Source organism: Alnus glutinosa, chromosome 11 (genome assembly GCF_958979055.1).
Source record: "Alnus glutinosa chromosome 11, dhAlnGlut1.1, whole genome shotgun sequence".
NCBI lineage: Eukaryota > Viridiplantae > Streptophyta > Magnoliopsida > Fagales > Betulaceae > Alnus > Alnus glutinosa.
The window spans coordinates 15,813,730-16,102,087 of NC_084896.1; the positions used below are offsets into that span (position 1 = coordinate 15,813,730).

Here is a 288,358-nt window from a genome sequence, read left to right on the forward strand (position 1 = left end):
ACTGTCAAGGAGTGCATTGACTGCTTCAGGCTTTCCATATGTCCTTCCATGGCTTGCTGCTTGTTTCCATGTGTGAATGAATGCGTAGCCGGCCTTGCTTCAACTGAAAAATCTTTGTAGGCCCTCCTCTTGTTGCGCGAACGACCCCTATGGTGAATAACTAGAATTCTTCTCAATTTTTTTTTTGGTTTCTTTTGAGGGAAACTAAGCCTCAAGGTTTAACAAGTTCTTGTTAAAGAGAGGAACCCTAGCTCTAATACCACTTGATGCAATCAAATAATAAAAAGTACAAAAGAAAAATGATAAAAGCTACTTCGAGAAAGTTGTGATCTCCAATGGCTACTTCGAAGGAGCCGTGACCTCCAAAGATACTAAAAAATGTTCTAGGGTTTTTGATAATATTTCACATGATATTTTATTGATTAGGTTTACACTTATATAGAAGACAGCTAGATCATAAGACATAACCATTAGGGCTAGTTGCCATTACATTATGCAGGAAAATTAACTAGTGGAAATACATTCCTTATTAGCTAAAAATATAGGGAAATAATATATGGAGAATTATACTCCTTATTCCAGCCAGCTGGGGGTTGCTTGGTGGGTACAACATTGCCACCTAGTCCTAGGAAAATCTGTATCACATCTCTGCAATATATTAGGGATTTTGATTATACGATTGCATGAATTAATGCAATATGGAACCCAAATGTATTCCTGTTTTATTTTGATTATATAATTTTTTTTTATAAGGGCTAAATACCTTATACACCCATGTGGTTAAAAACTTTATTTTTTGCCACTCAGTTTTTATTTTTTTAATACGTGGTACTTGTGCTATGGAAAAAGATGGAGATGGTACCTCTATCAATTTTTTTCGTCCAAAACTGACGGATTTCTATGTCAGCGACACTTAGTACCATTAAAATTGCGACACGTGACAGGCTTATTTTTTTTAACATTTCGCTAGTCAATAGTGTTAGCTCCGAATGCATTACTTGTGCATTATTAAGTTTCCTAGATGAAGCTCAATGGTTTCTTGGTGGTATGAGTTGCAGTTTTGAAAACTGTGAAACTAGGTTGATTAACTTGAAAAAGTTGGTGTTACAAATTTTGTTTTTGTGGAGAGTGAGACTACAGTTTATGTCCGAGTGTTCTTATTTTGATTTTCTCTATAAGTGCTCTCTTTAATTTTCTCTTTGAATTAGGGGTATCATGTGTATATCCTGTGTACCATGGGTTGCGTTCCTCTGCATTATGTGAAATATACTTTATTTATCAATAAAAAAAAGAAAAAGACATCCAAGTTCTACCAGAGGCGTACCAGGTTTTTAATCTGAACTTTAATCTGATCTTCTGTGATCTTTGATGCATGTAAGTGGTTTTCTGTTGGGTATTAGTGATGTCATGGTGTGAGCACTGGAAATTCATGTTGCCTTTTAATTTTTACTTTCGTTGTACACGTGAGAGGCCCTAAGAAATTAATATACCGTTATTGATAACAACTATAGCATCAAGGACCATAGCAATTAAAGCAGGCATGAGAAATATTAGCATATTCTGCACTGTACTAAAATGAAATAGCATAGAAAGCTAGGCACACCCTTCTTATAGCATGGATATATGATTATTCTGGATCCCTATCCTAGTTTTAGTTTTGTAACAGTCATTTGATATGCAAGTTTCAATCATGAGATTCTACTTGATTTGTTGTTGTTGTTGTTTTCTTTTTTCTTTTTCTTTTTCATCAACAAATGATGGTAAACATTATCTAAACAACTTTAAATATTTCTAGAACAAATTTCTTGTATAGATTCATTTTTATGTGATCTATTATCAGTTTATTTTTCTTGAAATAATATTTCTGAACACAAGAAAAACTTGAGTCTTAAAAGAGCAAATTAATCAACTACATGGTTATATTTTACTATCCACATTTATCTTATCAATTTATTTAGCCCTTTTTTTAAATCTTCCTTTTTCAGGTCATGTTAATAACCTGCATGACACTTGCCTCTGGATGTTGGTTAAAGGAGGAGAGATTGAAAGTGAAACACAATAGTTTTTAAAAAGGTGCGAATTTTAAGCCTTTCTATATAATTTTCTGTATACGTGTTTTACATGCATATACTTATTGTACTTATCCAAAAAAAAAAAAAAAAAATTGCATATACTTATTGCAAGCAAAAATAAGTGGTAGGTTATTTTCTTAATTACCACACACACGTTATTATTTATAAAGGAAAGATATGTTCTTCAATTGTTTCCTATTATGTTTTTCTATATCAAACTGTACGTTATGTTCTTTCGATCGACTTTTACTTCCATTGTTCTCCTGATTTTTGTGTCATCATTTACTTGTCTAAGTTTAATTACTAGTAGACATTTTTGAGCAAATTTTAGTTAATTTATTTGGGTTTTAATTTTCGTCCCGCATTTCATATTCAAATAATTATTTTGGTTTCCTGAACCGGCATACAGAATGATATTAAAAAATCCCCATATTTATTCATAGTTATGTTGTATCTCTAAACTCTCAGGGCACCCAAAAACAACAGAAAAATGAACTGCTTTTCCAGAAGTTCCGTATCAATTACGTACAAAAACCTTCCTGCAATGTATCGTCAAGGATCTTGCATTTTCAAAACTGACGTAAGCTTGCATCTATATATTCTACTAAATGAGATCTATCTCAAATGGCATCTCTTATGGTGTTGAGGGTGAACTTTGTGGGTTCTACTGGGTGTGCATAGTCGACCTACCGTTAAAAACAAAAAAAAAGGAGTATCTTATTGATCCAAGCATTCAATATTCAACTATTTGTTTGTTGGAGTTGACTATGTTTGCTAATGTTTTGTTTTCTCTATTTTCGGTTACTCAAAACACAAGACAATTTCAAAATACAAAACACTTATGATAAATCTGTATCGCTTTCTCAAATTTCTCTCTTGTTTCGCTTTCAAGAACTGATGGGTGAAGTTTGAGTTGCTTTAATTTCGGTTTTTCTGTGAATACCCATAAAATTGTAGCTGCCTTTGGCATACCCATTTGTTGTTTTGGTTGATACTTAGTTGATTTGAGGGGAACCGAAAATCCCCTGCATATTGTAGATTTCTTATTAATAATTGGTTGATGGATGATTAAGTGACTTTTTTTTTTTTTTTTTTTTTTGGTGTTCCCACTAGTTGAGGATCGAATTTTGGCATTTAAATGATAGAAATTGACTGTGGTTTTGAAGAAACCGAAACTAATTGGCTCTAACCTGTTGTAAAGATTAGTAACGAAGCTGACTTTTTGAAATTTTATTTTGTATCATCTTCCATTCCATTGCATGAAAAGATAATTGTTCTTACAATATTGACTGCGGCTGAAGATGGCCACTTATGTTGCTGGCACTTTGGACTATTGGTATATATATGGTTTTGTTTGCATGCGTTATATATATTATTCTAGTTTTCTAGTTATCTTATTTTATGTACATCATTGTTGATCTTGTTGGTATGTTAATAGTTTTAAATGAGAGATTAGGTTTTTAGGGCTTTTCATGCTTTGTTTACCACGAAATCCTTGATTAAGATATTTACCTAACAAGATATTAGTTTCACGTTTCAAACTTGTCAAAGGCAGAATATGTAACAAGAAAAAGTATGCACATGGCGGACAACATCAATCAGATATACGGAAAGAAAATCTTGTTGGTTTGGAATCCAGTATAACAAGCATTCTGAGCATAGAACAAGCATTGTTTAAAGGTAGTTTTAGAAACCGAAATACATACAATATCACATCAATAAAATTTCTTAGGAGCCAATGATCAGCAAGCAAGCAAAGGAAAAAATGGTTCAAAAAAAGTATTTCTTTATATAAATGAAAAATGAAATGATTCCTATTTTACCTCACTCTCATTTCGTTCATTTTCCTGATGGTTGTTGTCTTCATTAGTGATATCAACCTGTTTACCCTGTTCTGTTGGTTTTTGCTTCTCTTTGTTGTCTCAATTGCTTAGGGAAAAAAGAAAGAAATTTGTATTACTTTCTGTGAAATTGTGAATTTAGATTGATGGCTACAGCATTGTACCACTTTTTTTTTTTTTTTTTTCTTTTTTTTTTTTAAAAAAAAAAAAGAAAAAGAAAAAGAAAAAGAAAAATCTTAGTTTTTCTTTGAAATAAATAGTTATATTAGTATAATGCTGCATACTTTTTCGTAATACTCTTAAATAAATAGTTTCTTTTGCTACATACTTATATATATGATAAAGAACTTGCAATAGCAAACTCTACAGAAGGTGTTTGCTAAAAGTGACTGGAAATTTTTGGTTACCTTCATTAGGACATGCAGTGGAAAGTATGTTCTTCCATGCATGGATATATCATATACTTTTGAATCACGGTCATCATGTTATGCCACAGGAACCGACAACCCTGATGCTTAACTCCTTATCCAAAGTGAAATGTTGCGATTTTTCCTAATTGTGCGTGCTAGAGTTTTATTTTACTTTTTAAATATAAAAAACTTGGATCTGTCATGTTACCTGTAATAGCAACCTTTCGCTTCTGCTTAAATTTTAGAAACTTTGACATATAATTAGATAGGTAGACTTTATCTACATTTTGTTAGAAATAATCAACATATTATTTAATCTAACATGCGCAGCGGAAAACGAATAAAACAGGATTCAGGCTTACCTCTAGCCATATTTGCTCAAGCGTCTCCACGATCCATCTGAAGAACAAGAAAATGTTATTTGAGGGATCTTCTAACCTATGCCTATGACTGTATTGCCGTACTGATGGTGTGCACAGGCTGTTTATTTATAGGCTAGGTCAGGGACCCTCAAATATGGTAAGTACCGTATTGTTCCTCCCATCAAGGAAACAATATTATTAATTGATTTTAAATCAATTAATCGATTCCATTACGGTAATTTAATTAATTAAATTACCTAACCGTAATACCGTATATACTATTCATTTATTAAATTATTAATAAATGCTTCCTTATGTGGCATATAGGCCATATATGGAGATAAAATCTTACATTCTCCCACTTGGCCTTTATGACACATGACTTTATGGTATTAGGTTCCTTAGTTTGGCCAATCACTTTTGGAATCCTCCCACTCAGATAAGAAATGTTTCACACGAATCATGGCGGTAAAACCATTATAAAATTAGGTCGTCCCTTCCATGTATCACGATGTAAAACACACCTTACATGAGTACCTTATGGATAATCAAGCTTTATGAATGAACTTCCTATAAGTCATTCGGGTCCAACTTTATTTATCCTCATGGATAAAATAACAAATGTGCACAAAAAATCTTTATTATAATAACTTTATGTCTATAGACCAAAAAGAGACAAACCAAGTGAAATTGAATTAATGAGTCTCATATATTCCGCATGACTTTATTCTTTCTTTACCGGTAAACTTTAAGTCATGGGATCCGCAATCATTAATTCAGTACTTATATGCTCAATAGACCCTTTATGTCTCTTAATGTTATCTCTCGTACTGAGATACTTAATGTCGATTTACTTCTGCTTCTACTCTTTATTCTTATAAAAGAAGATTATAGTAAAATTACCGCAGAGTATCTTTACGGTCTAACTGTAAAATCGACAAGATTGAGACTTTCAACAAAATGTCTCAACCATCATGCCTGTGTATTAAATTCATAGCACGCTAGAATTTTAGCTTTCTTGGTAGACGTAGCAACCATAGTCTGCACACTGCATCTTTAAGATATATGTCTCAATAAAAAGATATATACCCTAAAGTAGACTTTCTACTATCTACACAATCAGCAAAACTCAAATCAGAACAACTAACCACCTCCAAATGGAAAGTGTATCTTTATTTTAAGTTGTACTTCTTGGTTCCTTGCATATACCGCAAGACTTCATTTGCAGCACTTTATTGACTCAATATACTTATTGTCAGTCATATGGTTATGTATAATGCAGACACTCAAAACTTTTCATCTGCCCTTATTCCAATATCTTTTGGGACATTAATCTGTATTTAATTAGTCCCTCTTAATTGCTACTGAAGGTACAAATCCTTCATTTTAAATTTTCCCAAAATTTTTTCAATGTAGGCCTTCCGAGATAATGTTAATATTCTTTATGTCTCTGTGAATCTCTATGTCAAAAGACATAAGAGGTTTCACCCAAATCCTTCATTTCAAAGTTTTTTGTGAACTTTATGTAGCAAACCAAAATCACCACTTGCAAATATAGGACTAGAAAGATTACTGTACTCCCACTGACCTTAAGGTATATATACTAATCAACAAGGTTTTCTATAAACAATAACCTTGTAAAAAGTATCTTACCATTGAGAGATCTATCACAGCCCATAAATAGAATTCTTTAATTTGCAAGCTTTCTGACTGTTATTTATAAAACCTTTTGATTATTTCATGTAAACCTCGTCTTTAAGATCCCTATTCAGAAAAGTTGTTTTCGCATCCACTTGATGTAGCTCTAGATCAAAAAATAAGCTACTAATGCTATGATCATCTTGATGAACCATCCTTAGACACTGGAGAGAATGTTTTACGATAATCAATGCCTTCCTTATGAGTAAAACCATTGGCTACGAGCCTAGCTCGACCCTTCAGCCATGGACTTAACTCTCACTTCATGGCACTGAATCTCAATGTGGAGTTTTCTCCACTCATAGCATGTGAAAACAAATTTGGATCATCTTTATGTCCAATGTTAATATCAGACTCTGGGAGATATACAACATGATCACTAAGAATTGTTGATCTACTTATTCTATAGGATTTTCTTAATTCTACTTCCTCTGCATTTTGCAATGGGAGAATAGATTTTGAACCTGTTCTGTATGAGTTGGTTGTTCTAGAAGTGATTGTGGCTCAGGATAATCAATCTGATTTTCCCTGAATACAATCAATCATCCTCTATGAGGAGGAGATTTGGCCAACTCTAGTGCTTCCTCAAATTCCAATTTATGTGAATGAGCACTCCCACTAGGTTCCGTATCCTCTAGAAATTTTACAATCAACAACTCTAGGATTATATGAAGGATAATAAAACATTAAAACCCTTTAAAGTTTACTAGATAGCTTATAAAAAGATCCACTGGTTGTCCTTGAATCTAATTTCCTAAGGCGAGGATTATAAATCCTCTCTTTAGCAAGGCAACCCCACATGTGTAAATAATTTAAACTAAGCTTCCATCTATTTCATACTTTAAAAGGTGTCTTAAGGACAACCTTAGATGGAATCCTGTTTAACATATACACAACGGTCTTCAAAGCTTTACTCTATAAGGGTAATAACAGATTAGTATTACTAATCATTTCCTTTTGTGTGTACCTACCTTAATACTCTATGCCTACATTAGATCTTCTGATCTTTATATTGTTTCTCTTCTTCTTCCTTATAGGTATTGAAAGCATTCAATACCTCAGCTTTAATATTTAGAAGATAGAGATACATAAACTTTATATGGTCATCACTAAAAGAGATAAAAAAATATCTCTGACCATTTAGGCAGTGAGTATGAAAAGGTCAACACCTTTCAATGTACATGATCTCAAGAATCTCAAAATGCTCTCTTTGGCACCTCTAGTGGTCTTGTTGGTATGCTTTCCCTTATGCAGCCCACACAAGAACCAAAGTCAGTAAATTACCGACTTTTATTTACTGTATGGAGATATATTTCAATCTTCAAAGCCATAACCAGAGCATTTTAAATTCTCAAAGACTCTACTTTACGTCAACATCACTATGCAGAAATAAACAAATAATTTTGTTTCAAAAATTGGGACGTAGGTCAATTTTAAATAGACTTTAAATAAACCCCAACCAATATTCCACCAAAGATAAGAAAAACTTCAAGTTTAAAATAAAATTGAAATTTTTAATTGGCCAAACTAGAAAATAGATTTCAAAAAGATTATGGAATATAAATCATTTTTGAGGTCAAAATTATAACTGAATTTTAAAATTAACCTATAGATCCCAACAAGCTCAAATTATAAACACGTGTTATCCATTTTAAAAGGGACTCTGCATTTGTGTTGACAATGTGGATTGTTAAACCATAATCAATCCACAATATATTTGATTGAGTCACTAAAAGAGATTCACGACATACTAGATATGGAGATTATCTTTATTTTAAGTCATTTCTTATACTTCATGCAATCTTTCTTTATATGCCCTTAATTTTCCTTATTGCATGAGAATTAGGTATCTTGATTGCCATAATACTTTATTGGCACTTTATTCTCATGCTTTAAGTGTTGGACATGATTGCATTTATTGGTCCTTCCCTTGACATGAGTAATCATGTGAACACTTTATGAATTCTCTCATATCCTCGAACACACATGGTTAGAAGTTTATTTATTAACCATTTATCCTTACGTGTGTTACAAGATAAAATTTTACACTTAGAAGAGAAAATTCAAAAATAAAATGACCAATAATGACTTAAAAAATCTCAATCTTTAGGGACTTAAGCTAAACTACAATATCATTCATTCCCATAATGGAATTAGAAACACTCAAATGAAAAAGTATATTAATCTTTTTCCAGTCAGAAAAATATTACCATAAAGTATTGAAATATAAAACTACCAAAGTAGAGTAATATGAACAGCTGCAATAACCAAGAAAATAAACACTTTAATGCTATGAATTAACATTATTTTAAATTAGCCAATGCCAATTTAAATAGTAAATTTTAACCTACCTGTGGGCAAAGGTTGCATCACGCATGAAATTTACTCTTTATTAATAAGACTAAGGCAAATTTAAATATTAAAAAATAAAATTCTCCGTACCTGTGGGCAACCGAAAGAAATTTTACTTTTAATACTAAATTTGTTATCTTATTCTAATTAAGTCATAAAAATAAAAACTTCCCTGCGGGGATAAGTAATTAAATTTATGAATTAATTACAAGACAATGTTAACTTTATTTTAAATTAGCCAATGCCAATTTAAATAGTAAATTTCAACCTACCTTTGGGCAAAGGTTGCATCACGCATGAAATTTACTCTTTATTAATAAGACTAAGGCAAATTTAAATATTGAAAAATAAAATTCTCCGTACCTGTGGGCAACCGAGAGAAATTTTACTTTCAATACCAAATTTGTTATCTTATTCTAATTAAGTCATAAAAATAAAAACTTCCCTGTGGGGATAAGTAATTAAATTTATGAATTAATTATAAGACGATGTTAATTTTTTTTTTTTTTTTTTTTTTTTTTTTATATGAAGTTCACGTGTACGATCTTTATGTAATTATTATAAAATCGAGATGCTGTGGCTCTCCCAAAATCATAATAATCAATCTGCAGTTTATGAACATTTAACAAAATTCTTTATGATGTTCATATGTGTAATCCTGATGTAATTATCATTAAAATCGGGATGCTGTGGCTCCCCAAAATCATAATGATAATTACGTGTGTGTAATCTTGATGCAATTATCATCCAAATTTGGGATGCTGTGGCTCCCCAAAATCAATATGATAATTGCAACTTTATTAACATCTAACAACTTTATAGATGCCCCCTTAATAGCCCCAGGAATATAACAAACCAATACCTAAATGGGGTAAACAGCATTTTCCAATGTGCAACCAGGTGAGTTCCCAGGAAAGTGAGGGGGGTCACTTGGACACACTTAAATCCCAAGACTTTCCTTGCCAGAACTTTTCTAGACATTGCAACCTTGGATATTACTGTAAACACACCAGCATATACGGTATTGTTAATTATTCTTAGGTCTCTAGGCATCAAACAATTTATATATAACAATATAAATTCAACAATTAAAATATATTCCTCAATATATGTATTAAAGAAACAATAATCTTAAAATACAACACTGTAAATAATAAGTGGAATAAAACTGCAATATGAGGACATAATAAAAAACATGGCCCAATGATTTAGTAAGTGGCCTTAAGCCCTTTACACTTGGTCAACCCAAGTTCTAAACCCCACATGAGCCTACTATTTTTAATTATTGATGGGTTACTGAAATGGGTTGCTGTATTGGGCTGATCCATTTGGGTCAACCCACCTAATCGGATTGGGTCTCTATATAGGGCTGGCCCAAAACGGGTCAACCCACTTAAATGGGTCCTTCAATTTTAATAAAATTGAATTGGGTCAGCCCAATTAAAAGCTCCATTTTTTTTTTTTTTTTTTGACAAAATTCAAAACCAGATCGGGCATGGGTTAAAACACCCACACCCGGAACCTAACCAGCAATTTGACCCGAATATTGCCCAACCCTGACCCGGAATTCTTTTGAACCCAAACCCGGAACCCGTTTTACTTGACGGGTCAAAACCCTACCCGGACGCCTCATCCCCTTGACCCGAAAACTGAAAACCCTAGCCCCCTTTTTGCCTCCGCCACCCCTGTCGCCGCCACTCTTCACACCTGATGCGGCGGCCAAGATAGGCCGCCGCTGTGACGAGTACGGCGACCCATAAGGGTCGCCGACTTCTGGAGAAGCAGCGGCCTTAGCAGCGGCCTAAAGGCCACTGCTTGCAGCGCTGTCGGCGACCCAAGGGTCGCCGATTGCTGGACAAGCAGTGGCCTTTCGGCCGCTGCTTGTAGTGCTCTCGGCGACCCAAGGGTCGCCGATCACTGGAGGTGCAGCGGCTTTTCGGCCGCTTCCTGTAGCGTTGTCGGCGACCCTTGGGTCGCCGACTACTGGCGATGCACGGCAATATCTTCACTGTTTGAACATATAGGGGCAAAACAGTAATTTTTCTACAGCTCAAAAACATGCGTTTCTATCACGGTATATAGACAAAAATGCAACACTCCAAAGGTATTGCTAAACAATAATAAATAAAATATACTTGATTAAATATTGATAACGCATAGAAAAAATTATACGCTAAGCAAAATAGCACAGAGGCTGGCTCTGATACCACATGTTAGAAATAATCAACATATTATTTAATCTAACATGCGCAGCGGAAAACGAATAAAACAGGATTCAGGCTTACCTCTAGCCATATTTGCTCAAGCGTCTCCACGATCCATCTGAAGAACAAGAAAATGTTATTTGAAGGATCTTCTAACCTATGCCTATGACTGTATTGCCGTACTGATGGTGTGCACAGGCTGTTTATTTATAGGCTAGGTCAGGGACCCTCAAATATGGTAAGTACCGTATTGTTCCTCCCATCAAGGAAACAATATTATTAATTGATTTTAAATCAATTAATCGATTCCATTACGGTAATTTAATTAATTAAATTACCTAACCGTAATACCGTATATACTATTCATTTATTAAATTATTGATAAATGCTTCCTTATGTGGCATATAGGCCATATATGGAGATAAAATCTTACACATTTTTGTTGCAAAAGTTGGATTTGATGGAAAAATTTACAGAAGAGGAGGATTGTAAGGTGTCAAAAGGTTTCTTTCCCCCAAAAAATATTATGTTTGTTGTGAATGGGATATTTCATATGCCATGAGATTGATAAAAAAATGCGTTCTTTGGCCCTGCTCACTGAATGGTAATGAATACATGAATGCGAGTTCATTAGTTTATAGTGACCATGCTCTGTTTATCCAATTATCCACCGTTTGTCATTTATTATGCTTAAATCGAGTTTTTTTTTTTTTTGGATGAATAAAATCGTGTTTTTCTTCTTCCAGATTACCAAGTCCAGGTTTTTAACTTCACATCCTTTTGCAAAGTTCATTATCTTTTATGAAGTTGTTAGTATTCTTCAGTGTTCATGCTCTTTTTGCAGATTGACAAGGGTTGGCATTACAAAACTCAAATATTGTTTCAACCAATTTTCTGTGCTATAGTATTTAACTATAATGTTGTCTCCGCTAGTGCTATCAATTAACTTTAAATTCAAACATTGACCATGTCTGATTCTAGAATCTACCAGTATTGATCCAATGTTTGAGTTAGAGCAATGCTAATTTTTTTCTAATTGGTAGTTGCATCACAAAATTGTTGGACATTTAAGTCTAGAAACTCTTCTTCATTTTGAAATAATGGTCACAGATTTTGAAGACTTCATGATATTCCTGAAAATCGGTTGCTGATGATAGTCATTAGCAGAGATGATTAGATGTGAATAAAATAAAGGTAACAGCATATATATAAAAAATTAAAAAAAAAAAAATTACAAATCCAACATTAAAAAATAATAATAATAATAATAGTCACAAATTCATAACATAAAAAACATAAATTGTCTAAATATTACACATTCACAAGTAGAATGTAAATAAAAATATATATTAGATAATATCCGCATCCGCATCCTAAAATCGTTATCCGAATCTGCACTTGTAGATAGTGGTTTTGCTATGCACGGATGCAAATAATAGATGTGGGCGATTAATATCTACTCGCATGTATTACTCTTAATCAAGAGTAGATGCATGTGGGTTTTGATTGCTTTGCCATAGAAAATTTTTAGACCAAAAGAAAAATAGAAAAAATCATTTTTTTTTTTTTGGCTTTATTTGAATAGATACTACTGCTATGCTCTACCTAAGGCATATTATAACACAGGAATTTGAAGAATATATAGGACCGCATCATGCTGATAGATTCGCCGAATTATTAAAGTGCAAAGTTAAACAACGTGATATTAATGAGTGTTTGTTCATGACATGAGTAACACCTGTATATCTAGTATAAGAATTTTAGCCCAAGCTATTGAGCTTAGATATGAGAATTAATGTCATTGGATCTTGTGAGCTTAGTAAATATTGGATTAAGCCCCTTAAAGAAGATTATGAAAAATGATTGATTTCGTGATTTAATGTTAATTTGATTCATAACATACAACATATAGAACAATACACAATAGACTTCACTTGAGTTTTTACATGACATTACAACATCAAAGATGAAATGTACCACATACGGCATGTTATATATGAGAGCTTCTATTTAACAACATAATGCTTTACAACTTTAAACCATAGTAAAAGTACGGCATGTTAAATACAAGAGTTTCTATTTAACAACATAATGCTTTACAACTTTAAACCATAGTAAAAGTACCACATGCAGCATGAATAAATACAACAATTAAACTAGAAATGGAGACTCAACTCAAGTCATCCTAAAGACCAACATATCTTCTCAATAGCGGACTTTTAAGCACACATACGGATTATGACATCAATCTCCTTAACTAAACTTCCAATATCTGTGTAATGATGGTGTTGTGCAAATATCTACCTAAATAAATAGGCAAATACTTGTACGTTTTACTCGCAAGTGCACAAGATCAAAACAATAGTATAGCAAACAAATACGAGATCATTTCCCCGAGGATTGATATAAATTGTATTTAAAGAGAAATTCCTAAAAGAGATATGTTGAATAACCATAATAAGATTCACAATATGCATAATACTACAATTATAAGATGATGCTTAATGTTTACCAGCTACAAAGGAATTGTACGTATCTTCTCCTAAAGCTATTGATTTCCCTAAGCAACGAGTTAGGCATGGTATCTACTCTAACTCTTTTCTTCCTTGAAGGATTTAGCATGATATCTACTATGTTGTTCTTTAAGAAAGCATAAATCTATGGAAATCGGTAAACACACTCAGATTGAAATATGATATCTATTGCAGTTATCTTTATATTGATTAATCCAAGAACTTATGTCGGGGTTCTTTCGTTATTCTATTATGCCCAGGACTCGGTCATCCAAATTGACATAAATAACAAATCCATACCATAAGAATATGCCAGCTAAACATAAATATGTGAGGAATTCAAGAAATTAAAATTAATCAAGTTAAGCATCAATATATAAATTGTAGCAAGACAAATTGAAAAACTTAAAGAGACATGATTAGGGCTTCAATCGAGCCCTAACTAAAGTATTAGTTACACAGAAATTGGATGGAAATCATCCTCATAAGAAAGTAATAAAGGAAAAGAAAAAAAATAAAAACTATAAAGAACCTCCTTCATGTAGTCTTTGATTCTTCCTCAAAGCTTGTGTGTTTTTCTTCAAAGGCTAGAGGTCTATTTATAGGGATTAGAGAAGCTCTAAATGCTCTAGAAATTCTAAAACAATTATAAATAGGTCTTCTAGTCCAAATAGAATAATTACAAGTCTTTTCGTTTTCTAAAATTTCCATCCAAGTAGGAAAATGATTCCAAAATTTGCAAAAATTTGTGGTCTTTTATTGCAGGGCGATTTTGGCATGGTAAACATCCGAATTAGGAAAAACCTATTTCTCACAAATTTGTTTTATTTTGTCTTAGCTTTCCAACACCATCAACTTTGTTGCAATCTGTAATGTCCTAGAAAATATTTAATAGATTTATTAGGATAAAAATAAAAATAAAAAATAAAAAAAAGTCTATTTGGTGTGTTAAAATAAAACAAAATGATTCTATAGATTTGTAATTGGTAGCCTAGAAAATAAAAATGCAAGAGAATATTTTTTTAAAGTCTAAAAAGAATTAAGAATTACAAAAGAAATTATGAATAAAAAAAATAATAATAGAAGGATAAAAATATATATATATATATATATATATATATATATATATATATATATATATATATATATATATATATATATATATATATATATATATATATATATATATATATATATGAAATGATGAGGCGCACAGTGCGCCTCACCATGTTAAACGTTGAAGGGTCGTACGGCCCTTCAACCAAAAAGAGGCGCAAGCCTCTTTATATAAAAGAAAAAAAAAAGAAAAAAGAAAAGAAAGAAAGAAGAGGTGAGGTGGCACAGTGGCCCCTCAAAGAGAAAAAGGCAGATGAGGCAGAATGCCTCATTCGGGCAGAGGGAAGAAAAAGGAGAAAAAAAAAAGTAAGGCTTCTTCTTAGTTTTGAGTAGAAAAATTGTGATCTACGAAGATCCAATGGTCGGATCTTCAATTTGTCTTCGAAAACGTGATTCTTGTACTCAGATCTACGTTCTAATCGATTGTTTTAAAACATTGAACTCATGATTTTGTGATTTTTGGGTAAAATCCTAAATATGAGTTTAATCCTCTATATTCTTAGGTATTTGAGCTTATTAGAGCTTACTTGAGGCTACCCAAACTTTGGGTTGGAGTTTGGTGAATTTGGGTAAGTTTTTCCTCAAGCCTTAATTTTTGGGTATTTGATATTCGTGGGATTTTAAGAGATTAACTTTTAGTGAATGCCATGGTGTTTAAAATATTGTTATTTGGGGCTAAGTTGGAAAAAAAAAAAAATCCTAATTAGATGGATTAGATTAATTTAAGGTTTTTAATTATTTAAAATTAGATTGTTAATTTGTGGGTTAATTGTGGGGGATAATGATGATTAATCTCATATTAACCATGTGTTTTGTAAGAATAAATATTTATGGGGTTAGGTTTTAATGTTAGTAACTTGTATAAAATTGAGGTTTTATTTATAAGCCTAGGAACACTGTTAAGTACGAATTTAGGCAATTGTCGAGTAAAATAGTCCTTAAACGATTCAAGAGATAGTGTAATTATTGGATGGAAACTAAATGGGTGCAATATGCTGTGTTCAGCGGCACTTTGGGGGAGTGAGCCTAGGACTTGTTAGTGTTGGTGTGCAAGCAGTCAAGGTGAGTATTCTACTCACTGAGAAAAGATATTTTTATGTATTTTATAGAAATGCAAATGATATATGATTTTCTTACTGAACCAACGATATGTTAACATGTATGTTTTAAGTAGTTTCAATTATGTTGAAATATCAATGATGTTACGAAATGATGCATAAGTGAAATGTTTTGAATTGATTTAAAGTATCTGAAAGTGTGCCGGAGTTGGGATTTAATTATGCAAAGAAGAATGATAAAATTTCATGTTGATTGATTTATCGTATTTGAAGAAAGCATGATTTGCAAAGAATAGGAATATAGTGTTAGAAAGCATGATTTGCAAAGAATAGGAGTTTAGAGTTTGAATTGTAAAGCATAAAGTATGAACACATAATAATGGAAGAGCGCATAACGCTCATAATAACGGAAGAGAGCGTAAGGCTCATAATAACGAAGAGAGCGTAACACTCATAATAACGGAAGAGAGTGTAAGGCTCATAATAACGAAGAGAGCGTAAGGCTCATAATAATGGAAGAGAGCGTAAGGCTCATAGTAATGAAAGAGAGCGTAAGGCTCATAATAACGAAGAGAGCGTAAGGCTCATAATAATGGAAGAGAGGGTAAGCCTCATAATAAAAGAGAGAGCGTAAGGCTCATAATAATGGAAGAGAGGGTAAGCCTCACAATGAATAAAAAGACTATCATGTGCATGCATAACATTGTTTAAATTGTGTGATGTTTTCATGATAAATATATTGAAGTTTTGCTAGACGTATTAGTATGCATAAGAGTCTCGATAGAAAAAGAACTTATGTATATTGGTATCGGATGGTTGCATGATTTAAATGCCATTGTTTTCTACAACGAATCTCCTACGAATAATATTAGCTGCCTAGTATGTTAAAATGCTTTTTATTTGTCAGTGTATGCAATATCAGCTATGGGGATTTTCAAATAAAAGTTTATAAAATTGGTAGCTGTTATAGTGTACGCATGACTAAAAAGGAAAAGTTGGTTCTTTGCGAAAACTCAGTGAATAGTATACCTCTGAGGTCTTAGTGTATTTATTTATGCTAAGACGGTGGGCTCATAATTTCACCTATACGGATGTGGCAAACCTCCACAACCGTATAGATGAAGTTCCTGTGACTGTAGGTACACTTGATTTGGAGGACCCCGTAGCTGCATATTTGGGATACTACGACTGAAGCACTTCGCGACAGTCGTATTGAGTTAGACTATAGAGTTCACTCCTTTGGGTTATTTTGTATATGGCTAGTGACGTAGGTGTCACATATTCTTTTGCGTAGCCATTCTTTTGTATTAATGGATAACTGTAAGCCTTAAGCAGTTAAACAGATACATGGTTCTTTTGTATGGACTACCAGTTATCTTAGATGTGCTTTCTGTTATAATTGTTATATTACAATTATTCGGCTATAGAAATTACTATGAATATCAGGTACATGGTATGGAGCGTGTATGTATGTTGGCTGAGCGACATGTAGTCGTACCACTGTGATGACTCGTTTAATGTTTTACATACGTTTTGTACAAAAAAAAAAAGCGTCGTCACACAATCTGATACTTGAGCCAAAAGTTATGATTAAATTACTAAGACATGCTCATTCTGGGTTCAGCCTGAGATGGGATAGATAATGCCAACATCTAGCAATTTTAAAACTTCATCTCTAACCACCTGCTTCATGTGTGGGTTAAGTCGTCTTTGTGCGTCCTTGGTTGGCCTTGCTTCATCCTCAAGGAGAATTTTGTGCATGCATTTGGAGGGGCTTTATGCCTTTGATGTCGGCAATAGTCCATCCTATTGCAGTTTTATGATCTCTGAGAACCCTTAAAAGTTTCTCCTCTTCCCCAAAACTTAACTCTATAGCAATTATTGTTGGTAGTGTCTCATTGTCTCCCAGGTAGGCATATTTCAAATGGGTCGGAAGCTGCTTCAACTCTAAAACTGGTGCCTGGCCAATAGATGGAACAAGAGTAGTATTAGTTGGCTCAAGCATAGGGATGTAAATAAACCAGTCCATTCGACAGCCCGCTCGATACCCGCTCGGTTTAGCCCGATCCGAACTCGAGCTCGATACTGTAGAAACTCGATCGTTACTGTAGAAACCCGCTCGATTAGTAAATGATACATACTCGACTCGCTTGACAAAACTCGATAGGGGCTCGCGAGCTCAGCTCGTTTAAAGCTCGACGGGATCGCTCGCCCGGCTCGTTAGTTCAACTCGTTAGCTCGTTCATATCTTACATATATATTAGTGAATAGTAAATATAGTATAATATATATAGTATTACATATTAATTATAATACTTTGATAACAATATTTAGTATGTTAAATTAACATATTAAGTTATTAATAGTTAGTATATAACAATATTAAATAGTTAGCATATATATTTATATAAACACATATATCACATCACACATGGTTAACAATAGTTATATATTATACTTATACTTTAGTTACTTAGTTATATAGAATATATTAGACTTACTATTTGTTCACGTTATACATATACCATAGTTTATACTCTCTACTTATATATAATAACATATTGTTAATTTGTTACTTATAAACTATAGTTATGTACTATATTTTATAATATGCCTTATATAGTTACATATTATATATTTTTGTTATTAATAAATGCATAGAGGTTGTTCATAAACTTGGGCTTGAATTTTGCGTTGATTACTCATTGAAAAATTTAATAGTCTACATCGAGCTCTAATTGAGCCGAGCTTGTCCAGTAACCCGGCTCGGCTCGAATGTCATTTTCAACGAACTCGAGCTTGAGCTCGAACTCGCCCAAGTTTTAAACGAGCCGAGCTTGAACATGCAATTTATAGCTCGGCTCGAATTCAAGATCGACTATTTAGGCTCGACTCATAAATGAGCCAGTCTTGAAATCTTCAAACTCGACTCGGCTCAGCTCGATTACATCCCTGCTCAAGCATTTCAAAGGGAGGTGCATTCTTACTTGAATGTGGTGGAGATGCATCAAGGAATTGCACGGCTTCAATGATGTCATCAGAAAAATCCTCAAAATAGGGCTCAATGTCTTGCATCTTGAAATTGTGAGTAAGAGTGGCCTCCAATGGATTAATATGATGGACCTGAAAAGCATTCACCACAGCAGTTTGAACTTCACAAACATTAAAACAATCAAGATGATCCTGGGGTAATTTTAATGCATCAAAAGCTTTGAACTCTATTTTCTCCCCATTTACCTTCATACTTATAATACCCTTTTTCACACAAATTTTTGTATCTACCGTTCTCATAAGGGGTCTTCCCAAAATAATAGGTAAAGGTAATGGCATAAGAGATTTTTCCATATCAAGCACAATAAAATCAGCAGGTAAAATAAATTTACGAGGATATTTTCCAAAATACCTCTCGACCTTTTTTGTCTGCCAATTGTAAGGTGATTGAGGTTGGTTGGAGCTCCCCCAGACCCAATTTCTCATATATAGTGTATGGCAATAGATTGATACTTGCTCCCAAATCCAGTAATGCACGATCAAAAAGTTGGTCACCAATCCTACAAGGAATAGTGAAACTACCTAGATCTTTTAATTTTGGTGGCAACTTTCTCAATAGCACTGCACTGACCTCTTCTGTTAAAGCAACTTTTTCATGAGCCTGAAACTTCCTTTTACACGTGCAACAGTCCTTTAAAAATTTAGCATAAGAGGGGATTTGCTTAATTGCATCTAGTAAAGGAATATTGATTTCAACTTTTCTCAAAGTCTCAAAAATATCTAGAAGTTGCTTTTCTTTCTTTGGTTTTACTAACCTCTGAGGGAAGGGTGGTGCACTCACCTTCTATTTTTCACTTACCTTGGAGGTTGTGGCTGCAGTTGGAGATGTTGGTATTGTCTCCTCAATTCCCACCTTGTTATCAATAGTCTTCCCACTTCTGAGGGTTGTTACAGCCTTGAGTTGCTCGTGACCTCCGGGATTGGGTAGTGTTTGGGATGGAAATTCGCCCCTCTTTCTCTCACTCAGCTCTTTGGCCAACTGTCCCACTTGTGTTTCCAACCTTTGAATAGCTTGATTGGTCTGAATATTGGTCTGTTGTTGTGAAGTTATAAATTGACATAGAACACTGTTGAGGTCATTCTTCTTTGGTTTTGGATTCGGTTGGACTACTTGTGGTGGAGCTTGATAGTTATTTCCTTGCTGGAAATTTCTTTACTGCCCTTGTGGATTCTACATATTCTGATTGTTACTCCATGAAAAATTGGGGTGGTTTCGCCACCCTGCATTGTAAGTGTTGGAGTATGGATTGTTCTTTGGAGGATAGTTATTTTGTCCCATATAGTTTGCTTGCTCTTGATCTATAAATGAAGACATGGGGCAAGTCTCAGTGGTGTGGTCAGAGTGAAAGCATATGGCACATACCTTAACTTGAGCAATCTGTTGAATGGGAGAGATGTGATGAGTAGTCATGACTTTTACTAGCATATCCAATTTCCTCTCCATGGTAGCCATCTGAGTTTGAACACCATTATTGCCATTCACTTCATAGATGCCCCTTCCTTTGAGTCCTTGTCTCTCTCGGGATGAGAGTTGTTGGGAGTTTTCGCTTAGAGTCTCAAAGAGTTCGATGGCCTCTTCATTATTTTTCTCCATTAGCATGCCTCCACAAGCTGAATCTACAAGACTTTTGTTAGAATCATTTATACCTTCATAAAAAGCTTGTACCTGATCGTCTTGAGATAGATTATGATGTGGGCATTTTAGAAGTAGCTCATTGAAGAGCTCCCACGCCTCAAAGAATAGGTCTCCATCTTTTTGTTGGAAGGTTTGAATCTCCCTCCTCAATTGCCTAGTCCTTTGGGTTGGAAAGAACTTTTTCAAGAACTTTGTGGCCAACTCCTCCCAATTATGAATAGACCCTGCAGCCAAAGAATTTAACCATAACTTAGCATTATCTTTCAAGGAAAATGGAAAAAGAATTAACCTAATTCCTTCCGCGTTTAAGCCATGGATGTTTTGTGTCTTGCAAAGATCAAAGAAGTGTCAAATATGAAGATAAGGATCCTCTGTAGGTGTGCCTCTGTAGTGTGGAACCATGTTGAGCAGGTGGGGAGACAAATTGAAATTGATTTGCACATTCGGCTGGAAAGCAATGCAAGAGGGCTGATTTAGATTCTGTGGTATGAAAGAACTCTTCATTGGCTTCTGCTCGGGTGGATTCTCTACACGTACTTCTACCATCTCTTCCTCAACTTTGAATATATTTTCTGATTTGGAGGTGTCTCTTTGTTGCCGAATAGTGTGTTCGATCTCTGGATCGTATGGACTAACGTCTGAATTCTGAGATCGACGACCTTGCATAGACAGAAAATTCTGTAACTGTGGATAGTAGCTTCAGTACTGCTGTTTGGAAGAACTGCGCTCGAGCGTATATGGATTGTGCGCTTGTCTGCAATACCAAATTTGAAATTCTGCAGAAAAGAACTCAGAAAAGGATGAGAATTTTTATTTATTTTTTATTATTTTTTTAGATGAACAGAAACATAAATACAAAAATAAGAGGAAAGACTTTTAAAACACAATTAACACAATCCCCAGCAATGGTGCCAAAAACTTGTGCAAATATCTACCTAAATAAATAGGCAAATACTTATACGTTTTACTCGCTAGTGCACAAAATCAAAACAATAGTATAGCAGACAAATACGAGATCATTCCCACGAAGATTGGTGTAAATTGTATTTAAAGAGAAATTCCTAAAAGAGATATGTTGAATAAGACAGTACAAAAGATTAAATTAAAAATAATATGAAGAAAAGGTAGGGCTTCAATTTCCACCGCCAATCATATTCAAATAAGATTTGCAATATGTACAATACTACAATCATAACATGATGCTTAATGTTTACTAGCCACAAGGGAATTGTATCTTCTCCTAAAACTATTGATTTCCCTAAGCAACGAGTTAGGCATAGTATCTACTCTAACTCTTTTCTTCCTTGAAGGATTTAGCATGGTATCTACTAAGTTGTTCTTCAAGAAAGCATAAATCTATGGAAATCGGTAAACACACTCAGATTGGAATATGATATCTATTCTAGTTGTCTTTATGTTGATTAATCCAAGAACCTGTGTTGGGGTTCTTTCGTTACTCTATTATGCCCAGGAATCCGTAATCCAAATTCACAAAAATAACAAATCCATACCACAAGAATATGCTAGCTAAACATAAACATGTGAGGAATTCAAGAAACTATAATTAATCAAGTTAAGCATCAATATATAAATTGTAGCAAAACAAATTGAAAAATTAAAGAGACATGATTAGGGCTTCAATCAAGCCCTAACTAAAGTATTAGTTACACACAAATTGGATGGAAATCATCCTCATAAGAAAATAATAAAGGAAAAGAAAGAAAATAAAAACTATAAAGAACCTCCTTCTTCATGTAGCCTTTGATTCTTCTTCAAAGCTTGTGTGTTTTTCTTCAAAGGCTAGAGGCCTATTTATAGGGATTAGAGAAGCTCTAGATGCTCTAGAAATTATAAAACAATTATAAATTGGTCTTCTAGTCCAAATAGAATAATTACAAGTCTTTTCGTTTGGCTAAAATTTCCATCCAATTAGGAAAAGGATTCCAAAATTCATATAGATTTGTGGTCTTTTATTACGGAGCGATTTTGGCATGGTAGACATCCAAATTAGGAAAAATTTATTTCTGACACATATGTTTCATTTTGTCATAGCTTTCCAATGCCACCAATTTTGTTGTAATCTGATATTTGAGCCGAAAGTTATAATTAAATTACTGAGATGTGCTCATTCTAGATTCTTTTCAAAAATAACGATTTTTTTGCCAACTTCTCTTTCCTCAAATTCAAAATTGATTTGGAGTTTAAATCTATCCAAAAGTGAGTTTTCCAACTTCTTTATAATCTTGGAATTTGATGGATTTACTTCCAAAACCTGTAAAATACGAGAAAACACAAAAGCAACACAAAACATCAAACTATAACAAAACTAAGAGCTTAACATATGTAAATTAAGGGGCTTGAATGTGTAATATTCAGCACTTATCAGTTGTAATATTGAAATCTATAGTTGGGTGACCTACCACTTCTCAGTAAGTACATAAGTTACTCACCTTTTATTATGATTCTTTTAGAAAATATCCCATCATATGTTTATAGCGTGCATGCAAGGCTACCAAAAAGATCGAGGAATGGTACCTGTCACCACGACAGCATCTTCTTCCGTTTCTTCAACATCAGCACCCCTTGGGGTAAGTGAATGCACCATTGCTTGAACTGGTTGCTTTTATTGATAATAGCCTCCTTGCAGCTTATGCACTCTTGCTGCTGCAACTGGGCAATTCCTTTGAAAATGTCTAGCTTGACCGCATCGAAAGCAAGTTCTAATTCCTATGTTACAGTCTCCAAAGTGAAACGTCCCGCATTTAATACAGGGAGGTCTCTGGTGTGCTTGAGGCACAGGAAAACTCTTTGCAGCTGAACTAGAGCTACCACTGATAAGCGTTGAATGTTTACATTCAAAGCCCCTTAATTTACATATGTTAAACCCTAGTTTGTGTTGTTAAATAACGTGTTAGTATGTTTTAGTGTTTCATCTCTTTTTTAGGTCTTAATTGAAAACAAGAAAAAAGTCAACAAGATAAGCCTAATGAAGATATGTGAAGTTCAAGTGTTCCTGCCTAGAAGAAGAAAATCGATCAAGTATATTCGATCGATCGAAATTACATTGAGTGAAACAATCGATCGATCGACATTCGATCGATCGAAATCTACAAGGCAAAATAATTCGATCGATCGACTTCGGATATTTCAGAAAGATCTTCAGATGTCGGCAGCTTTTTGTGTGGCTCAAATTCATCCTCAAGTTGTGCGGTTCTAAACAGAAGTTGTCACCATCATTTTGTACGGCTGAAAGTGATTGTTAGAGCTAGGTTTGTTGTACCAAATCCTCTATAAATAGAGGATGGACGTGTGGGTTAAATACATAGTTAGTTTTAGTTGATAAATTGTTTTTTGAGTTTTTATGCATCCAAGTGATGCACTCTTTTCTTCATGTTTTCCAGAGAGCTATTTTCAAGGTATGTTTGTGCTGTAACTTAGTCTAAACTCGTTTTTATAGTAAAGTGAAGTTGGAGTTTGAGTTATTCAAGTGTTCTTTATAATTTCCTTATATTTCCAGCACTTCTTTCTTCTTCTTCCTTTTGTTTTTGTGTTATTTTATGTTGAAAACAATTCTGGAATCCTTAGATTCCAGAGCCCATAGCTTGTTCTTTAATGTTCTACTTAGAATTTCTTTTCCTTAAAGCTTGTTTTTGAGTATCTTTTTAGTTGTTAAAGTAGATTCAATAATTAAAGTTAGTAGTTTTTACATCTTATTAGTGTGGGTTGTAGTTTTTATATCCTCTAGAGTAATGGGTTCTTCTTCTTCTATAAGAGAATTCCATAACTCCATGAGTGGCTAATTTAGTTGTAGGGTGTTGATGAACTCTCTCTAAGGGCCATGGTGTAGATTGTGTTGTTCTTGGATTTCCATATAAGTGTGATGATTACATAACCTAAGGATGGTTGTGTAATGGTGCTTATGACATAATTTATGTGAATTTGATAAACTCATGCTAGGGAACACATATCTCTCCACACTCTTTTTAGTTTAATTATTGCTTAATTGTTTTTCCATTCTAGTGTAAGCTTAGGTGGAGATTATGTGTTGAACTAATATGATTTATGCTTTTTCCATGAATGTGTATGCTTATTAATAGACCTTATAATCCATACTAGGAAGCATGAATTATTCAACCCTAGATTTGAGTTGAATGACTTGTGTATGAATAGATGGTTTATCATTGTCTTTAACTAAAGTAATTTCATATTGAGGTCGTCGTGTGATTGACAATCATTACGCGCTCGTATTGCATTTGTGAAAGAAATCTGAGAGGAATACAATATACCATGTGCTTAAGGATTGAGTGAAATCAATGCCCTACACTTTCTTTATTCTTAGACTTTTCATTATTACTTGTTTAGCTTAGTGTTAGAACAAAACAAATCATCTTTTTAATAATTAAATTAGGTAACATTTTAGGTACTTCATAACTTGAACAAACTTTCCAATCCTTGTGGTACGATACCCTCCTTAGTACTATACTACAAAGTCCCGTACTATTGCGAGTGGTTAAAAATATTAAAATCCACGTAGTTGTGAAAACCGATTAAGTGTAAAACCAAATTCCTATTTTTAAATCATCGGTTGGATCGCTACCAATTTTTGGCGCCGTTGCCGGGGATTGCAAACGGTTGTTTGTGAAGTGTTTAGGATTTTATCTAGTTTAATTCTGTGCATATTGTATATTCTGTGCATAAGCGGTTTCGGTTCTATTTTAAACTGTTTTTGGGTTTGGACACTGATTTGGTTCTGTTTCTGCAGAATTCTGTTTTCTGCAGAAGTACATTCGATCGATCTATTTTTTAAACCAAAAGAATCGATCGATCTAAAAATCGATCGATCTCAATAGTTTTCGATCGATCGACAATATCGATCGATCGCATTTATCTTCGATCGATCGACCTATCTCAGTGACATCTCAGCAGCTGTTTCAAGGCAGAAACTAATTTTATTTTCTATTTTTGTCAATATTTCAAGTTTTTGTACAAATATCACTCTTTTAGGATTTGGTAGAGTTTGTTCTTTTGTAGAGAAAATTCGATCGTGCGACACATAAGTCGATCGATCGACAAATCGATCGATCCAGTTTGAAGTAGATCGAGCGACTTTGGTGGAGCAACAGAGACTACTGCATCAACTGGAACTCTGCTGAAACCAGTATTTTTTCTAAGTCCTTGTGTCGTATATATTGTTTTATTTTTGTTAGTTTATGTTCGGTCGACGGTCGCTATTATTGCCTATTATTCCATACGACCTAGACCTAGAGCGGATTCCTAGACGTCGTAGATCCGAAAGGAACTCACGTCGAAAAGCCCGCTCGAAAACACCTATGGCTGAAGAACAAAAGCCCGTGTTGTTGAGGGATCATTATGTTCCCACTACATACACCCCTTCTTCAAGCCTTCAGCTGCCGGACATTACGGCAGCTCATTATGAAATTAAGCCCAGCATTATTCAAATGCTCCCATCTTTTTATGGGCTTGATAACGAGGACCCCTATAAGCATCTTGATGAATTCCTTGAGATCTGTTTAACTATGAGATTACAGAACATTTCTGAAGATGCTTTGCGTATGCGTTTGTTTCCATTTTCTTTAAAAGATAGAGTGAAATATTGGTTGAATTCCCTAGAGACTAACTCTATCACTTCTTGGGCTCAGATGCAACACGAGTTCCTTAAGAAGTACTTTACCAAAGGGAAAACAAACCAAATACGGAAAGCCATAACCGGTTTTTCACAAATAGAGGGGGAACCTTTTCATGAAACTTGGGATAGGATGAAGGACCTTCTACGGAGGTGTCCACATCATGCTGTTCCCAAGTGGCAACTTATTCAGTGTTTCTATGATGGCTTGACAGAGCCTCATAGACAAATGGTAGATGCCTCCTGTGGGGGTACGTTTATGCTTAAAAGTGAAGATGATGCATGGATTCTGTTTGAAAACTTAGCTGAAAATTCTTTACACCATTCATCATCTGGTCGTAGGGCACCTGCATCTAAAAACCAAAGAAATGAGACAATTTTCGGAGTAAGCCATTCCTTAGATGTGACTACTAAGGTAGATGCCTTATCAAGAAAATTAGATCAGATTATGGCTGCTGGTTTTGCACCTACAACTGTTTCTCACATTTCACCTCCACAGGAAGTTTGCTCATTTTGCTCTAATCCATCGCATCAGGTGAAAGATTGCTCCGTCTTAGGACAATTCTCTGAAGTTCAGCATGAGCAAGTAAATGCAGCCATCTCCAGACCGGTTAATGATCCATATTCTCATTCATATAACCCGGGATGGAGAAATCATCCAAATTTCTCTTGGCGAGCTCCAGGGAATCAGGGACCGACTATAGGAGTGCATAATCAGGCACACCCTTTGCCTCCTAATCAATCCTATAATCCCAATTATCGACCCCATCAGTATCAGTCAGCTGCTCCTCCAAGAAATTCTGCTTTTGAGGATAAGGTTTTAACTGCACTTGGTAACTTGGAAGCAAATACACAATTGCTGAATTCTCATTCCCAATCGATTGCCAAGTTAGAAGGTCAAGTTGGACAGCTGGCAAATGCGTTTAATCAGAGAAAAGAAGGGAAACTTCCCTCCCAACCAATAGCCAACCCTAAGGGACAATACATGGTCGATGGGAGTGCTTCCGGCAGCACCACTCATGAGCAAGTCCAAGCGGTTACAACTTTGAGGAGTGGAAGGACAGTCAATAATCAGGTCAGGCAGAAAGACACTGAAGAAGGTGAATCCCAATCAAATCCAAAGATACCCCTTGAGAATCCAAAAGATAAGTTGAAAACCACTCCTGAGATACCTTATGAGCCTAGAGCTCCATTCCCTGAACGTCTCAAGGAGCCTCCTAGTGCTATGAAGCAAGGAGAAAGATATCAAGAAATGATGGATGTTTTTAAAAAGGTACAAGTTAATATACCATTTCTTGATGCTATCAGACAGATCCCACCTTATGCTAAGTTTTTAAAAGATTTGTGTACTCAAAAGCGTAAGATGAGGAAGCGTAGTCAAGAAAAAATTATTTTGACCGAGCAAGTAAGTTCTTTGATACAACATGCTGTAGCCCCCAAAGTTAAGGATCCGGGTGCTCCCACTATTTCTTGTATTATTGGAGACCACACCATTGACAAGGCACTTCTTGATTTAGGTGCAGGTGTTAATTTGTTACCTTACTCGGTCTATGAGCAATTAGGACTCGGAGAGTTGAAGCCCACGACGGTTATCTTACAACTTGCAGACAGATCCGTAAAGAAACCTCGTGGTATAATTGAAGATGTAATCATTAGAGTGGACAGGTTCTACTTCCCAGTGGATTTCATTGTTCTTGATACAGAACCTGTCCCAGACCCCGCAAGATTTATCCCAGTCATCCTTGGACGCCCTTTCTTAGCTACGGCTAACGCTTGCATAAATTGCAGGACAGGAGAAATGGAGATAACCTTTGGGAACATGAAGGTAAAGTTGAACATTTTCAATGCTTTTCAGCATCCATCAGATATTAATGAGTGTTGCTTATTGGACATGATTGAAGAAACTGTTAAAGACACACTCCCCCACCTTTTGATTAAAGATCCATTGGAGGCTTGTCTATCTCACTTTGACTTTGAGGATTTTGATATTGAGCATTATGTTGGCGAAGTCAATTCATTACTTGATAATATGGCTGCAATAGACTTTCCTCCTTGGAAAGTACCAAAGGAGCCGTTACCTAGTACGTCAGGCATCCCTCCTATTCCTTCTCTGATCTCCCCACCAAAGCTTGAGCTTAAGCAGCTTCCTGCGACACTTAAGTATGCTTTCTTAGGTATAAATGATACTCTCCCAGTTATTATTGCATCTAACCTACAGGATGACCAAGAGAGTAATTTACTCGATGTTCTAAAGGAACACAAGGAAGCAATTGGTTGGAGTGTGGGAGACTTGAAAGGAATTGATCCCTCCATATGCATGCATCGTATTCATCTTGAGGATAATGTTAAGCCCTCCAGGGAGGCATAGAGGAGATTGAATCCTAATATGAAGGAAGTAGTCATGAAAGAGGTGGTGAAATTATTAGATGCGGGTATCATTTATCCCATCTCGGATAGTACATGGGTGAGTCCCATACAAGTGGTACCTAAAAAGTCTGGTATCACTGTGGTTGAGAGTTCTTCTGGTGACCTAATTCCTCAACGCACGACCACTGGATGGCATGTGTGTATCGATTATAGGAGACTCAACTCTACAACTAGGAAGGATCCTAGAACGTCTTGCAGGCCAAAGTTATTATTGTTTCCTGGATGGTTATTCGGGATATAACCAAGTGGCCGTTGATCCCAAGGATCAAGAGAAAACAACTTTTACCTGTCCCTTTGGTACCTTTGCTTATAGACGCATGCCCTTTGGATTATGTAATGCACCTGCAACATTCCAAAGGTGTATGATGTCTATCTTTTCGGATATGGTAGAAAAATTTCTTGAAGTATTCATGGATGATTTTTCCGTTTTTGGACCTACATTTGATGAATGTCTCCATAACCTTTCACTCGTTCTTCAACGATGCAAGGAGACAAATTTGATATTAAGTTGGGAGAAGAGCCATTTTATGGTTCAAGAAGGGATTGTTCTGGGACATATAGTGTCCAAAAGAGGTATAGAAGTAGACAAGGCAAAAGTGGAGTTGATTTCTAAACTTCCACCACCTACCACAGTTAGGCAAATACGCTCATTTCTCGGACATGCTGGCTTTTATCGTCGCTTCATCAAGGATTTTAGCAAAATTTCACGACCCTTGTGCAATCTTCTTGCCAAGGAAACTTCGTTCAACTTTGATGAAGCATGTTTAGATGCATTCGAGACACTTCGCTCTCTTCTATCCTCAGCTCCGATTATGAAGACTCCCAATTGGTCTCTCCCTTTTGAGATTATGTGTGATGCATCCGACTATGCAGTGGGTGCTGTTTTAGGTCAACGTGTGGACAAGCTCCCTCACGTGATTTATTATGCTAGTAAGACTCTGTTAAAAGCACAAGCAAATTATACCACCACAGAGAAGGAGTTACTAGCGGTTGTCTTCACCTTGGACAAATTCCGCTCTTATCTTTTAGGGTCCAAGGTGATTGTATACTCTGATCATGCCGCATTGAGGCATTTAATGGCCAAGAAGGAAACAAAGCCCCGTTTGATTCGATTGATACTCTTACTACAAGAGTTTGATCTAGAGATACGGGATAAGAAAGGATCTGAAAATGTTGTAGCTGACCATCTTTCTCGTATATTTCTTGAGTCCTCTCTCCTCCCAGTGCATGATTCCTTTCCGGATGAGCAACTGCTTGAGATCACGCCTCAAGAAATACCATGGTATGCTGACATAGTTAATTATCTTGCTACAGGTAAGGTCCCTTCTTATTGGTCTAAGCAAGCTAAGGATCATTTTTTCAAGCAAATCCGATCCTATTTTTGGGAGGATCCTGAATTTTTCAAGTACTGTGCTGATCAGATTATTCGCCGTTGTGTACCGCAAGGTGAAATTCATAGTATCCTCATGTTTTGTCATACTCTAGCATGTGGAGGACATTTTAGTGCGCAAAAGACTGCGGCGAAGGTTTTGCAAAGTGGATTCTTTTGGCCATCCTTGTTTAAGGATTCTTTTAAGTTTTGTAAGGCGTGTGATCGATGTCAATGCCTTGGAACAATATCTCGGAGGGACATGATGCCTGTTAACCCCATCCTAATTGTGGAAATTTTTTATGTATGGGGGATAGACTTCATGGGACCCTTCCCACCATCTTTCGGATTTGAGTATATTTTAGTGGCGGTAGACTATGTATCAAAATGGATAGAGGCTGTGGCAACCAAAACCAATGATCATAAAGTTGTTGTGAAGTTCATTCAGACAAATATTTTTAGTAGATTTGGTATGCCTCGAGCAATTATCAGTGACGGAGGAACACATTTTTGTAATCGATTCATAAAAACATTGCTTGTCAAATACTTTGTCACTCATAAAGTTGCCACACCCTACCATCCTCAGACAAGTGGCCAGGTGGAATTATCTAATAGGGAGATAAAGAGAATTTTAGAGAAAACGGTTCGGCCGGATCGCAAGGATTGGTCATTGCGCCTCAATGATGCATTATGGGCCTACCGTACAGCTTTCAAGACACCGATTGGCATGTCGCCATATCGGCTTGTTTATGGCAAGGCATGCCATCTCCCTGTAGAGTTAGAGCACAAGGCTTGGTGGGCAATCAAGACCTATAATTTTGATATGAAATCTGCAGGGTCCCACAGAAGGTTACAATTGAGCGAGCTTGAAGAGCTCCGCAATGATGCTTACGAAAGTGCCCGGATGTACAAGGAAAGAACGAAAGCATTTCATGATAAACACATCCGGCCGAAGACTTTCGTTCCAGATCAGAAGGTATGGCTTTACAATTCTAGACTTAGCCTGTTTCCTGGTAAACTCCGTTCGAGATGGGATGGGCCCTTTATAGTCACATCTGTATCCCCTCACGGAGCGGTTGAGTTAAAAGATCCCAAAACTGGCCAATTTTTTAAGGTTAACGGTCAGAGATTAAAACCCTACATTCAGGGCATTGCGCATAACGAAGATGTGGAATCCGTTGATCTAACGGATCCCATCTACTTTTGATACTTAGAGCTTCATCTTGTACATTATTTACCTAAGTATACTCGGTGGTAATTTTGTTTTGTTGTGCATATGTTTCATCACCGTATATTTTGTTTTGTTTAATTTATTTTATTTTTACTGTTTTTATCTCTCTGTTTATATTTAAAAAAAAAAAAAAAAGGGGGGGGGAGGGGGAATTCGATCGATCTAATTTATAAGTAGATCGATCGAATTGTCGATCGATCTAATTTTGAAGTAGATCGATCGAATTGTCGATCGATCGAATTTATAAGTCGATCGATCGACATCGCCCAGTAGCCACGTGACAGGGTTTTAAAACCCCCGTGCCCTCCTCACTCCCTCATTTTCTCCCTTTCTTTTTCAAAACCACCGAGAGCCTGCTTCTCCTCCTCTTAGTTCCTTCTTCCCAACTCCCCTATTTCCTCATTTCTTGTTCATTTTTCATCAAATTTTTTTCCTCCAATCTCTTCCTCTTCCCTTTTCCTCCATTTTCCACCAATTCCAAGTCCAAAATTTTTCCTTCCTTAGCAAATTTTTTGTGGCCCACCTCGTGTTTGTAAAAAGTCCTCAAAGAGCCTTTTTGATGGAACAAGACTCTCCTCTCTCCCCCGACAGTCCCGGCCACCTTGGTGAGTTTGCTACACCAGAATGGCGGCACAAACCGCTCAATGTCGAAACTCGTTTCGACATTGTCGGTGAATTCCGAGAGAAAGAAGAGGTAAAATGGGCTTATCGTCAAATCTGGAAGCGCAACTTGTTGCCACTTTTGAAGCCCGCCGATGATTTCTTCTATCCGCCATTTGTCCGTGTGTTCTACCAGAATCTTACATATGACACGGACAACCCGGCCTACTTGTCTTCCGTTGTCTTGGGGCAACAAGTGTATGTGAGCGTTGACGATATTGCTAGAGCGCTTGGCTGCCCAACTGATGACCCGCGCAGTAAATTTGGTGAGTACCCTCCCCATTGTGATTTACATTTCATTATTCATGACATGTTTGGAGGGGCTTACGGCGATATTAAACACACTTGTGCGAAGAGAGAACAATTGCCACCTCACCTATTACTAGTCGACTCGGTCTTAAAGAAGAATGTGTGTCCATTTACACATACTCTTTATGCTTTTGAGAAGCGATATTGGGTGAACGTCCCAGAGATAATTTGGAGGCAAATGTACAAGTGTTGGGAAGATATGATCGAGAAGCGGCTGCGGAACGCTGCACAGAGGCCACTACCATTTCCGTGCCTCATTACCAAGCTTATCATTTCTAGTGGCATTCATCTTCCGGAGCGGGCCAACTTAGATAGGAGTATTCCAGTGTTCGATCTAGCTCAGTGGACGCAGAGTATTTCCCATATGCCACAGTTGGGCGAACCACAGGCCGACATGGAGGTCGATGATGCACGTGCGGAGGCGACACACGAGGGTGAGCAGTCATCTCCCGGGCAGACTTCAGTTCCGTCCCCTGTCACCGATTTCTCATTACTACAGAGTCAGTTGGACATTTTAGCTGGAGAGATGCGCGACACGCGTACTGAGATGCGAGAGACTCGCACGGAGATCTTGGCTCGGCAGAGTGCTATGGAGGACATGTTACGTCAGATTCTAGGACGTCTTCCACCACCTCCGGATGCCGCGCCCTGAGTGCTGTTGGGCACCTATGTTTCTTTGCTTTGTTTTGGTCATGACATGTATTTCTTTTGATAGACATTGTGTTTTCTTTTGGGATATTTTATGTTTTGCACAATGTACTTTGGATATGTCATTTTGATGTAACGGCCAACATTTTTGTTTTAATATTGTCGTTCGGAATATGAAATATTTCTTTATTGTTTCTTTTCCTTTTGTATATTATTTTTGTTTCTAGTTTTGCTTTTCAGGTTAAACTATTTCCACCCTCTAAGTTTGGGTGTATGCTCTGAGCCATACCTTCCCCAATCAGGTTTTCTTTTATACCTGATCTTGTGCTTACCTTTGATATACACATTGAGGACCATGTGTCCTTTAAGTTTGGGGGTATGGAGACACTTTTCAGATTTTGTACATAATTTTGTTTTAACATGTACATATTACTCCTTAGAATATTGTTGATTTATAATTGTGAATTGCGTTTCATTGGCAAATTTAAACTTTCGAACACATAAACACAAGTAGAGATTCTAATTTGTTCACTCACCTTGGGCTATGAGAATGCATGTGTTGAAAAATTTGAAAATCACGAAATACATTGGCATTTTGCTTGTGGGGTATGATTTTAAGTTGTATCCATACATAGTTGTTTTGAGTGTCTTAGATTGAATTTGAATGCCTTGTGGGATGGATGACTTGGGCATTATAATGGCATGAGTTAAAAAAAAAAAAAAAAAAAAAAAAAAAAAAAAGCTTCATTGAGTAACCGGACCTCTTGCCTCATTAAGCATTGAGTGTTCGCGTCAAAAGATGTAAGTAAATAAAAAATGGTTAGTTTGACTTCGTAGTTCTTTTTGACTTAAGTTATTAAGCCCTTTGGGATGTTCTACATCTAGTGCCCTAAAGCCGTCTGGTTTGGGAGTCACTGGCCTAACACTTGTACATAGGTCAATTAGACGCTTAATGGAGTTAAGCATTGCACAACCATGTTAATATTGTAAATAAAATTAAAACATTGCCTATGCCTTGGTTATTCCATCTTGTGATAAATTTAAATAAATTTGAGACATTAGAAGCACATATATGTATGAAATACTTTGAAACCCCATAGCTATATGTTAATATCTGAGTGCATCAATTTGAACATATGATATCTTGTCCAGCCATTTGTGAGTAAATAGAAAGGAATTCTCTAAATTGTGTAATATGGGTTTGTTAGTTTAAAATTATTCATGAATAGGAGTCCATTATTTTGAAGATACTTTATTCTTTGGGTTAACATGAATGTTTGTAGGTAGCATTTCTGCTAAACCTTCACGAGACTTCACTCGTCCACTAGGGTAGCCTAGGGGTTTAAAAGGCTTATTGCATGTGCTAAGTCCAATCGTGATTCCCGCGAAAGAGGCTTTACATTAGTTGTTTAAATTTAATCTTTAAATTGTAATGCTAGGGACTAGCATTATGTAAGTTTGGGGGTGTGATAAGCGTTGAATGTTTACATTCAAAGCCCCTTAATTTACATATGTTAAACCCTAGTTTGTGTTGTTAAATAACGTGTTAGTATGTTTTAGTGTTTCATCTCTTTTTTAGGTCTTAATTGAAAACAAGAAAAAAGTCAACAAGATAAGCCTAATGAAGATATGTGAAGTTCAAGTGTTCCTGCCTAGAAGAAGAAAATCGATCAAGTATATTCGATCGATCGAAATCGACAAGGCAAAATAATTCGATCGATCGACTTCGGATATTTCAGAAAGATCTTCAGATGTCGGCAGCTTTTTGTGTGGCTCAAATTCATCCTCAAGTTGTGCGGTTCTAAACAGAAGTTGTCACCATCATTTTGTACGGCTGAGAGTGATTGTTAGAGCTAGGTTTGTTGTACCAAATCCTCTATAAATAGAGGATGGACGTGTGGGTTAAATACATAGTTAGTTTTAGTTGATAAATTGTTTTTTGAGTTTTTATGCATCCAAGTGATGCACTCTTTTCTTCATGTTTTCCAGAGAGCTATTTTCAAGGTATATTTGTGCTGTAACTTAGTCTAAACTCGTTTTTATAGTAAAGTGAAGTTGGAGTTTGAGTTATTCAAGTGTTCTTTATAATTTCCTTATATTTCCAGCACTTCTTTCTTCTTCTTCTTCCTTTTGTTTTTGTGTTATTTTATGTTGAAAACAATTCTGGAATCCTTAGATTCCAGAGCCCATAGCTTGTTCTTTAATGTTCTACTTAGAATTTCTTTTCCTTAAAGCTTGTTTTTGAGTATCTTTTTAGTTGTTAAAGTAGATTCAATAATTAAAGTTAGTAGTTTTTACATCTTATTAGTGTGGGTTGTAGTTTTTATATCCTCTAGAGTAATGGGTTCTTCTTCTTCTATAAGAGAATTCCATAACTCCATGAGTGGCTAATTTAGTTGTAGGGTGTTGATGAACTCTCTCTAAGGGCCATGGGGTAGATTGTGTTGTTCTTGGATTTCCATATAAGTGTGATGATTACATAACCTAAGGATGGTTGTGTAATGGTGCTTATGACATAATTTATGTGAATTTGATAAACTCATGCTAGGGAACACATATCTCTCCACACTCTTTTTAGTTTAATTATTGCTTAATTGTTTTTCCATTCTAGTGTAAGCTTAGGTGGAGATTATGTGTTGAACTAATATGATTTATGCTTTTTCCATGAATGTGTATGCTTATTAATAGACCTTATAATCCATACTAGGAAGCATGAATTATTCAACCCTAGATTTGAGTTGAATGACTTGTGTATGAATAGATGGTTTATCATTGTCTTTAACTAAAGTAATTTCATATTGAGGTCGTCGTGTGATTGACAATCATTACGCGCTCGTATTGCATTTGTGAAAGAAATCCGAGAGGAATACAATATACCATGTGCTTAAGGATTGAGTGAAATCAATGCCCTACACTTTCTTTATTCTTAGACTTTTCATTATTACTTGTTTAGCTTAGTGTTAGAACAAAACAAATCATCTTTTTCATAATTAAATTAGGTAACATTTTAGGTACTTCATAACTTGAACAAACTTTCCAATCCTTGTGGTACGATACCCTCCTTAGTACTATACTACAAAGTCCCGTACTATTGCGAGTGGTTAAAAATATTAAAATCCACGTAGTTGTGAAAACCGATTAAGTGTAAAACCAAATTCCTATTTTTAAATCATCGGTTGGATCGCTACCAACCACCCACGGCTAGTCTCTTGAACGGATACGATGCTTGAGGCATTGATCTCTTTTTACGTACAAAAGCAGCCACTGCATCATTGAGGCTCCTTTCAGCTAAATATGCCACATTCACCAGTTTAGTGATCTCGTGATAGATCACTTTCCCTTTGATTCAAGGATTAAGTCCATTCTCGAGTTGCTCAGCCTTAGTTTGTTCATTTGGAACTAGATTTAGAGCAAACCTTGATAGTTCCAAAAATTTAGCAAAGTACTGCTCAACTGTCATACTGCCTTGAACGAGGTTTTGGGACTCGATTGCCCTAAGTTACTATTGAGACATGGGAAAAAATCGATTATATGATTCTACTTTGAATATTTCCTACGTGATCTCAGCTTCACTCCTTAGTTTCCTTCAACAATAACCATTTCTTTGACTTCCACCAAATCATAGCTTCACCCGATAACCTAAGTGTTGCGTACCTGGCCATTTGATTGTTAGTACTGTAACGATCCACCCCTAATGACACAATACTGTCCGCTTTTGGCTCCCCATATCAGACTTTCCAGGAGGTCACCCATCCTGGGATTGCTCTCGCATCGGCTCGCTTAACTGCGGAGTTCTGATAGGTTCATTGCCATCACGGCTTTAAAACGCGTTGTGTCATATAGGGTGCATTTATACATATAAGCACATCATCATTCCCAGGCGATGTGGGACGTCACAATCACCCCCCCTTGGGACCCAGCGTCCTCGCTGGCGACCCTCATGGGATCACCCCATTCTTGGCATCCCAGCGAGTGCCCGCCGGCAACCCTCTTGGGCTTGTGCACGCTCCCACCATCTCAGGCTGGGCAATGGCTCTGATACCATTTGTAACGATCCACCCCCAATGACACAATACTGTCCGCTTTTGGCTCCCCATATCAGACTTCCCAGGAGGTCACCCATCCTGGGATTGCTCTCACAGCGGCTCGCTTAACTGCGGAGTTCTGATAGGTTCATTGCCATCACGGCTTTAAAACGCGTTGTGTCATATAGGGTGCATTTATACATATAAGCACATTATCATTCCCAGGCGATGTGGGACGTCACAAGTACAACCAAGGTTTTCAAATAAATCTTGGATATTAGTAACCCAGGCTTCTGCCACCATTGGCCCATGCATGCCATCAAACAGTCGAAACTGATGACTGGAAATGTCTCGCATGGAGCATCCAATGTTCTCCCATCATATTGTCATCCGTGCCACTGCTTCAACAAATTGCCTTGTTGTTTTTGCCATAAACTGTGCCATGGCAGGATGTACTCCATCATAGAATGGTGGAGGAAGAGGTGGTGGCGATAGATTTTCTTCACCACAATTTTCTTGAGGCATTCTTAGATTACGCAAGTTCAATTGTCTAGGTGGCATTGTATATGCATTAATTAAATTTGATCACTGACTCCATTCATCTGTATTTGCAAAAGCTGGCTTCTAAGCCATTTTATTTCTCTCATCTCATTTCTATAAATCTAAATGATTGTTCCTTATTGAAATTTTTTTATAATCCTATAGCTCTTGTAGTATTCCTTAGACTCTAACCAAGTAGGGCTAACTTTCACGGTCCTAAGAGCGTATTGCTTTGATACCAAACTGTAGTGCCCCGCCTTTTTACTTAATGAAAGACGAAAGTGAAAATCTCTAATCTCCACTAAACACTATTATGTCAACCTCAATATCATCAGAGTTCATATATCTCACATCGGATTTTTATTTTTTATTTTTATAAGATAACTCTTATAGAACACATCAGAGTTGAAATTATGACTTCTATATTATATAGATTCTTACATTGTACTTTACATGATAAAACAACATTAGTCAAAAGTGTCACAGATAGTACATAAGTTGCTATACATCAAAAGTACTTAGAACATGTGTAACTATAGGTACACTCCATATGGATCATCTTATTCATATACCCTAGACAGGCAAATGGATCATCTTCACTCACTTCAATACCTAGATCAACATCTATGTAAGTGTGACGTTACCACATTTACATAGGCGAATTAATGAGTCCACGGTCTCAATAAATATAAGAATTACTGAACATTTCCAAATGTGAGCCATCTTTTTCGAAAATATCACTAACATGATGATTATAATAACAACTATGTCAGGATTTCCAAAAAGAATTATTTTATGTAATTCATAGCTGATAAGATAAGCACTGTAGAACTGTTTAATAATACATAATAAAATTCACTTATCTTTTCAGTGACATTTCTTTAATACGTATAGCTTTATACATATATACCAATATACACGTTACTTTCGTAGTGTAGATACATGGAACACGTCATGTACTCCAGCTAACTCTGGTGGCAATGCAATTCTATATGCCACTAGCCCCACTACCTCTTTCACCTCAAAAGGGCCTACATACATCGAGCCTAGTTTACCTTTCTTACCAAATCGAATTACACCTTCACTGGCTAAACCTTAAGGAATACTTGGTTGCCAATTTCAAATTCCAACTTGCAGCAATGTTGATCCGCATAGCTCTTTTGTCGACTTTGAGCTGTTAACATTCTTTTTCGAATGAGTACAATCTTGTATTTGGTGTCTTGCACTATCTCTAGCCTCAATAGTTGCTTCTCGCCGTCTTCATCCCAATATAATTGTGATCTAAATTTGCATCCGTATAGAGCTTCATACGGTGTTATCCCAATAGTTGCTTGAAAACTATTGTTATAAACAAACTTAACTAAAGGTAGGAATTGAATCCAATTACCTTTAAAATCGAGTACGCATAAGCTCAGCATATCCTCAAGAATTCGGATGGTTCTTTCTGATTGGCCATCAGTTTGCAAATGGTATGCCATACTAAAATTCAATTTTGTTCCCATTGCCTTTCACAATCTCTTCCAAAAATTTTATGTAAACAGAGGATCTCGGTCAGATACTATTGAAACAGGCACTCCATATAACCAAATAATTTCTCGAATGTACAATTCTACAATCTTTTGCATGGAATCAGTATTTTTAAAAGGATCAAAATGAACACTTTTAGTAAGTCTATCAACTATTACCCAGATAACATCTTGTCCACGTGGTGCTCTTGGCAAACCCACCACTTGGTGCCATTAACAAGTGTTCTTCTTTGTCAATGCAGTAAAAAGTCTTGATAGCACAAAGAATCCCTCCACAAATCTTCGATAATAGCCTGCAAGTCCTAAGAAACTGCGAATCTCATGGGCATTTGTTGGCCTCTCCCCTTTTAACTACAGCTTCAATCTTACTGGGATCTACTTCAATCCCATCTTCTGAGATTACATGTCCCAAAAATGAGATTTTCTTCAACCAAAACTCACATTTCTTGAGTTTGGCAAACAACTTCTCTCTCAAAATATCCAATACCTTTTGCAAATGTTCAGCATGTTCATGTTGATTAGTTGAGTAAACTAATATATCATCAATGAACACTACTACAAACCAATCAAGGTACTTATAGAATACTTTGTTCATCAAGTCCATGAACACAGAAGATGCATTGGTTAGTCTAAAAAGAGTAACCAGAAATTCATAATGGCCATACCACGTTTGGATTGCTATTTTCTGCACATCTTCACTACAAAAAGAAAAAAAAAATAATAAATAAAATAAAATTTCCCGACCAATTATTTTTGACGTGTCAAGAGGCTTGACACGTCACTAAAGTTTAGTGACATGTCATTTTTTACGTGTGTCCAATGTTAAGAATAAGGGTGTCAATCTGAGGATTTATTGACGTGTTAATCTTTGACACGTCAATAAATTTATTGATGTGGCAATATATTGACACGTCATTAAATCAGAAGAAAAAGAAATACATTTTTTGCTCGCACAAATATATTTTTTTGGATTTTTCGCAATTGACCCGATAGACAATTTACTTATCTACTTCCAAATGTACATTTCCATCAATCCATTGTTTACAACATCAAAATTTACAGTTCTATCAATCATCAACAATCACAACTATTCAAAACCAAAACACCAGTTTCAACAAACATACAATCAAACTATCTTTGTCATTACCAATAGAGACATAGTTACATCTAACTATATACAGATTACAAACATTACTATCTGTATTTTCAATGGCAACTAACACACATCACTAGATCAGATACAGCAAAAGCGCCAGCAACCTTTCCATCAATGGCAACTAGAACACATCACTGGATTAGATACAGCAACAGCTCCAGCAACCTTTCCATCAATGGAAACTAACACACATGCTCGAGCATGTTGCTCATTTTGCGAAATATAATCCTCAACCTCAGGACCAACTGGGATGCTACAAGCCCGAACCACTTGTTGGACACAAATCCGAAAGCAAGCAAAGAAGATTTGATAAAGAAATGTGAGTTGCTAACGGTAAAAGCATACTTTCCAACCGAAAAAGAAGAAGATAATAATAAAACCTCAACAGAGAAGAGAAGAATTCTAAAAACAAACTAAATTGAGACCAATTTCACTCGTCAGGTATATAAAGCAGAAACACAATTCTCGGTAAATGGATCTGAACAAAGAATCATAATGAGAAAAAAATTGGATCATCACCATATTCCAGCACTGTATTTGTCTTCAGGTTGGGGATATAGAGAAAGTGGGATATCGAGTGTCTATTGAAATGGATACATTTAGATTGAAAGAATATAAAAGATAATTTAAGAGGCTTCTGTTGATAAAAATGTAATTTTTAAGATCCCTTACTCCTTAGGCATCATTTAATGTTGTATTTTAGTGCCAATTCAAAACTAATGTATCAACAACCCTCTCAACTTACGTTTTTGGCCAAGCTCTTAAATCTATTGATCAATATAATGTTGCATTTACCAAGACGCTTAAAAACATCTTCTAGACTAGAATCACTCATAATCTAGATTACAAAAATGGTGGCATCTCTCTATAAGCAGTGTGCTTCCAAACAACGGAAAGAAGCTTAAGACACAGGAATGTGATCTCAATGACATATCCAAAAGGTGGACCCTAGAGGAAATACAGTATGGATTTATGCATCACGTGAGCCAAAGTACAATCAGCGGCATTAACACAATAAACCTATGTTATACTCAAACCCCAAAAAATAGAATACAGCAAAATAAAATTGCGCACTTTCTATTGCAATCAGCACGGGATGATAGATCAGCTGTCCATATCTGCCAAGCTAAGTGTCCAGATGCAGCTGCCAGAAATGCATAATATGACCGCCCTGCTCCACGTTTTTTTTTCTTCCAGAAAACAGATTACTGCTAACATAGGGAACAGAGTATTTACCAATGCATTGAGGGCAAGGCTACCAATGCATGCAATTCCAAACCCAATAATCCACTGCTTAGTCGAATCTCCAAATCCCAAAGCCATAAATTTAACACCCACTTTCAAATCATCTTCTTTATCCTGGATGCATGTTAACAACATTATTTGTTAACAACAGACTCAGTTCCATTTTACAGATAAATAAATAAATTAGAGTTTCAGCTCTATAATTATCTGAAATTTGGATTTGCCGGATGCTACATGACAACTAAATAATTAGAGGTCTGGTGCAAAGTTGCTAACTATAATCTAAACATAACTTCCAGAAAAAGAATTGAAAAACATCTAATAACTGACAAAAACCATATGAGGAAATCTTGTTGTAAAAGGTTCTCACAAGTCCGTTTGGTTACATGAAATCAGAGAGGATAAGGCAAAGAGAAATTCAATTATAACCTCCAAAAATATAAATTAATGTACCTGATGTGCATATATCGTATCATACATAAGAGTCCAACATACTCCAGAAAGGTACAATGGAAACACTATAGCTGGATCCAGACTTCCTTTAACTGCAGTCCACCCTAATAAAGCACCCGAGTTAAAGGTCAAACCTAGATAGGCTTGAGGCTGCGGTGACATGGTTGCATTTAATCAGAATATCAGTCAAACTTCATGAAACCGCTCATCTATGGAAAAAACAAAAACGAAATTTTACTTGCATATCTTTATCTGATACACAAATATAGATAGTTGCTCAGTCCAAGTCATCACCAAAATCTTTATGACCGAGTGACTGCACAGCAATGCTCCGCACTAACTGCAAATGATAAAACAGACACAATTAACAAACAATATGATAGAATCATATCAAATCCTAAGCATTGAGTAACGTGTGGATGTAAACAAACGTCATCATACTCAACAAAAAAATGTCATTAATTATTACCTGAGCCACTATCAACAGGCGATCTCACCATCAAAAGAGGTGGGAAAGCTCTGTTTGGCATTGCGGTACATTGAGTCACCTCAGACACGGATCTCGACTACATCATTTCCTCAAGCTGGTAAAAACGGGCCTTATACATGGCATCTTTTGCTGCCAACTGAGCATTCTTTTCTGCAAGCTGTGCCGCCATTTAAGCCTCCTTTTCAGCCATCTGCTGAGCCTGTGCGGCCAACAGTGCATCCACCTCTGCCTTGTGCTGTGCCCATGATGAGTACCAAATATTGTATATTTGGACCCCTTAATTTGCATTAGTTGGACCTTTAGCTTCGTTATTTTCTAGTGTTTTTGGTATTTTACAGATTATAGAAAGAAAACGGTAATTTTTAAGTGATAAAATGCAAAGTTTGGAAATCAAAATCGGATTGGATCAAATTTCAGGTTCTACACAAGTTATAGTATTTTGATCATAACTTTCAGTTCAAACATCGAATTAAAGTGAAATTAGTGGCGTTGGAAAGCTAATTCAAAATGCTACAAATCATTGTGAAATATAATTTTCCTAATTCGAAAGTCTGCTACGTCATAAATGCCTCGCAATATAAGAGCGCAAATTTCCTTGTTTCTAGCGGTTGCAGACACTCCAAACCCTAGCATTCTTTTCTCTTATTAGGGTTTTTGAGGGGTAGAGGTGTCATTTTGAAAATATGGCCCTAAACCCTAGCGTTCTTTTCTCCTATTAGGGTTTAGAAGGGTAGAGGTGCCATTTTGTAAAAATTGGGTTTAACCTAATTTTCTACTATAAATACCACATGCTATACACCACTTAGAAGACACATCTCAACATCGTACATAGCAGTAGTTGGGTTCTTTGGCTTCTATTCTTTATAAGTTTTTATTTTTATGTTCTTAATGAAATTTAGTATTTTCTTTTTAGTAATGAGTAGCTAATTTTTCAACTAAGGTTGAGGATGAAACCTCACCTTAGAAGAGCAACTATATTTTCATGAGAGTTTTTGCTATCCGATTTTATTGGATTTAATATTTTCAATGTTCTACTTCTTTTCAATGTTTGAGATGATTTCTTGGATATCTATTGTGATTTCCGGATACATGTGATGATTTGAGAATAGTCTCATTTAATTGATTGCTTAGATTTTTCATTTATCAAAATATTGGATATTCATTGTGTTTCGTTCTACGGATACATTTGATGATTCGGTTTAAACCGGATATCTTTTGTAATTTGTGCAAAGAACGGATGTACTTGTTGTGCAAATTTTAATACTCGCAAGCGCACGAATCGTTTGCAATATAGTGTATGTGCAAGTGCGAGATCGTATCCACAGGAAATTGCGTTGCAAAAATTAATTTCTATTTAAACTAATTCTATTTTAATATAGTTCCAAATTTGGTGAATAATAGAAAAATAAAATAAAACAAAAGAAAAATGTACTAAGGTTTTAGAATCCACACCCACCAAATCACAGCAACATATTCTCATGTTCGTTAATACACATCCAAAGTTCTCACCGTAAAAATCTTATGAATGTTCTACTATGTTTCAAAAATTAATTAAATCATTCAATGAATTCGTTCTTTGCACAAATCACAAAAGAAATCCGGTGAAAATACCAAAAACATTAGAAAATAACTAAGTTAAAGGTCCAACTAATGCAAATTAAGGGGTCCAAATATACAATATTTGGCACTCATCAAATACCCCCAAACTTACATTTTGCTAGTTCCTTAGTAAAACAAAATAAAAATAAATAAAAAAAAATAAAATCAAAGCAATAAACATAAATCCGCTTTCGTGGGAGGAACGATTGCATTTAGCGCATGCAACAAGCCTTTTAAACCATGGACGAGTTGAAGCCTCATGACGGTTTGCCAGAAATGATACCTACAAACATTGAAACACTATGTTGTCAACAAGAAAGAATTTTCACACAAACCATAGTTCATATGTCATTAGCATGCTTAAAAAGACGAACACCACCATCAACATCAACAGGGGATCTAACATCGAATCACTCATAAATGGACAACTAAGACATCAAATGTTGTCAAAAGTGTAGAGTGAAATTAACATATAATCATGAGGTTTCATTTTAATCTCAAGATAAGTACATCAAAAATTGTTGGAATCCCTATCAATTGAAACAACCAAGGCAAGATATGTAAATTATTTATTTTTATTTTATTTTTTTTTTTTGTGTAGGCTGTGCAATGCTCGACTCCCTTATGCTTTCTAATTGACCCATGTAACGAGTGTTGGGCCGGTGACTCCCAAACCAGATGGTCTTAGAGCACAGATGTAAAAACATTCCTAAGGGCTTAATTACTCAAGTCAAAAAGGCTACGAAGCCAAACTAGCCATACAATCAACCAAATTGAAATTCTCACCTTTTGACGCGAACACTCACTGCTTAATGAGGCAAGAGGCCCGGTTACTCAGTGAAAAACTCAAAGTGATCTTTTTTTTTTTATTAAAAAAAAAAATGTAAATATATCTTGCAGGCCAAGGTTATTTATCAATAGGTCATCCAACAATTCTCAAAATACACAATGATTAAGTACAAATTCATACCCCACAAATTGCATGCTAATGTGCTCGTAATAATTCATCTCAAACAAGTGAAGTCTTACTAGCCCAAAAATAAGTCAAAAGACATAGATTTCTAATGACATGATGAAATGTTCAACACTTTAAGCAAACCAATGAAATGCAAACCACAGCTACGGTTTAACTCAAACTTGACAACAATTTTTTTTTTTTAATTTTTATTTTATTTTTTTCAAAATTTTGAGAACAAAAAGACAACTAAAAATAAACAAACAAATATAAAAAAAAAAAAAATAATAAAAAATAAAAAATAAACAAACAAACAGAAATAGTGTTTTTTTCTAGCCCACTCAGCCACGAGTGAGGGTGTATAGTATGAGTGTATGTTCCCGCACACAGGCAGAACATTCGGTCCAACATACCGAACCCTGTAACGACCCACCCTCAATGACACAATATTGTCCGCTTTTGGCTTCCCAAACCAGACTTCCCAGGAGGTCATCCATCCAGGAATTACTCTCGCAGAAGCACGCTTAACTGCGGAGTTCTGATAGGTTCATGACCATCATGGCTTTAAAACGCGTTGTGTCATAAATGGTGCATTTATACATATAAGCACATCTCCATTCCCAGGAGATGTGAGACATCACAATCACCCCCCTTGAGGCCCAGCGTCCCCGCTGGCGATTCTCATGGGATCACCCCATTTTTGGCGTCCTAACGAGTGCTCGCTAGCAACCTTCATGGGCTTGTGCATGCTCCCACAATCTCAGGCTGGGCAATGACTCTGATACCATTTGTAACAACCCACCCCCAATGACACTATATTGTCCACTTTTGGCTCCCTAAACCAGACTTCGTAAGAGGTCACCCATCCTAGGATTACTCTTGCAGAAGCACGCTTAATTGCGGAGTTCTGATAGGTTCATGACCATCACAGCTTTAAAACGCGCTGTGTCATAAAAGATGCATTTATACATATAAGCACATCTCTATTCTCAGGCGATGTGGGACATCACAAACCCTGCCAACATACTCAGGCTTATTACTGTGCGCCTGGGCATACGCGTCATTCGGTGCCCAGCGTACGGAACCTTTTGTCACGCTCGACGATGCTGCTAGGTCGGTTAGTAGTAGCTCCTCCATCCTCTCTTGTTTGTTGTATTAAATGTTGGTGCGTCAGACAAGTGTTAATCATAAAGAAGTTATCACACACATAAGTAAAACAAGATATGAAAGGTGAGTAACATACACATCTCTCATTTATTATGTTATTTGGATAGCTCTATATGTATAGGGTAAATTACACACATACCTCCTCATGTGTCAACCTTGCAAAGCTCTTGGACCTAGTGTAGTGAGGAGTATTGTGCAATGCTCGCAATCCCTTCATAAGAGCAACATAGTCCTACACAATTAACATTCTTAATATGTGAGCACTAACACAATTACCAACAATTAATGAAACTACACAAAATAGTAATATAATTCATGACCAACCTGGTTCTTCTTATCACACCATTTATCCAACAACACCTCTATGTTGATGGGGTCGTACTTGGAGAGATTTACTTCACCCACTCTTGCCAGTACCGTGTCGGGAGAATCGTTCGGGTGAATGTCAAGCTAGAGTTTTAACGAGTGTCTCCAACTCTTCAGCTTTGTGCCATGTCCCAGAACGCGTCTCGTTTTACGGTAGCTAAATCACATGAGGGCAGGACATAGAAGTACACCTGCACAAGTTAAAAATGGATAAATTGAAAAAAACAAAAAAAAAAAAACAAAAAACAAAAAACAAAAAAAAAAACACAAAAAAACAAAAAAAAAATAGGCCCGTATTTTAAGATAGGCTCCGTTCCTTATGATCTTACCGATCATCCGTCTAAATTTCAGAGCGCTAAGTTCTACGGGCTGCGACACATCATTGTACTCCATCACGACCCTTTTCCCGGCGGGAATTCCCCACAACTTGTGCAAGCCAATAAGGGTCAACACTTCGAAACAAGTGCATCCATCCAGATTGATACCTAAAACATTAATAATTACCGATGTTAATTATTTCGAATTGAATATTAACTACAAAATATATATACGTATATATTGGCATTTTTATAAATATATATACTTATTGTCTAGAGCTGGTCAGGGTGTAGCACTTGTGGAGTAGGGTCCTCGGGCTACAAGTCATGCGAGTCACCTATTCCCTCATGCAAGTCATTAGGAGCCTGTGTCTCGCTGTTGTCCGTACCCGCGTTGCTTTGGGGGGATAACCACTCCGCATGACCATGGGAACACATCCCTATATCGCTCATCGTCGGTTGTAGAGGTGACATATGGAATGAAGCATCTGTGTCGTACGATGAAGGCTGATATTGATACCCCAGTTGGGTCAAGCCTGTCGGACCGTATGCTCCAAGGACAGGGGTCTGCCCTTCCAGATGATCTGGAAGTACTGGTTGGTACCCTGGTTGCTGCCTCATAAGCATATATAGAGAAGTCAAGTGCCTCGTTGTCATCAGGGTTGCTAGATCCCGAGCCCTGGGCCGTAGACTGCTGTACTGGAAATGGGGACCTCCGTGCTTTGGTCTTTCCCCTATTACTCATAGCAACCTGCGAAATACATCATGCACCCAAATTAATTGTATAGTTACATATAGTATGTTAATAGAAGTATAAATATATAATGATTTAATGAATAACATATAAGTAATATTAATATGTATATGTTATAGTTATAATTAATAAGTATGGAACGCGTTAATATACTATAAAGTATATATAAATGTATAAGATATAAGTACAAATATATAATTAATATACTTACAATTTATAGTGTAAGCATATTATATAATATAGTATACAACTATAAGTAATCATGCATTATTATATATAAATATAGTATAATTGTATGACAAACCACAAACTATAAGTAACCATGTGTTATAATTGTACGTCGTTAAGGACACGATGAACAAACCACAAACTACCACTAAACTATAAACTCTAAACCCTAAACCACAAACCCCAAAATATATAAGTTATATTTAGTATATATAAAAAATGCAAAATGTTAATCTCAAACCCTAAACCACAAACACAAAACACGAAACACCAAAAGGCAAACTCCAAACCACAAGCCACAAACACCAAACCTTAAACCATAAACCCTAAAACCAAACCCGAAATCCTAAACCACGTACAAACCCCATACCCTAAAACCCAAACCTCAAACCCCAAAGCTTAAACCCTAAATCTTAAGCCCTAAACCCTAAACTACAAACTCCAAGCTTGCACAAGATTTCTTTTTTTTTTTTTGCTCTTGATAATTATTCCATAACATCTAGATAGTCCTCATGTATATTACACATATATACAAATATGCATGCATATAAAATAACAATCTAACGCAAGAAATATTTTTGGTTAATTAACATGTGAAATTTCAACAATATGCATGCAGGCATTTTACGTACTATATGCATGCACAAGAATACATTATTCAAAAACATAAATATAATTAAAAGGCAAATACACCTAAAATAGCAATTTAAATTTCTTACCTAGCTAGATGGAAATATTGTGGTGGCGGGAACGTGGAGGAGTGCTGGTGGTAGTGGTGTCGGGAGTGACACCAACAAGGGAGGAAGGTGGCCCGAGAGAGAGAGAGAGTGGTGGAGCCAGAATTTTGGTTCACATGGGGCAAGATTAAAAACTAAAAAAATTGAACACAAATTAATTAAAAATATAACTAACGAAATAAATAAATAATTCAACAAAAATTTAATTATGATTTAAAACATAAAAAATGTAACTTACAATTTATTTTGTCATCTCTAACGTTAATTTCCTCAAGTAACTATAATTATATATTTCATATAATTAAAATACTTAACAATATATATATATATAACAAACAACTAATTTAAATTTAAATATTAAAACTTACATGGACTTTTTTATTATTTAATCATAAACTTAAAAATAAATTAGTGTAAAAATATGACTACATACATGAAATTTTTCAAGGAAGCTAGAAATCATTAAAAAAGGTAAATTTCTAGCTCTTTATTTTCACCTAAACCTCCAAAAAAAAAAAAAAAAAAAAAAAAAAAAAAAAAAAAAGCTACGTACTTTTTGTGATTTGTTAATCTCAAAATCTTTAAGCAAGTTTGAAGAAGGATTTGGTTGTTTGGCAAGTTTGAAGAAGAATAAAAGTACTGCAATGACGATCATATGAATTTAGTTCCTAAATCTGAAATCATAACTCACATTGTAATATAATAATATATACTAGGTTCCCAATTCCCAAGTCATGCCAACCTAAGCGCTAAGGCTAAACGCAGCGTTTATTCACTAAACCCAGCTTTTTATCAACTGAAGTCTGAAAGTATTGTTCGGAAAAAATCTCTCCGGAACCTATCTTCTCTCTGAAACCCTTCATCACCAAAAAACCATGGGAGGGAAGCTCTCTACTTTCCTCCCCCTTCTCTTCCCTTTCTCCCCTTCTCCTCCTACTCATCTCCTGTGCTTCCGCCTCCGATGATGCCCTTATCCTGCTGGAGCTTGCTCTAGCATTATCCCTTTACTTGCTTTCCCTTCCTTTAACACACAACTCACCGGCCATCATTTTCCTCCACCTCCATTGTATCTTTGGTGTTTTTTGGCTAGTTTCTTGGTTCGAGATTTTTGGATCTAGATCTACGTTCCTCCGCCAACTTTTGCTAGACACAGGCCTCTCCATAGTGTTCGCCGTCGTCATCAGTCTTCGCCAACCCCAACCACGGTCTCTTCCGACGCCCCTACATCGGCGTGTGACCTGCACGCGCCAGAGAGTGGGTTTCACTCTCCGGAGCATGGAGGTCATGTCTCCTCCACCAGCCTTCCCCTGCCACTGTACTCGGCGTTTCACGGCTAGCCCTGGCAACCATTGCTGGAAAGAGGTCTTCTAGTGGTGGAGCATGATCTTCACGCGGCGCCGTTGGCGACTCCTAGCACCTCCATTTGGCCGACGATGTTTGTTTTTGTTACTGTTGTTGTGTTTTTTTCCTTTGTATTTCTGGGCTTTTGTGTTTTTGTTACTTCCCCATGTCTATCTTTGTTTTGGCGTTTGGGTCCTCAAGACTCTTCATACACTACAAACCACCTTTACTAGTGGCTCAGATTCTCGACATCCGTGCCCAGAATCATTTGACCCGTATCTTCAGAAGCATTGTCACGGCGTACTTACTTTCCTAGTTTACGTTTAGGGTTGCCCAGCCCTTGTTCTTATTGTTGTTCTTTATTTTCTTGATGTAATCTTTCTTTTCGGGTATCTATAAAAAAATAAAATAAAAAAGAAAGGATTGCACATAACACGTTTTGTTAAAAAAAGGTTCATGAAATGGAGCATTTGTTCAAAAGTGTAAACACACCGTTTTGTTCATCTTCTTCCTTAGAAGAGCCCAGACTAACCTAAAACTTTTTGAAACTTGAGAAACTTGAAATGGTGAAAGCATAAAACACTGAATTCTGGTACTCCCACCACCAACAAAAAAATAAATAAATAAATAAAAAATAACAACAACAATTTCTGGCATGGCTACAACAACCGGATTTGTGCCACATCAGTAAATAGTGACCTTTCTAATAATGACACGTCGCTATTTTTTTAGTGATGTGAGAAAGTTGATACGTCATTATTTTGTGACAGCTCAACTTTGGCACGTCATCATATGGTGACATGGCAACTCATATATCATCTATTAAATATATATTTTTTTATAAAAATTAACCGAAATTAAATTATCAATGACGTGCAAAATTTGACACGTCATTAAATCATGATGTGTGAAAAAACCACGTCATAATTTCAAGGCGTGTCAAAATGCCACATCATCAATTAATGACGTAGCAAAATGACATGTCATAAATTTATGACGTGTCAAATTGAGACTTCAGTTAATCGGTAACGTGGCAATTTGTCACGTCATTAAGTAGTGACGTGGTTATACCTCACGTCATTAAATGCTGACATGGTGTATTGCCACATCATTACTGAGTGACGTGGCAAGTCACTACATATATAATTACTTAAATAATATATTAAATATATTAAAAATTATAAAATTATAATTAATTAGATAATTAATATTATTTAATAGGAGAATTGCACTTTACCCCCTGATAGATCTATCATATGACGATTTGGCCCCCAATATTTAAAAATTGGTAGATGACCCCCCTGACGTTAACAACATATGTCAAAGTGGACCTTCTGTCCACTTAGTTTGTCTCTTTGGACGAAAAGAGGGTTACGTGCAACGCACGTGACTTTTTAAGGCACGGGCATCCAAAATTGCCCCGTATGTTCTTCAAAACGATGAGTTTTAAACGATATTCAAACAAAAGCCATGAATGTGACCAACATAAAAAAAAAAAAGCCATGAAAGAGCACGAGTTTACTTTTCAGTTTGGCTCCGCCGTCCACAATGGTTATGGGCTCTCGCTGCGCTACGCGAACATGATAATATGCGCGGAGCGATGTTACTTACTTATTGCCCTTTCCCAAACAACAAAGCAAACAAAAAGATGACAACGAATACTCCCACGATAGAGCTGAAGACCCCGTTGGAGCAAGCGCAGACCATAACGGGTCATCTTCGACATCTTTAGGATAAGATTCTCTTTTTATTCAAAGGCCCCATCTTTTATAATTTGCTCCATAACCCCACCTCATTGTAATTCTATCGTTTGTTAACTAATATATATGACCCCATATTTACTTTAATTACAACTTATCTCTACAATTAATTATGTGTTTATACGTGGGGAAGAAATAAATGAAAAAGTAAACAAGAGGAAAACTTGATGACTAGAGATCGATCACTGCAGCCTGCGGACTATGGCCATTGGCCAGTATATATATATATATATATATATGGTGATGATGATTTTAGCGTCCAGTTAAGCCAAAAGTATGTCCCATGGCGAGCCTTCGCCCAACCAACACCCTCAAAGACGACTTCATAGCAGGTGCCTTCCTGAGTTTGGATCTGGTGGTGTCTACTTGCGACACAGGTGGAAAGTGGGGTTGTCTCTTTGGAACCTAATGCGTTCACACCTCAAAGTCCTCTTCTTTTTCTGGCTTTTTTTTTTTTTTTGGTTGGGAGAGGCCTTTGCAAAGTTGAATTTGTGTTTATTATATAATCATTTTTCTGCCAGCCTTCACCTGCAAGTTAATTGCTTAGATTGATAACAAAATTTTTAAATATTAAAATTCACACGCAGACTCAAATATATATATATGTTAACAGAGCACCATTTTACGTCAAATAAAAACCATTTTAAGTCAAAGTTTTTTATTTGCCATTTTGGAAGGACCATCCTGAGAAGAAGGTAGATTAATAAGGGGAATTACATTTTCTTTATCTAAAATCTCTGCATCACTCATGAAATGTATTCTCAATTTTTTTAAAGTTGAGTTATTAGTCCAATGAACAATGAAATCAGTATAAAGATATTACAATTAATCATATAGTTCTCAAAAAAAATACAAAGAACTTGAATATATTTTTACCCACATGCACTGAAACATGTACAAGTATACAAATTTATATAAGGGGGTGAAATACATTTTCATAGTTAGAAGGAATCATATCACACTACATGAGGAAAGACAGTTAAGTTGTACATGCATGATTGGCTTGTCTAGCTTGTCTAGCATGATTGAGCTTTCCATCTTGAGATGATATTCTTTTCTTTCACAAATTGTTTACTTTGTAGTGTAAATATATATTCCAGCTTGCATATCTTACAGCAGATCTACAAATTTAATGATATGCTCAATCTTAATTGTCTGGAGCGGAGCTAGACCAGAATGCTCCGCTAGAATTTTAACAGATGAATTGCACAAGTTTTAATTAATGCTCCGTTTGTTTCGACGTAAAATAATTTCCGTCGTACAACTAAATTATTTTCAGAAAAAATGATTTTCTTGAAAATATTTTCGGTGTTTGGTTTGCAAGAAAAAATTACGAAATGCAAAAAATAGAGTTTGGCAAATGTGGCCGGAATCTGGTAACGGCGACCGGACGTTGCCGGATTCTGGCGAGAAAGTTTGACCGGAATCTTTCAAATCCGGCCGGATCAATGACCGGATTAGGTCATATCCGACCGGATCCCGGCCATTTTGGTTGGATCAATGGCCGGATCCTTGCCGTTTTGGCCAAATCCGGTCGGATCAATAGCCGGATCCGTCTAGATCTGGCTGGATCCCGGCCGTTTTTGCCAGATCCGGCCCGCTTGGCCGGAATCCGGCAATATTTTGGCAGGAATTTGGTCTGCTGGTGGCCGGATTCCGACGCCGGCAGAATTCCAGTGGCCGGATTCCGACGCCGGCAGAATTCCGGTGGCCGGATGTTGTCGTACTCCGGCGCCGACTGGATTCCGACAACCGACAATTGTTAAATTCTGACGATTGGATATCAAACATGCGTGTAAAGACGAAGAGCTTAATTTCGAAAAACGATTTACGGTTTTAAAAATCGTAAATCGGTTTCTGAAAATTAAAGAAGTTTTTATGGTCAAACTGAAAATGATTTTCATTGACCATTATTTTTGCACCTACCAAATACCGGAAAATGCTGAAATCATTTTCCAGAAATTATTTTACACCGAAACAAACGGAACATAAGTAAAAATTTCATAATTTTACATTAACTTAAGACGAAAAAATGCAATCTGTCTAACTGTCCAAGAAAAAGAACAAAAACAAAAATAAAACACAAACATGAAGAACACTCGTATTGAACTCAAATTGATGAGCTCATTTCTTTTCCTTTCAAACTGTGGGGAATTGAAGGGGGATCGATTGATTATAATTAAGTTCAACCATTGATTCTCTAATAAGAAAATGTCAGGCCAAAACGTACTTTGTTCGGGTTCAAAACGATATATGCTGGAGATATTATGACATATAAAATCTTCATGCGAAATCTTATTGCATAATCTCATGCAAAATCCCTTTTACATTTCTGCTCAAAAAACAAAAAATCCTTTCACATTTTTTTTTTCTCTATTATTCATGGACAGAATGTGACAATGTAGTTAGGTCTGCCTGAGCACGAAAAGAGGCTAGTAAGATCATCATAAGCATAACTATAGGCCTGCGGACACTGTTTCTTGAACAACATAGAGTAGATCGTGGGTGGGCATGTGGTTGAGGTGCAACAATTTTGTGGCTGATTGAACTCTATGCATGTACTATTGCAACCAATCACACTCCCATCAGACCCTATCACTCTTAGCTTTGCCGGGCAAGCCTTGTTCACATCGGCAGCACAGCTGGGTGCAATGCATGAAGTGGAACCGCCCTGTGGAGTTATTGATAGAGGCAAGTTGAAGCCATCTTCAAGGCTGATATCATAGAAATCTTGTCCGCCACTCGCTGCTAAGTTGAATTCTGCCAAAGACACTGGTGGGGCTCCACCGTTGCCATTGCATGCAACCTGACCGGAGCCACAATCTGCAGTAGCGCAAGTGAACTTTCCCGAGCCATCTGTGTAGCATCTGGTTCGGGCCCAAAACTGGCCGTTCCATGGAGCTGGGACATCAAGTGATGTGGATGCTTTAGATGCTAGCTTAAATCCAGTGTTTGATAAGTGAGATTGTGCAGCTGATGTTACGTCTGCTGGCCAGATAGTATACGCACAGTTGTTTTTTACGATTATTTTAACAGAGTGAGCACCTGCATTTATGCAACAAGCCCTTTCATAATTAATACCAACAACCCTTTTGTTCTAATAATCATCCTTATTAGATACAATATCATAACACATGAAATCATAGAAAACGAAACATGATCAGATATCAAGGATACTACTTGTGAGGTAAACAACAGTTTATTTACATTAGAACAATAATATTTCATTTAGACTTGAACGTTAGTAATTCCTTTACACTTTAACAACAATAATTCATTTACAAGGAAAACTAGTAATTCGCTAACATTTGAACAAAAATAAGCAATATCGTGGCATTCTCATAAATACATATTATCATGCTTTTGTAAAAGAGTGTAGTAACGTCAGTAAGTTTGCACTCACCTCTTTGGTGCAATAGTCCAATCAACGTATCCCATGTAAGTCCTAATTCGTAGTCTGCAATTTAATTTATCCTTTCCATTAGCTTAGGACTTCCATTGAACCCCATTATAGTTATCGTTATCACTTGTTTGTTCATTGCTTTCACATACTCAATATTAGCATATTATGACTAAGACTTATTTAATAAATCCTATGAATCTCACACTTAGCCCACCAATACTAAAATCTAGTTAATTATCCTATAGTGTATTAAGACCCTTCGACCATAATTAAAAATCTAAGAATTTTCTTTACTTTTTTTTTTATAGGTAATAAACGAAATAGCATTAAAAAAGCGTAAACGCACCCCTAAATATACAAGGAGTAAACAGAAAGGACACAAAAACAAAAGAAAAACAAAAAACAAAAAAAGAAGCCCGAAGAAACCTAAGAAAGGCTATATTAAACCCTCAATCTCTTTCCTCTAACCCTGCTAGAACCCACACCTCCAGCATTGAAATTGATCGAACATTCTAAATTCTTGACCTCTCTATTTCCTTTTTTCTTAGGAGTAGAGACCAAGTTCTTCGTCCGCCTCTCATCCACCAAAGTCAAGAAATCCAGAAAACCCTCCTTAGACCCGATGAAAGAAATCAACATAAATATTTATCTAACTTAAACATTTCCTTATCATAATAAATCAACATAAATATTAATTTTATATCATCCTTCGACTTCCACAAAATCAAACCAAAACAGCCAACATCACAAACCCAAAAGCTCCTAATCATCACAGGCACAACACGACTACAACAACAACAATTAATAACACCCAACCAAATTTTGTCTTCTTCAAAGCAACAACTCACCAAGAAAACAACCTAACAACAACACTACCCACCAAGAGAAACGCACTAATGCACAATTGATGGGCTATAAAATTCACAAATAACGTGACCCACAAAACACTATACAAAATCACCACTGAAATCCACCCTTAAGTTAATAATCAATGTAAGTCAAAACCCATAATCAAAATCACAATTCTAACTCAACAAAACTCACAACACCAATTCACATACATATATTCAGCCATTTCCTAAAGAGTATTCAATAACCATTCATGTCTCTCCAAAAATCATTCGGCCAACAAATACTTAAAAATTCTCATTTACATATCAAGACCAACTTCTCTGTTATGGATGAATTTGGGTGGTGTCTCAGATTAGGGTTGGTGCCTTGGGGAAGAAGGGGTGTGCAGCAGATTGGCACGAGTGGTTGGCATAGGGATTTTCCTAAGATTACGTCGCAGAGAAGGGTCTAGAACTTCTGCGTTTTATGGTCATTTAGATTGCGTTTTGTATTTCCTTTATTTCCTGCGTTTCATGTTTCAGTAGTTGCGTTACATAGATTTTCCCTGTATTGCGTTTTAGAGTATTATTTTGCGTTTAGGAGAATATCATAGCTGGCCATTCTGTTAGGATTTCTAACAGATTGGAAAGGCTATTTATTGCTGGCGTAAGTAGAACTCTCACAAATCAACATGATTTTAAGCTTCAAATCCAATGGGTATGATGAAATTACAAGGAAAAGCTTCAAACCTTACCTTATAGCTTCCATGGACGAAATCTCCACACAACCAACTCAAAAAATCACCTACAAACTCTCAAAACCAAAACCGACTTCTCATTTTAACCTAAAATTCGAATCTAGGAAAATCCCTCATGACCCACATGATTTTTGTGCTTAATATATAATGGGTAACACGAAATTACAAAAGAAAGCTAAAGATTTTACCTCTTAAAGCCCATGGCCGGAATCTATCTTCTTCTTCTAATCTCTGCGTCTCTCTCCCTCTCTCTCTCGGATCAGCTATCTCTATCTTTCTCTGATCAATTCTCTCTCACTCACTCGATCGTGTGTGAGTGCTCGTGACAGAGAGAAGGAAGGGAGAGTCGAGAGGGAGATAAGAGGAAGAAAGAAAGAAAAGATAAAAGAAAAGGAAAGGGGAAGAAACGGAACGTCCGTGGAAAGTGGGGAGGGGGGTGTTATTTTATTTTTGTTTTGCTTTTCTTTTTGTGTTTTTCTATTGCAAAGATAAGCCATTTCTAGAGTGGTTTATAGCTTGACACTAGGTTAGGATAACATTATCTTTTTATTTTAAGGCCACATTTTTTATAATTTGCATTGTAATTTTATCTTTTGTTAACTAATATATATGGCCCCATTTTTACTTTAATTACAACTTATATCTACCTATTAATTATATATTATACGTAGGGAAGAAATAAATGAAAATTTTATTTCTCAAAGAAAAAAAAATTTATTAGGATGGAAAAAAAAAACATTCTAAAAAAAATTCTAAGATTGACACATATATTTAATTAGAGTCGTTTCCCTTTTGGTAAGCTTTGGGCTTTAGCCTGTCTAAGAATCTCTAATCCACATTCAACAAGGCTCATTTGTGCTGATGTTTTAATAACGAATGAGATATGAATTCATTGAATTGTCGGTTAGTTACGAGATTCTTGGGCTCTGTCTACCGTCCCTTCAAATGCAGATTGCAAATCTGAACCCCCATTTCCATTTTATTGCCTCAGGCGAGAGACCACCAGACCAATGAAAATGTTCAAACGCAGGTATATATGTGCTACTGGATTCAACTAGTTAGAATTTAAAGTTTGTCTTTAAAAGGGACTAACGACAAAATCTAAAGAGTTGTTTGGAACAAACAGATCTGGAACAAAAATACCACCAATACCCAGATGGGAAACCGCAAGGTGTCTCGGTCAGGACCTCGGGCGGCAGCGATGACCCGAGGCTTATTGTTCAATGAACAATGGAATCAGTATAAAGATATTACAATTAATCATAAAGTATGGAGAGAATACCTATAGTTCCAGAAGCGTCGTCTCCACCATAGAATGTAGCGTGGTCGCTCTCCCACTGCCCACCGGTGTAAACCCCGAGGATTCTAGCGTCAGCCACCACAAAAAGCATGAGAATTAGGGAAGCAATGCTTAGAACACTCATCGTTGTGTCACTTGTCAGTTTGTGTAACACAGAGAAAGAGAGAGAGAATGATGGAGGCTGCCAGCAACTGATAAGATCCTGAGATGAAGCAGAGAGAAAGAGAGGGAGCTGCGGGGACCGGCCGTTATCATATACACAGCCACAGGCAAGTGTGGGGGGTGGGTACCTTCTAGAGAATCGCCGAATCGGTACTGTCCATGTGCCGTACTAACCGTTCATTCTGTTGTGTCCGAGTCACTACTAATTGGTTGATAAACCCGTGTACGTGAAAAAGTTTTGCATTAATCACTCGAACTGCATAATTGATACTACCTGCATTAACTTTTTTGTTCGAAGTGGCAAAATGGGTCATTTTCACTTTGGTTTCTGAAACCATGCAACTCCATCTTCTTTAATTTCTTTCCCATGTGACTTTTGTTCGTATTGGTCATCTTAATTGATCCCCCTAACTTTTTCCCCTCCAGCGTATAATGTTCCATCACTAATGATTTTATTACATTAGTTATTAAATAATTAAATTTAATTATAATGAAAATCAATTTTTTGATCTTTTTTACAACTACTAGTCTAATGGCTGCCACATTATTAAGTAGTTATCAAGTAGTTGTACGACAATTGTATGAAGAAGCAGGTGATTTCATCTCCCTTAAGAGGTTTTTTAATTTTTTTTAATTTATTTCTTTAGCGGGTATACTAAATACTTTATTTAGCATTTAGAATATTATAGATTTTTCCTTTATTTCTTCCCTACGTATAATATATAATTAATTGTAGATATAAGTTGTAATTAAAGTAAAAATGGGGCCATATACATTAGTTAACAAAAGATAAAATTACAATGAAGTGAGATTTTCGAGCAAATTATAAAAAATGAGGCCTTAAAATAAATAGATAATGTTATCCTAATCAAGTGTCAAGTTATAAACACTCTAGGAATGGCTTATCCTTAGCAATAGAAAAACACAAAAAGAAAAGAAAGACAAATAACACACAAGCTATGCTACCAAACAATGGAATTGTACCTGTGACTACATTGGTAGCATTCTCCCCAGCATGCACGCTATCCGGAGTGAGAGAGTAAACTCGTGCTAACACAATAAGCCTCGGCTGATTAATGCTGGCCTGTGATCCCTGCCCTCTATATGCTCCCATTGTGTGCACTCCCTAGCAAAGTGGCCCGACTTGCCACATCGGTAACATGCATTCGACCTGGTCCTGCGCTCACCCGAATGCAGCTTCCCACACGTTTTGCATCGTGGTCTGCTACCATTTCCTTGGCTAGAATATGTGCTAGTCCTTCCCTGAGACCCCGCACTACTACTCCCAGATTGCCTCTTCGATGGCAGTAGAGGAGGTGCTACAGTAGATGCCGACCGTTTCCTGCTAACAAAATCTGCAGCCGCAATCCTGATCCCTTTTTCTGCCATGGTGGCTGTATGCACCATATCAGTATAGTCTGTCACCTTCATAAAGATGATCATCTCCAGAATGAGCGGTATCAGGCCATTGCAGAATCTCTCCGCTTTTGTTTCCTCATCAGGAACGAGAGATGGGGCGTACTTTGACAACTTCTGAAATTCAGCTGAATAGTGTTCAACTGACATAGTCCCCTGCTTCAGATCCTGAAAATCCCTTGCACACTGCTGATTCTGCGCACGAGGAAAGAAACAATCGTTGAATTCCTGTTTGAAACGCTCCCAGGGGATAGGAACACCCTGCCCATACTCTCTAGTCAGGTCGAGCTTTTTGGACTTCCACCAATAATTAGCTTCACCTTTAAGCTTTAGACCTGCATAAGCTACTTTCTGACTTTCCGTGCAGCTCAACATTTCAGTCAAGTCTTCATGAAAAGTAATCCAATCATCAGCCATCATAGGCCCCTCTTCACCGAAGAACTTAGGTGAGTTCTGTCGACTGAAAATAGCTGAGGAACACCCGATAGTGTCGTTACGATCTCTATGAACTGGTATGGTGGCAATCAAGGCTGCCACAAACTGACCCATATCAAGCATGGGCGGAGGAGGTGGTGGTGGTGGTGGAGGAGGAGGAGGAGGAGGTGGAGGTGGTGGTGCATTACCGCCACTCCGATGAAAAGACTCCTTATCCTGATAACGGCGTGGAGCTTAGCGTCGTCTCGGCGGCATATTCTTGTCTGCACAATGAAATGCCACTTAAACAACACAGCGCAAGAAAGGTTAAATGCATCACAATATCCATGTGATGCATACAAGAATCCTAAAATTTCCTTTTATCCGTATTAAAGCTTTTAGAATCCTAAGGCTTTTTCATTACACTTAGACTCTAACTCAACCCTAGGTTTTCGCTTTCTGCTTTTTCTAACATACCCTAAAACTAACTGCTCTGATACCATTTGCTATGACGACCTTTTTTTTTTTTTTTTTTTTTTTTTTTTTTTTTATATATACAAAATGAAAAACGAGTTATCGTAGTGGCACGACTACGTGTCGCTCAGCCAACATAGGCACATGCCCCATAACATGCACCTGATATACAGAGTTACATCTACAGCAGAATAAATCATGATACCATCATACATAGCGGAAAAGCATAACTATAAATAAACATGTTATCTATACAAAAGTGAGCCATAACACAAGTCTATCTATTTAAGGCTTAACTACATATAACAATTACAAAAGAATGGTTTATACAAAATATGAATGACACACATGTCACAAGCCATATACAAAAATACTCAAAGTAAGGACACCATAGTCCTATCCCACTACGACTGTTGCTACGGGCTTCAATCGTAGTAACCCAAATAGTATGCTACCGGATCATCATCAGCCTTAGGAGTACCTGCAATCACAGGAATATCATCTACACGGTTGTGGTGATATCCATATCCTCCTAGGTGAAAGAATGAGTTCAACGCCTCAATATAAAGCATACTAAGACCTCAGTGATATAAAACTAACTGAATTTTCACAAAGAACCAACCTTTATTTTATTTTTAGTCGTGCGAGCACTATATCAGCCACAATTTACCAATAATTAATACAGTAAACACCGACTATTCAAATAACATTTAAAACATACTATATAGCTGTGAAAATATATAGAAGTTTTAGTCTACCGCTTGGAAGATTCTACATATAGACTCCTCTATAATAATACTTTTCATTGGTGGCTTAGACATATGTGCATACGATCACTCCATTATAGATATCACGCCTACACATATGTCTTAAGCAATAAAACATGGCATCTTACTCTTCCAAACTAGTTTTAACATCCTTCAACAAAACACTCACAACACCATCTCTAATCGTATTTCAGCTTCGTGCCTTGAACATCAGTAGATCATGAAAGCACTAGAGTTAAACTCAATTATGCTAACACGTCTTTCCTGAAGAACAATAACAGTCAACCTTCTTACTCGTAGACATGCCATTACTTGCACCTGGGCAGTCATGTATCCATATACTTTCAAGTTCAATGATTCTTAAGTCATGCGACTATCCGATAGAAATATACATAAGCGCTTTCCATTTAAGACACTTATGCATACCAACACGTCTAGTAAAAGCTACTCATAACATAAAAACATCACTCATAAAACAATGCTATACATGATATGCATGAAATTGGGGCTACTAATGCTGCTGATACTGATATGCTGCTGATATTGCTAATACTGATATACTAATACTACTGGGGTATGTATGCTTTATACTACATGCTCTATGTTCTGTGCTTGACCAGTATATATTTTACTACTGTATCATGCTATAAAATCATGCAGTTGCTAAATCACGTTCTCTTAAAACTAAACAAATCCAACATTTTATCAAATACTTTGAAATCATTGAAACCATAGTTTCTTCAAAAAACCTAAACAGTTTCAACAGGACATATTCTCAAACAATTTGCATAATTTAAATCCCAACCGCAGCACACTCAAACACTTTAAAACAATTCAACACTTTTCACTCATGCATCAATTCTTAAACATCATTTATATAATTTAAACATAATCGAAACTAATCAAATTATCTCAAAACATACATTTCCTCATATGGTCGATTCAGAATTATAAAACAATATATATTTTACAAATCCATAATATACCAAAAATATATTTTCTTAGTGAGTATAATACTCACCTCAGATCGCTTGTACTCCCAATATCCAAACGACTCTAAGCTCAACCGTAAAGTACCACTAAAATACAATACATTGCATTAATTAGCATTCTAATTAATAATCACACTAGGTAGCATTTTGAATCGCTCAAAAGCTACATTGCTAATTTACCCATAAAACTCTAAAATTCCTAAACATTTATCTAAAATTTCTAATTACTTTATCAAACCCAATATTGCTAACCTATAAGCACTTAGGGTTAATCACAATAAAATAGCATTTTAACAAAATACCCAAAACTAATGTCTATGGAAAACTTACCAAAAATTCACCAAGCAATGACCAAATGCTCGGGAAGCTCCTAGCAACTCCAAACCACACCAAACCTGGAGAAAATGCCAAATTAAACTCATTTCTACAAGATTTATTAAAAATCTCCAAAAAATGCGAGTTTAGCGATTTACCTCAAACCGTTTGATCAAAACATAGATCGGGCTTTGTGGATTACGTTATTGAAGTCGGATCTAAGATTGGACGGCTGGATTTCAAGATATCCCAGTTTTTAGGTGGAAAAATCGAGAGAATTTGAAAGGAAAATAGAGCTGATGAGAAGAAAAGGGCGCTCTGCCCACTTTAATTCAGACCCTGTCTGGATGGGCGTCACAAACCGTCCGAACGTGTGCCAATTAACCAAACCGTCCGGACGGGCAATGACCACTGTCCAGACACGTGCCGTTTAAGTAGATGTGCGCCACTTAAGCAAACCGTCCAGACATGCACTAATCACTGTCCGGACGCGCGCCGTTTAAGTAGACGTGCGTCACTCACTGCAAACCGTCCGAACGCATTAAGCCAGGCATCCGGACGCTCGTGAAATGAGGCGTCCGACTTGTGATGATAAAGTACCGTTCAGACGAGCCTTTTGAACCATCCGGACGCGCCACATTAATTTCACTAATTTGATCTTTTTTTTTCACATTTATTCCATTTCCCGTACATTCTCTTATATTTTTCTCTTGTATAATTTATTTCTTTTGACTATATAACATTCTCTGCGCGTCCCATTGTATTTTCCAGTCGTCTAATTAATTTAGTTGTTTTTTTCCCATTAAGTTTTATTTTTAAAATGACAAATAATATTCGGGACATCACAGTTTTGGTTTTGAATAGTTGTGATTGTTGATGATCGACGGAAATGTAAATTTTCACGTTGTAAACAATGGATCGGATTGATGGAAATGTACATTTGGAAGTAGATATGTAAATTGTCTATCAGGTCAACTATAAAAAAAATACAAAAAATATATTCGGGCGAGCAAAAAATATTTTTTTTCTTCTATTTAGTGACGTGTCAATATATTGCCACATCAATAAATTTATTGACGTGTCAAAGATTAACACGTCAATAAATCCCCAGTTTTGACACCCTTATTGTTAACGTTGGACACACATAAAAAATGATACGTAACTAAACTTTAGTGACATGTCTGGCCTCTTGACACGTCAAAAATAGTTGGTCGAGGATTTTTTTTTTTTTTTTTTTTTTTTTTGTAGTGAAGATGTGCAGAAAACAGCAATCCAAATGCGGTATGGCCATTATGAATTTCTGGTTATGCCTTTTGGACTAACTAATGCACCTTCTACGTTCATGGACTTGATGAACAGAGTATTCCGTAAGTACCTTGATTGGTTTGTAGTAGTGTTCATTGATGATATATTAGTTTACTCAACTAATCAACATGAACATGCTGAATATTTACAAAAGGTACTAGATATTATGAGAGAGAAGAAGTTTTTTGCCAACCTCAAGAAATGTGAGTTTTGGTTGAAGAAAATCTCATTTTTGAGACAAGTAATCTCAGGAGATAGGATTGAAGTAGATCCCAATAAGATTGAAGCTGTAGTTAAATGGGAGAGGCCAACAAATGGCCATGAGATTCACAGTTTCTTAGGACTTGTGAGCTATTATCGGAGATTTGTGGAGGGATTCTCCACGCTATTGAGAACTTTGATTGCATTGACAAAGAAGAACACTCGTTAAAAGCACCAAGTGGTGGGTTTGCCAAGAGCACCGCATGGACAAGATGCTATTTGGGTAATAGTTGATAGATTTACTAAAAGTGCTCATTTTGATCCTTTTAAAATTACTGATTCCATGCAAAAGATGGCAGAATTGTACATTCGAAAAATTGTTAGGTTGCATGGAGTGCTTGTTTCGATAGTATCTGAACTAGATCCTCGATTTACATCAAAATTTTGGAAGAGATTGTAAAAGGCAATGGGAACAAAATTGAATTTTAGTATGGCATACCATCTGCAAATTGATGGCCAATCAGAAAGAACCATCCGAATTCTTGAGGATATGCTGAGATTATGCATACTCGATTTTAAAGGTAATTGGATTCAATTCCTGCCTATAGTTAAGTTTGCTTATAACAATAGTTTTTAAGCAACTATTAGGATGACACCGTATGAAGCTCTATAAAGAGGCAAATGTAGATCACCATTATATTGGGATGAAGTCGGCGAGAGGAAACTATTGAGACCAAAGATAGTGCAAGACACCAAATACAAGATTGCACTCATTCAAAAAAGAATGTTAACGGCTCAAAGTCAACAAAAGAGTTGTGCGGATCAACATCGCCGCAAGTTGGAATTTGAAATTGGCAACCAAGTATTCCTTAAGGTTTAGCCAATGAAGGGTGTAATTCGATTTGGTAAGAAAGGTAAACTAAGCCCGAGGTATGTAGGCCCTTTTGAGGTGAAAGAGGTAGTGGAGCCGGTGGCATATAGAATTGCATTGCCACCAAAGTTATCTGGAGTACATGACGTGTTCCATGTATCTACACTACGAAAGTAACATGTATATTGGTATATATGTATAAACCTATACATATTAAAGAAATGTCACTGAAAAGATAAGCGAATTTTATTATGTATTATTAAATAACTCTACAATGTTTATCTTATCAGCTATGAATTACATAAAATAATTCTTTTTGGCAAACTTGACATAGCTGTTATTATAATCACCATGTTAGGGATATTTTCGAAAAAGATGGCTCATATTTGAAATTTTTCAATAATTCTTATATTTATTGAGACCGTACACTCATTAATCCGCCTATGTAAATGTGGTAACGCCACAATTACATAGATATTGATGCAGGTATAGAAGTGGGTAAAGATGATCCATATGCATGTCTAAGGTATATGGATAAGGTTTTCTCGTGCCTTAGTTTGTTGTAAATATCTTGAAAAGATTTATCCTTTGAAGTGTACCTATAATTAGACATGTTTTGAGTACTTTTGATGTATAGCTACTTATGTCCTATCAGTGGCACTTTAGACTAGTGTTGTTTTATCATGTAAAGTACAATGTAAGAATCTGCATAATATAGAAGTCATTATTTCAGTTCTGATGTGTTCTATGAGGGTTATCTTATAAAAATAAAAAATAAAAAGCCGTTGTGAGATATATGAACTCTGATGATATTAAGGTTGAGATAATAGTACTTAGTGGAGATTGGAAATTTTCACTTTCGTCATTCATTAAGTAAAAAGGCAAGGCACTATAGTTTGGTATCACACCAATATGCTCTTAGGACCGTGAAAGTTAGCCCTAATTGGTTAGAGTCTAAGGAATACTACAAGAGTTGTAGGATTATAAAAAAATTTCGATAAGGAACGATCATTTAGATTTATAGAAATGAGATGAGAGAAATAAAATGGCTTACAAGCCAGCTTTTTGTGCAAATATAGATGAATGTAGTCATTGATAAAATTTAATTAATGCAGATACCATGCCACCTAGACAACGGAACTTGCAGAATCTAAGAATCCCTCAAGAAAATTGTGGTGAAGAAAATCTACCACCACCACCTCTTCCTCCACCATTCTATGATGGAGTATATCCTGCCATGGCACAGTTTATGGCAGAAACAACCCAACAATTTGTTGAAGCAGTGGTACGAATGCCACAATGACGGGAGAACATTGGATGCTCCATGCGAGACTTTTCCAGTCATCAGTTTCGACTGTCTGATGGCACGCAGGGCCAATGGTGGCAGAAGCCTAGCTAGGTTACTGATATCCAGGATTTATTTGAAAACCTTGATTGTATTGACAATCAAATGGTTAGGTACGTAGCACTTAGGTTTACTGGTGAAGCTACGATTTGGTGGAAATCAAAGAAACGGTTATTGTTGAGGGAACCAAGGAGTGAAGCTGAGATCACGTGGGAAATATTCAAAGTAGAATTTTATAATCGATTTTTCCCCAGGTCTCAACAGTAACTTAAGGCAATTGAGTTCCAAAACCTCGTTCAAGGCAGTATGATAGTGGAGCAGTAATCTGCTAAATTTTTGGAACTATCAAGATTTGCTCTGAATCTAGTTCCAGATGAAGAAACTAAGGCTGAGCATTTGAGAATGGACTTAATCCTCGAATCAAAGGGAAAGTGATCTATCATGAGATCAAGGACTTAACTAAACTGGTGGGTGTGGCATCTTTAGCTGAAAGGACCCTCAACGATACAGTGGCTGCGTTTGCATGCAAAAAGAGATCAATTCCTCAAGCATCGTATCCGTTCAAGAGACCAGCCGTGGGTGGTAGCTCTAGTTCAACTGTAAAGAAGAGTTTTCCTCTGCCTCAAGCAAGTCAGAGACCTCCCTGTATTAAATACGAGAAGTTTCACTTTGGAGACTATAAGGTAGGAATCGGAACCAGCTCTCGATGCAGTCAGGCTGGACATTTTCAAAGAAATTACCCAGTTGCAGCTGCAGGAGTGCAAAAGCCGCAAGGAGGTGGTTATCAATAAAAGAAACCAACTCAAGCAATGGTGCATTCAGTTACCCCAAGGGGTGCTGATATTGAAGAAAAGGAAGAAGATGCTAACGTGGTGAAAGGTATCATTCCTCTTTTTGGTAGCCTTGCATGCACGCTATAAACATATGATGAGATATTTTCTAAAAGAATCATAATAAAAGATCAGTAATTTATGTATTTATTGAGATGGTGGACTCACTTGCGAATGTGTAATTGTGGATTCAATTGGGATAATCAACCATTACACAGATATTGCAAGTTTAGCTAAGGAGATTGATGTCATAATTCGTATTTGTGCTTAGCAGTCCGCTATTGAGAAGACAAGTTGGTCTTTAGGATGACTTGAGTTGAGTCTCCATTTCTAGTTTAATTGTTTGTATTTATTCATGCCGCATGTGGTACTTTTACTATAGTTTAAAGTTGTAAAGTATTATGTTGTCAAAAGAAAGCAAAAATTTAGTACTGTATTTTCCGCTATAAGATTTTATCTCTGATGTTATAATGTCACATAGAAACTCAAGTGAAGTCTTTTGTCTATTGTTCTATATGTTGTATGTTATGAATCAAATTAACATTAAGAAATCAATCATTTTTCATAATCTTCTTTAGGGGGCCTTAATCCAATATTTATTAAACTCACTAAATCCAATGACATTAATTCTCATATCTAATACCAATATCTTGGGCTAAAATTCTTATATCAGATATGAAGGTGTTACACCTTTCATGAACAAACACTCATTAATATCACGTTGTTTAACTTTGCACTTTCATAATTGGGTGAAAATATCTGCTGGATGCGGTCATATATATTCTTCAATTCCTGATGTTATAATATGCCTTTAGGTAGAGCACAGCAGTAGTATCTATTCAAATAAAGTCAGAAAAAGGATTTTTTCTATTTTTTTCTTTGGTCTAGAAAGTTTCTATGGCAAAGCAATCAAAACCCACATGCATATTAAGAGTTGTGTAAACTTTTCATACTATCAAAAACTACATGATTGATTGATCAAGTCATGATCAATGATGTGGTCGTGAACGTATCAATAATAAAATAAACTACTTGCAATAGAACGAATCTTTGTAAAATAGAGTCTATATGAGAGTGTCGAACCTTAAGGACTATGAGTTGTTATTAAGTTATTGAAATTAACTCTAATCTTATTCAGAAATATACTCTAGTTGTACTTTTACAACTAGAGATTCAAGTCATTCAATTAAAGTATACTCTTTAGGGGTATACATGTGAGTAGATATTAATCGCTCGCATCCACTATCCGCACACACAAATAGCAAAACCACTATCCGCTAGTGCAGATGCGAATAGCGATTTCAGGATACGGACAATATCCGTATCCACATATCATTTATATCTAATATATATTTTTACATACATTCTACTTATGAAAGTGTAATATTTAGACAATTTATGTTTTTTATATTATGAATTTGCAATATTATTTTTCTATGTTGGATTCGTATTTTTTTTTTCAATTATTATTATTATTTTATTTTATGTAGGTATATTGACTTGATTGTTATACTCATTGAATCATGGATAACAAAACATAAAAGTATTTCTTGTAAGCATTGATTACCATAAATATTTTTTAGGTCGTATCCATCATCCTCTTTTTCTCGGTTCTACACATTTATATTTTCAAAGCAAGCTCAAAAGATTAAAAATAGGTCAAAATTATTTTTAAAAGCGTTTAAAATAGGCCTATCACCTATTTACAGATAGTGGATAATAAACGTACTTAATAACCGTGCGAATGCGGATAACAAGAAAATGATGCGGATATTTAAAAATGATATCCGCATCTTACGGATGCAAATGCGGATATCACAAATAACCATTCGAATATCTACATATACACACACTCAGCCTTCCATTATGAAAAATAACTCATTCTTTAGTTTTATACCATATCCCTCAAAACTTTTCCAATGAAAAGATAGTAATATAGAAACCGTTACCTTTATTATATTCACATCTAATCATCTCTGCTGATGACCATCATCAGCAACCATTTTTCAGTACTATCATGAAGCCTTCAAAATCTGTGACCATTATTTCAAAACCCATTAAAAACAAAAAAAAATTAAAATAAAAAATAAAAAATTAAGGGTTTGCCCATGAAGTAGCTGAACCACCCTCAAAAGCCAAAACCCATGACCCATTTTTTTTTTTTTTTTTTTTTTTTTTTTTTTTTTTTTTTTACCATGGGGTGGGTGAACCACCCCCTAAGCCACCCCTCTTCTTTTTCTTTTTCTTTTTTTTTTTCTTTTTTTTTTTTAAAAAAAAATTGTTTAGTTTTTAAATTTTTTAATTAATTTTTAAAGATTTTTTATTTTTTATTTTTTTATACTAAAACAGGTGTCAACCCTTAGGAGTTGACGCCTAGCGAGCCGTTAGTTTTTAAACAAAAAACTTAACTGAAGTACTAATTTGGTATTTTCCTAAAACGGAGATACAATCTGTGATGCGAATTAAAATTCAAGTACTAAAAATTAAAGTTTTCAAAACTCAAGAACTAAAAACAAATTTAACCTTTGTAATTATAACAACCCTACTCGATCTCCACAAATAGGGTGGATTACGCTTCAACAGAGATGAAAATCTCACTTTAATATAACAAGAGAGTCTACATCAACGTTCAAAAGATTGAAAATCCAACAAAACTATTCATCGAAGGTTTTTTTTTATTTTTTTTATAAGTAATAAATTTTATTAAAAAAAAAAGGCGTAAGGCGCCCCTACGTATATAGAAAGTATACATAAGAATAAACAAAACTGCCCACAAAAAGAAGTCTAAATAAACCCTCAACCCTAAGACTCTCTCCTCATTGAAGGATCAATGTTCATACTATTGCAAGGGCAAACCCTCATGCAAACATATATCAATTGACATTACTTCCTTAAGCTACGCAACAGGACAAACCATATTTGACATCAGACCTATACCAATAGTCATAAATAGTATGCTCAAAAAAAAAAAAAAGTCATAAATAGTAAAAACCATATCCATTTTCATGTCGGTTGAAAAATTAACCCTCATTTTCAACAGACAGCTTATTCTTTTCTGGAGGATATTCCTTCCCCCCCTCTCCCTCCCTCTCTCTTTTTCTTTATAAGAAAATTTTATAAAAAGCGTAAGACGCCCTTAAGTACATCGGGAGTATACACAAGAACAACCATAGCCAGCCCACAAAAAGAAAAAACCTAAACAAACCCACAATGATCAACCTTAAAACCTGATACCCACAAGGAGCACCTATAACACCTAGAGCCCAAAAAACAGAAGAAACTCCTATCAAACACTCAAACTTGCCCCGAAAGCATCCCAACCCAACAAACCCTCCAAAACCCATAAGAAAACCCGAATAAGCCTCCCAAAAAAACACCCACAACCCAAAATACAAATGAAAATCAAATCCAGAATACAAAGCAAACCTGAAATACAAAAAAGCAAACCCGAACCTCCCCTTTTTTCTACATAAATCCTTTCCTCCTCTTTATTTGTAAGGGGTGGGCTTTTTGTTATGCAGTGGGATTTTCAAGTAGGCCCAGTTCCTATATTCAACTTCTTTAGTGGGAAAAAAAAAATTAAATAAAAAACTGTTCATATTATTAGAAGAATAACCAACTCGCCCAGAAGTATAAAAAAGGCAGTGTACTCCGATCCTCAGCTTCTTTAATTGATTCTCATTTCATTCGATCTCACCGCCGCAGCTTTGACTCCCCACCCCCTCCTCTCACCAACGAAGCTCCCACACTTACCACTACTACTCGCCGCCTTCAGTCATGTTCTACTCGATTTTATTTTGATTTGTCAAGTTTTCCTACGGATTTCTTACTCTGTTTCCTCTCTTCTCAATGTTTTCTGTGTAAGTTTGTGTGAAGAATCTGAGTAGCATTTTTTTGGTCCTTGGCTGGTTTTTCATGATGCATTTGAAGATTATTGGATTTTTTCTGGGGCATTTGATCTGGAAAAAAATTTCCAGTAAATTGGTTTGTAGGAAACTTATATAAATCGGCCTATAAAGCGACAAATGTCATTTAAGCTATTAAAAAAAGTATGTGAGAATCACATGCAATTAAAAAAAAAAAAAAAAAATGTATTTTTCACATGTAAGGAACACATATTACTATTGGAATTGGAAATTTTTGTCTTTTGATCTCAGTCATCTGCCATTTGGTTCTCTTCCGTTTTCCGATTCCCTACCAAACTGCCCCTCAGATTCTCTCCCCAGAAAAGCAACCTCATTATGTATAGATCTACATCAGGCGATTGTGTATAAGCGATTAGGCAAGAAATAATTGTCTATCCATGCGCAGGAACAGGCGGTATCTACAAAACGACCCTCCATCTTGGGGGTGATGGAGGTTGCCAGAAGGCAAAACCCTCCTGCTTAGGGTGGCGTACACCCCCAATTCTATTTATTCAACTCAAATGAAAACCCAAAAAATAAAAAATAATAAAATAATAAAAAGAAAAAGAAAAAAGTGGTGGGGAGGCATTGAAAATCCCACAAATCTACTCATTGAAGGATCAATTTTCATAATATTGCAAGGGCAAACCCTCATGCAAACATATATCAATTGACACTACTTCCTTAAGCTGCGCAAAAGGGCAAACCATATATGACATCAGACCTATTCTAATGGTCTCATAAATAGTAAAAACCAAATCCATTTTCATGCCCATGTTTTTATGAGAATAAATTATATCGGTGGAAAAATTAACCCTCTTTTTTGGTGGATATTCCTCCCCTTTTTTCTGCATAAATCCTTTCCTACACTTTATCTATAAGATGTGAGCTTTTTGTTATGCAGTGGGACTTTCAAGTAGGCCCAGTTCCTATATTCAACCTCTTTAATGGGAAAAAAAAAAAAAAAAAAAAAAAAAAAAAAACTGTTCATATTATTAGAAGAATAAGCAACCCGCCCAGAACTATAAAAAGAATGTTTCAACCCCGATGCAAAAATTGATATTACAATTTAAATTGTAAACCATATAAGAGCACTTGTATAAGGCAAATAAGGAAATACAAAATATTGCAAGATTCCTGAAAGAATATTAGGCATAACTAAATGATAAGGGGGATCATCTAAAATGTGTTTGATGAGTATTGTCCAACCAAATACATCAAAGCAAGGAAAAACCCATTATCCAGGGACTTACTTTAGCTATTATATCAACACTAAAAAATTGTTCTCTTACTTTAATTTCTTTTAACAAACATGTTTCCATCATAAAGTATGCACAATCAATATAAGAAAGGGGTTTGATCAAAATTAAGATTCACCAATGAAATATGGCTTTTCATATCATTTGAAAAGTGTCACATGCCTCCATATTGTTAGTTTTGGGCTGGTGGATCAGTTGGAGCTAGTGATTACAACTGGGTTTATTGTTACAGTTTGTTAATTAGTTAGTTAAGTTGGGCTGAGGACAGCGTATAAAAGCCTGCTTTCTTGTAATAGTTTTATTTATGCAAAGTGATAAGTTCTTGTATTAGCTTTAGAGATTAGGTTAGTGATAATGGGAGGCCCAATCTACCTCGAAATAGATCATACTTGTAATTCTCCATCTCCATTGATTTTCAATACAACCTTCATCCATTGAATCTATTGTTCTTTATAGAAAATTACAAGAAATATCCTTAAGTAACACTCGGGTGTGTTACAAAAAGCTTCTAGTGCATGATATTCTCAGAGTCTCGCTTATTTTGTGTGGGAATAAAGGGTTTGAATGCATCGTAATTAATCCCATAATACATTCAAAGAAAATTTGATCAGTGAGGACAAGAGATTGACTCATTGGTACAAGAACCCCGTCGTTGGAAATCCTCAACTTTACAACTGCGCCAGAATGCACTAAAATTTTCTGAAATGATGGCTTTACTAGCAATCCATAAGCAACAAAGACCTGCCCAGACATAAGGATTGGCAATGCCTTGTAATTTTGCAGCAAAGATTGTAGGTAATGCAACATTGTGACCTATAGAGGGAATGTCCTCAAAAGATATCGAGACTTTCGTGGGCTTGGTGTTGCGTAACTCCTCAATGTTCTGTACAAACCAAAGATACCATACGCCAATTTCTGAAATCGTCAAAACACATAGACCTGAATCATCTAAATTCCCCACTATCAATGCACCTGCTATCAAGAAAGACAACAGGGTGCTCCATTGAAAGAACACAGCTTGCCGACTGTTTTTTGCCACCACTTATCCCCCGTACTGCTACATATCTTTCACCCACAGCAGAGGAGAGGGTGTACTTCCCATCTTCAGTAAAAATCATGCTCCAAACAGCTCACTATTAATAGTTAACAAAAGTTACTTGACCAAGAACAGAAAGTCAAAGAAGATAACTAGACAGATTAAATAATCATTCGCGTATAGAGAAAAGAGGAAAAAGGTGTTGATACAAAACGAACATAGAACTACATAACACCTACAAGATACCCAGAAAACTTTTGTATCTTTTTGTGATCAGAACAGTTAAAAAATTTCAACTGTGCAGCTGCAGTTGCTAATATTTTCCCATCTGACTTGGAGAAATACATATCCAAGGTGGCAAAATCAGCCAAAAAGAATAATTACAACAATCATTTATTTCAACTCTGACTCATGGAAGGTCTTCTTGCTAACCACTTGCTAAGCTACTTCATTTTTGTTTAGTATTATAGAATTTGGGTTAATTATCTTTTTTTTTCCGGTGAACTGCTGGTCATTGTCAATTTACTCCCATGAACTGACACTCTCACTATCCAACCGCATCGAACTACCATTTACTTATCAAAACTCCCCATCTTAAGGGAATATCGTTAAATCGAATGTAATATTCTCTTTATAGACGTTAAATTTTGTTTAAAGACAGAAATACCCTCAAAAAATATTTTAATAAAAAATATCAATATTAAAAAAAAAAAAAAAAAAAAAAAAAAAAAAAAAAAACTAATTAAAAATTAGAAATTAAATAAAACAAAAAATAAATTTTTAAGAAAACTTAAACTAAAAAAAAATGAATAAATACAAAATCAGTCATGTGTTTGGCTTAAACTACAAATCGCTTACTGCTGTGTGAAAAATTAAAAATAATTCAAAGGTCTTCTGGGTAGGCCAAAATAAAAATTTAATCCCTACAGTCAAATTCTTTCAAAGCACTTAACGAATTTTGTTAGTGTGTTACGTCAGCACCAATATGATGACACGTGTTACTCTTAAAAAAAAAATATTAATATACTAAAATTCAAACATATAAAACCTAATTATTTTTTTTTTTTAGGAAAAAAACAATAGAAAAAGAAAAGGGGTGGCTAGCAACCCCCTTAGTGGAGGAGGGGGGTGGCTAGTGAGCCACCCCCGGTCTATGGGGTGGCCACGCAGCCCCCTGGCCCCATTAAAGGTGGCTCACTGCTATGGGGTGGCAGCGCTGCCACCCCATAAGCTGAGGGTGGTGCATGAGCCACTGCCCTCCCCCAAGGAGGTGGCTGCCGCCCTTTCTTTTTCCTTTAGTTATTATTATTATTATTATTATTATTATTATTATTATTAATTTAGTATGTAAATTTTGTTTATAAAATTAGGGTATTTGTGTCATTTCATTTTTTTCTTTTTTTGTAAGTAAGAAAGTGTCCGTTTATGTTTCCTAACGAGGTTGACTGGTGGAATAGGAGTTTTGGTAAGTAAATTCGATGTGGCCGGGTGCTGAGAGTGTCAGTTTGTGAGAATATATTGACATCGACTGGTAGTTCGTGAGAATAAAAGGTAATTAACCCAAAGAATTATTTTTTTCTTTCTATTTTTCAATTTCGCGAGATGCATTTGACATTATACATGTGATCTCATCTAAAAGTAGTTGAACCACAAGCAATGAGATCGATCTAGCATAAACGATACCTCCTCTTATAGAAAAGGGTGAAGGGAATACTTCAAGACCCACCAGATGCATGTATAACTTACCAAATTGAGAAGAAAAAGGTAGCTAAACCACAATCATTTTCTAAATAATGGGAATAAGTGCCCTGTGATTGAATTTTGTTGATAAAATCATCCCTGACTATCTATATTGATTGTCAATTTCACCAGTCATCAGGAAACTAAGATCTAATTTCCGATCTAAGTATCTACTAAACGCAGCACCACTTCCTGATCAGAGAACCATATTATTCCAAATTGAATTCTTTTGTAAGGTAATTAAGAAACTTATATAGAAATCCAACACTAATATTAGCACAATGTGTATATTCACTACCGCTATAACGAAACAGTACCACAATTGATGTAGATGATATTTAGCTCTGAATTTCTACAACAGGTCACCCAACTATAGATTTCAATATTACAACTGTTCAACTAAAATCGTTCATTATCTGTAGCAGCAATTAATTACATATTAAAACTTCAAATTGCATGCCATGATTGATAAAATAGTTACCAGCACATAATTAAGATGTTTTAATTTCTGGTGCTCCTGTGAGAATCCTAGTCTTTGACAATAAGACTTTCATAATTCATTATCAACACCATGTTTCTTGCAAACGGTTGTGATTGGATTCTTTATATCTTGAGAGACTTTAAACCCCATTAAAAGCATCACGGATATCAATAACACAGGATGTGTAACGACCTAAGGAAAAGCGCTAGCCACATCTGCGCTATCACCCCAAAAGGACTAGTCAATTTGAAGCTTTTCTATGAATCCATTATAAAGCCCAGTTTCACCTAGTAACTAGGCAATGTGGAACTTATCACCCATGAATATCTATATAAACTACTCACTCTATGTGAACTATTCATCTCTTCTCAATATGGGACCGGGGTGTTACAAACTCCCCTCCTTAAACCCCTGACGTCCCCGTCAAGGCCATGTCATGCGGTGCTCCAGTACCACATGACCTAGCGTTACTAGGTGGCTCTGATACCATTTGTAACGACCCAAGGAAAAGCGCTAGCCACATCTACGCTATCACCCCAAAAGGACTAGTCAATTTGGAGCTTTCCTATAATCTATTATAAAGCCCAGTTTCACCTAGTAACTAGGCAATGTGGGACTTAGTACTCATCTATCTCTTATAAATCACTCACTCTATGTGAGCTATTCATCTATTCTCAATATGGGACTGGGGTATTACAAACTCTCCCCCTTAAACCCCAGATGTCCCCGTCAGGGCATGTCATGCAGTGCTTCAGTACCACATGACTTGGCGTTACTAGGTAGCTCTGATACCATTTGTAACGACCCAAGAAAAAGCGCTAGCCACATCTGCGCTATCACCCCAAAAGGACAAGTCAATTTGAAGCTTTTCCAAGAATCCATTATAAAACCCAGTTTCACATAGTAACTAGGCAATGTGGGACTTAGCACCCATGAATATCTATATAAACTACTCACTCTATATGAACTATTCATCTCTTCTCAATATGGGACCGGGGTGTTACAGGATGTCTATCTTGTCTTTTCCAGTTATATCCATACAATGCTGGTGTCAACGACTGAGCCTGCTGACATATGCAATTGTTGCAGCTTATGACACAGTATAGGGGCAGGTCTGTCTAGGCCTTGATCATCCTGCACTGATTAACTATGGTCCTAAAGCTCAAAGAAGCTGGTGAAGAGACTAATAAAGGAGGATAAATATAAAATAGCATTTAGAAAATGAAACAGAGTTTGCTGTGACTGTGACAACTCGTTTTTAATCTCTTAAAATATGAACCGATCTTCACAATGACACGATGATACGTCTCAAAGCCAACATATGGTTCATGCCCCATATCATGTACTTGATAATCAAAGTATAACATATATCTATTTATGCAGTGGAAAACATAAACCTGAATAGCAGAAATCCCAACTTATACATCTATCATAAATAATAACAACAAAGAACCATTTAACATCGATCTATATGTTTAAGTCTTATCAACACTATAATTACATAACAATAATGGCTCGACAATACAAGTGCCACAGGCGACACGAGCCATAAATCTAAACCTATAAAACAGTGGACACCCGTGGTCTGTCAATTACAACCATCGCGGCGAGCTTCAGTCATAATATCCCAAATACAATTCTACAACACCATCAACTACGATCGAAATACCTGCAGCCAAAGGAACATCATCTATACGATTGTGAGGGTTGCCACATCCGTATAGGTGAAAGAATGAGTTCACCATCTCAGTACATAATACCAAGACCTCAGTGATATTAAACTGACTGAGTTTTCACAAAAAAATTAACTTTTTCCTTTTAGTCATGCATACACTGTAACAGCTACCAATTTTATAAACTTATGTTTGAAAACCCACATATCTGATACAACAAACACCAACTATTAGAAAACATTTTAAACATACTAGGTAGCTGAGATTATACATAAAAGTTCTGTTGTAGAAACAACTACGTACGACCTCACCTACGATAATACTTTGTGGTTTGTTTACTCAGGTTTACATACACACGAGGACATTTGTATGCACACAACCCTTAAGCTAGAAATAATGGCATTTAGTCTACTGAACCGAAACACAAGCATCCCATGCATAAGAAATACCAACACACTATACATTGCTGCTCGAGGCAGATCTATACAGAGTACTAGCATCCTTAAGTTAATGAAACACCTGCCTCCCAATACATTGAAGCTTAATGCATTTTAGAAATACTAAAACAAAACATTTAGCTTAGCTATACAAAGATATTTAATTTACATCCCCAGTCATCGGTAACACTACACTTGAATATATTGAGACTCATTGCCTTTGAGCGTCAATGTGATCATGTGAGCACTAGAGTGAGACTCCAATATACAAGCACGTCTTTACTGAAGAACAAATAACAACCGCCTACTATACCAAGACATAACATTCCAATCTCTGAACAATGTGAACATCTAGGCACATCCAAACTCAATGCTTCTTAAATCATGCAACTAATACGTTTAGCAAAACTATTATATATAAGACATGTAACACAATTCATCACATCACAGTATATGTATGCATATATGAGTATCATTAGTCGTGGCTCGAGTAATATAAGAGTCCATACACTCATATATTAACATATGGTCTTTTTGCCCCCATTAACATAGAGTCCGTCCACTCACGTTACATAAAGTCTGTTCACTCAAGGTTGTGCAATTAAGCACGTAAGTAACCAAGTTGTGCTGTTAAGCACGCAATGCATCATGTTTCCCAAGTTTATACTCACACTAAAATCACACTCATGTTCCCATACAATCATAGTTTACAAAGTTTCCAATCATATCATACAATTACGCCATTCTTTTAAAAACTCCACATATCATATTCGTACTTCAAAACATCATCATAATTTCAATATACTTAAAAGTACTCAAATCATCCAAAACATATCATAATCAACATACAGTTGGTTCGGGTTTGTAAAACAATATATATTTGCAATTCATCATATATGAAAATAATACTTCTCAGTGAGTATAATACTCACCTTGGCTGCATTGGACTCTTGACTCGAATACTCCCTTTGATTCTAGTTATTCAAACTCTACATGGAGAACCAATTAAAGTCTCCAATCTGGACATGATCTTGCAAACATTGTTAACATTAGACTATGCTATTAAACCTATATTCTATGACACATAAACTACCCGCGTGCCTACACGTTGCGTTACCCGCTTCTAAAGCTAGCTAGATATCCTAAGGTTAACATTTAGGTCTAGATTCATATTTATCTTGTTTATTAATACAATGATGTAGTTATTATTAACATTAACTTATACATTATTGTTGTATCACATTATTATTGTTAACCATTTTTATAGTTTGTTGTTTATTTACTAAATTAACAATATATATTTAACTCATATATATATATATATATATATATATATATATATACACACACACACACATTTAAAGCTCGATAGATTAGACTATCGATCATATTTTGTAACATGAATTCATTTACCAAAACTTATGCTTATACCTCAAAGCTAAGCATTACACTTAGGCGCTAGGTCCAACTCATGTTTAGCTTATCTTACCACAAGGCTTCTAGCGAACACCTAAGCCAGACATCATCCGTTCTTTCATTTTAATATTAACAACCATAATAGAGATTAATCAAACCTTCAATATCAATGGCCATTCACCAAAATAAATCAAAACACCTCCTTTATATACAATCGGCCATAGCCATTAAAGACTACCAAAAATTAACACCACAAATCCAACAACTCTCTCCTCAAAACTCCATCCACTCAATCAAGGAGACCAACTCCAACAAGCATTCCCATCAATGTTCAAACTTCATCAAAGAATCACAACTTACTTAAAATCAAACTCATCAACAACAAAAATATACCCATCAAAGCCTCAACTTACATCCATAAACATTATACTCATTCTCTAACAAATAATCATAAACCAACATTTTCACTCAATTTAAAACTCTCAAAACCAGATTTGGGTTCCACCAAAACACCTATCAGAATCAATTTCCAATCAAACATCAGCAACCTATAATAGAGCATTAATCATGGGCTAACATATTCAAAAATCAAACCCACAAGATAAACAACATTCGGTATCCCCACACAAAACCCTCAAAATCAATCTCCAACAACTCTAGGAAATCAATCCTAACCAATTTCAGCACTCATTCTAGAACATTGAACATAAATTAACTCCACTAAAACTCATGGTCCTTGAGCTAAAACCACAACAATATCATCAACTCAAAGCTTTAAGAAACAAAGTACCTAAAGAAATCATCCCTCCAAAATTAGTTCTAAAACTGAACCCAATTCTAAAAATTATCAACCAAAACAAGGAAAAAAAATTCAAGCTCCAAAACCCCTAGATTCGGCCAAGCTTTCATGAGAACCAAACCAGAATTCTACGATGTATCCACACGGCTAATGACAAGGAGACAACCTGAATTTCACTTAAATCATGACCACTGCCGACACTTGTCAGACAATTTTTATTACAAGACTCCATGTCCATGAGGATGAGAGAGAGAGAGAGAGAGAGAGAGAGATCACCACGTATCTAGTTGATTTAGTTGATTGGAGGAGACAAAGGAAACTTACACCTATAGCTACGACGGCGCTCCCCCACTTCCACTGTACAAAAGAGGAAAGTGGTCAATTCATTAATGTCATCTTTTGGAGATCACTAATTGTTTATTGTTTATTGTTCTTGTTTTATTTTATTTCATTATTGTCTAAACAACATGACGAATAGAATAATGGTGAAGTTATTAGATTTTAGTTTATTTATCTATGTAATTTTTAAATAGTGTTCTTATCATTGTATTTGTAATAAATTATTATTAAATTTTAATTTAATGGTTCTTTTAAAAGATACATATTTGTTAAGAGACACAAAAATAACATTTAAAATTACGCAGGTTTGACCCAACATGATAAAGAATTTAATGTTCCGTTTATTTCGACGTAAAATATTTTTCGTCGTAAAATATTTTCAATGAAATTATTTTTCTAAAGAAATAATTTTCTTGAAAATATAAAATTGAGGAAATATTTATCAAGATTACAAACGACAATTTCCATATATATGTTTATGCTTTCTAGACATGTTTTTTCCTTTTTTTGATGAATAACTCTCCAGACGTGTATCTATGCCAATCGTACAATACACTGGGAAAGCATAGTGAAGCATGAAACCAATAACGTAAAAGACCTCTTTCGCAAGGTAGAGGCTTTTCAAAATTAAATCATGAAGTTAAAAAATAGTCAAGCTGTTGCACCAGCTGCCTCCAACTTGTTCGGCATAATGCCGAGCAAATCTTACGAGGTAGAACTAAAAGTAAGTCTTACGGCCATGTGGTATGGAATGAATGGTAAATATGTCAAAATTTTTGATCCGGTCGAATAACACCTATAAACAAAAAGAACAAATTAAAATAAGAGAGAGAGTAAAAGCGGGGAGTAAAAAAGAAAAGAGAGGAAAATGAGGATTCCTGGCATAAATCACGGAAGTCATGAAAAGGGCTTAGACGACTGTACAATTTCAATATCCACACTTGGACACTTTTATATATATATATATGAACTACTTTTGGCTAAAGCTTTTACGTGCTTCTTGGTTTGGGGTCTTGGGTCATAATTTGAAGTTTAAAAAGCAGTTGCAATTTCAAAAAAGAAAGAAAAAGAAAAGGGAACCAAGAGAAGTTTGTAAATGTAGTAATTTCCAAGCTATTTCCAATACAAACTGTTGTCCAGAAAATGCGCGTGGATTATTCAAGACTTGACAACAATATTGCATTATTATAAATTTAATATTTTTAAAAAAAAAAAAAAAAAAAAAAAGAAAGAAGAAGAAGTCCTTCTAGTCTCCTGCACACTTCAATATACTCTACATGCAGATGAAACATAAATATTCAAGAAGTAACTAAATACAGACAAAAACTATTCAACAGAAATATTAGCAAAATTGCATATTTAAATCATGCAAGGTGGCGGAGCTAGAATTTTTGTTAGGGGGGTCAATTTTCCATTTTTTTAAAATGAAAAAAAATAAAGTAAATAAAAATTGATTCAAAATATTAAAAAATATAACTAAATAAATAGATAAATAAAATATATAAATATAACTTTCAATTTATTTTGTAATGCCTAGAGTTAATTTATTTAATTATCATCATATTTGGTCTATATCACTATGATGGTAATAAGAATATATATATATATAAGCAATGATCTATCGGCATATTTGTTAAATCTATCTTGGACGGCCGAGCTTGATTAGAATTTGATTGAAGTTCAATGAAATCATTGTTACTCTCCATAATCATAGGTAACTTTTATTACAATTACATATTTCATAGAGTAAAAAAAAGTAAAAAAAGCTATATATATATATATTTTCATAAACAATTATTTTGATTGAGCAATTTAAATATAAAATATTAATAAATATAAAAGTTTAATTATGTACCTAAAACTTTTTAAAAAAGGAAAATTATCAAAAAAAAAAAAAAAACAATCGATTTAAATGTTGAACAGCTTAAAAAAAAAAAAGAAAAAAAAAAAGAAAAAAAAAAGCATACTGAAAGAACAACTCTAGAGTTTTGTAGAAGTCTAAATTACAAATCACAATTTGGCTTCAATGCCCTTTGAAACCTTATATAGTTTAGGCTTTTGTTTTTAAAGTTGTCTTCAGTTTTTTTGTGTTTTTTTTATTTTTATTTTTGGCAAGTAAAGTTGTTATCAATTGAATAAGAATATATATATATATATATATATATATATATATATATATAAGCAATGATCTACCGGCATATTTGTTAAATCTATCTTGGACGAGCGAGCTTGATTAGAATTTGATTGAAGCTCAATGAAATCGTTGTTACTCTCCATAATCTTAGGTAATTTTTATTACAATTACATATTTCATAGAGTAAAAAAAAAAAGTAAAAAAAACTATATATATATATATATAAACAATTATTTGGATTGAGCAATTTAAATATAAAAGTTTAATTATGTACCTAAAACTTTTTTAAAAAAGGAAAATTATCAACAAAAAAAAATAAAAAATCGATTTAAATTGTTGAACGGCTTGAAAAAAAAAAAAATGGCATACTGAAAAGAACAACTCCAAAGTTTTGTAGAAGTCTAAATAACAAATCACAATTTGGCTTCAATGCCCTTTGAAACCTTATATAGTTCAGGCTTTTGTTTTTAAAGTTGTCTTCATTTTTTTGTGTGGGTTTTTTTTTTTTTTTGGCAAGTAAAGTTGCCTTGAGTCGGTTTGGTGGCCCACATATTAAAAAATAAAAATGGTGGTTTGTCAAGAAAACGTGTAGCCTGTGTAAGTAAAAAGTAAAAATGGCAGGCTCCAAAGACTAAAAAAACAAATTTGTACTCTATACTCTATAGGCTTTGAAGATAGCGTGTGTACATGTGGGGTGTAAAATAATCAAGAAAACAAACTTAATTAAACGCTACGTTTAATTTGTCATCGTCTTCTTCCTTGACCTCTAACCTGAACCTAAATCAAACCTAAAATCTGAAATTTAAAGGTTTTAACCATGGCAAAATCATAAATAGTTGGTTTCAATGGCTTGAGTCATAAATGCTTGAGTCATAAATCTCAATACTTTTGAAAAATAATGTGCCCCATAATGAGTGATTGAGGGTGGACAGGCAACAAGGATATTCAAAAAAAATACTACAAAGAGTAAAGAAAATTTTTAAGAGGTGAGGGGGCCACTTGCCCCCTCTCTACATCCCCCCCCCCCCCCCCCCCTGCTTTGCCATGCAATTGACATAGTCTACGAAAGCTGAGAATTGTAATTGTAAATAAAGAAAGCACATTAATTGGTATTGGACCAAAGAAAAAGCCAGATCATGACTCATTTTAGATGATCGAATTGGACTAGTTTTATGTCTTTATCTTCAACCATGTACCTTGTTGTAGAGAATACAAATAAGAATATATTTGCTCATATATCGAAATTTAATTTCCTGTTGGTTTGAGGTTCCAATATATATGCTAACTTCCAAGCTCCACTCAAACGAGCAAATGATATATAATTAATGCATATTACATTGCAGAAACAACATAGTACTTCTAAAAGGACAATAAATATGTGTGTTTCGTAATCTGATTCGTCTATAAGAGGAAAAATATAGTAGAATAAAATGTCCTACTCAATTGAATTGAGCTTACATGAGCACTGGTTTGGTTGCTTATAATTATTTTTTTATGGAAGAGGTTTCTGGTTAATTGGATCATGCGTGCAACTATAATAATCAAGTACATCATGTGTGCCGGTGCTGAGGTGCATATGTATATGAAATTATGTATGTGTACAATCTCCAACTCTTTTGGGGATTATATACATATATGATTTATATTTGATTGTAATCAAATTTAATTTGATATTATTTTCTTCTATTATACTTGTATTGTCTTTACATACCCTAATTATCCTACTCTCTCTCTCATACACACCCGATGCACACGCACATACAAAAGCATGCATGTAAATTAGGGTATATATAGTATAGTTTCCGGTGTGGCGTGAACATGGCTCTTCCTTTTAGATTCCTCAGGCTTTTTCCAAGAATTTTACAAAATTATAAAACCTAAGAAACCCTTCTGGGGTTTTACTTCGATACTTAAGTAAACTTTTGCTAGAGAAAGTGTCTACTTAATTCTCACAAATTCAATCTGATTTATACCTGGGGTTGGGGCCTATTTATAGGCTAAATCATCTACACCCTTACTGCTAAGGTTTCTTTATCAACCTCCAAGCGGGATCTTTGGCAAAAAATCTGAGATTAGCCTCAATCCTAGATTTTCAGGGACTGGGCACGATCTTAAGAGATCGTAATCGTAACATCCATCTTTAGATCATGGGATCCAAACCCGAATTTCCTGCGATGCAGTTAATAATTGAGTTCTTGGGACATGCTTATCTCGGACCTTAATTGAGTTCTCAGGACATGCTTGTTTCGGGCTTTGGCTGACTTGATAACTGAGTTCCATGGACAGACTTGTCCCGGGCCTTGGCTGGCTAAGTTGAATCTTGGTTCCGGGATATTTGCATTCCCGGGACTCAATCTGACTATGCCTCCTATCACGTATTCTTGAGAATAGCTGTCTGGTGTCTATTTCTCGGGATTGGACTATCCCGAGAGTCCTACTATCTCGAGTACGTAGTATCTGCCTCTCGTGATTGTTCTATCCCGAGAGTTCTGTTGTTTCTCCTTCTTGGGCTGGTACTGGCCCGAAGTCCGGTCTTACTGGAATTATTCCCGACATATATCATTAATTTCATGATTATTGTCTTATTTGTATGAACTTTTTTTTTTTTTTTTTGATTTGGAAGTGCCTCTATGCTATATGAAAATACGTAATATTATGAAAATCGCCTGGATAGACAAAAGAAAAAATAACAAAATGATTCGATTAATTGGAAAAATGTAACAGACAATTTTTTTCATACAAATAAAAACCATAGTGCGGCTGCATCGGGCGTGTATGAGAGAGAGAACTCACTTATGGCAATAGATAGAGTGTAGGGCTATACACGCGGTTATTAGCTATTATAACCACTAACTGCAACCGCTTAAGGCGGTTATTGAATTTTAACAATCGCAACCACTTCACTTAGGTGGTTAGCAGTTATTAAATCCTATAAACAGCCAGTTTTTAGGCTTTATATATAAAAAAAAAAAAAAAAATAAAAAAAAAAATAAAATAAAATAAAAAATAAAAAATATTATTTTTTTTTAAAAATAAGGACTTATCAAATAAGTAATCAAAAGAATCTATGTCGTATCCATTGACAAAAGTACTGTAATCCTCCGTTCCCTGTAAAATTAAACAATATATACCAAGAAAAGTGTAAAGATTATATATCCATATACATCAATGAACTTGAAAAAATAAAACGAAATAAGTTGCATAACAAGCTTACCAATTCAAATACATATTTGGCCGATGATATTTCCATCAAACCCGCTTAATTTGTTACCTTAAAGATGAAATGTAGGACCTTGGAAAAAATTGAATAAGGCACTGGAATCTTAGATTTAATGGCTCAAAGATAAAGATTTGAACTTTTTGTAGATTTTAAGATACTGATAATAAAAAATTTAGAGCGGATGAGAGATTTGTTTATTTTTAAATAAAATTAAATACATCACTTTGTGCATCAAAGTCATCTTTTTATATTAATTATATAATATAATTATTATTTATATATAAGGGTAGGCTATTAGCGGTTATTAACCGCCTAGCCCTACCCTTAAAATCGCTAACCGCTTTGCCCTAGGCGATTAGTGATTATTTATAACCGCCATCAAAAGCAGCTAAGCGGTTATGTAGTTAGCAGTTGGCGGTTATAAGCAGTTAATGGTTACAATGCGGCTATAACCGCCTCGTTTGCATGTACTGCTCTAATAGAATGCCCGTGCATATTTTTGAAAGAAAAAAAAAAAAAAAAAAAAAATCTCACATTGTTGCAATTATTTCTTTGAGAATGGGAAGTCTAAATGAAACTAATAATCCTTTAAGTCTCGAATTCATATATGCAAAGCTTGGTCGAATACGAAGCGGCGTCTGGACGGGCTACCGAGACGTCCATACAAATGCAAGCTGGAACAGAAGCTTCTGATACAAAGGAGGGTCCGGACGGAAAACCACATCGTCTAGACGGATGATGCTTTAGTCTGTTAGGTGTCCGGACGGTATGACATGTCATCCGGACAGTTGGAAGTATGGACAGATGAGCGTCCGGGCGGGATGACACGTCGTCCGGACGGCTGGCAGGGAACCGACTTTTCTGTCTTACAAACAGTGCAGAATCTTCTGAAACACTTCTGAATAGCGGAATCTCTGTTAAAAAGTATCTTTACATAAAAGTGATTTTGTCCAAACAGAATGTAGCCAATCACAACCTAATAAACTCCCCCTTTGGCCATTTTGGGACAAAAATCACTTGACCGGTTTGGAAATACATTCTCGGCCCAAATAAAAATTACTCCCCCTTTTTGTCACAAAGGGACAAAGGGTAAAATAGAGTAATGAAAACCAACTACAAAAAATTACTCCACCTAACGGTCTCAGAAGGACTAGGGTAAACAGAGTAATATTAGTCGAAGAGTTTAACAAAAGTAGCAAAATGTAGAGCAAATGTCTTAAAAATTGAAAAGACAACTACAAAACAAAAAGGGAACCACAAAAGCTCAAGCATCCTCTGCCATAGGTGTATCCCTAGGCGCATCATCTTCATCATCACTGCTGGCTGGGTGATGGAACTTGAGACACTCCCGGAGATCCAGTTGATTCTGCTCAACATGGAGGTTGATGGAGTGAACCGTCTGCTGCATGGTAGAAATAGACTCCTGCATGGATGACATAGAGAGCTGCATAGTACTCATCCCTCCCTGGATAGCTGCCAGTGCCTCCATGATCTGAGAATAGCTGGCATCCTGCTGAGGTAGCGAGGCAGTCTGGGAGGAAGATGCCACACTAGGTATGCCTACAGGAATAGGAGGTAGGGGCACCTTATCATCATCCGGATCATCTCACTGCAGCTGCGCATTTGACTTCATCAGCGTCTGCTTGCTCAGTGGATCCTGGATCTTCATCTTCAGCTCGCCAGCGATACTAATGCCTGACTGAAGTATAATTTGTGTGAGCAGGCAGCCGAAAGGAAGACCGGTATGGCACTCATCACGGGCCTCCAGAATAACACCCAAAATGTGCTTGCATAGGCAGAAAGGCAAGCGAAGGCTGATGGCATAGACAAACTGGGCCCTCTTCAAAATCAGGTCACTGGGCTTGACGACTGGCCATAGATTGTGCTAAATGATCTTCGCCAACATGCGATGAGGATCACATAGTGCGCCGATCCAGATGGTGGTGGCACGCTCTTCTCCCTAAGGAACTGCGTGGAAGAACTCTCAAAGATCTTCCATAGAGGGAGGAAGCACAACCTCATTGTAAGGGCCGCCAGGTATATCGAGGACAGTTACTCCTATGAACTGACTGATGATCTGGGGATCAACAGTAAAAGGATAACCTCCAACATTGGACTGAAGCACCAATCTTCAATCATCGTCCTGCACCACCTCTAGGTGAGCATAGAAGAGTCTCACCAGCCTGGTGAACACCACACAGGTGCAGCTGTGAAGATATCCCCAGTGATATGTCTGGATAGTGTCATGAATACTATCCAGAAGAGCCACCATAATATCAGAGCGGACCATATTCCGCTCGGCAATGACTGGGCAGTCCATAATTTTGGCTCGGATAGCTGCCTTATCTCCTTCTGTCCTCTGGCGGACCCTGCGCTGTGGACTGCCTGCAGACATGATTCTGCAAAGAGAGACCAACAAGATTGCCAAAAATAATCCAAGAATATTCTTGTTACGTCATAACAAAAATTGAGCATTATAACGACAGTAAATAGGACTTTTCCAAAAATACAGACAGAAAATATCACGTGGTAGTCTCTAAAAATATCACCACAAAAAGTCCCAACACAGCAGATATATGCATCTCAAAATCTCAAAAACATTCCTAAAAGACAACAATATTTTAATAGTTTAAAATAAACTGAAAAGAAAAAGCTGAGAAAAATACCTGGAATGCGAGAATAATGTGCAAAAAGACAAGGAGGAGCGAGATAAAGCCAAAAGCTCACAAGATGCCAAAAGTAGACTTTGTGGTGGGGTAGGGAGGAAATAAGGCGACCAGTCTATATATAGGGCCTGTGGGGTCCTCGTTTGGACGGTGTATTAATGCCGTCCGGACGGGCGCTGCATTAGAAACAAGCGGACAGGTCACGCGCGTCCGGACAGGTAACCTCACCGTCCGGCCGTTGGTGCCACGCGCGTCCGGAAAAAAGCTAAAGCGTCTGGATGACTAAGCTCCACCCGTCCGGATGCCAAGAACGACCGTCCAGACGCTTCACACTAAAAAATAGAAAACTGAAGAAAAATTTGCAGAATTTAATTTTTCTCAAGTCAGTTTCAGAACACGCATGTATAATCCACTGATAACACAATCAAAGAGCATCTCAAAACTAAGCAGAGATATAAAAGAGAGTTGAGATTTCAATCAACACAAATATTTTCTTGTACATAGAAAATTCAAATAGACGACTCAACTCATGCAATGCGTGTGTGTGTGAAGTCTTATCCCACAAAGTATGACTTACACTGATATGACAAGAAGCAACCGGATTTTCTAGTCAAGAGAGAAAAGCAGTGAAAGATTAGCCAAAAGTCAAACCTTATAACTTACTAGGGCCTAGCCACCCTCATTTGATACACTCCCTCTAAGATGCATCACATATCTGTTTTGCTTGTATCATGAAGGACAAGATAAATTTTTACTTGCACATAGAGGGCAAGGAATATTGCAAACTCAACACATAAGCAGTGAATATACAATTTAAATCACATACTTCATATGATTTACTGTTTGATTTTTATGGTGCTGCAATCTAGTGGGAATGCCATAGTTTTTAGGTTCTAGGTTCAACTAGCATGTGGTCAATTTGGCCATCTTATCAAAAACCTCTTCTCTTATCCAGAAATTCTAGAAACAAAAAGTTAGAGAAGGAAAAGATGTACCTTTAGGGGAGTCTTGGATAGTGCACATTTTCATTGCATGAGGAAAGAAGCTATCCTACTTTTGCATATACAGGAAAACACTTGGCAGATTATACTCATAAACTCTCAATTATATCTAAGCAAAGTAAATTAATACACAAAGAATTGAGATTTGCGGTGAAAACACATGCAATATCTGATATGCCAAGATAAACAGAAATCCCACAAATTCTCCTCATTTTTTTTTTAAAGAAAAAAAAAAAAACAAATGCAATATGGAAATAACATCATATGCAAAGCAAGATCAAACCTGTGAAAGCTCGATGATGCCAATACAAAAAAATAGTCGCTCTATCTAATTTTTTTGTCTTCCCCAACAAGTACCTGGAAAGTTCTCTCAAGAGAAATAGGGGGCAAAACACAACTGGTTCCTAGATTGCATACAAAATATAGTAAGTAAACTAAGTAATCAAACCTGATGCCGTAGAATTAGGAACCAAATCCTAGGCATGAACACCTGAACCTGCTAGGTGCGTCTGTTCCCCCTCATGGGGTGACTGTCCTTCTTGACCCAAGCCTGCCTTCCTGTGGGTGGTTGCTGGCAGGACTTCATCATCCACTCCATCATGCTCTGCATCCAGATAGGTGGTTCACTGTGGTATAGATCTTCTTCCACCTTCTGTGACCTTCTAAAGTGCTTGGTTTTGACAAGCACAAACCGCTGTTGAGGTCGCTGATGCTGAGATGCCTGGTATCGTGGTGCATGAGACCAAGGAGCTTGATATCTTGGTGCTGGATGATAAGTGTCCTAATACCATGGAGTCTGATACTGGGTCGCTGGTCTAGTGCCATGATTAGCCTGTCGGGGCACTTCTTTCTTGGCCTTGGCTTTCTGAGCTTTCAGAAAGGAGCACTTAAGACGAACATGCCCACTTAGACCGCAGTGATGGCATATGGGAGATCTTCTGATGGAATGAGGCTTCTAAGTGCCTAGAACATCATCATTGACCTTGTCCTTCCCTTTATCTTTAGCAGTAGGAGGAAGCTCTGGGACTGCAGGTTTCACAAATACAGTCTTTGAAGTAGAGGGAGCTACATACCCGAGACCGGTCTTGTCAGTTGGACTCTTCTGAATAGATAGCATACGAGTCAGTTTTTCATCAGTGACTAACTGGAGCCGAGTCTCTAGCAGCTTCTCCTCGAGCTCTTGTATTCTGAGCAGCAATGAACTCTTCTTAGTCTGCAAACTGTTCAGATCATAAAGATGATGTTTACGACCTTCCCTCAGTTTCTCATACTCTATGTAGAGTGTCTTGTAAGCCTCCTTGAGCTCTTCTCCATTATCACTATGCTACGAGTAATAAGAGTCTTCCTCCTCAACTAGTGGAGCAACAAAGGCCAGAAATTTCTCAGATTCTAGAGCTTCTTCTTCTGACTCATCACTAAGAGTTACATTGTAAGCTTTCCCTTTGCCCTTCTTAAGATTCCCGCAATTGGCTCGGATATGCCCTAAACCTGAGCATTCAAAACATCTGGGCCCTCTGGGATCCTTCTTCTTCTTCCTCAGGTTCCGCTTCTCTAGGAGCTTTCTTCACCCTTTTAGAAAATTTCTTCTTGAATCGGCCATCTCTCATTAGTCTTCTGAAATTCTTGGCTAACATAGCCACAACTTTTTCTTCCTCCTCAGAGTCATCTTCAGATAAAGCTTCTACTTTCTTCTTGGAAGCTTTCAGGGCAATGGTCTTCAATTTCTTGACCGGGGGCAGAGACAGCTCATAAGTTTGAAGAGATCCCACAAACTCTTCAATCTTCATTTCTTCGAGATCTTTGCTTTCCTCAATTATCATCACCTTGATCCTGAAACACTCAGGCAAAGATCTTAAAATCTTTCGGATGAGTTTTACATCCGAGATAGGCTTCCCAAGACTCATCATGGAGTTTCTCAAGTCACTCATCTTGGAGTAAAACTCTCCAAATGTCTCATCTTCCAACATCTTAATCTCTTTGAAGTTTAGCATATTTTACAAGTTTAGTGCCTTCATATGTTGTTTCCAAAATTTGCCATGCTTCTTTGGCTGATTCAAAATTTGAGATTTTTGCAAATTCAGATGGTGAAAGTGCTTGACACAGAGCATGGTGGGCTTTATCATTGGAAAACCGTACATTTTTCTGAGGGACTGCCTCGAGGGTTGCATCTGCTGGTTTAGTCCAACCAATTTCAACAATTCTCCAACAGTCAATAGATTTTAAAAAGTAATGCATCCAAGCTTTTCAATAGCCATAGTTCGTACCATCAAAGGCAGGAACTGAATTAAGAGTTTGAGACATATCAAGATTTAGAAGTCAAAGAATAACACTCAAGAAATAAATCTCAACAGAGTGTACCAAGCTCTGATACCAATTGAAAAATGGAATTGACTTCTTTTTAGAAATGTGTGTGTGCACAATGTGTTAACAAAATAATGCGGAAATAACACAAGAATTTTTGTTAACGAAGTGGAAACTCAAGATGAGAAAAACCACTCCGGGGCAACCAAACCCAGGATATCCACTATTCAGAAGACAAGACTAGATACAAAGTATTAACACTCACATACCCCTGATGCAGTGTTCGTACCTTGCTCTCTAACGTGTAACCCAACACGAGCGCCTCCCAACCAGGTCTCCTGCCTGAAGGGGTCTCCAATGGAATCCTTTACCTTAGGTCCGACCCCTAAAATAGACTTCAGTTTAAGCACAGCAACAGCACACACAATAACGGCTTCAGAGAGATCAACTCATCTCAATAACCTCACAAAATAACTCTCTAAGCACTAGTGGAATTCAATACTGAATTCGTGTAGTTCTCAAGCCTAGGGGCCTCTATTTAAAGGCTAAGGGTTCAAATGGGCGACTGCCTTGATAAATATAGGCGCCGTCTGGACGGTGCACATGGGCCGTCCGGATGGGCAACTGTGCAACCGAAATTCTGAGATTTTAGCTGAAAATCTTTTCCTGTTTGAGAGCCACGTCCGGACGGTGAGGCACTGTCGTCCAGACGGTCGTACGTCCGCTGCAAGTAATTTCCATATAAAGGCTTCGCGCATCCGGACCAGGGGGATGGGCGTCTGGACGGTTGATCTTCTACACGAAATTTCAATGTCTATTGAACGCGCGTCCGAACCATGTTGACTGACGTCCAGACGGTTGAATTTGAATTGCGATTCTTGCTTTATGGATGAGCGCATCCGGACACGTCGTCCAGACGGTTGGAGCAATCTCCCCATATTTGATTTTGGAAAGAATCTGAAGCTTGGTCGAATACTGAGAGGCGTCCGGACGGGCTGCTGAGACGTCTGGACGGATGCAAGCTGGAACAGAAGCTTCTCGATACAAAGGAGGGTCCGGACGAATGATGCTTTAGTCTGTCGGGCGTCCAGACGTTATGACAAGTCGTCCGGACAGCTGGAAGTATGGACAGATGGGCGTCCAGACGGGTGACACGTCGTCCAGACGGTTGGCAGGGAACTGACTTTTCTGTCTTGCAAACAGTGCAGAATCTTCTGAAACACTTCTGAATAGCGGAATCCCTATTAAAAAGCATATTTACATAAAAGTGATTTTGTCCAAACAGAATGTAGCAAATCACAACCTAACAATATGCTTATATATGATTGAGAGTTTATGCATGATATCTGCTAAGTTTTCTTGTGGCATTTTAAGGATAGATAGTTACTTTCCTCATGCGATGAAAATGTGCACTATCCAAGGCTCTCCTACGGTACATCATTTTCCTCTCTGACTTCTTGCTTCTGGAAATTATAATGAGAGAGATGTTTTTGATAAGATGGTCAAATTGACTAACATGCTAGTTGAACCTAGAACCTAAAAATTCTGGCATTCTCCTTAGGTTGCAGCACCACTAGAATAACACAAGAATTTTTGTTAACGAAGTGGAAACTCAAGATGAGAAAAACCACCCCGGGTCAGCCAAACCCAGGATATCCACTATTCAGAAGACAAGACTATATACAAAGTAGTAACACTCACATACCCTTGATGTAGTGGTCGTACCTTGCTCTCTAACTTGTAACCCTACACGAACGCCTCCCAACTAGGTCTCCTACCTGAAGAGGTCTTCAATGGAATCCTTTACCTTAGGGTCGACTCTTAAGATAAACTTCAGTTTAAGCACAGCAACAGCACACACAGTAACGGCTTTAGAAAGATCAACTCAGCTCAATAACCTCACAAAATAACTCTCTAAGCGCTAGTAGAATTCAATACCGAATTCTTGCAATTCTCAAGCACAAGGGCCTCTATTTATAGGCTGAAGGCTCAAATGAGCATCTGGCTTGATAAAGCTAGGTGCTGTTTGGACGGTGGTCATAAGCAGTTCGGACGGACAATTGTGCGATCGAAATTCTGAAAATTTCGTTGAAGATCTTTCCTGTTTGAAAGCCCCGTCCGGACGGTGAGGCACTGTCGTTCGGACGGTCGCACGACCACTGTAAGTAATTTCCATATAAAGGCTTCGCGCGTCCGGACCGGGGGAACGGTCTTCTGGACGGCTGATCTGATGCACACAATTTCCATATCTGATGCATGCGCGTCTAGACCATGCTGACTAGCGTTCGGACGGTTGGATTTGAATTGCGATACTTGCCTTATGGATGAGCGCGTCCGGATGGGATACCACGTCGTCCAGACGGTTGCAGCAATCTTCCCATATCTATGTTTGGAAAGAAATCCTAAAGCTTGATCGAACACTGAGAGTTGTCCCGACCGGCTGCTGAAATGTCCGGACAGATGCAAGCATGAGTAGTTTGAAGCTTCTCGACACAAAGGAAGGTCCGGACGGTAATCCACGTCTTCCGGACGGATGATGCTTTAGTTTGATGTGCGTACGGACAGTATGTCACGTTGTCCGGACGGCTGATGCATTGGACAGCTGAGAGTCCAGACGGGATGACACGTCGTCCGAACGGCTGGCAGGGAACAGAATTTTTCTGACTTGTAAACTGTGCAAAATCTTCTAGAACATTTCTGAATAGCGGAATCCCTGATTAAAAAACATCTTTACGAAGAAGTGATTTTGTCCAACAGAATGCGGCCAATTACAAACTAACAAACTCCCCATTTGACCATTCTGGGACAAAAATCACTTGACTGGTTAAAAATACAATCCCGGTCCAAAAATAAAAAGTACTCCCCTTTTTTGTCACAAAGGGACAAAGGGTAAAACAGAGTAATGAAAACGAACATACCAAAAATTACTCGCCCTAACGGTCTCAGAAGGACCAGGCTAAACAGAGTAATATAATCTAGGAGTTTAACAAAAGTAGCAAAATATAACACAAATGTCTCAAAACCTGAAAAGATAGCTACAAAACAAAAAAGAACTCAAGCATCCTCGGCCATCGGCGCATCGTCCTCGTCATCACTGCTGGACGGGTGGTGGAACTTGAGGCACTCCTGGACATCCAACTGGTTTTGCTCTACCCGGAGGTTAATGGAGTGAACCTCCTGCTGTATGGTAGAGATGGACTGTTGAATGGATGACATAGACAACTGCATCGAACTCATGCCTCCCTGGATAGCCGCCAGAGCCTCCATAATCTGAGAGTAGCTGACATCCGGCTGTGGTGGCGGTGCAGTCTAGGAAGAGGAAGCCACATTCGGTATGCCAACAGGAATAGGAGGAGGCAGGGGCATATTGTCATCCGGATCATCTCTCCGCAGCTGAGCATTGGACTTCATCAACCTCTGCTTGCTGAGTGGATCCTGGATCTTCATCTTTGGCTCGCCAGCAATACTGATGCTTGACTGTAGAATAATCTGAGTGAACAGGCAGCCGAAAGGTAGATCAGTATTGCTCTCATCACGGGCCTCCAGAATAACGCCCAAAATATGCTTGCATAGGCAAAAAGGCAAGCAAAGATGAATGGCATAGACGAACTGAGCCCTCTTCAAAATTAGGTCACTGCGCTTGACGACTGGCAGCCAAACCCAGGAATTCCACTATTCAGAAGACAAAGCTAGATACAAGATAGTAACACTCACATTAACCCGATGCAATGGTCGTACCTTGCTCTCTCACTCTCATTCATCCCCACTAAAAACCAATTGGCTGACATTCTTACCAAACCTCTAGATGGTAGCAGGTTTGAGTCTCTTCAAAAAGCCATTGGTGTGTGTGCCATGTCCTAGACATGATGTTTCATGCTGGGATAAGCTTCTTGTCGTTTGCCAGCATGTTGTTGTAAAAAAAAAAAAAAATTGGCAGGTTGGTCCTTTCTAAGGTATGTCAGCTCTCTCGTGCATTTTACCTGGTTTATTAGTTCACTATGCATGGATGAATTATTCTAACATATGGTTGAGAACACAAATCTGACATATGCAAAGGTTTCCTGCTCACTTGTTTTGATTGATAGCTTCTTTTCCTCATGCGATGAAAAATGTGCATTATCTATGACTCTCCTATAAGGTACATCCTTCCTTCTCTGACCTTTTTGTTTCTAGAAATTCTGGATAAGAGAAGAAGTTTTTAATAAGATGACCAAATTGACCACATGCTAGTTGAACCTAGAACCTATAAACTCTGGCATTCCTTATAGTTTGCAGCACCATAAGAAACAAGCAGTTAATTGTATGAAATCTATGCTTTAAAGTATATATTCACTGCTTATGTGCTACATTTACTTTATGCCTTGCCCTCTACGTGCAAGTAAAACATTTACGTTGTCCTTCATGGTACAAGTAAATCACTTAAGTGCTGCATCTCAGGGGGAGTGTATCAGATGAGGGTGGCTAGGCCCTAGTAAGGTTTGACTTTTGGCTTATCTTCCATTTTTTTTCTCTCCTGTCTAAGAAAATCTGGTTGCTATTGGTCAAAATATTGAAAGTCATACCTTATGGGTAAAGGTCTTCACACACCCACACATTGCATGAGCAAATAGTGCTACTTTCTGTACTCGAGTTGCAAGGGAATCTGTGCCTATCTTATTCTTGTCTATCAACTGTATGTTTGAATAATTTTGACATGCTTTGTGTCTAATTTCTCAAGACAGGGATACATGCGCGTGCTCTTATATTTGTGAAGGACCTATCCATGCTGGTCCTTTTTCTTCCTTTCAGCTTGATGTTTTTCCTTCCTCTTGTCTGTAAAACTGTTTGACTTATACTACTCTGTTTCCCAGGTCCTTCTGAGACCGATAGGGGGAGTAATTTATATTACAGTTGGATTTTATTACTCTGTTTTACCCTTTGTCCCATTGTGACAAAAAGGGGAGTAATTTTTGATTTGGACCGGGAATGTATTTCCAAACCGGTCAAGTGTTTTTTTGTCCCAGAATGGCCAAAGGGGGAGTTTGTTAGTTTTATTGGCCTCATTCTGTGTATGGACAAAAAACACTTGTATGTAAAAAATGCTGTAAACAGGGATTCCACTATTCAAAGTGATGTCAGAAGATTCTGCCTGCAAGTTAGAAGAATTGAAGTTCCCTGTCAGCCGTCTGGACGATCGAGCCATCCCGTCCGGAAGCCCATCTGTCAACCGTTCCAGTCGTCCGGACGACGTGCCATACCGTCCGGACCCTATACTGTATCAAGAAGCTTCTGTACCAGCTTGCATACGTCCGGACGCCTCAGCAGCCCGTCTGGACGACCTTCAGTGATCGACCAGCTTCAGATTCTTTCCAAGTTCAGAATAAGGGAAGATCGATACATCCGTCCGGACGATGTCAGTGCCCCATCCAGACGCGCGTCTCCATAAGGCAAGAATCGCAATTCAAATATCACGGTCCGGACGTTAGTCAGCCTTGGTCCGGACGCGCGTGCAACAAATATGGAAATTACCGATTGGACTTCAACCTTCCGGACGCCTTCCCTTCATGGTCCGGACGCGCGCATAACTGATATGGAAATTGCGTGTTGAAGTTCGGTCGTCCAGACGTTCATCCCTCTTTGTCCGGACGCGCGAAGCCTTATATGGAAATTACTTGTAGCGGACATGCGACCGTCCGGACGTCAGTGTCTCACCGTCCAGACGCGACTCTTAAACAGGAAAGATTTTCAGGGAAATTTTCAGAAAATCCTGTCACACAGTTGTCCGTCCGGACGGCTCAGGTTCACCGTCCGGACGGCGTCCGTACATATTACAGCAGTCACCCATTCTGCACTTCAGCCTATAAATAGAGGCCCATTGGCATTGAGAACTGCAAGAATTCGGTATTGAATTCTACAAGAGCTCAGAGAAGTTCAAAATCCCTCTGAAGCCGTCACAAGTGTACTGCGCTACATCTGAAGTCTATCTTAGGGGTTTGCTCTAAGGTAAAGGATTCCATTGAAGACCCCTTCAGGTAGGAGACCTGGTTGGGAAGCATTCGTGTTGGGTTACACGTCAGAGAGCAAGGTACAACCACTGCATCGGGTTAATGTGAGAGTTACTATCTTGTATCTAGCTTTGTCTTCTGAATAGTGGAATTCCTGGGTTTGGCTGCCCCGAAGTGGTTTTTCTCTTGATTGAGTTTCTACTTTGTCAACAAAAATTTGTGTATCTTTTATTTTCCACTATGCTTAATTTTTGTTGACACTTGTGCACACACTTTATTTTTTTAGAAGTCAATTTCAATTTTCAAAGCGCAAAGGGGCAACCTAAGTATACACAGAGTATACAAAAGAGAAGCCTAGCTAGAATCAGAGAAGAGATCTAAGAATACGAGAAATTCGAAAAACTAGAATCTCAGGTAGCCGCCCAAAGAAAGAGAGTCTTAAAGAATAAAGGCTTTAATTCCACTAAAGTCCGCTTATGGTCCTCAAAGATATGATCGTTTCTTTACCTCCATATACACCACATAAGGCAAGGCAGAATCATCTTCCAAACCGCATCAAGTTGAGACCAACCCCTGGCGCTTTCCAACAAGCAAAGAGGTCTACCACCCTTCTAGATATAACCCAACCCAACCTTACACTGCTAAAGATTGTATTCCAAATTAAACTGCACTTGCGAACTCATAGTGGAGAAGAAGATGGTCCATTCACTCCCCACTCTTCTTACACATGCAACACCACTCAACCATAATGATATGTCGTTTTCTTAGATTGCCATGGTGAGGGTCTTCCCTAAGACGGCCTACCAAGTGGCATACACTATGATTCTTGACTACGTACATCTCTAGTTAAACTTGTCCGGCGAATATACAAAAGCCGGATTGCAAGATCAAATTCGCAACTAGGTCTGCCTCATTGAATTAAGCTAAACAAACAATATCCACCTACAGATTTTCAAATCAACGTAAAAAGAAACTAGGTTTAAATCACATATATAAACGTCCAATGTTTAGCCAGGATAATCGTCCAATGCTTTTCTTTCTCTTTGCCTCTCTTTTACCTATCAAAAAAAGATAATAGAAGGAAATGGAGACAGATAGAATTCATACATACCCAGATGAATTTCATGGTTTAATTGCTCTTGGAAGCCATGTTTTTCCTCGTAGCTCTGGCATTGTCTTACTCGAACTTCAACACATTGGGTATATGAAACATTTCCTTAACATAGAACATCCTCCCAAAAGCGCTGCCCTCGATGGCCGGAAAGTAAGCAGAAAGCACATAATTCACAACCCAGAACCGTCATTTAAACCTTTTAAATCATTGTCTATTGTCAAGAAATTGGGTTTGGATTATAGTTGTTCTCACCAGATCTCTGCTCTGGGATAAAATAGTAGTTGAGGGAAAGAGGGCCTTTTAGGCTTCTAAGCCTCTCTTTTTTTAAAAAAAATTAATTATTTGTATTTTGTTTCTCAGGAAAGCGTTGGCGTTTGGTCCTTGGACAAAGAAACATGAGATATGTTACATGCACATCACTTGTACATCTTTTGTACATTACTTTTCTAAATCAACCATTGGATCTATAGGACCTACATGTGGATCCTTGTGAGTCTTACAAATCCAATGGTTGATTTTGAAAGATGATGTACAAAAGATGTACAACTGATGTGCAAGAATCATTTCTCAAGAAACAGGGGAGGGTCAACGACTTAGAGTCGAGGAAAGATCGGCCATGTAGTGGGCAACATGAGGTCGTCTGGTAAAGCCTTGTATCAAAAGGCCCTTTCATGGTGCGTTCTCACTGCCAATAAAAGTAGGTGGAACTCTTTAGATTCAGGAATGCTATACAAGTTATTGGGATGTAAACAAGTCGAGTTCAGGCGAGCAGTGCATGGTCAAGTTCAGCTCATTTAGATTTATGACAAGCCGAGCTCGAGCTCATTTATCACAAGCTCAAGCCGAGTTCGAGCTTCCGTCGAGTTTTAAAAATTTAGCTCGGCTCGAGCACCACAAGTTAGTTTGAAAATATGGATGCGGACCTGGTTATTTGTAATATTTATATTCGTATTATATTTTGAAGTATTTGTATTTATGCAGTTATTGTAGTCATTGAATATAGTTATTATTCACCGTTTGCACATGAAGTCACGAGCGTAAAGATTACTATTAAAATCTATATGCAAGATTAAATAATGCGGTTATTATTATATGTAAACTTAAATAAATTAAGATTTTACTTATTACACAAATCACGATTATCAGCCATATATATAGGGTTATTGTCTTATAGAGTAATCGGGATTTGGATTACCCAAAAAAACAAACAAAAAAAAAAAAACAAAAAAAAAAAGAAAAAAAAAAAAAAAAGAGCAAATGTAGTGAGGTATAACTTTGAGATAATAGTGAAAAAAACTTAACATAACCTAAAGGTCTTAAACTTTGAGATAATCCGCATTCTCTAAAACCGTTTTCCGTAATTACATATGCAGATAGTGATTTTTGTGGATAGCGAATATCTGCAGATAGCACCCACATTTTCATCCTTGAATTACAAGTACAACCCACTTTTATTTCACATTTAACTTATGTTATACGGTCAATGAGCCTTCAATGGTATGTATTATATTTTTATCAAATAATATTAATGTAGCAGTTTTAATCATTTTTTTTAATAAGGAAAAAATACATATATCCCCTTCAAAATATCATTTCATTGTCAATATCCCCCTCAAAGCCAACAAAAAGACCAAAATGACCTTAAATTTTTTTCAATAAAACAAAAATACCTTATAAATTAGAAAAAAAAATCATATTAAAAAATAGAACTTAAAAATTAAAAAAAAATTAAAAATTGGTTTAAAAATAAAATTAAAAATTAAAAAAATTAAAAAAATAAACGAAAAAAATAAAATGATGGCCTTTGTTTTTCATTTTTTTTTCGTTTATATATATATTTAATTTTTTTAAGTTTTTAGAACAAAAATTTAATTAATTGTCTTGGTTTATTTTATTTAATATTTTTGTAGTTTTTAGTTTTTTGTTATAATTTTTAATATATATATATATATATATATATATTTTTTATGAATTTTTTTTTTTTTTCGTTATTGGGAGGACATTGACATTGTTTTGGTAGCTTAGAGGGAAGATTGACACAGTTGATAGTTTGGGGAGACATTGACAATGTGTTGTAGTTTGAGGGGGATATATGTACTTTTTTCTTCTAATAATTACTAATGTAAAGATTAGTTGGGACTAATGACGAAATCAGAAAAGACATTTTTGTAGAAAGATTTTTAAATTTTTTTGGGATTTTTAAAGATTGGGGAGTAGTGCCTCCAAAATCGAGTAATTCTACATGTGATATAAATGTCCATCAAGTATCCATTAAATAATGAGGAAGCTTTTAAAATCACAAGTTGATCAAATTCACCTTTTGATCAATCACACGCCCAATGGTAATTTAAAAGCCACATCATTATTTGATGGACACTTGATGGACATTTATATCACATCTAGAATTACTCCTCCAAAACTATGAGTATTTATATTCCTATTTGGGATTGTCACGTGAGTATTGTAGAATAATTATATGATAAAATTGGAATTTTTAACATTACTCATTAGTTAGTTTTTTTTTTTAAAAAAAAAAATTAAAGAAAAATGGTTGATCCAAAAGCTGCTTAACAGTACCACTTCAGCAAAGGAAGATAAAAGTGAGATAAAAATGTAGTATATAATATTTCTCCTTTAGATTATTATTAACTCTCTTACCATTAGACAAAGATCAATGAAGATGATTTATTTCATAAGAAATGATCATTGTACAATTTTTATATAACTCTAACAACTTCTTTTCTTTTTTTTTTTTTTTTTATGATCAACCATTGAATATATGGGTGTACAAGCGGGGTCGTTATTAACCGGTAACCGCCAACAACCGCTAGCCGAAAAAATCGAAAATAACCGCAACCGAATAACCGGGTACCAGGTTGCAGTTACCGGTTATATCATTTTAAAAAATCGATTAATAATCGTGTAACCGGTAACCTGTTTTTATTATTATTATTATTATTATTATTATTATAATTATATTATACTTATTAATTGATAATAGGCACATTTTAACTAAGACAATCTCTTTCTATCCAATGATACAAAGATTGTAATATATTATGTAACGATGTCTAAAATATTGGCTCTATATCATTAAAAGTGTTATATCACCGGTGTTACTTTCTACTTTTATGGGGAAGTCGTTGTATAGTGTGAAGGGTCAATACTTTGCTTTTGTTGATTATTTATTTTTATTTTTTTCTAAGCCTTGTCTAGCTTTTATGAGAGAAACCTCAAGCCTTGACTAATATAATGATTACTAGTTGGAGGGCATGTGAGTAAACAAAGTAAGTGAAGTAAAATTATATAACACAATTTTATTTTTAAGTGTATGCAGGATGACAAGAGAGAAAGATAAACAAGAAATTGCGTGCTAAAGGGCTCAAGTGATGGTAAGTTATTTCAATCCCATTGTCACTTACTTATTGGTGCAAGTACTGTGAAATGTAGCAAGCGGGAGGCTTGTATTGTGTTATAAGGATGAGTACAAATTATTTGGAGTGTTTGGCTATTGACCATATAAAGGCTAGGAATTTGGAAGCAGAGGATATAGGCAGTTTCATTAATACACTTAATGTCTTACTTTAGAACAACTAATTTGTTCAAGTAGATGTAATCATGCATTAATGGGTAATTGGGTTCATGTGGGTTGGGTTTGATTGTTGCTTTTAAGTTTAGGTGATTTCATGACATATGTGTTTTGATTTTGTAATTTTGGTTGATGGTTGTTTAGATTTAGGGTTTGTTGGGTGGTCTTGTGGTGTTTTGGAGTTTAATGGTTAGTTTTTACCGTGTTTGGTATTGTTTAGGTACGTATATGAACTAGTCTACTTGACTTCTAGGGTTTTAATCTTAATTAAAAATGATTGACATATATGTTTGATTGGGTTGTAAGAGGTGAAGTTTAGAAGGAATTTATTGTAGTTTGGCTAACTATCTTTTCTAAATGATCTTCTTTTTGTTGTTCGTTGATTTTTTTTTATTTTTTTATTTTTTATGGGAGCTGTCTTTGCCTCTTGTAAGCCTCATTGCTTGATCTCATTCTTTGAAACGGAGGTGGAGAGAAAGGGTTGTCTTATACATTGATTCATTTTGCACATGACGGTTAAAAAATCTTCGGTCTTGCACAAGTATGTCACAGGATTTACTTTGCTTGAACTGTCCAACTTCTCCCAGGTAACTTTGGACATTGACGTTCACTATCAAGTTGGCAGCCCACGGGATGTTGGATGAGATTGCTGGCTCAAATGCACATTTAGACCCAAAGATGTTAAAAGCTTTCATTTTCTTCTTCTTAGTGGGTTTTTTCTTGTTTCTTTTTTCAAAGTTCAAACAAACCCAGAAAATTGCCTCCAACACCCAACTCCGTAGTCCAATGACCGATTTATGGCCGGTGACAAAACGTGTGTGGGATCCTCACTTGCCATGGACAATCCTGTAAAAAGAAAATGAAGAAGTTTATAAATCCAAAGAGACCTGAAAAACACCCAGAAGAAGATTACCCAGAAACTAAATCAATGTGAAAACAAAGAAGATGGAGATATAATTAATGGAGTTCCAAAGCAAAAGCCTTTAATGTCTCTTGGTTCAAAGATCCCGCATCAAATTTGTCTCCTTTTCCCACTGATACTCAGCGAGAATGAGAGCACTATTAAAGAAATCATAAAAAATAAAAATAAAAATAAAAATAAAAATCGGATATTTTCAGTGGGGAGTGAATGGACCATCTTGTTTGTTTTTCTTTAATTTTTTTTTAAATTTTTTCTTGTTTTTCTTTAATTTTTTTAATTTGTTTTTCTTTAAAAAAAATAACTTTTTAATTTAATTTTATTTTTTTTCAAAAAATTGGTTTTTTTATGGATTTTTTTTTAATTTTAAGTTAATTTTGGGTTTTTTTTTTTTAAAAAAAAAACATTCTTTTCTCTCTTTTTTTTTCATTTTTTTTTTAAAAATTTTTTTTAAGTTTAATTTTGTTAATTTGTTTTTAAAAAATTTATTTTTTGTTTATTTATTTATTTTTTGAATTTATAAAGACATTTTTGCCTTCACTGTGTCAAGTCTGGTCGATCGAACTCTATCACGATTGATCGGAATACTTAACGTACTATGATCGATCGGATGGTCTATCGATCATATTGTCTTATCACGATCAATCAGACTACTACACTAGGATCGATCGAACCTTCATTGTGTCAAGTTTGGTCAATCAAACTCTATCACAATCGATCCGACTAATTAATCCACTATGATCGATCGGATGGTCTATCGATCATATTGTTCTATAACAATCGATCAGACTACTACACTAGGATCGATCGGACGTTCGATCGAACCTTCACTGTGTCAAGTTTGGTCGATCGAACTCTATCATGATCGATCGAACTAATTGATGCACTATGATCGATCGAATGGTCTATCGATTATATTATTCTATCATGATCGATCACACTACTACACTAGGATCGATCAAACCTTCACTGCGTCAAGTCTGATCGATCGAACTCTATCATGATTAACCAGACTAATACATTAATAGGTTCGATCGGATGTTTGATCGATTGGAGTAATACACTTTGATCGATCAGATATTCTATCGATCCTATGATCCTGTCATGATCGATTAGACTATTACTTATTAGGATCAGTTGCACGTTAGATCGAACATTCATTGTGTCAATTCAGGTCGATCGAACTCTATCAAAATCAATCGGACTAATTAATGCACTATGATCGATTGGATGGTCTATCGATCATATTATTCTATCATGATCGATCAGACTACTACATTAGGATCGATCGGACATTCGATCGAACCTTCACTGTCTCAAGTCTGATCAATTGAACTCTATCATGATTAACTAGACTAATGCATTAATAGGTTCGATCGAATGTTTGATCGATTGGAGTAATACACTTTGATCGATAAGATATTCTATCGATCCTATGATCCTGTCATGATCGATCAAACTATTACTTATTAGGATCAATCGCACCTTAGATCGAACATTCACTGTGTCAAGTTTGGTCGATCAAACTCTATCACAATCGATCGGACTAATTAATGCACTATGATCGATCGGATGGTCAATCGATCATATTATCCAATCATGATCGATCAGACTACTACATTAGGATCGATCGGATGTTCGATCGAACCTTCACTATATCAAGTCTAATCGATCGAACTCTATCATGATTAACCAGACTAATGAATTAATAGGTTCGATCGGATGTTTGATCGATTGGAGTAATTCACTTTGATCGATCAAACTATTACTTATTAGGATGAATTGCACGTTAGATGAAATATTCATTGTGTCAAGTCTGGTCGATCGAGCTCTATCACAATCGATCGGACTAATTAATTCACTACGATCGATCTGATGGTCTATCGATCATATTATTCAATCATGATCGATCAGACTACTACATTAGGATCGATCTGACGTTCGATCGAACCTTCACTGCGTCAAGTCTGATCGATCGAACTCTGTCATGATTAACCAGACTAATGCATTATAGGTTCGATCGGATGTTTGATCGATTGGAGTAATACACTTTAATCGATTAGATATTCTATTGATCCTATGATCCTGTCATGATGATCAGACTATTACTTATTAGGATCAATCGCACGTAGGGCTGGTAAAACAGGTACCCGACACGACCCATGGAGAGCCGCGACCCGTTTAAGCTAGACCCAGACATGACCAGTTTATGTTAACGGGTTGGGGCTCCAAACACGACACGAACACGATAATTTCACGAGTCACCCAACATGACCTGTGAAACCCATTTAGCATAATGGGTCGCATACATGACCCGTTTGACCCTAACCTAATATTCTAAGCTAAAAAATGTAAACATCCATGAACACTCGGTTTTTCATTCTCTGAACTACATATGGTATTATACATACAAATTATAGACCATCAAATTGGGAACTAAAACATGATTTACAAGTTATTTCACTTGGATACCTATTTCTCAATTCATTCAATCAATTTTAGATTTGTCCACAGATTTAGCAAAGCCAAGAAAGCTAATAAAGAAAAGTTGATGAATTTCGAACACATACCACACGCCCTTGGCGGACTCGTCATCCAAATCACGCCGCTTCCTCGCAGCATCGCCTCTACTGATGAGTGCCAAATATTGTATATTTGGACCCCTTAATTTGCATTAGTTAGACCTTTAGTTTTGTTATTTTCTAATATTTTTGTTTAGTTTTTGTATTTTGGTATTTTGCAGATCATGGAGAGAAAACGGTAGTTTTAAAGTGAAAAATATGCAAATTTTGGAAGTCAAAATCGGATTGGATTAAATTTCAAGTTCTGCACAAGTCATAGTATTTTGATTATAACTTTCAGCTCAAGTATTGGATTGAAATGAAATCAGCGGTGTTGGAAAGATAATTCAAACTGCTACAAATAATTGTGAAATAGAATTTTCCTAATTCGAATGTCTGCTACGTCATAAATGTCCAGTAATATAAGAGCGCAAATTTCCTTGTTCCTGACAGCTGCAGACACTCCAAACCCTAGCATTCTTTTCTCTTATTAGGGTTTTTGAGGAGTAGAGGTGCCATTTTAAAAATATGGCCCTAAACCCTAGCGTTCTTTTCTCCTATTAGGGTTTAGAGGGGTAGAGGTGCCATTTTGTAAAATATTGGTTTAACCTAATCTTTTGCTATAAATACCCCCTGCTAGGACCACTTAGAGCATCAATTTTTCTTCAGAGCATTGTTTTAGCTCTCGTCTTGTTCCTTATTTTGTAAGTGTTACTTTGTTCTTATATTATTTTAATTCAAAGTTTTTTTTTTTTAGTTCTTCTTTTCTTTTATCGCTTTACTTTTATAATATTTAAATTTTCAGTTCTTCTTCTTCTTCTTCCTTATCAATTTTAATTCATAGCACTTTTAGTTTATTGTTATTTAATTTTTCGATCTCTCTTTCTTTTCCATTATTTCGTTTGTTGTTTTCTTTTATTTCTGTTCTTTTGTTCTTCCTTTTTCTTTTCGTTTTATTTTATTATTATGATTTCATTTCAAGATTGCTCGGTGTTTTTAGTCACGAGAGGCTAAAATCTTCAACTAAGGTTGATGATGAAACCTCATCAATGATAACACATTCGCTCTTGTCATGATATTCATAAATTCAATATTTATTTATATTCAAATTCTATATCAATCTCTTTATTTATATATATATATATATATATATATATATATATTTGTGTAATTTAATCGATGGATACATTGATTGATTTCTTTAAAATTGGGGTATCTATTGTGATTTCAGGATACAATAGATGATTTCAATTAAAAAAAAGGGATAATCGTTGTGATTTGTGAGTTGAATTATTCAAATATTTTCCTGTTTTGAATTTGAATATCGGGCATATTAAATTGAATTTATGAATAAAATGCAAGAGTAGGGTGTTTGATTTGGTTTGGTAAATTCCGATACCTTAGTGTTTGTTTTATAAATTGTTCTTGTTTATTTTAATTTCGTTTATTATTTTGGTTTCAAAAAAATTCCACATCTTTGGGTCTAGGTTAAAATAAAATTAATTTAAATAGAAATTGATTTTCGTTTGTTTACACAGACTTCCCTATGGATACGATCTCGTACTTGCGCATGCACTATGCTACATATGACTCGTGCGCTTGCGAGTATTAAAATTTGCACATCAAGTTTTTGGCGCCGTTGCCGGGGAAGTGTTGATTTGTAAGAAAGAAATCAAGTTTTGTTTATTTTAATTTTTTTTTTCTACTAGATTTTTTTTTCTCAATCTTTTTATTTTTTATTTTTTAGGAAAAGGAAAAAAAAAACACAAAAGAAAAGAGCAAGGGTTTCTGTTACGTGGTTGTTTCAGGTTGTACGAAGTCAATCGAGCGACCGTCAAAGTTGATCAATCGAACCAACACAAGAGGCGTTACCTGGAGAAGTTTAGTAGCATAAAATTTTTGCCAAAATTTTTTTTTTTGGTCCAAACCTGTAAGTTTCAATTCTTGCATTTTCAGTGTCTTTGTTTGGTTGTATGCACTTGAGTTAAGTTTTGATTTTTTTTTCTTATTTATTTTGTTTGTGCTATTTTTCTTTTAATCTTCAAAAAAATAAAAAAATAAATAATAGATTAAAAAATAATAAGAGAAAAGAGAAGACTTTGCTAGTGTGGGTCTACGAAACTATCTAAGGGGCAAAAATCAAGGCAAATTCTAGCAAGGAAGGTCTTGGGATTTAAGTGTGTCCAGTGTGACCCCCCTCACCTTCCTGGGAACTAACCTAGATTGCACCTTAGAGAATTTTGTTTACCCTACTTGCAATTTCTTTTCTCTATCTTGTTTATTTTTTATTTTTTATTTTTCCTTCTTTTTTATTTTTTATTTTATTTTTTTTTTATCTTGATTGTTTTGTGGTTAAATTTTGTTTGGAATTCTGTGTATGCTTGGTCGAAGATCCTTGAACTTAGAATTGTTACCCTTAGATCCCAATATAGATAGGGTGTGTAGGAAAAAGTGCAAAACACCTGTACGAGCAAAAGTTGAGCGGAAAACAACTTCTGAGATGGGAGACAACACAGAAGGGAATCCCAATATAAATGTGGAGCAGCCAAGAGCCGAAAATGTGGACTACACTAGATCACTCAGGGATTTATTCGCACCCATTGCGACGAACTCTGCGTCATGTATAGTTTTGCCACCCACCAATGCCACCCACTTCGATCTAAAACCTCATGTCATCCAACTCTTGCCTCATTCCATGGCTTGGACCTCAAAAATCCTTACAGCCATGTAAAAAAGTTCAAAGATATCTGTGTTACTTTCAAATTTCAGAACTTTTCTGAAGAATCTGTTCATCTTAGACTCTTTCCATTCTCTCTTCACGATAGAGCCAAGACATGGCTGGATTCAAATATGCCTGGTTCTATCACATCTTGGGATAGCTTGCTAAACAAGCTTTACAACAAATTTTTCCCAATGTCCAAGGTGAATGAATGTAAAAAGGAAATAAGCTCTTTTACTCAGGAGGAGGATGAAAAATTTTCGGAGAGTTGGGAAAGATTTAAAGAAATGTTGATCAAGTGCCCTCCTCATGGATATGGGAAATGGAGACTCGTGCAGTTCTTTTACCAAGGATTGACTCAATCCAGCCGCAGTATGATTGAGTCAATGAATGGAGGTGCATTTCTGAGTTTGACGGGAGAAGAAGCATATCGGACCTTGGATCAGTTGTCCAACAACTCCCAAAAGTAGGATTTTTCAAGCTATTGGGATAGATCAGCTTGCATCCAAAAGAAGGGAGGCATCTACGAGGTGAAGGAAGATATGGAGCTAAAGATGAAGTTAGATGCCCTTACTAAGAAGGTTTATGCCCTCGTTATAGGGAAATCCATCAATGCGGCGAACCCATTCCATGTGGATTGCTGATCCATCTATGCTAGCCCCATTCACTCAGCACAAACTTGTCCTTCTTTGCCAACCTTTGTCGAGTCATCAATGGAACAAGTTAATGCTTTCAATGACTTTAGGAAGCAATCCAATGGACCTTTCTCTGAGACTTACAATCGTGGGTGGCGAAACCATCCTAATTTTTCGTGGAAGCAGACCCCACCAATGAATCAAGGGGGGGACCTCATCAAGCCTATAATCAATATCCCCCCGGATTTCATCATCCTGTTCATCATCATAGTCGCCAAGCACCACCAGCACCAGAATACCAACCCCCTACTCAAGCCCAAGCCTCTTCTTCACATTCCACGTTAGAGGACATTCTCAAGGCCTTCATGTAGCTTACAGGCCAGTCCATCAATGAAGTGAAGAATGCTACCATGGTGAACACCCAAGCGATTGCCAAGATAGAGGTTCAAATTGGTCAAATCGCAAATCACCTGGGTGAGAAAGAGAAGGGAAAGCTTCCTAGCCAGCCCGTGCCCAATCCAAAGTTACACTGTACTGGTGAAAGTTCTTATGCACACAGGCAGGAGCATGTAACCAATGTCCCGAAGAGAGTTTGTCTGACCGAGCAGGTTAGCTCAATCCTTCAATGCAAGATGCCATTAAAGTACAAGGACCCTGGGTGTCCTACTATCTCTTGCATGATAGGACTCAGCCGAATTGAGAGGGCTTTATTAGATCTTGGAGCAAGTGTGAATCTCTTACCCTATTCGGTTTATCTGCAATTGGGGTTAGGGGAATTAAAGCCTACATCCATGACAATTCAATTGGCTGACAGGTCGGTGAAAAGACCACAGGGAATCGTTGAGGATGTTTTGGTAAAAGTGGACAAATTTTATTTTCCCGTGGATTTTGTTGTGCTTGATACAAAACCGGTTCAGAATGTTGGGATTCAGATACCGGTAATTTTAGGGCGACCATTCTTAGCTACGGCTAAGGCCCTAATTAATTGTAGGACAGGGGTAATGAAGATCTCTTTTGGCAACATGACAATGGAGCTGAATATCTTTGATATCAGCAATCAGCCATTAAAGTATGATGAGGTCGAAAGTGTATGTTTGATTGAGGAGATCAAGGAGGACACTGTAGATAAATCAAGCATTAAAGACCCCCTGGATGCATGTCTTGCTCAATTTGGAGAGGATTTGAATTTAGATAAGTTACTTGAGCAAGCTGATGTCCTTTTGGAGTCTACTCCTCTAGTGAGCAGTAAGAATGAGGAGAACATAGATGAATCAAACATAGAAGACCTCTTAGAGGCATGCTTCGCTCAATCTGGAGAAGATTTGGATAAGTTACTTGAGCAAGCTGATGCCATTTTGGAGTCTGCTCCTCTGGTGAGCAGTGAGAATGAAAAGGCAGCAATACCTAAGCCTCCCAAGAAGGAACTTACACATCTACAAGAAATTGTTAAGTATAAGTTCCTAGGTCCAGAAGATGTTTTACCAGTAAGTATAGCTTTGGATTTGCTTGATGCTCCAGCGGAAAAGTTATCAGATGTTTTAAGAGAGCACATGAAAGATAACGGCTGGACTATTGATGATAGCAAGTGGGTGAGCCCGATTCATGACGTGCCTAAGCAGGCTAGTTTGACTGTAGTATAAAACGAGGATGACGAGTTTGTGCCAACTCGTATTCAGTCAGGATGGAGAGCATGGATAGACTACCGCAAAGTGCATGCCGCCACGAGGAAGGCTTATTTTTCACACCCATTCATTGATCCTATGGTAGAGTACTTGGCGTGGCATGAGTGTTTGAGATGACCCTGTTGGAAGATTCTGGCTACTCAGAGTGATTATCGTCTTTTGTGGGAAGTCTGGCTGAAGACTAAAAACTTAGCACTTGTGGGAGGCAACCCTCATTCTTTTACTTATCACTTGATCTTGTTTGTTTTGTTTTGTTTTGTTTTGTTTTTCAGGAGCAGTGTCTACCATTCAAGTTTGCGGGAAAGTTCTTATATGGTACACCCGACTTACATCGCCCATTCGGTATTATATTTCTGGACACATTGGGGACAATGTGTTATTTTAGTTTGGGGGTGGGGTAGACATTTCTGGATGTTAGGTTTATTGCTTTTGTGTGTAAAAAAATAAAAGCTATTTCACTTGGATACCCATTTCTCAATTCATTCAATCAATTCTAGATTTGTCCACAAATTTAGCAAAGCCAAGAAAGTTAATAAAGAAAAGTTGATGAATTTCGAACACATACCGCACGCCCTTGGCAGACTCGTCATCCAAATCATGCCGCTTCCTCGCACCACTGCCGTGATTCGCTCTTAGGTCCAAACTCATTGGATCACTCCCCAAAATGTCCCGATTCGCACCGCTAAGTGCTAACGTCCCTGAATTGCATGCTCCCCAGCCCCAATCCCCGTCTAAACTCCCCCACACCCCCGCTGCCATTCATCGGGAACTGAAGAAGAAGGAGTAGCGCTAAAGAAAAGCAGAGAGAGAGAGAGCGTCGCTGCGTCGAGCGGGTCTAGCGGGAGGAAGAAGAGGGGATGACGTGGCGCTGAAGCTTAAAGGAGAAAGAAAAGAAGACGGAAGACTGAAGAAGTTAGGGCTTTTCACTTTCGGCCCTAACCTAAATTACCTAATAATCTAAATCAGTAAATCTAATCCCATTTCTTTTTCTTTTTCTTTTTAAATATATATATATATATATATATATATATATATATATATATATATATATATATATATATATATATATATATATATATATATATATATATATATATATATATATATATATATATATATATATAAAAGAAGAAGAAGAAGAAGAAGAAGAAGAAGAAGAAGAAGAAGAAAAGAAGAAGAAAAAAAAAAAGGTAATCGTGTCTGGCGGGTCACCTGTGGGTGACCCATGACCCGACCCGCCAAACAGAGATAAACGGGTCATAAACGAGTCAACCCGTTTCTGACCTAAACCCGTTTAAGATAGACCCAAACCCACTAATTTTGTGTCGTGTTCGTGTCGGGTTGTTACGTTGTGTCAAAATTGCCAACCTTAATCGCACATTAGATCGAACATTCATTGTGTCAAGTCTGGTCGATCGAATTCTATCATAATCGATCAGACTAATTAATGCACTATGATCGATCAAATGGTCTATCGATCATATTATTCTATCATGATCAATCAGACTACTACATTAGGATCGAGGATCGATCGGACGTTCGATCGAATATTCACTGTGTCAAGTCTGATCGATCGAACTCGATCATGATTAATCACGCTAATGCATTAATAGGTTTGATCAGATGTTTGATTGATTGGAGTAATACACTTTGATCGATAAGATATTCTATCAATCCTATGATCCTGTCATGATCAATTAGACTATTACTTATTAGGATCAATCGCACGTTAGATCGAACATTCACTGTGTCAAGTCTGGTCGATCGAACTCTATCACAATCGATTAGACTAATTAATGCACTATGATTGATCAGATGGTCTATCGATCATATTATTCTATAATGATCAATCAGACTACTACATTAGGATCGATCGGACGTTCAATCGAACCTTCACTGCGTCAAGTCTAATCGATCGAACTCTGTCATGATTAATCACACTAAAACATTAATAGGTTCGATCGGATGTTTGATCGATTTGAGTAATACACTTTGATCGATCAGATATTCTATCGATCAGATTCTTACTTATTAGGATCAATGGCACGTTAAATCGAACATTCACTTTGTCAAGTCTGGTCGATCGAACTCTATTACAATCGATTGGACTAATTAATGCACTATGACCAATCGGATGGTCTATCGATCATATTATTTTATCATGATCGATTGAACTACTAGTAATTTAAATTTGAAATTATATTTTTTAAAAAATCATACCAACTTAATATTTAGTGGCACGTCACTAATAATTTAAATTTTAAATTATTTGTTAAAAAATTATTTTAATTTAATATTTAGTGATGTGCCAAATTTAACATGTCACTCAAGTAGTGACGTGTCATATTTAGCACGTCACTAAAGTAGTGACGTGGCAAATTTGCCACGCCACTAATTATTTTAAATTATATTTTTTTTTTTGAAAAAATATATTGGCATAATATTTTGTGTGGTGCTAAAATTTGCACGTCACTCCGTTAGTGACATGCTAAATTTTGCACGTTACTACTTTAGTGACATGCAAAATTTTGCATCACTAATTATGTAAAATTACATAATTTTTTTTTTAAAAATAATAATTTGACATAGTGTTTAGTGATGTGCTAAATTTTGCACGTCACTAAAGTTCACTAATTATTTAACATAATATTTAGTGACGTACAACATTTTGCACGTCACTAATGATAAAATTATATTATTTTTAAAAAAATTATATTGACTTAATATTTAGTGGCGTGTTAAATTTTGCACGTCACTAAATAGTGACGCTCCAAATTTCGCACGCTAATAAATAGTGACGCGCAAATTTTCGCATGTCACTAAATACTTTATTGACACTCAAATTTTTAGCACGTTACTAATGTTAGTGACGCACAGAAATCTGTGCATCACTAAATGCCAAGCTTTTTGTAGTGCATGTGCAATGGATTTTTTTTTTAAGTTTTAAAATTAAATTATAATTAATAATTCTGTACATTACGTGGGTTATGAGTTAGATATCTTTTAATAGGAAAAGAAAAGAAATATAGTGCATTGCAAAAAGGAAAGGGAATGGTCAACAAAATAAGAAAAAGTGGAGTTGGAAGGACAAATTCGTAGTGCTGTGTGGATGAAATAAGAGACAAAATTGAAGAAAAGAAGAACAAAAGAAAACAAAGGGAATTGAAGAAAAGTAGAGCAAAAGAAAGCATGGCCCACAAGAAGACTTTTCTCCTTGTTTTTGGAGCAAACTGCGTGACTCACAGTTGAGAAGCTCACATGAACAAGCCAATGTGGTTCAATAAGGAAGAAGAAATGAAAGGCGCCGCAAATTCTTTTTCATTTTTAGTTTATGCTGCTGTTATACGCTGTTAGAATAACCTTAGTTCTATTCTGCGTCAGTTGGTATTAGAGCTTAAGTGTTTTCTTGGGGTGAATTTTCATCAGTTTTCATGACTAGTGGTCGTGCTTGGCATAGAGAGGTTCCAAATGAGGATGTCTCCTACCATAAACGCAATTTACAAGACGTAATAATTGAAGACTTGCAGAGGCAGGTTGCGGAGTTAAACCAGCGTCTTGTGGCGCAAAACATGGAGATGTATCGCGATATTGATGGTCGCAATTCAAAATCCAATTTCGAGAACCCGTATTACAATCATGTTCTGGTTCAAGAACATCGTGGTCGGGATGAAAAGTTTCAACTTGAAGAAGACGTTGAAGATCCTTCTCAATGTTTTATAGATTAGAATTCTCCACCAACTTATAAACATATGTCAACGACAAAGATCTTATAGAGGTAAGTTTTTTTTTTTTTTTTTTTTTTTTTTTTTTTTTTCATATGGTGAAGAGGTTAAACAAAAAGTGGATAATCATGTGTTTGATGAAAGTTCAAGGAGTGAAATATCTCAATGGGGCCTTGAGAAAATCAATTATGTTAATTTTCTTGGGATCAAAATCTTGACGTTGGTTTTGGCAAGATAGAAGAAAATTTGATTTTTCGTGGTAAAGAAAGAACTGAATTTTTTTGGAAAAAAATTTACGTTGAATGAATTTATGACAATCAATTAAAAGCTTATGAAGATTATTTCATCTCAAGTTGGTGCGAGTAACTTCATATCAAATATTTAGAGTCATGTTGTGATGGGTTACAAGTTGTCTTTATTCTAGTATCAAGTTTCTTTGGTGTTGAGAAATATAGAATGGAATAAATTGATTGAACATCCAAAAGATCAAGGCAAAGATGATTCCAATTCAAGGACGAATTCTTTCCAACCCGGTGAGACTGATGCAAGAGAAAATTAGGCATAAAACTTGAAGATTATTTATTGAATAAGATCAACCCAAGAATGGAAAGAATCATATAAAATATTGGAAGATTATTTTTAGAGTAATATATTTTACTTTCTGTATAAGAATTTTACTTTGTCTCAAAGTTTATGGTTATGTTTTGTGTTTTTATTTATTTCTTTTTCTCCAAGTATTTGGCTTGGAAAATACTCAAACTTTACCTATATAAAGGCATGTTTATATTTTTGTGGAATCAAGTTTTGAAGTATCAATTAAATTTAAGTCTTACAGAGTTATTTCTATGTTTGCTTATTTGGGGTAATTAAAGTATTTCTCTTCTCTATTTGTTATTTTTGCTGCTATCATACCCTGTCAGAACAATCTTAATTTTGCCTTGCGTCAGTAGCCCATCGCTATTCAAGCCATACAAAAAACTGTATTAACAGTTTGGTGCCGTATGTGGGAATCGACAATTCTCATCTCTTTAGAGTAATGGCTAAGATTGGCTGATGAGTTTCCTTCTCCAGATTGTTCATCATCTATGGCAGATATACAGTAATATATAGCAAATCTGCACGGATATGACCTACACACTCATATAGGACGGATTTATACAGATCTACACTCTTGTATCTCGGATTAGGTCCTCAAAGATTCCACTTATAATATCTAATAGTTATTTTTTAATAGTTATTTTATATATAAATCGTTCAAAAAACATTTATATGCATAGTTTCACTATTGTGCCAACTGGAGGTGTGAAAAGCACTGTGCAGAACTATTATGCATAGCTTTTCTATTAATGTGTGAAAAACATTTATATGCATAGCTTTATTATTGTGCTAACTAAATGTGTAAAAAGCACTATGTAGAACTATTATGCACAGCTTTTCTATCAATGTGTGAAAAACACACAATAGTAAAGTTATGCATATAAATGCTTTTGCGGATATCTAAGAGTGATATCCACATTTTGCAAGTGCGGGTGCGAATATCGTAAATAACTGCACAAATATCCACGTGCACACACTCTCAACCTTCCATTTTTGAAAAATAACTCACTCTTTAGTTTATACTATATCCCTCAAAACTTTTCCAATGAAAAGATGGTAATCAAGAAAGAGTAATGTGATTTCTAACGACTCGCCAAAAAGATATCCCCAAGATGAGTTTCTCCACAAGCAATCTACTTATATATATATATATATATATATATATATGCTGTTAGCTTTATTTTATTCACAGCTAATCATCTCTGCTAATGACTATCATCAGCAACAGTTATTCAAGAATATTATTATGGAGTCTTCAAAATCTGTGACTATTATGTCAAAATGAAGAAGTTTGTGATGCAACTACCAATTAGAAAATATTTAGAATTGCTCTAACTCAAACATTGGATCAATACTGGTACAGATTCTAGAATCAGACATGGTCAGTGTTTGAATTAAAAGTTAATTGATAGCACTAGTGGAGACAACATTACAGTTAAATACTATGTTCTTTTATAACTTCTAACAAATATATGTTTACAAAACTGTGCCTCAATAAAAGTTACAGGCAGATCCTATCAACTTGCTCCAACCTAGGAAGATAAGCTCATAAGCTGATTAGTCTTACTGTCTTAATTCACCGTAGAGAATCAACAGAAGATGTCCATCTCCGAAGTAACAAAGAATAAAAAGAAAAACATTGAATTGACACGTCTGAACAAAACCCAAATTCCTTCCCATGAGCAAGGAGGAAAAGTAGATGGAAACAAAATTCTAGGCGATAAGAGAGGGCAAGACACAGCCCGACTGTAGAAACGTCGAAGCCACAGTTAATTGCAGCACCGTCACAAAACAACCTGGTCAAAATTGATCTACATCATGCACCCTGTTAAGCCTGACGGTCTTGATTCTTTTGAAGCCGCTGTGCAACAGAATGAAATAGTTTCTTGTCCATAGAATTCTGTCCTACCAACATGAGACCATAGGATATTTACTCTGAACAAGAATAGAAACCTTAAGGTCAAAATACAAATAACTGACCAAGCCTTAACCAATTAAACAAATGTCAACCAAACTTTGAAGTATAAATGGAGGTTCACATAATTATCTCATCCAACTATGTTAACCGACTAATTATATGAAGGGCAAAAGCAAACTGTTCTTACAAAATTGTTTACCTCTTATGGTAAAATGCACCTAGTTATTGACTAGAGTCAAAATAAGGGCTCATATCATAATAGATAGTGACTTATATATAAAAAAATAAAAAATAATAATAACAAAATCATTCCGGGGACAAAACAAAAGCAGGCCAGGATATGTGTCACTCACCAAAAAGAAAGAAAAAAAGGTTGGAATATTGCAATTGAACATCACCAAGAAGCCGCATATACTGATACATTCAAAAATAACATGACAAGTGGATTCTTATACTGATACATCAAACAAAGCTATCACAGCCAATCCATACACTCAATTCTATCATTTGGAGAGCCGCAGATGCATGCAATATGAGTAGCTCATTGCACCCGATCAGGATCTGCAACCATTGGCATCAAATATCGACTCACATTCATAACGAAGGGGGCGTAAAACCAAATAAATGCCAAGTACCGGACAATCTTCCAGATTGGTTTATTACGAATGTAGAGCTACGTAGTCTCCAAGTGCACATGCTTGCAGGGAAATGCTTTCCCTAAAGATGTTCAGACTCAAGGTTATGGGATTTCTTTGATCAAGATACGTAACACATAAGAAAGTCAGTGGCAAGGCAATCAGGTAAAAGTAGCAAGTATGATGTTTGAATAACACCAAATGAACAAACTCAAAAACAAAGATATCAATTCCAGTTTGGATTACTTTTGAATGATGTACCACATCTTGCAAATTTACCTTTTTTCTTGCTCCTAATTTGTTTCTCCATCCATTGATTACAACAACATATTTTTAAAACCCTGACACTCCTTGGCATAATATTGAGACAAAGAAACAAGTAACAACACTCTGAGGCCACAGCTGGAAGAAGTGCTGCCTGATCTAACAGCACCCATGGGTCCATTACTTGTTTTGCTTGTGATTCCTTTACCAAAATACTCAGCAATCACAGAAAAACCATCCTTTGAACTCTTTACTTGCTGGAAGAACTGAGCCTGATCTTGAGAATTATGCTCCAAACTTCTCTTCATTTTTAGAACAGACCAATATTCGGGAGTACACTCAGCAATAAGTAATAAGTAAGCAGCAACCTGATACTATAATAGGAGGCAAGATGTCATGTCATCCCTTTCAATATAAAAAAGAGGTTTCAAAAGATAATTCACCAATGAAATATGGCTTTTCATATCATTTGAAAAGCTTCTAGTACGTGCATGACATTCTCTCAGTCTCGCTTATTTTGAGTGGGAATGAAGGGTTTGAATTCATCGCAATCCCATAAAACATTCAAAGAAAATTTGATCAGTGAGGACAAGAGTTTACATGGTGAAATCATACCTCCATTTTGTAAATCCAGTCCTTTCTTAGATTTGACACGAGATTGACTCATGATGGACTCATTGGTAGAAGAACCTCATCGTTGGAAATACTTAACTTTACAACTGCGCCAGAATGCACTAAAATTTTCTGAGGTTGGAAATACTTAACTTTACAACTGCGCCAGAATGCAATAAAATTTTCTGAAATGATGGCTTTACTGGCAATCCATAAGCAACAAAGACCTCCCCAGACATAGGATTGGCAATGCCTTGTAATTTTGCAGCAAAGATTGTAGTTAGAGCAACCTTTTTTTTTTTTTTTTTTTTTTTTTTTTTTTTTTAATTTTTAATTTTTTTTTTAATTTTATTATTATTATTATTATTTTTTTATAAGTAAGAAAGTGTCGATTCATGTTTTTTAACGAGGTTGATAGGAATTTTGGTAAGTAATTTCGATGTGGTCAGGTGATGAGAGTGTCAGTTCATAGGAGTATATATATATTGACAACGGCCGGCAATTCATTAAAAAAAAAAGTAATTAACTCATAGAATTATTTTTTCTTTCTCTTTTTCAATTTCGCGAGATGCGTTTGATATTATTCATGTAATCTCATCTAAAAGTAGTTGAACCAAAAGCAATGAGATCTAGCATAAAAAAGGGTGAAGGGAGTACTAGCAAATTCAAGACCCACCAGATGGAAGTATAACTTACCAAATTGAGAAGAAAAAAGTAGCTAAACCACAATCATTTTCTAAATAATGGGAATAAGTGCCCCATGATTGAATTTTGTTGATAAAATCATCCCTGACTATCTATATTGATTGTCAATTTCACTACAGTCATCTGGAAACTGAGATCTAATTTCGGATCAAAGTATCTACTTAACACAGCACCACTATTGGCACAATGTGTACATTCACTACCGCTATAAGGCAAGAGGACCACAATAGATGTAGATGATATTTACCCTTGTAGAAGCTCTGAACTTCTGCAACAGGTCACCCAACTATAGATTTCAATATTACAACTGTTCAACTAAAATCGTTCATTATCAGTCGCAGTAATTAATTACATATTAAAACTTCAAATTGCATGCCATAATTGATAGAATAGTTACTAGCACATAATTAAGATGTTTTCTGGTGATCCTTGTGAGAATCCTAGTCTTTGACAAAAAGACTTCCATAATTCATTCTCAACACCATGTTTCTTACAGACAGTTATGATTGAATTCTTATCTCTTGAGAGGCTTTAAACCCCATTAAGAGCATCACGGATATCAAGAGCACAGGATGCCCACCTTGTCTTTTCCAGTTATGTCCGTACAGTGCTAGTGTCAACGACTGAGCCTGCTGACATCAGCAATTGTTGCAGCTTATGACACAGTATAGGGTAATAGGGGTCTGTCTAGGCCTTGATCAACCTGCACTGATTAACTATGGTCCTAAAGCTCAAAGAAGCAGGTGAAGAGACTAACAAAGGAGGATAAATATGAAATAGCATTCAGAAAGGAGGGGCGGTTGCAGACGAAGAGGGAAAAGAGGTGGAGAGGATCCTTTTCCTGCACCTGAGCCGAGAGAGAGTTACAGAGATGGAGAGGGAAAGTAGCTTGAGAGCTACTTGCTGGTTTGGCCGAATGAAATACAAAGAAAGAGAGGATACAAGCTGCTGGCCAAGAGAACCAACGAGAGGAAGAGAGATCAGAGCTCTTTGCTGTCTTTCGCTGTCTGGAAGAAGAAAACCAGAGAAAGATGAAGTCTCTGCTGAAAGAAGATAGGTTGCTGTATTAAGAGAGAAACAGAGGGAAAGAGAGAGAAATCTGCAGAGAAAGAAGTAGGAGGAGTTGCTGTTTCTGGTTTGCTGCTGTATACAAAGAAGAGGATGGGTTCTTTTGGGGTGCTCTTGCTGCTGCTATGCCAACTGAGAGAGAAACAGAAAGAGAGAAAAGAGAAAAGAGGGCTGCTACTGGTTAGCCGATAGAAACAGAAAAATAAGGAAGAAGAAGAAGGGAATTGGCGTGAAATGTGAAGGGGGCTACTCTCATTGTATGCTTACACGAAGGGTTGCGATTACTTGAAGCTGGAATCGATCTAATGGCTAGGAAGGATTCATCTCACCTGGGCCTGAAGTCTTGGCAAGTGGGAGAAAATATCTCCTATCTACAACAAACTAACACTTAGTTTCTAACTTAGGAAGTTAATTTTTTTTTTTTTTTTTTAGATAGGAAGTTAATTTTCTAACTTAATGATTAAACTGACATTTATCAACGTGTATGGGCTGGGCAATATCAACGTATAAGATGGGTCTTCAACGTGTACTGGGCTGGGCCGTGAGTCCTCCTTATCTTATATCCTCGTGCAACTAAAATTTAGATTCCAATTAAATGAAAGTTTTTTAACTTTGTGAATATTAAGTCATTAACTAGCTAAATGATTAAAGATTCTTGTTTAATTGTTTTAGCCTTCATAATATTTAAGAGATGGGCTGGGTTCATGCGTGGACTAAAATTTATCGATGGGTATTGATAATTTTTTATAAAAATTAAAGACCCATTAATAATAACGCTAGATGTGAATTTTTGTCCAAATGAGGGGTAATATGTTTTACGAGTGTTTTCGCCTCTTTAACAAAGTCAAAAAATTATGAAATTTGGAGGGTGGATAGAGGAATTTGTGTAGAGTTTTCTAGTTTTTGAATCAACTAAAACGGAAAGTTTTATCATGTATGATTATTTTGGTAAAAGACGAAAAGTTTTATTAATTAAGGCATGTTTATAATTCCAATTTGAGAAAAAGTTTAACATATGATTATTTTGGTGAAAAAGGCTGTTGAATCTAAAAAGTGCATCGGCATATTTGTGACTCTAATTCAAGTAGTACTTGTGATTTGGGATCTTCATACAGTGAGGCCAAAGCAAGTTCTGTGGTTGCAACACCAAGGCGGAATAGACTTTGGTGCATCGACAAAGAAGCTTGTGTAAGTGTGTCTCCTAAAAATTCACCTTGATAAACAAAAACAAAAAATGTGTGGTCAATAGCTTTTATTTTGTAAAGAAAATTCTGGTTTGCCTTTTAAAAAATGTGTAGTTGAGGTCATGGCAAACTTTGGATGTACTACTTGAAAATATATAGCAAAGCATTAACCATAATTCTTCAATCGACAACAATTCCTACCAAAATCTAAACTAAGCTAAATCGATTTCAAATTCTTTAAGGTGCAACAATTCCCATGAAAATGAAATTTCAGGCTATAATGAAATTCTAGAACCATTGCAACTTTTACACAACTATTTCCAAGTGTAAGCTAGAAGCACTTCGTAATACAACATCTTTATTGAAGATAAGCATTACTTTGAAGTACATATATAGCTGTGAATCACCGATACTTGGAGAGCATTTCAAAACATGACTCAATAATTCTGTCCACAGCTCTAAAATAGATACGCCTCCAATTCTTGTTAATGATTAGGATCCCAAAGAAAACCCAAAATCCGAATGCATAAGATACAACAACAAATGCATAGAAGAATAAAGGGCTATCGATTATTCTAGTCTCTTCCTTTTCATCCTCATGTCCAGGTTCAAGTTGGTTTGTAGTTGAGCAGTTTCTCGGCAGAGGGTCTCCACAGAGATCCGGATTTCCATCATAGCATTGTGTCTCGAAAGTTGAGAACTGCCTCTCAAATGGGACTCTTCCAGAAAGATTGTTATAGGCAACACTAAATACTGATAGAGAAGTCATTTCAACAAATTCAAAAGGAATTCCCCCACTCAACTTGTTGTGGGAAAGATCCAAGCTCTCCACGTTTTTCAAGTTTTGAAAAGAATTTGGAATGGGGCCTGTTAGAAAATTATTTGACAAGTTCAAGGACCGAAGCTGCGACAATTCTTCCATTTCAAAAGGAATGTTACCTGTCAATTGGTTAGATGACATGTCAATTATAGTCATCAATGAGAGTGGGATACCTTTGTAAGCATATACCTCACGTTTTATTCGCAAAGACGTTGTAATTTCGAATTTAAGCCCTAGTTTACTTGGATGTACTAGGAAATACAGTCGACCCTTTTCTATGAAATATTTTGAGCCATTAGAGCTTGGAGAAATCTTCTTCCAGAATGTAATGTTATCAAGACAGGAGGGAATACCTCCTGAAATATGATTATCAGAGATATCGAAAACTTGCAAACTTTCCATTTCACACATTCTTCGGAGTAGGTGACCTTCAAAGTGATTTCCACTCAAAAGGACTGCCGCCAAGAAAGGTTGATCATACAACCACTTTGAAATATTACCAGACAAGTTATTGTTTCGAATATCTAGGATTACTAGAGAGGGGCTGTTTGATATCGAGAGTGAGATCATTCCTTCAAATTGATTGTCGTTGAGTTGTAAGCACTCCAACCATGTCATTTTGGAGTCCCTTGGGAGCATTTCTCCTTTCAATTTATTGTTTGATAGATTTAGATATACCAGTGGGGTGCCATCTCTAGTCAAACTTTGCGGTATTGTCCCTGAGAGCATGTTATTAGAAAGGTCTAATGCTTCAAAAAACAGATTGCCAAAAGACCAAGGAATGATGCCCTCTAATGCATTTGAGGACATGTCAACATGATATAAGTTTGGAAGAAGATGTCCAATATTTTCGGGAAGAGGGCCTTTGACCTGATTATCTGATATGTCGAAGGATCTAAGTGATGAAGTTCGATTAGCAAAGCAACCAAGAAAAAGAGAACCATCAATTTTGTTACTTCTCAAGGATAAAGATCCGATACTCAAGTTGAATAGCAACTGACAAGGTATGCTTCCCTCTATTAAGTTGTGAGACAAGTCTAGGCAATACAATAAAACTTGGGTGGTGATGAAGCTTGGGACAACGTGACCATTCTTCTTGTTGAGGTTACAATTCGACAAATTCAGATAATTTAGCTGAAATGTTGGAACCCATGAGGGAGATTCGGTTTCAATTTTCAAATTGCAGTTGCTTGAAAGATCAAGGTATTTAAGACTTGAAGCATTGGCAAAAGTAGAAAATGATAAAACCCCATCTAATTTATTGGCCGAAACATCAAACTTCATAATCTTGCTTTGTTTGGAGAATATTGATGGAGGTAAATTACCATAAAGACGATTATTTGATAGAATAAGTTCTTGAAGGTTTCCAATCGTCCCAAGACAAGAGGGAATACCGCCTTCCATTCTATTGTTCTGAAGATTCAAATATGTTAGATGATTTAATCGCTTCAGCTCGCAAAAAGCTGCATCAAAGTGATCAATTGTGAAAAATGAGTTCCAATGTAGTAATATGTATATGCTTAGAAGGCATAGAATTAAAAAAGAAATAAAAATGGTAGGTGCGACCAGGGAGTAAATTCTTCATCCAAAGAAATTTTTAGTCAAATTAGTTTTAATTGCCCAAGTTTAAAAAGCAAACACGACAGCACCAAAATAATGAACAACCTAATTTTTACACTTGTAGTTACATTTTGCTTTATAAGTTAATGAGATTTTATGGGATGCAGTCGAATTTGAGAATTATGTGAACTTGCGTGTTTAATGAGATGGAATATTGAGGTCAGAAAATAATAATGAATTACGACTTATTATGAATTATGTGAACTCTGAAGGTAGAATTCTCTGCAAGATCTCAAGGTATGAGAGTCATTTAGAATTTCAGGAATTAGCCAAAATTAATTGAGTTGGAAGGTGAGAAAGCAAACAAAATTAAATGAAGCTGAACAAATTATGGGATTAGAAAAGAAAAAAGAGGAAAGTAAGAGTTCTCACGCACGTTCAAGCCCTCCTCCAATTTGCATGTTATACAGTGATAGTTCTTCGAGTTCATCAAATAAGGTGAACAAGGTTACATTTGGATACCATGTACTTCTTGATGAAGCGTACTCCCCTACCAAAAACATGAAGCTAACTCCTCCAGCAATACCGCCACAAAAGATTCCACTCGCTTCACAACAATCCCTTCCATTCCAACCCTCAAAGGCTGAACCATTTGTGGAGTTGTTGATCTCCAAGAGAGCTCTCGTCTGTTCTTTGCTGCATCCTTTACCACAAGCCAAAGGGTATAAAGCGATAGTCGCAATCCAAACAAAAATGACATTTTTAGCAAAACAAGTCTCCATTTCTCAAGAGATTCTGATCGATGCAACTACGAAAACGAATGGCTATTGCCTTTATATGCAATATTGGTTGCAAGTCTTGAATAATCCATGCGCACATTTTCTGGAGAGCAGTGTGTATTGGAAATAGCTTGAAAATGACAACATATATGAACTACTTTTGGTTTCATTTTCCTTTTCTTTCTTTTACCAAATTGCACCTGCTTTTCAAACTTCAAATTATGACCCAATAACCCAAACCAAGAAGCACGTAAAAGCTTTAGTCAAAAGTAGTTCATATACAAATATATATATATATATATATATATATATATATATATATATATATATATATATATATATATATATATATATATATCCCTTTTCATGACTCCCATGATTTATGGGTTTTGTTCATAATTTCCTAAGTTAATTGTATGCATAGCTATTTTATGCAATACTGTTAATGTTATTTTATGCAAAATTTCATAGTTATATCATGCAATAAATATTGTTTTTTTTTTTTTGGATGAATATTGTTTATACAAATTAGTAACATTATTTCAAGGATTGATATTATTTCCCATGCAAAGTTATTATAGACTTACAGTACATTATTATACTTACTTTAAATTGTGAACGCAAATTATCATACAATGGAAAAAGAAAAAAAAGGGAAGGTGATATTTTTAAAAGGATGTTTTATTGGAGCTTACTTAATTATTGCCTATCTTTTAAGCGTTAAAACTATGAAAAACAAACATATCTCAATATTGATTTAAATAAACGTTAAAACTTAGGATGCTTAATTGACCCCTTATTATGAGCACTAAGATTAGAAATTAATAGCATACTATATATGTTTTTTTTTTTTTTTTTTTAATTTTTTTTTTCTTTCAAAGTAAGTATGAAACACAATTCAGTAAAGACATCGATCGATGATCTAAATTATATTTAGGGATCTTAAAGAAGGAATGGAAATCATTTAAGGCAAAAAAGGTATCAATAATACATTTTTTTAACAGAAAATTCAATAAAAAATTCAGGTATTCCCTAAATATAATTTGACTAAATTGAGAAATCATATCAACATAAGAGGTAAGGGATCGAAATAACGTTTACAATTAAGTAAAAGTTAAATATATATTTTTTTAAATGATAAAATCATTTTGTAATATTTTACGAATAATAGAGTTCAAGACATTAACTTCTAGGAACGTGCATGATAAGAAAATACTTGTGCATGTCATGCATAATTACTTGAACAAAAAGCAACATAGATTGGAACCCATGAGAGAGATGAAGCTTGGGACAACGTGATCATTCAACAAGAAGAATGGTCACGTAATAAAAGATATTTCTATAGGACATATTTTTCGAAGCACACACTCAAATTGATTGAATATTTATTCTAATCAAAACAGTTTGTGAAGTGAAGCTTTTATGATTGTTTAGAGTCCTTAAAAAGGTTTTGGTGTTTTTTTTTTAATGCAATTGTATAAAATAAAAATTACTAGAAGAAGAAGAAGAAAGAAGAAAGGTGTATTAAACAAATACTTGCATATATGAATTCGAGACTAAAAGGATTATCAGTTTCATTTTGATTTCCCATTCTCAAAGAAATAATTGCAACAATGTGAGTTTTTTTTTTTTTTCAAGATATGCAAGGGGCACTCTATGAGGGCAGTACAAACGAGGCGGTTATAGCTGCACTGTAACCGTTAACTGCTTATAACCACCAATCGCTTAGCTGCTTTTGATGGCGGTTATAAATAATCACTAACCACCTAGGGCAAAGCGGTTAGCGATTTTAGGGATAAGAGTAGGCGGTTAATAACCGCTAATAGCCTACCCTTAGATATAAATAATAAAAATATTTATATTATATATTTAATATAAAAAAAAATAACTTTGATACACAAAGTGATGTATTTAATTTTATTTAAAAATAAATAAATCTTCCATCCGCTCTAAATTTTTTATTCTCTTTGATAACAAGCAAAGATTATACTTGGGATCACAATTTATTATCAATATTTTAAAATCTGTAAAAAGTTCAAATCACTATCTTTGAGCCATTAAATCTAAGATTCCAGTGCCTTATTCAATTTTTCCCAAGGTCCTACAGTTCATTTTTAAGGTAACAAATTAAGCGGGTTTGATGGAAATCTCATCGGCCAAATATGTATTTGAATTGGAAAGCTTGTTATGCAACTTATACCGTTTTATTTTTTCAAGTTCATTTATGTATATGGATATATAATTCTTTACACTTTTCTTTGTATATATTGTTTAATTTTATAGGGAATGGAGAATTATAGTACCTTTGTCAATGGATACGACATAGATTCTTTCGATTACTTATTTGATAAGCCCTTATTTATTATTATTTTTTTTAAATGAAAATGAAAATTTTAAAAAGCCTAAAAACCAACCCAACAGTCCACATATAAAAAGTGGTTACCAACCGCTGTTTATAGGATTTAATAACTGCTAACCACCTAAGCGGAGCGATTGCGGTTGTTAAAATTCAATAACCGTCTTAGGCGGTTGCAGTTAGTGATTATAATAGCTAATGACCGTTAACCACAACCGCTTGTATAGCCCTACACTTTATCTACTTCTATAAGTGAGTTCTCTCTCTCATACACGCCCGATACACCCACACTATGGTTTTTATTTGTATGAAAAAAAAAATTGTCTTTGTTACATTTTTCCAATTAATCGAATCCTTTTGTCTATCCAGGTGATATTTATAATATTACATATTTTCATATAGCACAGGGGCACTTCCAAATCAGAAAAAAAAAAAAAAAAAAAAAAAAGGTTCATACAAATAAGATAATAATCATGTAATTAATGATATATGTTGGAAATAATTCTAGTTAGACTGGACTTCGGGCCAATACCGGCCCAAGCTAGAAGGTAAAACAACAAAACTCTCGAGATAGAACAATCACAAGAGGCAGATACTAAGTACTCAAGATATAGCAGGACTCCTGGGATAGTCAAATCCTGAGAAATAGACACTAGACAGCTATTCCCGAGAATACGTGATAGGAGACATAGTCAGACTGAAACTGGGAATGCAGACATCCCTGAACCAAGATTCAACTTAGCCAGCCAAGGCCCGGGACAAGCATGTCTCGAGAACTCAGTTATTAACTGCATCGCAGGAAACCCGGGTTTGGATTCCACGATCTAAAGATGGATGTTACAGTTACAATCTTTTAAGATCGTGCCCAGTCCTTGAAAATCCAGGATTAAGGCAAATCTCAGATTTGTTGCAAAAGATCCTGCTCGAAGGTTGATAAGGAAACCTTAGCAGTAAGGGTGCAGATGATTCAGCCTATAAATAGGCCCTAACCCCAGGTATAAAATCAAACTGAATTTGTGAGAATTAAGCAGACCTTTTCTCTAGCAAAAGTTTACTTAAGCATTGAAGTAGACCCCCATAAGGGTTTCTTGGGTTTTCTAATTTTGCAGAATTCTTGGAAAAAGTCTGAAGAATCTAGAAGGAAGAGCCGTGTTCACACCACACCGGAAACTATACTATATATACCCTAATTTACATGCATGCTTTTGTGTGTGCGCGTGCATCGGGTGTGTATGAGAGAGAAAGAGTAGGATAATTAGGGTATGTAAAGACCATACAAGTATAATAGAAGAAAATAATATGAAATTAAATTTGATTACAATCAAATATAAATCATATATGTATATAATCCCTAAAGGAGTTGGAGATTGTACACATACATAATTTCATATACATATGCACCTTAGCACCGGCACTGCGGCACACAAGATGTACTTCATTATTATAGTTGCACACATGATCCAATTAACCAGAAACCTCATCCATAAAAAAATAATTATAACCAACCAAACCAGTGCTCATGTAAGCTCAATTCAATTGAGTAGGACATTTTATTCTACTATATTTTTCCTCTTATAGACGAATCAGACTATGAAACACACATATTTATTATGTCCTTTTAGAAGTACTGTGTTGTTTCTACAATGTAATATATATTATATATCATTTGCTTGTTTGAGTGGAGCTTGGAAGTTAGCATATTGGAACCTCAAACCACCAGGAAATTAAATTTCGATATATGAGCATGTATAAAATATATTCTTATTTATATTCTCTAGAACAAGGGTATGTAGTTGAAGATGAACGCGTAAAACTAGTCCTATTCGATCATCTAAAATGAGTCATGATCTGGCTTTTTCTTTGGGTCCAATACCAATTAATGTGCTTTCTTTATTTACAATTACAATTCCCAGCTTTTGTAGACTACGTCAGTTGCATACTTGCATGGTTTAAATATGCTAATGTTTCTGTTGGATAGTTTCTGTTTATATTTAGTTACTGCGAAGTTCTTGAATATTTATGTTTCATCTGCATGTAGAGTATATTGAAGTGTGCAGGAGACTAGAAGGACTTCTTCTTCTTTCTTTTTTTTTCTTTTTTTTTTTTTTTGAAAAATATTAAATTTATAATAATGCAATATTGTTGGCAAGTCTTGAATAATCCACGCGCGCATTTTCTGGACAGCAGTGTGTATTGGAAATAGCTTGGAAATTACTACATGTATAAACCTCTCTTGGTTTCCTTTTCTTTTTCTTTCTTTTTTGAAATTGCAGCTGCTTTTTAAACTTCAAATTATGACCTAAGACCCCAAACCAAGAAGCACGTAAAAGCTTTAGCCAAAAGTAGTTCATATATATATATATATATATATATATATATATATATATATATATATATATATATAAGTGTCCAGGTGGGGGAAGTACTAACACTCACCAAAAATTTAGTTTGAAAATTTGTCCAAAAGTAGTTCTTATTAAAATTGTATAGTCGTCTAATCCCTTTTCTTGACTCCCGTGATTTATGCTGTGAATACTCCTCTCCCTCTCCCTCTCTCTTTTCTTTTCTACTCCCCACTCTTACCCTTCCCCTCCCATTTTAGTTTTTTCTTTTGTTTATAGGTGTTCTTCAACCAGATCAGCAATTTTGGCATATTCGCTATGCATCCGTCCATCTACTTCCGTACTGTGCCGTTAATCTCCTCCCTGGCCGCTGCATGTTGTTTGCTAGTTGTGTTTTTTCTTTGAACAAGAGGTATTTTTTTTTTTAGATCGGTTCTCTTGAATGATCTAATGAAGGTTAGTCAGGTGCGAGGGGTTAACTCTCACAGCCTGGATACTTCGATGTGAAGGGTTAAATCTCATGGCCGGTTTAAATAAATTTTTCTAGAATATTTGGCTACCATTGTCTTAGATTTAGTTTGCTCGGAGCAGATCTACTCTTTAACTATTTTGTACATAGGTTAGTGTTGGGAAATAATCCCGATTTTGCCCAATGGACCAGAATCTCAGCCCATTAGGATCTTTTTCGGTTAATTACCGGAACTATCATACACGGAGTCGGTAAATCGCCGACCCCAAGTAAAGATCAAGGACGGTTATTAACCGACCTTGTGGCGACCAGGAACGAAAGCCCACGATCTGCACAATAGCTATTATTAAGGAAGGTCCCCCCACGATCTAAGGGTAGTTGATGACCGACTCCAGAATGATCGTGGAGCACGAACCACGACTCCACGATCTCAAGTCGGTTAAAGACCGACTTGGCAGTGATCATGGAGCATATACCTCAATCCCACAATTTAGGTAGTCGATAAACGCTCCGGATCTGACACGTGGTCCAATGGAAGAACCGGATTGCTCTCAACAATTTATGTATAACTACCTCACAACTGGACAGGTAAAGATTAGATTGCTCATTGTGATTAAGAGTGATATACACTAGGGATAATACTGACAAAAGCATCGGAGCGGGATTGTCGGACTCCCCCCAATGTAGTTTTCTATTTTGTAGAACAGCAGAGATAGGCTCTTCCGGTTCATCAACTACCATACCAGAAACTGTTCTAACAGTTAGCAGAAGATGAAAGTTAAAGATAACACTTTATTTTGTAGAAATTTTGTTTGTATCTATGACTTTATAACCCAACCTCATAGCATGTGGCTAATAGGAGGAAGAAAGAAGCTCACTCTTGTTAGTTTTAAAGGAAAATATTGGCTAATTAATCATGGATTAAGAAAGGTTCTCTTCTTTTTCTTCTTCTTCTTCTTCTTCTTCTTCTTTTTTTTTTTTTTTTTTTTTTTTTTTTTTTTTTGTGGTATCTGTGAATAGTTTTAGTTTATATATATATATATATATATATATATATATATATATATATATATATATATATATATATATATATATATATATATATATATATATATATATATATATATATATCTGTTAATATATAGTTGAATCAAGTGGGGACATGAAATTGATTTACTTTTAGTTCTACCTCGTAAGACTTGCTCCGCATTATTAGGCCGAACAAGTTGGAGGCAGCTGGTGCAACAGCCTGACTATTTTTAACTTGATGATTTCGTTTTGAAAAGCCTCTACCTTGCGAAAGAGGACTTTTACGTTATTGGTTTCGTGCTTCACAATGCTTTCCCAGTGTATTGTATGATTGGCATAGATACATGTCTGGAGAGTTATTCATCAAAAAAGGAAAAAACATGTCTAGAGAGCATAAACATATGGAAATTGTCGTTTGTAATCTTGATAAATATTTCCTCAAATTTTGTTGACGTATGCTTATCATTAAAGGGTATCCCACTGAATGATTGGTTCTATTGAGATCAGTGTGAAAAGAGGTGTTACTATCTAAATTTTAGTTAGAGATAATTTTTTTATGTGCACTATATAATGATCTGATATACCAAATCGCGTGTTATATGTTCTCTTAAAGTTATATAGTTACTTTTTAGTTGTTCTCCAAATATTGAAACTTTTGGTCCTCTGGTCCTTAAAAGTGCCCTTTGTATAACATAGAGATGTAGCTGGCCTCTGTCGGATGTAGCTCTCATTTTTTAATCCTCTCTACTCGATCTCCTAACTTGGTTTCTTTACTTCTCTTGACTGTTGTAACTTGGTGTCACTGTAAAGATCGAGAAATTAAATAGAGAGTTTATCAATTAATATATTATGTTTGTTAAATAGATTAAATTAATAATTATATGCTAGATGATAATATTTATATTATGGAAATAAAAATACAATAGAGTTAGGATAAATAATAATTATAGCGGGCCCTAGTTAAATAAATAATTAATCACATTAATAAAAGTATAGTTTACATTAATGTGGAGTTACATATTAATTGTTAAATGATAGAATTAATAGATTTGGGGTTTCTGCTGTAATTTATGGAGGTTCGGGTTTTAAAATAAAATGAAAATTTCCTTGCCACATGTCAGCACACGGTTAACTAGAAAAAAATAATATTAACTCCTCCCAATCACTTAGACACTAACATATGTCTCCATTCCTCTCTTCTCCTTTCTCTTTCTCGCTCTCTCTCTTTTCTTCCGGATCCTTCTCCCTCACTCGCACGCCTCTCCCTCTTTTTCTTTCTTTTCTTTTTCTTTCTTCTCTTTTCTTCTTTCTTCTCCTCCAGAGCACGCACGTGCAACAGATCTGAATCTGTTAACGGAAATCTAGAGTTTTGACTTATGGAATTTGTAATGAAATTAGAATTAAAATGGAAGAAAGTGATGAATTGATGAAGAATCGGATGAAATGTAAAATCAGTAATGGAAATCTGTATAGAATTGGATAGAAATGGCCGCATTCGAAAGTGCCAATCTTCTAATCTCCTTTTTGTTCCAAAAATAATACAATGATTGAAGATACTTCTCTCAGCCTTCTCTTCTCTATTTATGCAACTCAAGACTCAACTAGCATAACAGCTAACTAATAACGGCTAACTGCAATAACCACTACAAATCAACTAATCAACTAACATGCTAAATAAGTATCCAAGTAAAGGATCTGTTACATTACTCACCCCTTTTAAGCACCTTGCCCTCAAGGTGCTGGTTAAGGGAAGAGGTAACCCAGTATTTATTTAATGGATGCCCATCAATGCCTCCAAGTCCACACTGGCTTCGTTGCAACGTCCCTGTTTTCACATTTTCTTTCGCTTACAACTTCACGCATGAAAATTTTTCAAGTAGGTTCCAGCAACGAAATGTCCCAAGTCGAGACCAGTGCTTCTCGGTAGTTCCCTTCCTCAGCCACAGGATTCCAACGCCACCAGTGCTTTAAGGCAACAACATCCATCTCATCTTCCTTCAAGTATTGAGACCCAAATACCCTCCAAGATGCAATCGCTGCCTTATGGAATTTCTGCAGCTTCCATCTTATCCTAAAGACCCACCAATGAGATGCCAAAAATATAGCACTCCTGAGTTCCAATTTCAACTCCAGCAAACCATCAAGCACCTTCTCTTCATCTTGACAAAACCCATTCCGATCTTGAAATTTCTGCACCACTACATAGTCAGGAACGACCAACCCCAATCTACTTGGTTGAGGAAGCTCTTGAAACAGGGGATGGTTATCTTCCATCTTTTGTTGGGCTGAAGGTAGCTCTTCATACTCTACGGAGTGAGGAATTGTCTGTCCCAACGACCGGACACCATTCTACCATTCTATCTTTTTGGCCAAACCGAGTCTGTAAAAGATTAAGGAACTCAGGCCAGGTAGTCAAGGTGTTGCTATTACACAATTCTTGATACCAACCCAGCGCCTTTCCCTCCATGTGGAACCCAGTAAATAATAAACTTCTGTGGGTCAGGGATAACGAAGTAATCAAAGAACTAGGTAGAGCGAAAACACCAACCTTCAGGGTCTTCACCATTGAACTTCGGAAAATTGAGGCAAGAAGGCCGACTGTGAGGTATTTCGGCGGTAGAATTGTTCTGGAAATTATGAGTCACATTTCCGCTGATTTCACCGTTGCCACTTACGATACCCTCAGGATGCTCAGGCTGAAAAACAGGAGCGTGATCTTCCTGCCTACTGGATTCTTCGTTGCCGTCATTAATACTGATATCCACCGGCTCTTTGCCTTTAAGCAAAAATTGCATTTCTTGCAGGAGGTGCTGGTGTTGTTCCGCCTGCTTCCGAGCAAGCTCCTCATGGGCATGCCGAAGCGAATCCACCATCATCAGCAATTGTCTGACAGGTCTACGTGTAGTTGGACATGGGCTGCCAGTAGTTAGATTGGTTACTGCAAATGGGCTGAGCAATTGGGTTGAGCAATTGGGTTGATTGTTACAATTTAGTTAGTTGGTTTGGATCGAGGAGAATTGTATAAAAGACTGCTTTCCTGTAATAGAATGCTCATGCGAATTGATATGTTCTTGTATTTGTTTTGTGATAGCTTAGTGATAATGGGAGGCCCGATCTACCTCGAATTAGATTATACTTGTAATTCTCAATTTTCATTTATTTTCTATACAACAATCATCCATTGAATTCCATTATTCTTTATACAAATTTACCAAAATAATCAAAGTCACATCGGGTGTGTTACATTCAATTATGGGGCATTTATTCCCATTATTTAGAAAAAGATTGTGCTTTATTTACTTTTCTCTTTTCAATTTGGTAAGTTATACTTGCATCTGGTGGATCTTGAATTTGCAAGTACTCCCTTCGCCCTTTTTTATAAGAGGACAAGGTACAGTTTATGCTAGATCTCATTGCTTGTGATTCAACTATGTTTAGATGAGATCACATGAATAATATCAAAAGTATCTCACGAAATTGAAAAAGAAAAAGAAAAAAAATAATTTTATGGTTTAATTACTTTTTCTCCTCGATAAATTATTGGTCATTGTTAATATATACTCTCATGAACTGACACTCTCATCACCCGACCACATCGAATTTTATTACCAAAACTCTTATTCCATCAGTCAACCTCTTTAAAAAGCATGAAATGACACTTTTTTACTTATAAAAAAAAAAAAAAATGAAATGACACAAATACCCTAATTTTATAAACAAAATTTACATATAACACCCTAAATTAAACAAATTAAAAAAAATATAATAATAATAATAACTAAGGAAAAAAAAAGGGCGGCAACCACCTCCTTGGGGGAGGGGGGTGGCTCGCGCACCACCCTCGGCTTATGGGTTGCAGCGCGGCCACCCAGCCTGCTCTAGGGTGGCCTACGAGCCACCCTTGATGGGGCTAGGGGGCTGTGTGGCCACCCCATAGGCCGGGGGTGGCCCCCCTTCACCAAGGAGCTTGTCAGCCAGCCCCCCTTTTTTTAATTATTATTATTTTTTTTAAAAAAAAGAATATATATATATATATATATAGGCTGGGGGTGGCCCCCCTTCACGAAGGGGGTTGTTAGCCAGTCCCCCCTCTTTTTTTAATTATTATTATTTTTTTTAAAAAAAGAATATATATATATATATATATATATATATATATATATTGGAATTTTAATATATTATTATATTTTTTTTGTTAAGAGTGACACATGTCATCATATTGGTGCTGACGTAGCACACTAACAAAATTTGTCAAATGTTTTGACTGTAAAGACTAAATTGTTATTTTGGCCTACCCTGAAGACCTTTGAATTATTTTTAATTTTTTATACCACAATAAGCGATTTGTAATTTAAGCCAAACACATGGACTGATTTTACATTTATTTTTTTATTTTTTTAGTTTAAGTTTTCTTAAAAAATTATTATTTTTTATTTAATTTTTAATTTTTTTATTAGTTTTTTAAAGTTTTTAATATTGATATTTTTTATTAAATTATTTTTTGAGGGTATTGTTGCCTTTAAACAAAATTTAACGTCTAGAAAGAGAATATTACATCCGATTTAAAGAGATTCTCTAAAGGCAGAGGATTTTGGTAAGTAAATAGTAGTTCGATGTTATTGGGTGGTGAGAGTGTCAGTTCATAGGGGTATATTGACAATGACATGTAGTTCATGAGTTAAAAAGGTAATTAACCCAAATTCTATAATACTAAACAAAAATGAAGTAGCTTAGCAAGTGGTTAGCAAGAAGAGTCAGAGTTGAAATAAATGATTGTTGTAATTATTCTTTGGCTGATTTTGCCACCTTGGATATGTATTTCTCCAAGTCAGATGGGAAAATATTAGCAACTGCAGCTGCACAGTTGAAGATTTTTAACTGTTCTGATCACAAAAAGATACAGAAGTTTTCTGGGTATCTTGTAGGTGTTATGCAGTTCTATGTTCGTTTTGTATCAACACCTTTTTCCTCTTTTCTCTATACACGAATATTGAATATTTAATCTGTCTAGTTATCTTCATTGACTTTCTGTTCTTGGTCAAGTAACTTTTGTTAACTATTAATAGGGAGCTGTTCGGAGCATGATTTTTACTGAAGATGCATGGGAAGTACATCCTCTCCTCTGCTGCGGGTGAAAGATATGTAGCAGTGTGGGGGATAAGTGGTGGCAAAAAGCAGTCAGCAGGCTGTGTTCTTTCAATGGAGCACCCTGTTGTCTTTCTTGATGGCAGGTGCATTGATACTGGGGAAGTTAGATGATTCAGGTCTACGTGTTTTGACGATTTCAGAAATTGGCGTATGCTATGTTTGGTTTGGACAGAACATTGAGGAGTTACGCAACACCAAGCCCACGAAAGTCTCGTTATCTTTTGAGGACATTCCCTCTATAGGTCACAAGGTTGCATTACCTACAATCTTTGCTGCAAAGTTACGAGGCATTGCCAATCCTTATGTCTGGGCAGGTCTTTGTTGCTTATGGATTGCTAGTAAAGCCATCATTCCAGAAAATTTTAGTGCATTCTGGCGCAGTTGTAAAGTTAAGGATTTCCAACGACGGGGTTCTTCTACCAATGAGTCAATCTCGTGTCAAATCTGAGAAAGGGCTGGATTTACAAAATGGAGGTAAGATTTGACCATGAAAACTCTTGTCCTCACTGATCAAATTTTCTTTGAATGTATTATATATGGGATTAATTGCGATGCATTCAAACCCTTCATTCCCACTCAAGATAAGCGAGACTGTGAGAATATCATGCACTAGAAGCTTTTCAAATGATATGAAAAGCCATATTTCATTGGTGAATCTTAATTTTGCAAACCCTTTTTTATATTGATTGTGCATACTTTATGATGGAAACATGTTTGTTGAAAGAAACTAAAGTAGTGAACAATTTTTTAGTGTTGATATAATAGATAAAGTAAGTCCCTGGATAATGGGTCAATACTCATCAAACACTTTTTAGATGATCTCCCTTATCATTTATTTTTCCATAATGACATGCGAAATTTTTTCTGATTGTATTGTTTCAATTTTAATTCTTAATTTTAGTGTCCTTATGGGTTGTTGTTTTGGGTTGTTGGGTCCTTTGTTTGTTTGGGCTGTTTTGTGTGTTGTGGGCTTCTTGTTTGTTTGGTTCCTGTTTTGTCTTTCTTTCTTGTTTGAAAAATGCTATACTTATACCCAACTCCGCACACCCAAATATATACACTCTAACGTGGCATTACCACATCATATTTTGTGTGTGTGTTTTTTTTTTTGAAAGCAAAGATGAGAGATGAGATTACTCAAAAAAAAAAAAAAAAAATGAGAGAGGAGAACATTCCGAACTAGTCGTGGAGTCCTGATAAACAGGGGACAGGAAACCGTCCCCTTGCCTCCTCTTTTTATTAAACAAGTGATTTTTTAATTCAAAAGTGTCCTTTGACGTGACATCAAATGACACTTTTGCATTTGTTTAATACAAAGAGGAGGTTGAGGGACGGTTACTTGTCCCCACAAATCATTTCCCCTAATGGTGAGATGGCTAACGACTAGAGAGAGAGTGCTGGAGACGGAGAGAGAAACGGCCGATTGGAGCTCGGGAGAGATGGACGGCCGGGGACTAGTCTCCCTTTCTTTGGAGTTTTCCATCGCCCTCTATCTCTCTCAATCTCTCTCTCTTCCGATCCGCCGCGCTGGTAGATCTAGCCGATCTCTCTCTCCCCCTGCATCGCCCTCTCTCTCTCTCTCTCTCTGTAAGATCTGGTCGATCTCTCTCTCCCCCTGCATCTGGCTTTTTCCCATCGCCCTCTCTCTCTCTCTCTCTCTCTCTCTCTCACGTCGGCCAACCTTTATCCCATTGCCCTCTCTAGCGGCGTTGGGCGGGGGAGAGGGAAGATGAAAATGGAGGGATGAACTTTTGGGTGAAAACTAGAACTCAGGTTGCCAGAGGTTGGGCGGCGTGGCCACCAGTGCTCGGAGGTTGGGTTTTGATGGTCGTTGGTGGGTGGCTTTCGGCCGGAGGTGGGAGGGAGAGGGAAGATGGAGGAGCGCGGGAGAGGAGATGAGAAGGGGGAAAAATTTGGGGAATGAAACCTATTTTTTTATATTGATTGTGCATATATACTTTATGATGGAAACATGTTTCTTGAAAGAAAGTAGAGAACAATTTTTTTAGTGTAGATATAATGGATAAATTAATTCCCTGGAGGATGGGTTTTTCCATGATTTTATGTATTTAGTTGGACAATACTCATCAAACACTTTTTATAGATGATCCCCCTTATCATTTAGTTATGCCTAATATTCTTTGAGGAATCTTGCAATATTTTGTATTTCCTTATTTGCCTTATGCAAGTGCTCTTATGTGGTTTACAATTTAAATTGTAATATCAATTTTTGCATCAGGGTTGAAACATTCTTTTTAGGAAAATACTACACTTACACCCAAACTCTCACACCCATTTTTTTACAACTTGATGAGGCAGGAGTTACATCACATATTTTCACTCTTTTTTTTTTATTATTATTTTTTTAAGAAAAAGAGACACATCACATTAACAGAAGGAAAAAAACGAAAAAAAAGAAAAAGAAAACAAGATGGGATCGCCGAGCTCCAGAGAGAGAATGCCGGACGCTCAGGATGGCCGGAGACAGTTTTACCGGCGAAGCCCGAGGTCGGGGTCGGGGTACCACGTCCGGCCGGTGAATCTGCCGAAGATGGTGAAGAGAACGAGAGGGAGGGAGGCGGGGACGCTCAGGACGGCCGAAGAGATCTGCGACGGAGGGAGGCAGGTCGCCGGCAAAGGTGGGGACGACCGGAGAGATCTGTTGGAGAGAGAGTGACGGAGGGAGGCGGGTCGGGTCCATATTCCACCTAGGCTGTGACGGGGACGCTCGGGTTTCTGTCAGAGGTACCACGTCGGGGTCGGGGTTGGGGTGGTCGGCTGGTGTGCGTGGTTTGCAGCCTCTCCTCCCACCGCCAGCGCCACCCCACCTTCTGGGCTGTCGCTCCCCCCTCACCACCCTCTTCTTCCTCTTTCTTGTTTTCTTTTTTCTTTTCTTTTCTTTTTTTTTTTCGTTATTTTTTTCCTCCGGTGATGTGCCCCAATTCTAAAAAAAAAAAAAACAGTAAAAGTATGTGATGTATCTGCTGCCACGTCAGGGTGTAAAAAATGGGTGTGGGACTTTGGGAGTAAGTGTAGCAGGAGTAATTCTATCCTGCGATCATTCGTCCCTCAAATGTCCATCACCTGCTGATGTGGCACCACGCCATGTCAGCCCTCAATTTTTTTGTTTTTTTAAAAAAGAATAAAGAATAAAGAAAAAAAATTCAAATCTAGCGTTTGTTAAACGCTTTAACCATTTTCTTTCTTCCCCAAAATTTTTCCCCCCAATCTTTCCCTCTCTCTCTCTCCATCTCCTCCCTCAACCCTACCAACCGCCACCCATGAGCCTGCCACCGTCGACAACCAGCTACCACCGCCACCGGTACTTCCAGCTCCATCTCTGGATCTTCGGTCCAAAGGTACCGTGCGTTCTCCATCTCCGGTTCCGCTCCGACGAATCCGACTACCCAACCACCGTACCGCCACGAGCAAGCCCAGCTGAACCGCCACCGCCAACGAGCCCATCCAACGTAAGGTTTTCTTTCTTTCTTTTTTTAGATTTTTCCTTTTGATTTTCTCTCCAAATCCGGGTCTTTAGTTGATTTTGGGTGAGATTTGGCTTCACAACCGCAACGACATCAATCGGAATCTGGGTCCCAAGGCTTCTTGCATTTCAGTCAAGGACTCTGCCTGTTGGTGCTTCAGCTTCTTGGTTTCCAAGAAGTATATTTTCACTATCAACGATGACTGCTTCATAAGCTCTCTCTCTCTCTCTCTCTCTCTCTCTCTCTCTCTCTCTCTCTCTCTCTCTCTCTCTCTCTCTCTCTCTCTCTCTCTCTCTCTCTCTCTCTCTCTCTCTCTCTCTCTCTCTCTCTCTCTCTCTCTCTGATTTTGATGAAAGTACCAAAGTTAGACAATGAAAAGATCAATTTGTTTGATCAGTTCATAGGATTTTTTGATAACGATCTATGATGGATTTTGACCATTACACTATTTGATAGACATATATATGGTATCATATGATTATACATTTAACTCAGGTGTCTAGTAGATTGGTTTGTACTTATTAAGCATCATATAGATAATTATAATGATGTCTGTTTCATTTAAAAGACAATTGATGATGTGCTTATCTACTATGGCTTTATGTTGTGTAGGTTTAATCGAGAAGATCTAATAAAATGGTAAACAAGGAAAATTTGTCTTATATACTGGAGAAACCAGAGGAGGTGCATACTAATGGCATATAATTTTTTCGATATTCTTTCATATTTGTTAATCAAATTTAATTAGTCTTATAATGTTTGTGTGTGTGTGTGTGTATGTGTTCTTTTTATGAGATTTGCTTTTTATGTTGAAGTAAACCGTTGGCTTTGTAATTTAACTTGTTAATTTAAAAGATTAAAAGTTTGTGAACCCATAGACTGGCAGTTCAAGAACTTGGAAATAAGAGGTGTTTTATATGAACATTACATTCTCTTTTTAGGCATGATGGTAAGTTGAACTTATGTAATGCATATTGACACGGTTGTAAAACTAGATTGATCTTTTTCTTTTTCTTTACTTCTATTATTTGGAGTTCTGACCTATATCCATATGAGAGTATCTTTTGCAAATCAGGTGGAGTTTGGTCTCGATCTCTTCTTGGCGTTCATCCACATGACATATCTCATTGATGGAATTAATTTCCAATAATTATAAACTTAGGGATCAAAGAGATGATATGCATGATTTAGTGTTCTTTTTGTTGCATTTGGACAATATTTTAAAGACTGTTGTAGGTTTAAGGATGCTAGATTAGCCAGTTTAAAAGATGACTCTTCAGTTCATTAATGCTTTTGAGGTGTGGGCATCTCTCATCATCATCAATCCTGCATTAGTTCAGAAATGCATTTTTCGTACTAATAACATGGAAATTGATGGGATTGTCACACAATTTGTCTGTAGTCTATGATTGGCATTGGAATTAGAGAAAGTAAATCCTGGATAACCTAGGAACACAATCTTTGGTATGTGCTTTGGCTTACAGTAGCTGATGCCTGGGATAGTTTTTGAGTTGCTTGAATGCTGGAAAGGAAGTTTGTACATTACAGTAGTAGCGAGAGTTGGGATGAAGTAACATTATGCCTTGGGCGGTAAGTGTAGGGAAAGCAGTAGCCTATACAAACTCGGCAGCCTTGCCCTGTGATTGAGCTTATTTAAAATTGTGAGATAAAATTTTGCATGAGCCTATACAAACTCATTGGTGGAAAAGGATTAGAGAAGAAATTTTGCTCAGAAGCCTTCACTAGCAGCTAACATTGTAAATCTGGTTCGTGATTGAGAATTATCAAATAAAATATTGAGATTTATATATGTGTGTGTTCTCATGCATTTTAGATTATACTGGCTCGTGTGTAGTATTACATTGGCTTATTGTTTGATCATATGAAATGCAGTGAAGAGTTGTAGGAATGCTATTGTAGTATAAGAACATATCTAAGGACTTCATCGACAAAAAAAAAAAAAAATCTCCGGGAAGACAATTCTTTGAATGCGTTCAATACAAAAAAGGTCCACATTGCAAGTATTTTGAATGGTTTAAACCACGTATTTGTGAACGCGGCGGTAAACTTGTACACGAAATGAAGGTAAGGATTAAGACTATGGAAGAACTTCGTAAACAAGCAAAAAAATAGAAGCGATCAAATGTCACTTTGTTTGTGTCATGGGGATTATTTGTTGTACTTTTGTTTGTTTTTATGTATTCGTTTTATATTACGTTTGTTTATGTTATAGCAACAGATAAAATTGGTCATAATTGTAGATGAGCGTGAATGCTTTTTGTTTTATGTAATCAACTGTAATTTTATTTCTTGGACCTTAAGGATGTAGAATGTGGCATCTTTAGAATTGTTTCTTGTTTGGGGTAATTACCTTTTCCCCCCATGAACTACCAACTTTTGCACAAAGCCCCCACAAACTACCAACTCGACCAAAATAGAGCATTCAACTACCAAAGACAACCATTTTCCCCCCTTTCGTCAGTCAAAGGAGTTAAAACAAACGGTCAACGAGTCACGTGACCGTCACATGCTGTTTTACCCTTATTTTCTTCCTATTTTCCCCCCATGAACTACCACCATCTTCCAACATGCCCCCACCACCATCTTTCAACATGCCCCCATGAACTACCACCATCTTCCAACATGCCCCCATGTAAAACGGCACGTGACGGTCACGTGACCTGTTGACCGTTTGTTTTAACCTTCTAACTGATAGAAGGGGGGAAAATAGTTGTGTTTGGTAGTAGAATGCTCTATTTTGGTCGAGTTGGTAGTTTGTGGGGGTTTTGCGCAAAAGTTGGGGGAAAAAGGTAATTACCCCTTCTTGTTTTGTTGTCCACATGAAGAACGATTTGTAATTGTAATCTCATTCTTCGAATGCTTAATTAATTGACCGAATTGTTATGTGAGTTTGTAATTTGATTGTAATGGTAGTCACTTGCTGCATCTATTTTTTTTTAGCAAGTCACCGCCAAACTTTTAGGTAATGTTTTGAAGTTAAAAGTTGAGAGCAACTTTTGGAGGCAACCAAAAAGATCATACTTCTTTGAATCTACAAAGGTATATGACAAAAATTAATAACTCAACAAATTATGCATTTATTAAGAATTGTTGCAAAACAAACAGTATGGAAAATAATCCAGAGAGATCAAATTTCCATTTCTGATAAGGTTCAATTACAGCATATCCTCATGTTACCTAAGTGTTAGGACAGGAAAAAGAGGTTAAGAGCTAAAACAAATGAACGATACTAAAAGCCTATAACCCCTTGTGGGTCCTAATATTTTTGCCAAACTTATAACTCGGGAAACCTTTTGTCCTACCAAAAATGTGCTTCCCTGCAATCTTACTTCTTATGCTTCTTAGTCGTTATTCAAAAACCTAATGTTATTTACAAATTCAAAGTGCTCACATTTTTGAAAGAATATTAGGCATAACTAAATGATAAGGGGGATCATCTAAAAAGTGTTTGATGAGTATTGTCCAACCAAATACATCAAAGCAAGGAAAAACCCATTCTCCAGGGACTTACTTTATCTATTATATCTACATTGTTCTCTACTTTCTTTCAAGAAACATGTTTCCACCATAAAGTATGCACAATCAATATAAAAAAGAGGTTTCAAAAGATTCACCAATGAAATATGACTTTTCATATCATTTGAAAAGCTTCTAGTGCATGATATTCTCTCAGTCTCGCTTATTTTGAGTGGGAATAAAGGGCTTGAATGCATCGCAATCCCATAATACATTAAAAGAAAATTTGATCAGTGAGGAGAAGAGTTTTCATGGTGAAATCGTACCTCCATTTTGTAAATCCAGTCCTTTCTTAGATTTGACACGAGATTGACTCATTGGTAGAAGAACCCCATCGTTGGAAATACTTAACTTTACAACTGAGCCAGAATGCACTAAAATTTTCTGAAATGATGGCTTTACTAGCAATCCATAAGCAACAAAGACCTACCCAGGGGAAATGCTAAACATCAGCCTTTCTTCTGCCTCATGTCCGTCCCTTTCCAGCGTGGCACTGACATTTTATTAAAAAAATGAAATCATTTGGAAAGGCGTCGTCGGCTTCGTTGGAGATCCGGTCGGCTGGTTTCGAGAGAGAGCGAGCTGGGCTTCAAAGGCGTCGGAGATCCGGTCGGTGGGCGCCGGAGTAGACCGTTCGAGAGAAAGAGCTAGGCGTCGGAGTCGGATTCGGATTTCCGGTCGGTGGGCCGGTCTACTGGTTTCGAGGGACTCCGAGAGAGAGAGAGAGAGAGAGAGAGCGGATTTCCGGTCGGTGGGCGCCGGTGCCGGCCGTGCTCCTTCCCCATGGTGTGGAGGAACACCCCGGAGACCACCATGTCGAAGCTGTTGTCTCCGAAGGGCAGCCTCCTCACGTCGCCTTTGTTAGAGATCCGGTCGGTTGGTTTCGAGAGAGAGCGAGCTGGGCTTCTAAGGCGTCGGAGATCCGGTCGGTGGGCGCTGGAGCAAACCGTTCGAGAGAGAGAGCGTCGTCGATGGGCACCAGTGCCGGATTTCCGGTCAGAAGGAGCAAGGGCGTCGGATTTCCGGTCGGTGGGGGAGGGCACGGCGTTTTGATTGCTTTTTTTTTTGTCAAAAAAAAATGGAAACAAAATGACACGTGGAAAAAAGACTGAAGAGGGACGGATCCAGTGCGCATGTGTAGAAGGACTCCCTGCCCAGACATGGGATTGGCAATGCCTTGTAATTTTGCAGCAAAGATTGTAGGTAATGAAAGAGCACAGCTTGGTGTTGCGTAGTTCCTCAATGTTCTGTCCAAACCAAAGATAACATACGCCAATTTCTCAAAATCGCCAAAACACATAGACCTGAACCATCAACTTCCCCACTATCAATGCACCTGCTATCAAGAAAGACAGCAGGGTGCTCCATTGAAAGAACACAGCTTGCTGACTGCTTTTTGCCACCACTTCCCCGTACTGCTACATATCTTTCACCCACAGCAGAGGAGAGGATGTACTTCCCATCTTCAGTAAAAATCATACAACGAACAGCTCCCTATTAATAGTTAACAAAAGTTATTTGACCAAGACAAAAAGTCAAAGATAACCATTCGATTGCATCGAACTACTATTTACTTACCAAAACCCCCGCCATTAGGAAATCTCATTAAATTGGATGTAATATTCTTTTTTTAGACGTTAAATTTTGTTTAAAGACATAAATACCGTCAAAAAATAATTTAATAAAAAATATCAATATTAAAAACTTAAAAAAACTAATTAAAACACTTAAAATTAAATAAAACAAAAAAAAATGTTTTTTTGAAGAAAACTTAGTCCATGTGTTTGGCTTAACTTACAAATCGCTTACTGCGGTATAAAAATAATTCAAAGGTTCTCGGGATAAGCCAAAATAACAATTTAGTCCCTACAGTCAAATTCTGTCAAAACACAATGATTTCATTAGTGTGCCACATCAGCACCAATATGATGACACGTGTCACTTTTAAAAAAAAAATATATTAACATATTAAAAATTCAAATATATAAACCTAAATTGGTTTTTTTATTTTTTCTGAAAAAAAAAAAAAAAAAAAAAAAAAAAGAGGAAGGGGGCGGCCGGCAACCACCCACCCCTTTAGTGGAGGGGGGTAGTGAGCCACCCCGGCCTATAGGTTGGCTGCGCGGCCCCCCGACCCCATCAAGGGTGGATCGCTGGCCACCCCAGAGCAGGCTGGGGGTGGCCGCGCTGCCACCCCCCTCCCCCAAGGAGGTGGCTGCCACCCTTCTTTTTTTTAACTAAGGGTGTTATATGTAAATTTTGTTTATAAAGTTAGGGTATTTGTGTCATTTCATTTTTTTTTTCTTTTTATAAGTAAGAAAGTGTCATTTCATGTTTTTTAACGAGGTTGATTGACAGAATAGGGGTTTTGGTAAGTAAATTCAATGTGGTCAGGTGATAAGAGTGTCAGTTCATGGGGATATATTGACAATGGCTGGTAGTTCATGGAAAAAAAGGTAATTAAGCCATAGAATTATTTTTTCTCTTTTTCAATTTCGCGAGATGCGTTTGATATTATTCATGTGATCTCATCTAAAAGTAGTTGAACCACAAGCAATGAGATCTAGCATAAACGGTACCTCCTCCTCTTATAAAAAGGGGTGAAGGGAGTACTTGCAAACTCAAGACCCACCAGAGGCATGTATAACTAACCAAATAGAAAAGAAAAAATTAGCTAAAAACCACTATCATTTTCTAAATAATGGGAATAAGTGCCCCATGATTGAATGAGACCTGACTGAATTTTGTTGCTAAAATCATCCCTTACTATCTATATTGATTGTCAATTTCACTATAGTCATCTGGAAACTGAGATTTAATTTCCGGTCTAAGTATCTACTTAACACAGCACCACTATTAGCATAATGTGTACATTCACTACCGCTATAAGGCAAGAGTACCACAATAGATGTAGATGATATTTACCAGACGAAACAGACATACAGGATATTGCCCTTGTAGAAGCTCTGAACTTCTGCAACAGGTTTCCTGACAGAGAATCAATTTCACATATCATACCATCAACCCCCGCTGTGTAAATGCATGAACCATGTGTAGAAGATGAAATGGCACTAACACCCCTGCACATGAGAGAGAGGGAGAGAAGTGGTAGGTCACCCAACTATAGATTTCAATATTACAACTGTTCAACTAAAATCATTCATTATCAGTCGCAGTAATAATTACATATTAAAACTCCAAATTGCATGCCATAATTGATAAAATAGTTACTAGCACATAACTAAGATGTTTTCCGGTGCTCCCTATGAGAATCCTAGTCTTTGACAATAAGACTTTCATAATTCATTATCAACACCATGTTTCTTGCAAACAGTTATGATTGAATTCTTATCTCTTGAGAGGATTTAAACCCCATTAAAAGCATCACGGATATCAAGAGCACAGGATGTCCACCTTGTCTTTTCCAGTTATGTCCATTCAGTGCTGGTGTCAAAGACTGAGCCTGCTGACATCAGCAATTGTTGCAGCTTATGACACAGTATAGGGGTCTGTCTAGGCCTTGATCAACCTGCACTGATTAACTATGGTCCTAAAGCTCAAAGAAGCAGGTGAAGAGACTAACAAAGGATGATAAATATGAAATAGCATTCAGAAAATGAAACAGAGTTTGCTGTGACACCAGGTTACAACAGTCGAGAAGTAAAGAAACTAAGTTGGGAGAATAGAGAAGATTAAAAAATGGGAGCTACATCCAACAGAGGCCAGCTACATCTCTATGTTATACATAGGAATTTTTAGGACCAGAGTACCAAAAGTTTCAATATTTAGACAACAACTAAAAAATAACTACGTAACTTTAAGAGAACATATAACACGTGAATTGGTATATCAGATCATTATATAGTGCACATAAAAAACATCACCACTACCCGTTCCTAAGACTAATAATGAGGACCCAAGCTTTCTTTTCTTCTTTCTCTCCAAAGATAACCACTTCATGCATTTATAATCAACTGAGAGGTGTCCTCTTTCGGGTCTTGTAAATATATTTGTCTCATTGGTTGCTGTGATGTCTGCAAATTCAGTCTGAATCTGACCCCTGAATGTGTCCCAAATTTTAATGCGGCCATCTCCAGAGCTTATAGCAAAGAAGTCCAAGAAGGACTAAATGATGTCAACAAATCTCTGATATTTGATGAGCCCATGCTCCTGAAATGTACAGTTAAATTACTTAGTTTACCTTACAATAAGAACTATTAAGGTAGATTTAAAGTACATAATTCCCTGGTCCTTTTTTCCCTTGTGGTTGCTTAATTTGAAAAAAGTGGGAAAAAAAAAATTATAACTAATCGTGATATCATTACAAGCGTAAGACGCCCCATGTACACATGAAGTATACAAGAGAAGCCACGGTAGTAGGGACAAGAATAACAAGAAAATCATGATAATTGATCACCATGGGAGAAAGGGGAAAAAAAAGAAAAAAAGTAAACAGGTTTTGGCCAAATAAATGAAAAGGAAAGAAAACTTAGTAACCTTAATCAAATACTAAAGTTGTCATCTTCAGGTTAACAAAAACAAAATAAGATCCCACATGATTTTTTTTTTTCTTTTCTTCGGGTAGGTGGGATTGAATTTGCACGCATGAGAGAGAAAATACAAGAAAACGAACCCACAAACACTGTTGAACGAAAGCCTAGCTCCGTGGATTACGACTCAAGAAGAAGTCAATCCAAAACTCGTTCCCCTCAGAATCATGGTAAGGCTCTTAACCTATTATAAATTTAAAAATTCTAAGCTGGAATGTTAGAGGCCTTAATGATGCAGGAAAACGTATTAGCATCAGCAATTTTTTGAAAAATTGGAAACTTGATGTTGTATGTCTTCAAGAAACCAAGATGGATAATTTTGAGAGTGGCGTTATTCAAAGTATGTGGGTGGGCCCCTTCACGGGTTGAGTGACTCTTCCAGCAGCTGGTACATTGGGTGGTATCCTTTTAATGTGGGATAAACGTACAGTGGAGTTTTAGATGTCGCGTTGGGCACATTCTCTTTATCCTGCAAATTCTTATCAATTACGGACCAGTTTGTCTGGGCGTTTTCAAGGGTCTATGGCCCAAATGCAAATCCAAATAGACATTTTTTTATGAGAATAGCTGTTAGGTATTATTCAGTGGTGGGATGTTCTGTGGTGCATAGGAGGGGATTTTAATGTCACTCCTTTCTCTAATGAAAGAGTTGGGGTTTCCCATGGTACTTCTGCTATGAGGGAATTCTCTGAGTTCATATCAGATCAAGGTTTAATGGATCTACCTTTAACTGGGGGTTCTTTCACTTGGTCCAATAATCAAGATAATCCCTCTATGTCCAGGATTGATAGATTCTTAGTCTATCCTCTTTGGGAGGAGCATTTTCAGACTTGATTCAGCGTCGCCTTCAACATCCTTGCTCAGATCATTTTCCTTTGTTACTCGACTGTGGTGGTATGACCAGGGGAGCAGGCACATTTAAATTTGAGAATATGTGGTTGAAAGCCGAAGGTTTTGTAGAGTTAGTCAAACTGTGGTGGGATTCCTACCAGTATTCCAGTACGCCGTGTTTTGTTCTAGCTAAAAAATTGAAGCATCTGAAGCCTGATTTAATTCGTTGGAACTGAGAGGTTTTTGGTAATATAGAAGTGATGAAACAGATCTTACTAGAGGAAATTAAAACTTTTGAAGGTTTAGAAGATGAGCGCCAGTTGGCATGGGAGGAAAGAGATAAGAGGGAGCAGCTGAAAGTTGACTTGGAAAAAGTGCTCTGTATGCAAGAAATAAGTCGGAGACAGAAATCAAGGTCGACTTGGTTAAAAGAGGGGGACCGTAACACCGGATTTTTCCATCGTCTTGCCAATTCTCATAGAAGAAACAACTTTATTTCCAGTCTTTGTATTGAAGGTAATGGTACTTCGGAGCACGAGAAGATAAAAGATTCAATCACTCAATACTATAAGAAACTCTTTTCTGAAACAGCCCCTTGGAGACCCAAGTTAGATGGATTAGATTTTCCTGGTCTAGACCCCTTAGATGTGGTTTGGCTCGAGAGACCGTTCCAAGAGGAGGAAGTTCTTCAAGCTTTGCTTAGCATGGATGAAGACAAAGCTCTGAGCCCCGATGGTTTCTCTATTGCTTTTTATCGTTCCTGTTGGTCTATAATTAAGGCTAATCTTATGAGTGTCTTTCACAACTTTCATAAGCATGAGAGGTTTGATAAGAGTCTTAGTGCTTCTTTTATCGCTCTCATCCCAAAGAAAGACTGGACAACTTGAAGTTGGGGATTTCAAACCTACCAGCCTGGTAGGGAGTTCTTATAAGATTTTGGCAAAAGTTCTTGCTGGTAGATTGAAGAAACTGTTGGGAGATCTCATTTTTTTTTTTTTTTTTGATAAGTAAATTTAGTATTATTGAAAGCGTAAGGCGCCCCTACATACACTGGAAGTATACAACAGGAAACACCTAACTAAAAAAGGAAAAATAAGCAAGAAAATCAGCAAAGTTGATGGATAAAGGGTACAAAAAAGTCAATGACCAGAGATACAATGTGTGAAGAAACAACTCTAGCACCTCCTTTAGGGAACTCTCAAGGTTCTCAAAACACCTAAGGTTTCTTTCTCTCCAAATACACCAAAAAATGCATATAGGCACCATCTTCCATGTTGTAGCGCTCCTTGATCTCCCAGACTTCCACCAACAAGCAAGTAGGTCTAACATACTCCTAGGCATGACCCAAGAAATACCAAAGCGAGAGAAAATGTTATTCCACAGAGCGGAAGCCACATCACAATGCAGAAGAATATGGTTCACTGATTCCCCATCTCGCTTGCAGAGGCAGCATCTATCAACAATGATTATGTGCCTCTTCCTGGGATTGTCCACAGTAAGGATTCTACCTAGGGCTGCAGCCTATGTAAAGAAAGCCGCCCTCGGGGGTGCCTGAGGCAACCACACACTCTTCCAAGGGAACCGATTTCCTCCAGAACACGACAGTGAACCAAAAAAAGACTTCACCCTGAACACACATTTCTTGGAAGAAACCCATCTAAGGCAGTTTGCCCGATCTCTGTTCACCCTGGAAGAGTGCAAAACCTGGAAGAATGAGGCATCTATTTCCCAATCATGCGCCTCTCTGACAAAGCTCACGTTCCACTGAATGAACCCACCTAAAATCTCCATATTGTCAGCCACTGACGCATCCTTCATCCAAGCAATACCAAAGAGATCAGGAAAAACTTCTTTTAGAACCGTATCTCCGCACCACAAGTCATACCAAAATCTAGTCCTACTCCCATTCACCACCTCAAATCTGATAAATCTGGAAAAAGTCTCCCATCATTTCCTTATAAACTTCCACAACCCTACTCCAAAAGTCCCTGCAATCTCACGGGAGCACCACCCGCCCCACAAACTACCAAACTTGGGAGTCCACCGCGACTCTCCACCAAGCATCTCTTTCCAAGCCAAAGCACCATAACCATTTACTTAACAGTGCGCGATTGAATAACACCAAACTCCTAATTCCAAGCCCCCCTTTTGAAATTGGGGTACAAACCCTCGTCCAACTCACCAAATGGTATTTAAAAACTTCTCCCATTCCACCCCAAAGAAAATCACGCTGCAACTTCTCAATGCGTGCAGCAACACACACCGGAATAGGGAACAGAGACGTGTAGTAGGTAGGTAAATTGGAGAGAGAACTCTTGATAAGGGTCACCCTCCCCCCCTTGGAGAGGTATAACTTTTTCCAACTAGCCAACCGATTTTCAACCTTCTCGATGACTCCATCCCAAATACGAGTGGACTTGTAGGAAGCCCCCAAAGGAAGACCCAAATACTTCACTAGCAAAGAAGCAACTTCACACCCTAAAATGTCGGCTAACCTTCCCACTTGAACAACATCCCCCACTGGAATAAGACTGGATTTGGCCAAGTTCACCTTTAAACCCGAGATAGCCTCAAATAAGAGAAAGAGACTCCGTAAATACCGCAACTTAGACGAGCGAGCATCACAGAAAATCAAAGTGTCATCAGCAAACAAAAGATGCGAGAAGGAAGCATTACCCACTTTGAAGACATCCAACAAACCCCAACTGACCGCCGCTGTAATCATACGACTCAAAGCCTCCATAACAAACACAAACAAAAGAGGGGACAAAGGATCCCCTTGCCTCAAGCCTCGGGAACTACTAAAACCACATTTTCTGTTTGAAGGCACTTGGAGCGCCTTCAGAGGGATTTTCTGTGGGATGGTCCAGGCGGGGATCCCAAAATACATCTGGCTAATTGGAAGACAGTTTGCGCCCCTATATCCAAAGGGGGTTTGGGTATTAAAAAGTTGATAGTATTCAACAAAGCTCTCCTCATTAAATGACTTTGGAGATTTGGGCATGAGGTGCGTTCCTTATGGAGACAAGTGATTGAATCGAAATATGGGCTCAAGAGAGGAGGTTGGTGCTCAGAGGAACCTCGAGGTCCTTATGGGATGAGCCTTTGGAGGAATATTAGAAATGGTTGGGGTTCTTTTTCCAATCTTCTATCTTACAAGGTTAGGGACGGTTCTCTCATTAGTTTCTAGCATGATTTTGGTGTGGAATAGAGCCTCTTAAGCTTTCTTTTCCCGAACTCAATTCCATTGCTCGAAACAAGGAGGCCTCTGTGTCTAATTATTTGGCCCTATCCAGTTCCTTTATTCTTTCGAATCCAAGTTTCATTAGGGCTACACATGATTGGGAACTGGAATCTTTTGACTCTTTCTTTAGTCTCTAGTATTCCTCGAAGACACATCTGGAGGGAAGTGGACAGCTTGGTGTGGACTCCCTCTAGTAGCCATAGCTTTACAGTGAAGAGTTATTATACTCTGTTACAGTCAGGTGAACACAGTTCTTTCCCTTGGAGAAGTGTTTGGAAGGTCAAGGCGCCTCCTCGTGTTGCCTTTTTCTTGTGGACAGTAGCTCTTGGTAGAATCCTCACGGTGGATACCCTTAGAAAGAGGGGCTTCTCTTTAGCTAATTGGTGTTGTCTGTGTAAAAAAAAAAAATGAGGAAACAACTGATCACCTTCTTATCCACTGTGAGTATACTTCGGCTCTCTAGTAATTGATTCTTAACCTTTTTGGAGTCTCGTGGGTTATGCCTAGCAACATCCAAAAGCTTCTTCATTGCTGGATAGTACAAGGGAGGGAACATTCAAGAGAGGTAATCTACAAAGTTATTCCTGCCCTCTTAATGCGGAGCATTTGGAGAGAAAGGAATCGTCATATTTTCGAGGATAGTTAGACAAATGTGCTCTTTCTAAAATCTTCTTTTTTGAGATCTCTCTTGGGTTGGGTTCTTGTTAATGTTCTTAACTTTATCTCTACAAATATGGTTGATTTGATTTGCTTTTTACATTGTAGCAACTTAGAGGGTTAAGTCCCTTTTGTATACTTTTTGTGTACGAGGGTTTAACCTTTTTCTCTATAAGATCTGAATTACTCAAAAAATATATATATGCATCAAAAAAAAAAAAAAAAAAAAAAAAAAAAAAAACAACAACAACAACAATGTAAAACATGAACATTGTTAACTGATAACTAACGGGCAACTGTTCTGGAGGGGCAGTCGTAAGCTTAGTAGATAGGAGCTTTCTATAAAGTTTAAACCCATTTATTCTACATGCACTTCATATTGACAAAGCTTACAAACTAAAATAAAATAAAGGGGTGGTTACAAAACTGAATTTTGGAACATGGGTGTCTTCTATAATCGACGCCAGGTGGGGAATATCGAAATGGGTACCTCTAAAAAACAGTTGCTATCAAAACAAACGAAAATTGAAAATAACATTAAAAAAAAAAAAAAAAAAAAAAAAAAAAAAAATAGCCCTCAACTTTATTGATAGTTACATGATATTGTAAAGCTCAGCTTACCTGAAAAGGTGAAGTCCACCTCTTAGAATAATAGAGAGACCTGCCAAACCCATATAATTTTCTTTACTTCTCTCGACGTTGTTCAGTGTTTAGGGCAGTATTAGGAACCCTCATATTAATATTAATATTATTAAGCTAATAAATCCTTTCCATTAGGATTATTTCTACAATCCTTGCGTTAGGATTGTTTCTACTCTATAAAAGCAATGTAAGTGCCGTACGGCTATGCACTGAATAAGAACTTGAATCAATTGCTATAAGCAATCTGTGGAACCCCTCAAAGTGTTCATACCTTTTCTTGTTATGTTTTTCTTTGATTTCCGTTAATAAGAACTACGGTTCTTACCATATGGTATCAGAGCAGTTCTTTTTTGGGGTGTTTTTCTATAAGGTGCAGTGAGCCAACGTTGCGAGTGGGTTACCTGTGTCGAGGTCGTGCAAAAGCTGGGTTACCGTTGCTGAGGGTGCTGCTCCGTGGTCTGGCGCGGTGACTGGCCGGCGGTGGGCCCAAGCTGTTTTGCGAGTGTTGAGCGGTGGGTTGCGTGGTACTGCACTGTCGGAGCAGTTTCGCTGGGTTGAGTGCGATGACGGCAGTCGGTGGCTGACGTAGCCTCTCCGGTAGCGGGCAAGGCTAGAAGCAGTGGTGGCTGCTATAGTGGAGCCGGGCGATTGAGTTTATTTGAGAAAGAAGGGTGACGATGGGTACAGTTTGGTTGCACCACTTGGTGGGAAGTTCTTATTCAGGTACAAGGATATCCTTATTCCCATACTGCCACACAAGTACTCTTATTCAAGTTTCGCTGGAGCCCGGGTACAGATTAATCTGCATAAGGGCCAAAAAAGAAACAGAAAAAGAAATAAAACAAAAGAAGTTTATGCCATTCACTCGTAGTCAGAAGGAGGAGATTGGTATTACTATCTTATCTTAAGTCAATACGCCATGGCTTTCAGTAGCAACATTTTTCTGGACGAGGCTCATTGGAGTCAAGAATGGATACGAAATTTGTTAAACAATTAAGAGAATTAATAGAAGATTTTGTTGCAATAATGGTACTAGAACGAGTCTTAAATAACCGAAGGGTGAACTCTAGGTAAGGGGGGAAAAAACGAGTCACCGGAAGTTCGATCGTGAAGGAGGCTAGATGGTAGGTCAGATAAAAATCAAGACTGACCGAAAATTCAGTTTCGAAGAAAATTATAGTATGAAGCTCAACGTATGAAATTGGAGTTTCAACACTAAAGATGATGGAGATCTCTCGAGATGGGTATCCAAAGGGAGCAATTCTTCAAATATCACCGCAAATCTGATTATTCAAATGTGAAGATTGGGGTATCTTATGGAGCCTAAAACTCCAACATAGGTTTAAACAATAACTTTGGAAAATAGCTTAGAATATTTTGCCAACCTATTCCAATAGCTTGTCCAGTTTGTAACGCTCCCTTTGAATCCATCCAACATGCCTTGTTGGATTGTCCTTAAGCTATAATTGTTTGGAAACCTACAAAGTGGCCTCTTGACACTTCTATGGTCAGTAATCAACCTATAAGTGTGTGGATTAAGGCAATACAAAGGCCTTGTTTGGCAAATGTTTGTACGGAACAGAGTAGTAGGTTGTTAATTTTAAATTTTGTAAAATGTGATAATGTGATATAAAGTAAGAATTGTATAGAAAAGTGAAAAAATTTTGTATTGTAGTGAATTTTTTTTATTTGAATAGTAATAAAAAAAAATTATTGATGTTATATAAAAAGTGAAAAAAAAAAAAAAAAAAAAAGTACATAAATAGTACTTAAGCACTACTCCGTCCATGGCATGCCTTTGCCAAACAAGGCCTAAATCCCCACCAGAGCTCTCCATTCCAAAGAAGCAAATCCATGATTTTCACATCATGGTAGCCACGGTAATGGATAAGGTCTGGTATGCTAGAAATTTGATGATCCATTAGTCTATCACTCCATATCCTTTTTCTTTCATCAAGTAGATTGAGACTACCTCTAAGGGTGCGTTTAGAATTGCAATTTTGTAGACAAAAAAGTGTGATTTTAAATCAAATCTCAAAAAATGAATCGTTTGGAATTGCATTTTTAAAAAATTGCAATTTAAAAATATAAAAAATTTGATTTTTCAAAACGCAAAAAAAAGGTAGTGTTTTTTTTTAAAAACGCACAATTTTTTAAAACCTAAACTTTGATTTTAAATGTCAAGCTACAATTTTGCCAAATGCTCACCTATATTTTTAAAAATCATGTTTTAAAATCGCACATTTTAAAATTACTATTTTTAATTCATACTTTTTAAAATCGCAAATCTAAACAAACTCTAAATCCCACGCATGAAATAACTTGGCTCCAATCTCCTCTGTTTGGGTTCCACATCCAATGGGGGGTTTTTTAAGGTAAATTTTGACAGTGGTTGTTGCTTTTCTCAATGATTCACATGGCAGTTTCATTGCTATAATGCTATTGTTACTAAGAAACACTTCTAGGTGGACGTTAATGTGGGTGAAGCTCATGCAGCCTCTTTGGTTGTCAGTCTTGCCTTTTCTTTTGTATTGAAGGTGACTCCCGTACCATTATTTTAGCCATCAACAATGCCAACTCCTCATATTGGATTTTTGCTCCAATCATTAGAGACATTCTTCACCAACTCCATAGTTTCAAAACTTGGACAGCTACGAAGATCTCCCATAGTGCTATAACTTGAAAGCACATCAACTTGTGAAATATGTCGCTTTTTCAATCGTATCTTTGGAAGCATTCTCGTCACTTGTCCTTTTCTTTCTTAAGTCCGTATTAATGGTGGGAAAGACCCACCTTCTTTGTAATTTCCTTTTCCCCTTTTCCCTAAATTGAATCGGGGGACAAAAAAATGGAAGATGGAGATAGCATCAATTACTCTAGAAGGGGATGCTATATATATAGTGGTTTAGTTGGTGGCTTGCCGTGAAGAGCCAACATGGGATTAATTTGTTGAAGGACTTCTTCTCCGATATGGTCCTTCAGCATATGACAATGTAGATGAAAAGTTAGCAAAGATTCAAAAAAAATTCCACATGAGTGAATATCATGGCCGCTTTGAGCACCTCTTCAATTGAACTCAAGAGTGGTCCGAAAAGCAGTTGGTGGAGACTTTTACTAAGGGCTTCGATTAGAAATCCAACGAGAAGTCAAGGCCCACCGACCGGGGACAATCACCACTGCCTTTTCAATTGCAAGATTTTAAGAGGAAAAAGGCTTGGCAAGAAAAACCACATAATAAATCTTTATGAGGCACAAATCTTGTAAAATAGGTAAACAATAAATGTATAACATACTTTTCGCCCTATGTGTTTCCCTCAAACTATCAACAATTTGTAATGTCCCCAAAATGCAGTAAAAAGACAAAACTACCCCTATAAATTCGGGAAAAAAAATCTGGAAATTAAAAAAGGAAGTTGATTCTCAAGTAATATCAAGTCATGCAGTAACATCATTTTTCAGCCATGGTTTACTTAATATGGAATCATTTTGATAATAGTGTTTTCTCTAGAAGAGCTCAATTGTAAAGATGACATCTATTATGAAAGTAGAATTCTATAACAAGTAGAGTACGTGGGCATGACAGAAGACCACTCACAAGCATGTATTCTATGAAGCTCCTGAAGTTTTCTGTGCAGTAAATTATCCTAGAATAGCAGTAGTTTAATTAGATATCATAGAGTAGTAGTAGTTTAATTAAATGAGGAGAGTTATCTTCAACTGTTATCCCCTTAGTTAGCTGTTTCATTTTGTATCTTTATCTTTCCATTGTATTGTTATTTAAGAACGTTAAATTAATAAAGATGGTGAGCAGAGTTAATCTCAAACCTTGTGTTTGACAAAAGGTCGAAGTTCCCTCAAAATTTAAAAAGTCTAGGTTCCCTCAGAATCTAAGGTTTAGATTCCCTCAGAACCTAACAATCTATCTCGTTAGGTTTTTAATAATTATTCACATAATATTTTGGTATTAGAGCTAGCTAGGTTGCTCGATGCTGGACCCAAGAGTGGTCGGCTTGAGCAGCAATTTGCTAGCCTCATGGCTATGTTCGAACACTTGATGAAGAAGATGGAAGAAAACAATGGGCGCCAAATTCGACAACCTTCTCTCAAAGAAAGTGTTGGATGATCATTATCATGAAGCCACCCCGAACAAGAAGCAAATCAGCGCACCTCTTGCACCTCGAGCCCAGTTCTAGCAAAGACTGAAATTGAAGATGCTTATTGAAGAGGAAAAAAATTCGCCTATAGCACAACCATGACAGAAGCGTTTAAAACTCTTGGAATGTGTAGCGGAGGAGGAGTTAGATGTAGTAGAAGAAGTGCAACAAACGCCACAAGAAATGGTGCTGGCTAAGGAGAAAGAAGATCACACAACTGAAGAAGCATTCAAAAAAAAGCAAAAACTTTCAGAGTTGGAACGGCACATAGGTTGTCTATACAACCTGGAATACAATGCGGGTTGTTTCCTGAGAAAAACCCGCGTACTACTGCCTGCGTCACACAGGTCACATACACAAGGCTAGGAGCGATGTTGGATGCATCAAATTCTTCATACGCTCATGAAAGAAATAATGGCAAAGATAGAGAATGCCCTTGCTACAGCTTTCAATTTCAACTATAGTGCCTGCAATTTTCATTTACAAGCTTATGAAAGAATGGAAAGGGTAAATATCAAAGCTTCTGAAACTGTTGATATTGCATTAGTTATCTTTGAAGGAGTTTATCTCCGAGTGAGTGTAGGAGTTCTACTCCAATTCAAGTCGTTGTAATTTTCCTATTTTAAAGGGTGATCATGAATAAAGAAGTAAGCAAAATTAATCTCAAACCCTGTGTTTCTAAAAGGTATGTGACGACCCGTTTTTTTTTTTTTTTTTTTTTTTTAAATACAAAACATTTCATAAACATTAGTCCCTTTAAAATATAAACGGATCTTCACAGTGGCACGACGATATGTCGCTCAGCCAACAAATGGCACATGCCCCATAACATGTACCCAATAATCAGAGTATAACATCTATCTATTTGTGCAGCACATAAACCTAACTAGCGGAAATCATAACATAATCTTCTATTATAAATAATCATACACAAAGAGCCATATTACATATATTTGTTTAAGTCTTTCCTCATAATAAATACATATCAGAAATGGCTTCACAAGAATAAGTGACACAAACGTCACAAGCCATAAGCCAAACCTATAAACAAGTGGACAACCCGTGGTCCACCAATTACGACTGTTGCGGCGTGCTTCAGTCATAACATCCAAAGTACCCTTCTACAATGCTATCAACTACGACCAGAATACCTGCAGCCAAAGGAACATCATCTATACGGTTGTGGGGGTTTGCTACATCTGTATAGGTGGAATTATGAGCCCACCGTCTTAGTGTAAATAAATACACTAAGACCTCAGAGGTATACTATTCACTGAGTTTTCGCAAGGAACCAACTTTTCCTTTTTAGTCATGCGTACACTATAACAGCTACCAATTTTATAAACTTTTGTTTAAAAATTCCCATAGCTGATATAGCATACACTGACAAATAGAAAGCATTTTAACATACTAGGCAACTAATATTATTCGTAGGAGATTCGTTATAGAAAACAATGGCATTTAAATCATGCAACCATCCGATACTAATATACGTAAGTTCTTTTTCTATCAAGACTCTTATGCATACTAATACGTCTAGCAAAACTACAATATACTTATCATGAAAACATCACACAATTTAAACAATGTTATGCATGCTCATGATAGTCTTTTTATTCATTGTGAGCCTTACGCTCTCTTCGTTATTATGAGCCTTACGCTCTCTTCCATTATTATGTGTTCATGCTTTATGCTTTACAATTCAAACTCTATACTCATATTCTTTGCAAATCATGCTTTCTAACTCCATATTCCTATTCTTTGCAAATCATGCTTTCTTCAAATACCATGAACCAATCAACATGAAATTTCATCATTCTTCTTTGCATAATTAAATCTCAACTGCAACACACTTTCAAATACTTCAAATCAATTCAAAACCTTTCATTCATGCATCATTTCATAACATCATTGATATTTTAACATAGTTGAAACTACTTAAAACATCCAAAACATACATGTTAACATATCGTTGGTTCAGTAAGAAAATCATATATCATTTGCATTTCTATAAAATACATAAAAATATCATTTCTCAATGAGTAGAATACTCACCTTGGCTGCTTAAGACTCATGACTCGAATACTCCAAGTATTCTATTTACTTGAACTCAACATTGGAGAACAAGTTGAAGTCTCCAATCATAACATATGCCTGCAAACATTTATGACGTCAGACTAACTATTGAATCTCATACCCTTATAACACACAAACTACCCACGTGCTCACACGCGCGTTACCTACTACTAAAGCTAGCTAGATACCTTAAGTTATTATTAGGTTAATCATTGGTTATATGTTCGTATTTATTTATTTATTATCAATAAGATGTATATACTATTTTCATTAGTTTATATATTGTTGTTGTATTATGTTATTATTGTTAACCCTATTTATAGCTCGTTATTTATTTACTAAATTAACAACATATATACTTAAGCCATATACATGTATATGTATACGTATATACATATACATGTACAATACTTAATCCTAATCTATTGATCCACATAATTACCAAGTATGCATGGATAGATGAATTAGTTACTAAGTTACCTTATTATCATTATTAGCTATTTAACCTTACAGTTTGTTTATCCACTTAGGCTAACTAAGTGTATTCGATCCATATGCATATATACACATATATGTATGGAAGGCTTGTTAAGCTAAACATAGCCTCTTAACGCACTTAAGTATTTCATATTACCTAGGTAACCGCATTAATCAACTAATTACGTTTACCACGACTCCGGAGCCAATTGTTTATTCCAATCACTTATATATGTATATTTGTTGAATTAAGATTATTTGAATGATTTACAACTCTTGTTCTTCAAATCTTAAGCACTGCATTCAACACTATTATTCATATTAGTTTCTAACCCTCCAAATAGTTTGGGTTTAGGACTTTAATCTTATCTAACATACTAATTTAATAACTCCTATGTTAATTATGTCCATTAAGATACCTAAATTGTTATCTACGTTTATATCTTACTCATTTATTGGTTCTTGTATTTTCTTTATATCAAGTTATTCACTTATTACACTCTTACACATCAACTCTTTCTCATGCTTCTTCTAATTCCAAACCAATCAAAGCTCATAAACATAAACAATTACACCTACTTGCACTCGATGTCACATAACCATATCTACAAGCCAATCTAATCTTCAGAAATAATCTTTTACTCAATCAAAGTCTCAAAGCACACTTAAAACACTAAAATAACTCATAGTAAAGAACCTATGGGATCCCAATAAATCCTTTGAACTTTCTTTTGCATATTAACATCAACTCATTCCTAAAATGGAAGTACCCACAATTCTTCCTACTATATCATCATAACTATAATCACCAAGAATTCATTAACATAATTTCCCTAAACAACACACTTGGAAGACCACTCAACCATTCCAAATAAATTTAACCATTTAACATCCAGGCCAACAACTACCCAAATCAAAATTTGAACTAACATAAGCTCTCATAAACATTAAACCCATTCTCTAACATCACAATAAAGCCTCAACTCAACGGGTATCGATGAATTCAACACATAGAGTTAATCTTTTAAATAAACAACTTAAAATCAATTACAACCTTCTTCCGTTAACCACAATCTACCTCCAATATTCATAGCTATTCACCAAAGCACAAGCAAGATCCTTCATTTACATAACAAAGATTAACTTCTCTTAATTGGAAATACTTTCCACCTAAATCCCATAACAATTAGCAATGACAATTAAAAATTATATTCTCCAACCAACTATTAACAATTCATCCTAAAATATTGAAACCAACTTCTACACTAAATCTACACTCATGAAACATAGTACAAATCCAAATGAACCTAATCTTCATCATAGGCAAAATAACCAATAAATCAACATCATATTCAACTCAATATCAATTACAATCTACAACAATAATTAATAACACCCAAATCCCAAGGCATCAATGATTCTAATATAGGATCAATCCTCCAACAAACTACATAAGGACTGACTATAATCATTAACAAACAATTAACCACTACATTCCAATCTCTAAACAAACTCTCAAATCTTTAGATATCAATAAATCCAATAAAACAATTCTAGGGTCAACTATAATTTAACCACTTGATTTGTAAATAACAGCCAACGATTTGTATAAGTCAATATAACCAAAATACATTTTTGACACTACTCCATCATGGCAAATTAAATACCTAACTTCATACACAAACACCCATTCGAATAACACCCCATGAAAAACTCCAAAAATCTCCAATCATAAACCCTATTTTCGGACCCAAATAAAACCCTCACAAATCAATATGATTTCAAGCTTCAATCCATACCATTCTAGCTTCAATGGGCGAAACCCCTTAGCAATTAACCCAAAAATTAACTATAATCCTACAAAAACCGAAATCCAAACCAATATAATTATATAAACCTAGAATCCAAATCTAAACAAACCACAAACCATACGCATGATTTTAGTGCTAAATAGACAATGGGTAACATGAAAACATTAAGGAAGGCTAGAAATTTACACCATAAAAGCCTATGGCCGGAACCCATGAACCATTTCTTCTTCTCTTCTCCTACTTCTCTTTCTTTTCTTTTTCTTCTTTTCTTCTCTGCGTCACTCACTATCTCCCTCTCCAAAAATCTGCAACGTCTAACTCTCTCATGGGTTGTGCATGCGTGAATGGAGGAGGAAGAGAGGGGAGATGAGGAGAAGGAAAAAGGAAAGAAAAGAGAAAAGGGCGAGCATCGTGAGAGAGAGAGAGAGAGAGAGAGAAGAAGAAGAAGAAGTTGTGTGGTGTGCTGGAAATGTAAAAAGATAAGGTGAGAATATGTGTTTACAAAAGTGCCCTTCTAGCATAAGTGAGAAAGAAAGAAGGATGGGCTTTTACCTACCCTTGGGCCTATTAAGGTCACTTCTATTCCCACTTCTTGGGCTACCATTTTTCTTTTTTAAGTCACACAAGCCCATGGTAAAATAATAAAATCACTTTGTTTAATTTTAGTACACTAACCCATTAAATAATTTATTTTACCTTTGTCTTTTCACCTTTCTTAATTAAATCCTCAATTGTGATTTCATTACACTAAACCTATTATATTTTTATTATTATTATTCTAACTCCATTTGTCTATCCTAAACTCATTTTATTTTGAAAATATAAATATTTTTACTTAGAATCTAATTATTAGGCCAATCTATTTAATAAACATAACTTATTAAATGTTAAATCTCCAATTTATTTTCTTGGTCTTTACAAGGTATAGGTTCCCTTATAATCTAAAAGGTTTGGTTCTCTCAAAACATAATAATATATCCCATTACTTGTCTAAGAACCCTTCACATAACAGGATCCAATAGAAGCATTTTTACAAAATCTTTACTACTGAGTCTACAGTCTCATGAATAGCAATGACTAATGATTTTTACTTCATTATCTTTAGTCATCTTTAGAAGATACTCTTGGTTCTTCTCAATCCAATCAAAATAATCCTTCAAATGTCTTAGTTTGTGCATTTCCATGTCCCAGATGGAGGTGGCATTGTTGAAGAAGTTGTTGGGTGAAGGAAAAAAGATTATCTTACAGAGTTATTTAGTATAATTATTATATGAGTTTTTTAGTATTTATATTTTAGTTATTGACTTGTAGTGGTAATGAGTATCTTTCCATCTCCAGAAGAGGGGCTTAGAGGCCCTTGTTGGCTAGTCATAAAATGATTCTATATTTTGTTATTCTCCTCACTTATTAAAGAAATAAAGGAAATGCAATAGTATTCAAGACTTTCTAGCCATAGTTACTAGTTTTTGTGCGTACCCATTGCACAACGTGAGTCATGTAATGTGATATTCTCGAACATGAGAAGAAAAATGTGTGCAAATGGTAGTGAAATTTTACATTTTCCTTTCTTCTCCATAATGTTAAAAACACTCACGTAGCTTGAATTTCATTCAAAACTGCGCATGCTAAGAAATTGGAATGCTTCTTCAGCCGTGTGAGAGGTGTTGATCTGATGCTTAGGTGTGTGAACAGCACCAATAGAAACTGTAGGAGCTTGGGGCTCTGAAGGGAGAGGGATGAGAGAGGCAAATATGCAAGACAGGCATGAAGATAGACCAAAGGAATGAAGGGAGGACTGTGGTTTTTGAGCCTTAAGAACTATTCCTAAATGATAAAATTATTCTCAGTTGAATAAATTGCACATTTTTTTATGAATAATAATTTATTGAAGAAGATAAAAAAATAGTTTGCGTACAGTAAAAGTGTTGGTTTATTTTATTGGCTAAATTCTGTTAACAAAAATATTGTCTTATCAAGGACACAGTAATTCAAAAGACTTTCAAAATTAATATTGCAAAATATTTAATCAAGAATCGAGAGGGCTAAACAAGGCTAGATCTGCATGATATCTCTCAAAGAAGGAAAGGTTCTGAAGAAGAAAAGGTTCTGGACACTTTACAATTCAGAAAAGTCGGTTTTACCCGTAAACCACCCGAACGGCCAGAAGCAGCGTACGGACGCTAGTCACAGAAAGTCAGAGTTTGATTCTTGTCCGGACGGCCCTGCAGACGTGAAACGCCGGTAGCTCCTGTTCACAACCTATCCGGACGGCCCTGCGAACGTGAAACACCGAGAGCTCCTGTTCATAACCTGTCCGGACGACCCAGCGGACGCGAACCACCGAGAGCACCTGTTTGCAAGGATGTCCGGACGCAAAAGTGAAGACTGTGGACGGAGAAGAATTTCCCTGCAACCGTATAGACACTAGGTCAAGCCATCTAGACGTCCTTCAGGAAAACATAGGGTTTGTTGTTGCTCGTCTGAACTTGCGATGACCTGTCTGGACGCTGCCTATGGAAATCTGAATTTGTGTAGAATTAGGATTTCTGAAGCCTATTTAAAGGGGCTTCTAGGCATTGTTTCTTTTAGGATTCTGAATAGAATTCTAGTGTGCTAAGAGAAAAGTATTTAGGCATAAACGTTCATATGTATTTCTTTTATAGTTATTTGTGTTGTAACCGTTCAACCATTGAAGCCTAACTAGATAGGAGATCTAGTTAAAGAGATCAATTGAAGAACTCTTCAGACAACGGTCGGGTAGAGAGGCGCTCAAGTATAGGTACTTGTTTGAGTTCAAGGTACGACTACTGCAAGAGTATTATGAGTACTACTATCTTGTAACTAGATATTTCTTCTGTTAGTTGATTTCTTGGGTTTGGCTACCCTGGAGTGGTTTTTCTCTTTTACTGCTCTTATATTTTGGTTGCGGTTGATTATTTAAGGGTCTTTATTTTTCAATTGGTATCAAACCAGGTTCATTCATTTTTGGATTAATTTCCTAAGTGTTATCCTAGACTCCTTTGTTATCATGTCTCATTTTTATGACTTTGACAATAGTAAATTAGAAGAAAAAGATGAATTCCAGAATATCTATTTTTTGATTGAGAAATATGCTGAAATTAGAGATTCAAACAAACATCATCTGAAAAGACTTAAAGATTTTGAAACTGAAAGAGTTGAATTAATTAAGAAAATTAAGTCTTTGGAAGATGTTTTGAATGAATCAACAATTTCTCTGGGTAGTTCTTCTAATTTTGAATTAAGTGTTGATATTGTTACAACTTCTACTTCACATGCTGTTTCTAATTCTAGAATTATGTTTGTTAAGCCTAGCATGACTAAAAATGAAACTCATAAAAATTGTAAGGACAAAGGGAAAAATATTTATGCGCATGATCATGAAAAATTTGAATCTAAAATCCCTTAAAAGAAACAATTTAGTCTAGATTCATCCCTACTTGTCATCACTTTGTTATTGTTCGTCATACTCGACCAAATTGTTTTCAGATTCGTTCACAAAAACCTTGAGTTAAAAAGCTTGTGCGTAGGAAAGATGAACCAGGATTTGAGAATCAAGTAAGAGCCTTAAGCGAACAAGTCCAAATCATTAGTGAAAAATTAGGGACTTTAACTTCTGATAAAAAGAATGCTATCATGATGAGTAATAAGGAAAATATCAAAGAAAAACAAGTTTGGGTTAAAGAGGATGACAATCTCTGTTTAGTTGCTCATACTGCCTTAAGTGTGCTTGATACTTGTTTGTAGTATTTGGATAGTGGCTGTTCTAAACGCATGACAGGTGATAAGACTGCTTAAAAAACTGAAGATGGGCAGAGGTGGAAAGATCACCTATGGTGTGGCAATCAATCCAAGGTCATCGGAAAAGGTCTTGTCAAAATTCCGGGATTTCCTATTTCTCAAGAAGCTCTATATGTAAAAGGACTCAAGGCCAACTTACTCAGCATCAGTCAATTCTGTGACAATGATCTTGTGGTGCAATTCTCAAAGAAAGAATGCAATATCTTTGATTGCAATGGCAAATGGCTGATGGGTGGAGAAAGAACTGCGGATAACTGTTATGGATTGTCGAGTCTTACTTCAGAGTCGCAAATCACATGCAACAAGGAAACAGTTGATTATTGTAAGCTTTGGCATCAGCATTAGGGCACTTGAATTACAATGATCTAATCAAGATTGCCAACAAAGAAGTGATCAAGGGAGTTTGTGGACCATGTCAGTTGGGAAAGCAAACTCGGGCAGCTCACAAGAAGACTTCGGGTATTCTTACTTCTAGAAATCTTGAACTTCTCCATATGGATCTCATAGGGCCTACAAGAACTGCTAGCTTGGGGGGAAGGAAATACATTTTAGTCATTGTGGATAACTATTCCCAATATACTTGGGTTCTCCTTCTCCGGGAAAAATCAGATGCTTTTGATCAAGCTCAACAGTTATTCAAGAAAATTCAGGTTGAGCAAAACTTTTCTATCATGAGAATCTGCAGTGATTATAGAAGAGAATTTAAGAATTCCAACTTTGAGGAATATTGTAATCTTCATGGTATTCAGCAGGAATTTTTCTCACCTATCACTCCCCAACAGAATGGTGTAGTGGAGCGGAAGAATAGAGTTACTCAGGAGATGACTCAGGTCATGATACACTCCAAGAATCTCGCTCAACATTTTTGGGGAGAAGCTGTCAGCACTGCCTGCCATATCATCAGTCGAGTCCTTCGGCCTGAAACCAACAAGACTCTATATGAAATATTGCGAGGTAAGAAGCCCACAGTCAAATATTTTCAGGTTTTTGGAAGCAAGTGCTACATTCTTAGAGATCGAAAAAATTTGGTGTTAGTTTGTGATTGGCTACATTCTGTTAGACAAAATTACTTCTATGTAATGATGCTTTTTATTCAGGAAAGCTGTTTTATGCAACCGTCTGGACGACGTGTTATACCGTCCGGACGCTTAACTGTCCAAGCATCATCCCTCCAAACGACGAAAACTTTTCGTCCGGATCTTCCTCTGTGTCGAGAAGCTTCGAACTGCTCCAGCTTGCATCTGTCTGGACGACTCAGCAGCACGTCCGGATGTCGTCCAGTGTTCGATCAGCTATGAGATTTCTTTCCAAAACACAGGAAGACAGCTGCAAACGTCCAGACGATGAGTAATTTCGTCCGAACGCCCTCATTCATAAGGCAAGTTGTGCATTCAAAATTCAGATGTCCAGACGCTCAAGCTTCATATATGAAAATTGTATGCATTAAATCAACCGTCTGGACAATAGATGTTATGGTACGGACGCGCCAAGCCTTAATATGGAAATTGCGTGCAGCTAAAGTGCGACTGTTCGGACGCTAAGGCAACACCGTTCAGATGTGGCTCAATTTAGGAAAGAATTTCAGTGAAATTTGAAAAGCCGATTGCACAGTTGTCCGTTCGGACGCCTTATGTCTACCGTTTGGACTACGCCTAGGTATTTCAAGTCAGACGCTCATTTGAACATGTAGCCTATAAATAAAGGCCCCTAGGCTTGAGAATCGTAAGAATTCGGTATTAAATTCCATAGTACTTAGAGAGTTATATGTTAGAGTTATTGTGCTGAGTTAGTCTCTCTCAAGCTGTTGCCAAGTGTTGTTGCAGTGCTGAACTAAAGTCTATCTTAGGGGTTGACCCTAAGGTAAAGGATTTCATTGAAGGCCCCTTCAAGTAGGAGACTTGGTTGGGAAACGTTCGTGTTGGGTTACACGTCAGAATTCAAGGTACGACCATTACATAAGGGTATGTGAGTGCTACTGCTTTGTAACTAGCTTTGTCTTTTGGATAGTGGATATCCTGGGTTTGGCTGCCTCGGAGTGGTTTTTCTCTTAATTGAGTTTCCACTTCGTCAACAAAATATCTGTCTCTTTATTTTTCGCATTGTGATATTTTGTTGCACACTTTTGCACACACTTGTTAAAATTAGAAGTCATCTATTTTTCATTTGGGTAAGTTTGATGCTAAAAGCGATGAATAAATCTTCTTGGGATACTCTTCTAATAGCCGAGCTTATAGAGTGTTCAACAAGAGAACTGAGACTGTCATGGAATCAATTAATGTTGCGGTTGATGATGAAGAAGCTGATTCACCAGCAAGGGGGATAATCCATTGCCCACAGATACTCCCGTGGAATCATCAAGTCCTATTACAGGTACAGTCAATCTCCTTCTTCACCCCAAGATTAGTAAATCATTCCTTCTGCTAATACTCCTCCTCAAGAAGCGAATATAGCTAGTGAATTTGAAACATCTTAAGATGAACTTGGTCCTACTGATCCTCCCAAAGAACCATCCTCACGGGTCAAGCTGAATCATCCTCACAGGCAGCTACTTGGAGATATTAATGAAGGTATTTGTCTGAGAAATAGAGTGATAAATCAAGTTTCCTACAGGTGTTATCTCTATCAGTTTGAGCCCAAAAAAAGTAGATGAAACCCTACAAGATGAAAGCTGGATTACTGCAATGCATTATGAATTACATCAGTTTACCAGAAAATGATATATGGACTTTTGTTCCCAGACCTCCTGATCACAACATCATTGGCACAAAATGGATATTCAAGAACAAGTTCGATGAGTATGGTATTGTGGTTCGAAACAAGGCTCGACTTGTTGCTCAGGGGTACATTCAGATTGAAGGTGTAGATTTTGATGAAACATTTGCCCTTGTTGCTCGTCTAGAATCTATCAGAATTCTACTATTCATTTCTTGTCATCTTGGATTCAAGCTCTATTAGATGGATGTCAAAAGTGCCTTCCTAAATGGCATACTTCAAGAAGAAGGCTATGTGGAACAAACCAAGGGATTTCAAGATCCTCATCATCCTCAACATGTTTACAAACTGAAAAAGGCTTTGTATGGTCTCAAGCAAGCTCCTCATGCATGGTATGATCGTCTTACTACTTATCTCTTGGCTCAAGGATTTACTATAGGTCATGCTAATCGAACTCTATTCATTCAAAACCAAGGTGAGCACAAGCTTATTGCCCAGATTTATGTAGATGATACCATCTTTGGAGCCACAGTTAACTCTCAAGCCCACAAATTTGCTAAGATAAGTATGATTGGAGAACTCACTTACTTTCTAGGCCTTCAAGTTAAACAATCTCTTGAAGGGATTTTTATATCCCAATCCAAGTATGCTAAGGACTTGGTCAAGAGGTTTGGTCTAGCTGGAAAGAGTCATGCTTGCACTTCTATGAGCACAAATGTCAACATTAGTGCTGATCTCATAGGGAAAAGTGTGAACTCCACTCTGCACGATTGGGAGTTTATTGTACCTCACAACAAGCGAGCTTGATATTTCTTTTAGCGTAGGTGTTTATGCTCGCTTTCAAGCTAATCCCAAGGAATCTTATCTCATTGTTGTTAAATGTATCATCAAGTATGTCAATGACACTATTAATCATGGGCTTTGGTATTCTCGAGACACAAATCTTGTGCTTGCAGGTTATTCTTATGCAAATTGGGTTGGTAATGCGGATGATCGAGAAAGCATGTCAGGTGGCTGCTTTTATGTTGACATTGATCTGGTAGCATGGCTAAGTAGGAAACAGTCTTCTATTTCTCTATCCACTACAAAGGCTGAATACATAGCTTCTGGTAGCTACTGCACTCAATTGCTTTGGATGAAGCAACTTCGATCTGATTATGGCTTTGCACAAGATACCATGGAAGTTCATTGCAATAATACAAGTGCCATTAATATTTATAAGATCCAATTTAGCATTCTTGCACCAAGCACATAGACATTCGGCATCATTTCATTCATGATCTTGTTGAGTCCTAGGTAGTATCTCTTTTCTTTGTGCCCACTGACAACCAACTGGCTGATATCCTTACGAAACCTCTCGATGGTAGCAGGTTTGAATCTCTTAGGAAAGCTGTTGGTGTCTGTGACATGCCCTAGACATGTCCTCCTACATGCTAGGATTAGATTTTAGTGTGTTCTTTAGTCTTTTCCATTAAAGCATGTCTTTTTACTATTTTTCTTGCTATTAGTTTTCAGTTTTTTTTTTTTAAAAAAATAAAAAATAAAATTAGGGGAGAGTTGCAGTTTATTCTTTATACGTTTACTCATATAGCTTACGTATTTAGAATTGATATCTCAGTCTGTGTGCATTAATGACATATCCTTACATATCCTTGAGATGTTCTGCTTGATATCTACTAAGTTTTTCTACTGCCTCTGAAGATTGATAGTTTACTCCTGTCATGTGATAAATTTGTGCACTATTAAAAGCTCTCCCCTTAAGGTAAATATTTTTATCTCTAGTTTTTCTATCGAAAATTTTTTTAAGAATTTTTTTTTGTAAAGATGGTCAAATTGACCAACTTGCTAGTTGAACCTAAAGCCTAGTTCTAGTATTCTCTCTAAGTTACAGCACCAAGAATAAAAGCTATTAAATTCTCAGAAAATATGGATAAAAAAGATCATCTGTTGAATGTGCTATTCAAAAAGTTATTGTACGTGTCCCTATAGAAAGAGTCAGTGACCAAATTGTTAGTTTTTGTCCTGACTGCATTCTATTAGACAAAATCACTTCTATGTAATGTTGCTGCTTTCACAGGGATGCTGTTTTATTCAGAGTCTACACTTCAGTTATGAGCTTCAAGAAGACTCTGTGCAGAATTCAAATCAGTCAGTTGAGTTCCCTTGCATCCATCCGGACGACGTGGTATTCCGTCTGGACCCTCATCTATCAAAGCATCATCCGTCCAGACGACGAGAACTCTCAGTCTGAACGCCCATCAGTGTCTAGAAGTTTCGAACTATTCAAGGTTGCATCCGTTCGGACATAATGGCAAATTGTCCGGCCACTATTCAGAGTTCGAGAAGAATCCAACGTTCAAGTGCATTCGTCCGAACGACGTGGTAATACCATCCGGACGCCATTCAGTATTCGACAAGTAATAGGGTTTCTGTCTCAAACACGGATATGAGAAGACAGCTGCAACTGTTCGGACGATGTGTGTTCTCATCCGGATACAATCCTTGATAAGGTAAGTCGTGCAGAAGAAGTTCAATCGTCCGGATGTCAGACTCCATGGTCCGGACGCTCAAACCTTATTATGGAAGTGCAACCATCCGAACTCTAGGGCATCACCGTCCGGACACCCTCTGGTATTTTGATCATAACTTTCTACTCAAATATCAAATTGAGACGAAATCGGCATCATTGGAAAGCTAACAAAAAATGCTAGAACTTGATGGTCTGGAAGGCCAATAGAAACGTCTGGACGGCCCGCAAAAATTCGAGAAGTTTCATAAGTGCTTTTCAGACACGGAAACAGTTAACCGTCCGAACGCCCAAGTCTGCCATCCGGACGCGCATGCTAGATACTCCGATTTTGACTAGAATTAGGGCTTGTAAAGCCTATAAATAAAAGGCTCTAGGCATGCATTATGTACAGAATTCAGTAGTGAATTACTTATAGCTTAGAGTGGGTGTTTAGGGAGATATTGAAGATCTGCTAGCTCTCTAACTTTTGCCAATGTGTAATTTGATCAGCTGTGAAGTCTATTTTAGGGGTTGGCCCTAAGGTAAAGAATTCCATTGAAAACCCCTTCAGGTAGGAGACCTGGTTGGGATGCGTTCGTGTTGGGTTACACGTCAGAGTTTATGGTATGACTACTGCATCAAGAGTATGTGAGTGCTACTGCTTTGTAATTAACTTTGTCTTCTGAATAGTGGACATCTTGGGTTTGGCTGCCCCGGAGTAGTTTTTCTCTTAATTGAGTTTTCACTTCATCAACAAAATATTAGTCTCCTCTAAATTCCATATTTAATATTTTGTTGCACACTGTTCACACACATAGTCAATTAGAAGTCCAATAATTTTCACAAATTATTGCGGAAATAGACGGTTACAAACGGACTAAGTCAAATAATCAAATGTGTTGTTTCTTAGAGGGAGTGTATAAGATGAGGGTGGTTAGGCCCTAATAAGATAAAGTTTAACTTTTGACTAATCAAACAATAATTTTCTTTTATTTAGAAAATTCAGTTATTTTAAACCTTATAAGTGAACATGTTGTCTTATTGAGAAAGCTTTCACATATGACACGCATGGCATGAGCTGAGTAAATTGTTCAAATTTAAAATTCTGCAGAAAAATTTGTGCTCATAAATTACTTGACTCTCATGTATATTTTTGGATATGTTTGAACTGTTATGTGACTGATTTTTCCATTTTATATACGTGCGTGTTTTGTCCCCTCTTCAAGTGGTGCACTCAGCAGTGGACTCCATGGCAACATTTAAGGCAATGGCTTGCCAGGAGCAACGGTCTCAACGATTGGTAGTGCCGAAGGTGAAGAAATGGAAACCACCTGATAGGGGTTCTCTTAAACTAAAAAGGGACGCAGCCATTTGTTCCTTGACCAAAAAGATGGGAGTGGGGGCGGTGCTATGGGATGAACGTAGGGCTTTAGTTGCTGCCATTGCATCTGTCATCCCTTACATTCAAGACCCTTCTGTGGCGGATGCAACAGCTCTATGGAAGGCAGTGTCTTTTTGTAAGGAGCTGGGCTACCCACGAGTGGTTTTTGAAGGGGACTCCCTGCAGGTGGTGCAAGCATTGAACAACGGCCAGGCATGGAATATATATTCTCAACTGTTAGCAGATGTACGCACCTTATTACATGGTTTTACGTTCCACAAGATCCAATATGTAAGCAGAGATGCTAATAAGGTTGCCCATGGTTTGGCAAAGCTAGCTGTTAATCAGTCCTGTGACTCTGTGTGGATTGATGAATGTCCTTCACCAGTCCAACACTTTGTAAGTGCCGAGTTTAGCTTGTCTGATTAATGAATGAATTTCTATCTTCAAAAAAAAAAAAAAAAGATTAACTCTGCTTGTCTCTCTTATCTTTTTTAGAAAGCTGCAACAGGATTACGTGTTATGTCACTTTTTTTTTATTATTATTTTCATAAACAATTTTATTTTGAGCTATATTTGCTATACACTGTTACATTCATATTTTTTTTTTTGGATTTCAGTAATTATTTTTTTGTAGTTTTTAAATACTTTATTTACCATTTGTCATTTTGAGACAAAAATGAGGAGTGTTTTTTTATTTTGAGCCGGTTAGAGTATCCCTAGTGAACGCCCTAAATTTTCACTAAATTTTAGCTCAAAAATCTACTTTTTTGAATTTATCTATCACTTTTAAAAAGTTTCATACATCAAACTCTCTAAATATTTTTCTATTTGAAACAGATATTATTTTTTATTGATTTGGAGAACAACAACTTTAACTTCCATGAAAAATTGGCACCAATATCACCACCACCGACAGAGCCACCGGCAGATCAATAACCCCGTAAAATTCCAACGGTTACCACTCATTCAAAATGTTTTTGTCTCAGAATGGCCAAAGAGGGAGTTTGTTGGTTTATTTTATTGGTTACATTCTATCAACAAAAACATTGCCTTATCAGGGACACTGTAATTTAGAAGATTTTTAGAATTAATATTGCAGAATATTTAATCAAGAATCGAAAGGGTTGAACAAGGCAAGATCTACTTGATATCTCTCAAAGAAGGAAAGGTTCTGAAGAATGAAAGGTTATGGAGACTTTACAACTTAGAAAAGTTGGTTTTCCCTACAGACTGTTCGGATGGCTAGAAGCAGCATATGGACGCTAATCATAGAAAGTCAGAGTTCGATTCCTGTCTGGACGGCCCAGCGGACGTGAACCACCGAGAGCTCCTGTTTGAAAGTTAGATTTCAAAAAGTGCGTTTTAAAATAACGATTTTAAAATGTGCGATTTGAAAAAAGTGATTTTTAAAATCTCAGTTAAGCGTTTAGCAAAATCGCAGTTTAGTCTTTAAAATCGTAAGTTAGCCTTTAAAATTCTGTGTTTTCAAAAAAGCATCATCTTACATGCGATTTGAAAAAACAAATTTTCTACTTTTTCAAATCACAATTTTTAAAAACCCAGTTCTCAAACGATTTATATTCAGCATTTTGGTTTAAAATCGTACTTATTGTCTACGAAATCACAATCTCAAATGCACCCTAAAGGTAATACCTGCCCATATAATATGGTTTACACCCCTAAAAAATTACTTCTTAAAAACAAAAACACAAACCACTTTTTAAGTAGCTAATTATGCTCATGTTTTCATGTGAGGAGCTTAATTATTTTTTTACTTACAATTTTTTTTTGTTATTTTTTTTTTAAAATGGAGGTCAACGTGGTGGCTGCCTGGCTTATGATGGCTGTCAGAACCGTCTAGTAGCCCCTCCCAGAGATGGTTGATAGATCCATCTATCGACCACATGGTCGCTGCCAGGTGGCTACTAGAACCATCTAGTAGTCGCCAATTGTCTAGCGGATACCTTTGATATTTAAGTTAATGAGAGATTTAGGGTGCGTTTGGGATTGCGATTTCGTAGACAATAAGTGCGATTTTAAACCAAATCGCAGAACATAAATCGTTTGGGAAATGCGTTTTTAAAAATTGCGATTTGAAAACGCAGAAAATTTGCTTTTTCAAATCGCAGATAAGATAGTGCTTTTTTAAAAACGCAGAATTTTAAAGGTAAATTCGCGATTTTAAAGGCCAAACTGCGATTTTGCCAAACGCTTAACTACGTTTTTAAAAATCATTTTTTTCAAATCGCACATTTTAAAATCGTTATTTTAAATCGCACTTTTTGAAATCGCAAACCCAAACGGACCCTTAAGAAGGAGAGAGAGAGAGAGAGAGAGAGAGAGAGAGAGAGATGCAAGGAGAGTAGGGTGTTCATAATGAATGTTTCCTCCACTTGCATGTAGTCCAATAATAAGGTAGGACCATGACCAGATTAACATCTCCAGCTTTGCAAATGTAGTGCTACGTGTTTGTTAGTTGTATTAAGGGCGTTGGCTGATTTCTTGCTAGAAATATCATGATAATTAGGATGGGGTGGCATAGTGGTTATCTTCTGCGTCGCACATTTCCTCATTTACTAAACCGTTGGTTCATTGATCCACCTGGCACATGAGGCTTGTAGTTTGGGCAAACGAATCCTCTCCATTTCAAATGAAATGGAGGGAAGCGGTCCCTTATAAAACAATGGATAAAATAGTTCAAAAAATTGAAATGATAATATTATCCCTTATTTTGTAAGGGACCAGTTCCTCTCCATTGCATTTGAAATGAAGAGGAGCCGTTTTCGTAGTTTTGAGCCTAGATGTCTGACTTTTAATGGGCCTCTTTGACTTGGAGTTTAGAGAAATTTTATTTTTCATTTTCCTGTTCAACTTTTGTTCAATTCCATAGATATTTTTTTAAAAAAAAATAAAAAATTATCATTAAAATTTGTAAAAATGTCAAATAATAAATTTGAATAAGAGATAATATTGAATAAAAGTCCGAATAATAAAACATTTCTTTAATTTAATTATGACAATCATACGTAGAGACAAGTGAGCCCTAGCCTGTATTCCAAATTGGCTGCAATTAACTCATACACATCAGAAAATTAACTGAAAAAATCGTCACCTTTGCCTTAATTAGTATGGAGTGGTAATAAATAAAGTTACCATCATCATCAAGCCAATGAAGGCGATTCAAATTTTAACATCTATGCAAAGTCAAGGGGAGTTCACCAAGAATTTACGGTTATTTACTTCCCATTTAAATTAAATATTTCACGTATTGAACTTCAAATAAAAATTTAACTCCCAAAATATAAACAAATTAACGGGGGATACCAGGAGGATTGGGAGTTTGAACCGGACTGCTAGCTAATTTGTGAGAAGTGAGAACATATATATTAGAAGTGAGTGCAGTGATAATAAGTAAGGCCAAAGACACCAAAACTGAGAGCAGTGATAGTAGAAGCATCAAGCCATGCGCTCTGCCACCCCTCACCTCCTGCGCATACTTGGTTGAAGCCACTGCCAGCACCGTCAAAGGGAACGGGTAAGCCCACCAGGCTACGTTGAACTTCCTCATTGATCTTTTGAATAGGGCTGGCCTACAAACCTGCCTCCACAACATTGTAGAGCATCATAATTAGCCAATAGTTTCCTATAAAGCTAATTAACAAGAGTGAAGTTCTTTCCCCCTGCTGATAATATGTCCCTTTCTTTTTTAATGCTTTTAATTATTATACCTTTTTTTGTCCTGTCTGTTTTAGCGTAAAGTGTACTTTTCTGTTAAAAATGTTTTCAGCTATAAAAATATTTTTTGACGTTTAGTTCGCCAAAAAAATCAACAAATATTGGTTATATTTTCTTATAATATGAGGAGTTGTGAAGAAAAAAAAAAAAGATGATGAAGAGTAGTTACAGAGGAAGGTTGTGTGTTTGGGAGTGGAATTTGAGATATGATCGAGTGCAATTTTCAACTTATATTATTTGTAATTTAGATAGATAATTGTGAGATAATCATTATGGGATTCACCTACCCAGATAGATATTCAGGAAGCCTAAGACCTGCTCTGGTAGATAAGTCTCATAAAGTACTCTCTCACAATAGCTTGTTAGGAGCAGGGGTTGAACCAGAATTTTTCAAAGAGGGGAATAAAATTAACCTAAAGCAACAAAATTTTGGAGGGTAAAAATTAATTTTATAGGTTCATATCATAAAAATTTCGGAAGAAATTCTCAAAATTTTGAGAAATTTTTCAAATTTTGCAAGGCCCGAAACCCCCTAGGCTAGGGGTGGCTACACCCCGCGCTTGTGTGGGAGAACAGTAAAAAAAAAAAAAAAAAAGTTTAAGCAAATGAGGAGCCTAAATCATTTTATATATGCCTAATGAAGATTATTTTTATTGGTTAATTGAAAATATTTTGAAGTCGTCCAATATTTTAGGCCGCGCTAAATTCTAAAAAATAATATAATAGAAACTATTTTCAAATATATTTTACTCGTAAACAAACTGGGCCTTGAACATATCAGTAAGGATTCTGCAGAAAAATGGATTACCAAGGACATGAATAGGAAGAGAGACAGAAAGAAGAGCATCTTGGATGAAACATCGAAGTTCCCAGAAATGGACTCCCACGCCAAACTTGCGATGCTTGGAGTCGCAATGAACAAAAAGAACACCGGCCTGAGCATTACCGGCAGGCCGCTGCTCCCAGATAGCCTCTGGTATAGCGTGACAAACAGCACCAAATAATGTGTGATGCCCAACGAAAACATGCACAGCGCACACTCTCTCCACCCCATTTGCGCCGCCGCCCGCGCCGCCGCGAAGTTCCCGATCACCGACAATTGACTCGCCGGATTAGCCATCGTCGATAACAGCCGCGGCCCTTTCGTAAACCACTGGCCGTAGATCTTAATATCTAGCACCACTATTGGGATAACAGACGCGAACCAAAGTACTTGATAGGAGATAGTGCTCGGAACAATGAAGCGCGATGATTGAAGCAAAAGGAGCCATGAAATCCATGGAGCAAACAGGTAATTCACTCCCACATGGTTGAAAAACTCGTTCTTAACCATTTCGAACCGAAACAAACATCTTAGAGTATAAACAAGGGATTGGGAAAGTAGTGTAAATAGAGCCAGTGACCATAAAAAAACGAAAGCCGTGGAGGGCAGCATTGAAAGCACCCGCCGGAAAGCATGTGCATCGTTGGTCGGCTCTCCGAGGGTTTTCCACAGTAAGACCTGGCTGCAGAGAGATAGGCTAATCCTGAAGTGGCCAGCATGAAATTTAGTTAAGATGAGTGATGAGGATCGTCTGATGATGATGGTCAAAGGTTCGCAATGTGGTTGCGCGGCGTCTTTCGTCGGTGCATGATCAACGGTGATCTGGATTTGGGGTTGAGATTGTCTCTGATCATCCATTTGGATGGAAGATTTTAGTGCTTGTTTCTTGCACGAACTGGTTGCTAGTTTATATAGGAATTTGGTGCGGATAAAAAGAATTATGGGATGTTGGAAAAGGGAAAAGCCCCTTCACGACAACAAGTTGCACAACCACTCACACTCATATAAGCCCCACCGATATGAATAATTGTACACAACGTACGTTGTTGTACAGGAATCGGTCCCCGTTGGAAAAATATGTCCTTGAAAGTGAAATAGGAGAAAGGTTGACTCGGCGGCTAGCCTTTTTGGACTTTGTTCGTCAAGAGCCATGCGTTGTTTTGAACTCTTTACAGCTAGATCGATGCATGATGGGTCCATCACTGGACTTAAATTCATTGATTTAAACATGTGAAATTAATGTATTTACTTGAGAACTTCCCAAAATATGTCACTTCCCGACAAAGCTTCAATTTAACCATTAAAACCCATTACAAAAATATAGGTATTTAGAGCCGTTTTAAGTCCTTAAAGCGGCTCTAAACAATTTGCACTATTTTTTTTAAAAAAATGTTTTGAGAACGGGTTAGCACATAAAGTATTAAATTTTCGAACAGAGCATTTTTTTTTTTACCTAAAACGGCTCTAAATTGAACCGCTTTTATAAAAGATACTCAAAACAGTTAGAGCCACTTTTTTAAAGCGGCTCAAAATGGTTAGAGCCGCCTTTTAAAAGTGGCTCAAAATAGTTAGAGCCGCTTTAGAAAAATGGTTCAAAAATTAGAGCCATTTTAATGACCCTAAAATGGCTCTAAATAAAAAATTAAAAAAAAAAAAAAAAATTGAACCGTTTTAGGGACTCTAAATTATAAAATTAATTATATATATATATATATATTTAAAAAAAAAGGGACTTGCAGAGCAGCGTTTGGTTACCTAGAAAATTAAAATCCACCATTTATTTTTTTCTTTTCCCCATTTTCCGAACAACCAAACAAATTATAACAATTTCTCAAACACAATTCACGGCCTAAAAAATACAAAGAGAAAGAAATCTTTTTTTTTTTTTTTTTTTCTTTTTTAATGAATGAATATGGTTTGCTGCAACCATGGCTAGATGAATCACAATCAAGAGAAAAAAATATTTTATCACATTACTGCAACAACAAAGCAATAGACAACACAAAACACCAAAACCTTTACAATAGGAACACCAAATACCACAACAACAAAGCAGCAAAAACAGAAAACTAAACAGAACAGCAAATACCTCCGTTGATGCTTTCAATAGGCTTCCATCAAATTCAGTCACAATATCACCTAGACAGATCCAGCACGATCAGCAGAAGATCCATGAGTTACCTAGTCAAAAAAATGAAAAAACCAAAAAAATGAGCAACATACATTTTCTTCAAAATCAAAACACCAAAATCACAACATGCTGTGGGTCTCTTGAGACCCACGTAGATAGTGATCGGAGAGAGAGAGAGAGAGAGAGAGAGAAGAAGAAAATGAAAGAAGAAAGAAAGGGAGAAAGGAGAGATGGAGACATGAGAGTGACGATCAGAGAGAGAGTAAAGAAAGAGATCTAGATATTTTACGGGTGAGTGAAAGGAAAAAAAAAATTAAAATTCAAAAAGTTGAATTTTTTTTGCTGTGCGCAGGGGACATGAAATTTTCTTGTCCTGCCCAAAATTTAGAGCCGTTTTGGAAGAAAAGGGCTCCATTTGGAGCCATTTACCAGAACGATTCCAACTTGAGCCGTTTTGTTCCAAAAACTCCGAGCTTGTTTGGTAAGTAATTATGTTGTGGAATATTTGTTTGAATAGTAATTAAAAGTGATTGATGTGATATAAAATTTGAGAATATTTTATAGGAAACTAAGGAAAGTGAAAAAAGTTTTGTTTTGTAGTAAATTTTTTTTTTATTTAAATAATAATACAAAATTATTGATGTGATATAAAAAGTATAAAAAAAATTAGAATGTTTTTTATTTGATATTTTTAAAAAATGTGAAAAGAAATAGAGGGAAAATGAAAATACTTTGTCAAACTAGCAATCCAATTGGAGCCGTTTCCTTTAAAAACAGCTCCAATCACTTATTTTTATTTTTAATTAATTTTTTGGTAACTAAGCATATAGTATACTAGCTAATTAAATGTAGTATTACACATTAATTATAGGAAAAAGTACACATAAAAAATATTTTTTTAAAAACAAATTAAAAAAATAAAGAAAAAAGGAAAAAACAAATAAAACACAAATTTTTGTTTAAAAAAAAAATTAAATAAACAAACGAAAAAAAAATTAAATGTAATCGAATGTGATACGATCCATGTTATTAATTACGGTGCAATCGGTATGATGGATCGTGGTACGATCATGTGTGATAGATCGTGGTATGATATATGTGATCGATCGTGGTACGATCATATGTGATCGATCGTGATACGATTTATGTGATCGATCATAATAAGATCTAAGTGTAATCGATCGTGGTACAATCTAAGTGTGATCGATCCTGATGCGATCAATGTGATCGATCGTGGTACGATCTAAGTGTGATCGATCGTGGTAGGATCTAACTGTGATCGATCGTGGTGCGATCTAAGTGTGATCGATCGTGGTACGATCAATGTGATCAGTCGTCGTACAACTTTTGTGATCAATCGTGATACAATATGTGTGATCAATCGTGGTACGATCAGTATGATCGATCGTGGTACGATCAATGTGATTGATCGTGGTACGATTTATGTGCTCGATCGTGGTAAGATCTAAGTGTGATCGATCATGGTACGATCAATGTGATCGATCGGAGTACGATCGAAGTGTGATCGATCTTGGTAGGATTTAAGTGTAATCGATCGAGGTACGATCTAAGTGTGATCGATCGTGATATGATCTATGTGTTCGATTGTGATGCGATCTATGATCGATCGTGGTACGATCTATGTGATCGATCGTGGTATGATCTATGGATGGAACGTGGTACGATCATGTGATCGATCGTGGTACGATCTATGTGATCGTTCGTGGTACGATCTATGTGACACCTTTTTCTTTTTCTTTTTTTTTTTTCTTTTTTTAAATGGCTCTAATTTGAGGCCTTTTTTTTTAAAAAAAACTGTTGCAATTAGAACCGTTTTTATCAAAACGACTCCATTTCAAACCGTTTTGTTAAAACGGCTCAAATTAGAGCCGTTTTATAATTTGACCTGTTGTAACGAAAACAGCTTTAATCAGAGCCGTTTTAGTTAAAACAGCTCAAATTAGAGCCGTTTTGTTAAAAGGGTTCTAACAAAAACGGCTCAAAAAACCATTTTTTTTTTTTTTTTTGTAGTGACCCGGATTTGGATTATCTACAATTTTAAAGAAATTCTAAATTTTTAAATTACATAATTTTAACTGTTTTTAGGCATTGAAACGCTTGAAAAATGTCACCTATTAAGAATGTGGCATGTTACAATTGTGAATTGAATATATTTTCATCAAGTTCTTGCTTTATATGTTATAAACAAGTTTTGAACAAAAAATTACATTGTTGGCACTTTGCCAAGTCCCAAAGTTCCTCATCGTCTCTTAGCATACATAAAATCACTTTATCAACTTTTTTTTTTTTTTTGAAGGGCACTTTATCAACTTATGTAGCTAAATATGCTTAGAAAAAAATAAAAAATAAAAAAAATTAATCAACGGAATATGTTATAAATGAGTAAAGAACTACATGGGTTGGCCTATAATGTGGAAAGTTGGAACGTGATCCTTTCTATTTCAAGTGAAATTGTGATCATTTATTTTATGGTTCATATTTTATTTTATTTTATCTAATAATGTACATAGTGTCATATTATTTAAAATTTTAAATGACTAACAACATATGTGACATACACATCATTAGAACTAGGGTTGCCATATGTGTGTCGAATTAACCCGAACACGATGTATTTAGTTAAACAGGTCAAACTCCTCAATCCTGACACGACCCATTTAAATAAGCGGGTGACACGATATGACTTGTATAACCCGTTTAATAAACAAGTCGTGTTGAGTTGATTCAACTCGATCAACCCGCATAACCCATTTAATAAACAAATTGTGTTGAGTTCACCCAAACACAACTGGTTTGACCCGTTTTGACATTTATATATATGATTTTAAATGCATTGCACAGAAAAAACTAACGACTTACATCTAAGCTGCACTATTTTCTCTCAATATACAATGTATAAAAATAAAATAAAATAAAAAAATTATACGGGTTATGCGAGTCACTCATGGGTTAAACGAGTTGACCTGAGATTGACCCATTTATTTAAATGAGTTAATTCGGATCGACCCAAACTCGGTTATACAAAACCTTAACTTATTGCTTTGGTGTTGAATTCGCGAATTATATAAAAAATTGCCAGCCCTAACTAAAATTGTGAATCCTCTCCATTACACCTGCTGACATTTACATCCTTGCCTTATAATTTGGTACAATATTACCTCAATCAAAAAATATTATTTCATGACAATGTATGGAAAGTTTATTCGAGGGGCATCATTTTTTTTTATAGATAATAAGGCCAGTGGGGGAGATCAAATGTAGCTATTCTATTTAGGCGTGACTATAGTATGTAGCACTTAACCGCCGGGATTATGTAACACAAGAGTAGCCTAGGCGACAGAATTTGCTGGCTCTCTTTCAAGTCCGACTGAGTCATAGCTTGACTCATCTTATTAGAACATTAATGGGACTTGATACGGCCAACACAAATCACGTTTATATAAAAATTTCGATTGCAAAATTTGAACTCACGCCCTAATGCGTGCCACACACCACACACCTCTTGGAAATTTTCTTTTTAAGGCATGGCAATATGGCATCATTTTTATTCAGCAGTATAAAAATGGAATCCCATCTCAAATTGTCTTGGAGACATCGACTGTAGAGCAAAATTGTAGGTGATTTCCGTCTATTGAAAGGCTGTTTGCATCTGAAAATCTCTGTACCAAAGTGGAGGATCCCGCCTTTCTCGTTTGTCCGTCCTTTTAGATGGTATCTCTTTTTCCTTTAAATGTTACCAATTGGATACCTATTAATGCACCAACAAGAAAATAAAGATAATTATTAAATAAACAAGAATAGAGTTTTCTTCAAACTACTTTAGAAATTAAACATCTGCTCTCATAAATTTTTATTAATAAAAAAACAGTGGATTAATACTTGTCCGGAGGTAGGTTAAAGGATTAATAGTACTTAACGTCATAAATCATATTTTTATCTTACAACTATCTTATAATACTAATGTATTAATTCAAATTAACCTTTGATTTTTATTTTTATTTTTATTTTTTTTAAAAAAAAAAAAAAAAAAAAAACCTACAATACTGATATGCCAATCTCAATCAACAGTTAATTTTTTATTTCAAAGAAAAAAAAAAAACCGACTAATCCAATCATTAGTTAAAACTGAATAATTGTGAAATAAATATGATATATAGATAAACGACTAATCCATTACTCATGGGTTAATGGGGTGAAGGATGGCAAATATTGAAGCGGCTGTTAATAAATATAATTGTCAATATCAATTATCAAAAGTAGAGTAATGTTAAAAGGGAGCCTCATATCTTCTTTGAGTCCTCCTAAAATTAATGTGACTTTTAAAATTATTAAAAAAAATTAAAATCCGATAATAATTTATTATATATTTAATACCAATTTTAAAAGTATTTTAAAAGCCACATCAATTTTAGAATATCTCAAAAAAGACATGAGTCTTTCTTTCTATTATTAATCCAAAAGCAATTAGTGATGTTGCCACCACTTCATGGAGACATCAACCCACTTGTCTTTACTTTATATTACATGATCAATATATCACTGCCTATTACAATTCAAAAAAATATCCACAATCGAATTGTACGTGCAAATGTACCTGGCTAATAAAACAACCAAAAGAACCTTCTGTAGACAACTTTTTGTAATATCCCACGCTTCTCTTTCTTTTCCACCCTCGCTCCCCTGGCCTCTCTCCTCTTTTCTTCTTTTTCTTCATTTTGATGAGCCTCAGGCCCTCGGCCTAGTGAGCCATGAAGCAGCTAAAATTAGGGCAACCGTGTTCAGAATTAGTACATGCATGGTTCATGGCTGGCATCGACGACGTGTTTTCCTTTTTGTTAGATTTTAAAACAAGCCAAGAGGGGAAAAGGTTACGGTGCAAGTTGTGGAATCCACTATATTTGTGATTATACTTCCATCATTCCATCGTCAATTAGCTTTAACTTAAAGTTATACGTGCACCAGCAACAATTATTTTATATTCGTTCGCTTTTTTATATTTAAGAAAAATTTTATGAAAAATATCCACACAAAAAAAAAAAAAATCATTTTACAGCAGATGACCTATATTTAGATGAATGAGTTGGAAATGAATAGTAATTTCCTATGTATACATGTCTACTATTCATTTCCTATGTATTATTTCAATATAAAAAAGTATATTTAATTGATATAGGGAAGAGAAAAAAAGAATAAAATAAGAGTAAATAAATAATATTTAATTGATATAGAAAAAAGTAAGGAAATCTATTGTGAGGTGTTTTTTTATAAAGAAGCAAAGTGAAGTTCAAATAGGTTCGCTTTAATCTGTAGCCATTTTATTTTTGTATATTTAATCGTCTTGTGCGGCCTTTTAAAAGGACCAAATCACTTATTTGACTTATTTTATTAACCTTTGTTTATATTTTTGTACTGTTATATTTCATTTTGGACTTATTGTTAGGAATCAAGCATATCTCTTTTGAGTCTTTTTCGTTTATAGGACCACTCTGGACCACTCTCTCTCTCTCTCTCTTCCTTTTCAATCGGGAAGGGGCATTGAAAAATCCTAAAACTAAAAATAAAAAATAAAAAATCAAAGACATAAGTGCATATGAGTAATATATATATATATATATATATATATATATATATATATATATATATGGTTTGTCGTTGTTGTCATCGCTTTAGCTCAAGTATATCATTTTTCCTTTCAAAAAAACAAAAGTATATCCCTTTTTAAGTCTTGATTACGTGGAAACGTTGAACGCAGCCATAAAGCTAGAGCGTGCTTTATCTTTGGTCACAGCGACATTTACTTTGACAAAATAAAGAATCTTTTGGTACGTCTGCGCGTGAGATTTTTTTTTTTTTTTTTAAAAAAAATATGATTCTTTCACAGCTTAAATATATAATTTTTTACTATCTTATCTTACTGATTTCTCATTAGTTTTAAAATTTTTTTATTTTTAAAAAATAAAATAAAGTGGGGGATTACCTTGCCACATAAATAAAGTGACAAAAAGTTGTATATTTAGGTGGTAGAGAATAATATCTTCTTTTTTTTTTTTAATATATTCTACTTTTTTATTTTTTGTTATATTTAAAATTATAAATACCGAAAAAAAATTCTTTTTTGAAATTATGTTTGAATGGTTTAAAAAATTTGAGACAAATTAATTAAAAAAAGTTGAATAATTAAAACTTGAGTAGAATTCAAATTTAACAAAACAATCCAAACTTGTATTTCAAAAATAATAAAATATAATAAAAAAAAAATGTGTTACACAAACATGCTTGTCGTTGAATTCATATGATCACTAGTACTATATATATTTTTCTACAAATTTTTCCAATGTTTTCCTTGCAATCAAACATAGAGTAATGTTACAATCGATCTTTAAGTGTACTACATACTTTAAGTGAAATCTACTTAATTATTTGTATATAAGTTATTGGTACTATTTCATTACAAGCCAATTTTTAAGAGAGAGTTCTACCTAAATTTTGTATCATTTTGTATTAGAGTCGAGTTCATTGAATATGAGATCGAATGGTTGTCATTTGTGGTCGAGTTACGGACGGAACAACCTAGATGAAAATGTTTTGGTACCTACCTAAGTCGTTGAATACTAAGAAAAATTGCTATCATCGAGTAAATATGACAATATCAATAGAGTGGGCATTTGTGGACATTGGTGCAGAGCATAGTGGTATGTTATGATACTAAGTGTATAGCTTAAGTACGATATTAACCATATATATATAAGCTTTTCAACACTCTTTTCACCTTAATAATCAAAAAAGAACCCCTTAAAGAGAATTTCTTACCAATCGTCTGCATGTGTCGGTGGACATATCTCACATTAAGGGAATCAAATATGGGAATCAAATATGATTGTGATCGGTTGTATAACATTTACTAACCTTTCAAGTTACCTTACAATATGGGAATCAAATACAATGTTGGTTTTTAGGAAGATGAAAATGGAACTTTCCACTCAATGAAGTGTTGAAAATTTGATATGAAGAAAGTTTTATCAAAGAGATTAGTTTCAAACATGGGAATCCAATACAACCACATTCTCTTGTGCAACTCGAAGTGATCCACAATCCGCTCATCCATGAGGAAGGGAAAAGAATGCTTGGATTTTTCGTATTACCGACGTTGTCTTAGGCATTTTGTTTGGAGTTAATTAGATCTAGAATTAACTCTTGTATGATTTTCTGCCTTCTCCCTTAAATAAAAGGTCGGTTAGACCTTGGGGTTTGTCAACGATATCTTATCTCAAGCCACACATAGAGTCCAAAGGCAAACACTGATCAAGTGATAATCAAGATGAAGTTAACAGTCCTAGATCAACAACAACGCAGTGAACGCAAGATGCAGAGAAGAGTTATATATATATATATATATATATATATATCAATAACATAAAGGATAAGCGATATTCAACTAGTAATGTTTGTAAGCATAATATTAAATAAAATGCTAATTAAATAAAATAAGCAGCGGAATCAAATATAAGTACCTCCAGCCATTTTTGCTCAAACATATGAAAAAACCTTAGCGATAAATAGAAATTCTGCAAAATAAAATTTAGACTGAAGATCTTCTGACCTATGCCTACAAGTACCAATAGATGGATGCATATGGCTCTTTATATAGGTAGGCCAGGGACCCTCATCTTTAATGGTTAGCTAATTTTATTCCTCCCATCAAGGAATTAAATCAGAAATATAAATATAAAAACCGTTATTTTCATGAACCAAAATGTGGAATATAAAAACCGTTTAAATCATATTGAATACGATTATTATAATTACTGTTACAGTAATTATTTAGCTGTTACCGTTACAACTATGAAATGTGGCATAGGGACACATATGTAATTTGAATATGTATTAAATTTGTCCCTCTTAATTGCTACTGAAGGTGCAAAAACCTTCATTCTAAATCTTCCCAAACCTTTTTTAATGTATGCCTTCCGAGACAATGTTAATAATCTTTATGTCTCTATGAATCTTTATGTTAAAAGACATAAGAGGTTTCACCCAAATCCTTCATTTCAAAGATTTGTGAAAGAAACTTCGTATAGCAAATTTAAATCACCACTTGCAAAAATAATATCTACACATAGGACTAGAAAGATTACTGTACTCCCACTGACCTTAAGGTATATATATTAATTAACAAGGATTTCCAATAAACAATGAAGCAATAGCCTTGTAAAAAGTATATTACCGATGAGAGATCTGTCACAACCCATTAATAGAATTCTTTCATTTGCAAGTATTCTGACTGTTATTTATAAAACTTTTAGGTTGTGTCATGTAAAACTCATCTTTAAGATCCTCATTCAAGAAAGTTGTTTTCACATCCATTTGATGTAGCTCTAGGTCAAAATGAGCTACTAATGCTATGATTATCTTAGTGAACCATTCATAGATACTGGAGAGAATGTTTCATGATAATCAATGCCTTCCTTATGAGTAAAACCATTGGCTACAAGTCTTTTAGCCATAGACTTATATCTTACTTCATGACATTGAACTACAATGTAGCGTTATCTCCACTCATAGCATATGAAAACAATTTTAGATCATCCTTATGTTCAACATCAACATCAAACTCTAGGAAGTATACAACATAATCACTAAGAATTGTTGATTTTCTTATTCTATAGGATTTTCTTAATTTTACTTCCTCTGCAATTTTGCAAAGTCTAAGTATATTCAAACTGAACTTATTCTTCATGAGTTGACAATTCAAAACTGATTGTAACTCAAGGTAATCAATTTGATTTTCCATAAGTACAATCAAACATCCTTAATATGAAGGAACTTCAGTCAACACTCATGTTTCCTCTAAGTAAAACCTTTGAGGATAAACACTCCCACTAGGTTCAACATCCCCTAGAAATTTTACAATTAACAACTTTATGATTATATGAAGGATAATAAAGAGAAATGATAGGGGTACCAAATTTTTTTACCAAAAAATAGGTACCAAATGATGTGGAGCTTATTCATTGGTACTTGTAGCATTTCTTTTTATTAATTGTTTTGATAATTTCCAATGAATAAGCTCCACATCATTTGGTACCCATCTTTTGGTAAAAAAATTTGGTACACCTAGCATTCCTCGATAATAAAACATAAAAAAAATTCCTTAGAGTTTACTATATAGCCTATAAAAGATCCAATGGTTGTCCTTGAATTTAATTTTCTTTAAGCCTGGATTGTAAATCCTCTCTTTAGTAAGGCAATCTCATATGTGTAAATTTAAACTTGGCTTCCATCTATTTTATACTCTAAAAGGTGTCTTAAGGACAACCTTATATATAATCCTATTTAACATATACATAACGGTCTTAAAGACTCTACTTTATAAAGGTAATAGAAGATTAGTATTACTAATCAATTCCCCTTTTGTGTGTACCTACCATAATACTCTTTGCCTATATCAAATCTTATGATCTTAATGTTGTTTCTTTATTTCTTCCTTATAGGAATTGAAAGAATTCAATACATCAACTTTATTATTTAGAAGATAGAGATACATAAACCTTATATGGTCATCACTAAAAGAGATAAAAAAAAAAAAAAAAAAAAACTCTGACCATTTAGGCAATGAGTATGAAAAGGTCAACACTTTTCAATGTACATGATCCTAAAAATCTCAAAAGGCTCTTTTTGGCATCTTTAGTGGTCTTGTTGGTATGCTTTCCCTTATGCAGTCCAAACAAGTACCAAAGTCAATAAATTATTATTTATCGATTTTTATTTTCCTTATGGAAATATATTTCAATCTTCATTGCCATAATAAAAGCATTTTTCATTCACAAGACTCCACTTTATGTCAACATCAATATGCAGAAATAAACAAATAATTTGCTTCAAAGTTGGGATATAGATAAATTTTAATAAACCATCAATCAATATTCAACCCTAAATAAAAATTTCAAGTTAAAAAATTTGAAATTTTATTTAACAAGCTAAAATATAAATTAAATTTTTCTTGAAAATTCTAGAATATTTAAAACATTATTGAGGTCCAAAAATAACTGAATTTTAAAATTAATCTATAAATCCCAATAACCTTCAATTGTAAACACATGTTCTGCGTTTGTTGACAATGTGGATTGTTAAATCATAATCAATCCACAACATATTTGAATGAGTCACTAAAGGAGATTCACGACATACTAGATATATGAGATTATCTTTATTTTAAGTCATTTCTCATACTTCATGCAATCTTTCTTTATATGCCCTTAATTTTCTTTATTGCATGAGAAATTGGTATCTTGATTGCCATAATACTTTATTGGCACCTTATTCTTATACTTTAATTGTTGGGTATGATTGCATTTATAGGTATTTCCCTTAATATGAGTAACCGTGTGAATACTTCATAGATTCTCTCATATTCTTGAACATACATGGTCAGAAGTTACTTTACTAACCATTTATCATAATGTATGCCTCAAGATAAAATTCCATATTTTATAAGAGAAAATTCAAAAAAAATGAAATAGACCAATAATAACTCAAAAACCTCAATCCTTAGGGACTTAAGTTAAACTATAATATACTTCATTCCTATAATGAGATTAGAAACACTCAAATGAAAAAAAAAAACATATTAATCTTTTTTCAGTCAGAAAAATATTATCATAAAGAATTGGAATATAAAACTACCAAAAGGTAGAGTAATAAGAATAGCTGCAATGACCAAGAAAATAAAATAAAAGAATACATTAATACTATGAAGTAACTTTATTTTAAATTAGCCAATGCCAATTTAATAGTAAATAGTAAATTTCAACCTACCTGTGGGCAAAGGTTGCATTACGAATGAAATTTACCCTTTATTAATAAGACTAATAAATTTAAATATTAATAAATAAAATTCTCCATACCTGTGGGCCTAAGAAAGACTTTACTTTTAATGCTAAATTTGTTAACTTATTCTAATTAAGTCATAAAAATAAAAACGTCCATGTGGGGATAAACAATTAAATTTATGAATTAATTACAACATGATGTTAATTTTCTATATGAAGTTCAAATGTGTACGACCTTTATGTAATTATTATAAAATTAGGATGTTGTAGCTCTCCCAAAATCATAATAATTACGCTGCAATTCATGAATATCTAAAAAATTCTTTACGATGTTCATACGTGTAATCCTGATGTAATTATTAATGAAAAAAAAAAATTGGAATGCTGTGGCTCTCCCAAATTTATTATGATAATTACATGTGTGTAATTTTGATTCAATTATCATTCAAAATTGGGATGCTTTGACTTTCCCAAAATTATCATAATAATTGCGACTTCATTAACATCTGCAACTTTATAGTTGCCCACAAATGGTCCCAAGAATATAACAATCCAATATCTAAATGGGGTAAACAACATTTTTCAAGGTGCAACCAGGTGAGTTCCCAAAAAAGTGAGGGGGGTCACTTGGACATATTTAAATCCTAAGACTTTCCTACCTAGAACTTTTCTAGACATTGCATTCTTGGATATTATTGTAAACACGCCAGCATATATGGTATTGTTAATTATTCTTAGGTCTAAGCATCAAGCAATTTATTTTTAAACAATTAAATATATTCCTAAGTTCATGTATTAAAGAAACAATAATGTTAATACAGAACAATGTAAATCATAAGTGAAATAAAACTGCAATATAAGGACATAATAAAACACATGGCCCAATGGTTTAGTAAGTGGCCTTAAGCCCTTTACACTTGTTCAACCCAAGTTCAAAACCCACATGAGCCTACCATTTTTAATTCTTGATGGGCTACTGAAATGGGTTGTTGTATTGGGCTGACCCAATTGGGTCAACCCACGTACTTGGGTCAGGTTTCTTATTGGTTAATCGGGTCGAGTCTCTGTATTGGTCACTTAATGGGCCATTTTTTTTTTTTTTCATTTTGAATCAGGCCTCTTGGATCTCTGTAATGGGCTGACTTGAATGGGTCAACCCTCTTAATAACCGGTTGGGCTACCTTATTGTACTGGCCCAAAATCGGGTCAGCCCACTTAGAGACCAAAAAACAAAACTTGAATGGGTGTTAATTAATTTTTTTTTGCAGCCACGGCGACCCACGTTGTCGTGCGTCCAAATTCCAGGCGGTCGTCCGTTCCGGTGACGGGGAGAGGCTGCTGCCTCTCCTTACACAGAATGACGCCGGCCACAAAAAGGGTCGGCGTTTATTTCATGCGGTGGAAAAATCGCCCATTAGCCGGGGTTGAGGAGATCGGCCATTAGCAGCCTCATGGAGCTTCGGTGGATGCCTGGTCCCCTACTGTGCGGATCCTCCCTTATGCAGTAATAAACACTGTTGGATCCTTCTTTATGCACTGCTGGAAGCTCACGATGCAGTGTGCAGTGGGTTTCCTGACAAATAGGTTTGCGATGCTCAAAAACTCCATAATATTTGTTTTAGCTATTTTTACAAAACTCTTAAAGCACATGTAAAACAATAAGTGAACTAGAACAATAAATAGATGCAATCTTTATTTACAGAAAATCTACTCGATTCAATGAGCGGAAAATTAACCAAAACTTGATGCTGAGCAAATTGCCATAGAGGCAGGCTCTGATACCACATGTAAGCATAATATTAAATAAAATGTTGGTTAAATAAAATAAGCAGCGGAATTAAATATAAATACCTCCAGCCATTTTTGCTAAAACATATGAAGAGCCTTAGCGATAAATAGAAATTCTGCAAAATAAAATTTAGACTGAAGATCTTCTGACCTATGCCTACAAGTACCAATAGATGGATGCATAGGGCTCTTTATATAGGTAGGCTAGGGACCCTCATCTTTAATGGTTAGCTGATTTTATTCCTCCCATCAAGGAATTAAATCAGAAATATAAATATAAAAATCGTTATTTTCATGAACCATAATGTAGAATATAAAAACCGTTTAAATCATATTGAATACAATTATTATAATTACCGTTACAATAATTATTTAGTCGTTACCGTTACAACTATTAAATGTGGCATAGGGACACATATATAATTTCTTACATATTACAACTAGGGCTATGCCGAGCAGGTGATGCACTGAGACATAAACAGATGAGATTAACGTAGTATAGGAAAACTCGCCACAATAATAACAATAATTAATTAAAACTAAAGAATTAATAAAATTAGTTTATACCTATTGATTGATCGACTCCGGCTTCGGCTTTGGTTTTGGCTTTGGCGCTCATCATCATAACGACCTCTTCCTCAGGCCCTATAGTAATCAAGACTAGGCTTGGCAATTCGGATTCACGGGTCGGGTTTGTGTCAACTCGACCGATCCGATTACATACTCGAGTCCAACATGAACCCGACCTGATTATTATTCAGGTTGAATTATTAAACCCGAACACGACCCGGGTAACCCGTTGGCAAGGGATCGTGATCCCGCCCTGGTGCTGAATCTGTTGATGCCCATACTCCTCCTCGGCCTCCCTTAGAAGCTCACCAACAGGGGATGGTTAAAGTAAATCACGGGCACCAAAACTCGGTGAAAGCCACCGTCTTGTTGCCCCACGTACACGGCCAGGTGTCCTTTCGGTACCACCACCTTCTTCGCCCTATCTAGTGGCTCGTAGCACACAAGTACATAACCCAACCCGGGCTTTCTACAGCACAGAGTTCTCACTCCGTTTGTCAACCGTCGGCCCCAAGTGATGAGTTTTGAGATGGGCTTGGGCTTACTCGACAGTGGGTTTATCCGGCGGTATCCGGGCGGGGCTCGTACTTTGCAGAAGCCAATTGGAGGCCTAGACCAGCCTTTTTCGGAGCTTGAAGCCTCTGATCTTTCTCATGTTTGTGTTTTGTTGAGTGAAACGAAATGGGGTTTTCGCCGAAAGAAGCGTGGCTTCGTGAAGGTGTGGTGGTGTTCAGGAAAAGGGCCACGGGTCGGCGACGAACATGGTGAGGCAGACTTCAGAGTGCGATGTGGGTATGTTTGACATGGCAGAAATCGCTATTCCAGATAGAGTATTTCATCCGAAAAGAGCTAGGTTTCACCGTTTCCTGAAGGTTTTTTTTTTTTTTTTTAATAATATATATATATATATATATATATATATATATAACTGTGTTATCATCATGTCTGGCAGTTCACTCGCAGGTTGACCCACTAGACACGATGATAAACGGGTCATAATCGGATTGACCCGATTATGACCCGAATCCGATTACCCCAAACTCAAACCATGTATTTTCATGTCAAGTTCGCTGGTCGTGTCAAAAATTGCCAGCCCTAATTAGGACTCACACTTCGTCTCTTGCTCCGGCGACATAAATCCATGTCCCTCCCATACTTGTCACGATCATGCCTATCAAAACTTCTACTGCAGCTTCTTCTCCTGTAATCACGATCTCTGTAGTCATCCCGGGACCTGGAAACATTAATAATCAGTTTTACAGAATTGCTTGTGAAGCACAACGTCACATAAGCTTAAAAAAATCAACATCAACCTTCTTGCCATCCAGAAAAGAAAGTCTGGTAGAAGCACACCACAATGCTAACAACTGGAGATGATTTCATAGTGAAGATGGAAACAAATTTCATTGATGAAAACAAATCAGCAGAACTAATTAAGCTGATTTCCGACTGATTGCCAAAAATAGATTCCACAAAGAGTTTGGTTGGCTTTTCATTGGCACTAATTGATGGCCAACAATGTTTTTTGAAGTCAATACTTTGACGGTTCCTACAAAATTAATGTTTTTTTGACTGTAATATAAATAATTAAAAGACCCAACATCAAAGAAATCCTGGATTCTGATATATACGTGCAACAACTACATGATTTTTTTTTTCAAAAAAAAAAAAAAACAACATTCAAGTATAACCTACAAGAAAATAATCAAACGATTGTCATATTGAATCAAAGTGTGTAATACAATTAAGGAAAACAACTTAGAAGCTTAATCACAAAATACTACTACATTCAGGGGAGAGTAAGGGAGAACATTCAAGACCAATGTAAACTTGATACTTCAACCTATATGCAGCCATTTGGCCAAGGAATGGCATTGCCCCAGAAGATTTTAAGGAACTTGGTAAAAAAACTGAAGAAAAATAACTTCATTTAAGAATTATATAGAAATAGCATCAATACTAGCAGATAACATGATTAGAAATGCAACTATAACAGTCCTATAGACAGAAGGTTGGTTTGGTTTGGTAGATAATATCAATATCATCGATATATCTGGTATGATGTAATTTGTAACTACAAAATCAACCCTACCAGCAAAAAATGACAAACACTACCAGCAAAAATTGCACCATTATAACAAGACACACCAGTTCAAGCAGAATTTTAAAACTTACATCCGCTCTGCATTTGGCCCATATTTGGCAAACTGAACTGTTATCTCTCGACTATCAACAACTTTTCCTAAGGGGTAATTACCTTTTCCCCCCATGAACTACCAAAAAATGCGCGATGCCCCCATGAACTACCAACTCGACCAAAATAGAGCATTCAACTACCAAAGATAACCATTTTCCCCCCTTCCGTCAGTCACATGTCGTTTTACCCTGATTTTCTTCCTCTTTTCCCCCTATGAACTACCATCATTTTCCTCTTTTCCCCCTATGAACTACCATCATCTTCCAACATGCCCCCATATAAAACGGCATATGACCCGTTGACCGTTTGTTTTAACCCCTTTGACTGACGGAAGGGGGGAAAATGGTTGTTTTTGGTAGTTGAATGCTCTATTTTGGTCGAGTTGGTAGTTCATGGGGGCATTGCGCATTTTATGGTAGTTCATGGGGGAAAAAGGTAATTACCCCTTTTCCTAATAAAGAAAAAGTGAAAATCAACAACTTTTCATAATAGCTTCAAGATCAATACCCTTGAGTGTCGCAGAATTAATTGTCAACTCTAATGTTAGATCATCTCCATTACTCAGTATCCCTAATGATCTCAGCCAGTCCTCCAGGCAACATGTGTCAGTGTCAACCACTAGTTCTAGCATGTTATCTGCACATGCCAGCAGACATATAGCAATCATCTAAAGTATCCACATGTCTATAGTGAAACCCATCCACATACTAGAATGGCACAACGCTCACCGGTAACAAAATGGACATATAACCATTGCAGCATGCACATATACATTTGTTCAAATGGGTGAAGACTAAGGAAGTAGTTTTACCTTGGAAATGCAAAAACAGAGAGTTTGAACAGACTTGGAATCTTAATTCCAAGCTGAATATCATTTGCTATATATAGAGAATTAGAAGATGTGCTAATGATGGTAAGTTACAATATGGTGAACGTTCTGTACAGCTAGACAAGAACACTAAAGGAAAGAAAACTAATAGTTAACAAGGGAAGAAAAATAGAATCGGAAAGACAATATTTAGTAGGCTACATAAGGAATTATGTAGCCGTTTGGGAAGATGCTGTTGATATCCTGTGATAGCCGTTGGAGAGATTCTGTTGACATCCCGTGATGTGGGGGATCCACAGGGGCGCATGAATGTGATTAGGACCAATTAGTCTTCATTGCGCAATCCTTGGGATAGTGTTCTGCACGGTAGGTTCTTGTATGGTATGATTTGTAGTGTTATGCAAGGAAAGGCCAAGTAAGGCATGTTCTGCAGAATCATGCAAGTCATGATCTGCTGAATCATGCAGAGCAGATTTGTCTATTGTCTTAACAGCCCCCCGCAAGCTGATGGGCGAGGCGATGATCATCAGCTTGTCACGTAACAAGAGGAACCGGGCGGATGTCAGCTCTTTGGTGAAGATGTCGGCAAGCTGGTCATGAGTGGAGAGGTAGCTGATGGCGATATCCTTATGAAGAACCTTCTCCCGAATAAAGTGATAGTCCACTTCGACATGTTTGGTGCGGGCATGATAGATGGGATTAGAGGCTAGTGCAATAGCACCCATGTTATCACACCAAATGTGTGGAGGAGCTTGAAGAGGAACCTGGAGCTCTCTGAAAAGCATCCGTAGCCAGTAAAGTTCAGCAGTGGTGACGGCCAAGGAACGGTATTCAGCTTCGGTACTAGAGCGGGAAACTACTGGCTGTTTCTTTGCATGCCAGGAAATGAGGCTAGAGCCGAGAAAAATGCCATAGCCACCAGTAGACCTACGGTCAGCAAGGTCCCCTGCCCAATCTGAGTCACAGAAGGCATGTAGGCGTATGGGCCCTTTGGTGAAAAGGAGTCCAAAATCAGGGGTACCCTTCAAGTAGCGAAGCACCCGCTTGGCAGCGCTCATGTGGGCAGTCGTGGGACAATGGAGGAATTGACAGAGATGATTGATAGTGAAGGAAATGTCTGGCCTAGTGAGGGTGCAATACTGGAGGGCACCAATAATGTGTCGATACAATGAAGGATCGGGAAGAGGATCTCCATCGGAGGCAGTGAGTCTTTTGCCGGATGTACATGGGGCTGAGTATGGCTTTGCTCCCACCATGTTGACACGATGTAGCAAGTCTACTATGTACTCGGATTGACTGAGGTGTAGTTGGTGACTATCCCTGTGCACATGAACTCCTAGGAAATAGGAAAGGGTGCCGAGATCCTTGAGCTTGAACTCTGCTTGCAAACTAGAAATTAAATCGTTAATAACAGGCAAGTTATTGCCTGTAACAATGATGTCGTCAACGTAAACTAAAAGAAATAGATGAATGGAATTTTTGTGAAGTAAAAATAGAGATGTGTCAACCTTTGAACCTACAAACCCCCTATCAAGAAGTGCCTCGGACAGCCGGTGAAACCAGGCCCGAGGGGCTTGTTTGAGGCCATAAAGCGACTTACCGAGCTTACATACATGATTCTGAAATTTGGGGTGAACAAACCCTTGTTGTTGTTCCATGAAGACCTCTTCGGTAAGAACTCCATGCAGAAATGCATTGGAGACGTCAAGCTGCTTAAGTGGCCAGCTGAAGTTAAGAGCAAGTGCTAGGATTAATCGGACAGTGGCAGGTTTGATTACGGGGCTAAAGGTCTCATGATAATCGATGCCATCACGCTGTTGAAAGCCCTTAGCAACGAGGCCGGCTTTGTACCTATCGATGGTCCCATCAGGTTTTTGCTTGAGTTTATAGACCCATTTGCTTTTGATGATGTTGCGGTTAGGGGGTCTTGGACAAAGAGTCCAGGTTTGATTATCTATGAGGGCTTGGTATTCATCATTCATGGCTGCAAGCCAATGGGGGTTGGATGCTGCTTGATGGTAGGTTGTTGGCTCACGAGGAAGGGAAGTGGCAATGAAGGACCTGAGAGGATGTTTTGTGGAAGAATAAAGTTGGAAACCAGGGAAAGTTTTGGGTTTCAGATTACCAGTCTGGGAGTGAGTCACCTGCGATCAGAGGCTGCTGGCTGCATGTCTTGGGTGATCTCAGGAATAATGAGTGCTGAAGTAGGAACTGTAGCTGGAGAAATCAAAGGAAGGTCCTGCTGTGCGGGGCTCTCTGCAGATGGTGAAGGAGGCTCGGGCTCCTGCGGTGGGAAACTGACTTCTGGTGAAGAGGAAGGTTCAATCTCTAATTGGGAGGAGGAACTGATGTCTACAGGTTCCAATGGAGGTGTGATAGTCTCAGCATGGAGAGAAGGTGTCCCTGCATTGTTAGTAGAAGAAAAGGGTGTGGTTGGTGTGTGAGGTGTGATCATAGAATTAATAGAGAAAAAGTGAGATGGCAGTAGCAGATTACCTGAAGAAGGAGAGAGAGCCTGCGAAGGGGGCAGTGTGGTAGTGGCCTTAGCTTGGGCAGGAAAGAGATTCTCATCAAAGACAACGTGTCTTGAGAGATAGACCCTTGAGGTGATGGGATCCATGCACCTATAACCTTTGTGATTAGAGCTATAACCGAGGAAAATGCATTGTTTGCTCCGGAATTCTAACTTGTGCTTATTATAAGGTCGTAGGAGCGGGTAACATGCACAACCAAAGACCCTTAAGTCAAAGTAAACAGGTTCAGATTTGAAAAGCTTAGTAAAGGGGGTACAATTTTGCAAAGTGTATGAAGGCATCCGGTTGATAAGGTGAACTGCTGTGAGGCAAGCCTCTACCCAAAATTTGGGAGGTATATGGGATTGTGCAAGGAGGGCTAGACCTGTCTCAATGACATGTCTATGCTTCCTTTCGGCAACCCCATTTTGTTGGGATGTATGAGGGCATGTGACCCTATGTAAAATTCCATGTGAAAAGAGAAACCTTTTAAAAGGATGGGAGGTGTATTCTCCACCCCCATCAGTTTGTAGTTGTTTAATTTTGCAAGATAAAAGATTTTCCATGAGACATTTAAATTTAATGAAACAATCAAGCATATCAGATTTTTGTTTGAGAGGAAATAGCCAAGAGTAACGCGAAAAATCGTCAACAAAAATTGCGTAATACTTGCATCCACTTATTGAAAACACAGGGGAGGTCCATATGTCACTGTGAACAAGTTCTAAGGGACACTGAGTAGTAGTTTGTGAGTGAGGAAAGGGTAATTGCCTACTCTTAGCAAGTTGGCATTCAATACAAATAGTTTCTGCCTCAGAGGGTGTTACAGGGAGTTGGTTGGACTTTATTATTTGCTGAAATTTGCGGAAATGTGGATGTCCTAGGCGTCTATGCCAAGTAGAGGAAGAGGTCTTTGCTCCCAAGAAAGCAGTGAGCCTATGGAGCTTATTCTTGGAAAAAATTTTCAGGTTCACTAGGTAAAGACCACCTTCACTGGGCCCTTGCAGGAGAATCTCCCCGGTTAGGTTGTCCTTCACAAGAAAATAGGAATCTGTTAGTTTAAAAAAGCAACTGTTGTCTTTGCAGAATTTTTGTATAGAGAGTAAGTTTGCAGAAGCTTGAGGACAGCAAAGCACATTTTTGAGATGTAAAGTAGCATTAGGTGTGTGAAAAGAAGTGGAACCAGTGTGAGTGATTGAAAGTCCACCACCATTACCGACTGTTACAGCTTCATTTCCATTGTATGGTTGATTGATGGAGACGTTTTCCAGGTTAGCAGTGATATGGTTGTTAGCTCCGCTGTCGGCGAGCCAATCTTCCTCCTCAGAAACAGCATTGGAGTGTGCAACCATGGCAGCCAATTCGCTTGGAGGGTGACGGCCTTGGAATGCATAGTCCATCCGGTGGAAGCAATCCAGAGCCTGATGGTTACTTTTTCCACAAATTTGGCAGGGTGGACGATTAGAATTCTGATGAATGAATTGATTGGAGGTAGACTTACCTTGAGGTGAAGCAGAGTCAGAAGAAAATTTCTTCTGTGGTGAGAAATGAGGTGGGAACCGGTTCTGGTTCTGTTTAGAGTTGGAGAACTGGGGCTGGTTCTGCCTATGAGCATTGTTGAATCGTGGCCTGCGAGTGTTATGATTTGCCTCTTGTGCATGTAAGGCAAAGTTGTTGACTTCAGACTCAGCAATCTGGTTGTTGAGCAGCTATTCATGGCTGAATAGGAGAGTTTGGAAATCCTCCAGTGGAATGGATTCATCTTTTGTCATTAAGGCAAAGGATGTAATGAAAGCATTGTACCGTGGGCTTAGGCCTCCAATCAAGTAAGAGATGAGGTCCTCATCGATTACTGGCTTGCCAACCATAGCCAGATGATCTGCCAAAGTTTTGGCAGCATGCACATACTCAGAACAGGTATTGTCCCCTTGGCGTAAACCTTGTAGTCGGCACCTTAGCTCTTGAATGCGTGTCTTGGAGGGAGCAGCATAACGATTGGCTAAGGCAGTCCACACTTGCCGTGAAGTGTCTAGACCATAGACAGTTGAAAGAACTTTCTCTGAAAGGGTTGCAATGAACCAACTGAGAAGGTATTGATCCTTCTTTTCCCAAAGGGTGAAAGAGGGATTCAATTGGGCAGGGGAGTCATTGGTCGGACCAGGAATGAACTTTGGTGGGCATGGCTCGGAGCCATCAACAATGCCCATCAAGTCATTGGTGCGAAGAATAGGTCGAAATTGAAAGACCCATGCCATATAATTTTGTTCGTCCAACTAGACTTTAGGAGCTATATGGGAGTGAATGTTTGGAATGGGGAGAGATATGGTGTTTTCGGACAAAGAAGGTGTAGGAGAAGGTGTGGCAGCAACAGCACCTGCATCAGTATTGGATGAATCGGCCATTTGATTGAGTACTTGGGTGTGAACCAATATGGGCTCTGATACCATGCAAAAACAGAGAGTTTGAACAAACTTGGAAGCTTAATTCCAAGCTGAATATCATTTGCTATATATAGAGAATTACAAGATGTGCTAATGATGGTAAGTTACAATATGGTGAACGTTCTGTACAGCTAGACAAGAACACTAAAGGAAAGAAAACTAATAGTTAACAAGGGAAGAAAAATAGAATCGGAAAGACAATATTTAGTAGGCTACATAAGGAATTATGTAGCCATTTGGGAAGATGCTGTTGATATCCTGTGATAGCCGTTGGAGAGATTCTGTTGACATCCCGTGATGTGGGGGATCCACAGGGGCGCATGAATGTGATTAGGACCAATTAGTCTTCATTGCGCAATCCTTGGGATAGTGTTCTGCACGGTAGGTTCTTGTATGGTATGATTTGTAGTGTTATGCAAGGAAAGGCCAAGTAAGGCATGTTCTGCAGAATCATGCAGGGCAGATTTGTCTATTGTCTTAACAGGAAAATCGCTGCCGTCGATTCGAACAACGATCAAATTGGGCAGCATGACCTCGTCTTCGACTTCGAATGACTTAACGTACTTGTACTTGCTGTTTGCCATTCCTACAGTGAACAGAAGAAAAGAAAAAATAAATAAACAGGGCAACGGAATAGGCTCACCTAAAATACTTGGGAGCCATTCCGGTGAAAAATTTCAGGGATAGAACACCGGAATTCTTGGCCGGTTTTTTCTTCGGCGTCAGTGGGGAATCCTTAATGGGAGGAATCTGGTACTCCCAGCCCTTAGGCGTGCTAGGAGCATCACCCACCTCACCCATTCTAGACCAGAGAGAAACAAAGCCTGGAACTGAAATATTTAGATTAAAGAAACAAAATATAATGATCGAGAGAGAGAGAGAGAGAGAGAAAAAGAGTTGAAAGGTGTTAATGTTCGCTGCTTTAGAGAAGTGCGTCGTCTCAGAGACAGAGAGATAGAAATTAGAATCAGGAAAGAGGAACAAGAGGCAGAGGGTTTCATATATATAATACTCCGATAATACAACCGCGGGACGTGTTTACTCGTAACTTACGCGTTTCAAACCCGTTTATGCGTTTCAAACTCGTTTACGAGTTTCAAACTTGTTTACGCGTTTCAGACGCGTTTGAAACGCATTTCCTAATTTATATATTTATATATAATAATTAATAATTTATTATTATACTTAAAAAAGAAAAAATTATAAATAATAAATAATTATAATTAAAAAATAATTAAAAAAGAAAAAATCAGCCGAGCCTTGTACCGCCAAGCACAACGCTCTCTATACACTACAATTCAAGCAAAATCAAGACAATTAGCTAAAAAGCCTGCCTGAATAATCAAGATAATCACCAAATTCTAAAATCTTCTTCCATGGGATCATTCTTTATTTAAATGATTGGTTTAATGTTTAAAAAATCTAGGGCCAAGTATCATAATTTATGTCAGCTCTAAGTTGGAACTCATCTTATATATATATATATATATAGCAAGCCCTAATGTTTCGATACTTCTTAAAAGTAAGGAGAGAGATGTAAAAATCATAGAGAATTTAACGACTGCAAAATTTGACGTTTCTATTATTTTTATATTCAACGTAAGAGAGTTAATTATGAATATTAAATGCACCGTTTTATTTTACTTGAAATACTTAGACCGGTTCAATTTTACTTGAATAACTTATTTTTCACTTAAAGAGAGAGAGAGAGGTAGAAATTAGTGAGAATTTAATGACAACAAAATTTGAAGTTTTTATTCCTTTTATATTCAATATAAGAGAGTTAATTAAGCATATTAAATGAACCGTTATTTTACTTGAAATATGGACCGGATCAGTTTTACTTATGTTAGTATTTTACGTTAGCTACATTCTGGATGACAAAAACACTTTATGTAATGCTATTTAAATAGGATTATTGGTCTTATTCAAAATCTTCAAGTTTTATGAACAATGTTTATTTCAAGCCATGTGCCTTGTCTCAAGTTTCTAGAAGATGTCCATGAAGATTCCATGTATATTCCAAGTCAACTAGCCGGTTCCTGTGCAACCGTCCGAACGGTTCTTTGAAGATGTCTAGAAGCCTTGCAGTGTCTAGAAGCTTCAGCGTTGAAGAAGTCCGGACGTCAAATCAACACCGTCCGGATGCTAGGTCAAGCTTCTGCAATTTCTACACAGAGTTGGATTTCAGTCGACACTATTTGGAAAGTTTCTACAAGACGTCCGAACGACGTGGCAACACGTTCGGACGCTACCTAGCATTCCAGAATATCCCAGGTTTCCTTTATAATTAATGGTATGACTACTGCAATAGGTTTTGTGAATACGAGTGCTTTGTAACTTGCTTTGTCTTTGGATAATGGATTTCCTGGATTTGGCTGCTTCAGAGTGGTTTTTCTATTCACAGAGTTTTTACTTCGTCAACAAATATCTTGTCTTTTTTATTTTTCGCATTTAAGATATTTTGTTGCACACGAACACACACTTGGTTGTTTAGAAGTCTTTATTTATTTTCAATTGGCATCAGAGCTTGGTACACTCTGTTTAAAATTTATTTCTTGAGTGTAATCTTTTTGACTTCTATTTTTTTGATAATGTCTCAATCTCTTCATTGCATTCCTGTCTTTGATGGCACGAATTATGAGTTTTGGAAAGCTCGTATGTGCTTCTTTTTAAAATCTATTGATGTTTGGTAAATTGTCGAAACTGGTTGGATTAAACCAGAGGCTACAACTGCCGAACTATCTGTGGCTCAAAATAGTGCACGACTTTCCAATGATAAAGCCCTCCATGCTCTATGTCAAGCGCTTCCCCATCTGAATTCACAAGAATTTCAAATTGTGAATCTGCTAAAGAAGCATGGCAAATCTTAGAAACAACATATGAGGACACCAAACTTATTAAATCTGTCAAGCTCTAGATGTTGATTTCTATATTTGAAGAAATTAAGATGTTAGAGAATGAGACATTCGATGAGTTTTACACCAGGATCAACGACTTGAGAAACTCGATGGTGAGTCTCGGGAAGAGGGTCTCTAATGTAAAACTCATCAAAAAGATTCTAAAGTCTTTGCTAGAGCGTTTTAGGATTAAAGTGACTTCTATTGAAGAAAGCAAGGACTTAGATTCTATGAAGATTGAAGAGTTGGTGAGATCTCTTCAAACTTATGATTATTCCCTACCCCCAGTCAAGAAAGCAAAGGGGATGGCTTTCAAAGCAACTAAAAGCAAAGTCTCATCAGATGAAGACTTAGACAATGAAGAAGAATTAGCCATGATCGCCAACAGGATCAATAAATTGATGAAGATTGATAAATTCATCGAAGGACTAAGGGAAACTCCCAATGAAGCCGAGCCAGAAGAAGATCCTAGAGGTTAGAAATGTTGTGAGTTCTTCGGCTTTGGGCACATGAGAACTGAATGTGCAAATCTTAAGCAAGTTAAGGGAAAGTCTACATTGCAATTCTCAGGGATGCATCTGAGAAAGAAGAAGAATCTCCTGAGAATTGTCTAACACTTGTGACTCCACATGGAAACCAGGACGACCTTTACTACTCTGAGCATGGTGACGAAGAACTAAAAGAGGAATATTGTGTCATGTACATGGAACTCATGAAGCTAAGAGAGCCCAACCAGAAGAAGGTGAAAAAGTTGAACACAATGAAGACAGAAAGAGACACATACTTCAGAAGATCACAGAATTGGAAGATAAACTGATGGATGCACAGTTGCAGTTGGAGAAGTTCTCAGACAACAAGATAGCTAAGATGCTAACAGGTCAAAAGTGCTCATCTGACAAAACAGTCTCAGGTATGTAGCTACTGATTCCTTCAACATTGCTTTTACTTCCAGAACTGTGTTTGTGAAGCCCTCAGGTTCAGAGCCTCCGAATGACAAAGGTAAGGCTATTATGGTTTCTTGTGAGAATGATAATACTACACCTGCAAAATCTGAGCATTCTATAGAAAGAAGCCTACCTACATGTCATAATTATGGGATGGTGGGACATATTAGACCAAATTGTGGTAAGTTAAAATTTTCAAGAACTTGGAATAAGAAGAATACTCTTAAGAAGGAAAAAGATGTTGAAGAACATTCCAAGACAAAATATGTTCCTCCACATAGGAGACAAACCACTCAAAAGTTTGCCCCTATTTGCCATCACTGTGGGTTGAGCGATCTCATCCAACCCAAATGCCCACACGTACTTGTTTAGAAGTCTAAAGTAAAGAAGGACTTGCCAAAGAAAGATTATGCTGGAACCAGACCTCCTAGAAAGCATCAGGCTCATAGGAAACTATCAAGGTATGCTTCTTTGTACAAAACTCTCATATGTCACTAATGTGGAGTTCATAATCATGTCAAACCCAGGGGTCCTCAGCCTTATAAAGGCCTAATTAGAAAATTTGGACCTCATACAAGATATCTTGCTCCAAGGCATCAGCAACAACAGCAGAGGTTTGTTCTTGTAAAACAAGTCTGGTTGCCAAAGAAGAACAAATCTCAGGATCATGAGGAAAAGCTGCAGACGCCTAAAAAGGACCCATCCTATGAAGAATTGCCCATTGCTGGCAGCTTTATACGGAGCTTGATCAGATATATGGAACTGCAACCGAATGATGGAGGACAAGATAGGGACACTCACGACCCTAAGGGGAGCAGAGCCACTGTGTAGGTGAGGTCACACATGCCTAGGATTGTGATTCCTGAATCCTAGTGCATGTCAGTTTCTCTTGTTATCATGAGAAATTTCTGTAGGTATTTCATAGGGATGATAGACAAAGCACGTCGAGCGACTGCTTTTCTATCTTGATATAAGTAAACCTCTCTCTCTAAGGTCAGGTTTGCTCTTTCCTTACATGCTTAGACTGATTGTCTCTTCTTTTCCTTTTATGCATGTTGATTTTTTTTTTTTATAATAATAATAAAAAAAAAGAAAAAAAAAAAAGGGAATTTGATGCAAGGTTTCTTCTAAAGGTTTTAGCTTTCTCATGTATATTTATCTGTTCTAACAGTTCTCTGTGCTTTGACAGAATATGCATTCATATGTTTAAGTTTCTAAGTTTGATATGAGCTGAGTTTTCTTGTTGCATCTTTACTACATAGTTGCTTTCCTCATGCGATGAAAATGTGCACTATCTAAGGCTTTCCTTAGGTATATTTTTTTTTATCTCTGATTTTCTGCTTCTGAAAATTCTTTTGAGAGATTATTTATGTGCTAGGATTGTCAAATTGACCAATTCGCTAGTTAAACATAGCCCTAAAAATTTTGGCTTCCTTTCTAAGTTGCAGCACCAAAAAGAAACAATTAGTTATTTTTTTGAGCTTATTGTTATATGAATAAATTCACTGCTTCTGTGCTGATACAGCTATATATCTTGTCCTTCATGGTGCAAGTAAAATTCAAAATAGTGCTGCTTCTTAGGGGGAAAGTATCAGATGAGGGTGACTAGGCCCTAATATAATAAGGTTTGACTTCTGACTGATCCAACTATGAAATTCTCTTTTTAGAAAATTTAGTTGCTTTAAATCATATTAGCGAAGATTATACCTTATTGAGAGAGTCTTCACACACACACGCATTGCATGAGTTAAGTTGACTATTGAAATATTTCTACTTGTGGGGAATTTATGCTCATTGATTACTTAAATTTTTTCTATATGCTTGTGTATTTTTGACCAATTATCTGATTGAAGTTGACTATTGAAATATCTCTACCTGTGGGGAATTTATGCTCATTGATTACTTAAATCTTTTCTATATGCTTGTGTATTTTTGACCAGCTATCTAATTGTTTTCACAGGTTTAGATACATGTGTGTGCTGATTTTCTTGTTGCAAACCTAACCTTGTTCTTTTCTCTTGTTTTTGTTTTGGTTATGGTTTTTCTCTTATACTCTGTTTACCCTTTGTCCTTTTATGACAAAAAGGGGGAGTATATTTTTTGTTTTTGGACCGGGAATGTATTTCCAAACCAATCAAGTATTTTTTGTCCCAAAATGGCCAAAGGGGGATTTTGTTAGTATTTTATGTTGGCTACATTCTGGATGACAAAAACACTTTTATGTAATGGTTGCTATTTAAACAAGATTATCGGTCTTATTCAAAATCTTCAAGTTTTATGGACAATGTTTATTTCAAGCCATGTGCCTTGTCTCAAGTTTCTAGAAGATGTCCATGAAGATTCCATGCATATTCCAAGTCAACTAGCTGATTCCTATGCAACTGTTTGGACGGGTCTTTGAAGGCGTCCGAACGCCTCGTAGTGTCTAGAAGTTTCAGCATTGAAGGACGTCCGAATGTCAGAGCAACACCGTCCGGACACTAGGTCAAGCTTCTCCAATTTCTACACGGAGTTGGATTTCAATCGACACTATTTGGGAAGTTTCTGCAAAACGTCTGGACGACGTGGCAACACATCCGGACTCTACCCAACATCCCAAAATATTTTGGGTTTCCTTTACAAGGGCGGAAAGGAGAGATAGTGAAGATCGTCCGAACGCTTGGCAAAAGCCGTCCAGACGCTCGGCCAAGCCGGCCAGACGTGGTCTTGTTATGTGAAGAATTGTGCTATTCTAGAAAGGCTGTCTCAGAAGATCGTCCGGACGAGGCTAACTTCCATCCGGACGCCAACTCGTCAGAGTCCGAATTTGAGCGGAATTAGGATTTCTTTAAGCCTATAAATGGAAGGCTTTAGGCTTGTTATTTGCAAGAATTCAGTATAGAATTTCATAGTGCCTAGAGAAGGTGTTTAGGGAGAATTGAAGATCCACTAACTCTCTAGCCATTGCCGGTGTGTGCTACCATTGTTCGTGTGAAGTCTATCTTAGGGGTCGGCCCTAAGGTAAATGAATTCATCAAAGACCCCTTCAAGTAAAAGACTTGGTTAGGAAGCGTTCACAATTGGCTTCGTGTTATAATTAAAGGTATGACTACTGCAATAGGTTTTGTGAGTACAAATGCTTTGTAACTTACTTTGTCTTTGGATAGTGGATTTCCTAGGTTTGGCTGCCCCAGAGTGGTTTTTCTTTTCACAGAGTTTCCACTTCGTCAACAAATATCTTGTTTCTTTTATTTTTCTTATTTAAGATATTTTGTTGCACACGAACACACATTTGGTTGTTTAGAAGTCTTTATTTATTTTCAACTTAAATGACCGGTTCTATGTATAAAAATTATGGGTTCACGCCACGTGTAATAATTGTATGCCAACTCTAAGTTGGAACTCGACTTATATATATATGATGCAGTCATGTACTAAGAGCATTTTATTAGGGTAGACTGGTAGTTTTGTTATTGTATAGTTTTGTTAACATTAATGCTATTGAAGGTCCCATCAAATATGTTTATTTTTATATGGATTTTGAATGGCAATTTTGTACATTATCAAGCTGTTAATATGATCTTTGCAAACCCTTTGTACATGATCAAGTAAGCTATCGAATCTAACAAAAGCACAAACCAAATATTCAATTTTCCCATTGAAATAAAATTTCAAATATTACAATCTTTATCAAATGGATACATACAACAAAAGCATGAGCTTTCAAATAGTGCTTGTTAGCTGAATAAAAATCAACATTGTTACACATTACACATCAAATGAACTACTACATGTACTTACACCAAAGCCAAATCTACATCAGTAAACAACTCTTGCACAACAAGCCACAGATCTTTATGGGATTCACTTGACAAAGATTTGTGATTAGGATTCAGGAATATGCAAAATTCTGCTTTTGTCCCTAAGGTGAGACTAGCAACTCCATTAATTAATTGTCAAGCCTGAGTGCGACAACCAAAAAGCAAATATGATGTCACAAGAATATGTCAAGGACCAGAGAAGTTTTTTTACTTCATGCCAAGTCGCTATTGTGGTCCTTAAAGAATTGGTCTTCCAACCCAAGGACATAATTGGTCTTCCAACCAAAAAATCGTGAAAGCAATGAAAAGATGTCCGCCTAAATGAATAATTTTATTAACATGCTTCTAGTCCACCATCCTCATTATAAATACAAACCAATTGCAATGACCATTCACAAACCTCATCACAATTCATGGGTTGCATAGGAATGTCCATTAATCATGTTAAGCAACAAACTGCATTTGGAATTCCTCAGCCAGAATACCTCATGGATAATAATTTTTCTTTTATACAAGTACCTTGTGGATAATAACTTGATAACAATGAATAAACATTACAGTCCATAATTAAGCTAGAAATGCGTATAAATGGCTTGTAAAAGATGACTCGGTTGTAACACCCCGGTCCCACATTGGGAAGAGATGAATAGCTCACACAGAGTGAATAGTTTATAGAGATACTCATGGGTGCTTAGTCCCACATTGCCTAGTTACTAAGTGAAACTGGGCTTTATAAGTGATTCTAAGGAAAGCTTCAAATTGACTAGTCCTTTTGGGGTGATAGCGTAGATGTGGCTAACGCTTTTCCTTGGGTCGTTACATAATGGTATCAGAGCCACCTAGTAACGCCAGGTCATGTGGTACTAGAGCACTGCATGACATGGGCTTGACGAGGACGTCAGGGGTTTAAAGGGGGGGGGGAGTTTGTAACACCCCAGTCCCACATTGGGAAGAGATGAATAACTCACACAGTGAATAATTTATAGAGATACTTATGGGTGCTTAGTCCCACATTGCCTAGTTACTAGTTGAAATTGGGCTTTATAAGTGATTCTAAGGAAAGCTTCAAATTGACTAGTCCTTTTGGGGTGATAGCATAGATGTGGCTTTTTCCTTAGGTCGTTACATCGGTACTACCACTCAATCCAGTTTTAATCCAATTTTAGAGAGTCAAACATGTTAGACATGTAAAAATAGCATAACATTGATAGCATTATACACAAATCAGTAAATAGGTTATATATAACAAAAGAAACTATTTATGTCTAAGCATTACGAAAAGAAGTATGTAGCATTATACTAACATAACTCTATCTACATCATATTGAGAGCAGCGATGTAGAGAGAGAGAGAGAGAGAGAGAGAGAGAGACGAGCCTTTTATCATTATGATAGGTGTTAAGTGGAAGTGTAGTGATGTATGCAGCTAAGGCATCCTAACAGACCGGTAGACTTGAACCTTGTTCCTACATGACCCGATCAATTCGATCAGGCACTCACCATCTATTTTAATTGTTCAACTCTTTGACAACATGAAAAAATCAAAGGCCTCTGCCCTTCCATCCTTTGATATAGAGGGAGGGTAGAGCAGAGGCCTTTAGTATCCCCTCCGGTCAAGAATTGGGCCTCACAATCACTAGCCAATATGCTTTTCCCTCATGCCTTTCTTCGTTCATGGTTTGATATTCTGGTGTCCTAGGCGTAGAGGAACCATACCAATCCATCCTGAACTTGGTGGTTAAACTCACTACAGTGGCGATACTGTCGGGGACGTCCAGCAGAAAAATAACTCAACGCTAGGATGATAAAAATAAAAAGATTAACACCTCTCATTCTTATTACTTTTCAATATGAAAAAGAAAAAAAAATGAAAAAGGTTGTCTTATTCAAAACCCTAATTATGAAACCCCTAGGCTCCCACTTCACGTCTCGGAACGTACCGTTCTTATTCTTATAGAGAGAGAGAGAGAGAGAGAGAGAGAGAGAGAGAGGCGCTTTCACATCTTCTTAACCTGAAATGGCTGAGGAGAGGAAATGTTCTTATATATATATATATATATATATATATATATATAAGTCAGCCGCTAGCAGTCCTAATGATAGCGAAGCTGAGCCCGAGCCTAAGCTTGAAACACGCCTCCATAATTTGAAGAAAATTGTTTGAGTCTAATCAACCGAATCCATATTAAAAAATGGTATTCCAAGGTTAGAATTAAGATACAAAATTTTGAGCTATCTGTAGTTGTATTAATTGATACAAGTGCAGATCTGAACTGTATACAAGAAGGACTGGTTCCTACGAAGTATGACAGTAAGTCAAAAGAAACTTTGTGTTTTGCTAATGGCAGCAAGATGCAAATTACTTTTGAAATAAGTAAAGTCCATGTGTGTCAAGACAATGTTTGCTTCAAAACATCATTTGTCTTGGTTAAGAATATGACTGACAAAGTCATATTAGGTCTACCTTTCATTACTCTGTTGTATCTTTTAACAACAGATCAGGATGGTTTAATTACCTATCCCATGGATGAAAAGGTTAAGTTCAAATTCTTGGCTAAGCCAGAATTAAGTCAGTTGAATGCTTTCAAAAGCAATTCAATCTCTAAGTCTGTTAACCTAATCAAGTCAAAGACTTAACAAATAGAGTTTTTACAAGAAGAGAGTAAGGTTAAAAGAATTGAAGAACAATTAAGTCAAAAAACCCTTCAGCAAAGAATCCAACTCTTTGAGCATAGGATCAAAAGTGAAGTTTATTCTGATGTCCCTACTGCCTTTTGGCATAGGAAGAAGCACACCGTAAGTCTTTCTTATATCAAAGACTTTGATGAAGGAAGAATCACCACTAAGGCTAGACCCATCCAAATGAGTCAAGAAGTTACTGAATTTTGCCGAAAAAAAATAGAAGACCTATTACACAAAGGCATAATTCGTAAAAGTATGTCCCCTTGGTCTTGTTCAGCCTTTTATGTTCAGAAAAATGCTGAGCTTGAGAGAGGAGCTCCTAGGTTGGTTATCAACTACAATCCCTTCAACAAAGTCTTGGAATGGATAAGATATCCAATTCCGAATAAGAGAGACCTAATCAATAGGTTAAGTGGATCTGTGATCTTCTCTAAGTTCGACATGAAAAGTGGATTTTGGAAAATCCAAATTCATGAGAAGGATAAGTATAAGACAACTTTTGTCACACCCTTTGGATAATACGAATGGAACGTAATGCCCTTTGGTCTTAAGAATGCCCTAGTGAGTTCCAGAATATTATGAATGATATTCTTGGTCCCCTAAGTAAATATTCCATAGTTTACATAGATCATGTCCTCATCTTCTCTAAATCTGTTGAAGAACACTGGAAACATTTGAATTCGTTTCTAGAAGTTATCAAAACAAATGGATTAGTTGTTTTTGCTACTAAAATCAAGTTGTTTCAAACCAACATCCGATTTCTTGGATACAATATCCATCAATCAAAAATAAGTCCAATTAGCAGAGTAATCCAATTTGCTGATAAATTTCCGGGTGAAATCCTTGAGAAAGCCCAACTCCAGCAGTTCCTAGGATCTCTCAACTTTGTTGCTGATTTCTATCAAAACCTCTGCAAAAAATGCAAGCCATTGTTTGATAGACTTCAAAAGAATCCTCCTCCATGGACTACTGACCATATCTCAGTTGTCAAAGAAGTTAAGATCCATGTCCAGACATTACCTTGTCTTGGCATTCCTACTATTGAGTCTTTTAAAATCGTTGAGATTGATGCCTCCGATATTGGGTACGGTGGTATTCTTAAACAGCAAGTTCATTCCAACCAACCTGAACAAATTGTTTGCTTCCATTCAGGTGTTTGGAATTCAGCTCAAAAGAATTATAGTACTATTAAGAAATAGATTTTATCTATAGTACTATGCATTTTAAAGTTTCAAGATGAACTTTTAAATCAGAAGTTTTTAATAAGAGTTGATTGAATGAGTGCAAAGCATGTTTTAGAAAAAGATGTTCAAAACATTGCATCTAAACAAATTTTTGCTAGATGGCAAGTAGAGAATAGGAGGTTTAGAAGTAGAGTGTGGTGAGAGTAGTGTGGACAGAGTGATGGCGAGCATAGATGACCAAAGTATTGTGCATGATAACTTCAAAATCAAAATCTGAATACAAAATAACAGAGTATTCAAAGATCATGAAGAGACTTAAAAGTAATGCATAGATTCAAAATAACTTGAATGAAAAACTTACAAATGAACTTAGGCCAGAATGCAACTAGCGATTACAAGCTTAGACTTAGAAACATTGGAATGAAACATTACAAGTGTTTGGCTTTTGAGAGGTTCAAGAGATTACAAGAGTAAAAGTCTCTGTGTAATTAGCTCTCAAATTAGCTCTGCCTTGAACTTCAGACTTCTGCTCCTTAAATAGACTTTGGGAGGACATTGTACTAGAATCACGGGATGCCAGCATGCTTAGTGCTTGTCAGGCGTGCACCGAAAGCAGATTCCTTCTGCTTTTACTTGAGGTAACTCGCACCGAAAGCAGGGTAAAACTTTTGGTGAATAGTGAAAAAAGTCACTATTCATGAATAGTACTTTGTCGGTTGGCCGACCGAATACTGTTCACTTATTTGTCTTTTTGTGCCGACAATAGTCTACACAGCTTAGCCTTGGTTTTAATCATCGACGTACTCATCATCAAAAGGATCATAATGGGTAGGAGACTCTGGACCCCAATCCCAATCATCGACAAAGTTATAGTCATTATGACCCTATTCCTCACAGGTGGTACAGTAATCAAGATGCCATGTTCCATCAGAACCTGAGAGCAGATTATGATCTATCAGGTCTTTTGGATCTATATCTGTTTTACTCCACCATCTTCCATTGCAATAGAGGTAATTGCTTATTTTGAGGCGCTTGCCCCAAATACCTAAAACAGACATATCTTCGTCAAAAATAATTATTCTATTATTTTTTGCTAGGACAGGTCTATTTGATATTTCTTGGACCGCATTAATCATAAATCCCTTTTTAACAATTCTCCAGAGATTCATAATGCTTATGGGATCTTCAAACCTTAGAGGGATTCTTCCCATTCTTAACTCAGCAGCATAATCACTAATTGAAGGATTAATGAGGATGCAATGCTTAGCAGGCTTAACTTCCATGAAGTTATTTGGATAAAATTCTGGAATTGTACACCAGATCCTTAGGACAATAGGACTGTTGGTGTTCAGCCTCCTTCTTAGTTGCTCATCCTGGATGCTTTTGACAGTGTCACGGACTATCGCAGGGAAGTCACGTATTTCTTCTAGGTACTTAACTGGGTAATAGGATAGAAATTCTTCTTCAAAGAGCTGAGCACCTAATTCAGGACATCCAATCTCAAAATGATCCCAATCACCATTCCATAGTTGCCATGAAATGCCATATTCTTTGTCAGGGACATAGATTAACCCTGGAAACTCATAATGAGGCTCAAAAACTCGAAGAGTCTTTATTCCAAAGACTTTTTTGTACTCAAAATTTTTCCCATCAGTAATTAACATCATTCTCTTAATCCACCTATCAAAGTATTCAGTGTATGATGGACTTGTAAAAATTAAGTTTTGAATCTCGCCAGGAAGGTCAAGAACCCTTTGACGGATTTTTCCCATTTCATTAGGACTGATCCTTTGGATCTGGTAGATCTCAGTGGGAGGTCGAATCCGCTTAGTACTTCTGGATGCAACAGATTGTAACAAAATCTTATTGCAGCTTAAATGATACTCAGTAGCTTTCATGGACTTGTCATGAAGATTCTTATGACTTTTTAAGAAAGCTTGAGTCAAATTGCCTAATAGTATTTGAATATGAAAAGGGTAATTGTTGAGATCACCCTTTGAATATTTGGTTGAAGTTTGAAGAACTTCTTTCAAGACAATACTATTAGTCTTATCCAGATTGAAAAATTCAATCTGTTGAGGAATTTTCTGTTGAATCTCCGCTGGAAATTCTTCATACTCATTCACCTTAGCTTTCCCCTTCTCCGCAGGAGTCAAGCGCTTAGGATTTACCGGATTGAAGGACTCAATCTGTTGGGGATCTTTCTGGAGATTCTCCGCTGGATACTCTGCGTACTCAACCACCTTAGCTATTCCTTCCTCCGCAGGAGTCAGGTGCTTAGGATTTACCAGACTAAGGGGAACCTCAATCTGTTGGGGATCTTTCTGCAGATTCTCCGCTGGATACTCTGCGTACTCAACCACCTTAGCTATTCCTTCCTCTGCAGGAGTCAGGTGCTTAGGATTTACCAGACTGAGGGGAACCTCAATCTGTTGGGAAACTTTCTGCGGACTTTCCGCTGGACCTTCTGCATACTCATTTACCTTAGCTATCCCTTTCCCCGCTGGGGTTAGGTGCCCAGGATTTTGAATTTCTGGTGGGAAATTCCCTTGATTGCTTAACTTAGTTAGCTTAGTTTTACCTTCCTTTGTTGAAGAAAGAAACTTAGGAGGGGTCATTTTATCCTGAAAAATGAAAATGTTAGAAACAATCCAAAGTTCAGAAGTAATAATGACATTATGCTTGAATAACATTTTTGTAAAGTACTTAGATATTTTATTCAGAAGACTGAATAATAAACTTAAATATACCCAATTAAATGGAGTATTTATGAAGCTGAATTTGCTTAGGGTGTTTTTAAGACCAAAGGGCAATTCATGAATCTGGATTTGCCAAAATCCACTTTTCATGTCGAACTTAGAGAAGATCACAGATCCGCTTAACCTATTGATTAGGTCTTTCTTATTTGGAATTAGATATCTTATCCATTTCAAGACTTTGTTGAGGGGCTTGTAGTTGATAACCAACCTAGGGGCTCCTCTCTCAAGCTCAGCATTTTTCTAAACATAAAAGGTTGAACAAGACCAAGGGGACTTATTTTTATGAATTATGCCTTTGTGTAATAGGTCTTCTATTTCTTTCTGGCAAAATTCAGTAACTTCTTGACTCATTTGGATGGGTCTAGCCTTAGTGGTAATTCTTCCTTCATCAAAGTCTTTGATATAAGGAAGGCTTACGGTGTGCTTCTTTTTATGCCAAAAGGCAGTAGGGACATCAGAACAAACTTCTCTTTTGATCCTATCTTCAAAGAGTTGGATTCTTTGCTGAAGGGTCTTTTGACTTAATTGTTCTTCAATTCTTTTAATCTTAATCTCTTCTTGTAAAAACTCTATTTGTTGAGTCTTTGACTTGATTAGGTTAACAGACTTAGAGATTGAATTGCTTTTGAAAGCATTCAACTGACTTAATTCTGGCTTAGCCAAGAATTTGAACTTAACCTTTTCATCCATGGGATAGGTAATTAAACCATCCTGGTCTGTTGTTAAAGGATACAACAGAGTAATGAAAGGTAGACCTAATATGACTTTGTTAGTCATATTCTTAACTATGACAAATGATGTTTTGAAGTAAACATTGTCTTGACACACATGGACTTTACTTATTTTAAAAGTAATTTGCATCTTGTTGCCATTAGCAGAACGCAAAGTTTCTTTTGACTTACTGTAATACTTCGTAGGAACCAGTCCTTCTTGTATACAGTTCAGATCTGCACCTGTATCAATTAATACAACTACAGATAGCTCAAAATCTTGTATCTTAATTCTAACCTTGGAATACCATTTTTTAATATGGATTCGGTTGATTAGACTCAGACAATTTTCTTCAAATTGTGGAGGCGTGTCTTCAAGCTTAGGCTTGGGCTCGGCTTTGCTATCATTAGGACTGCTAGTGGCTGACTTAAGCTTGTGCTCAATTTTCAAGAGATTAACAACCTGTTTTAACTCTTGATTTTCTTCCTTAAGTATTTTAATCTCAGACTTAATTTGATTAACTTCAAGTTGCAAATCTTTTATTGTGATTTGTTCATTGGGTTTATCAAATCTTTTAAGTGTATTACTTAAACTTATTTCAAGGCTTTTAGACTTATTAACTTCTCTTTTTGTTAGAAGTTTTCTTAACTTTTCTAAATATTGCCTTTTTAACTCAGGATTTTCAATCTTACTTATAAGATCAAGAAGCAATTCTTCTTGCTCTTCTTCTTTAGTTATAACACTAATTGTTTTGCAACAAGTGTCATTACAACCAAAACTTATGTCTGGACCTGATTTAGACTTATTGCCACTACAAGAGCAATAGCTGTTTTCACTTGAACTAATACTTAGTTCAGACTCATTTTCACTGGACTCAGTGTCTTTTATCTCTAACATTCTTATTAAATTTTCTTTTTCTTCGTTAGAGACTTTTAGAGACTTAATGGTTTCCTTAGCTTTGCAATCCTTTGCCAAGTGACCTGACTTACCACACTTATAACAACCTTCTTTGTTGTTAAATCTTTTAAACCTTTTCTTAGGTTTCCTTTTTTCCATCTTATAGAAATCATTCGGCTCAAAGCTTCTTTTCTTGAATCTTTTAAACCGTTTCTTATGCTTTCTATATTCTTCATGCTTACGAGACTTCTTATGTTTCTTTGATGGAGCTACTGAAGGTAGACCATACTGCTCACAGAAATTACCCATTTCATACTTAGCCTTTTTCTTATCCTTTTTGGCTTGGTTCGATATTTTCATATCGATACACATCTTAAGACCTTCTTTTTGGATAGCATTTATGATATTCCCGTAAGTGAGATTATCATACTCTATCACATTGTTCTCATTGACTAAGACTTCTTTGATCTTATGGACAAAGAGGTGAGGTAAATCGTTTATGAATTTTTCTTTCCAAAACGGTTGGTTACTATCATCTCTTAACATGACTCTAGAGAGGAATACATCTTTGTACCATCTAAAGTCGCTTAGGGTTGGACATCTACGGTTACTGAGCTGGTCATGGACCCTAGACGCAAGGTGACTTGGCGTGCCAATAAAATGTTCTACGATTGTATAGAACAAAGTGTTGACAGCATTAGAATCTCCTAATCCAATTTTTTCATTGAATATAGGAATTTCTTCCTCATTGGTTTTGACAACACTCTTTATACTGGCTCTTGACTTATCGATGAGATGCTTTTCCCACCAGGATTGAAGGGTTCCTGTGAAACCCGTAACTAAGAGGTCGACAACCTCCGGTTGGCTCAAATCATGGTTCATAACATAACTACTAGAAACTATGGTCATATGGGTTAACTTATTAAGAATTTACTGCTCTGCTAAACCATCGATATTCCACTCGTATAGTTTATCAGCAGAAACTGCAAATTGACCTTGGAAACTTCTTTCCTCAAATTGGATATCCAGAGGGGTAGGCTTGGGATACCAATTCTTGGTGAAACTTGTTGGGGGAAACTTAGGTTTGTGGATCCTATTCAGTTCTAAAGCTGAAAGGGCTTTTTTCGACTTTTCTGATATTCTTATTTGAATCAGACCCGGAAGTTGATTCTGTCTCAGATGAATTCTCAGAAGACTCAGGGATCTTAGCAACAGACACAATGTTGGAACTACTGGGCTGTTCTTGTTTGGTCTTAACCAAATCCTTAAGCATTTCCTCTATTTTTTCAACAAAGGGCTTATTCTTGTTAACCTTTAAACTAGTTCCCTGTTTTAGGTATGAAAACTTGATTATAGGTTTCTCTTGCTTAAAAGGCTTATGTTTCTCTTTTGTGAGAGGCTTATTATCGAGCTTTTCTTCAATTTTGTCCATCTGGTTTCCTATGGAGTTATATATATATAAAAGCTAATCTGTCATTTAAAACCATTAACATACCAACAAGATCAACAATGACATAAAATAAGATAACTAGAAAACTAGAATAATATAATGCATACAAACAAAACCATATACCAGTAGTCCAAAGTGGCCATCTTCAGCCCCAGTTAATGTAAGAACAAATATCTTTTCATGCAATGGAATGGAAGAAGATACAAAATAAAATTTCAAAAAGTCAGCTTCGTTTTTTATCTTGACAACTGCATAGAGCTAAGTTTCGGTTTCTTCAAGCCTAGTATAAACCCCAAAACACAACCCTTTTCCCTACATCAGTATATAGATCGAAACCATAAAACCCATCAAAACAACAATCAATTTCTATCATTTAAATGCAAAATTCGATCCTCAACTAATGGGAACACCACAAAAAAATAAATAAATAAATTCACTCAATCATCCATCAACCAATTATTAATAAGAAATATACAATATGTAGGTTCCCCTCAAATCCTCAAATCAATTAATACTCCGTTTATTTCGGCATAAAATGTTTTTTTGGAAAATGATTTTGGCATTTTTCAGTGTTTGGTGGGAGCAAAAATAATGGTCAATGGAAATCATTTTCAGTTTGACTGTAAAAGTTTCTTTAATTTTTGAAAACGATTTACGATTCTCTTCATTTTTGCGCACACATTTGTGAGAATCCGCCACCACTGGACATTCGAGTTTGTAGCGGAATATATTTTTTTTCTTAAAAACTTAGGAATATAACACATCAAAGTTGACTGAATTACTTCAATATATAAATAATATAATTTGGCGTTCTTACATAATAAATACAAAACATTTAATATATGTGCCACATGCGACACTAATAATACATAATCATAGTTTTAACCTAGTACAAACCAACATATAAAATATTATATACCAAAGGAAATGCATACGGATAAGTTCTACGAAGGACATAAAAATGAATGGACTGAGCAGGGTAGTTCAATACACAAAAGAGGTGGTAGTTAGCCTCATCCACTCTCATCAGGATTAGCACAAAGATCCTGGTAAGCTTAGTATTTCTCATCTTCAGCTCCTGCACAATTATTTATTTGATTATGGTTATCACCACAATTTCATATTGCAATCAAGTGAGTCAACTGCTTTCAATAATATGATGAAAACTGATTTATTTAAGAATACACAATACAATAAAATAATGTAATGACAGTTTTATATGGAAAGTCTTATTTACTTTATTCTGCACTCCTCTCATACCAGGGCCATTAAATTCATGTTCATTTAAGTGGCTAATTATTGGAGCACAGACTCTCTTACCATGTTTTCTTAGCTTTTCCGTACTAGTAGTCAAAGTAGCGTACTTAGTACATTGATCATCCCGACAACCAAGTACATTGACCATTTGGACAGTCAATTAAGTAGTCATAACTTGCCTAGAACATTGACCATTCCGACAGTCAACTTGTACTTATTATTGTTTTTTTTGCACAAGCAGTATGCTTGTCTATTGGTCATCCCAACAACTAACGTGTTATTAACCTTGCATAATTATTTACAACAATATGCAATATACTATTCCTATGCATATAAATTATAATTAAATAAAGCAGAAATTACAACAATATGAAAGTCAACCACGTATCACCCTCAGTGAGTAGAATACTCAAAGTTATTTTCCGCTTCTAAAAGTATTCACAGATAAAAATTCACTGCAATATAATTTAGTACAAGTGGTAGTGTATTAGTACAAAATTGCTAAGAAACCTATTTTATCACGTTTATCACTTTTGACTTCTAAATTACTTAGCATAAAACTCTTAATATTGTTTGGATATAATAACAGCATGTAAAATAGGTCAATTATAATACCACATATTTCATGATGGTATTATTACGGCATTTACAAACTAATGACCGAAATACCCTTTTAAATTAAAATGGACATTACTATGGCATTAATATTAAAAGCTTATATACATTTTAACATAATAACTCCATTAATATAAATAATGGGTTTTACATTTTAAAATAACTAAATAGCATAACAACATAAATATAAATAATTCATATTTTAATCTTATAAAATTTGGTTGAAATAAAGGCATTAATAACAATAATGCCTAAAAATATTTTTAGAATTTTGGGCAGCGTAACGACACTTTTATAAAACGTTACTTTTTATTCATTTGGACATTACAATGATGTGTTTATTTAGTTAAATATGCTATTTTAAAAATATCTGTTTAAAACATATCAAACACGTTAAAGATTAAATACCAATAACTTACAAAATTACCATAAAATAATAAACTGTAGATTAAAGTTTATAGATATTACCGACAGCCCCTAGAAGATGTGCACAACCGAACAAAAAGTGAATATTTTTATTACACTTTCGTTCTTCTGAGGCTGACAGGTACAAGTTAAAGGCTTCAAGAATTATTAATTTTTTTTTTTTTTTTTAGCTCCCAGTATTATAAATATACTTTATTTAAGAGAAAGCATATAAGACAAAGGAATTTGATTTCTCTCTATTTGAAATGGAGAGAACCTCCCCCGTTTAATATACTTTTATTTAGTGTAAAAATAAGGGTATAATTGTTTGTTTACATTTTTACAAAATGTAAAAAACCAATTATACCTCCCTATTTAACTAAATGGGAAGGAGGATCCTTGTCCAAGACAAAGAGAGAGAGAGAGAGAGAGAGTATTCTGTAATCTTCCCCCTTCAACTCCTCTTTTTTTCTTTTTTCTTTTTTCTTTTTAATTTACTTTTTGCTTTTCTAAAATATTCAGTAACCAAAAGCGACAAGGAGAAAAAGGGCGTTAACTCGGGAACCAACTGAAAATGGAGAGAAGTACTCGGGTCTATTACCACTGTGGAAGACGTGAGGGCATGTATTTTTCTAATATTCAGTCCTTATGTTGTCTGATTTTCATACTTCGCTCTGTTTTTTTTTTTTCCCTCTTCAGTTCAGTGTTGATTTAGGAGGAGAGGATGGTTTTGATTAAAGTTCGAAGGAAATTAGAGGCTTTTCAACAGCTGGAGTTCAACACTGCTCATCTAGAGAAAGGATATAGGTGCTGTTTGTTTCCTTCTTCCTGTAAAGAGATAAACAGAGAGAAGAAAAAAGAGGGAGGTTTGGGGTTGTTGGTACAGTTTCCGGTATGGTGTGAATCTGCACGTTCCTTTGATATTCTTCACGCTTCTCAATAACTCTGCAAAACAACAAAACCTATGGACCCTTCCGGGGGTCCCGCTCCGATGCCTAAGTTAGCTTCTGTGAGAAAATAATGCTTTGTGCATAAAATTGAGTCTTAGTTTATACCTGGGGTATGAGCCTATTTATAGGCATAGAGGTGGAGTCAAACCTGGATTAGGACTCCTGCTCCTTGTTGATCTAGAACTGCTGTCAGAGTTCTAATTGGACTTTAATCCTTTACTAGACTTCTAATTGGATATCTTCTTAGACTTCCAATCTGATATCTTCTTAGACTTCTGATCTGATATCTTCTTAGACTTCTGATATGACCATTATTCTTATCTGATCATTATTCTTATCTGTTTGGACCTTATTTGACTTTTGAATCTCCTCTTTGGATCGGGTTGAGTGGGATTTATCCCCAACAGTTACCCCCCAATTCCCTTATCCGAAGCTTGCTTGAATAATGGGAATTCCATGTCTAAGGAAACCCGATCTTTGTCTCCTTCTGAAAACCTGCTAACCTGCAAAACCTGAGGGTTAAATCTTACCCCCCATTACCTTCTTGTTTTTCCTTAGGGTTTTCTCCCTGTCTCTTGAAAAACCTGCAAAACCCGAGGGTTAAATCCGACCCCCCGAGAAGTTTCTTCTTGCTCTCGGCTAGGACTGATCCGAGAGGCTCCTTCTCAGCTAGGACTGATCCGAGAAGTTGTTCTTGCTCTCGGCTAGGACTGATCCGAGAGGCTCCTCGGCTAGGACTGATCCGAGAAGTTGTTCTTGCTCTCGGCTAGGACTGATCCGAGAGGCTCCTTCTCGGCTAGGACTGATCTGAGAAGTTGTTCTTGCTCTCGGCTAGGACTGATCCGAGAGGCTCCTTCTCGGCTAGGACTGATCTGAGAAGTTGTTCTTGCTCTCGGCTAGGACTGATCCGAGAGGCTCCTTCTCGGCTAGGACTGATCCGAGAGGCTCCTTCTCGGCTAGGACTGATCCGAGAAGTTTTTGCCTGCAAAAGAAGCAACATCAATGGGTTCCCTGTCCCTAGACCGGGAACACTCCAATGCTTAAGTCAGCTTTATTCATTTATTCTGAAAATACTTATTCCCAAAATCTGGGGAATTTTCTGTCTAGTCTGAATTAAAAATAAAAGTCTAGTTCTTTGCAAATATAAATGCTAAAAAATAAAAGCAAGCCTGAAATTCCTGAGAGTCCTTTTTATGGGATCACGGGCAGATACTGTTGTTGCCTCGGCTCTCTATGCTGTGGGCTTCTGCTTCTTCGGTCCTCTCTTCTTTCTATGTCATCTCGGGGAGCATTCTTTTGATGCCTTTCGTCTAGCTGAGGATGGTCTCGGGGATAGTAATCCCGTGGCTGTTGATCTCGGGGCTGATAGTCCTGATGATTCCGAGGCCTGTTATTTCCTGGATGGTTCCGTCGCTCTCCCAAGAACCGAACTAGCTTGCCATTCTTTATGAATTCTTCTATTAACAACCTTAGGGTTACGCACCCCTCGGTGTAATGACCTGCTTGTTTATGGAAATCACAATACTTCCCTGCATTCTTATAAGGAGGATTACCTGGTATCTTTTGTGGTTCCCGAAACGCCGGATCTCTCTTGATCTCCATGAGGACTTCTGATATCTCGGCATTGAGAGGTGTAAAGTTGTAATCTTTGAACTTCTTTACCTGCCTCTGCTCTTCCCAATCAGCTTTCCTGAATTCTTTCCTTTTCTTTTCTGGGGCTGTCTCTTGGGGTAGTCTAGAACTGGCCATAGACTTCAGCGTCTCTTCCTGATTAATGAATTCTTCTACATTATCCATGAGGCCCTGCAAGGTACTCGGTTGCTTCCGGATCAACTTCTTCATCAAAGGCTCCTTGGGTGAAATTCCCTGATAAATGGCAGCAAAGATCATATCCTCGGTCGGATCTTCGACCGTAGCCTTCTCTCGGTTGAACCGAGCCATAAACTCCTTAAGACTCTCATTGCCCTACTGGTGCAATGATAACAAATATCCCGAAGGCTTCTTCCTTGTCCGGAAAGCCAAGAACTCCGTTAGGAATATCTTGGACAATTCTTTGAACTGATCAACAGAATTCGGGGGCAGCTTCCTGAACCAGTCTCGGGCATTCCCCGCAAGAGTAAGAGGGAAGGCCCGACATGCTACTTCATCGGGTGTCCCATGAAGGTCTAGATGAGCTTTGAAATTCTCTAGGTGATCCAAGGGATCTCTGTCTCCTGCATAACTTAGAATTTGGGGTACCTTAAACTTATCGGGAAGCTGATAGTCTGCCACCCGTCTGGTGAAGGGTGAGTCTGTACCCATTAGGAGCTTGTCCACCATTACGGATCTGCCTTTGTCCTTTCTTTCCATCTCCATGTACGTGCACCTTCTCTCCAGCTCGGCAATAATTCTGCTCAGATTTCCTTGGCGGTCATCCTCCCTCCGAGGATTAATGTTGCTATTGTGATCTTCTTCCTTACGCTCATCCCTGTTCATCTCGGGATTGGGCTGTCTCGGCCTCATGCGTAACAATTCTGCATTTAAGTCTTCAATCTGGGCTTCCAACGCTGCTATGCGATCTTGATCTCCACCCCCCGGGGGGGGGTTCGGTGGAGGCTGCAAATTATTCTGAATAGCCGGTTCCTGTGGGGCCACGGGCTGTCGATTGGTCTGGCTTCCGGAACGTGTGTTCATCACCATGCTGGATCTTCTTTTTCTTTTATGAGGAACGAATAATCGTTTTCCACAGACGGCGCCAAACTGTTGGTACAGTTTCTGGTATGGTGTGAATCTGCACGTTCCTTTGATGTTCTTCACGCTTCTCAATAACTCTGCAAAACAACAAAACCTAGGGACCCTTCCGGGGGTCCCGCTCCGATGCCTAAGTTAGCTTCTGTGAGAAAATAATGCTTTGTGCATAAAATTGAGTCTTAGTTTATACCTGGGGTATGAGCCTATTTATAGGCATAGAGGTGGAGTCAAACCTGGATTAGGACTCTTGCTCCTTGTTGATCTAGAACTGCTGTCAGAGTTCTAATTGGACTTTAATCATTTACTAGACTTCTAATTGGATATCTTCTTAGACTTCCAATCTGATATCTTCTTAGACTTCTGATATGATCATTATTCTTATCTGTTTGGACCTTATTTGACTTTTGAATCTCCTCTTTGGATCGGGTTGAGTGGGATTTATCCCCAACAGGGGTAGTTTCTGCAGAGCTTTGGCTTGCTGGACTTTACTGCAGAGAAACAAGAGAGTGTTTCTGCTAGCAGAGAAATTTAAGCGCGTGAATCAAAGGAGGCTGCACCTCCTTTTATACACAAATGAACGGTTGGATGGCTTTGGGTAGTTTGTGATCAAAGGCTGGGCATTTAGCAAATTTGGAGGGCTGGATCTTCAACGGGTGTAATTGATCAAAGGCGTGGATGAACGTACAAGCGGCGGCAGCAGTCTTTTGTTTATAAAAATCTTTTATCTATCGCCCCGTTTAATAAACTCTCCTTCTCTCTTCTTATTTTCATATCTTCTAAAAAAACATCAATTTCAAAATATTCTAAACATTTTTTACTTTTTATATCACATCAATAATTTTATATTATTATTTAAATAAAAAAAAAATTCATTACTGTTAGGGATAAAATCAACCCTAGAGACACGTGGATCCAATGACATCTCGGAGTTATGTCTCGGACATTTGTTCCGCACAGTTCCGCCCAGCGAAGGAAAGGTCGTCTAGGTCTAAAGACATCTCGGAGATATGACGATGTCTCGGTCTTAACATTCCAGGTTACGGTAAATAAAATATCCCGAGATCTCCCAGCCAAATCGGAGTGGACATATCTCGGATGTTTGTGTCTCGGAGTAATAACGCCTCGGTATGATATCGAGTCAGTGTAATATCTCCTCGGGGTGATATCCATTGGATGTGTCAACATCTCGGAGTATAAACATCTCGGACTTACACAACCCCGTTATGGTGCGGATATATCCCGAGATCTCCAGGTCGGAGCGAAAACATCTCGGATATCATCACCTCGGAGGTTGGCTGAAATGTGCTACAGTCTTCTAAAAGGTGCCATGCGCCACACTCGTCTTAGAATGCGATAAGGGTAGAATCCCAGAAGATCAGGGATAAGCTACAGATCCATAATTTATGGGATAGAATGGTTATTGACACGGAATCAAGTTTAAAGAAGTACAAACGCAATCAACTACGAACTTCACACTCCTACTCGAATTCCCCGAAGATATGGTTAAAGTTCAACCAGGCTAGGACTCAAACTCCTAATCCAACTAGGTGTCAAGAAGGTCCGGCCTATAAATAAAGACCGTCACACCAGGTATGAGATGACGAATTCTCTAAGCTATTGAGATTAAGATTCAGAATACTTTGCAGAAAACTGATTTAGACTGACTTAGGCATCGGAGTGGGCGTGGTCGGCACCCCCGACGAGTTGTTTGTTCCTTTTTGCAGGGTTGAGGTATTCGGTAGAAATCAGCAGCGAATCTTTAGGCGACACGTCACCATACCGGAAACTGTACCAACAATTACAATATAAAATTTTTTCACTTTTTTATATAAATTTTTTCAACTTTATATCACATCAATCACTTTTTACTTTCGTTCTATAAAAAATTTTTCTCTAATAAAAAGTGGGGAGGGGAGAGGAGAGGAGGAGCTTATTAAACGAGCGTATAACTAATCAGCCCTTGGTTCTCAACTTAGCACTAAAACTTTTCCAAACTAAATTTCCTTTCGTTGGTTTCTCTGTTGATTGAACTGGGTTGGGCTTATGCACATGTTGGAAATGAGTATCGGTTTGTATTGGCATAGACTGGGCTAAGCAAAATAATATGTAATGATGCAAGCTAAAAAGGAATGCTGGACTTGTGAAGAAATGGAAATAAACCTGAACATGGGTTTATAGCAAGTCACGTGAACTACTTTTAATTTTTATTTAATAAAAATTAGTCTTCTTCTATTAATTGTTGTAATGTTTAGAAGCTAAATGCGAATTAATTTGAGCCCCTACATGAACTAAAAATTATCCATGAGTAATGATGATTTTTGTTAAAAATCATTGACAGTTAAACTATCTAATATATTGTTATTATTATGCCAGACGTCGTATCCCACAATAATATTATTATGAGATTGTGTTGCATTCAAACCCTTCATTCCCACTCAAAATAAGCTAGACTAAGAGAATATCATGCACTAGAAGCTTTTCAAATGATATAAAAAGTCATATTTGTTATTATTATGCCAGATGTCGTATCCCACAATAATATTATTTATCAATAATATTATTATACTAATAATATCATACCAATTAATCTATTGAAATCGGCCTTAGGTGTGTTCAAGAAAACTGTAGAGTGTTGAGCAGATCGAACACCAGTCATTTTATTTAGTCTTAAAATCTAATTTAAGATGCTCTATTTTAGGGTTTAAAATTGGGGCGCTACAAATATGGCTTTTTATATCATTTGAAAAGCTTTAGTGCATGATATTCTCTTAGTCTAGCTTATTTTGAGTGGGAATGAAGGGTTTGAAGGCAACACAATCTCATAATACATTGAAAGAAAATTTGATGAGTGAGGAGAAGAGTTTTCATGGTGAAATCATAACTCCATTTTGTAAATCCAGTCATTTCTTAGATTTGACATGAGATTGACTCATTGGTAGAAGAGCCTCATTGTTGGAAGGGTAATGCTTGGGTGAAACAAAATTTCCGGAATTCATCCGAAAATTTTGCTTCACCGTAGCATACTTGACTTTACAACTGCGCCAGAATGCACTAAAATTTTCTAAAATGATGGCTTTACTAGCAATCCATAAGCAACAAAGACCTGCCCAGACATAAGGATCGGCAATGCATTGTAATTTTGCAGCAAAGATTGTAAGTAAAGCAACCCTTTTTTTATTTTTTTAAGTAAGAAAGTGTCGATTCATGTTTTTTAATGAGGTTGATTGACGAAATAGGAATTTTGGTAAGGAAATTCGATATGGTCTGGTGGTCAGAGTGTTAGTTCATAGAGTTATATATATTGACAACAGCCGATAGTTTATGGAAGAAAAAAAAAAAAGAAAAAGAAAAAGAAAAGTAATTAACGCATAGAATTATTTTTTCTTTCTCTTTTTCAATTTCATGAGAATGCGTTTGATATTATTCATGTGATCTCATCTAAAAGTAGTTGAACCAAAAGCAATGAGATCTAGCATAAACAGTACCTCCTCCTCTTATAAAAAAGGGTAAAGGGAGTACTTGCAAATTCAAGACCCACCAGATGCAAGTATAACTTTCCAAAATTGAGAAGAAAAAAGTAGCTGAACCACAATCTTTTTCTAAATAATGGGAATAAGTGCCCCATGATTGAATAAGACCTGACCGAATTTTGTTGATAAAATCATCGATCCCTGACTATCACTATAGTCATCTGGGAACTGAGATCTAATTTTCGATCTAAGGCCATCTCCAGCAGTTAGAGTTAAAATAGCTACCCAAAAAGCATCAATCTCTACTTTAACCACTGGTTTTCCTAAAATTACTCCAATAATAATCTCTATTCCACACTTCATTTTCTTTAAATAATATTTTTTAATATATTTTTTTATTGTTTTATTTTCTCTCTCTCTCTCTCTCTCTCTCTCCAGTCACTCCTCCTCACCGGTGGGTTCACCAGAATTCCACACCCAATCAACTTCCGGCCAAAACACTCTCCAATCACTCCTCCTCACCGGTTGGTTCACTAGAATTCCACACCCCAATTAACTTCCGGGCAAAACAACAACAAACACCAATTATCTCCAAAATTGATCAAACCCAAATTCACAAATCTAACAAGAGATTCACACACACACATACACACACACACACACACACACACAAAATTACTAACGCCACAACAGAGAACACACCAAATCGGCCAACTAAGGAAGAATCCACAAAAAATCTCCTTTCGCCGGAAATAACCCTTCAACTGTTGGACGACAACCCGTGACCCGCAAGAAAATCGGCGCCTCTGCTCGAGAGAAATCGGCGCATCTGCTCGAGGGAAATTGGTGCCTCTGCTCGAGGGAAATCGGCACCTCTGCTCGAGGGAAATCGGCACCTCTGCTTGCCAAAAAAAATCGGCGCCTCTCCTCGGTCAACCCCCCTTTCTTAGATCTCCTTCTCTCCAATTCTTCTCCCTCATTCTTCGTCTAACCCTGAGTAGGAAAGTGGGGGACATGCAGGATTGAAAGAGAGGGATTGCAGATGAGAAGTGAGCGAGCGAGAGAGAGGCTAAAGTGGGGAGATGGTGAGAGAAAGAGAAAATATAATATAAAATAAAATAACCGATGAACAGTGAATAGCCAGTAGTGGCTATTCACTATTGATGAAGTTAAGAAAAAAAGTTATGTATTCCAAAGTGGACTGTGAAGAAGAAGCTGGATAATTGTAGGATGAAGGATGAGAAGATTGGTTATCAAACTGTGGATAATCAGGATGGTGTAGTTCTTGAAATTGGGGAGCACAATTTCCCATGGCTTGAGCTTGCCACGAGAAATCAGGATGGTTGCTTCAGTCCGGGTTGCAAAAATTGGAATTTGAATTAAATCCCGGGTTAGAAAAATTGGTGTTCATTTGCTCATAAGAAAGATTGCAAAATTGTCCCCAGGATGGACAATTACTAGCACTATGATAAGAATCGGAGCAATATGAACATGGTTCATGTGAGTAGAAATTGTGAGGGTAGTTGGTTGGAGCAGGTGTCCTACCACTAGGTGAAGCATGTTGTGCAGAAAAATCACTATAATTATCAAAATAAAAATCCATGCTTCACTTGCACACTATAGCATGCAAATATCCCACAAAAGAAATAAACAATTTTTTTTTTTTGAAAATTAAAATAAACTAATAAAGAAAAAAAAACAATAAAATAAGGTAAAACAGAAACAAAATATTAACAAAATAAACTAGAAACTGGACTGGAAAAAAAAAAAAAAAAAAAAAACTTATATGGATTCTGGTTGCTGCTTTCAGAAAATTCACTCAATCGAAATTAAGTTCGATCGATCGACTTTAGATCGAGCGATTGTTAACTCGATAGATCGATTTTTGATCGATCGATCGAATTTTGGCTCCATCGATCGATTTTACAGGGCACTCAGAAAGTGTAACACCTACAGAAACAAAACCGGAAAAACAAACAATTTTCTCTTTTTTTTTTCTTTTTTTTTTTTAGATCATAAAACAGAAACAAAACAGCAATTATATGAAACAAAAATCTACCTAAACTAGTAGAAAAATAAAATCAATTCAAACAAAAATCAATTTCCACAAACAAAACTATTCCCCGGCAACGACGCCAAAAACTTGTTGTGCAAATTATAATACTCGCAAGTACACGAATCGTTTTACAATATAGTGTTATGCAAGTGCGAGGTCAATCCCACAGGGAATTGTGTTGCGAAAATTAATCTCTATTCAAACTAATCCTATTTTAACCTAGTTCCAAATTTAGGGGTTTTTAACAAAAGAAAACATAAACAAAATAAATAAAAATAAAGGGTTCTAAGGTTTTGGAATCCACACCCACCAAATCATAGCAACAAATTCTCATGCTCATCACACATATTTTGAAGTTTTCACATGCAAATCTTAGGTATGCTCTACTTTGCTTAAAAAATTGTTTAAATCATTCAATGAATCTATTCTTGCACAAATCACAAAAGATGTTTAGTTTCGACTAAATCATCAAATGTATCCATAGAATGAAACACGCCAAATATCCAACGTTTTGATAAATGAAAACCCAAGCCATCAATTTAATGAAACTATCTCAAATCATCACATGTATCCGAAAATCACAAGAGATATCCAAGAATAATCTCAAAAATTGAAGTAGAACAATGAGAAATCAAAACCCATAAACTCAAATAGCATAAACAAGCATGGAAACTCAGTTTCTCTTCAATGGTAAGGTTTCATCCTCAACCCTAAACGAAATTTTAGCTACCCATAACCAAAGGAATCATAAATAAACAACAAGAATGCATTAAAATCAAAGAAACTTACAAAGGATTGAAGTTCTAGGTCAAAATCAACCCAAAAACCCTAAACTACAGTGAGAACGGGGCCTAGGGCGCTCCCAAACGTCCTCTCCTCTCAAAAATGAGAAAAGAATGGTATTTATATAGTTAGCTAGGGTTTCTACGATTCCAGCTCCGCACAAAATCGATCGATCGATTTTATAATCGATCGATCGACTTCGGGCAAAATCGCTCGATCGACTTGAGATTCGATCGATCGAATTTCCAGCAATTCCGAATTTCCAGCTTTTTATGTATTTTCACTTGAAAATTGACATTTTTCTCTTAATGTCCTGCAAAAACACCAAAACTAACCAAAACATCAGAAAATAACAACGCCAAAGGTCTAACTAGTGTAAATTAAGAGGTTCAAATATACAATATTTGACACTCATCAGCAGGCCTAACCAATTCTTGGATTATTATTATTATTATTATTATTATTTAACAATGACTGATCCAAAGATTGATTGGGATTGCCTCGTCAACATTGTGAGATAGTTGTGGGATAAAAATGAGGTATCCAGGATTACTCTTAGCAATAAAGTGTTGACTATTTCAGCAATCATTGATGAGTAATGCTACATATCACCCCTTTGTCCCCCTTTTATCCACCTAAAATTGATGTGACTCTTAAAATCACCATTAAAATTATGATAAATCACTATTGAATTTTGATCCAATGGTGATTTCAAAAGCCACATCAATTTTAGGATGACAAAAGGAGGACAAGAGGGTGATACGTAACATTACTCATCATTGATGGAGTTTGTGCTTTCCTAAATAAGTTGATATTGTCTTATTTTTGTTTTATTTTATTTTATTTTTGTGTTCATCAATTTTATTTTTATTTTTATTTTTATTTTATTTTTGTGTGTTGGCCCGCAGTCTATCCCTTTTTAGTTTTTAGCCCGTTGTCGACCCCTTTTCCAAAAATGAAAAAAAAAGAAAAAAAAGAAAAGAAGAAGTGGATCATTCATTTTTTCAGTTTCCGGCTCAAGTCAGTGTTCGTTAGTCTTCTCCACCGGGCTGTCATTTGCCTCCCGCCAGCCTATTGTCTCCTCCAGCAGCGTCCGTCAGTCTTCACCACCAGCCTCTGTTTTCAATTTTCAAACTCAAACCTCCATAATTTTCCACCTTGCATTTGAGGGGGGATGTTAGAATATATTTAGAATATAAATATATTCTAAGTATAATATTATTGATTTATATTTCATAGTCTAGGTCGATTTGTGTTTCCTTGTATAAGTCGATTTAGGTTTACTTGTATAGGTCGACTTATTCAACTATAAATAAGGACCTATATATTGTAAACAATCAAGTTATTGAGCACAATGTAGTCCTTTGGGCTCTTTACCCTGTGTACATAGGTCATAAACCGAACTACGTAAATTCCTATCTCTTTTCTCTCTCCAGCTTCCGCTATTATTCCGCTTTTATTCTATTTTAGATTTATACACAAATCTCAACAAATGACATGGATTTGAGTGGTCAACAATTTTGGAGCATGCTTGGCCTGTCTAGGAAACTAGGAAGTCATTTTTTTTTTTGGTTCTTTTGGTTAAGGAGGTGCCCGAGGTGGCAATGAACATAGCTAGCTGAAAATTGGCATGACATTTCTGTGGGGCTTCAGATATGAACCTATTCAATGTTTAGAATACTAATGGAGCGTAAAACCATAGTTTTGTTAAAAGAGCAATGCCCCTAAGGAATGACCGAAGCTATTGGTGTGAAGAATTCCAGTTTCAGGTGCGAAATCTGAAATATAAGCTATTCTGGAGATGTCAACTTTGCTTCTCACCTTAACGGGAAAAAGCACTGGGCTCGGGTTCTGCAGGAAATATGATGAACATTTAAAGTTACTGGATTGAAAATCTGCAGGAAATATGGTGTGTGTGTGCGTGTGTTTGTTTGTTTTATTCTTGAATTTTAGGTGATTGAAAATCTCGAAATAACATCTGTGGTGGTGGCTAAATAAGAGTACCATTGTAGTTTCCTTGAGAGGATTTTGACTCCTTTTCAAAAGTTTGTAGGAATGTTTGTGTTACGGCAAACTATTTCACACCACCATTACATTTAATGTGTGGTCTTTTATTTTTATATTTTTTGGTAAATTCTATCCATTTTTCAAAATTTTTTCTTGATAAGATAAATATAACCCTATAAATTTATTTTGAAACTTATAACTTCACTCTTATTTTCTATAATAATTTTTCCCTTCAAAAAATAACACAACATCTACTTATGGAATGCTAGAAATATTATTTTACATAATTTTGTTTTATATGGTCTTACAAACTTTTGACAAATGAATTTTAACACGTCACGGGCCTAGTAAGACTTTACCCGACAAGTCTCGGAAAACAAATAGGAGTCCAAAATTTGACCTAAAGATGTAGAAAATTTCAAAATCCGAGAGTCTCGTCTGAACGAGCATCCAGTCCTGTCTGAATGAGGTAGGGGGAAAATAACTAAAACAATTTTGTTAAGTCATGTCTGAACATTGTTATAGGAGGAAAAATATAACCTGAAATGTCACAAGAGACTTGGTTATACTTCATTCTCCTTTTGCAAATTCACCATTTGATTTATTTGATTTATGAAACCTACGTGTGAGTCCCACAAACCCAATGGTGGAATTCACCCATTCACTTTATGGAGATAGGTGAAATTTGTGTTGGAGAATAATTTTTACCATTTCTCATTTCCAGATATGTGAGAATCTCCGAAGTTTCAAAGGGAAAAAAGTTGCATAAAACTAGAGTCAAAATGAGGCTCATATGATAATAGATAGTGACTTATATAAAAAATAATAATAAAATCAATCCGGGGACAACAAAAGCAGGTCAGGATATGCATCACTCACCAAAAGGAAAGAAAAACAAGGTCGGAACTTTGCAATTGAACATCACCAAGAAGCCTCATATATTGATACATTCAAAAATAACATGACAAGTGGATCCTTATACCGATACATTCAAACAAAGCTATCATAGGCAATCCATATACTGATACATTAAAAAAAATAATGAAAAAATAAAATAAAATCAATTCTATCATTTGGACAGCCGCAAAAGCATACAATACAAATAGCTCATTGCACCCGATCAGGATCTGCAAGCGTTGGCATCAAATTTTGACTCGCATTCATAACGAAGGGGGCGTAAAACCAAATACATGACAAGCGGACAATCTTCCAGATTGGTTTATTATGAATGTAGAGCGGCGTAGTCTCCAAGTGCACATGCTTGCAGGGAAATGCTTTCCCTAAAGATGTTCAGGCTCAATGGTATGGGATTTCTTTTATCAAGATACGTAACACATACGAAAGTTAGTGGCAAGGCAATCAGGTAAAAGTAGCAAGTATGATGTTTGAATAACACCAAATGAACAAACTCAAAAACAAAGATATCAATTCCAGTTTGGATTACTTTTGAATGATGTAACCACATCTTGCAAATTTACCTATTTTCTTGCTCCTAATTTGTCTCTCCATCTATTGATTACAACAACATATTTTTAAAACCCTGACACTCCTTGGCATAATATTGAGACAAAGAAACAAGCAACAACACTCTTGAGGCCACTCCTTGGCCTTATCTAACAGCACCCGTGGGTCCATTACTTGTTTTGCTTATGATTCCTTTACCAAAATACTCGGCAATCACAGAAAACACATCCTTTGAACTCTTTACTTGCTGGAAGAAATGAGCCTGATCTTGAGAATTATGCTCCAAGCTTCTCTTCATTTTTAGAACAGACCAATATTCGGGAGTACACTCAGCAATAAGTAATAAGCAGCAACCTGATACTTCTCAATAGCTTGTCGGTCCTCTTCAATCAGCTTTGATTCCTGTTCGATCTTTCCAGCAATATATTCCTTAATGACAGAGAGTGTGAAGCATGGATTTCTGGACAGTGTTTAAAGAACTATAATAGCAAGATGTCATGTCATCCCTTTCAATATAAAAAAGAGGTTTCAAAAGATTCACCAATGAAATATGGCTTTTCATATCATTTGAAAAGCTTCCAGTGCATGACATTCTCTCAGTCTCGCTTCTTTTGAGTGGGAATGAAGGGTTTGAATGCATCGCAATCCCATCCGAGAGCTTCTACACATCCTCCTCTCATCCCCCCTTATCACCCTTTTATAATAAAAATCAATTTTTTTAAGAAAAAGAGGGTGATAAGGAGAGGATGAGGGGAGGATCTTTAGCATTTCCCATCCCATAATACATTCAAAGAAAATTTGATCAGTGAGGACAAGAGTTTTCATGGTGAAATCATAACTCCATTTTGTAAATTCTTAGATTTGACACGAGATTGACTCATTGGTAGAAGAACCCCATCGTTGGAAATACTTAACTTTACAACTGCGCCAGAATGCACTAAAATTTTCTGGAATGATGGCTTTACTAGCAATCCATAAGCAACAAAGACCTGCCCAGACATAAGGATTGGCAATGCCTTGTTGACACAACATCCCTTCTTTAAATGCATTCATTTCACACAGAATGATAGCTAAATCAACTTCATAAAGCGAATGTTCTAGCTCAGATGGCCATGCACTCTTAAGTAAACATAGCCCCAGATGCCTTTCCAGGCAATCCTTTTCTCCTTGGCTGAATAATCTTTGCGATCAGCAAAAAATTTCCCATTGGACTCAGCTGTTGACATTCCAGCTCCTCCAAGATCTTATCTCCATTGCTGTTAGTTTGTGTGATTGATGAAAAGTTCAAGTCATTGGACAAGTACAACTCCAATAGCGTGTTGTGGATTTCAACTTGAGGAGGCGAGTCTTTCACCTCGTTGGTATATTTTTCAAGAAAATCCATAAGACACCGCGGGTGATGGATGAAAATGTTGAGAAAATCAACAGGAGATGGCAACATAGATAAGTATGTGCACCACTCAAGGCTCCTTGCTTAACTGATTCTTTATCCTCTGTACAAGGCCTCATGAATATCTCAATAGTCTTCACTGACTTGTGCTCCATGAGAATCTTACCATATTCCTTCACTGTTACCCCTGCATGACATGGTTTGAGACTTGAAATATATTGCAATGCTTCATCATATTGACCAAGGCCTTCAAGTAAGATTAAGTACAATTCATGCGTCACTGCCTTCTTAGCAGCATACACGGCATGCTCATGATAATTGGCAGCATGACAAACTCTTAGCAGTTTCGACGCCAAACTTATTTCCTTGACACCCTCCTCACTTTTAATGAATATATTTAGCTTCTCCACATCTTTCAATTTGGTGTAACAGTTTAAGCGAAGAGTCATATGATTGTAGATTCTTTGTGCATCTCAAAACTTTTGTATGACATAATAAGAAGGTTCAAGATGACCAATAGCGTGGATATACTGGGACATAGCCTCATCATAGTCTGAAGTTGCAGCAGCAACAGCTTGTAAACTTTGAACAAGATTCATAGCTACAGAATAAAGGTCTTTCTTAAAGAGCATACTTAATTTGCTTTCCATATCGTTCTCCCCGATACACAATGCTGATTTGTCAGACACTAAAATGATTAGTACAAAATCAAACACCATCTCAATCTTTCACCACCATCAACATTTTAGTTTTAAAAACCAGCAACACTACTGTCTCCTTCTTCATCATTTACACAATCATTTTTTTCATCTTATTCACATCTCCCCAATACAACTAGGCTCCCCTTCAATATGTGTTGCATCTGCCACATTATTATTATTTTTTTTTATGATTCCAATCAACATATCATGAAATTGATTAAGAATTCCATAGCTATATATCAAATTCTAAATCTAAGCATTTTATGCATGAATCACTTATCTTCTTAATATTTTATAAAATTCAAAGAACGCCAAGAAATAACATAGAAACTTAATTCAAATCTCAAGTAGAAACATATTTTGATCCATGCCTCACATCCAATAATCCCAACACTTGCCAGATCAACCAGGAGGACACAAACACTGCTAAGATTCACCAAAATGATGAAAAATCAGTAAAACCACATCATGCCTAGCCTTCATCAATTGAAAAACTTATTGCGGATTCTATAATTGGCCATTTTTATACAACTAAAAACCTGATATATGATAAGTAAGAATAACGGTTTCATCCAATACTTCAAGCCACAAACACAGTCTCTATTTTTCTCAGTATGAAAAGAAATCAATCAAAACAAGCATGAAGAATTGCCCAGAATGGACATATATTCTTACATCTTTGACGATGGTTGAGGAATGAACAAGTCTGGTAAGAATGGATTTGCAACTCGATGTGCTGTATTTATTAGAGCATCATATTGCCCAGACAGCAGCTATACAGTGCAGGGGAGTTTCCAAAAAAGCCATCTTCTATACTTATTTACCTAATATATGCAGCTTAAATGAGAATATTTTACAGAAACTAATTCATTACTTGCAAAATTGTAAAAATCAAAAGAGAGTAAGTAAATCTACTCCCTAAAAAGCAAAACCGATTGCCGACAGATCATTCAGAAACAATAAAATCTTGGTGCTGCTTCCTCTACTACTAAGAATGATGTGATCTACAGAATATCTATTGGTTTCAAAATTTCATTAAGATAAACACAAGTGCAGAGAGGCAAGTAGATCAGATCAAGACATTACTGAAAGGAAACTAGGCAATCAGATAAGAAAGGAGACAAGTATAAGCATACCTTTGCTTCGAGAAACTGGTAAGTGAATATCCGCAATATACCAATACAATCGGGGCTAGTCGTGCTTGAGCCCTCTGGCTGCATCTTATCGAGATCAAAGACCTTCAGGCACATACCCAAAACAATGTACAAAGCTATAAGATTTTTCTTACCCGGCTTCCTACACTTTCTCAGCGACCATAGCCTCCTCCAAGCCCCTTCACAGCTATTTCTTGACTATTTGGCATCAATCCCTGTAATAAGCATAATAGTTTTAGTAAGAAATTAAAATAAACAAAGAAAGGAATAGGCTCCTCTCCATTTCACCTAAAATAAAGAGGAGCCATTCCGGTGAAAAATTTTAGTGACAGAAGATCGTAATTCTTGGGTGGTCTCGCCGGTTTTTCCTTTGGCGGCAGTGGGCAATCGGAGATTCGAGGAATATTATTTCCCTTAGGGTTCGTGGGGCACCCATCGGCCGAAATCGCCAGTTTTCTCTTCGGCGCCGCCGGTGGGGTATTGAATGATATTACAGGAATCAGGAACTCCTTTCCCTTTGGCGTGCTAGGAGATAGACCCACATCAGTGACAACACCCACATCCATTCTAGACCAGACGGGTTTTCTCTTCGGCGCCGCCGGTGGGGTATTGAATGATATTCCAGGAATCTGGAACTCCTTTCCCCCCTTTGGCGTGCTAGGAGATAGACCCACATCAGTAACATCAGCCACCTCCATTCTAAGACCACCAGACGGAGCGAAACACACAGAGAGAGAGAGAGAGAGAGAGTAAATCGAAACAGAGAGAGAGCAAAAGTAGCAGCAAATCCCCAGCGCGAGAGAGAGAGTTTCAATAGCCAAAGGATCAGCAGAGAAGGGAAGAGAGCGAGAGGGAACGACTATTTATATCGGCTAAAACGTGTTTGAAACGCGTCTCGAACGTGTTCGAGACGCGGCTCAAACGTATTTGAAACGCGTCTCAAACGTGTTTAAAACGCGTCTCAAACGTGTTTGAGAGGCGTCTCATGCGTGTTTCAAACGCGTCTCAAATGGGTATTTTGAAACGCGTCTCAAACGCGTTTTACGTTTCTAATTTTTATATTTATATATAATAATTAATAATTTATTATTATACTTAAAATAAATAAATAAAATAAAAAATAAAAAATTATAAAAAAAAGTCAATCCGATTCTCCTCTTTGAGAATAATGAAAGTAAATAAATATTTGAGAAAATTATAATTTAACCTCATAAAAAATCAGTTGTTCTATAAATAGCATTCCGAACTATCAATGCTTGGATTCTGATTCTCAAATTATAAAAAAGTTTCAAAATGACCCAATTTGAAGAAAAATGCATATAATACCGCTGTCGAGCGTCATTTTTCAATTAAAAAATAATGAAATAAAAAAAATTAAATTTAAAAATAAAAATAAAAAAACTAAAAAAAAAAACACTAAAACTTTAAAAAAATAAAATTTATTTTTTATTTAAAAATAAAAATAGTATTTAGGGGGTGGCTCGGAGGCCACCCCCAAAACCAATTTTTTTTTTTTAATTTTTAATTTTTTAGACAAATCTTGGCCGTCCACTTTCACAGTTCTTTGTTGTAAGTCGTTGGATTAATAAAGTTATAAATCAGTAGTAATTTATTGGTTAGTAAATCCAAAAAAAAAAAGCAGTGCCCCATGTTTATGATATAATTTTTTCATAATTTGGTGTATATATCAAATATAATATGCAGTTTTTTTTCCTACCATTTTAGATATATAAAAGCATAACTCTTTTAGTCTATTTTATAAAAACCTTGATTAAATCGAATAGAAACTTTTAATTTGGATCGCAAATTTTGGATAAAGATTTTATTAAAATTGCTTGATAGATTCAATATGCAATATTTATTAAATAAAATTTGTTTAAGAGGGTGATTTGTTGACTCCTTGATATGACAAAAATTTTGTTAATAATTAAAAAAAAAAAAAAAAAAAAAAAAAAAAAAAAGACAACAACTTACAAAAAGTGTGATTTTTAAAAATGATTAAATCTAATATTTTTTTTTTTTAAAAAAAAAAAAAAAATGAGTTCATATTTCTATTTTGAGGAAAGATAAAAAAAAAATTTTAAAAAAAATGGTAAAATAAAATTTTGGGGTAATTACCTTTTTCCCCTATCAACTACCAGCTATTGTCAACATGCCCCCATGAACTGACACATCGACCAAAAGAGAGCATCCAACTACCAACTTTACACACTTTGCCCCCTTCCGTCAGTTTAATTCGTAAAAAGACGTAAATGCCCTCAACTTTTTTAACATATTAATTTTAATATTTTTTTTATTAATTACTGTTGGAGGGCATTTTGGTCTTTAAACCAAAATTAACGCCCAAAAATGGAATATTCCGTCCAAGTTAATGGAATTCCTTGACGGAAGGGGGCAAAGTGTGTAAAGTTAGTAGTTAGATGCTCTCTTTTGGTCGAGGTGTCAGTTCATGGGGGCATGTTGACAATGACTGGTAGTTGATAAGGGGAAAAGGTAATTACCCCTAAAATTTTAGTCAACTGATATATTATCCTCAATTTAAAAAATCAAAATTTTTAATTTTTTTTTTTTAAAAAAAAAAAATTATTATTTTTACTATTTTTTAATTGAAAAATTACAAATGACATGGGTATTATTGGCATTTTTCATCAAATTGGGCATTTTTTTTTTAACTTTTTGGTAGTTTAAGAGGCCAGAATCCAAGCGTTGGTAGTTCGAGAAGCTATCTGTAGAACGGCTGGTAGTTTGGGGGGTTAAATTGTAATTTTCCTTATATATATAGGACAAAAATTTCCTACAAACCGGTTTGCAGGAAATTTCCTATAACCCACATATAAGATTGACATGTGTCCTTTGGCATGTGAGAAGCACATGTTATTTAAATAACATATGCTTCTTACATGCTTTTTTAATAGCATTAATAAAAAAAACATGTTTTCTCACATGTTTAAAAGACACATAGTCTTTTAAATGTGGGTTATAAGAAATTTTTTTGGGAAATTTCTGTCCATATATATATATATATATATATATATATATTAATAGTAAAAGTGAATAGCTAAAATAAAGAGTGAAATGTAGGTGTTTTGGAAAAGTGAATAACAAAAATAGAAAAATGTGATTATTTAAATAAAATGTCAAGCTGTATTAACACATATCCGATCACTAAGGATAATCTTAGCTTCTAGACTTATTGTACAATTCAAACACTTGTATTCGAAACTCTATGGATAACTGAACCTAGAGATAACTCTTTAGCTCTAAAGACTTGTAATTTGATTAGTCTTCTTGTTTGTAACCACATGCTGAGATGATAATATCCAACATGCATATTGTTTAGTTTTATCTTAGTTTAAACCTAGAGATAGAGTTGTATCTACACTACACTTCTTCTTCTATATATATCGACGCATACTCAGTTGAAGAGTACGTCAGAATTTACAACAATCCTTAGTATTATTCCTCTGTTCTAATATGGTATCAGAGCCACATATAGACTAACGTCTCATATGGTTTCTGCTCCCTCCACTCCCACCACTGCCTTTATCTCTCCCACAACCTCTCCTCCCTCTACACCTATCTCTAAAATGGCGTCCACACCTCCCTCAACACCCTCTTCCCACCTTATGTTTCCGAATATGTCTCACTCACTTCACATCAAGCTGGCCAAAGGAAATTTTATGGCCTGGAATACACAAATCCTTGCCTACATTAAAGGGCAAGATGCATTCGGTTTTCTCAACGGGTCTTCTCAACCCCCTACTCAACACATACCGAATCCCAGCTCCATCGAGGGTGCTCCGGCTACAATCATCAACCCCGATTCTCTCTCATGGTGTCAACGGGATCAGATGATTCTAAGTGTTCTTATCTTCACTCTTACTGAACCCTATGTGGTTCATGCTGTTGGTTGTGTAACAGCCAGCCAATTATGGAGTACTCTCCTCTCCATGTTTGCCTCCCAAGCCAAGGCCCGTATTATGCAAATTTACTTTCAACTAGCTACTGTCTAGAAGGGAAATCACTCCATCACGGAGTATTTCCAAACAATCAAGACCCTCCGAGACACATTAGTTGTTGCTGGACAGCCCATCAATGAATTTGAAGCCGTCTCTTTTCTTCTAAAAGGCCTTGGTACCGAATTTGACTCCTTTGTTACATCTGTAACAACTCGGGTAGATCCTCTTTCTTTTGACGAGCTTTATGGCCATCTCTTAGCTCACGAGATGCGGATTGAGCAACAATTTCCAGCCTTGGAGCTCTCCCAGCCGTCTGCACATTACACAACTCATGCCGCCATGCTTAGGGGACGAGGCCATCGTGGTGGCAGAGGATCTTCTTCCGGTGGCAGAGCACCTTTCCGTGGCAGGGGCAACTCCTATTCAAACTGTGGCCGTAAATCTTACTTCAACACTAATGCCTCTTCTTCCAACCGGCCTGTTTGTCAATATTGTGGTCGGATTTGATGTGTGTTTTAAATAGTACTCGCAAGCGCACGAATCGTTTGCAATATAGTGTGTGCAAGTGCGAGGTCGAATCCACAGGGAAATGATCAAATATTAGTATCTTGCTTGATCAACCCCATTTTAACCTAGTTCCAAAGGTTTGAGAAGTGATTCAAGAACAAAAGACTAAATAAAAGAGATGGAATGAAATATGCAAATTAAAAGGAACTAAGGTTAAGGAATCCACCAAACCAAATCCTACAACTCACACTCTTGGTTTCCACTTGAACACCCAAAGAACATTAAGCTTAGGGTGTTATTCAAGTCTCTTAACTATAAACCCGAGAACCATTAAATGAATCCAACACATTGACAAATCACAAAGAGTACCAATTGAAATCAAAACATCCAAAGTATCATTCAATCACAATGGATATCATCATTCAAACCGATAAAACAATGTATTCGTCGGTTGAAACACATAAAATGTCCTCTTTCCACCACTAACCACATTCATTGCAAAAGATAAAGCTTTAAATGAATGGAACTTGAACAACTAGTATGATATATCATTAAATGTGCAAGTGGTACAGCAAGATTGTGAGTGTCATCAATGGAAAGGTTTCATCCTCAACCCTAGTTGAGGTTACTAGCCTTCCATGACTAAGAACACCACAAGAAAATGATGAACAACCATGGAAATGAAAGAAAAGCTCTACAAAGAGAAAGTATCTGAAAATAAAACTACTGAAATACACTACAAGATGCACAAAATTAAACCTATCTACAGATTTTCTGCTCTATTCTCTTCTATTCTCTCCTTTTCTACTCTCCCCAACAAGGAGGCATGGCTATGGCTTTTATAGAAGAGAGCTAGGGCTAGAAATGACTCCTCTACCCTCCTCTAGGGTTCCTCTGCTGCTAGAGACAACCACAAACACGAAACCAACGTGTTCTGCTACGAAAATCAGAGAGAGGACTGCTTTTTGGCTTCTGATTGGGCGTTCTGGCGCGCTCTGCAAAAGCAGTTTCTGGGAAATTTCGATCGATCGATTTTTATTTTGATCGATCGACTTCGGGCAAAGTTTCGATCGATCGAATTTTAAGTTTGATCGATCGACTTTTTAGGACCTCCGAATTTTCAGTCATTTTCTTATGAAATTTTGCCATTCCTCTCTTATTGTCCTACAGAAACAGAAAACACAAAAACTAACTAAAACATTAGAAAATAACAAGGCTAAAGGTCTAACTAGTGCAAATCAAGGGGTCCAAATACACAATATTTGGCACTCATCAGGATTGGCCACACCACTGCCCGATGCTACCAAAGGTTGGAAACTGTCCAATCTTCCGACTCATATCAGCAATCACAGCAGCCCTACCAGCAGACTCCTACCCTACCAACTGAAGGTAATTGGTATCCAAATACCAGGGCTACTCATCATGTAACGAATGAGCATCAACATCTCAATCTCTCTTCCGAGGAATACACCGGCCAGGATAAGATTCGTGTAGGCGATGGTTCAGGTTTGCCTATCACTCATATTGGTTCTGTTCTATTCACTCTTACTCGTCGTCGTTATATCCTCACTCAATTGCTCCTTGTCCCTCTTATTTGTAAAAATCTTCTCTCAGTTCAACAGTTTTCACGTGATAATGATGTCTTTTTTGAATTTCACCCTTCTTTTTTTGTGATTAAGGACTGCAAATCCAGGATCACTCTTCATCAAGGGCCTCTTAAGGATGGACTTTATCAACTTCATCCTTCCTCATCATCTTCCATCAATAAACAAGCTCTTGTCGGTGAACGGACCTCCACTGATCACTGGCATAAGCGCTTAGGTCATCCCGCCCTCCGCACAATCCACAAAGTCCTCTCTATGTTTCAGCTTCCAGTCATCAACAATAAGGCTTCCTCTCCTTGTACTGCCTGTCCTCCGGGAAAAGGCCATCAATTGCCATTTCCAGTTTCAATTCCTACTATTTGTCAACCCTTAGATTTGGTTTATTCTGATGTATGGGGTCCTTCCCCAACACTTTCTATTAATGGTAATCGATATTATGTTTCTTTTATTGATGCCTTTAGTCGTTATACTTGGGTTTTTCCAATTCAATCCAAATCTGATGTTAAACCCACATTTCTAAAATTTCAAGTTATGATCGAACGCTTTCTAAACACAAAGATCAAGAGTGTTCAAACTGATTGGGGTGGTGAATATCGTAGTCTAAACACATATTTTCAATCCATTGGCATCATTCATCGTCTGTCTTGCCCTCACACACATCAACAACAAGGATGTGTTGAACGCAAACACAGACATCTTATAGACACCACACTTGCTCTTCTAGCTGACAACCAACTTCCCAAAACCTTTTGGGATGAGGCCTGTCTCACTTCTTGTTTTCTAATCAATAGACTTCCCACTCCTTTGTTGAAAAATCAATCTCCTTATCAAAAACTTTTCAATCGCACACCTGACTACAATTTTCTCAAAGTTTTTGGTTGTGCATGTTTTCCTAATCTTCGTCCATATAACACTCACAAGTTCTCTCTTCGCTCTAAAGAATGCATCTTTATTGGTTATAGTCCAAATCATAAAGGCTATAAGTGCTATCATATCGAGTCCGGCCGCATCTACATTTCTAGAGATGTGATTTTTCGTGAAGATAGTTTTCCTTTTAAATCAGCACCTCCTACACTCGAGCCCCCTGACTCTACACCCATTTATCCTCATTTTCTCCCATCTCTCCCCCCCCTATTCAATCGGTCTTACCCTCTTCCTCTTCTCCAAACACAATTCCCGAGTCCATCCCTCAAGTTTCTGCATCCCCACTTCCTGCATCTGCTCCTCTCTCACATAATACTTTTGCAAAATCGATTGTACCAATTTCAGGTTCCATTCCTGAACCACCGCCTACCAGGATTCATCCTATGCGCACAAGGTCTATCAACAACATTGTCCAGTCGAGACAACTCACAGATGGCCGCATCCGGTATCCTCTACCTAGGGCCCTCATGGCCGAGACTCACTCAGCTCTCATTGAGCCTACATGCTTCTCAAATGCTGTTATCATTCCCGAATGGCGTACCGCCATGCAGGCAGAATTTAATGCTCTTCTCCACAACAAGACCTGGTCTCTTGTTCCTCCTCAAGCTGCATCTAACCTTGTAGGTTGCAAATGGGTTTTTAAGCTCAAAAGGAAGGCCGATGGGTCAATTGAACGTCACATGGCACGATTGGTTGCCAAAGGTTTTCATCAATAGGCTGGTATCGACTATGGTGAAAATTTTAGTCCGGTTGTTAAACCTACAACAATCCGGATTATCCTATCTCTTGCTTACTCTGCAGGTTGGCCACTCAAGCAAATAGATATCCAGAATGCTTTTCTCCATGGTTTTCTCTCTGAAGATGTTTATATGGTGCAACCACCCGGCTTCACCAATCCCAACTATCCACAGCATGTCTGCAAGCTTCACAAGGCCCTCTATGGTTTAAAACAGTCTCCACGGCCCTGGTTTTCTCGCCTCAGTGAAAAGCTCATCCAACTTGGTTTCATGAGATCCAAAGCAGATTCTTCATTGTTTATTTACCAAAAGAATTCTGTTACAATGTATCTTCTCATTTATGTGGACGACATAATCATCATTGGATTTGCCCCTGCTGCAATTACCGAATTACTTCAACTTCTCAGGGTTGATTTTGCTGTTAAAGACTTGGGGGACCTTCATTATTTCCTTGGAGTTGAAGTTATCAAACTCAAGTCCAGTCTTCTCCTCTCTCAACGAAGGTACATCATGGATTTACTTAAGAAGACAACTATGTTGGAGGCTAAACTGATCACATCTCCTATGTCCTCCTCCACTGTTCTCTTAGCTTTTACAGGTGATCCCATGGAAGATCCTTCACTCTATAGAAGCACTGTTGGCTCTCTCCAATACCTCTCTCTCACAAGGCCGGATTTGGGGTTTGCAATTAATCGTGTCTGCCAATTCATGCATCGTCCAACTACTTTACATTGGCAGGCGGTTAAACGTATACTCTGATACCTTAAACACACAGTCTCTCATGGTCTTCTTCTTCATCACACAAAATCCACTAGTCTTCTAGCCTATTCTGATGCTGATTGGCCAGGTTGCCCTGATGATCGTCGCTCAACTGGAGCCTATTGCATTTTTCTTGGCTCAAATCTGATCTCTTGGAGTTCCCGTAAGCAACCAACGGTCTCTCGATCTTCCACAGAGGCAGAATACAAATCAGTTGCCAATACCACTGCAGAACTTCTATGGATTACAGCTCTTCTATGGATTACAGCTCTTCTTCATGAACTTGGTGTCTCTCTCACGTCTACACCAAAAATTGTGGTGTGACAACATTGGTGCTACATACTTGTCCGTAAATCCAGTTTCTCATGCCCGTACAAAACATGTGGAAATCGATTTTCACTCTGTGAGAGATCGAGTTGCGGATAAATCCTTAGAGATCCTATTCATTCCAAGCTCCGACCAACTTGCTGATGTCTTAACCAAACCACTTGTTTCCACTTGGTTTCAACATCTATGTTCCAAGCTCAACGTGTGTGCTCCCCCGTTGATCTTGCGGGAGGGTATTAACACATATCCGGTCACTGAGGATAAATCTTAGCTTCTAGACTTATTGTACAATTCAAACACTTGTATTCGAAACTCTATGGATAACTAAACCTAGAGATAACTCTTTAGCTCTAAAGACTTGTAATAAGATTAGTCTTCTTGTTTGTAACCGTATGCTGAGATGATAATATCCAGCATGCATATTGTTTAGTTTTATCTTAGTTTAAACCTAGAGATAGAGTTGTATCTAAACTACACTTCTTCTTCTATAAATATCGACGCATACTCAGTTGAAGAGTACGTCAGAATTTACAAAAATCCTTAGTATTATTCCTCTGTTCTAATAAGCTGGATGTGAATGCTCTTACCTTTTTATGCTTTTTTTTTTTTGTTAATTATTTTTTTAGTGCATGAGGTTTAACATGAAATCAAATAGACCATTCGGTCTTAAAAAGTATTGCATATAGTACCTATGGACATCTGATAAACGCAGTTGATATTTTCGTCCAATAACTTAATCGCGCACCATGTCAAGTCCAATCACCATGCCAAGTCTCATACGCCTCATTAGCATTTTATTTTATTATTATTATTTAAAAAAAAAAAAAAAAAAAAAACCAGCGTGTGGCCTTCTGAAGACTAGTTGAACCACCATTATGCCCCCATTGGGTGTGATCGGCCTAGACTAGTCAAAAAAGGTGATTCAGCTACCCCTTAGTTGACCCTCGACCACCCCTTATATATATATATATATATATTAATTTTAAAATAATTTTAATGATGCATATGTGACACATGATAGTTACTAATTGGTTTGACGTGGCAACTCGTTAATTTATTGGACATAACATAGACAAAAGTACCAACTACATTTATCTACAACACTTTTTAAACTTGAGGTTTCCATTTGATTTTACATTAAAACACCAACGACTAATTTAATAATTTGAGAAAACTTCACTTAAGGGTACCGAACTATCGCCCATTTTGACTTGAGGGTATTGAACTTCAAAACGTGGCAAATCAGGGTATTTAATTTTCAAAATGTCTCAATAACAAGTACTCCGTTAGCAAAAGTAGCAGCAAATCGTAACGGAATACCTGTTATTGAGACGTTTTGAAAATTGGATACCCTAATTTGAGACGTTTTGAAGTTCATTATCCTTTAGTCAAAAATGATGATAGCTCGGTACTCTTAAATAAAGTTCTCCCTAGTAATTTATCAAACCCTAGTTTGTACCGTGACAGGGTACTATTTTACCACTAGACCACTGGTGCTTGTGATGTTAGAAGCTTCCCTGATTATAGTTTATTAAGCTTCTTATTTTTTGAGAGAATTACTAATTTTCCATTATTTGATTGAAGTCTTGAAAATGATGCAATAAGACATTATCTTCTGATACCAAAATTCATTATCCATATTTTAAAAACCCAACTAAAAAAGAAAAACCGATGGGAATGGATTGTATCTCTCAACTAATTATTGCCCAATCTCAACCTCATAAAATATCCAAAGACCAAATCTTTCGTACCTCCCATGCCATGGGTATGGCAAAGTCTTTGCTTGAGATAGCAAAGCATTAAGATTAATACTACTCTTCATACTAATTTATCACATATTTCATATTAATTGACATGATGTGTTTTAAGCAGTCCTTTTTTTTTTTTTAAGTGAAAAAAGTAAAAATACACTTAAAACACGTCACATCAACCAGTATGAAGAGTAGCATTACTCAAACATCATTGATATTCAAGAGCAGGTTCTTGTAAGATTGGATGTAGATGCAGGGACGGAAGGACCCTACCCCCCCCCCCCCCCCCCCCCCCCCCAAATTTCCTAAAAAAAATAAATTATAAGGTGGGAAAAAAAATTTCTAAAAAATAAAAATTTAGCCTATTGGCCCTTACCATTTTTTTTTTTTTTTTTTGTCATTGGCCCCTGCCCATAAGAACTTCTAGCTCCGTCCCGTGTAGATGAACATGACATTATCATTTATTATAAATATCGATGCCTATGGAGCCACTCTCATCAAGTCATGATCGAGTCCATCGTAATTGAATTGAAGGCAAAGGAAAGGGTGTTAAGGATGAAGGTGATGTTAATTGAAGATCCAAATTGCAATGCTTTTGAATGTATATCCATTATTACAATTGAACTTCTAAGGTTAAATATTAGATGAAATTAAGTAGAGTTGCGATATTTTCAATTTCTAACTCCCAAAAACTTGGAAAGCAAATGGATAATAATAACTTCATATGCATACAAAATACAAGAATAATGGCAATGGAATTTTTCTTAGAGATTCATGTTGGTAGAAAAATTGTGAATCAATGTGCTATGGGCTTAATTTCTCAAGCACATAACAGATAAAATCAGGGTAGTTCGAGGAACCCTAACACCTCCTAAATCAACTCTAAAATAAAAGACTAACTAGAATAAACAACTTCTAATGTTATCAATAATGATAACATATTGTCTATAATATTTAAATCCTAATATAATCCTAATTCTAATATTATCCTAATTCTGCCATAGGATAATGCTTTAAAAAGTAGGTGGCTTCTCATTAAGGATGCTTGAGTATGCTTCCCAAAAGTCTGGCTTGATTATATCACAATGTTCTACAATAACTTTCCTGTAAACAGGTGTTGCGTTCTCGTGTGTCAAAGTAATGTCCTCCTCCTACATACAAAACTATAGTCTAAGCTTGAGAAAATAAATTATCAAGGAAACAGATATTATCCGCACACTCTTTATATCTAATATATATTTTTTTATACATTCTACTTATGAATGTGTAATATTTAGACAATTTATGTTTTTTATGTTGGATTTGTAATTTATGTTTTGAAATTTTTTTTTGGTTTTTTTATGTATGTTGGCTTGATTGTTATGCTCATTTAATCATGAATAAAAAAACATAAGAGTGTTTCTTGTGAGCATTGATTACCATAAATATTTTGAGGTCGTATCCATCATCCCCTTTTTTCTCGATTCTACATAGTTATATTTTCAAAACGAGCTTAAAAGACTAAAAATCGGTCAAAGTTATTTTAAAAGCGTTTAAAATAGACCCATTACCTATTTGCGGATAGCGGATAATAAATGCACTTAATAAACGTGCAGATGCAGATAACAAAAAATGACACGGATGCAAATATTAAAAAGTGATATCTGCATTTTGCGGATGCGAGTATGGGTATCGTAAATAACCACGCGGATATCTACATGTACACACTCTCATCCTCGCATTTTGAAAAATAACTCATTCTTTAGTTTATACCATACTATATCCCTCAAAACTTTTCCAATGAAAAGATAGTAATGAAGAAAGAGTAATGTGATTTTTAATGACTCGCCAAAAAGATAGCCCCAAGATGAGTTTCTACACAAGCAATCTACTTATATATATATATATATATATATATATATATATATATATATATATATATATATATATATATATATATATATATACACGCTGTTAGCTTTATTTTTGAAAGATAAAGACTCTTAAATAATCAACCGTAAATAAACATGCAACCCAAATATAAAACCAGAAAAGCAATAGACACAGATATTTTAGTTACGAAGTGGAAACTCTTTGCACCAAAGAGAAAAATCACTCCGGGGCAATCAAACTTAAGAAATCTACTAACAGAAGAAATAACTAGTTACAAAATAGTAGTACTCACAATACACTTATAGTAGTCGTACCTTGAACTCTAACAAGTACCTATACTTGAGCGCCTCTCAACTAGACCCCTGTCTGAAGAGTTCTTCAATAGATCCCTTTAACTTAGAGCTCCTCTCTAAGTTAGGCTTCAAACGGTTGAATAATACAAACAAAAACTCTAAGAGAGTTAGCATATCTAATAATATCTGCTTAAACACCCTCTCTTAGCACACTGGAATTCTACACTGAATTCTTTTTATAAAACACATCCTATAAGCCTCTTTAAATAGGCTTTAGAAATCCTAATTCTACTCAAAAACTCGAATTTGCATAGGCGGCGTCCGAACCTGGCTTCTGGCGTTTGTACCTGCAACTGAAAATTCATGAAATCACCGAAGTGCATTTGGACGGTTGCATAAAATAGTTTCTCCGTCCGCAGTCATCGCATTAGCGTTTAGACTTCCTTGCAAATGGAACTCTCAGGCTTCAGCGTGCGTTGGGCTGTTTGGACTCCTTCCGGACTTTGAGCTACTGACTTCTTCGTCTGCTGTAGCGTTTAGACCTTCATAAAACTCTGAGTTTTTGAGCTAGGCGTCCGGACTCTGGCATCTGGGCGTCCAAACGGTTTTTAGGGAAAACCGACTTTCTGAGCTGTAAAGTCTCCAAAATCTTTCAATCTTCAGAATATTGCCTTCTTAGTGATTATTCTGTGCAGATACTTCCTTGTTCAGCTATTTTCATATTGGAATTAATATTCTGCAACAATTTTTCTAGAATTACGGTGTCCCTGTTATGGAAGTCCTTGATATGAAAACAAATTTGTCAAACAGAATGTAGCCAATTAAAATAAACCAACAAACTCTCGCTTTGGCCATTCTGAGACAAAAACGACTTATACCAAAAATATAAATTACTCACCTTTTTTGTCTCAAAAGGACAAAGGGTAAATAAAGTGTTAGTATTTTTGATTGGCTACATTCTGGATAAAACAAAAACACTTTATGTAATGGTTGCGTTTTAACAGGACAGTCGGTTTTCAATTCAGACAGTCGGTTTTCAACTAAGAATCTTCATGTATTCAGACATTTACTGTTCACAAGTTTCTAGAAGATACCCATGAAGTCTCCATTGCAAAAACCAAGACAAATCAGTCAGTTCCTGTGCAACCATCCGGACGGGCCTTTGAAAGCGTCCGGACGCCCTGCAATGTCTTACAGATAAACATTGAAGACGTCAGGACGTCAGAGCAACACCGTCCGGACACACGGTCAATCAGTATTCAACAAGGAGTCTGCTTTCAGAAATCCACACTGTTTGGGAAGTCTCTGCAATCCGTCCGAACGATGTCCAGTCTCTGCAAGACGTCCAGACAACTAGGCAACACATCCAGACGATATCCTGTAATTCAAATAACTCCAGAATTTCGTTCGAATGCTGAAACGATATCGCTGAAGACCATCCAGACGCTCGATCAAGCCGCCCGGACGCAAACCTGATAAAGATTGAATTACGCGGTTTCTGAAAGGGTATCACAGAAAACCATCCGAACAAGGCTATTTTCCGTCCGGACGCTCGACAAACAGAGTCCGATTTTCAGCAGTTTTTGAGGTCTCTTAAAGCCTATAAATAGGGGGCTCTAGGTCTGTAATTTGTACAGAATTCGGTGGTGAATTCCATAGTGCTTTTGAGAGGGTGTTTAGGGAGAATTCCATAGTGCTCTCAAGCCGTTGCCAGTGTGTGCTCAAGTGTTCGTGTGAAGTCTATCTTAGGGGTCGGCCCTAAGATAAAAGAATCCATCAAAAACCCCTTCAGGTGGAAGATCTGGTAAGGAAGCGTTCGTGTTGGGCTACACGTCAGAGTTAAAGGTATGACTACTGCATAGGATTATGTGAGTACAAGTGTCTTGTAACCAGCTTTGTTTTTGGATAGTGAATTTCCTGGGTTTGGCTGCACTGGAGTGATTTTTTTCTCTTCACAGAGTTTCCACTTCGTAACAAATATCTTGTCTCATTTAAATTCCGCATTTAAGATATTTGTTTGCACACAAACACACACTTGGTTTGTTTTGAAATTCAATAAATTATTTTCACAAAGTAATAATAAAAAAATCAAAATGAACAAAAATAACAAGCGTTCATCAAAAGTAGCCCTGCAAAATGTTTATCAAACAACTGATAAAACAAAAAAAATAAGTGACACAGCGCTTAAACCTGTTGCAGCTTTCTGAAAAAGAAGAAGAGAGACAAGCAGAGTTAATCTTTCACACAGATAATCAGAACACGCATGTATATAAAAAGGAGAAATCAGTCACATAGCATTTCAAACATATCCAAAAATATACATGAGAGTCAAGTAATTTATGAGCCAAAATTTCTCTACAGATATGAAATTTAAACAATTTACTTAACTCATGTCATGCGTGTCGTGTGTGAAACCTTTCTCAAAAGTTATTGATTGGTTTGAGGTGGAAAGTCGTTAATTTATTGGACAGAACATAAACAAAAGTACCAACTACATTTATCTACGATACTTTTTAAAATAGAGGTTTCCATTTGATTTTTCGTTAAAACGCCAAGTCTATGTAAAGGATTTAAGCCATTGTTTTTTTTTTATTATTTTGTTGAGCCTCTGTTTCTTCTACTTATAGCTTGGTTGAGATTGCGTTTAAGAGCTTAAAAAGTACTTTTAGTACCTAAAATGTTTTTCTAAACAAAAAGCTTGCATGTTTGGTAAAAAATTCAAAAAGTACTCCTTTGACTTTTTTTTTTTACTCTAAAGCATGTCAAAATGCACTTCTGAAAAATAAATAAATAATAAAAAATAAAAAAAATCCTTCTAAAAAGCTCTTGTGGGCTTTAAAAGCTTTATTTTAATAGTATGCAATGCTTTCACTCCAAAGCTTCCATACACTCATCCTCCATGGCTTCTCTAACCCCAATTTCCCTATCCCAGTCCTATTTCACCAAAGCCCAAATCCAAATACCCTCTCCACTCATAAAATTTAATTCCAATTTCTCACCCAACAGAGTAGCTGCCTACGGTTTCATCGTAAAGTGACAAAAATACCCCTACTAATGGCAATGGTTGTGTTGGGAAAGACGGTGGAAAAGCCCATGAGGTGACACACAGGGGAGTCAAAGGGGTTAATGGAGGTGATGAAGTTTGAATTGCCCATTTTTGTTTTTATTTAACATAAAAAAGAATTGAAGAGTTTGTCATTTTTTTTTTTTAATTGACGATAGAACGTAAAGACAAGTCAAGTAAAGGTTTATTCTTCCTCGTATAGAAATATCCAAATTTTGATGCCTAATATCCCATAGATAGTTTGAATTGTATATGAACAATAATCAATTTTAGCTCGAATGGTTTGTAAAGGAACCCTACCCTCTCTGATTCATTTGACATGCGCAATTTCTTTTCCATCGACACGCCTTGCAATTTGTACTAGAATTTCTTTTGTACCTACATGTTCAACTAATTTAAATTATTGAACAACCAAGAGAAATTTACTTACAATACTTAGTTGACATTTATAAAAAGTATCTAATAAATTATGAGTTCAATACATCTTGTTTAGCAGAAAGATGAATATTCCTTGCTCATTATCATAGAATCACTTATTCGCAAACCTCGTGTGGGGTTAATAGTTTTAATTTCTAATCTCATGGAAAACCCTTTTCGTGCCGCTTAACCCTATATATCCTCCTAAATATAGACCAATCTACAATATGCAGGGAAATATTTCATACACTAATCACATCAACATCTCTTATTTTTGTTTTGATACGTTAAAACCATCTAATAATTTTATAAAAATGGTTAGTAATCAATAGAGCAGTGACCAACACCTAAATTTTAAGGCATTTGCCCTTTTTTAGTCCCTCCATACCAAAATCATATCGTCTATAGGAAAGATGATCAAGAAGTAAATGCAATTTCATGGTAAGTGATAAAACAATTTTCGGTATGGTGTGAACAACACGTTCTTCGATGTTTCTCATTGTTCATGATCACTGCAAAACAAACAAGGTCAAGAGAACTTGTCGGAGGGGGGTTGTGGGCTTTTCCTCCGATGCCTAACTAAGTTTATGAGGGAAAGGTATGCTAAAGCACAATGATTCAGTCTTGGTTTCATACCTAGTGTAGGGGCCTATTTATAGGCTAGGAGGTGGGGGCAAAGCCGAATTAGGGTTTCATCCACAACTAGTACAAGGAGCGGCCCCAGAGCCCAATTTGGACTAGGAATGGACTAAGAATATTTATCGAACCCGAATTGGGACTCTTTTCCCATTCTTCTTGGAGGAGGATTCGTCCCATATTTTCCTTGGAATAACCCGATTTAGACGCGAAATATTTATCAGACCTGAATTGGGACTCTTTCCCTATTCTTCTTGGAGGAGGATTCTTCCCTTATTTGCCTTGGAATAGGATTCTTTCCCTGTTCATCTTGGAGAGAGATTCTGGCCGGATGCAGCCTTCCTCCGTAACTCGCCCTTTCCACTCTCAGAGGCCAATTTGACATACCGGTTTCTGGGGCACGTTTTATCTGAGGCTCGGCAAGAGAAGTCAAACTCTTGGCCTAAGACATGTTTGTTTGGGAATAGAGCTTGGTACGCCACCGATCATGTGTCCCCGGAAATAGCCATTCCCGGGGGTCACTGACTCACTTACCCTGTAAGCTCCCGAGGGAGATTCTTTTTGGGAGACATACCGCATGGGTCTGGCACCCAAAATCCCTTTTTGGGCTGATTCTAGTTCAAAGTCCCACAACGTTTGAGAAGGACCATACCAAGTGGGATTATTTCTAACAGTAAGTAGACTTGAATATGAAACCTATTAAAGTATTATAACATAGCTAGGATTGAATTTGTCTAAAGTTTGACCATCAGAAGCTTAACAATATTAGTAGTCAATGGTTCTATGACAAAGTGAGATACTAGGGGCATACAAAAAGAAAAATAATGTATTCACTATATGCAATTTTTTTAATAATTAAAGCAAATTCATTAAAAGCGCAAGAGGTAGACCTTAGTACATGAGATGTATACAAGAAAAAAAAAAAAAAAAAAAACATCCAACAAGATCAAAAAGGAAAAAAGAGAACACAAAAATCTACAAAATTACAAATATTGAGAAGGGCGTGAGCAATTTGCTCATTTTGACTTTGGGCTTCCTTTGCACACGTTCCTCCATTTATCCTTTAGGTATGTTGTTGTACGACTATTCAAAAACACGTCACCAAAAGTTTCTTCCATGGAATCATTTTGTCGTTGATGTTAGAGAATTTGTACTCCCTAGTCCCTTCTGGCTTCTGTAGTTAAAAAAAAAAAAAAAAAAAAAATGAAAGTAAATTTGTCGTCATATTTAGTGCCAATTCTGACATTGTCACCTTAACAAGAATATTAAATGGAATACTGAAATTTATAAAGATAACTAGTTAAGCGCTTGATTCCATATGTTTGATAATAAATGTAGTTCGTTATGTGATAATGTTGGGTTAGGTTTTTGACAAAATAATTTTGAAAGCAGGTTTTAGAGCTTGGGTTGTGTTAAAGACAAGTTTGGATGTAAAACGAAGAAAAATTAAGAGTTGAAGATTTGGATCTATCAAACTCGATTTGGATTGAACCAACTCAAATTGGATTGATCAAATTTTTCTGGAAAAAGAAAAGTTTGTTTGACAAGATCGCAAATTTGGATCAATAAAAAACAATAGGATCGATCAAACTTAATTTGGATTGATCAAAATTTTTTGCAGTGAGATTTTACCCTAGCCGACTTTGCTCAAATAGCCTTATATTCCTCTAGTCTATATAAGCATCATAACCCACAACTTTGAGTGTGGAAGAGAGTTTTCATCCATATTATTGAGCCTAAATAGTGTCTAATCCTTTCATTCTTGTGCCAAGAGAAATTCATGTCTAAAGAACTTTCATTGCTTATTCTTTTGAAGTTTTTCTTTCAAATCACAGAGTTCATCATCAAACAATCGAAGTCTATCGGATTTCCAGTAAAGGTGATACAGTAGAAGAATTATCCGGAGGACAAGCCACATTTGCTTTGGACACTTGAAAGCTCATTCTAGCTTGTCGGTGTGCTTTCAAATATATAACAAATTAAATTATTCAAGTGTAACTTCAACTATATATCATTGTTGCTTTCTTCCTTGTAATTTAGTACTCCAATGCTCCCTCGGAATCTTGTTCTTTCGGTTTATACCTTGGTTCATTCTTGTGCTAATTAAGAATGAACGAATAGATACAAATTAGATACAAATCAGTCTAATAGAGTGCCATGTGTTCCTAAAGCATGTGAGAAGCACATGCTTTCTTATTAATGCTATTAAAAAAAAGGTACTTTTTACATGCTAAAGGACACGTGTCACTTTATTAAAGACCGATGGAGATGGTAAAGGAGAATTATTTGTATGAATTAAATGTCCATTACCATTGTGATGTTCTGTTGCTCAATGAAAGAGAAATATTAGATTCTCTCCTCCAATTTCAGTTATCAAAATAAAAAATGGGCATGTCCTTTGCTTAGGACATGATAATTTTGCACAAACTAAAGACAATTAAGAACCAAAAGAAACAAAGAGAGAATTTGCAGCAACCATGTTGTTCTGTTTTTCATTCATGCATAACACGTGTTGTGTCAAAGAACAGAACAAAACAAACAGAAGAAAATAGTATTGCCACAAATTCTGACACTGGTGCTCTGCATTCAGTTTACTTGATAATTGTTCAAGTCAGAAGAAAGAATAAGGAATTGTTTATTGATAAGTTGGTGAGAGGAATTCATAATCCATAAATGAATGCCGGATTATCAACACAGAAATCTGCTCAAACTATTTACGAAAGATTGTCACTGCTGTAGTACTGTTCGTTAACACAAGAAAAGATAAAAATTAAATTACAGTGATGCACCAGCCAAGAATCGAACCCGAGTCTCTATCGTGGCAGTGTACTATTCTACCACTAGACCACTGGTGCTTGTGATCTTAGAAGCTTTCCTAATTATAGTTCATTTAACTTCTTATTTTTAGAATTACTAATTTTCCATTATTTGATAAAAGTCTTGAAAATGATGCAATAAGACGTTTTCAACTATCTTCTCATACCAAAATTCATTATACAAATTTTAAAACCCAACTAAAAAATAAAAAACGATGGAAATAGATTGTATCTTTCAACTAATTGTACCTCCCATTTCATGGGTATGGCAAAGCCTTTGCTTGAGAGAGCAAAGCATTAACATTAATACTACTCTTTATATCAATTTATCACATTTATTTTATATTAATTGACATGATGTGTTTTAAGTAACTTTTTTTTTTAAGTCACAAAAGTAAAAAAAAAAAAACTACTTAAAAGACTTCACATCAACCAGTGTTAAGAGTAGCATTACTCAAACATCAATAATCTTCAAGAGCAGGTTCTTGTAAGATTGGATGTAGATAAACATGACATTATCATTTATCATAGATATCGGTGCCTATGGAGCCACTTTCATCGGGTCATGATCAAGTCTGTTGTAGTTGAACCTAAGGCAAAGGAAATGGTGTTGTGGATGAAGGTGATGTTAATTGAGGATCCAAATTGTAATGCTTTTGAATGTATATCCATTATTACAATCGAAATTCTAAGGTTAAATATTATACGAAATTAAATAGAGTTGCAATATTTTCAATTTCTAACTCTCAAGAACTTTTGATAATAATTACTTCATATTCATACAAAATACAAGAATAATGGCAATGGAACTTTCTCAGAGATTCATGTTGGTAAGAAAAATAATAACCATATTTTCACCAAAATGTATATTTACTTTATTGTTTCACCAAAATAATAACCATTTGCTTTTAAATCCTTATTTCCATTTTCTTTTAACATTTATCTATGTTGTGTGTTACACTTTCTTTCTCTGTTGTGTGTGAGTGAAACAAGGGAAAGGGGAGATGGTTTATACGCATGAGAGCAAAAGACACTCATATGCATTAATCTTCTATCCCATCACTCAAATCCTCACCTAACCCCACTAACAAACAAACCATTCTAACTAAAAACCATATTAACTAACTAATCTTCCTAACACTAATTAAACCCCCATTTTTCTTTGATAAATGCTAGGGGTACCAAATCTTTTACCAAGAGATTAGTACCAAGATGATGTGGAGTTGTTTCAAAAAAAAAAAATTGCTACAAGTTCCAATGAATAAGCTCCACATCATCTTGGTAACAATCTCTTGATAAAATATTGGTACCTCTAGCATTTCTCTTTTCCTTTCGTGAAACCATCCCATTTTTTCTGCATAGACAAGCCACTCAAGTGGCTGAGGTTGGAAGGAAAGGGTAAAGAAGGGTCAAGCGCCCTCTCTTGACCCCTAAAAATTTTCTTTACCCCCGTAGAATTCCTCCCTCGCCCAGAACTTGCCCACCCTCCATCGCATGTGTGCACTTTTCTCAGATATTCACGTTGGTAAGAAAAATTGTGAATCATCCTTAAAATCACAAAAGAATTTATCATCTTTGATCCAGTAATTGATCATGTAGGAATAATTGTAATAATCTGAAGAGTTAAATCGAAACTTGAGGATATATGTTATTCATTTTATTCCACTTAGGGCAAGTAACATGACTCTCCAAGAAGTCATGTTACAAGAAAAAGTCTTCTTGTGGGCATGCTTTCTTTTGCTCTACTTTTCTTCAATTCCCTTTGTTTTCTTTTGTTCTTATTTTCTTCAATTTTGTCCTCTTATTTCATCCACACAGCACTACGAATTTGTCTTCCAACTCCACTTTTTTCTTATTTTGTTGACTATTCCCTTTCCTTTTGTCATGCACTATATTTCTTTTCTTTTATTTTCCCACAAAAAGATAATAAGTTGCATTAGAATATCATTTTAAACTCAAGAAAATTATTGAATAATATTTCATAATTAAATGTAAAATGGAAGAATTAAAATAGAATAGAGTATGATAATGCTTTCTATTAATAAGGAAAATGTGCACTATTAAGCCATTATCACTGAGACCAAGTGCCCCCCCACCAAAAAAAAAAGAGTAATGTTATATACACTTTCACTTCTCCACACCAATTTTTTTACACTCTTAGGTGGCTTTTAAAACTACCATTGGATTAAAATCTAATAATGATCGATATCAAAACCAATGATGGTTTTAAAAGCCGCCTAAAGGTGTGGAGAAGTGGAAGTGTGCACTATGTTCTGCTTTCTTCATTATGGTTAAATACATTTCTTAGACAACAAAGTGTTTAGTTGGGAGTTGGGCTTTCCAAAATTGATATATAAGTAGATTTCATTTAAAGTGTGTAAGCACATATTTGGCATTTAATCTGATTAGTCAATGAAATGTTGGTTCTTTTTCATCACTTGTTCCATTTTATTCACATGTTTAGAGTGATTTTATGCATGTATATTCAGGTAGATGGTTGGCTTAGTTTTGAGAAAAACGTTTAACTTTTAAAGAAAACCCTTCAAATGTTTTTGGTATATATACACTTTGTCCTTCGTTCGGAATTTACCATCATCATGATCTAAGAGTACAATGGTGATTTATTTGTTCTTTTCCAAATTAAGGATTATCTCATAATAAATTTGGATACGCTACTAGTTTGACTTCTTGTCTAACCATATGTGATATGGACAAGGATCATCACCATTTCAAATGAAATGGATCGTATTCATTTCATGGTTAGGATTTAAAGTCGGTGCATCTAATAGTGTATATAATGTCTATGTTGGCATGTCTTTTAAAAAATTTAAATAATGTAGCATCATGTACATAATTAGATGTAACAATTTTAAATTTTGATCATAAAATGGGCACTATCTATTTTATTTGAATTGAATAGTGGGTATTTTTTTGAAGCTAGTCGAGAGCTGACATGTCCACACAAAATTGAGTCTGCCACATTAAGAGAAACTCATTATTTTGATAGGGGTAAAATAATCCACAAAAATAAAATAACCATTTTACCGCTCCTAAAAGCAATAACCAGCTCCGTTTCCTTATTTTGGCAAGGATGGTGGCACAATAATGGGTTTTTTTTTTTTTTTTTTTTTTTTTTTAATGAGACATACTTGATCTAGTGTGGTGTTCATTTTCGATATATTGTTTTCAAGCTGACATAATAGCTCTCCATTAGAGGGTTATATTCCAAGCTGACACAGCTAATCTTCGTTGGAGGGTGTAAAGGACCTATAGTTTGCACCATCATTATTGAATTTATTCTCTATAGTTTTTCAATTGGCAAATAAGACCATGAAAGGTTAGAACTAATTAAGGCTATAATAATAATACAACAAAGGCAGTGAACAAAGACATCCGTGAGATAGCAATTTCTTTACTTATCATTCATTTCAATTCCTTTACTTGTATAGACCAGGAAGCATTCTCTTTCCTCGTAGATGATAGGATTCTTTCCTTATGCTGGTTTGTGTAATAATTGTATTCAATTTTAGTTAGTTCTTTGTACCACTAAAAATCTTAATACAATTCCTTTTGGTTATAATCAAGCCAAAACACTTGAACATTAGAACACCATATCCATCATAGACGGAAGAACAAATTTCACATTGAATTATAGGGCAAATCAATGTGAAATTTGTTCTTCCATTTGTAGGTGATTGAAGGCTTTTGCAACGGAATCTTCCTCTGGAAGGTGACACACACAATGGCCATCTTTGCACTGGCATTTTGGGTTATGGCATCCTATCTCAGGTGTGCATGGAACTACTTAAGGACGGAGCCAGAAAGTATTTTGGACAGGGGCCAAGCTGTTAAGGCATAAATTACAAATATATTAAAATCGGAGTAGGGGTCAAAGCATGAATAAGAAATATATAAAGATTGAAAATGAAATAAATATATAAAGACAAAATTAACATCAATTTCGTTTTGACAAAAAAAAAATAATAATAAACAAAAGAAAATATACAAAATATGTGTTTCATAATACATTAAATTTTAGCCAAAACACCTATCAAAATGGAACCCGTCGTGTTTTTGAATCCCGAAAACCATCTATGATTGAATCTATGCTAATTGCTACAACAACTTCTCTTTCGATGTACACCATTAGAGAATCCGTCAAAAACTCATCTTCAATTTTGTTGTGAAGCCTAGTTTTGACAATATTCATAGCTGAAAATGCTCGTTCTGTAGTTGCGGTAGAAACGGGAAGAGTAAGCACAAGTACAATAACTTGAAAAAACAAGTTGGTAGATAGTTGATTTTCCGGTACTAACCAACCATTGGCACAATTCAGAAATATTTGACAGTGCTTGAAAACTCAAATGTTGAACTACATTATGCTTATAATGGTTAAGTTATATTTCCAACTATTCATTTTCATGATCAGTAAAGTCTTGCGGATAAAACTTGTTTACCAACTGACAAATATCATCAATTCTAAAAGATTCACGTGCGGCTTGAGGATCAAGAGCTGAGCCGAGAATAAGCAACTCCACTGCATGCTCATTAAACCACGATTTAATTCTTGCAATTGAGAATCTATTGAGGCACAAAAAATATCCACTCGATAATGTTGCTCAATTGTAAAGTCGGCTTGTTGATAGCGAGCTCGACCTCATCTCTCAACATAACGAGCATTCATATCTGGGACATCTATATTGCGTTTCTCGCAAAATGACTTCACATTGGTAAGTAAATCATCCCATTTATCATCTCTATATTGTTGGATATATGCTTTAGTGGATGAAACAAGATTCATGGCACTTAAAATGTCATGAGATTTTGATTGCAATTCTTGACATATTATGATCAGTGATCTGCATTGTTTCTTTCATGAGGTGCAAGATGAAGACAAATTCAAATGAAGTCATCACCTGATAAACTGAATCTGCTTCTGCTCGTTGGGAAGAAGAAGTTCCCACATCAATTATTTTAAGAAGAACTTCACAAGCTGGACTAAAAATTTTGATCAAGCTAGAAACTGATCTCAAGTGAGAACTCCAACGAGTATTTCCAGCCCGTTGTAAATTACTAATTTGATTAAATCCCCTTCCACTCTGAATCTCATCAATTTCAATTAGGTAAGCAATTTCAGCAGTTTGGGCAATCCGCAATTCTTCAAATCGACTGCACAAAGCACAAACGATATTGACAATAGAAGTCAAATTAGTAAAAAATTGATGAACAGGAATAACTTCCTTTGATGCCGCCACTAATGCCAATTGTAAATGATGTGTGAAACAATGAATGTAGTAGGCATATGGACAATCATTTGAAACCAAAGCTCGCAACCCATTCCACTTACCTCGCATGTTACTTGCGCCGTCATATCCTTGCCCTCGAATATTTTCAATCGCTAACTTATGTTGAGACAATACAAAATATATACCATTTTGTAGGGTTACTGCCACAGTATTAAAGACATGAACAAGCCCAAAAAAAGCGTTCACGCACAAAAGCATCTTTTTCAACAAATCTTAAAACTATAGCCATTTGCTCCTTCATTGACTCATCACGAGCTTTATCAACAATTATGCAAAACTTTGCATTACCAATTTCTTTGCGAATTGTCTCCTTCACTTTGGTTGAAAAAATATGTAAAATTTCTTTTTGTATCATTGGTGATGTGTAAGAGGCATTTTTTGGAGCTTTAGCTATCACTTCAGCAATTTGTTCATTATATGAAACTATCAAATTCAATATTTCAAGAAAATTTCCACAATTCGTTGAATCCACACTTTCATCCCGACCTCTAAAAGCAATACCCTGAAATGCCAGCATTCGAACAACTTCAATTGAAGCTTTTAACTGCAGTCGATTGTTTGCAATTTGTTCAGAAGTAAAATTTTCAAACACATTTTGTATGTGTTGAGACTGGTTCTTCAAGTCTTCGTATGACCTCTCAACAATTCTATGAAATGAATTAGGATCTTTTCCTATATGATTGAGAAAAGCACAATTTTTTCAATCTCTAACTTTCTTCCAATTTCTGAATCCATCTATAGTGAATACATGTTGCGTAGGATGCCCAAATGGCTTATTAAAGAGAAAGCATGGTAGACAAAATGCTGCGTCTTTTTTCTTCGAATATTCAAGCCATGTAGGAAATAAATTGAACTATGAAGGTTGAAAGCTACGAAGATGATTTGGATTTCCAGATTTTGGATACTCTTCAAGGATAAATTGGTACAGACCAGCTTGAATGTAAGCTCGTCGAATTTCATCCCGTTGATTAACATTATACTCTCATATTTGACGACGCAATCCAGGATCAAACTCCAATAAACTAATATCAAATTCATTGACGTCAATTCTTCAAGATTTTTTAGAAGAATTTTCAGAAACTATGATATCAGAAGTTGGCGACGATGTATCACTAACATTGACATTTGAACTTTGTGCATTTTTTCTTTTGAAAAAGTCAAATATTGTATTTGGCTTTCCCATCATCTACAAATAAATTTACATGGTTATATTGGAGTCTTTAGAAAAGTAAGAAAAAAATATTTGTAAGTTAGCAATTAATGAACTCACATAAAGAATAATAGAATATAATAGCTTTCACATGTCAAGTTCTCCAATTAATTGTTTAGACTTATAAACTATAATAACAAATATTCTTAATATTTAATAATCAGAATATTCTAATTACAATACCACTTATATTAGGAATTGAGCTTAGAAAACTAACCTCAAAAAGTGCGACCTGCGTTGAGTGATTTTACACCGCTTCTGTGTTGCAAATTAATTATTATTCTGTATCGTAAAAATCATATCAGATCAACCATTTTCAAAATTTTATATGTACACAGTACACAAAAAAATTAACAAACCTATTAAAAAAAAAAAAAACTTTGTACCTATCACTGTATCACAGCATCTCTATCAACTTTTTGGATATTGAGAACAAAAAATAATTTTTTTATCTGACTCTCTAGGGTAGGGACAAACATCAAAATCTTAAAGCTTTTTCAATGGACAAGTCAAGTAAAAAAAGTACACAAATACACAATATTTTTTCACTTTTCTAGTGTCTAGACACTTCCATAAAACAAAAAAAAAAAATAGTTGTTTTTCACTCTCTCGGCTCTCCTAGTCTGAGTACTGAGTGGTCTCCTCTCCTTCCTCAGAAAGGAAAAAGACTCTCTTGGCTCTCCTAGTCTCCTCTCCTTCCTTAGAAAGGCAAGAGCCAAACGGCCTAAACACAAGCTCAAGAATCAAGTTGAAAACAAAAAGTCATCAATAGTTATCATCACCAAAAAATATGAGTACAATAGATTACCATGGTGTCATGGACCCGGTGTGTAAAGCGATAATATTGTGCTTGCTAGTTGCTGCAGTGCTTGGTCGTGGAGTCGGATTTGGTGTGCAAACTGGAAACTGCAGTGGGTCAGCTGAGGGGTGGAGGAGAGTACAAAGGTATCCTTGTTTCAATTTTTTTTATTAAATATTTTTGTTTCAAAATTTGAGTTGTTTGGCTGTGTTGGAACTGGAAATGCCCCCCTTAATTAAGTGCTGGCTTTTGATGTCTAGAGACTACAAGTTTACAACAAATCTGTGGATTTGGGCTTTTTTTTTAGGTTTATTTGGTTAATGAACAAAAATTAATTGGGTAAGGGCCAACAAATTGAGAAGGGGCCAATGGGCTAATTATTTGTTTTTTTTTTTTAGAATTTTGTTTTTTATCCTTATAAAATTTTTTTTCAAATAAGTTGGGAGGGGGCATGTTGAAGGAATTTCAGCCAAATTTGAGAATACCCAGTAGACTCATGTTGAAGTTGAACCTAGCTCCAACATGATCTGTTTGGCTTTCTCAACTTGAATCTCCAACGTTGGAGATGAAAGACAGAGAGGACAATGAGAGGAAAGTGACGCAGTCGCTATTCACGTACTATCATCCATTTCAATCTGCGCCAAATATTATAAGTAGGCTTGGCAATTCCGGTCAGTGGGTCGGGTTCGTGTCGACTCAGCTGACCCGATAAGACAATCGGGTCCAACACGAACCCGGCCCAATTATTAATCGGGTCATAACATCCAACCCGAACACGGCCTGGTAATGAACCGGGTTACACGACACGAACCCGTCGAACACGTTTTCTTTACGTGTGCTCACTGCTCACCGGCACCGCCTCACCCCACAGGCCACGAGGACGGAGGACAAGAGGTAGAGCAGGTTCAATTGGGCTTGAAAAGTTGGATATGAGAACCGATCTGGCAACCGGCAGTCGCAGATCTCGGCGAAAATGAAAACAAAAATCCCTTCAAGGCTTCAACCCCTTCGATTCCCCAACTGAAAACAAGAAAAAACCCAACAAATTTCTCCACCCATTCTCAACCCACAACAAATGACCAACCACCTTAAATCACAATTACAATTCACAACAATTTGAACCCAAAATCAACAACATCAAATAAACAATGGGGATAACTTCAATCTAACAAAGAACTTATAACCGAAAATCGAAAAGAACAACCCACAACAATTTGAAGTTTTGAACCCAAAATCAACAAACTATGAACCGAAGTCACCGAATTGTGAAGGGCTGACCGGCTGAACCGCTGAAGGCTGAAGCTAGGTAAGACCGTGACTGAGAGGCGTCGTCCTCGTGGCTGTGTGTGACTCTGTGAGGCGTCGTCGCCATCATGGGCTCGTGAACGGCGGGTGAACCGTGAAAGACTGGTTCGAATTTCGCCATTTTGGGACTGAAAGAGTGAAAGATCAAGTGAAAATGAAAGTGAGAGTCGTGCGGCTAGGTTTTCTTCTTTCCAGAAGTTTCCATTTTTTTTTTGGTTAATCAGGTTATAATCGTGTTAGCGGGTTGACCCGCCAAACACGATTATGACCCGAACCCGATAGTAACAAACCCAAACCTGATTTTTTCGTGTCGTGTTCGTACCGGGTTCGCGGGTCGTGTCAAAAATTGCCAAGCCTAATTATAAGTGGGACCCAAGTTCCAAGATGTGAGCCACTTGAGATGCACGATCCGGATGAACTGAAACATTTGGGCACTAAATTTTACTTACGACGCGTGGGGTTTGGATCATTTTTAATTATGTAGTGACACTATCGTGTTTTTGCACTTGGAGTAGTGGAGTACTCACCAACGGCCAGATCAGTCCACCGTGTCAGTCCATCGCAAAGAGGGGCCTACCATACCTGGTCACCTTCAGGCAATTGGGCCTTGGGCTCCAGTAAACATCTTCGAGCTTTTGAAGGTTTGACGGTAGGATTAAGATCACATCAATTTCTTTGAAATTGCCCATCCACGATTTTAATAATCGGGGAGTGATCCTTACACTCACACTACACAACAATGACACAATACCAAGGCACAATGGAGTGGGGTCCATGTGTGGGCCCCACTCCATTGTGCCTTGGTGTTGTGTCATTGTTGTGTAGTGTGAGTGTTTTAATAATTTCTCTTAATAATCTAAAACGTCCAATTAAAATAAGGAAAAATTACACAATTGGTTTTTATAGTTGACCTAAATTACAAATCGCTATCTGGTTTCAAAATTAATTCAAAAATCATTTTGGTTGTCTTAATTTACAAATCGTTCACTGAAGTTGTTGATACAGTTTCCGGTATGGTGACGTGTCGCCTTGTAATTTGCCTTCTACAAGATTTGCAAAATAATAAACAGCTCGTCGGGGGTGCCGACTGACCCCACTCTGATGCCTAACTCAGTTTTTTTATGGACAATTTCGGGAGTATTTCGAACATATTAAACTCAGAGATTATAGAATAGTTTTATACCTGGGGCAATAGCCTATTTGTAGGCACACAGTTTTGAGATTACTTGAATGTTGTGATGTAATCCTATTAGGAGTCTGATCCTAGATCGTATGGATTAGACTTATCTTTCTCAGAGTCCAGTTCGGGTAGGACACTACCTGTCAACTGGTTCCATGCTGAGATAAGGCCTCTTATCCCATGTTTTGTGGGATAAGATTCTGTCCCGGAGAACTCGGGATAGAGTTCTTCTAGTTGGACGGGATTTATAGGATTACACCTAATCCCTTAAATCTTGGATATAGTCTTCAAATGATCTTCAAACACCTTCATGGTATTCCCGAGAGGTCGTTACTTGTCATATTAAGGCATTTTCATGGTTGGAAAAATAGGCTCTGAATATTTTGGGAGACTCCGAATAATTACAGCATCCCGATTATAGTATTACATTGATATGGAAGTGATTTGTCAACAGAATGTAGCCGATAAAACTAACAAATAAAATTTACTAGGGTTTGATAAATTACTAGGGAGAACTTTATTTAAGAGTACTGAGCTATCGTCCTTTTTGACTAAAGGGTAATGAACTTTAAAACGTCTCAAATTTAGGTATCCAATTTTCTAAATGTCTCAATAACATGTATTCCGTTAGGATTTGTTGCTACTTTGCCAACGGAGTACTTGTTATTGAGACATTTTGAAAATTAAATACCCTGGTTTGCGACGTTTTGAAGTTCAATACCTTCAAGTCAAAATTGGCGATAGTTCGGTACCCTTAAATGAAGTTTTCCCAAATTATTAAATTAGTCGTTGGCGTTTTAATGTAAAATCAAATGGAAACCTCGGTTTTAAAAAGTGTTGTAAATAAATGTAGTTGGTACTTTTGTCTATGTTATGTCCAATAAATTAACGAGTTGCCACGTCAAACCAATTAGTAACTATCATGTAATACCCCGTATTTTAAGATATTGAATAAAATATCTTAAAATATGATTTAGGGCATAATAATAGCGATTACATACATATGAATATTTGTGGAATAAATATTCATTAAGATAGGTATAAATATTTAAGAGATTAAATATTTGTTAGAATTATATGTAGAAGTGTATAGGAGTTAAAATGGATTAGAAATTAGACCAAGTCTAATTCGATCAATCGATTTTAGAATCGACCGAGCGATTGTTTAATGTCTTAAAATCGATCGTGCGATTAAGGAATCAAACCTTTATTTGAAGCCGAAATCGATTGATTGATCAAATAATCGATCGAGCGATTTAGTTTTATAAGTGCTGAAACGAGTGAAAATTTGGCTAAGTATAATAGATCGATCGATTATTTTATAGTGTAAAAAGTAGATCGATCGACACACTGTTGAAGTAGATTGATCGACTTAAAAATGGATTGATCGACTTTTCTGCAGAAACAGATTCATGCACCATATCACCTGAGATTCAGTATTTAATACCAAATCTCTCCAAATCTTCGTCCCAGCCGTTGGATACGATTGTTATGGGTTGATCTGGGCCGTCCATTTCACTATATAAGGAACCCAACCCATTCCTTTGATCACATCTCATTTCTTTCAATCCTCTTCCCAAAGCTCTCTCAATTTCTCTCCCAATCTCTCTCAAATTCAGTTCTCTCTCTTGGTTTGAGTCCAGCAGCAAGAAGAAGAGAAGATTAGAAGGTAAATCTCTCTCTTTAATTCTCTTTTTCTCTCTCTTTCTCCATCTCTCTCTTCTTCGTGGGCACTTGCAGTAGATAGAAGTGAAGAAGAAAGAAAAGAAAAAGAAAGAAGAAGAAGGAAAAAGAAGAAAAGAAAAAGAAAAATAAAATGATATTTAGTTTAAATAAAGTTTTGTTTTTAATGTTGTTGATTTTAATGAGTTTTATCTAACGTATTAATGTTGGTTTTTGAATAGGATTTTCAAAGCAGAGTTATTAAATATAAAATACGCCGTTATAATGCCCGAATTAAAAGTCACTATTTTACAAAAGTGCCGTTACGCCGCCCAAATATTTTTAAGTATCTTTATACATTCAATATATATTAATGTCGTTATTTTGCCCAATTTTATAAAAGGATAAAATTAGGATTATTTTATAACTATGACAATTGGTTATGTTAGTTGTTATGTCTAAAAAGAAATATTATGCTAATATGATTTAAAAGTGAAAAGGGCAATTTTTAGTAAAAATAGATATTTTGGTTATTATAAATACTATTGTAATGCCCGCATGAAATATGCGGCATTATAATTAATTCATTTTATATGCTGTTAAAAGCTCCAAACGACATTATATTATTTAGAAATCAAAAGCGATAAAAAAAATATCAATACCGTATACAATCCATTTTTTTTAATATAAAATGATTATTTTATTTGTGGAAATAAAATATAATGATAAGATTATATTTTATGTATAGCCGTTATGATACCTAGATAAATAATGATTTCTTCATGAAATAAAGAAATTAGTAGATTCGCCTAGTTTTATTTAGTCTATTAATGCATGGATATAATTATGCAGTTTCTGTGGATAATCTTTGAAGTGTAAACTGTAAGTATCTCTATACTTACTGAGGACGAAGCTAGTTGACTTTTCCTATAATATTATGTTTACTACTTTATTTACTTGTTTGCGCATGTGGTTTTGCATATTTTATTATTTTTAATAACCTGTCTAATAACAAGCTATTGGATCAAGATCCACAGTGGGTACACGAGGCTTCACATGAGTTCCAAGGTTCTCAGTGAATGAGGAGGTACCTGAAAAGAATAATAAATACAAAAGCTGGTGTACCAAGGTCACCAGGGAAACCAAGGCTTCCAGGAGCCAAGGCTCCCAAAGATTATAATTAAAATTTAAATGAGGAAACCAAGGTTTCAAATAACATGCTAACGGTGCCAAGGCCAACAGAGTAGTGGAAAAAGGGAAATACCTAAAACTCTACACTTAAAACTGTCATTGCTTTATGATTACATTTATATTCATTTTATGTCTATGATTCGCGATCATAGATTATATTTTGTATATACATGTGATTATATGGCCATTGCATTGTGTTGCATTAATTAAATAAATCAACACTCATATTATTATTGGAAACAGCGGACTCACTTTAGTGTTTATGTTGTTGTCTTCTCTTTGTATGGTATTTGTAATGGTTCAGGCTATGAAGAAGAAGAAGATTATCAGGACTATCCCGACACATAGATGGTCCCTGGTTCAGTATTTTTGCAAGGCTGGATAGCCTTTCCTTTTGGGACTACCCTGTTGTAGTTCATCCTACCTAGCTCAAGACATTACTTATGATTCTCCAGTTATATGTAGATATTTAGCTTGTGTGACTATCTTTCCCTGTGAGGCATAACTGTTATTACTATTTGTATAATTATGGTGTGTTTGGTTCGTATAAAAAGTTGAATAAAGTTGAATAATATTCAACTTTTTTCAAAAATAAATCATATTTTATTTAACTTTTTCAAATTTTTTCAAATTTTATCTCACAAAGTCAAACCTCGTAATTCACGCGGTGTATTCGAATAATATTCGTATTCAACACCCAAACGCACGCTGACTGGCTTATTATATATTTTGAGGTATTTCAGTAGCAGCTCTGAAGTGTCAATCCGTTTCCAAGTCTGTATTTCATTTACATATATTCCGTTGCCAACATTTACCTCTGATAAGTTAGTAATATCACGTGAAAATTCAAAAATTTTCACTTACGCTTTTTGTAAAAGCGGGGCGTTACATATCATGTGTCACATATGCATCAATAAAATTATTTTAAAATTAATATATTTATTTATATATATATATATAAGGGGTGGTCGAGGGTCAACTAAGGGGTAGCCGAATCACCCTTTTTGACTAGTCTAGGCCGATCACACCCAATGGAGGCATAATGGTGGTTCAACTAGTCCTCAGAAGGCCACACACTGGCTTATTTTATTTTTATTTTTTTTAAAAAAAAATAATAAAATAAAATGCTAATGAGGCGTATGAGACTTGGCATGGTGATTGGACTTGACATGGTGCGCGATTAAGTTATTGGACGAAAATATCAACTGCGTTTATCAAATGTCCATAAGTACCATATGCAATACTTTTTAAGATCGAATGGTCTATTTGATTTCATGTTAAACCTTATGCACTAAAAAAATAATTAAAAAAAAAAAAAAAGCATAAAAAGGTAAGAGCATTCACATCCAGCTTAACATTTTATTTAATATGTCAAAAAAAAAACATTTTATTTAAATAATTACATTTTTCTATTTTTGTTATCCACTTTTCCAAAACACCTACATTGCACCCTTTATTTTAGCTATTCACTTTTACTATTAATTTATATATATATATGGATAGAAATTTCCCAAAAAATTTCTTATAACTTACATTTAAAAGGACATGTGTCCTTTAAACATGTGAGAAACACGTGTTTTTTTATTAATACTATTAAAAAAGCAAGTAAGAAGTACATGTTATTTAAATAACATGTGATTCTCACATGCCAAAGGACACATGTCAATCTTATATGTGGGTTGTAGGAAATTTCTTGCAAATCAGTTTATAGGAAATTTATGTCCTATATATATAGGGAAAATTACAATTTAACCCCTCAAACTACCAGCCGTTCTACAGATAGCTCCCCGAACTACCAACGCTTGGACTCTGGCCTCCTAAACTACCAAAAAGTTAAAAAAAAAAAAAAAAATGCCCAATTTGATGAAAAATGCCAATAATATCCCTGTCACATGTAATTTTTCAATTAAAAAAATAGTAAAAATAAAAAAAATATGTTTTAAAAAAAATAAAAAAAAAATTTGATTTTTTAAATTGAGAATAATATCTCATTTGACTAAAATTTTATTTTACCTTTTTTTTTTTATATATATATCTTTTCTCAAAATAGAAATATGAACTCATTTTTTTTTTAAAAAAAAAAAAAATATTGGATTTAATCATTTTTAAAAATCATTCTTTTTTTAATTTTTTTTTTTTTTTTTTTTTTTTTTTTTTTTTTTAAAAAAAAGAAATTATTAACAAAATTTTTGTCATATCAACGGGTCAACAAATCACCCTCTTAAACAAATTTTATTTAATAAATATTGAATATTGAATCTATCGAGTAATTTTAATAAAATCTTTATCCAAAATTTGCAATCCAAATTACGTTTTTATTCGATTTAATCAAGGTTTTTATAAAATAGACTAAAAGAGTTATGCTTTTATATATCTAAAACGCTAGGAAAAAAAAAAAAAAAAAAAACTGCATATTAAATTTGATATATACACCAAATTATGAAAACATTATATCATAAATATGGGGCACTACTTTTTTTGGATTTACTAACCGATAAATTACTACTAATTTACTAACAGAAAATAACAAAAAGTCTTAAAATGACAAAACAAAAAAAATAAAACAGAGGGAAATAAAATCAAACATCCTCTGGCATGGGTACAGTCCGAGCTGCATCATCCTCATCATCACTGCTGTCAGGGTGATGGACTTGAAGGCACTCTTGAAGGTCCAAATGGGTCTGCTCCACCCGCTTGTTGATAGACTGCACCTCTAGCTACAAGGAGGAGATAGACTGCTGCATGGTGGTCATCCCTCCCTGAATGACAGCTAAGGCCTCCATGATCTGAGAATAATTTGCTTCTGGCTCAGATGGTGGGACGATATGAGAGGATGAAGCCACGTCTGGAAAAGCAGTAGGCATAGCAGTAGGCATGTCATGTCATCATCAGAATCATCTCGTCGCAGCTGCTCATTCGACTTCATCAATGTCTGTTTACTGAGGGGCTGCTGGACCTTTATCTTAGGCTCGCCATTAACATTGATTCCTGACTGAAGGATGATCTGAGTGATTAGGCAGCCAAAGGAGAGATCGGTAGGCGCTTTAGCTAAATTTAATAACTAAGTAATTAAAGAAGTTAATAATTATAATTTTTTGAAAAATATTAATGCTCTCTTTATAGGTTTGTGGTTGCCTTAATTTATTTATATGTACTTTAGAAGCAAACACGTTTTTTTTTAATTTCTTATTATTATTATTATTTTTTAAGTATAATAATAAATTATTAATTATTATTATATATAAATATATAAATTAGAAACGTAAAACGCGTTTTAAAAAACCCATTTGAGACGCGTTTCAAACGCGTTTGAAACACGCATGAGACGCCTGTCAAACACGTTTGAGACGCGTTTCAAACACGTTCGAGCCGCGTCTCAAACACGTTCGAGACGCGTTTCAAACACGTTTTTGCTGATATAAATAGTCGTTCCCTCGCGCTCTCTTCCCTTCCCTGCTGATCCTTTGGCTATTGAAACTCTCTCTCTCGCGCTGGGGATTTGCTGCTACTTTTGCTCTCTCTCTGTTTCGATTTGATCTCTCTCTCTCTCTCTGTTTCGCTCCGTTTGGTGGTCTTAGAATGGAGGTGGCTGATGTTACTGATGTGGGTCTATCTCCTAGCACGCCAAAGGGGGGAAAGGAGTTCCAGATTCCTGGAATATCATTCAATACCCCACCGGCGGCGCCGAAGAGAAAACCCGTCTGGTCTAGAATGGTGGTGGGTGTTGTCACTGATGTGGGTCTATCTCCTAGCACGCCAAAGGGAAAGGAGTTCCTGATTCCTGTAATATCATTCAATACCCCACCGGCGGCGCCGAAGAGAAAACTGGCGATTTCGGCGGATGGGTGCCCCACGAACCCTAAGGGAAATAATATTCCTCGAATCTCCGATTGCCCACTGCCGCCAAAGGAAAAACCGGCGAGACCACCCAAGAATTACGATCTTCTGTCACTAAAATTTTTCACCGGAATGGCTCCTATTTATTTTAGGTGAAATGGAGAGGAGCCTATTCCGTTCTTTGTGTATTTTAATTTCTTACTAAAACTATTATGCTTATTACAGGGATTGATGCCAAATAGTCAAGAAATAGCTGTGAAGGGGCTTGGAGGAGGCTATGGTCGCTGAGAAAGTGTAGGAAGCCGGGTAAGAAAAATCTTATAGCTTTGTACATTGTTTTGGGTATGTGCCTGAAGGTCTTTGATCTTGATAAGATGCAGCCAGAGGGCTCAAGCACGACTAGCCCCGATTGTATTGGTATATTGCGGATATTCACTTACCAGTTTCTCGAAGCAAAGGTATGCTTATACTTGTCTCCTTTCTTATCTGATTGCCTAGTTTCCTTTCAGTAATGTCTTGATCTACTTGCCTCTGCACTTGTGTTTATCTTAATGAAATTTTGAAACCAATAGATATTCTGTAGATCACATCATTCTTAGTAGTAGAGGAAGCAGCACCAAGATATTATTGTTTCTGAATGATCTGTCGGCAATCGGTTTTGCTTTTTAGGGAGTAGATTTACTTACTCTCTTTTGATTTTTACAATTTTGCAAGTAATGAATTAGTTTCTGTAAAATATTCTCATTTAGGCTGCATATATTAGGTAAATAAGTATAGAAGATGGCTTTTTTGGAAACTCCCCTGCACTGTATAGCTGCTGTCTGGGCAATATGATACTCTAATAAATACAGCACATCGAGTTGCAAATCCATTCTTATCAGACTTGTTCATTCCTCAACCATCTTCAAAGATGTAAGAATATATGTCCATTCTGGGCAATTCTTCGTGCTTGTTTTGATTGATTTCTTTTCATACTGAGAAAAATAGAGACTGTATTTGTGGCTTGAAGTATTGGATGAAACCGTTATTCTTACTTATCATATATCAGGTTTTTAGTTGTATAAAAATGGCCAATTGTAGAATCCACAATAAGTTTTTCAATTGATGAAGGCTAGGCATGATGTGGTTTTACTGATTTTTCATCATTTTGGTGAATCTTAGCAGTGTTTGTGTCCTCCTGGTTGGTCTGGCAAGTGTTGGGATTATTGGATGTAAGGCATGGATCAAAATATGTTTCTACTTGAGTTTTGAATTAAGTTTCTATGTTATTTCTTGGCGTTCTTTGAATTTTATAAAATATTAAGAAGATAAGTGATTCATGCATAAAATGCTTAGATTTAGAATTTGATATATAGCTATGGAATTCTTAATCAATTTCATGATATGTTGATTGGAATCACAAAAAAAATAAAATAATAATAATGTGGCAGATGCTACACATATTGAAGGGGAGCCTAGTTGTATTGGGGAGATGTGAATAAGATGAAAAAAATGATTGTGGAAATGATGAAGAAGGAGACAGTAGTGTTGCTGGTTTTTAAAACTAAAGTGTTGATGGTGGTGAAAGATTGAGATGGTGTTTGATTTTGTACTAGTCATTTTAGTGTCTGACAAATCAGCATTGTGTATCGGGGAGAAGGATATGGAAAGCAAGTTAGGTATGCTCTTTAAGAAAGACCTTTATTCTGTAGCTATGAATCTTGTTCAAAGTTAACAAGCTGTTGCTGCTGCAACTTCAGACTATGATGAGGCTATGTCCCAGTATATCCACACTATTGGTCATCTTGAACCTTCTTTTTATGTCATACAAAAGTTTTTAGATGCACAAAGAATCTACAATCAACAAGCTGTTGCTGCTGCAACTTCAGACTATGATGAGGCTATGTTCCAGTATATCCACACTATTGGTCATCTTGAACCTTCTTATTATGTCATACAAAAGTTTTTAGATGCACTAAGAATCTACAATCATATGGCTCTTCGCTTAAACTGCCACACCAAATTGAAAGATGTGGAGAAGCTAAATATATTCATTAAAAGTGAGGAGGGTGTCAAGGAAATAAGTTTGGCGTCGAAACTGCAAAGAGTTTGTCATGCTGCCAATTATCATGAGCATGCCGTGTATGTTGCTAAGAAGGCAGCGACGCATGAATTGTACTTAAAGATCTTACTTGAAGACCTTGGTCAATATGATGAAGTATTGCAATATATTTCAAGTCTCAAACCAAGTCAAGCAGGGGTAACAGTGAAGGAATATGGTAAGATTCTCATAGAGCACAAGTCAGTGAAGACTATTGAGATACTCATGAAGCCTTGAAACTTATCTATGTTGCCATCTCCTGTTGATTTTCTCAACATTTTCATCCATCACCCGCGGTGTCTTATGGATTTTCTTGAAAAATATACCAACAAGGTGAAAGACTTGCCTCCTCAAGTTGAAATCCACAACACGCTATTGGAGTTGTACTTGTCCAATGGCTTGAACTTTTCATCAATCACACAAACTAACAGCAATGGAGATAAGATCTTGGCAGAGCTGGAATGTCAATAGCTGAGTCCAATGGGAAATTTGTTGCTGATTGCAAAGATTCAGCCAAGGAGAAAAGGATTGCCCGGAAAGGCATCTGGGGCTATGTTTACTGAAGAGTGCATGGCCATCTGAGCTAGAACATTCGCTTTATGACATTGATTTATCTATCATTCTGTGTGAAATGAATGCATTTAAAGAAGGGATGTTGTGTCTCTATGAAAAGATGAAACTCTATAAAGAGGTGATTGGTTGCTGCTATATGCAGGCACATGACCATGAGAGATTGATTGCTTGCTGGAAAAGATTGGGGGATTCAGGTAAAGGAGGGGACCCATCTCTTTGGGCAGATCTGCTGAAGTATTTTGGTGAACTTGGAGTAGATTGCTTCAAAGAAGTGAAGGAAGTTTTGACCTATATTGAAAGGGATGACATGACATCTTGCCTCCTATTATAGTTCTTCAAACACTATCTAGAAATCCATGCTTCACACTCTCTGTCATTAAGGAATATATTGCTGGAAAGATCGAACAGGAATCAAAGCTGATCGAAGAGGACCGACAAGCTATTGAGACGTATCAGTTTGCTGCTTACTTATTACTTATTGCCGAGTGTACTCCCGAATATTGGTCTGCTCTAAAAATGAAGAGAAGCTGGGAGCATAATTCTCAAGATCAGGCTCAGTTCTTCCAGCAAGTAAAGAGTTCAAAGGATGTGTTTTCTGTGATTGCCTAGTATTTTGGTAAAGGAATCATAAGCAAAACAATCAATGAACCCACGGGTGTTGTTAGATCCAGGCAGCACTTCTTCTTGTCTCAATATTATGCCAAGGAGTGTCAGGGTTTTAAAAATATGTTGTTGTAATCAATGGATGGAGAAACAAATTAGGAGCAAGAAAAGAGGTAAACTTGCAAGATGTGGTACATCATTCTAAAGTAACCCAAACTGGAATTGATATCTTTGTTTTTGAGTTTCTTCGTTTGGTGTTATTCAAACATCATACTTGCTACTTTTACCTGATTGCCTTGCCACTTTCTTATGTGTTACGTATCTTGATCAAAGAAGTCCCATAACATTCAGTCTGAACATCTTTGGGTAAAGCATTTCCCTGCAAGCATGTGTACTTGGAGACTATGGCGCTCTACATTCATAATAAACTAATCTGGAAGATTGTCCACTTGTCATTTATTTGGTTTTACACCCCCTTCGTTGTGAATGTGAGTCAAGATTTGATGCCAACGCTTGCAGGTCCTGATCGGGTGCAATGAGTTACTCGTATTGCATGCTTCTGCGACTGTCCAAATGATAGAATTGATATTTATTTATTTTTTATTTTTTTGTCATTATTTTTTGTAATGTAATCAGTATATGAATTGCCTGTGATAGCTTTGTTTGAATGTATCAGTATAAGGATCTACTTGTCATGTTATTTTTGAATGTATCAATATATGCGGCTTCTTGGTGATGTTCAATTGCAATGCTCAAACTTTTTTTTCTTTCTTTTTGGTGAGTGATGCATATCCTGATCTGCTTTTGTTTTGTCCCCGGAATGATTTTATTATTATTCTTATTATTTTTTTTTATTTTTTATATAAAACGCTATCTATTATCATATGAACCCTCATTTTGACTCTAGTTTTATGCAATTTTTTTGCCTTTGAAACTTTGGAGATTGTCACATATTTGGAAATGAGAAATGGTAAAAATTATTCTCCAACACAGATTTCACCAATCTCCATACAGTGGATGGGTGAATCCCACCATTGGGTTTGTGGGACTCACATGTAGGTTTGATTCACGTGTAGGTTTCATAAATCAAATGGCGAATTTGCGAAAGGAGAATGAAGTATAACCTGGCCTTATATTCTTGGGCCAAAATATCTATAACAATGTGTACATTAAATAACCATACTCATGCGACATTCCAGATTATATTTTCCCACCTATAACAATATTCGGATATGACTCAACAAAATCGTTTTAGTTATTTTTCTGCCTACCTCATTCAGACGGGGCTTGATGGTCGTTCAGACGAGACTCGGATTTTGAAACTTTCTACGTCTTTAGGTCACATTCTTTACTCCTATTGACCCGAGACTCGTTGGGTCAAGTCTTACTAAGCCCATGATGTGTTAAAATTCGTTTGTCAAAAGTTTGTAAGACCATATAAAACAAAATTATGTAAAATAATCTTTTTGACATTTCAGAGGTAGATGTTGTGTTATATTTTTAAGGGAAAAACTATTATAGAAAATAAGAGTGAAGTTATAACTGTCACAATAAATTTATAGGGTTATATTTATCTTATCCAGAAAAATTTTGAAAAATGGATAGAATATGCAAAAAAAAAAAAAATAGAAAAATAAAAGACCACACACCTGGTCTTGAATGAATGAAAAAAAAAAAAAAAAAAAAAAAAGAAAAAGAAAAAAAAGAAAAAAGAAAAAAAAAGAAAAAGAAAAAGAAAAAATGTTTGCCAGGACACATTCCTACAAACTTTTGAAAATGAGTCAAAATCCTCTCAAGGAAAACTACAATGGTACTCTTATTTAGCCACCACCACAGATGTTATTTCGAGATTTTCAATCACCTAAAATTCAAGAATAAAACAAACACACACACCGTAGATTTTCAATCCAGTAACTTTAGATGTCCATCATATTTCTACAGCAACCCGAGCCAAGTGCTTTTTCCCGTAAGGTGAGAAGCTAAGTTGGCATCTCCAGAATAGCTTATATTGTAGATTTTGCACTTGAAACTGGAATTCTTCACACCAACAGGTTCTGTCTTCGCATTCTTTTGTTGGCCTTGAGTTTTTTCTTCATCTGGAACAAGGCAGTTATATTTTTAGGGTTTTAGGAAAATTAATGGAGGAATTATGGTAGTATCATTAATGGAGTGAGAGGAAAGGTGAATAACAATAATGGCAAATTCGAGGTGCCACCCTCCCGAAGACAAAGCAATTAACGCCAAAAGATAACCCTAACTTCTGAGGCTTTATATTTATAGCCCCTTACAATTAAGCCCACTAAGATTTGGATAATTTAAAAGACCCACATAAAGCCCATAGACCTGTCCCTTATTTACTGATTTCGATGGCCAAGATACACTCTCCAAATGCACCGTTTTGGACCGCACTAGTGAACTACAGCTGGAATGCATCTCACCAGCTACTCATCTTTATCAGCCACATGTCTCTCGGAACTCCACTTCTTCTTCTAACTTCTTCTGAACTCTTCCATTTCTTCAAGACTCCAACTTTACCCTTCTTCCTCTCCAAGAGTTATGACAACTACCCCCCCGTTCAGAACACGTTGCCCACAAGGTGTGGGTAAGCGTCCTTGAGAAGGTGGAACTCCTCCCAAGTGGCGTCGTCAACGGTTTGCCTTTCCCAGCAAACGAGTATTTCGATGAGAGCCCGATTGTTCTTCGGCCAAGATCAGCAATCCAGCACTTCTGAAAAATAAATGGACTTCTAATTTTAACAAGTGTGTGTGAACAGAGTGCAACAAAATATTAAATGCGAAAATTAAAGGAGACAAATATTTTATTGACGAAGTGAAAACTCAGTTAAGAGAAAAACCACTCCGGGGCAGCCAAACCCAGGATATCCACTATTCAGAAGACAAAGCTAGATACAAGATAGTAACACTCACATATACCCGATGTAGTGGTCGTACCTTGCTCTCTAACGTGTAACCCAACACGAACGCCTCCTAACCAGGTCTCCTACCTGAAAGGGGTCTTCAATGGAATCTTTTACCTTAGGACCAACCCCTAAGATAGACTTCACAGCAGATCAAATCACACACTGGCAAAGCTAGAGAGCTAGCAGATCTTCAATATCTCCCTAAACACCCTCTCTAAGCTGTAGAGAATTCACCACCGAATTCTGTGTTGAAAGCATGCCTCAAGCCTCTTATTTATAGGCTTAGGAAACCCAAAATTGAATCCAAAACGGATTCTGTGGCACGCACGTCCAGACGGGATCCTTGGCCGTCCGAACGGGCCAAGTTTTTCTTGTCCGAAAAGTAATTCTAGAATTTTCTGCAGGGCCGTCCGGACATTCAATTTACAACATTTTTTCTAATCTTTCCAACGACGCCGATTTCGTCCCAATCCGATATTTGAGTAAAAAGTTATGACCAAAATACCGGAGGGTGTCCGGACAGCTTGACCAAGCGTCCGGACGGTCAACTGCAACCGCCTTTCCAAAATAGCACCGAAAGCTTCCATAACAAGGCCGGGTCCGGACGGTGTTGCCCTATCGTCCGAACGGTTGCACTTCAGCTGCACGTAATTACCATAATAAGGCTTTGAGCGTCCGGACCCTGCAGGCTGACGTCCGGACGGTTGGACTGGTGCACGCAATTTCTATATATGAAGCTTGATCGTCCGAACCATGAAGGCTGACATCCGGACGGTTGAACTTTGTATGCACGTCTTGCCTTATAGAGAACATCGTCAGTACGGGATCACATATCGTCCAGACGGTAGCAGCCGTCTTCCCATAACTGTGTCTTGAGTCAGAAACCCTAATGCTTGTCAAACACTGAATGGCGTTCGGACGGTATAGCCACGTCGTCCGGATGGATGCGCTGGAACACTGGGATCTTCTCGAACTCTGAAGAGCGTTCGGACAATTTGCCATTACGTCCGGACGGATGCAATCTTGAACTGTTCGAAGCTTCTAGACATTGATGGGCGTCCGGACGGATGTTGCTGACTGATGATCGTCCGGACGGAATACCACATCGTCCGGCCGGCTGACAGGAAACCGAAATAGACTTCCTTGAAAACTTCACAGAATCTTCTTGAAGAACATAGCTGAAGAGTGGACTCTGAATAAAGCAGCATCCCTGTGAAAACAGCAACATTATATAGAAGTGATTTTGTCCAACAGAATGCAGCCAACACAAAAACTAACAAACTTCCCCTTTGGCCATTCTGGGACAAAAATCACTTGACTGGTTAAAAATACAATGCCGGTCCAAATCAAAAAATACATACCCTTTTTGTCACAAAGGGACAAAGGGTAAAACAGAGTAATGAGAAAAACCACACAACAATTACTCCCCCTCAATGTCTCAGAAGTACAAGGGTAAATAGAGTAATAATATCCACGGACAAAAACTTTCTAAAATCCAAAACAATAGGAGAATAAAGAAAAGTCTGCAAGTGGCCCAAAGAGAGGAACAAAAATCCTCCAAGTATCAAATCCCAAGACCTTTGGAAATTGAACATCCGACTTCAACAATAGTCAATTTTCCAAAGGATGCATCTGTCAATCACTATGCTGGGAGCCGCTGGATGTCGTATTCTTAAATCAAAACCAATCAGAACTATCTCCAAAAATACCATTAGATCCTGTTAGTTCCAAAAATAATGTGGTATTTAAGACGGCTGTCAAATGGATGCCAAAGAATTACAAAAATAAAGATCGCAATATAAATGACTAGATATATCAATATCAACCCAACACACAGACATAATGGGATTTTCATGCACACTATCTCAAGAAAATATCCCAACAAATATTCCAATATTCTAAAAGCACAAAAACTTAAAAGAATAACGGAAGACACAATAAAGATCATGGGATGAAAAGAGATGTGCAAAGAAAGCCAAAATCTCGGGAGAAATCCACTAGAAAAACACACAACAAGCCATGACAAATCAATGCAAAGATGTGTGTATGGCAGAAAAAAAAGACGCAAGTCTTAAGACTGTGCTCGTCTAGATGCTTCACACTAAAAATTTGAAACTGGAGGAAAATTTGCAGAAAAATTATTTTTTCTAAAATCAGCTTCAGAACACGCATGTATAATCAACTGATAAAACAGTCAAATAGCATTGCAAAAATATGCAAAGATATAAATGAGAGTTAAGTATTCAATAAGCACAAATTTCCCTACAGATAGAAATTTTAAATAGATTACTCTACTCATGCAATGCGTGTGTATATGAAGACTTTTCCCATAAGGTATGACTTTCACTGATATGACAAAAAGCAACCAGATTTTCTAGACAAGAGAGAAAATCAGTGAAAGATTAGTCAAAAGTCAAACCTTATTCAGTACTAGGGCCTAGTCACCCTCATTTGATACACTCCCCCAAAGATGCAGCATCCAATTGTTTTACTTGTACCATGAAGGACAAAGTAAAAATTTTACTTGCACGTAGAGGGTAAGGCATATAGCAAATTCAGCACATAAGCAGTGAATATACAATTTAAAGCACATATTAGCAAATGATTTACTGCTTGATTCTTATGGTGCTGCAATCTAAATTGAATGCCAGAGTTTTTAGGTTCTAGATTCAACTAGCATGTGGTAAATTTGGTCATCTTATCAAAAACCTCTTCTCTTATCTAGAATTTCTAGAAGCAAAAAGTCAGAGAATGAAAAGATGTACCTTAAGGGAGTCTTAAATAGTGCACATTTTCATCGCATGAGGAAAGTAACTATCTATCATTAAGATGCAGCAGAAAAACTTAGCAAATATCAGACATAAACTCTCAATCATATATAAGTATATTTAATTAATGCAAAATGAACTGAGATATCAGGTAAAAACACACACAATATCTGAAAAGCTATCAACAGAAAAAAATAAATAAATAAATAAAAAAAAAGTAAAAAAATTCTGCATATTCTCCCCAATTTTTTTTTTTTTTTTTTTTTTTATTTTATTATTTTATTATTTTTTTATTATTTTTTTGTTGTTGTTGTTGTTGAAAACCAATAAACAGAAAAACAGCAAAAACATGCTTATGGAAAAGAAAATGACATCTAATCCAAGCATGTAAGGTAAAACCAAACATGTCCTCATGGAGAGAGGTTTAGAAATACCAAGACAGAAAAAGCAGCCGCCCGACGTGCTTTAACTGTCATCCCCAAAAGAATATCTGCAGATGTTTCTCAAGATAACAAGAGAAAATATAGGGGATAAAATAAACGGTTCCTCAAACAAAATGCAAGGCATGAATAAGATATAACAAGATGGACAGTGCAATGCAAACATACCTGACATGCACTAGGATTTAGGAACCACAATCCTAGGCATGGGAGACTTCACCTTTACTAGGTGAGTCCACTCCCCCTCAAGGGGTGAATGGTCTCATCCTTCTTGACCCATACATGCTTAACCCGTAGAGATGGTTTGCGGGTCATGTCCATATTGGCCATGCTCCTTAGCATATCTTGCATCAGGCTCAGCAACTCTTCATAGCCATGGTTGCTATTGGGCTTCTACGGCTTTCTCTTATAGCGCCTTGGTTTGTTCTTCTTTGATTTGCTACTTTGATAGGCAGGAACAAACTGCTACTGATGCCGTGAAGCATGAAGTGCCGTAGAAGGTAGAGTGTCTGATGTAGCTCTTGTTGGCAGCTTACTCTGAACCTTCAACTTTTGGAGCTGTGGACATTTAGATCGGATGTGACCGGTGATGCTGCAGTGATGACAGGTGGGCAAGCTTCTTTTGTTTGAATGCTTCTTGACATTCTCTGCAAAATTATGGTTAGCATTTTTACAAATAACATTGCCCTTACCTTTTATATGTCTCATATGCGGAGGGACATATTTTGCTGAGGAAGAATCTTCAACTTCACTTTTCCTTAGAGCATCCTGCTTAATCCAAGGCCTGTGGGATTTCAACAAATAACAATTTGGTCTAATATGACCAATCTTCCCACAATTATGACAAGTAGGGACAAACTTACCATGAACTTGTGTACTTGTATCTTTGGATTTTGGCATCACATGATTAGTTAAGCAAGAATTTTCTGAACAAGCTGTATCTACTATCACAGGCTTAATATCAATAGAATCTATTTCAAAATCAGAAGCATGTGAAGTAAAAGGACTTAAATCAGCAGTCAAACTAGGCTTGTTCGAAACATCTAAGTGAATACAAAGCATGCCTTTTAAATTATCACTTGAGAATTTTTTCAAGAGATCTTCAGATTCTTTTAATTTATTCTCAAGTTTATCAATGATGTCAAATAGCATGGTATTCTCAAATCTTAAAGAGTCAATCAAAGCATGTGATTCAGATAATTGAACAATCAAAGACTTTTTTTTCTTGCTTCACCTTTTTGAGCTCTTTTGGAGAAACAATTCTATACAATTTAGCAAAAACTTTAGAGAGCTCAATATCATGATTTTCTTCAGAGAAATCCATGATAAAGGGTGCAATAAAAAAATAGAAGTCATAAGAGATGATGATCACACCCAGGAAATAAATCCTTAACAGAGTGAACCCGCTCTGATACCAATTGAAAAATAAATGGACTTCTAATTTTAACAAGTGTGTGTGAACAGTGTGCAACAAAATATTAAATGCGGAAATTAAAGGAGACAAATATTTTGTTGACGAAGTGGAAACTCAGTTAAGAGAAAAACCACACCGGGGGAGCCAAACCCAGGATATCCACTATTCAGAAGACAAAGCTATATACAAGATAGTAACACTCACATATACCCGATGTAGTGGTCGTACCTTGCTCTCTAACGTGTAACCCAACACCAACGCCTCCCAACCAGGTCTCATACCTGAAGGGATCTTCAATGGAATCCTTTACCTTAGGGCCAACCCTTAAGATAGACTTCACAGATGATCAAATCACACGCTTGCAAAGCTAGAGAGCTAGCAGATCTTCAATATCTCCTTAAATACCCTCTCTAAGCTGTAGAGAATTCACCACCGAATTCTGTGTTGAAAGCATGCCTCAAGCCTCCTATTTATAGGCCTAGGAAACCCAAAATCGAGTCCAAAACGGATTCTGTGGCACGCGCGTCCGGGCGGGATCCTTGGCCGTCCGGACAGGCCAAGTTTTTCTTGTCCGAAAAGTAATTCTAGAATTTTTTACAGGGCCGTCCGGACATTCAATTTACAACATTTTTTCTAATCTTTCCAACGACGCCGATTTCGTCCCAATCCGATATTTGAGTAAAAAGTTATGACCAAAATACCGGAGGGTGTCCGGACGGCTTGACAAAGCGTCCGGACGGTCAACTGCAACCGCCTTTCCAAAATAGCACCGAAAGCTTCCATAACAAGGCCGAGTCCGCACGGTGTTTCCCTATCGTCCGAACGGTTGCACTTCAGCTGCACGTAATTACCATAATAAGGCTTTGAGCGTCCGGACCCTACAGGCTGACGTCCGGACGGTTGGACTGGTGCACGCAATTTCTATATATGAAGCTTGATCGTCCGAACCATGAAGGCTGACATCCGGACGGTTGAACTTTGTATGCACGTCTTGCCTTATAGAGAACATCGTCCAGACAGGATCACACATCGTCCGGACGGTAGCAGCTGTCTTCCCATAACTGTGTCTTGAGTCAGAAACCCTAATGCTTGTCAAACACTGAATGGCGTCCAGACGGTATAGCCATGTCGTCCGGACGGATGCGCTGGAACACTTGGATCTTCTCGAACTCTGAAGAGTATCCGAACGATTTGCCATTACGTCCGGACGGATGCAATCTTGAACTGTTCGAAGCTTCTAGACACTGATGGGCGTCCGGACGAAAAGATCTCGTTGTTCGGACGGATGTTGCTGATTGATGATCGTCCGGATGGAATACCACATCGTTCGGACGGCTGACAGTGAACCGAAATAGACTTCCTTGAAAACTTCCCAGAATCTTCTTGAAGAACATAGCTGAAGAGTGGACTCTGAATAAAGCAGCATCCCTGTGAAAGAAGCAACATTATATAGAAGTGATTTTGTCCATTAGAATGCAGCCAACACAAAAACTAACAACCTCCATAGGTTTTGGTTGGAGAACCCCTCGTGCGTCGACTGGAAGCAGTTTTGGTAAGGTCACCACAGCGGATCCCAATTTCGGCTTCAGCTGGCTCACATGGAAGACTAGGTGAATACGGAATTCTAGCGGCAGCTCGATCTCGTACGCCACCTTCCCCACCTGTCGGAGCACCCGAAACGGCCCATAAAACCAAGGAGAGAGCTTCAAGGCCCGTCGATGGGCTATGCTGGTTTGTCGATATGGCTAGAGCCTCATGTAAACCCCCTGACCCACTTCTAATTCCTGCTCGGTTCTTTTTAGATTCACATATTTCTTCATGCGTTGTTAGGCCTGTTTGATGTTGTGTTGAAGCAGATGGAGGATTTGCTCACGATTGCGAAGCACTTCGTCCACTGCCTCCACCCAAGTAGTTCTGGGTACATAGCTGAGGAGTCTCGGTGGTGGAACCCCATAGACAGCCTCGTAGGGTGTCATCTTGATAGCCGAGTGCCATCTGGTGTTATACCAGTATTCGACCCATGGAAGCCAATGGGTCCATTCTTTCGGGCTGTCTTGTGCGAAGTACCTCTAGGCTTTTGTTCACCATTTCAGTCTGCCCATCGGTCTGTGGGTGGTAACTAGTGCTGAGCTTCAATGAGGTTCCCTGCAACCGAAACAACTCTCTCCAAAATTGGTTGGTAAATATGGGTCCGGGTCAGAGACTATAGATTGGGGCATTCCATGGAGCTTGAATATGTTCTATATGAATAGTTGCGCTACCATGGCCGCAGTGTAGGGGTGAGAGAGGGCTGTAAAGTGGCTGTACTTAGACAATCTATCCACTACAACCAGAACCACTGAGTGCCCCTGTGAGAGGGGTAGACCTTCTACGAAGTCCATTGATATGTCAGTCCAGACTCAGGTTAGGATGGGGAGAGGCTGAAGAAGCCCTGCTAGCCGAGTATTCTCATGCTTATTTTGCTGGCAGACATCACATTCTCTAATGAACCTCTTGATTTCCTTCTGCATGCCCTTCCAGTAAAAATCCCGCTTTGGCCTTTGGAGGGTTTTGTCATACCCTGAGTGTCCTGCCATAGGATCACTATTTATAAATTGAAGTACTTGAGCCATGATTTTTGGGGACTGCCCTAGGATAATCTTCTGTTTATACAATAAAACCCCATCTCGGGTTGAATACTTCCGAATGTCTAGTTCATTCCTTAGCCATTTCTCCCATAGGGACTGAAGTTCTTCATCACTTTGATATTGCTGCTTGAGTTCCTCAACCCACTTTACCGTAGGGATAGATAATAAGAACAGAGAACCATCTTCTTCCCACCCCTCTTTCCTTGATAGGGCATCTACCACCCTATTCTCCACCCATTTTTTGTACTCCACTACAAAGTCGTATTCCAGCAACTTGGTAAACCATTTATGCTGAAATGGAGTGCCAACCTTCTGTTCCAGCAGAAATTTTAAACTCTGTTGGTCGATTCTCACCACAAAGGGTTTTCCCAATATGGCCTCCACTTTTGTATAGCTGTCACCAAGGCAAATAGCTCATTTTCATAAACTGACATGTGTAAGGCCTTGCCCTTAAGGGCTTTACTCAAGAAGGCTATAGGTCGATTACTTTGCATTAAAATTGCTCCTATGCCAACCCCGCTAGCATCACATTCAATTAAGAATGGCTGGGAGAAATTAGGAAGGGCTAAGATAAGAGCTTGTGAAACTGCCATCTTAATGGCTTGAAAAGCTTCTAGGCCCAAATCAGTCCAAGTGAAAGAATTGTGGCGCAACATGGCTGTCAAGGGTGCAACTATTGATCAGTAGCCCTTTATAAATTTCCAGTAGTAACCGGTAAGCCCTAGGAAACCCCAAAGTGCCTTAGTAGTTTTTGGAAAGGGCCAATCGATCATAGCTTGGATCTTCCCCGGGTCAGCACAAACCCTTTTAGCCGAAATGATGTGACCTAGGCACTCCACCTCCGAACACCCAAATTTACATTTAGACAGTTTGGCAAAAAGCTGGTGCTGTTTAAGCATGGTTAAGGCCTTTGTAAGATGTACTCATTGGTGTTAATATCCTTACTATAGATTAGGATATCATCAAAAAATACTAGGACAAATTTTCTTAAATAAGGCTGAAATAAGCGATTCATCAAGCTTCGAAATATGGACAAGGCATTGGTTTGTTCGAAGGGCATAACCAAAAACTCGTAGTGCCCAGAATGGGTTCTAAAGGCTATTTTGTGTATATCGGCCTCCACTACCCGAATTTGATGGTAGCCGGATCGTAGATCCAACTTAGAAAAAGCCTTTGAACCCCATAATTTGTCTAGTAATTCATCAACTAAAGGAATTGGATACTTATCTTACACTTTCACCTTGTTGAGAGCCCGGTAGTCCATGTACATCCTCCATGTGCCGTCGGCCTTTCTCACAAGCAAGACTGGGGATGAAAAGGGGTTGTGACTTGGCCGGATTACCCCCGAGTCCAGTAGTTCCTGGACTGTGCGCTCTATTTCTTCTTGATGAAAATACAGGTACCAATACAGCTGTACCGAGACGGGTTGGGCTCTTGCCTCCATCACTATGGAATGATCATGGGCTTGTGAAGGAGGAAGGCCTTTGGGCTCCTTAAAAACCCCTTCAAACTTGTTCAGAATACCTGTTACTGGGCTGGGTATATGTGGTTGCTTTTCTGTCCTTAGACCAAGTAGATGGGCTTGTGTTTCACTGGCCCCTTAGGCCTTGGGTAGAGAGTGGCCCACTAATTGTAGTAGCAGCCCTTTCTATTCATGCTTAGAAAGTTTAACGGAATCCCCACCTTCTAGATTAACTATGGGCCCTTGCCATAAGCCTTGTAGAGTGCATGGTGTACCTCCCAACAAAAACTGCATGGTAAGGGCAGAAAAATCCCAGAGAATGGGTCCAAGAGTTTGGAGCCATTGGATGCCCAACACGGTGTCACACCCGGCAAGTGGCAGAATGAATAAATCAGTCCGAAAAATAACCCCTTGTAATTTAACCTCCACCTCTTTGCTGCGCCTGGGACTGGCCACCTCCTTGCCATTAGCAATTTGGACCGTAATTACGTCCTGGGGTTGGGGCTGGATTCCCAATGAAACTGCCAACTTAGTATCTACAAAATTGTGGGTACTCTCCGAGTCAATGAGGACAACAACCCTGTGGAAATGGATAACTCCGATAATCTGCATGGTTTTCAGGCTTGGGGTCCCAGTAATTGCATTTAACGAGACCTCTGAAAATTCTTCCAAAAAAAATTCACCCGAGTCCTCCTCAGCTGGAGCAACTGGGTTCCCTTCTTCCTCCTTTTCCTTTTGTACTGCCTCGATTAAGAACAACTTGGGCACTATGCACACATGGCCGCGGGTCCATTTGGAGTCGCATGAGTAACAAAGGCCACGATGGCGGCGATCCTCTATTTGTGCCTGGGTGATTTTTTTGTACCGGAACCAATGCTTGATTCAGGTTGGGGACCCGGTTCTGATTGAACCCTTGTCTCACTGAAGATTGTGAGTTCTGCTTGGGCTGCCCCATTGGGTTGGCCCGAGGAAAAAGTCCTTCCCACCACCAATCGGAAGACAAATATTTTGTTGACGAAGTGGAAACTCAGTTAAGAGAAAAGCCACTATAGGGTAGCCAAACCCAAGATTTCTACTATTCAAAAGACAAAGCTAGTACATAGAAAATAACACTCACATACCCCGATGCAGCGATCGTTCCTATTACTTTGACATGAAACCCATCGTGAACACTTCCCAACCAAGTCTCCTACTTGAAGGGGTCTTCAATGGAATCATTTACCTTAAGGCTTCTCCCTAAGATAGACTTCACACAAACAAGTAACCACACAATGGCAACGGCTAGAGAGCTAGCGGATCTTCAATATCTCCCTAAACACCCTCTCTAAGCTATAAGGAATTCATTACTGAATTCTTACAAATTACAAGCCTAGATGCCTCTATTTATAGGCTTCAGAAAATCTAATTCTACTCAAAATTAGAGTCCTCTGGGCGGTGTCCGAACGGCGACTTAGCAGCGTCTGGATGGTCTTCTGCGATCTCCTTTTCAGAATTGCGCAATTCTTCCCAAAACAGGAGCGCGTCCGGACGGCTTGACCGAACGTCCAGACGATCAACACTGTCAGTCCTTTTCGCATCCGTAAAGGAGACCCAAAATATTCTGGAATACTGGGTAGTGTCCGGACGTGTTGCCACGTCGTCTAGACGTCTCGCAAAACCTTCCCAAATAGTGTCTTCTGAAATCCAACTCCGTGTCGAACTCGGCGTAGCTTGACCTAGCTCACGGATGGTGTAACTCGGTCATCTGGACAACTGCAACGCTGAAGCTTCTAGACACTGCG

The 288,358-nt window shown here is 36.5% G+C and overlaps 8 protein-coding genes, 1 long non-coding RNA gene, 1 other non-coding gene and 3 pseudogenes across 10 annotated transcripts; 4 read left to right on the forward strand and 9 right to left on the reverse strand.

Annotated features, from left to right (window-relative positions):
* Nucleotides 1-20,359: 20,359 nt before the first annotated feature.
* On the forward strand, nucleotides 20,360-20,466 carry LOC133882973 (small nucleolar RNA R71). Its single transcript, XR_009902787.1, has one exon. It is a non-coding gene; the product is annotated as a small nucleolar RNA R71 (small nucleolar RNA).
* A 5,624-nt stretch (nucleotides 20,467-26,090) lies between these two features.
* On the forward strand, nucleotides 26,091-28,325 carry LOC133881139 (uncharacterized). The gene has a single exon (XM_062320095.1). The coding sequence runs from the start codon at nucleotides 26,091-26,093 to the stop codon at nucleotides 28,323-28,325; it is 2,235 nt and encodes a 744-aa protein (XP_062176079.1).
* A 25,208-nt stretch (nucleotides 28,326-53,533) lies between these two features.
* LOC133881140 (thaumatin-like protein 1b) lies at nucleotides 53,534-57,675 on the reverse strand. Its single transcript, XM_062320096.1, has 2 exons — nucleotides 57,534-57,675; nucleotides 53,534-54,305 (listed from the first exon to the last, which is right to left on the reverse strand). The coding sequence occupies exons 1-2, from the start codon at nucleotides 57,673-57,675 to the stop codon at nucleotides 53,641-53,643; spliced, it is 807 nt and encodes a 268-aa protein (XP_062176080.1). The 3' UTR covers nucleotides 53,534-53,640.
* A 1,088-nt stretch (nucleotides 57,676-58,763) lies between these two features.
* Nucleotides 58,764-59,678, reverse strand: LOC133881141 (uncharacterized). Its single transcript, XM_062320097.1, has one exon. The coding sequence runs from the start codon at nucleotides 59,676-59,678 to the stop codon at nucleotides 58,764-58,766; it is 915 nt and encodes a 304-aa protein (XP_062176081.1).
* An 11,118-nt stretch (nucleotides 59,679-70,796) lies between these two features.
* On the reverse strand, nucleotides 70,797-146,649 carry LOC133881143 (uncharacterized; annotated as a pseudogene).
* LOC133881939 (receptor-like protein 56) lies at nucleotides 121,362-124,120 on the reverse strand. Its single transcript, XM_062321016.1, has 2 exons — nucleotides 123,775-124,120; nucleotides 121,362-123,241 (listed from the first exon to the last, which is right to left on the reverse strand). Exons 1-2 carry the CDS (start codon nucleotides 124,118-124,120, stop codon nucleotides 121,362-121,364), a joined length of 2,226 nt encoding a protein of 741 aa, XP_062177000.1.
* LOC133882611 (uncharacterized) lies at nucleotides 132,571-133,265 on the reverse strand. Its single transcript, XM_062321818.1, has 2 exons — nucleotides 132,862-133,265; nucleotides 132,571-132,693 (listed from the first exon to the last, which is right to left on the reverse strand). Exons 1-2 carry the CDS (start codon nucleotides 133,187-133,189, stop codon nucleotides 132,671-132,673), a joined length of 351 nt encoding a protein of 116 aa, XP_062177802.1. The 5' UTR covers nucleotides 133,190-133,265; the 3' UTR covers nucleotides 132,571-132,670.
* A 1,475-nt stretch (nucleotides 146,650-148,124) lies between the features above and the next one.
* On the forward strand, nucleotides 148,125-148,751 carry LOC133881144 (uncharacterized). Its single transcript, XM_062320098.1, has one exon. It carries the CDS (start codon nucleotides 148,125-148,127, stop codon nucleotides 148,749-148,751), a length of 627 nt encoding a protein of 208 aa, XP_062176082.1.
* Nucleotides 148,752-157,456: 8,705 nt separating this feature from the next.
* On the reverse strand, nucleotides 157,457-161,375 carry LOC133882798 (uncharacterized). Its single transcript, XR_009902726.1, has 3 exons — nucleotides 161,112-161,375; nucleotides 158,617-158,715; nucleotides 157,457-157,712 (listed from the first exon to the last, which is right to left on the reverse strand). It is a non-coding gene; the product is annotated as an uncharacterized LOC133882798 (long non-coding RNA).
* A 13,188-nt stretch (nucleotides 161,376-174,563) lies between these two features.
* LOC133882534 (S-type anion channel SLAH1-like) lies at nucleotides 174,564-176,846 on the reverse strand. Its single transcript, XM_062321734.1, has 2 exons — nucleotides 175,893-176,846; nucleotides 174,564-174,947 (listed from the first exon to the last, which is right to left on the reverse strand). The coding sequence occupies exons 1-2, from the start codon at nucleotides 176,763-176,765 to the stop codon at nucleotides 174,660-174,662; spliced, it is 1,161 nt and encodes a 386-aa protein (XP_062177718.1). The 5' UTR covers nucleotides 176,766-176,846; the 3' UTR covers nucleotides 174,564-174,659.
* A 54,900-nt stretch (nucleotides 176,847-231,746) lies between these two features.
* Nucleotides 231,747-236,352, reverse strand: LOC133881570 (vacuolar protein-sorting-associated protein 11 homolog; annotated as a pseudogene).
* Nucleotides 236,353-260,014: 23,662 nt separating this feature from the next.
* Nucleotides 260,015-264,509, reverse strand: LOC133881145 (uncharacterized). Its single transcript, XM_062320100.1, has 5 exons — nucleotides 264,403-264,509; nucleotides 263,794-263,948; nucleotides 260,697-261,178; nucleotides 260,548-260,602; nucleotides 260,015-260,454 (listed from the first exon to the last, which is right to left on the reverse strand). The coding sequence occupies exons 1-5, from the start codon at nucleotides 264,507-264,509 to the stop codon at nucleotides 260,015-260,017; spliced, it is 1,239 nt and encodes a 412-aa protein (XP_062176084.1).
* Nucleotides 264,510-271,316: 6,807 nt separating this feature from the next.
* LOC133881426 (vacuolar protein-sorting-associated protein 11 homolog) lies at nucleotides 271,317-275,689 on the forward strand (annotated as a pseudogene).
* The last annotated feature ends 12,669 nt before the right edge of the window (nucleotides 275,690-288,358 follow it).

What these genes read in the sequence shown, in the direction of transcription:
- LOC133881140 (XM_062320096.1), bottom strand. Translation starts at nt 57,675, where the DNA reads ATGAGTGTTCTAAGCATTGCTTCCCTAATTCTCATGCTTTTTGTGGTG. An exon ending in CGACGCTTCTGGAACTATAG is followed by an intron (nt 54,306 to 57,533) that starts GTATTCTCTCCA and finishes GCATAAATGCAG; the next exon opens with GTGCTCACTCTGTTAAAATA.
- LOC133882534 (XM_062321734.1), bottom strand. Translation starts at nt 176,765, where the DNA reads ATGGATGATCAGAGACAATCTCAACCCCAAATCCAGATCACCGTTGAT. An exon ending in TCTTCCTATTCATGTCCTTG is followed by an intron (nt 174,948 to 175,892) that starts GTAATCCATTTT and finishes TTGTGGAGGCAG; the next exon opens with GTTTGTAGGCCAGCCCTATT.
- LOC133881939 (XM_062321016.1), bottom strand. Translation starts at nt 124,120, where the DNA reads ATGGAGACTTGTTTTGCTAAAAATGTCATTTTTGTTTGGATTGCGACT. An exon ending in AATTGGAGGAGGGCTTGAAC is followed by an intron (nt 123,242 to 123,774) that starts GTGCGTGAGAAC and finishes ACTTTGATGCAG; the next exon opens with CTTTTTGCGAGCTGAAGCGA.
- LOC133881141 (XM_062320097.1), bottom strand. Translation starts at nt 59,678, where the DNA reads ATGGGTCAGTTTGTGGCAGCCTTGATTGCCACCATACCAGTTCATAGA.
- LOC133881145 (XM_062320100.1), bottom strand. Translation starts at nt 264,509, where the DNA reads ATGGGCAATTTCAAAGAAATTGATGTGATCTTAATCCTACCGTCAAAC. An exon ending in AATTGCCTGAAGGTGACCAG is followed by an intron (nt 263,949 to 264,402) that starts GTATGGTAGGCC and finishes TCACTCTTTCAG; the next exon opens with TCCCAAAATGGCGAAATTCG. An exon ending in AGCCTTCAGCGGTTCAGCCG is followed by an intron (nt 261,179 to 263,793) that starts GTCAGCCCTTCA and finishes TCAATCATATAG; the next exon opens with GAAAAGATCCTAATTCATTT.
- LOC133881139 (XM_062320095.1), top strand. Translation starts at nt 26,091, where the DNA reads ATGAAGGACCTTCTACGGAGGTGTCCACATCATGCTGTTCCCAAGTGG.
- LOC133881144 (XM_062320098.1), top strand. Translation starts at nt 148,125, where the DNA reads ATGAAACAGATCTTACTAGAGGAAATTAAAACTTTTGAAGGTTTAGAA.
- LOC133882611 (XM_062321818.1), bottom strand. Translation starts at nt 133,189, where the DNA reads ATGATGGTGGATTCGCTTCGGCATGCCCATGAGGAGCTTGCTCGGAAG. An exon ending in CAATGGTGAAGACCCTGAAG is followed by an intron (nt 132,694 to 132,861) that starts GTTGGTGTTTTC and finishes AATCTTTTACAG; the next exon opens with ACTCGGTTTGGCCAAAAAGA.